Source organism: Drosophila grimshawi, unplaced genomic scaffold (genome assembly GCF_018153295.1).
Source record: "Drosophila grimshawi isolate 15287-2541.00 unplaced genomic scaffold, ASM1815329v1 contig_311, whole genome shotgun sequence".
Lineage (NCBI taxonomy): Eukaryota > Metazoa > Arthropoda > Insecta > Diptera > Drosophilidae > Drosophila > Drosophila grimshawi.
Genome location: NW_025063098.1, coordinates 16,356,125 through 16,605,891, shown reverse-complemented (window position 1 = coordinate 16,605,891; position 249,767 = coordinate 16,356,125). Strand labels below are relative to the sequence as shown.

At 36.4% G+C, this 249,767-nt stretch overlaps 19 protein-coding genes and 1 non-coding gene across 46 annotated transcripts; 11 read left to right on the top strand and 9 right to left on the bottom strand.

Moving 5' to 3' along the window:
- Window positions 1-14,476: 14,476 nt before the first annotated feature.
- On the top strand, window positions 14,477-90,928 carry LOC6567756 (TLD domain-containing protein 2). Of its 23 annotated transcripts, XM_032740004.2 has the most exons (20): window positions 28,983-29,209; window positions 40,802-41,111; window positions 41,220-41,725; window positions 53,015-53,086; window positions 60,625-60,728; window positions 62,509-62,805; window positions 63,613-64,128; window positions 64,261-64,367; window positions 64,440-64,594; window positions 65,279-65,849; window positions 66,366-66,529; window positions 66,872-67,003; window positions 67,305-67,459; window positions 67,524-67,686; window positions 67,762-67,954; window positions 68,461-68,550; window positions 88,733-88,851; window positions 88,915-89,074; window positions 89,372-89,541; window positions 89,643-90,398. In XM_032740004.2, the coding sequence occupies exons 2-20, from the start codon at window positions 40,890-40,892 to the stop codon at window positions 89,776-89,778; spliced, it is 4,032 nt and encodes a 1,343-aa protein (XP_032595895.1). In that variant the 5' UTR covers window positions 28,983-29,209; window positions 40,802-40,889; the 3' UTR covers window positions 89,779-90,398. The 23 variants fall into 23 exon arrangements, with proteins under 23 accessions (XP_032595884.1, XP_032595896.1, XP_032595897.1 ...); XM_032739987.1 differs by lacking the exon at window positions 66,872-67,003 and having other exon boundaries at window positions 28,984-29,209; window positions 65,255-65,849; window positions 89,643-90,491; XM_001994006.3 differs by lacking the exon at window positions 66,872-67,003 and having other exon boundaries at window positions 28,985-29,209; window positions 89,643-90,491.
- LOC6567757 (probable mitochondrial import inner membrane translocase subunit Tim17 1) lies at window positions 57,800-59,714 on the bottom strand. 2 transcript variants are annotated; one of them, XM_001994007.2, is made up of 3 exons: window positions 59,301-59,714; window positions 58,496-58,719; window positions 57,800-58,031 (listed from the first exon to the last, which is right to left on the bottom strand). In XM_001994007.2, the coding sequence occupies exons 1-3, from the start codon at window positions 59,620-59,622 to the stop codon at window positions 58,011-58,013; spliced, it is 567 nt and encodes a 188-aa protein (XP_001994043.2). In that variant the 5' UTR covers window positions 59,623-59,714; the 3' UTR covers window positions 57,800-58,010. The 2 variants fall into 2 exon arrangements, with proteins under 2 accessions (XP_001994043.2, XP_032595899.1); XM_032740008.2 differs by lacking the exon at window positions 58,496-58,719 and having other exon boundaries at window positions 59,301-59,674.
- Window positions 85,647-87,764, top strand: LOC116805770. The gene has a single exon (XM_032740007.2). It carries the CDS (start codon window positions 85,961-85,963, stop codon window positions 87,551-87,553), a length of 1,593 nt encoding a protein of 530 aa, XP_032595898.1. The 5' UTR covers window positions 85,647-85,960; the 3' UTR covers window positions 87,554-87,764.
- A 4,498-nt stretch (window positions 90,929-95,426) lies between the features above and the next one.
- Window positions 95,427-105,023, bottom strand: LOC6567742 (egl nine homolog 1). Of its 3 annotated transcripts, none has more exons than XM_032739782.2 (5): window positions 104,049-105,023; window positions 97,981-98,275; window positions 97,839-97,919; window positions 97,101-97,240; window positions 95,427-96,581 (listed from the first exon to the last, which is right to left on the bottom strand). In XM_032739782.2, exons 1-5 carry the CDS (start codon window positions 104,549-104,551, stop codon window positions 96,146-96,148), a joined length of 1,455 nt encoding a protein of 484 aa, XP_032595673.1. In that variant the 5' UTR covers window positions 104,552-105,023; the 3' UTR covers window positions 95,427-96,145. The 3 variants fall into 3 exon arrangements, with proteins under 3 accessions (XP_032595673.1, XP_032595675.1, XP_032595674.1); XM_032739784.2 differs by lacking the exon at window positions 104,049-105,023 and adding an exon at window positions 100,936-101,081; XM_032739783.2 differs by lacking the exon at window positions 104,049-105,023 and adding an exon at window positions 98,932-99,465.
- On the top strand, window positions 102,902-103,914 carry LOC6567743 (probable mitochondrial import inner membrane translocase subunit Tim17 3). Its single transcript, XM_001994010.2, has one exon. It carries the CDS (start codon window positions 103,108-103,110, stop codon window positions 103,804-103,806), a length of 699 nt encoding a protein of 232 aa, XP_001994046.1. The 5' UTR covers window positions 102,902-103,107; the 3' UTR covers window positions 103,807-103,914.
- A 371-nt stretch (window positions 105,024-105,394) lies between the features above and the next one.
- LOC6567744 (enolase-phosphatase E1) lies at window positions 105,395-106,373 on the top strand. Its single transcript, XM_001994011.3, has 3 exons — window positions 105,395-105,824; window positions 105,900-106,156; window positions 106,217-106,373. Exons 1-3 carry the CDS (start codon window positions 105,472-105,474, stop codon window positions 106,342-106,344), a joined length of 738 nt encoding a protein of 245 aa, XP_001994047.1. The 5' UTR covers window positions 105,395-105,471; the 3' UTR covers window positions 106,345-106,373.
- An 813-nt stretch (window positions 106,374-107,186) lies between these two features.
- Window positions 107,187-109,997, bottom strand: LOC6567745. Its single transcript, XM_001994012.2, has 3 exons — window positions 109,489-109,997; window positions 108,053-109,049; window positions 107,187-107,718 (listed from the first exon to the last, which is right to left on the bottom strand). Exons 1-3 carry the CDS (start codon window positions 109,718-109,720, stop codon window positions 107,274-107,276), a joined length of 1,674 nt encoding a protein of 557 aa, XP_001994048.1. The 5' UTR covers window positions 109,721-109,997; the 3' UTR covers window positions 107,187-107,273.
- Window positions 109,998-110,462: 465 nt separating this feature from the next.
- Window positions 110,463-127,924, top strand: LOC6567746 (putative cysteine proteinase CG12163). Of its 2 annotated transcripts, XM_001994013.3 has the most exons (6): window positions 110,463-110,732; window positions 120,022-120,444; window positions 126,105-126,235; window positions 126,296-127,039; window positions 127,104-127,285; window positions 127,338-127,924. In XM_001994013.3, exons 1-6 carry the CDS (start codon window positions 110,625-110,627, stop codon window positions 127,601-127,603), a joined length of 1,854 nt encoding a protein of 617 aa, XP_001994049.1. In that variant the 5' UTR covers window positions 110,463-110,624; the 3' UTR covers window positions 127,604-127,924. The 2 variants fall into 2 exon arrangements, with proteins under 2 accessions (XP_001994049.1, XP_032595615.1); XM_032739724.2 differs by lacking the exon at window positions 120,022-120,444 and having other exon boundaries at window positions 110,469-110,732; window positions 127,338-127,922.
- LOC116805751 lies at window positions 124,641-125,398 on the top strand. The gene has a single exon (XM_032739725.2). It carries the CDS (start codon window positions 124,986-124,988, stop codon window positions 125,229-125,231), a length of 246 nt encoding a protein of 81 aa, XP_032595616.1. The 5' UTR covers window positions 124,641-124,985; the 3' UTR covers window positions 125,232-125,398.
- Window positions 127,925-128,346: 422 nt separating the features above from the next.
- LOC6567747 (tetratricopeptide repeat protein 30 homolog) lies at window positions 128,347-131,870 on the bottom strand. Its single transcript, XM_001994014.2, has 6 exons — window positions 131,796-131,870; window positions 130,929-131,101; window positions 130,695-130,873; window positions 129,303-130,301; window positions 129,022-129,238; window positions 128,347-128,954 (listed from the first exon to the last, which is right to left on the bottom strand). The coding sequence occupies exons 2-6, from the start codon at window positions 130,986-130,988 to the stop codon at window positions 128,439-128,441; spliced, it is 1,971 nt and encodes a 656-aa protein (XP_001994050.1). The 5' UTR covers window positions 130,989-131,101; window positions 131,796-131,870; the 3' UTR covers window positions 128,347-128,438.
- A 129-nt stretch (window positions 131,871-131,999) lies between these two features.
- On the top strand, window positions 132,000-133,411 carry LOC6567748 (MORN repeat-containing protein 4 homolog). Its single transcript, XM_001994015.2, has 3 exons — window positions 132,000-132,130; window positions 132,183-132,474; window positions 133,047-133,411. The coding sequence occupies exons 1-3, from the start codon at window positions 132,103-132,105 to the stop codon at window positions 133,312-133,314; spliced, it is 588 nt and encodes a 195-aa protein (XP_001994051.1). The 5' UTR covers window positions 132,000-132,102; the 3' UTR covers window positions 133,315-133,411.
- LOC6567749 (MMS19 nucleotide excision repair protein) lies at window positions 133,384-137,625 on the bottom strand. The gene is made up of 6 exons (XM_001994016.3): window positions 137,410-137,625; window positions 136,927-137,310; window positions 136,503-136,852; window positions 134,698-136,179; window positions 134,199-134,621; window positions 133,384-133,657 (listed from the first exon to the last, which is right to left on the bottom strand). Exons 1-6 carry the CDS (start codon window positions 137,486-137,488, stop codon window positions 133,466-133,468), a joined length of 2,910 nt encoding a protein of 969 aa, XP_001994052.1. The 5' UTR covers window positions 137,489-137,625; the 3' UTR covers window positions 133,384-133,465.
- A 403-nt stretch (window positions 137,626-138,028) lies between these two features.
- On the top strand, window positions 138,029-143,631 carry LOC6567962 (katanin p60 ATPase-containing subunit A-like 1). The gene is made up of 7 exons (XM_001994017.3): window positions 138,029-138,117; window positions 139,257-139,415; window positions 140,265-140,327; window positions 140,398-141,028; window positions 141,093-141,214; window positions 142,022-142,581; window positions 142,655-143,631. Exons 1-7 carry the CDS (start codon window positions 138,106-138,108, stop codon window positions 142,851-142,853), a joined length of 1,746 nt encoding a protein of 581 aa, XP_001994053.1. The 5' UTR covers window positions 138,029-138,105; the 3' UTR covers window positions 142,854-143,631.
- A 768-nt stretch (window positions 143,632-144,399) lies between these two features.
- LOC6567963 (vacuolar protein sorting-associated protein 37B) lies at window positions 144,400-145,390 on the bottom strand. The gene has a single exon (XM_001994018.2). It carries the CDS (start codon window positions 145,246-145,248, stop codon window positions 144,598-144,600), a length of 651 nt encoding a protein of 216 aa, XP_001994054.1. The 5' UTR covers window positions 145,249-145,390; the 3' UTR covers window positions 144,400-144,597.
- A 432-nt stretch (window positions 145,391-145,822) lies between these two features.
- LOC6567964 (RAB6A-GEF complex partner protein 2) lies at window positions 145,823-147,884 on the bottom strand. The gene is made up of 6 exons (XM_001994019.2): window positions 147,543-147,884; window positions 147,230-147,444; window positions 146,844-147,115; window positions 146,600-146,737; window positions 146,236-146,478; window positions 145,823-146,160 (listed from the first exon to the last, which is right to left on the bottom strand). The coding sequence occupies exons 1-6, from the start codon at window positions 147,656-147,658 to the stop codon at window positions 145,876-145,878; spliced, it is 1,269 nt and encodes a 422-aa protein (XP_001994055.1). The 5' UTR covers window positions 147,659-147,884; the 3' UTR covers window positions 145,823-145,875.
- Window positions 147,885-148,214: 330 nt separating this feature from the next.
- On the top strand, window positions 148,215-206,268 carry LOC6567965 (afadin). The gene is given in 21 exon segments (XM_043215251.1): window positions 148,215-148,646; window positions 166,952-167,293; window positions 167,393-167,501; window positions 168,303-168,496; window positions 168,562-169,113; window positions 169,855-169,936; window positions 187,257-187,609; window positions 190,786-190,907; window positions 191,948-192,002; window positions 192,097-192,398; window positions 192,745-192,951; window positions 193,971-194,436; window positions 194,556-195,080; window positions 195,537-195,784; window positions 196,472-196,590; window positions 200,259-200,540; window positions 200,674-200,741; window positions 200,744-200,892; window positions 202,170-204,273; window positions 204,562-204,683; window positions 204,754-206,268. Coding segments are annotated over 20 exon segments (6,357 nt in total). The 5' UTR covers window positions 148,215-148,646; window positions 166,952-167,188; the 3' UTR covers window positions 204,947-206,268.
- On the top strand, window positions 178,038-178,169 carry LOC6567966. The gene has a single exon (XR_047262.2). It is a non-coding gene; the product is annotated as a U4atac minor spliceosomal RNA (small nuclear RNA).
- Window positions 206,269-208,126: 1,858 nt separating the features above from the next.
- On the bottom strand, window positions 208,127-221,283 carry LOC6567968. The gene is made up of 6 exons (XM_001994022.2): window positions 221,153-221,283; window positions 210,078-210,619; window positions 209,691-210,006; window positions 208,624-208,850; window positions 208,444-208,549; window positions 208,127-208,382 (listed from the first exon to the last, which is right to left on the bottom strand). Exons 1-6 carry the CDS (start codon window positions 221,160-221,162, stop codon window positions 208,264-208,266), a joined length of 1,320 nt encoding a protein of 439 aa, XP_001994058.2. The 5' UTR covers window positions 221,163-221,283; the 3' UTR covers window positions 208,127-208,263.
- Window positions 221,284-233,462: 12,179 nt separating this feature from the next.
- On the top strand, window positions 233,463-236,221 carry LOC6567985 (probable serine/threonine-protein kinase fhkB). Its single transcript, XM_001994024.2, has 2 exons — window positions 233,463-233,537; window positions 235,765-236,221. Exon 2 carries the CDS (start codon window positions 235,781-235,783, stop codon window positions 236,072-236,074), a length of 294 nt encoding a protein of 97 aa, XP_001994060.1. The 5' UTR covers window positions 233,463-233,537; window positions 235,765-235,780; the 3' UTR covers window positions 236,075-236,221.
- A 5,952-nt stretch (window positions 236,222-242,173) lies between these two features.
- LOC6567986 (geranylgeranyl transferase type-2 subunit alpha) lies at window positions 242,174-244,331 on the bottom strand. Its single transcript, XM_001994025.2, has 2 exons — window positions 242,715-244,331; window positions 242,174-242,648 (listed from the first exon to the last, which is right to left on the bottom strand). The coding sequence occupies exon 1, from the start codon at window positions 244,230-244,232 to the stop codon at window positions 242,724-242,726; it is 1,509 nt and encodes a 502-aa protein (XP_001994061.1). The 5' UTR covers window positions 244,233-244,331; the 3' UTR covers window positions 242,174-242,648; window positions 242,715-242,723.
- Window positions 244,332-249,767: the final 5,436 nt, after the last annotated feature.

Here is a 249,767-nt window from a genome sequence, read left to right as displayed (position 1 = left end):
TTCATTTAGATAGCATTTTATTATTATTTTGAGAGAGATTTGAGTCACGCTAAAAGTCTAAAGTCATTATCTTTTGTGAGCATCTTTGTTGCAGAACAACTGGCACTAAATCAATTTTAGGCAGTGATAGGCAAAATCTAAAAAACATATGTATATAATAAATAATTGCACGACGCTGATTATGTATTATAATACATACACACACACACACATACACACACACACACACAGATTTATGCATGTGTGCGTGTGTGTTTCTACGTCGTTTTGCGGAGGCGGCCCCAGAGAATGCATGTGCTTGGCCTTCCTATATTCTTGCCTCTGTCCTTTTGACTGTCGTCGTTGACGCAGCTCCTCTCATCGCACTTAACATTGAAAACCGAAAACAAGCCCCTAAGTGGGCCAAAAAGGCCTGTCAACAACAACAGCAACAACGGCAAATGCAACAACAACAACAGCAAGAATGACAACGATAACTGTTGTTGTCGCTCTCGGCGAGAGTGCGCAGCACGCTACGTCAATTTAATGTTGAGTACAGAGAGATAAAATGAATGAGAGAGCGTATCGTGTGTATATTGTGCACATGTCGAATGTTGATAGTGAAAGTTTTGCAATAGCAACAACAAATGCCTGTTTTGTGGTTTTGAAGTTTACAGCACACTGTTACACACAGCTGTTACAAATCATTTATACAAACTGTTATTGTAATTTGACTTATGTTGATAAAATGTTAAGTTGTAAATTCTGTTGTGTTTTTGAACAAATAGAACAAAATGCTTATGTGATAAAAAGCTTAAACATGGCCTTAATCCTATCTTAAAGTGTGTGCATACTTTTAAGCTCTAAATTTCTTGTATTTTAAATTTATTTTAATTATTTAAATGCGAAATCTCAAAATGTAATATATTAAATACACTAAAATTTGTTCTTCTTACATTTTATAAACTCTTCACATGTTCAGTTCTCAAATTCATAGTGAAACCAAATCCGATGATAAAATAATTTACAGTGTACAAACAGCAATGCTAACAAACACACTGCTAACAGCTATTGATATTGCTGTTAAAGTTAACAGTGAGTGTGGCAGTGAGAGCAGTGTTTGCCCTTGTCTCAAAGAGAATGTTACTGTGTCTGTCCATCCTTTTTGCACTCTCCCAATGCATGTTTGGCTCTCTTTTTGGCTGGGACGTAAATACCGTTAGCACAGTACTTCGTGAACCGTAGAGCGTGCAAGTTGAGGCAAACGTGCAAAACGTCGAAACGTGCAATATATAAAGACAACCAGCGAAAGAGGAACCGAATAAACATCAAGCAAAAGCAATCTGAACAAACACAAAAAAAATAAAAAATAAAAGAATAGGAAACCATATGAAGAAAAATGCCATAAAAATGGCTGACTCAAGTGCATAAAAATTCGTCAATTTCATATTATACATAGTGTATACATACACATATTATCCAATGCAATTAAACAGTTCGCATACTCATTTAACGGGACCGTTCGCTTTGTGTTATATAAATCACGGCGTAGATGTGTGCAAGTGCGTGTGCCTTTGTGTGTGTGTGCGTGCGTGTGCGTGTGCGTATGGCGCCTGACAATGTGTATGTGTGTGCGTATTAAGAGAATTACTACAAATATACAAATGCATATTTATTTTATACATATTGTTTGGCTAAGTTTGTAGTGTCAATTGAAACAGATTTCAAATATTACGCATACGCAGCGTAGCCAACATTAACAAAAACAACAACAACAACACATCCAGCAACCAGTCACAGCAACAACAACAACAACAGCACAACAATGTAAGTTTGTATATTGAAGTTGATTTAGTTTTATATACATATTTCATTTAGTATTACTACATTTAAATATATATATATATATATATATTAATCGTTAACCCCTTGAAAATGTGGCATTTTTGTGTTTTTATTAAGATTTCGATTCGATTTCGCTTCATCAGCTGCCGCATGTGTAACAATTTCCCAGTGTTACATTTTCCACAACATTTATTGATTATCGGCCAGCGGGCAACTTTGGCCAGTCTGACCCAAACCCACTTAACTACCCCTCACCTATCACTTAACCAGCCGCCTCCTAAACACCCTCCACCTTTCATCAAAGTCGTCTATTGCCCTATTTTGTTGGTCAAATTGCTTGTTAAATTTTCATAATCGCACAATTTTCGCTTTTGCTGCCTCAATTTTGCTGGGTTTTCTTTTGTTCTCTTACATTTGTATTTTCAGGTCTTACTTTTATTAAAACAAAAATTACAGCTGCTTTTTTACCAGTTTGGCTTGCAGCCCGTCGGTATTTTATAATATTCTATTAATATTCACTCACAAATATTTCCTTTCTTAAACATTTTCTTATCCTTGTAATAGTGTTAAACCTTGTTAAATAATAAATGTATGTTTAGTTATTTATAGAAATGTTGAAATATAATTGTAGCAATTTTGTGATTCTAGTCATTTCTGAAGTACAGCCTCAATTTGGAATCAAGATTCTAGATATCAACCCATCAGTTTTCCAGCACAAACTACAATTTTTGCATGTATTATAGTTGTACAGTATTACACATCAATAGTAACAATTCAAGACACAAGGAATTCGTCCTATATCCAACATATTTTCGAAATCTTTGACTGATAGTCATCTGTATTCATCTGACCATAAAATACACCTCAAATTGAAATGCTTCTTTGAGAACTTCAGCTTCACTTCCACATTCGATATCCCAATAGAAGTATTTTACTTTTGTTTAATTTAGCCACCTTGTCTTAAAATGTTTGTATAAGTTTGTTTATATGTCAAGGCTTTGATTCATTTAAGAATATTTTCTTTGATTTACATATTTTACTAGAAATATAAAATGATTTATTTATTTATTCTCTCTCTCTATCGAGGAAGTGGAGCATTACGAAACTCGCTATTGTGTAATTATACATATTATATATTTAGGTAGGAGAAAACTCCCCTCACAAACCCCATATTTGGAAAATTTATTATTTTATTATTTATATTAATATTCGTTCTTCTTATACACTGTGCCCATTGAAAATGTGTAAATGTGTGCAATAGACAGAATGAAGTATCTACGAGTCTTGATCTAGATTTTCGATAGCAATAAAAGCCACAATTTTATAGATACATCTTCCCAATCAGGTTTATTTATATATGTATACAGTAAAAATAAGTCGTGTACGATTTGTGTACCATATATTTCGAATATAGTTCTAGTTCTTAGGGCGATTTGTTTTTCTCAGTGTAGCCGAGCTGTCTTTTGGACTCGAGCATTTTTACTTGATTAATATACGTTTTATTTGTTTAATTTCAATGAGTGCGCTGGCAAGTAGACAACGTTCCATGCAATTGCTGTACCTCATCTAGTAGGGGGTACTACATTTACCCCATCCGGCCACACCCGCAATCCCCTCAGCGCCGGGAGGCCACTGATGGATTTGTATGTTGTTTCTTTGTATTTTCGATTACAACCAGCTGCTTATTATTTATTTTTTGCTTATTCTTCTACTTTTTTTTTTAGCAACATAATGTTTTCTTGTTGTCATCTCTGCCTGTGCCCCTCCACTCCCAACGCCTCCTTGGCCACATCCATATTTCCGGGCAAAACGCATGTCCTTCTGGTCTGTTTTCCTGTTACATGCTTTGTTGGCCAGCCATTGTTGTAACGTGTATTGTTTGTTTGTCTGTTGTTTTGTATGTGTGTGTGTGTGTCTTTGTAGGTATGTATTTGGCCACCCACGAATGAAGGCAAAGTTGCCGTCATTTCCAGGACATTTTCCCTGACTGCCACTGTCGCCGTTTCATTTGTTGTGCCGTTTATTGCTTTTGGCTTTAGTGCTTTTTGTTGTTGCCGTTGTTGTTGCTGTTTTTAGAGGATTTCAACTTGAAGTATTTCAGCCATTTTATGGTCAGCCATCATCAGTTAGAGAAAAAAAGGAAACGAACGAAAGATATATGTATATAGAGAAAAAAGTGAGTGAAAGAAACGTTCGCTTAAGTGCCTGTTGTGGCCGGATTGACAACGTCCTTTCATGTCTCCCTCTCTCTCTCTCTCTCTCTCTCTCTCTCTCTCTCTCTGTGTGTGTGTGTGTCGCCTTAAACTAAATGTTCGAGCATATTCAAATTGTACTCTTTATTTTGATAAGATGGCTTGTAGCCGCCTTAGGAAATAAGCTTCAAATCTATTCATCTTAAATAAGTCTGTAAATAGAAAGAAAAAGATACATCGCAAAGTTAAGAATATTTTCGTGAATAAAGTACCTCTTTAGCTTATCCATATATGTGTAGTAAAATATCAAAATTATTGAATATTGTATGTTATCCTCTTATTTTGAAGATAGATATTAAAGCTCTTGAAACCAAATTTGCTTTTTGTTTCGTGACGTTTAGTGCTACAACAGAATTTCAAAAGGTTTTCAGAAATGTAAAATTGAAAACCATTAATTTGACTATTCTGAAAATCTAAATTACATGAATTACATGTAATACTTTTTTGAATCTTTGGACTCATTCATCCATGTTTAGAAAAAGGAATTTATTACAAAATTCCATTTATATACACTACATTTATCCTTCTTCTGTTTAAGGTTCGTAAATTTTCTGTAGCCTGAAAACTTTGCATCTTTTTTTTTGATATTTTAGTCTGGTTAAAAAATAAATTTAAATGAGAAAAATTTGAATATAAAAAGGATGCAAGCATTTCAGCTGCCCAATCTAATAAAAAGTTCCTTGAATATTCCCAAAGTAAATAGACGCTTTTATTTCTCTTGCTGTTGTCGGCCTAAAGCGTGTACTTTAAACTCAATTATATATTGCAAAAGTTGGCTTTTGTTAATGTTTGCTTTGTGAAGAAACCCAATTATCAATATTCAATTTTTACAGGCATGTTTACCAAGCTAACAGCGCGTTAACATTGGCCAGCTAACAGCGCGCTGTCAACAAACAATTGGCATTAACAGGACTTAGTCAGCTCACAGGGCGTTCACATTGCCAGCTAACAGCGTGCGCAAAAACAAACAGAAGAGAGTTCTCGTTAACAGAGGCTGCTCAGCTGATTTTGGTTACGTTGCGTGCTTTGTCCTTGACAAGGTTTTGTTTTATTTTTACTTTTTATTTTTCTATTTCTCGTATAGTACATAAAAGAGAGAGCGCGGCACTGAGCAGCAAAGAGATTGAGCACTTTGAGAGAGTCAGATAGAGAGAGAGGGAGAGAGCGAGATAGTGAGGCGTAGCTTGGCCATTTTGTGCGCGGCATTCATTCAGCGAAAGGAAGAAAAAAGCAAAAGCATTTTTTCTTTTTTGCTCTGGCAGGAAACATTGTGCGTGGGTATAGTGTGTGTCTGTGTTGCGTGTGTGTGTGTATTGTGCATTCGCGTGCCAATCGCGCATACGTTTTTGGTGAGCCATCCCAATTTGCCTGATAGTAGTTTTGAGAGACAGCCCACAGAACTTTCACATTTGGCCGCCATTAATTGCGGCATTGTTCGCCAAAATGTTTCAACTTGTAGACTCGGGTTGTTGGGCGCTGAGGCTCTGGTTTCTGGTTTCTGGGCTCTGGGCTCTGGGCTCTGGGATCTGGGCTTGTGCCTGCCTCCCTTTTTTATGGCACAGTGGGAATTCGAATTGAATACCTTTTTCAGCCACAGATCGCAACTGTAATTGTCGCCATTTTGTGCTGCTGGCAATTTTCATTTCAACTGCCGCGGCACGTGTCCTCATCTCTGTGCTCCCTCTCCCTATCTTTCTCTCTCTCTGTCTGCCTCTCTTCCTTGAACGTTTCACGTTCGTTGAGGTATTTGTTTTAAGTGCTGTTTCTGCGTGTATGTTAATTAAAACGTTGATAAATTGTCGACTTGGACGTTTTGACAACAACCCACCAACTGACAGTTATTAGTATACATGTGTGTGTGTGTGTGACTCTATGTGTGTGTGTGTGTGTGTGTGGTGAGCAGGTGTGTTAGGTTAACTAATTAACTTTCCTGTATTAATAGCTGGCCATTAGCGTTTAAAACACAGCGCACAGCGGCAATAGTATACTCAAAAAAAGATTTATTTGGGGCGTGCACAGCTAAAATTGTTTAGTTTTTATGTAATTTGGTATTAAATATATAATAAACATCAATTATTATTAGCTCAATCAAATATGCTAATTGAATCTAAGTTTATATATTGAATATTGTTTGGTAACCTCCTTTTATAATTTAAACATGTTTTATAATTATTTTTAGCTTACTTTATTTCTGTTTTTATTATTGTTGAAAAGAAAAACGAATTTAATTAATTTCAATATGGTTTCAGCTAAAGATAGGGTCTGATACAATGAAATCCTATGGGTTCCGCTAGAAGTTTCGAGTTGGGCAAAAACTTATATGTTTTCAAATATCCAAGTTGGGCGAGATGCTTTAAAGTTCATTCTTACTTTAAAATATTTTGCATTCTAGTAATTTTAGTATGTTAAAAATGTTTTAACTTTCTAAAGCTTCGCGGCAACCGTTAACATATTAATATACACTTACATTTGTTTGCTTCTATTATTAAATTTCACCTAAGACAGCCTGTTGGAATTATGCGCCTAAAATTATATTACAAAAAAAGAAGAAAATATGATGTGAACATAAAGGTATAGTTAAGTTTAAACACTCTGATATGATTACATAAATTACAATGCTGGGTATCTGCTCGTCGCGCATTCTCAACTAGACCATTCTAACTTGTCTTACGTAACTAATGCAACGACCATAAAAAGTTGCTACAAAGCCTCAACGTAGTTATAACTTGCAAATGTTTTTGTTTTTCATAATTCGTACTCTCTGAAATACTCAAAGCATAAATAGCTACTGACTCAATGTGTAAGGACACACCAAAGTATTTGAGCCCTTGTCAACAACGGCTGTACGAAGAACATGGCGTATACGTAATATGCAGAAAGCTAATAAGCCAAGCAATAAATCTGCACGTAATTTGCTTTTGTTATTGCTTAATCTGTATGTACAGGGGCTTTGTCAGCTTGACGTAAATGCCGTTGAGTGCATAAATTGCAATTAGAAATGCACGGGGAATAATCGACGAAAGCCACAAAATGCAAATGCAAATTCCGAGTGCAAATAGCGAGAGCGTTTCAGGTTTGCCAACATTTTGTCAACATTGTCAGTCATTCACTTTGCCGTTCATGCAACCATTCAGCCAACTATTCTTGCAATCTGTATGACAATAGCTTTACATGTCCCCCTCGCTCTCTCTGTCTCTCTCTCGCTCTACAGGCTATCGCATAATTTGTAAATAATGCGATTTGGCCTAAATAACCCCTCAAAAGGTCCCAAATTACTCACTCTTTGTGCTGACAAGTCAATATCGATAAATCTGTCAGCAATTTTAGTTACAGTTTGTAGTTTGTAGTCTAACAATTGACCCAAATAAGTACAGTGTTCGCTCGTCAGCTCTAACGCTCTCAATAAAATTTTAAATTGCTCAACTTTTGTCTTTAAACAATATTTTTCCTTATTTTAGAATGAATAATTCGGGATTTTTAAAAATAAAATTAGAAACACAAAACATATATTGGAATTTGTCACACAAATTTAAATGATTAAAAATCGCTTTAGGAATGTAATAAAAAAATATTTATTTTTTATGGCTGAAATTCGAATTACTGAATTCAAATGAGTTTGTTCAATAGATAAAAGCAGTTCATTTACATTTATTTCAGTATTTATTGTGTTTCATATTGCAGAGAAAGTATTTAAGTACTTTTAACTTAAATTGAGATTATTAAATATAAATTAAATGAAAATATCAAATATTGTCTTATGGTGCCAATTGTAATTACAATCAACCACAATTTGATTAACGACATTCCTTTGGTTTAATCTTACTACTGTTTTTACACTAACTGCCTGATTTCCAATTGCGTTTCGTGTTCGATTCGCCAATTGAGTGTGGCATGCAACCAAAATCGAATCATCTTCCCCAGCCCTCCGCACACTTGTTCTTCAACAAACCGAGCATTGACATTTGAAAATAGTTTGTGGAAGCCATAGAAAAGTTGACTTTTGTGTGAGGGGCTCACATAAAAGCTCATTGATTGTAGTGGCTTCTGTTGCCAAGTTGAGTCTGAGATTTCAATTGTGCTCGGTTTACACGAGTTTTTTTTTAGAATATAGAACTATAAATATGTGCGTTTCCACAAGAATTTCCGCCTTAGTCAAAATCGAACTAGACATTTTTGTCTGCATAAAATATGTGCGAAATTAAATAAGTATATTTTGTTAAACTTTTGATGATATTAGTTGGGTATTTGTTGTAAAAACTTGTGTGGGAAGTGTAAAAATATTGTGAAGTATATATACATTTATTTTAATTTAAATCTTTTTAGCAGTTATCTAAAGTTTAAAAATAAAACACTTCTGTGGCTTCCTGATTGGAGGTGGTCTTGTTAATAATTAAAATTAGAGATTTAATGTTCAGCTCTGATTGTTTCTTGATTTTGTGGATTATTAATTGTATAAGATCATCTTAACTTTAAATATAACTCATAAAATAGTATCGTATCCTTAAAATATACATACAAAACCTTTTTAAGTTAAATATACCGTCTGATAAAAAGACATTTTAAAGAAAATTTTAAATCAAACTGATTGTGATCAAATATTATATTGCTATTAAAATAATTTGTATTCTTAATTAGTTATAATAAATTATGATTCAGAATATTTAAAAAAGATTGGCAAATTATAAATGTACAATAAATGTAAATGAACTGAATGATTTTTTGTATCTTTCTGAATTTTCGATTAAACAAAATGTATTGCATACACACAACACCATTGAGGTTTATTGAAGCGTATAAGCTTTTTGAACAGGAACATTGTCTTGTGTCCACATTTTATGTGCAGTGCGGAAACAAAGGTCGCTTTCAGTGCGAAATTTACTTTATTGCCAGCATAAATTCCATGCACACACAGAGTGCATAGAGTAATTTTCGCTTAATGCCTTTTCGTCGTTGCTGGATTTTTGTGATTTTTCGATTTACTGCGTTTGCTGTCAGCGCTGCAGTCTCTCCGTGACTTTAAAAAAAAATATATATATATATAAAAAGTAGAATGCAATTTCCATTTAACCCCATGAACTATGCTGGTTGGTTTTCAAGAGAGCTAACTAAATTTCACCCTTAATGGTCAAGGGTGGCCCCATTTGGCAACTAATGCATTTTCCACACTATCCAACTGTCCACAAAATGCAAATCGCAACTCAATTATGGCAAACGACTTGAATGCGTTTGTGTGCAGCTTTAATGCCTTAAATCCGCATTCGCTGGCAGAAAGTGCACGCAGTGTAAATATTTTTTCACTGTCAACTCAAGGATATCCTTGATGTTTGCACACCACAAAAGTAACTGCCAAAAAAAAAAGAGAGAAGAGACAAATGAGAAAGAGAGAGAGAGAGAGAGTGAGACTTAAATAAATGCATCCTGCAATTATGAATGAAAAGGGCGAAACTGCGAGAAGGTGTCAGGAAACATTGCAAAAGCTCAAAGCGGAAACGGAAATTATGCATGGCTATGTAACAAAGTGTGTGTGTGTTTCTGTGGGTGTGTGTTTGTGTGTGTGTAAGCATAGCATGACCAAAAATTTAAATAACCGGCAATGCTGCTGCGATTCAAAGGCTTAAAGTTCGACGTCATTTTACATAACTCAGCGTCTGTTGCTCTATCATTCTCTCGTTCTCTCTTTCTCTCTCTGCCTCTATGCCTCTCTATGCTATTGACGACCTCGCCTAAGTGCATAGCCTTCAAAAGTTTCTGTGGGCGTAGTTGCGTGTAAGGACATTGGAATCTCGCTTTCAATGCTTTCGGCAGGCGGCATTCATTACTCAACACTGTCGAGACATTAATACAAGCGCACATATTAAAAACACACACACACACACACACATACTTACATACTTACACAGTTTCAAGTTCGTCGCACATTTACTTCCACAAACGAGCGCTTTTAGCAGGCACAGTGGTTGTGGCCAGCAAAATTGTGATAAATCAAAAAGCTCATTCATCGTTGACATTTAACTATTTGTTTGACTTACACGTTAAGTTTATTAATGAATTTAGTTGACAACTATGCAGTAATGTATATAATAACTCATTCAAAAAGTGTAAATTTTTTTTTCGTTTTTAAAATTATCTTTTTTGATGGTTTACTTATTAAAAAAAATAAATGCTTGTATACAAATTTTAAGATTTGAAGCTGTTGTAAATATGTGTTTTGTTGGCTGAATATTAAGTTTTTTAAATTTTTTGTATATACACCAAAATCTTTCAGCGATAGAAGCTTGTGCTGTATTGTTAGAAAGTGTTCTAAATCTCACTTGCCTTTATACATATTATTTATAATAAAATCGGTATAAATAATACAGCTGTTAATCAAATGTATTGTGAAGCTAACCCTCTACTTTTGCACTAACATATAAAAGTTATTATTCTAACCACAGTGCATGCGTCGCGGGGCATAATGCGCATCAAGTGCGAGCATTAAATGTGCCTCTGTACCGCTGTACCCTCCCACCCCCTCACTCCTTCGTACTGCATCCTTAGAGACTCTGACTGCTGCTCATTTTATAGTTTGCCATACAAATAAATGCAGCAACGGCAGCAGCAACTTTGTATGAAATACTGTACAAGAAATGCAGCAATGCAGGGAATGGCGTCGGCAGGCGGCGAAAGCAGAGCAGACGAGCCGTAAATGTTGGAGCATTAACTACAACAACAATGACTGTTCATAATAATAATGAGCTTTGCTATGCGTAGCTGTACATATACACATACACAATATATAGATATATGAAGTCTTGTCTCTTCTTCATTCATATGTGTGTATGCGCGAGTGTGTGTAAGTTAATCCATGGCATGCGACTTAACGTCAACAGCTACTGCTTAATTACAATGCAAGGATGTCAGTAAGAGAGAGAGAGAGAGTTTGTTGAGAACGCTCTACGAGCAGATATTCGACTGTAGAGCTCTTCAATACTACGTCTACTGAATGACTTTTAACGACTGCTTCCACTCAACGACTCGTTCAATCTTGACGACTGCTCAACAACTATTTTTGCACAGTCTGGCAACTCTAAGCGATCCCTGTTAAGGCTAACGAGCTGCCTGCTAAGAAACCACGCGTAGCGCTGCCATCTTTATATATTTATATGTTGATTTGTACTCACAATTAATTCGAGCTGAATGCATTGTTATATTACAAAACTATATCTGATACATATCACTTAAAGTTATACGGAAAAATTGTTGATTTTCTCTCCGGCTTAAGCATTAAAAGAAAATGTTTAAACAGCTTTTATGTTTATTGAGCGATCGTTCTACAACTTTATTACCCTATTTAAAACGTTTTTAATGTATACAGGGTATTGGAAGACTGCAATAAATTGCGGTTTTTAATGAGTTATTGGATAGCAAGGCACTCAAGGCCTCAACTCGTTGAGCTTATCCCATCTATTAAAATACGTTCATGGGGACTTGCAAGAAACATTGGCTCAATCAACTTGGCAATACATTTATTGCATACTTTTTGGCTGCTGCTGAAAATGTCATCAAAAGTGTGATAAAAAAAGATGGTGGGCGAAAATTGCATTTGTGAATCGTTGGTTCTCCCTCATGTTGCAAAAATGCCATTTATATTTTGTCAAGTTTGTTCATCGCTCAACAAAATGGATTCTGTTCTGTTTATACAAGATCGAGTACATGTGTGTGTGTGTGTGTGTGGGTGTGTATATGTGTAAGCACACAATCCGATTCAATGTTTTTTTTTGTTTTTCCTTTCCATTTTCTCTCCTTTGGCCGCTGCAATTTTTGACATGAATAATACATTTGGGGCTTTCGTTATTCGGTTGTAGAGGATACATTATAAATGCAACTTGACATTGGACTTAGTGTGTTGAACACTTTTCAAGGTCTGTCTGTCACCAATGTTTGAGGGCGTGGCAGGGGGCGTGGTTCACGACATTTGCCATTGTAAATCCTTTTGAGTTTCGTTGAAGAGCATTTTGGCCATGATTTACAAATGAGGCGACAATTGGTCTAAAAGCTCATGCATATAAGCAATAATCCAAGCATTTTCGTGGAAATATACACGTACATATATTATACATGCACATATATTTGAAATTTATGGAATTTATTATTCACTGCCAGTTCTTGGTTGTTTATTTAAACTTCTGCACTTCAAAGATAATATTTATTTTATTTTAATTGGATGAGATTTCTAGTTAAAAGTGTTGCGCTAGTCCCAATTACATGATGGTTATGTAAAGAGCAGCAGAGTTCTAACTTTGAATTAAGTTTATTTAATTTTATCGAAACAAATGAATATCCGAAAGCGGAAAAAGACATGATTGTATAGCTTTAGTCTTCCAATTTATATATTTAATATACCCTAATCCATCAATTGTAAAACTTCCATTAAGATCGGCTGGGAAGCACAGATCTTCTTAACCAAAAACTATATTCTATATATCACAAATGACTATCAGCTAGCCTACAATATATTTAAAAGCTGATTTCTGATATAACTAATAATTTCTATCTTTTTCGCTGTCTACTTGCAGGTTCGTTGCTCACTACTACTACAACTACTAGTTACCCAAACTACTTAAGAATAATAATGAAAATAATAACTAAAAGACACACACACATAGCAAATAAATAAATAGAAAATACACAGACACACACACACACTTACACCTATTAGAGCATTAGAGGCTTAGCCTGGTGCAACAATTACAATCAACAATAACAGCAACAAAAATAAAATATAAAAACAAACACAGACAAACACACTAAAACAACAATAACAACAGCAACAACAACAACAACAACAACTACAACTAGAGAATACGAAAACAATACAATAACAAATATGAAGAATATGCATATTGATAATTAAATTACGTATACGCAAAACTAATTAAACAACAATGCTCGTCTTACAGCTATGCCCACACCTACATGCATATGCCTAAATATATCCAGCTATACCAATATATATATATATATAATCGTATACCCGGTAGTCATAGATGTATGTCAATATTTGTGCTAACGAAACAGAACACCCAAAGACATAATAATAAACTGAAATATCAATATCAATATCCAAAAATATATGTACATATATATCTATATAGATTGTTTGCCCGCTGTATAAATGTACACTTCATAATTAGCTGTTTTCTAAACGTTTTACTTAATCGTAATATCTAAAAACAATATCGATTTCTCTATATACACATCTATATATATATATATATAGAGAGAGAGAGAAATACTTGAATGTGCCTTCAACTATGATAAATATATGATATTTATAACTAATCCGACTGATATGCATTGCTATATTGATATCCAACCCGAGACACAAACACACACACGCACACGCACACACACATATGTAAATAGAAAAAGCTGTGTGTGCAAATACCGTTATGATGACGTACAGCAAAGTTGATCGTATGATTCGTATGATTTTCTTGTTCAATTCGGAAACGCTTAGGCAACCTGAGCCATTGGATATTGTACGTGTGCCACCCAGCCGCTAAGCCCAATAAACACAAAACCGAAAACCAAAAAAAAAATATATATATATAAATAAAACATGTGCGTTTTTCATTGCTATCGAAATTCTATATAGTATATATACATATCAAATTCTCTAACGCTTTTCTGCATTTTCTACAAATAAATAATATCCAGTAAAAACAAATGTTGCATGTTGCCTGTGAACGCTTAACGACTTATTTATACTCTTCTTTGCTCAAACTCCTTTACAGCTGCTAAGCTGCTCTTCTATTAATATTTAGAATACAGAATCTTTCAACGTATTTTTTTTGTACCTTTCGAACTCGGCTCCATATCTACTATATCATTTACAACATTTTTAAACACATACTCCCACAACTCACACTTACTAATATTCGAAAAAAAAAAAACAATCGAAAATATTTTCTTCTATAATAAATATAATGGTTTTTATTCTACTCAATGCAATTTCTTAATATAAACTTATTTGTTCAACTAATTTTTTTTTTGTCTATGCCTATCCTTTCCTCGAATAGCAAAACTTTTACACAACATTTTTGGCTCTATGTGCAATTAATAAATAACTCTCACCAAAAGAAAAAAAAGAAAACCAAAAAGTTATACTACAAGTTAAAGCAAGTTCAAATCGCTCGTTTTCTTCATCTATAAAAAAAGAATAAAAAAAAGAAATCTACAAATAATTGGCTGCAATTGAACTAATTATTTTATGCTTCTAATTATTTTATGAAAATTTCTGTTCCAAAAAAAAAAAAAATATATATATATATAAAACCAAAACCACCAATAATTTAAACAACAATCGAAACGAAACGCAACTCAAAACAACAACAAATTAATATAAAAAAAAATATTAAAAAACCATTTAAATAATGTCACGCGAAAATTCACCACGTCATGGCTCGATTCGTCGGCATTTAAACAACAGAGACTCGCCAGTGGGTTCGCCGGGCTCGCCACATCAACTTCATCAACATCAGCATCAGCATCAATCGAACCATCCCCATCATCAGCAGCAACAGCCATCGATAATGGAGAATGCCGGCGCACCCATCTCAACATCCGCATCGAATATCGCCACGGTGCTGGAGGATGGTGAGAATACGATATTGCCGCCATTGAGCGGATCCGGACCAAGTCGACAGCGTTCGTTGCGTGATCGTCTTAAAGATGGCATCACCGGCAGCTTCTCCTGGCAGTAAGTTTTTTGGCTTTTGTAGTTTCTGTTCTTAATCGCTTCTTCTTCCATACAATTTTTCAATATTTTAATTTATTTGAAAATTGCATTTATTGTAGAATTTTTTACATATATCTTTTCCGCCCCCCTCCCAAAGTAAATTGTATTTAAATATTTTTATAGTTTCATATTTGTATTTTTGACAAAAAAAAACCAAAACAAATAAAAATGAAAAAATGTTTACTCTTGTTAATGAACAACAAACAAAAATCACAACAAATTTTGAAGCAGCACGTAGCAAATGTAGTCGTCTTATAAACAACAAACAAAAAACACTATTTTTGAGCTACGTTTTTTCCTAGTTGCACACAGGCGATAAAACCAAAGTTTGATGATTCCCCTATTTAAATAACGCACCCATTTAAAGGCACTTTCAACAGCACTTTAAACTATAATTAATTAGGCATTGATTTAATGACAATTACAAATTTCAAGTGATCCACACGAAAGTTTGTCAAGGGTAAGTGAAAAGTAATCAAAATGTATAAAAAGTTAAACATTATAAGCAAGAAAGTCTAAGTAAAAGTTTTTGATACAAATATTTAACTATTCTTTAATATTAATATTATATTCATATTTAAATATTTCGGAATATAATAATATAATATAGTAGCGTTAATTACGTATTTCTCCTGCAACAACTTATTTTTACTTTAAGGCCTTACAAAAATATATTTGTAAGTAAGCAATAAAAGTTGATTATTCCCTGAATTAATCGACTTCACCTAATTTAATATATATATTTATATATATATAAGCAATATCAATTGCTTACTTCTTCACTATCTTCAACTTCTTGATTATATTCAGATATATGGTTATAGACATACTGATAAATATTTCTAAAAAAAAAAGTCAAATTCAACCCAAATAAATCTATCTCTTACAAAAAAAAAGTACAAATAAATTATTCACGTTAAATATGTTATTTGGGCTCAGTTGTGTCCCTTTCGATGACAACTAATGATTGACATTGGACAGTTGCGCATTAAGCGTGAGAGAAGACGAAACGGAATCGAAATCGAACACGGGAAGAGGGATTGGGGGATTAGGTATTGGGGAATAGGGAGCACAAATCGCTGACGGAGCGAAACAGAGGAATCAACTCGAAATAAATGGCAACAGACAAATGAATCACTGCCCATAAATCAATTCAATTTGACATTTTAATTTCGCACATCCTGCGTCTTTCTGGCGCTAAGCCTACCCACATATAAATCGACCCGAAAGTGACTTCAATTTCGTAATCAGGAAACAGGTATTATATATTTTTATGGCCATTTTGCGATCTACCATTAACGAATTAATAAAAGGCGCGATAATCAACATTCAGCTGACTACTTACGCAATTTTTATACAATACAAATACATCTGGCAAATTCACTTCCTTATAAAATTCATATGTGTATTTTTTGCAGATTGAAAACTGTGTCGAATATTGCAACATTCCGTTTATAAATATTAATAATAATATAAAAAATATAAAATAAGTTAGCCGAGACAGCACTATTAAGCTGTACTCAGCAGATACTCGGGTTCAAGGCAGTTATTGGAAATGCTTTAGCTTTTCTTTGTAGTTTTTTAACTGAGTAACATCAGAGTCTGTATCAGAAAACTGAAATGAATGCTTTTCACTCTGCCCTACTCAGTCATTTGGTTAATTAATTTGCATATAAAATTATGCAATAAAAGTAAGATATTTTCTACTAGACATTTCTCGATCTCTCTAAGGGCATGTGTCAAATGACTTTCATATTCATATTTGATTTGATACATGCGCATTGAGTGCAGTTTTTAGTTATCTCTGATTTTGATTGTGCAATTTTTAGAGTTGTTTGAACACCCTATAAATTTTGCTGGTAATTGTTATCGATGTATAATTGGTTTAACCTCGAGAACGAGTTAAAAATGCAACTGCCAGCAAAATTGAAGTTGCTTTTTATAAACTTGCTCATCAAAAAATAAAAATAAAATGAATAAACAGGTTTTATATATATATATATATATATATATATATCAGGACTTGGTGAATAAAAAATATTGTGGTTGCATCTGTTGTTGGTTGCTTCCTGGTAATTAATAACCTTGAAACCCTTTTGGCCTTGATCGTTGACGTTTTTCTTTCTTATGTTTTGTTATGGCTCTTCTCCTTTTTGGGCTGCTTGACTGCCTCACTTCACTTATCGATGGAATTCAACTCGTTGCCGAAGCCTTTCAACCTGTTTATCCACATTTTTTAAAAATTATATAAGTATGTGTTGAGTACACATATTTTTAAATGGGTTCCATTTTTGTAGCGCTTTTGTGTAGGTTGAATTTTGTTTCAAGTGTTTCCAAAATATTGATAATTGATCTTGAAATTTTAAAAATGTACATATAATATGTATTTTTGGCTTAAAAAATGTGCATATAGCCCAAAAAAAGAGAAGAAGAGATAAGTGGAGTAACAAAAATAATCAGTAATTTTTGTTTACATCTACAAAATTTGAAGACAACAGTGGAAAGTTGTTTATTCTGCATTGTGTAGTTTTATTTAGTAACGTAATACACAACCTGTTCGTCTTGAATCTGACATATTAATAATACATATTGAATAAGTATTTTATTGCATTTTCTAGTTGACAATATAGTATTAGATACGACGCCAAAGATTAGAAATTCTTTCAGCCACTGTGAATTTTCTTCAACTTCTACTTCAATTAAATTTTTGATACGCACAATTAAATATTTAATACTGCGAAAATAATTGAAAAAATGTTTTTATATTTATATGGAATATCTAAGCACACACACAATGAATGAGTCGAAATTGTTAATTGAAAACAAAACCATAAAAATCACGTTAAGCAAAATGAAGGTAATAGCCGAAAAACCAATATAGACAGGGCCCTCCAAAGATGGGTGGGTGCGAATGTGTTAATATATTTATAGAGTTGATAATTTTGAGATGAGGCAATAGCCATGCCAGGCACGTCTGGAATTGAGGGCGCCTCTGTGGGATGATCAAAATGATTATGATGATACTAAACAATCAAATTTGTGGTCGCTTAAGCAATCCTTTGGGCCATTTTGCATAGTATCGCGTTTGTGGCGCATTAATATCAAACACACACACACACATATATATATAAATATATATATATATATATATATAGGCACAAAGACACACAGACAGACAGGGGCTGTAAATAGCTGTTGACCTTGGAAATGATGCACACATAATCACCATCATCAGCGTTGCCCCAGTGAAACTGCCTCACTGCCTGCCTGACTATCTGTCTGACTGACTCTCGTCCTCTACAGCTCCCTGCTCAGTATCTGCTAGGTTGTGTGTATCTGTTGTGTGTGCGTTTCATGTTTGACTTTCACTTGCAGCTGTGATGAGCTCTGTTGCAGCCTGTCAACGTCAGCATGAACAAAGCCAAAAACAGCAATTTTGTAGGGTTCTAATTGAGAGTGTTGGACTAAAAGAATACCCTGTATTCAAATACGTGATAATCAATTAAATATTAAATTTTCTAAATCTAATGATTCCTTGGAAATATGGACAAATGATTTACTGTTGAACATTTAAAACTTTGTTTTTTTAAAGAATTATAAATTAAATGATTACATACTTGCAAATATTCAAAATTTAATTTAGAGTTTCTTTAAGATTGTATTCTATTTATTTTGAATTTAGTTTGTGATAAACAATAATTTAAATAAGAGTTTGGGTTTTTGTTAAATTTAAATAACTTTAAATATTACTTCATTTTCACTAATTTAAAAAATGCAAATAATATTTTTTTAAACTTGGTTTCAAACTAAATTGAAGTCCATTAAATCGACATTCATTCAACCGTGTGCACAAATTCAATATACCCTTTCTCAGCTAATTGATGTGCACAGGGTATTACTAATTGCAACAACACGTTTCTCGTTTGTTGCCGATTCTGTTCCTGGCATTGTTTTTGGCCATAATTTTAATCGATTGCCTGGCGCACAGTGGCTTTGCTTAATCACGTCAATCAGAATATAATTATAAAATTAAGGTCAGAAGCTGTAATGATATGCTTCATAGAAAAATAAATAATTGATTTAATTATAGCAACTGTAAATATTTAAAGTTGAACAGGGAAAAAGAAATTAGTTGTAATATGCCTTGCTATAACTGAATAATTGCCTAATATTCAATATTATTATTAACCTTTATTGAAATGTGAGTACTAAAAATATAAATAATATTTTATCAGGATTTCATTCAGCCAGTTTTATTTTATTATAAAAAGTTGTACATTTCCTACATTAAAATTTTGTCAATATTGCATATTACTATAAGTTGTTTGTTTTGAAAGGTTATTAAATATCTATCTCAAATATGAATCATAATAATAATAAAAAATAATATATCAGGACTTCAATTAGTTTTGCACCATTTGATTTTTGTCCGTAGAGAGTTTAATACTTTTCCACAAATCTCTAGGCATTGATACCACTGTGCAGATGTGGATTCAGTTGAGTGGAAACTGAAAGTTGGGTGTTGGGCGTGGCTGTTGTTGTCAATGGTTGTGGCCAATGTTGTTTGCCATTTGCTCGTGTTGCGGTCTGGATAAAATGCAACACAATTGTAGCATGTCCGTTACAGCTGTTGCAACAGCTCACAAATTGTGATTAGTGTGTTCTGTGAATGTGAATGCGACTGTGGTCGTTTCTGAATATGTTTTCCAGCTGCACAGCAAACAAAAAATATCTATAAACCAAATGCATATACACTTTTATATATCGCCTATATAATGAATTGAACAAGACATTGAAAAAATGCCATTTCGATGAAAGCGCTTCGAATTTATGAGTATGCAGTAATTGCAACAATTAAGTGCCTTCATTGTGTATGCAAATCAGCGACATTTGTACTCAAAGCAAATAAAAAAAATATAAACTATAAACAAACTGCAGTCTAACAAGAATTTTGCAAAATCCAATCTAGAATAGTGAATCTTCAATTGAGAAGGAAGAAAAAACAAACTTCTTTCAAGATCATGTCTGTTAGCATTTCAGATTGTTTTTTGTTCGTTGACCTCTTTTTATAACATGATTTTGTAGTATAAATAAACTTAAAAAAAAAACAGTTCGAGTATTTTTCTAGCGAATGATTTTCAGATATTTAAAATTTAAATTAAAGATTATTGAATTTTGCTTTATCTCTTTTCTTTATTTTTATTTTTTTTTATAAATGAATCACCTGCATTGGAATCTTTGTACTTGAATTTATCCGAAGATTGTAAATTTTGATATATATTTATATTATACATATATTTATATTTATTGATTTCGATTTAATGATGAGTATTTTTCCAACTATTTAAAGCTTGCAGAAGGAGTTTTCTATTGTTGAACTTGAGATTTGTTCTATGCGTTTTGTTTGCTGAAAGATAATGTCAATTGGCTCGACTGTGATTTCAGTTAACAAATCAAGTGATTTTATTGGCCGAGTGACTGTGACTACTGTTTGTTAGCCATAACGTGCTGCTCGTGGCATTTTAATAACACTCATAAGCGTTGTTAATCAGCGTAGCCAAACATATGATTGTGATTGTTTTCCTGTTTATTTTTTGCATTTTTTAATGGCTAATTTATGGATGTCCTACGTTGTGTGAATCTTTAATTTATTGCAATTACTAAAGTTATTTGATTTTCATATTTAACAATGCTTACAATGTCGTAATTTCTTAATTTAGTGCCACATCCATCTACGATTTAGACTAGTCTGTTCTCGTTGTCTGTTAGCTGTTTGGACACAATGTCATTGTCGTTGTACACAGTGACAGTTTTATAAGCACACAAACAAAATCCGACAAAAGAAAGATATATATATATATATGTATTTGTTATCTAAGCAGCAGCATTAAATATGCAAGCATATTTGTGTATCTATCGTTATGTAAATAGATGTATATTATTTAGACGATGTGGCAACAAAATGCACTTAGCCAAGTTGTCTAAATACATTTTTAAAATGACTCACAAAAATTGTTGTTTGTTGTCGTTGTTTTTGTGTATGATCTGTACAGTTTTACTGAAGAAGGTCAAAAGTATTTCTCTCTTAATATTTGTATACCCTGAAGCCATTCTAAATGGGTATATCGATTACATTAGCCTTACTTATCACCTAGTCCATTGACTTAATGGTGGTTTATCACTTGGCTTTCTTTGTTTATTTTACTAAATTAAAATTCAATTCTCGATATTTGTAATGCATAGATAATATCCCTATTTCCACTGATTTATCTACATTGTCAACGTATTGGCCCTTGAAGCTGTAATTTCAATGTCAAGACTTGACATTCATTTCAATAATACAATATAAATACTAGTACTATGTCAATATAATTACCTATCATTATTGTTTATTAGAACATATTAAACATGTGCGCACACACAAAATAGCAATAACAAATATCAGTAAATATGTATTGACTATTAGCTTGTTGTTGGTGTTGTTGTTGTCCTTGCGAGCAACAATCAGTAATGAACAATCGACTTGATTTGTTTTACAAATTGATTACTTTCGAAATGAAATGAGATTGGAAAAGTGCTCAACAAATTTAGCATTCGATATGTTAACAGGGATATGACAAACAGTTGACAACCACACCGGGGGACTGTCACCCGATGCCATCTCTATACTTATATGGTATCCAATATGTTTAACAGCTCAATTCTATTTGACACAGAGGCGTGGCCGTATTGATATAATCAAATATTGACAGCTGACCTCAGCTGCTGATTGCTGGGGTCACCTTAATTGTTGTCGCTAATTTATCCTTTCAAGTTTTTTAGTTGTCATTTTTTTCGTTTTTCGCTAGGTTAATCAGTGTTTCAACTGTAATCTTTATATCTGGAATAAATAAAGATATTTATATAATTTCAATAGATTTATATTAGTCTTTCAGTAGACTAATTTGTTTAATCAGTGTTTTTTATTTAAAATTTACATATATATATATTAATTACATTTAAACTTTCAGCTTGTAGTCGCATATTCGGCTCTTTTGTCTGGACCTTATCTAAATTAATTATATATTCAACGCATATGCTTATCACAGTTACCTGATATTTACTCTGAATATTATTTACTCATTTCTTCAAGGCGTAGCCAAATATGCCGCCGATAAGAGTCGCTGAACTGAATTTAAACAATATTTATATATATATATATACTTTGGCAAATAGAGCGATATGAAAATTTTCCAAATTCTCTGGAAAATATCATAAATAAATTTCCTTCAGCTCTGTTGTTGGTGTTGTGTCAACAAACAAGTCAACAAATACCTTCTGTGTGTTTGTGTCAAATATCATTAAATAACATGCAATGTAATTAATGAGATCATCATACCCTGTAATGCATATTTGAATTGAGAACAGCTTACTGATATTAACATACTCATTATTATGAACATATTTCATAAATATTTTTAAAATGCTTATAAAATTCATAATAAAAAATCTGAACATTAAATAAGTAATTAAAACTATGATAACAATGAATATTTAATAAAAATTCATTTGAATGTTATATTAAAAAATATAATAACAATTTCAAAGATTCTATGTGTTTCAGAATTATTTATAAAAATCTTTGTGAATAAGAAAATTTATTTTATATGTATATTCTTTTCTCAGTTTCAAAAAGTAGAAAGCAAAGTTTTTTTTTTAAATTAATTTTTCTTAAATTCACAATTCCAAAAAAAGTGTTAAAGTTCTCTCTACGCACATGAAAAAAAACACACTGGAACTCAGAAATGTTTATTTTTTCTAAATAAAGTTAAGTTAAGAAATGAAATGTTTTTAAAGAAAATAAGACATTCCGTCTTAAAAATCACTTATTTTGTGATTTTTGACAATTAAGGGAAATCATTTTTCTGAGTGTAGTCAGACAACTCAGGCAGTGCATTCTTACTAGGTTGAAGCATGCTTTGTGCATGCTATTTAGCTTAGCAGGCTGCAATTCAAAGCGGGTGGAAAATGCTGTGATATTTGCTATATTCTTTGTTGTTGGTATTGCGGCCACTTGTCACGTATGCATTTATTACACACAATGGAATGTTTTTGGTAACTGCTGCGATAAATAAATGCAGGCAAAATGGAAAAATTCCCAACAACAACTAGTCGACGCGATCTTGATTACCTCAAGGTGCAGATCAGCGTTTGGAAAATTAGAAAGTAGTAGTAGATTTGAATAATTAAAAGATGCACATCAATTTAAAATCAATTATATTTTTTGCAGACGTTACTCACTACTAAAATTAATTGATCAACTTGCAACAACATTGCAAATCAGATAGCAAAAGTGTGAAATCGTGAACAAATATCGGCATTATAATTGAGTGGCTTTCTATAACTTCGAGCATTGCTTCAGCTTTAAACATGCCCATATATCTTTTAAGTCTTGTGATACAATGATGGGCCAATATAATTAATAATAATAATTCGATTGCATGTTTGCACAAATCTACCCATAATTGATGTAGCCCAACTGTCGTCTACCCTCTTGGCGCCAAAATAAAATATGATGTTAACTTAAATAAATAACAAGTTGGGGTTTTTACCTATTTTTCTTCAATATCAAAAAGAATTATTGTATAATTGACATTGACCTCAATACTATATTTTTGTTGTCCTTCGGCCAACAAAGAAAATAGGCAAATTGTTAACTAAATGCGCAATATGTTGAAAGGTTGATAAAAAAATAAATAAATAAATAAACAACAACAAAAAAAACAGTCTTTGGTTGTTTGCCCAGTAAATAAAGAAAATTTATGATAAAGTCGCGTGTGTATAAATCACGATGAAAATTTTTAAACATTGATTTAAAAGCGTTGACTGATATTGAAATTGATGGAATTTGTGGTTAACCATAGAATATGATTGCTTTAGTGAGTCGTGACAAATGTTTTGTTGACCCCCAACTGTCAATAAAATGTCGCTTTTAGTGGCATTTACAAAAAAACCTTTTTTGTATTTAATTCAGAAAATGTATTGTTCGTATTCTCTGCAGCCATTGAAAATGGGAAAACATGTTTATATTTCAAAGCACACAAATGTAACATAATTTCAACATAGAATAATTGTTGAAAATTGTTTTTATAAATATAAATGCAAAATGATGTGCACATATATTAAATTTGCAATTGAAATCAGCTCAAGCACATAAACATTATGTCTGTGTGTGTTAGTAGAGATGGAAAATAACCTCATTGTGGATATTTGGGAGCATTGGCTGTCAATTTGTCAGCTGGCCAAATAAGGTGCACAACAAGGTCCAAAGAAGTCGAAAATCGTATGGATAAAGTCGAACAATAAAACAGCTGCATATCCAGCAAAGCCAAAATACTTTTGTTTGTCTACGAATTGGCCTTTAAATACCCTATTAATAAATAAGTAACAAGTATTTTAATTCGTAAATATTTAGCTGCATTCATTTACAAAATTTGAAAAACTTGAGTTGCCTATAATTGATAATTATATATTTCAAAATATTTGATAGGATTATCTTATAAATACCAATATGTATAAAATAATGTAAAGAACACTTTTCAAGACTTAAAACCTTTTTTTTTATTGTATTTGGTTTCAAATACCGAACAAAAACTGTTGTTTATATTCAATATAGAAAAGTATTTTATAAATTACGAGCTCCATGCCATTCTTTGCCGTATAAATGTAAATTATACCCGTAAAGGGTTTTTCTTTGTGCCGAAGGATAGCTGGCTTCACTGGCAGCGCAGTCAACGCCAGCAGCAGCGTCGCGTCGCAGTCGAGTTTGCGAAAAAAAACGAAGAAAAATGAAAAATTGTTATGCATTTTTTCCTTATTTAAACGAAAATAGTGTTTTCCTGTCAAGCCGGTTTTTTTCTTTTCATTATTGGACCAGACCAACATAAAAGCAAAACTCAAACAACTTGCAATCAACGTTGTCAACTTTGTTGTCTTTGTTGCTGTTGCTGTTGTTGTTGTCGTTGTCTTTTGCTATTTATAGTTAGCTGCAACAACAAACAAGTTGTCGAAACTTGCTGCAAAAATTCGCACACCTTCCGTTATATGACAGACAAATATGGCAACAACAACAACAACAACAACAGCAACAACACACACAAAGAGCAAATAAAGTTTTCAGCTTTGCATTTTTAGCAGTTAAACTGCAAGCTTAAGCAGAAGGACTTGGGAATTGCATCAGCTGTTTGACAGACGGAAAAAAAAATTAAATTAAATTAAAATCTTTATTTTGGTATCTTAATTAAGCGGCTTAACTATTTCGCGAGTACTTATTATAAGAGTTAAAGGTAAAATTTCTCGTTTTTCGATTTTATTTGATTTATTATGCTTTATGCTTTATTTTAATTAAGCAGCTTAAGTATTTTGTGAGTACATTTTGTGAAGGCAAGCTTAAACATTTTTATTAATTTAACTATTTGATAGGTAAGCTGCTTAATTAAAATAAACAGTTAGTATAGGAATTAAAGGCGAATTCTTTAGCTTATGATTTATGTTATTTTTTTTTGGTTGGATTTATTACATTTGTGCGCGTCTGCAGAGTGTATCATATAATGCTATCTGAATTAAATAAAATTGATAAAAAAAAAAACCAAAACTAATTTTTGGTATTTATTGTCACAGTTAATTATAATGGCAACTTTTCCAGCTATCAAATTTAGCGTTTTATTTACTTAGCGCCAACTCATTTCTTTGGCTTAATTTATAACATTTTAAAGGCTTGCTGAGTAATATTTTGATAATGTTTTTGACTACTATATTCATAATGAAATTTCGATGTGAGCAGTTCGAGGGTATATAATATTCAGTGTTGTTTCTCTTGCTTAACACAACTTATTTCCTTGACTTCATTAATAATAAATAATATGCATGTATTAAATATTTTTTTTTTTACATTTTGTAAACAACGCTCTGTCATATTTTTATTTACAGTAGCAAAAACTGCAATTGAAGAGCAAATAAAAATATAAATAAATGTAAATACGAGCGAAATACGGCGAACACTTGCGCACATTTGGCATACAAATATTGCAAATATAAATAAACATTCCAAGCAACAACAAAATTCACAAGAAGTAAAAAATCACTGGTTGATAGTGCTCGACTAGGAGATACCCAGCAGCCAGCTGTTAAATATATTGAATCAAGTAAAACATAGCTCATAGTTTGGCACATTGAAATGTATCGATAACATATCGATATGCAATAGCATAACTCCAATTATGCAAGAAGTACAGTTGATCAGTAGATATACGTGTATTAATTCTAAATTGGACGACTATAGCCTGAAAAATGTGTATTTTATTGCCATCGGATATCAATTTGTTATCGATAACATGTAATACAAAAAACATAAATAACCGATGTACATATATACACATTCATATATATATACATCTTCATATATTTATTGTTGTGTATATTGTGTTTATGACAAGGAACCATAAATTTCTTATAGGCATAGATAGATTTTTGAACGATTGCTGGCTTTATTCTGGTCAATCAAAGCAATTTAATCAATTAAAGTGCCGACTTTTTGAGTGGTTTTAAAACACTTTTAGATTCGCAGTTAATTAGCATTTAAATAAATCTAAATCAACAACAATTATAGTGTATGACGTAAAAGAAGTAAATATCCACGAGAATTATATATCAAAATAATTTACACATTCCACACGTCGAAATGCATTTCAGTTTCAATTCAAATTGTTTTGAAGGTTTCGAATTCAAAATAAACGCAGAGAATGCAAGACAAAGTGTACAATGATAATGCAGATTTGATGATTACAAAAAACAAAAAAAAAACAAAATAATAATAATAAAAAAATAGTGTGAGAAGGTTGAAAATGAGGTAAACCTCTTGCATAATTTGCCAGTCAAGTCAAGTCATGACTTTCAGCGGCTTAAATTAAAGGAAATTCTCAGTTAAAGGTTGAAGGTTGAACAATTCGATTATCATAATTATTATCTACGCAAAACCTTGTACGCTGCTGGCAAAAGTGGGGGGAAGGTGAGGGCACTCAGTTTACTTTCACCCTTGCCATAATGACCTATATTAAGTAAAGGCAGGAAGTGATTTGGTTTCGTTTGAAACGTTTAATTTGACCGGCTCACTGTGCGTATGAGTAATTTTAATAAAATTACAAAGTCAGCGATTAGCCTCCAAAAAAAATAAAATAAATATATAAATACAAATAATTGCAGCTAGTTGCATTAAATTGAATTCGGAACGCAGTCCCGATTTGAAACTAGTTTCAGTGCACATGTGCATTAGTAGCGACTAAAAAACGGCTAAGGTGTCAGCAATACCGCTGAATGTCAGCAACATGTCTTGGCAACATTTGCTTGTGGACAGCAACATTTTATTTGTTTAGCAGCATACTAAGACTTTTAGCCGATCAGCAGTATTGTTTTATTGTTTGTAAGCTCAAGCAGTAAAAAAAAACATTAAGGCACGCAACTCAACTATTAATAATTATTACATTTATTTTGAGAAGCATTAAAAAATAGCATACAAAAAAAATAGCCAAAAACAAAAAAGAAGTGTATAAGCAATCTGTGAGCTACGCTTAAACCTGCCAACAAAAACAAGTTTATGTTTATTGAAGCACATGGCGACTCGCCCAGAGAGCCAGAGCGCAGCGTGAGAGAGAGAGAGAGAGCGAGTGAGAAAGAGCGGTAGAGAAAGAGCGAGAGTAGAAGAGTGTGAGAGAGCGTGAGAGCGAGAGAGCGAGAGCAGCACAATGAACGCTGCCCTATAAACAAAAAAGACTGCGCACAGTGGAACACATATTTTAACGATCAGGACTAATAGCAGAAATATAGTTGACATATTAAACATAATAAGATTTAAATGGAAATAAAATAAAGTACAATTTAATGCACAAAATGAATATTTCGTTTGACTTTTAAAAATTGAATGGAGAATATGAGTGATTTTTCTACAGTGCTGCAGTGCAGCCATGTTTGTGAGTGGCCACTGTGCGACGGCAATAAATGGCATAATTTACACAAGAGCGTCGACAGCGACGGTAACAGCAACGCCAGCAGCGACGTAAGCGTCAGTCAAAGATCGTATTCGTATTCGTTGGCGTTCGGTTATTTTTGTTTTTGTTATTATTTTTGTTGTTTCATTTAATTTGTTTCCCTGAGGTTTGTCGCTGTTTTCTGAGACACTGCATGCACGGTTCGGTTTACGGTAGAAATTTGTCGATCAGTTTAAGTTTTTCATTTGCAACGAACGCAAGTAAATTGCTCCGAAGCGCGCGAAAGCGAAACAGAAAAGTGTCAGCAAACTCTTATTTTGTATTTTGTAAGCTCATCGCTCATCGCTCATCGCTAGCTGAAAAGTTACAAAAAAAAGCGCGCGCGCGAACTTAGAAAGAAGTAAAGAAAAAATAATAAAATACAAAATACCGTACGTGCTAAATTAAATACAAAAATAAGTAAAAATACCGGTTTGAATGTGCAGTGACATCCACGAATAAATATTGTAAATTGTTTCAAACAATACGCAATCAAATATAAATATATAATTAAATACTACAACCCCCTCGCAAACACAACACACCATGCCCATGTTTTACTAAATTATTTAATTATATGTATGCCTGTGTCGAGTGTGCGTGAGTGTGCGTGAATGTGTGTGTGTGTGTGTGTTAAGAGAGTGTGGTTTTCAATTTGTTGCAGTCACAAGAAGCAATAATAATGACAATTTTGCTATATTTGTTGTTGTTGTCAGTCTAATTTTGTCTGTGCTCATTTTGTGGTTACTGTTTCTTTTGATTGAAAATATATACGTAAATGAATTTTGTCCACGCTTTGGAAAAATCAAACTAACAAAAGAAAAACTTCAGCAAGCATTTTCTTTAAATTCGATTTGCATCAAATTTGATCAACTATGATTTTGGGTATGTGTGTGTGTTGTAAAATTAATCAACTATAATTGTAAAAATAATTACAGAGTGCATAATTTTCAAACTCTTTGCGCGGTGCCAAAGAGCAGCTGGAAACGCATTAACAAATAAAACCTACGATAATTATAATAAATTTACTAGACGCGTGCGTCTTTGTGTATTTTAAATGTTTTAACGAGAGTGCTACAAATAAAAAAAGAGAAAAAAAGTGAAATGAATACCAGTTAGAAATGTGACTAAAACAACCAAACGAATTTAATTGCAACCAAAAAAGAAGTAAGAAAAAGAAGAAAAGATTTAACAAAGGAAACGAAAATCCGAGTGCAGTTTAGAGCACAAGCTCACAAGGCAAACCACCAAGCGAAGCCAGCGAAGGGATCATCGAGAGCTATATAAATCAGGTGTGTGTGTGTGATGTAAGAAAAAAGAAATAGACAGCAGAGAAAGGCAGCTAGCATTGGCTGTCTTCCTCTCTCTCTCTCAGTCACTCGCTGTCTTTGATTTAATTTCGTTTAATGTTAGTCTTAAGCTGCTGTTTCGATTTCCTTTTAGTTGTGTCACTCAAACGGTTTATTTTTCTTAGCCCAACGAGCCAAAAAAAAAACTCTACAACTGAAATTGTTATTGTTCTCTCATTTTCCTTTTTGGTTTTTGTCTGCATTACATTCACTTTTATATGTATTCACATTAGGCGCTATGTGGCGGCTAATCCAAACGAAGCTAACCAACAAAATTATTTGCCATTATTCTCGGCTCTTTCGCCTGCAGGTCAAGGCAATTTTGGAGCATTGTTGTTGTTATTTCTTACGACTGTAAGATTTTTTTTTTGTTATTTATTACAACTTGAGGCCGAATCGCACAAAACAGCTGACCGAAAAAAAGAAACAATAAAAAAACTAAGCAAACCAAACGTGGCCAACAGCAAGAAAAAAAAAATGAAGACCTACGCCTAATTTAAGGTCATCAGCACAATAAAACAAAACAACCCCAGTTACAATAACAACAACAGCAAAAAGTTGAGCACGCAAGCTTTACTGTCTGCACTACGTTTCTGGCCCGGCGATGCCATTTTCGTAGAGAAACAAATGGCAACGGTATTTCAAAGTAATGAACTTACACACATACATATGAAAATAGGCTTGAAGCCGCTGCATACATATGATATTATTAAATACCGTTGCTTTCTAACCTTCTCCATTTTGGAGTTAGTACAGTGATCACTTAAGATAGCGTACAAATATTATAGTCTCGCATGCACAGAAAATATATGCAACAAAAAAATAAATAAAATGTTGTACATAAGTTATATAAATAAATACATATAAATAGTGTAGCGAAGAATTTCTAGAATTTCTCATTTAAGCGATAACTGTTCATGAGTGCTGTGGCCAAAAACAAAGTTCCAATTTCTAACTGTGATTCGTTTTCTTCAATTATATTTATGCTAATGTGCGAAACGAGCTGTTTAGTTTCCGAATTTTGTAGACTGTTTGGCGGCTGCTTTTGTTTCTCTCTTTGTTCTCTTTGTTTCTCTCTTTGCACTTGTAGACTACTCGATATAGCACCAAAAAGACTGCCGGCTATAAGCCCCGTTATGTTAATCTTCTTTATAAATAGCCAATGTTTTTCAAAAATGTTGACGCTTTAAAAATAGACAAACAAAAAAACAAGCAGCTTTTGCGCTTCTTACTAAAACATTCTTATGCAAACCATCGATCAGGCATTTAAAAAAAGGCTTATTTTTCGTTTAAAATATTTACATATTAATGGGGAGAAGAGTTAATATTATAATTAATATTATTTAGTGACTTTGCTATCTGGCTGTCAATTTGTTAGTCTGCTTTTTTTCTGTCAGTTGATAAGATATTTGTCAAAAATAGCTTATGCTTTTGCTTTTATTTGCCTTTTGCATTCAAACGAAGTCTTCGACATTATTATATATATATATGTATATATATTATTTTAATTTAACGCCCCAGCGCCAAAGTCTACCCGAGATAGAGCAAATATAAATTAATTGATTTTTGTACAAAAATTTGAATATGCTAAGTGCGTCATAAGGCATTTTATATTAAGTGCATACTAGATGCAAATCAAGCAACTATAAAATTTAAATGAAGTGCGTTAATAATTACGCAAGCCGAACGCGGAAATGCAAAAAAAAATTAAATGTAAGATACTTGCGTAGATACTTTTTACATCTTTTTATTATTGATTGCATGTGACTGTCGCGCTTAAATTCATTTCCATGCCATGAGGAAGCAAAACGCTCTGAAATGCAATTGCATTTTATGCAATTATCGCCCCTCTGCCAAAAAGTTGTTTATTATTTATGTTTATGCACTTATGTATGCACATTTTTATGCAAAATAGCTCTCGAAAGGAGGCTTTTAACACGGCAGGAAACAATCCAACTGACAGGTTATTGTCATTTGTATACCCTCAACCCATTCAAAATTCCTAAAAGGGTACAATGAAGTTGTGCAAAAGTATGTAACAGGCAGAAGAAATCATCTCCAAAGCATACACATTCTTTATCAGCATCAACAGTCGACTCGTTCTCGTCATGTCCTTTATTGAGCAAACCAATCTCAGAGACTATAATATTCAGAGTCTAATTTCTAATAAAATTTATATTTTTAAAAATGGAAAATATTTCTAAAAAATAGATATGCGTCCCATATTATATATTAGAAAAATGTACCCTGGAGTTGGGCAAAGGCAACGGATGGATTTTAAAATCTTGATCAACTTTAACTATTTTCACAAGACCGGTTAACAATCACACAATTTATTAACCAAAGAGTATTTTGACGTTGAACAATCTACTTCTACTTTTTATAATTTACAAAACTAGAAGCTGTGTTTTAATCAATATTTTTAACAGTTCTTTTGAAGGTATCCCCTAGGTTTTACTTAATTATTTATGAGCTTATTTCTTTAAATTATTATTATTATTTGCTGAGCTTGTCGCAGACAAAGAGGCTTATTGTGAGTTTTGTTGTGTTATTTGTTTATTTAACGTGGCGTCAAAAAATTGTCATAATTACACAAATAAATACAGTTCATACATATGCGAAAAAAATATATATATAAATAAAAATCAATCGTCACTCAACAAAGGCACTTCATATGCTTCTTAAGTTCCAAGAGTATCTTATGGCTTTTGTATCTGTACAAAGAGCACTTTTGATTTGCGACCTTTTGTTATTTTCTGCCTGTGTGTGATTTATTGACAATGTCAATAATTTAATGAGCGCACTTTTATTATAAACATCAGTGTACACATATGCGCAGATATATCCTGCTTCCAGTTCGATAATGCCCTTAATTTAGCTCATTCATTCTTGTATAAGTAAATAATTCCGGGCAAAACTATAAAATGCTGCTTTTAAATTAATTCTGAAACATATAATTCTAAATATAATACTTTTATTTCATTTTTTTTTTTTGCTTAGACAAAATTGTGTTAATTGAAATGCGCATTTTAAAATTGACAACAAATTGGTACAAATTGTGTGTGGGCCAATTTATATTTGTTCTTGTCTTTAAGCTGTGAATTTAAGCGGAAAACTTTTTGCTATTGCAAATTAAACTATAAATAGGATATTTATTGAAGCGGCATATTTTATGGTATATTTTTGTTAATTTTCAAATCACTTTATAAATCTTAAATCTCAACTTATATAACTGACGTTACGTCAAGCATTTTGTTCATTTTTTTTTCATATTTGTCAATTTTAGAATAGGAAGCAATTTCTTCAACTAAAAGTAAAATATATTGCAAAATATTTAAGAACAACAGTTGAATGTTCCCCTTCACAATTCTAACTACGTTTTCATATCTCAAAATCTCATCCTGAGCTTTATTGCTGACTGGGGCTGTCATTATGTTTTATAGGAAACATTTCCGTTTTGCATATTAAATCAATTGCTCGCCCGCAGCGGAACTCGTGGGCATAAGTAATATATGTAGGTAGTGTTATTAACCGTTCTAGGAGGGGTTTGCCAGCCATTGAATTGTTTGTGTTTTTGGTATATATATTTTTTTTGCACAATTGGTTCCGTCTTGCGGTCGGCGTTTGTTGTTTTAGTTAATGTTGTTGTTGCTGTTGTCACACTTGTAAGCAATATTGTTGATTTTTTTGCGGAACAAATAGCTTGACGATTGATTGAGTTTGATTAAGCACACACACACAGATACACACATACACAGATACAGATACATAGATATGAAAGTAGCAAAATAGCAGCGAACTGGTTTCGCAAACAAAAGGCGCTCACTTCCGCCTCAGTAAAAACGTTTATACTTTTAATTTTAATTTATTTTTTTATTTATTTATGCATGTAATTTACATACCACACTTGTTATTGACAAGCATAAGTTACGCCTTTAATTGTGCAGATACAACAACTACAAATACACAGCTATATTTTATACATTACATTATAGAAATCTCGCCTTGTCTTGGTCAGCATTCTTGTGTGCACACACACGCACACACACACACACATACACACATTCACAAAATCGGCTCGTCTCAAGTGTCACACGGCTTACGGATTATGTCATTTTATTGCCACAGCAAAACAAATAGAATGTTGTCCCGCACTCGTCTCTCGCTCTCTTGCTCTCTCTCTCAGTCTTTGCCGCTGGCAAGTTCCTTGAGCTGTTGCCCCTCTTTCTCTGTTGTGGTTACGCCTTCCGCTTTGCTGTTAACGAGCACGTCATCGTCATCGCCATTTTCTGGCTGTCATGTGCTTGAATTTTGATTCTAATGCGGATTTCTATCTCAGTGTTGTGTCTGCCACTTTTATTAATGCCACTTTATTGCACTCACTCTCTGCACTCACATAACGCATATAATAACTATAATATTCGATGTACGTGCTCGAAATATCAACTCGATTATATATATTCGATATTCGACAATAAATGAGACCAGCAGCACAGCAACGAATGGTGATAATTATAATGCCTGGTTTCAAATTATGAGTTGCATGTAATTGCAATTCTTTTCCAAGATAACAAGTAATTGAAAGTCGCATATATATGTATAGATATAGACATCAATGTCAACTATATAGTTAATTAATTTTCGTATCGGAATTAGAGTTGCAACACGTTTGTGTTACTTTTGCAAGACCAAAATCATGTTCATTTGGCCATTAATTCCATTTCAACCATAATTAAACAAATGCTTTAAATCGTGGGAAATCCCTCACGTTAGTGGGACATTCCATAATAATTCAAATATTCCAACAATTATTGAGGTCAAATAATGAATTTGACACTCTTGAAAATCGACTTGCGACACTTGCTAATCGATCCTTGAGGGTGGGATTGTTCGCTCTTTTGTGGAGCAGTTTTCCTTAAGAGCTTTCAAAAATAAAAATCATTCGAATTTTTCTACCAGCTGTTGTGGTAGCTTCTCGGAGTAGTTCTTGGTAATGAGTCTCAATCTTGCCTCATTGAACAACAGCCTGAATTCATGTCTGGTTATTACAGCTAGTTAAAAGTACTTTAAAAATAACTTAATTTAATACTTGTGCAAAAATGGAAAGTTGTTTTTATGCAATCAGTGCACCTTGAACAATAAATTATTGCCATAAAACTTGCATTATATGTTATCTCCGCTCCACCTGGGCCTGACTAAACAGATATTATGCTGCAGCCACTCCCAGTAGATGGCCCAACCCGTAACTGGCATGTGCGGATTCTAATTGAATGCCGGAACTTGTATTTAGTTAATTATTGCCTAGACAGATCCGGCTAAAGCAAAATTAAAAAACTAAATACCAATTGAATTTGAAAATTAAGCATTCAATTTAAGAGTACATTAAGTGCCTAAAAGAAAAGCAATTCATTAATTATTTATTAAAAATATATATAATTTTGTGTTTTACAAGTAGTTTTTGTAGTTTAATTTTTTTAATCCTCAAACACGAAAATTAATTGGTGAAAACCAAAAACTTTAAACAGTTTTTCAGTTGTTATTATTATTATTGCCGCTTGACTTGCTGGCGATGCTTAAAACAGCGCGCTGCCCGTTGTAGATACATTTGTATCTTTTGCGTGTGTGTGTGCCTGTGTGTGTAGCTGCACACCCACAGTTCAATGACTCGCCAAGCGATCGACTTGATTTTATTGCTAAATAGCCAAAGTGCACAAAACACTTTTAATTGACATAGTTCATTTATCGCAACTTTTTTGATTAATGATCTTATGGAATTTTTGTATGTGTGTGTGTGTGAATTTTGCTTATGATCATTTTATGATTATAAGTTGCTTATTAGCAACCGGTTTTTTTTAGCATTACTACAACTGGGCAAAGGGGTGGGGGAGAAGTGGCAGAAACTGGGCTGCAGATCAGCATATAAGCAGCTGCTTGCGTAGTTTCAAAAAAAAAAAAATAAAAATAGTTCAAATATTTGAGCAGAGATTTGCGAGGCAAACAGATATTAAGTACGCAATGACTTCCACAACAATTTAAAGTACACACATTAATCATAATTATACCTGTGAATCTGTTAATTATCACTAAGATAATAGTATTAATTGAGATACTAAGCTCTATTACGATTCCCAATCGCTTCCAGCAACAATAAAGCGTTAGTCATTTCCCTGCAGTTGAGTAATAGTGTTCATATATATTTTTATTGCATATTTGATCAATTGTGCGGAAATTTCAAAACACAATTTTAATGACAAAAGATATTCGTAAATATTTACACATATATATGTCTGCATATTTATATAGATGTGTGTTGTTTTCGTGTAGGCAATGTTTATACGACTTCTTGTCATATAGTGCCAGATAAATTTTGTATCTTTTAGTTATGCTCACTGATATTGCTGTGACGTATTTGGGTGCGCTTTTGTTTATGACATGCGTGATATAGTGTGTGTTTGTGTGTGTGTGTGTGTGTTGTTGTTTTTCGCTGTACCCTAAATAAAAATTGGACAGACTGAGTTCTTTTTTAACACCACGTTAAATATGTGGATGTACATGTTTATTCTCATTCTTTATGGCTAGACAAAAATTATTTAAAATTTGAGGTGAAAATCATAAAATGTATTTGTTTTAAGTATTGTGGTACAATTGTTTAGGGTAAGAAAATGATTGCTGCTTATGTTAATTAGATTGTTTTCTGCATAACTGGTGCAGGGTATTTTAAAGTCAAGCACACTCATCCCCAGCCTATTTGGCCATTCTTTCTTTCTATTGCGTTTCATTTCATTTGGCAGCAGAATTTTCGCCGCACGCCTCGCATTTTTGTATCTGTGAAATACATTCAAAGTTTTCGCTTGTTTTCTTTATTTTGTTTATGCAAAAGCGAAAGTGCAATTGTCATTGCAGCTGTTGTTGTAAATGGAACTACTTTGTATGTGTGTGTGAAACACACGCACATATTTTAACACTATTATTAGCCGATTTTAGTGCTGAGCAGTTAGCGATTTAGCTTATCAGCGAGTGACTATGGCAAATTAAATTTAAACTGCTAGATTATAATAATCTATATAAATATTCCAGTTGCAATTTGTAGTTATGTGGCATAAATCAAAGTGCATTTTTTTTGGTTTGCAAACTATTTGAAATTTGTTTGCCTGCTGCTCAAGTTTTCATTAAAACCGTTTAAAATTAGACATGAGGAAATTGTGATTTTAGTGTCCGATTAATATCTTAATAAATTTAATAGCTGGGTTTGGGTTAACTCCCAGTCGAGCTCTCTTCACTCGAGCATTCTAACTTGGGGAGGAATAGGCTCACCGGTCTCTTGACAGACTAAGCAGTCGCCTAGTTAAACTCGATCTGGAATCTGCCCATTTTATGACAATGAGGCGGCATTCTTATAGCATTTTAAATAAGACTGTATCGCCGTAACCAGCAAATGATTTAGTATCCCAGAGAAACATGACTTAAACTCGGAACACATATAAATCCTTAAACCGGCTAAAACTCCTGAATTCATGCAAGAATCAGGGTTGATGGAGGCGCTGTAGGATCAGTTGGGAGCACGAAAGAAACTATTTTGCAGTGCATTAAGGCTCACAGTTTTCACTTTAATCGATCAAGTGCAAATAAAAAGACGTTTCTTAAGCTGACTGCAAATAAATTAAGTGCGTATTTTCTTAAGGTATTGTCCATTATCAGTGTTTGACATGTGAAAACCTTGTGAAACATTTGCAAGTAGTCATTTCCAGTTGTCATTTCCAGCTGCAATTGCGCATTGTGCGACTTTGAACGGAGCTCAGCCTCTCAATGTGACTATGCCACACATTTATCTGTCAGACACATGGCTCAAGTAGCAGTGCCAGCAGTGCCTTGAGTCATCATCAACATCATATTATAGCGACTTGTTTGTTGCATTGCCAATTGAGTGTGAAAATCAGCTGCAGCAGCAGCAGCAGACATGCTAAAACGCATGATTGACTTATCAGTGAAGAGAACGGCGCTTATCACGTGCTGTAGTTTTCCACTTGTTTTCCACCCTCGGCTGTGGAAATTTTTTAAAGTAATGATTAATGTGGGCAAAACAAATTGTATGCTTTACAGCTGGAGTTTTGACAGTAGACGATAGACAAATGACCCGTTTTCTGGTTGAGTGACCGTGACATTGACACAGTAAGATATTGTTCATCGACATTTCGATTTCGATTTCGATTTCTATTCATTTATGCGCATTGCACAATTGTTGTTGTTTGGTTGGCTGGTGACTCTTTAATAATATAACACACATATATGAAAACAATACGAAGCGACTGCATAACGAAAATATCGCCCTAGACCGAGACCCAGACCCAGACCCAGATGGAGACCCAGTTTTTCGGACTTCAAACTCTATTGACATAGCCCGGCTTTCGAGCGTGAACTTCACTTCACATCTCGCTTCACAGTTGGCAATGTAAGCGCCATGAGTCTTGTGACCGGTTGTGGTCTCAGTTTGAGCACTGAACGCACACAAGGCTATAGTCGCATATATGGTATACTCATATTTATTATACGGGGCCTTATTCAAATTGACCATTCCTATTGTTGCTGTTGTTGTTGTTGTTGTGGCATCTTGGTTTGTTTTTTTTTTTAAATTTTTTTTATTTCTAGTTTTTTCTTCTTTTTGTGTTTTGTTTGTTTGCCAGATAAGACCCCCATGTGGAGGAGAGCACTTGAACATGGGGGCTTACGCGAGAGTTCGAGTTCGAGTTCGATAGGCCACTCGTCAAGTGTAACAAAACACTCGAATACATTTTTCGCACTCTATCATTATAAATGCGTAGTGATAATTTCGTAACTCCCTCCACTTGAGTGGGGCTTGCAATCTTAATTCTATCTAATCATCATCAGCTTTATCAGGCTTTCGGACATATTCACAGAAAATCAGATAGAATTATGTGTACTTGAATGGTCTTTTTTTAATTCACTTATTGACGGCTACTCAAAGTTGTCGACTATCAGAGATATTCTAGCTAAATCGAATTAATTTTTCTCAAAATTGCATTTAATCTGAGATTTATAGCAATACAATAATATTAATCTTATATAAAATGGAATATATATTTATCTGAATCTCAAAGTAATTATTATGGACAAAAATGTCACTTAACATTTCCCGATTATGACTTCTGAACAAAAACTAAAAAAAGACTTTAATTATTTATCCAAGCAAATTTATTCTAAATCATTAAAAATAGGGTTTCATTTCTTGCACAATTTTCTAAATAGTTAAAAAATCTCCTTTTTATTGTTTTTCTTCACATAGAAGACAAAACGATAAAGAATATTTGAATTCGTCTTTTCGTTGATTTTCTTCACATTGAATACAAACGTAATCTAAAAAAAAAAGGAATAAATAAATAAATCAATTTTAAATTACTCACTTTAAGTTGCTGCTCACACAAAGTCGTCAATTTCCGTAACTATCGTGCAATCATTCGACTTGAGTTCCAATTGGTTGTAAATCCAAGTTTTACAACATTAGCTATGTCTATAATTTTGAATAAACTGGCAATAATTATAGCCCTACGGTGAATTGACGTGAGAATTGTAAACGACACACTAAACACTAATCGAGAACTCAACCAGGCGTTAAACAACATATAACAGCAGACAGTTTACAGGCCCCAGATGTATACACATACAACGTGGATGAATGCAATTAGAGTGTGTTTTAATTGCATTCAACTTGTGCCCATATTGAATATGTTTCATTGTTCTCCCTCTAGCTATATCTATATTTATATATATACTTGTTACTAGGCACTTTCGATTTCGCAGCCAGGCAGCGTGGCTCTTGACTTGTCCAAATCAGCATTGTCAGCTTCATCATCATCATCATCATAGTTTATTCATTGAAGTATTTTTTTTTTTAATATCTGATTTTGTTGAACTATTGTAGCAGCTGTTATGTTGTTGTCGTAGGTTGTAGGCTATTGTCATGATGTTATGAAGTTTTCAGCTAATTTGCATTATTAGCAGTTGTTTATTCCACCAAGCAGCGAGTCGAATGCTTCGGGTATATCTGTTCAGCTCAATGGATTTTTTAGAGTAGACATTGATATGGTCTGCAGAGCTTAGAATTGTTCAATCAGATTTAAATATATTAAAATAGACAATGCTCCAGATTTGTATAGATTAAAAAAACAATATTTTATAATATTCTTAGAGCGAACTGTGCTTTAACTTTTGTTTAAGATTCTATAGAAGTATTTTGCATTGAGATTTATGCTAACCATTGTTATGCTAAATACCATTAAACCATTCATTTTGTTAAATTCTATTTCTAAATGCCGGGCAACGTATTTATTTGCTCATTTGATCAAATCTTACCTTGAGCAGCTGCAGAGCAATCTTTAAAACTATTCGTTGTTTATATTTAATTTTTGTTAGGAACAGTTTGAAACAAATCTATTTTGAATGTCAATTTTACTATAGGAATTTATTTTAAATCGTTTTGTAATAAAAATAATTTAAATCACAAAAAACAATAACTTATTACTAATTGAAATCTAGTTGAAAACTTTATAATTGATACCTTAAATCAATTAAATTTAAGTTGCACACTTTAAAAGTGCTGGCTTAAATAAAATTCCATTCGGTACTAAATTTTACACTTACTCGTAATTAATTCTATTAAATTTCAATTTCAATTCAATTAAAAAAAAAAACAATTCTAATTTATTTGGTTTTAATTAATACCAACAAATCATAAGAATAATAAATCAGTTAACAAAATACAAACAATTTAATTTGAATTGCGAACTAAAATATTCCGGCTTAATGGAATTTTACTTTTTGGATTAAAAATATTGCGGCTTAATAACAATAAAATTTATATATATATATATATATATATACGTATGTATTTCCAAAAGAAAAATAAAAGGAATTTGATAAACTTCGACATTTTTCACATAATTGGGGCAAATATTCTACGATTTTTTAGCTAAAGATTTGCTTTTGGCGATCAAGTGAATCGTTCTAATTGCAATTTCAATTCTTTCAACTAATTTGAAGATTGATTTTGGTGTAGGTGAATAAGCGAATCGTTGTAACTGTACTCTTTGCAACTAGTTCTCGTTCCCACCCACAAATGCCCCGGCTTCCACAGCTGTTAATCGAGTTGCTCGTGCATGATGTGCTGATGCCCTACGTTGCATGCACTTAGATACTGCATATGTATCTATAAATATATATGTATATTCCAGCGACGATATCAACGGTAGACGTTGACGTGTTTCAGGCGATCGACAATGGCCTGCTAATTACCTTGCTAATGTCGGTTCAATGGAGTTCATTGAAAGTAAAAGTTGAGCGAGAGTGGAACAGAGAGAGATAGAGAGAGAGACAAAGAGAGAGTGACACACAGCGAGAGAGAGAGAGAGAGAGAGAGCGAGTGAGAGAGTGAGAGTGAAACAATGCTCCCTTGTTTGGAGCGGCTGCAATTAGCAAATGGCTTAGACAACTTTATTAATATTAAACGTAAATAATTTACAGTGCTTTAGCGGCTAAACTGAGTTGAGGCGACCTAAGGATCGCTTTTAACCAACAACAACACGAACAACAACAACAAACAACAATAATAATGAGCAGTAATGATAGCGGCAAGTATCGGCTGCGCAGCGCCTCCATATCGTCATTGGTCAACATCGAAGAGCATGGGGATGGAGAGGAGGCACCACAGTTTCCACCACAGAAGCCTCCACGTCGCAGCTCCCTCGCCTTTGGCCTATTCTCCAAGACGGACAAGAGCCAGAAGCGGCGCAGCTCCATTACAGCCGCATTTCTGAGGCGTGATAGCAGTAAGGTAAGCAAAGATTAATAATTAAGAAAATAAAGTATTTAATCATATACATAATCCTCTATATATTGAAAGCTAATCAAACTCAAAAAATAAATCTGTTTTCGTTTGCAGAACTTAACCAAAGAATCGTATGAATCGGCTGTGCGCAGCGAGAAATCCGATGGCTCAGTGATTAATACGAACAGTCCCGAGATTGTCTATAGCTCGGAGGAGAATATACGGGCCAGCTCACCGAATGAGCCCGGCAAACTGACCTATTTCGAGGATGGCACACAAACCCGTACCGTTGTCCAGGGCATGAATCCGTATGATACGCCCAATGACCGACAGCGGCGACGTCGCAGCTCGCTGCAGACGAAGCTGGATCGGCACAGACGCAAAAAAATGGAGTATATCAATCAGAGGAGTCTCGACTCCAATCTGATACACAGCGAATCGCAGAGCGACCTGACCAATGACAGTATGGCGGTGAATGTGACCAATGCCAGCGATATGACCACCCGCTATAACGATGATGATGAGGACGATATTATCGATCCCGATCATATCGAGTTTTTTCCGCGCGAGAAGCGACACTCCTGGTGGAACATATTCGTGCCCGATAAATTCAACGCCAGGTTCGCAAAATCTCACAAAAAAATCTCACAATATCAAATCAAATCAACTCGTCTTTATTATATTATCATGTGATTGCTCTCTAACCAATTTTATGTTTAACAAACGCCTGCCAAGTGACTAAAATGCATCGTTCAATTAGTTAAATGAAAAACAAAAGCCTGTTTTCTAAATATATTATCCAAACCAGTAACTAATCTCTGCGTATATACCCTGTGATTAATTGCTCTCTTCAGGACAACATATATATACATATATTTACATTTCCGCCTTTCGCTAAAAATACAACTACCAAGCCAAGTTGGGTGTCTTAGGGATCGTCATCATCGTTAACGGCTCAGCTCAATTTCACTGCACTCAATAATTTATGCGTCTCCTCCCGTCGACAGATATATGTATAAACATATTCATATTCACATACATACATTTGCATTGAGCGTTGAGTGTATATGGGTTCCACTTGCTGCTTAATGGATTATTGTTGATTTTGTTGCGTCACTTTGCTTGCCTTGCACAAATTCTTAAGCGTGTGGAACGCCTTGACTTTTGCTTTGTAAGTCACGGTGCAAAACCGAAAGAAACAACTGTCTTAAAAGCGGTCTCTTATGATGAATTATCACCTAGCCGTTAATATGAGGTAGAGGTGTGCAAAGGTTTGCCGAATTTGAAATAACTTAAGGTTTATTCAACACCCAAACAAAGTGGATGTAGCTCAACTGGGAGTTAGTTAAGTATACGAATTTGTCATAAGATAAAATCTAAAACAAGACTCACATATATTTTTCACATATTGCCATCTAATTTGAGCTGTCAATATGCGAAATATGACAACATCATTTAATTAACGTTTGCGTCGTTAAATGATATATGCTGATCAAAAGATAGTTTGTTATATTATGCTAAAATCTCTCTTACAAAAAGTTGGACACAGTTGAATCAAACTTTTACATGTGTAAATATAGTAATCGGGCTGATAGTTGTTTATTCAGCATGAAAATATTTTTTAGCTAACAAAATAGGTATTTCTTATTCGATCTTAGTTCGATCTACAGTTGATAAATATCATGTGAGGGTATATTATCCATAGGAAGGTTATATATTTACAATGGTTTCGTTGATTGCGCTCGGAAAACGATTTTTATCGATATTCACATATGACTAGGTCGATTCGACTGCTGATGCTGATCAATAATATATATATACTCCATGGGATCGGACATGCTTTCCAATAATCCCCCTTTTGAATGTGTTCAGAAGATAAAAATAAATAATGTTATTTTGGTTTTCGACATGTTTGGAAATTCCCATATGCGTTTCATATTTGTAGTTAATTAAAAATACATTAGCCAAACTTGGTCCAGCCAATTTCAGAGTTAATCTCATTGACTGACCATGACCTTAAGTCACAGACATTTAATATCAATTTGTTCTACACCCCAAAATCTGAACTCAGATGAACCATGAAACTGGACCCACCTCTTGTAGTTCTTGTCTAAAAAAGCTTAAAATAAGCCTCATTATTCATGATTATTTTTGTTCTTGCCTGGGGGCAAAGCAATTAATGTCGCAGTCTTATAGGTAATACGTCGGTAATAAAAAGACAAACCGAAAAACAATCCAACATTTATTGTAATTTTAATTATGTATGTGCTCTGCTTTATACAAATAATTTAAATACTTTTCTGTTTTTGTCTTTTGTTTCGCTTCCTTGAAATTACATTTTTTCTTTGGTTTTTTTTTGTTTTTTTTTTTTGTTGTGGTTGCTTTTATTGCGATTGCATTTTATTTTAATGCACATTTCATTTTTTCTTGCAAGGTTTTCGTTTCTTTTTTTTTTACATGCCACACTTTTTATATATTCAGTTCAGATGATTGCGGAATTTTTTGTTTTTGTTTTTGTTGTTGCTGCCGTATTTTAATTACGGCGCCGTCGTTGATTATTTTTTCTTGCTGTTATTGTTTATTCATCGTCGGCAAACATAAGACCCATCAATACTCTCTCTCTCGAATTCGAACTCGGAAATGAGCCGGATTCTTTTTTTTTATACTAATTAAGGCATCGATTAAATCGATGAAGACCCAACACTGAGATAAACTGTCCATTAAACGAATGTGTTTGTGTTTGGATGGACGACATTTTTTTCCAATTTGTCACAATGCAAATAAGTCATTGAAAAGAGTTCACTTCTAAGGTTATTGCCTAGATATTGAATACATTCGCACACATATATCTCAATCAATTGCATATTGTGCATTTTTCTAGTCTTCTTCCCTCCCCTCTTTTTATGTAAGTCTTGGGGGAATCGCTAGAACCTGGGGCAATCAACTGCGCAACTTACAAATTCAATGTCAATTGAACTTGTAAAAAGAATTAATAAACCAATTAAACATATGTATGATATATAAATATTTAATTGTCAAATGAAGTGTAAACAACCGCTATATATTCAATATCAACAAGAACAACAACAATAACAGTAACTGACCGACCTTTTCAATAAAACAGCACGTTTTCATGGCACACGATAGCCAACAGTCAGCTCAATATATAATTTCGAATTTTACTAAAATGTTGCAGTTAATCAAGAAAAAATAAAATAAAAAAGAGTTAAATATTTTTACCTCTAAAATATACCATGTATAATAACATCAAAAATTTCTGAGAAAGTAGTTTAATTAAATTTGCACTTACAGCAAGAATAGTTGGCTGAAAAGATGAGCAGAAGTTTCAAGTTGATTATAAATATATTTATATTCCAGTATACTCATAAAGTAAAAATAATCTTTCCAAACTATATAAATTAAAATGACATGAAATGCCAAAATTTATTTAAAAGTTGTTAAATAGAGTAAAAACGGATCAATTATAGTTTGGACTGCCTCAAACAATTATAAGAGTATCCACAGACAAACCCGCACACAACTTCTCTCACTTCACTTGTGATTCTTAATTAAATGTGGCCAGACTGTGTAAAACAGCCTCCAAAATATAATCTGTATATACTTTACGTATATGAGTATATATGTATATATAGAAAATGTGACGACTTTGGCATCTCTAGAGTCTAGACTTTGAGATTCTTGCTTGTATTCATATTCGTTTTTGTATTCACATTCGATTCGCTACTGTCAACAGAGTGTTACAAGTCACTTGCCTCAATACAGTAGTAGGCTCAGGCAGATATATACACACAAACACACACACACACTCAATTAAAGCCCACTTCAGTTGGTTAATATGTTCATGCAGTAGTTGGTTAAATACCACAACTATTTTGGCAAATATTTACAAGGCGTAAATACATAAGGCAGAGTCAGCTATTTGAATACACATGCTTGATGGAATCCCACAATACAACTGCCAACTTGAAGGTAATGCCCAAACACTTGTGTAAACTGTTAAACAAAGCGGGCTTTCGTGTGGAGGAGACGGGAGTGTTGCTAGTTGCAATTGCAACGTTAATTGCAACAAAGTTTTTACCTAGCTTTTCTAATGTTGTTGATTCAGCAATTAAGCGATCTATGAATGGGGAAACAAATTAATTATCAATTCCAAAATTCGAGTTAAATTTAAAACATCTTTGACGTTAAATAATTGACAGTTTTGTTTTGGTTTTTAGTTTACCTTAAGTTAATATTAATACCTTATATTATTATTATAATTATCATTTTTAAATATCAATAATATTAGATGTACATTTAATTTTTCTATATTTATCCTTTAAATAAGATGTGCTCTTACTGCTAACAATTTTTAATTGTTAAGAAAGTTGATTCTAGATGTGAGTAGCATAAATAATAAAATGCCTTTCAGAGTTGAAGATCTGTTCCTTTTCGTCCTGTTTGTGCTTGAGAATGTATCAAATCTAAGTCTTTGATGGATACTTCGATGGTATAAAAAAGTTTGCGTATGAGAATGTCATCAAGTCAATAATCTTGAAATTTCATTAAGTCAATAAACTTTAAATTTTAAATCCCTTTTCGATGTTAAGTGACACATAATTTAAATGCTTTCACATTTCACTTAGTCACTTTAGACCACTCCTGAACTGAAATATTGACTCATTTGCTGCAATTCTGACTCATTCCTTGTGGAATACGAAGCACTTTGCCCTATCTATGCGTATTCTGTTTATTGCTGTCAGAATACACTTGAAAATGTCGTGTGAAAAACCATAGTTTAGAGCACGTGTAATTATGTCAATGTTTATTACTCTATTTAATTTTTCTTTTTTGCTAACTGTCTATCAACATTTCACAGTACTTATCAAATTTGCAATGAGGCCTTCGTTATATACGATTAGGTTTACTTTATATTTTCCGGACTATACACTTGTTATCGACAGGTTAAAATTTGCGATAGCCACTTGTCAAAAAACACTATTGCTGTTTATGAGTATTCTGAAAGTACTCATATATATATTTTTTTTATAATCATACGATTTATGGACCCTGGCGTGAGTTTCATAATAAATACTTATACCCGCGAAGCAGTTAATTGGTTACTGCTCTGTGTTTAAATGCTGTGTGTTTGAGTGTTTGTGTTTGTGTGTGTGTTGAAACTGGGAACCCAAATTTGGGACGCACGACTCGTTTTGTTTGGTTGACGTCTATCTCGTTATGGCCAGCCAGTCAGTATAAACAATTTGAGCCATATTTCAAATTTAGACTTGCCCTCAGCACGTTCGCAGCTGAATTGCGGCTACAACAATGTATTTAAATTACACATATTTCTATAGTATTTCTCCAGTTGCTTCCAAAAAATATATATGCACTTACATTTTTATATCCAGCTCGACAAGTTTCCTACATACATATATATATACATATATATATATATATTGTATTCTTATCAGATGTTTATCATCAATCTCTGTTTAAATACAGTTTGTTTGTTTAATTAATTGCCTGGTTGGCTTGCTGAAAGTTATTGAATATACACAAATAATGTATCAACTGAGCAAACAATTAAGCTTGACAATTTTTAAATTGACATCTAAGCATTTGTTATGCCATCCACTGGACACTCGGACATTATTTAAATTTATGAATAGTAAGAGTCAAATTTGAGTGCATATTATTTTGAATAATTTATAAATGAAAGTTGTAAATTTTTGGCTATGTTTGAATATATTTTTGATTTTGGAAAATGTTTGTACTAATTGTTTATTGTTTGCTGACCTCTTTTTATAATTTAAATATGACTTTCGCTGATTGGCGGTCAATGAGTTGTATATGCTTACATTAAGAACTGTTTTATTTCTTTGGTTAAGTCTTTTTATAATTAAAATATGTTTTCTGCTAGGGAGAGATGCCCAGCGTTCGTTTAACTGTGGAGTTTTATCTTAACAAGTTTCTACTTTCTTCGATACAAATCTTATTTGAATTATAGTTAAAATTTAAAGAATTCTTAACAATTTTTCTCTGTGCAAGAGCTTTTTAACTTAATCTAGTTAAATGTTTGACATCTACTTTGAGGGACTAAAAGATTTTAGAAGACTTAGCTCATAGATAAGTTCAGCTAACTACACAATAATTTCACTCTCTATGTCTCTCGCTCTCTCTCTCTCGCTCTCTCTCTCTTTTTCTCTCTCTCTCTTTTTTTTCTCTCTCTCTCTCTCTCTATGTTGACCTGATTGTGCTGCAAGCATTGGGGTTGTCCAACCCAAGCAATTGTCCGGTCAATCACTAGTTTGCTCGATGATGATTACGTGCATGTTTACACACAGAGTCCAAAAAGGCGTTTTTGCTGCGCTTCGCTGACTGCTGATTTAATATAAATTTATATATGTATATATGTACACACACACACACAATATGTATATACTTGTACAAGGTCCGGCAAATACAACTATATACTATGTGGATGTGTGTTTGTGTGTGTTTATGTATTATGGTGTATCCAGCACTTATGATAACACCACATCCCATCATCCCATTAACAATAACGAGATTTCTCTCTTTCTCTATCGCTCTCTCTGTCTGTCCAGTGGCCCCTGAACACAAAAATAATAATAAAAAAAACGGGAGCAGTTTTCTGTATTCAGTTTGTGACTGAACACGGGTAGCGACAAACTGATCGCAAAACGCAACCAGAAACCAAAAAAAAAAATTTTATATATATATTATATATATACATATATTATAACAAAAGGAATTTGTATAAGGGAGCAAAATATTCGATAAATTGTTATTTTATGCAAATGTAAAGTGCAAAGCATCGGAACTGGATTGTGTGTAAAAGCGCGTGTGTGAATCAAATAATAAATTATTGTATATTTGATATGCCAAGCAAATTGCTCGAAAATTAATTGCAAAACAAAAAAAAAAACAGAATGTGTGAGCTTTCCATATCTCAAATGATTAAATTAAAATAAATATAAAATGCAATTGCTTTGAACATTTCAGATAGCGTTGTGACAGATGCCAAATATTGGCACAATTTGTTATTAAACCATTTGTTGTACATTTACGCAATAAGAAGCTTAATTGATATTGGTTTGAAAGATTAAAACGGAGTGCATCAGGTACTGTTATTGTTTTTGGGTACTGTTTCTTTCTGTTGTCATTTGCATCCGCTGATAAGGATTGCTTATCTTAAATGTAAACACGACGCCAGCTCTCCAATTAATGAAAAATATACAATTTTCTTATAATTGTCAACATTCTTAATCTGCAAATTGCAATTCAGTTGCACTTGCCCAAAAGACAGCAAATCCATTTGATCTTTCATTCGAGAAACTTTATTATTGCGATTTATGAGAGAGGCTCGTCTGTGTATCGAGAAAATATTGTCTTAAATATCACCTGGGAACATCAAATTAGGCGCTAATCAGCCAAGTTGACAAGTTTCACACACCCAACCCCAAAATACAATTATAGTCCACCTGCTAAATGCTTATACAAAAAGACAAACTAGATTTTATGTAAATTTCAATTAGGCCCACATTTGTTGTTCATTTTTGTTGTTTCTTTTGACAACCAAACCGGGTTGTTGATGTTTTCATTTTACTGGCGCCAAATAAATATACAAGTTTATTCAAAATGTACATGGGCAAATTAAAATTTACGACCCCAGCCCCATAAATGATTACAAAACTCATTTACAAACCAAATGCAATTTATTCTTAATCAAAATAATAAAAAGCATATTATTTTGCTTGTGAACACAGTTTGTCTTTGTTTTCTTTGCTCATTACTAAGAAATTTCCATTTTAAAACATTTACAAATGCCTTAATAACTTCCCTTTACCAAAAAAAAAATGAAAATAAATAAATAACTAAAAAGATAACGGTAGCGTACTTGCTTTCTTTGCAAACACACACAGACAAAAAGAGAAAAATAATAAAAAAAAAAAATAACGAATACAGTAAAATAAAATAAAATTGCCGCAAAGCTGAAACTTTAGCCTTAACCTAAATTTATTTTGTTGTTACTGTTGTTGCTAGGAGATTACTTTCAAGTGCAAGTTGATTTATGATAAAAATTTAAAAACAGAGCGAAAGCAGCAGAATATGACTGACCTTGTGTAAAACGTGAAAAGCTTTGCTAGATTTTTGCTAATGGCTAAATTGCATGCAACATTGAGCAAATGTCGTTTGTCATAATATAGAATATTTTTCGGATATAGACATGAATATCCCATGATTTTATTGTATATATATATATATATTGATGGGAAATCATTTGCGAAATTCGCGAATAATACTGATGAGTTATAAATGATTTATAAAAACAAGTGCAAATGTTCTCATCCATTGAGAAGATACCCTGTTAAATATATCAATTCTCTTGAATATAAAAATTCACAAACCACAAACTCAATTCGTAGAAAGCTCCATTCAAGATAAAACTGCGTTTTGATTTAAAAAAAAAATCGGTGTTTCTTATCATAAATTTTTAAAGTTGTTTAACAATATGGAAATCGAAAATCACGAAACAAAGGCAGTTATCGCTAAAATGAAATAAACTTTATTTATTCATTCATATATTCCAATTTTGAAGCTTCTATATACTTTGTTTAGGATATAGAAAGTGCAAAAAATATTTATTGTTATTATTTTTTAATTGACATGCGATACTAATTAAATTAGTCACCAGAATCAAAACGTAACTTTCGTGTTCCCAAGGTGCACACATTCAATTAACCTCTTCAACCTGCCGCTTAGTAATCAGGCTAAAAAAAAAGCACACAGCCCAAACAACATTGCGGTAACACAAAAAAAAAAAAAAAAATTGAGAGAGATAACAATGCGGCATTAACAAAAATTTCTAATTATAAAAAAAGAAACAAATACACAAAACCATCCAAGAGCACAGCAAATGAAACGTGGAATTACAAAACTGGATTCAGTAAACAAACAAAAAATACGCAAAAGCGTCAAAATGCTGTTGTTTGTGTTTACTTGATGACTGCTGCTGCTGCTGCTGCTGCTGTTATCAATGCTGCACGAAGCACGTGCTCAGTTTCATTTTGAGCAGCGCAGTTGTTGCAGTTGTGTATTGATAAGAAACTGCTGCTGCTGCTGCTTCCGTGACTGTTTGAGGCTGCTGCTGGTGCTGGTGCTGTTTATTAATTTGTGTCGTGCACCTTCAACAAGCTAATTAATTTCGTAATCAATATTGGCAGCAACTAGAACAACCAACTGACACCACAATTGAGTCACTCAAAGTCAACACAGTGTTGCCAGCCGAAAAATGTTAAGGTTTCTATATATATAAATATATATATACAGCTCATCTGTCGTCATCTGCCACTGCTGGCTGCTTAGCTGGCTGACAGTGCGTATGATTGATGGCCAATTTTATTTATTATTATAATATATTTCTTTGCTTTCTTTTTGCGTGTGTTTCCACATTATCAATGGCCTTTTGTCAGGTTGGCCTAAACCCAACTCGCATCAATTTCCATTCTTTATTTATTTATTATTATTACTTTTTTTTTCTTTTGCTAATGAAATGTTCAGAGCAAAGTAAATCGATTAAAATGCAATTTCTTATTTTATTTGTATGGTTTTTTTTGTTGATTTTAGTGTATGCGTGTGAAATGTGTCTGTGAATTCAAAAAATAATTAGCAATTATTTAATTATAATTGACTGGCAAACATGCAAAACGTTATGATAACAGCTCAACAGTACTGGTGGTAAGGCATAGTTTTAACGAAAATGCAATAATATAATAAACTTTTCTTTATAAAACTGATTTTATATCAAAACACATATTTACTTAATTCTATAAATGGCATTTTACAAGTCTCGTGCTTGCAAAAATTACATTTTATAAGTGACGTACCTTAAAATGTGATATTATTTACGACATTGAGAAAATAAAATGAAAATTAAACTCATTAAAGCCATATATAATTGAGTTAAGTGAATAATATCAGCACTTTAAGGCTATAATAATTGAAGTAAATGATTTCCATACTATCCATCTAAGTTTCAATTTCTGCAAGGTGTAGTTGATGTTGGGGTCTTTGCTCGGTTATCTAAGATTGGGTGAATTCAAGTTAAATCACAGCTGACTCAGCTAAAGCCAAAGCTGTGTTAAGACTCAAACCTGTTCTCGTGAGAGGCAAATGCCCATAAGCATCCGGTATGCATAGATTAATAAAAAAGAAAAAAAGTTATTACACAGAGCAGAGTTTGCTACTGGGTCGCAGCTTTTCCATGCATGCCTCAAGGCACGTACGCAGCATATTTACCGGAACCCAACAGCCCCCTCCCCCTCCCTCTCCACCCTGCCGTTCTCAGTGCTGGCCCATTCATAATTATGCTTAACGATCTGAGCACAAAAGGTCAGTTATATTGACTCTTTCTCTCTCTTTCTCTCTCACACACACACACCATGTCGCTCTCTCTCTCTCTCTCTCCCTCTTTCACTTGTGTCTCAATGTTAAACGTAGTAAATTTAAGAAGAAAAAAACACAATATAAACTTTTGTTGGTTTTACTTATTGATTGGCCTTGTTATTGTTGTTGGCCAATTAAAAAAAAAGGGGTAAACATTTTTTTTTTTTGTGCTGGAAAAGTGCGCCCGCTAATTGATTGTAGAATGTGTTAATCAATTGTAAATTTAAATTTATGACTCCACATATCAACAAATAAAAAACTCGCTCGAGCATCGAATATTTATTGAGTTATTGTTTGGGTCGCGTGTGTGCTTTGGCTCAATATATAACTCCTCCTCCTGATATTATTTGCTTGTTCGCAGAAATATGCCATTAATTAATAACATAAGTTCTTAATCTTTTATACACGATAAAATAGTTTTGATTCCAAGAAAATGGAATTTTTTTTTGAACATCTGATTTTGTACAATGTACAACAATCTCATATTTAATTTCATAAAGCTCTCTGGCTATCAGACGTTATAAAGATAATAAGACTTTATGAGCCTTGATTGGACCGCGAACACCTGGTCAATAAAATGTGGGCGAATCTCTGGTCAAATCGTACGGTTTAAATTAGCAATGTTCTCATGGAAACACTTTCAAATCAAGCCTAGGGCAATAAAACTTTGCGAAATATTGTTTAAGTAACTTAAGGTAATTAAGTGAGAAGTAGTCTAAACTAGAATTTAATACTGTTAAATGTGAAAGTCGTTTTTTATATAGCTTAAGAGAAAGTTGTTATACTTACCACAATTATCTTAAATATATTAATGAAATCATAAGTAAAATAAGTAACCAAAAGAATATTTAATTTATTCACTTTTTACAAGTTTACAAGTTGTACGAGAATAATACTTATTACAAATGCGCTTTAAAATATTTTAGTTAGAGTGATTCTCTGCTAAGCTTCGAACTCGAACAAAAAAAACAATGCAATTATTAGAATAAATGACATTTTATAGTTGGAACATAAGTTGAGCTGAAAAAAAGGTGCTCACGACCAGTGCCAAACCATTTAATGATAGACCCCACTTTCGAACGTGACAATCTTCTGGTAATAAAAGTTTAAGTAGTGCGCGTGCCTTTATTATGGCCACGTGCTTCATTATCGTACCTCCAATATATCACATATGAGATGATCTTTCACCCAAAGCAGCGGGCTTAAAGGAGGGGAATGGAGGTGACTAGGGAGGGAGGAGGGTGGAGTTTGATGCGTGTGCATATTGAAATTGGCGTTTGTTAAACTACATAAATTTGCAGCGAGTTTTTCAGCAATTGTTCTTTATCCTCTCTGTTTTGTTGTATTCATTTTTGTATGATGTTTTGTTTTTATTTTTTTTCGTTTATTTTTTGGCACAATTTCGTTTGCTCCTTAACAAATAATTTGAAACGTGCCAGGTCACGTAGGGCTAGTCAAGATGTTTCCAGTTTGTCACGCAGCGTTGACAATTTGGCGATACCCGTGCGCAGGTAAGTGCATAAAATCAACTTACTAACCAAATCCCGTAAATTCCTATTCCCAAAAAAAAAAAAAAAAACAGACAATCCAAATTCAGCTAATCAAGTAAATTTTACATGCTTTATCTAGAGATGTGTTATATATAAAAATATTTATCGTAGAATGTCGCATGTCGAATCTTGTATCTGTCTATCTGCATGTTGTATATAACTAGCTTAAGCATGAAAAATCACATGAATTTGCATTACAATTTGCCATATAAATATTTATAAACATACCCATACAAATATATCTTATCTAATTACATCTTTTTCCAGCCGAACTGTGTCCATAACTAAGCTTACATATTTTACAGTGATATAAATCATTAATTGAATCAAATTTATAAAGCTCACATTCGCGTTATATAAATAAAAAAAAAAGAAAGAAACTCGCTTGTTTTATGATTATTTATAGATTTCGCGATAATCTTAATGTGCTCTGCTCCTCATATTACCGAAATTGATAATTTATGAGTGCCACAAAACTGTTAACAACAATAAGCACTAAATAAACGGCTGATATTAAAATGATTAAAACAAGGCGGACAGAAAAAAGAAACATAAAAACAAAAAACAAATGTTATTTCACCAACAACAAGATTCATTTTGGGATAAGGCAAACACAAAAAAAAAAAAAAAAAAAAAAAAAAAACATGCAGAACCCAGCAGATTAGCAAAGATTAGATTAAAAAGTAAATAGCTTTATATTAAGAGGAAGGTAATACCCAAGTGACACATATATGTACATATGTTTTATGATTATCTCTAAGTGCGTCATATCAATCAAAACTCGCTTGAAGTTTGCACCGTTTCTTTCTTTGCATACAAAATATATATATATTTTTTTATTATATATTTTGTTGGCACACAAAAAAAAAAATGAAAAAGAAAAAGGAAAAGGAAAACAAATGCCAAAAAGTGTTTTCAAATAGATTTCAAGCCTCAAGTAGTTTAAATGGCCTTTAGACGGTGTAGATTAATTGCCATGTCATGGCATGTTGCTTTTTATGACTTGTATTCCTAGCAAATTCTTAAAAATAACTTTAAACATATCTAATAAAATTATTCAAATTTTTTGTATTCCTTTCATAGGATGGATAATAAAATTGTACTCCTTTAAAGTGCAATTAAACAAAGTAAACAGCAACATTTTTTTTATTCTATTCTTATTTAAGGTTAGTTTATATAAAAAGCAAAACTTTCAAAATAAAACCAATGCAAATATTATATTTTCCTGATTTTTTTCCTTTATTTTTGGAGTCTCTCAAATGCAGATCACAAAATAAATAGAAATAAATTAACTTGAAACTCTTAGAGTCAATGTCGAAATTGTAGCACTAAATTCAAATACTACAGATATGCAGCATTATCAATTTCACAAGCGTTTATATGGTACGCACTTATGTGCCGTGATACTCACTACATTAATTGTCAAGTGCAACTCTCGACACACATGTGTGCCCCATGTATGAAAGCAGGTAGTTTATAAATATAGCTTAGGCAACAGCAGTAGCAACTTGAAAATGTATGTTCGTCTGAAGTGCGACTGTCAGTCGCTGTTGACATTTGTCAGCTGTCTTTAGTAAGTCAGTAAGGCAACAACAACAAAGACAACAACAACGGCAACAACAACAACTGCATACAGCAAACAAAGCTCTTCCATTTGACTTCTTAGTAGGTGGCACTTGTCATTACCAAAGCCAAATGGCTTAAGACCCATGTTGCTTGCCGTCTTTTTGACTGTCTGCCTGCCTGCCTGTCTGTCTGTCTGTCTGTCTGTCTGGCTGTCTGTCTGCCTGTTTACCGTCCAGGGCCAAAATATCAAAGGCAAACAATGCAACTGATAAGATATAGCTACCAATACATGAATGTATCTATCTGTGTAATAAAACAAGTGAGCACCAATGAGGGAGTTTTCGAGTAACCGTTTTTTATTGTTCGTTTTTCGATATTTATTTGTCTTGCCACAAATTTTGTGCTGTTAGTTAGACTTGGACTTTTAATTGCCTTGCGATAAAACATTCGTAAAATGGTGCTAGATATTTTGTTTAGTTCATAGACTTATTCCAAATGTCATTGACCAAAGATTTTTGCTTTACATGACGTATTTATGACGTATATTATTTTAATTTAAATCCAGAATTAATAAAGATTACACAGCTTTGTAAATAAATGTTGACAGCTTTAATAGGACGGATATAAACAAAGTTTCAGACTTTAAGCTGAGAGAGTTCAGCGCATATAAGATCAACAAATTCGAACAGAAATTTCTAATATCGTCTAGTAAGGCTGATCAATGAATGTCTCTGCAAACTTGAAAGCAAACTTAAAATAACATCCACAAAGGTATACAAATTGTATTGTATATTTTCCTATGATTTTGCTTATAAACACAAGCTTAAAAACAATTCTAATTGTGTTAATTGCTAGCGCCTACTTTATTTCTAATATAAACTTGTAGGAAAGTTTCAAAATGCCCTTCAACTTGGTTAGGCTTTTTTCATATTCCTTCATATTTGGCCCATCGGTAGACATATGTGCAAAATAAGTAAATAAATACGCTCAAAAACTGGAAGGGGCACAAACAAATATCAAAGCCTGCACATGTACGCATGTGCCACATTATTTATGTTTACAATACTTGCAAACGAAAACAAATATATTGAGTTGAGCAAACATTTTTGTTCATGTGATCACATTTGAGGTTGGAACTAAAACAACTGTTTAAATGAAATTCCTTGATCGCATATGAGCTTAATAAATTCAATAAACACAAGGTTTTGTTTTTGTTTTCTAGCTGTCTCGTCCAAATGTCGCAACTTACAATTCAAACACAACTGTGTTGCTGACAGTCTTACAGTCCAGTTAAGATAGCTTTGGTTATTTGTTTCACAAATGGCCCAAACGACTCGAACAGTCACATAAATTAAATGGACCTAGCAGCTTATTTGTTCATTAGATATGATATGTGACAGTTTTTAATAGCTGTGCTGTCTTAATTAAAAATATACAACAATAAAAACGAACAAAATAAATATGCAAAGCGTAACTATAAAGCCAAATTGCCGTGGAAAATTGCAATAAATAGAATAAATACAAAGAGCGACAAATATGTGTTAAATAATTATTTACTATTTATCTGCAGACAGTGCCTGAACTCCAAAAAAAAAAAGAACTCTGAAATACTAGAATTGAATAAATATTGTTTATAATATATATGTATTTTTCTGAATAGCGTTTTTATCATTGATATTCAATTAGGGTTATCGCAGCTGGTGTGGCTAATTGGCATCGCAGTCGCAAAGACACGCGCAAATAAAATTCATTTGCTTTATTTCTTAAACAATTTATGGCCTATAAATATCACAAAGAGAAAAAGAATTATATATTTCAAATGTGACAAAAAAAAAAAAATACTCTCAACAACTGCAAAAAAAAAATACACAGTTAGAAATTGCCAATTTATATCACTTGCGAATTCAGTTAAATATAAATACAATTTGTATAAAATTGATTTTTATGCGTTTTTCAATTATTTTATATTGTTATTACCAGCCAGCTTTGTTGACAAAATATGTTGACATATTTCAGATCAAATTGTTAACTTATATTATATGGAAACTCAGTTAGATAAAAATACAATTCGTAGAAAATTGTTGTTTATGCATTTTTCAATTATTTTATATGGTTTTTGGCAGCCAGCTTTTTATATCAAAATATATTGAGATATATCAGATATTATGTCCAACATAAAGATAATAAAACTATTTGTAGTAAAATAATCGGCCCAGTTATCTAAAGCTGACAAATACTTAATACATTTAATATAAAAACATTTCTATTTATATTCTGTATATTCTAAAGATTTCTGTGACAAAATAGTCAAACTACGACTTGGGCATAGATATTTTAAAGCATTTCCACAATTTTCATATGCTTCTTAATTGGTATTCAATTCCAGTGAGTAGTAGTTATTTTTAATACTTGAACTAAGAAATTGTATTGTGGGCGGAACATGTTGACATCTTTCAAGCTGTCAATCCATCAGTCAGTTACTCAATTTCATACACCCAAAATAAAATCGAGCACAGCTTGTCTTATTGCCAACAAATGACATTTGTGCGCCGCCAACGGAAATTACATTTTTTTTTTCAATCAAAACGACACAAGAAAATTTGTAAAGAGCGAAATAGCAAAAAGCAGACAAGTGGAAATATAAATAGATATATTACTTATTTAACTTTTGTCATCTAAAAATGTCGCCCATCAAACATAAATTCAACTACACAAAAGATATCATTGCAAATATGATCGATGTGACTATTCGTCAGGGGCAATCCGATTCAATCCGCCTGCAACTCGCTTGCCAATTTTAATTTATGCACCAATATATATATATGTAGGAAACAAATTGCTTGGCACGTTGTCATAAATCAAGGCGGTCGTAGTTTTAAATGTTTGCCACATGCCGAAACGCACAGTGAACCTTTTAAGGCGGACTTACAAACTTGGCGCTAGGAAGCACACGCGTCCATATCTATTATATCTATGGAATATCAACGTCGCCATCAAAAATTCCCGCGACATCAGAATGCTAAGAATAGTCTAAAAAAAATAAATAAATTAAAATAAAAAATAATAATAATAAAAGGAAGGCAGAGAAACAAAAACTTGAAATGCACGGCAAATGAATTTTAATGAAACTGAATGAATCGAGTGCCAGAGCAATTGTGTTTCAATACAATTTCGAGGCATTTTGATGCATGCCCCCGCCGCGGCTACAATCAAAAAGTATTAACTGATTGTATACATTTATTTATTTATTTTGATTTTGTAGTATTTTGTATGCGTTGTGAGTCTGCCTGATTCTATCGATGACGCAGCAGTTTACGTTCTAAGCCGGCAACGAATTGGCCTGTAAAATAGAAAGAAAATTAAAGAAAAACTATTGAAAATTCGTTGTTTTTCAAGCCCATCAAGTGTGTGTCTCGTGTGTTTATAATTCTAAAGTAATGACTTTAAAACTGTAGAAACTGTGTAGCATAAATGTACTCTAGTTATTTACTGATGGAGTTAAATTCTTAGTTCAAGCTGATTGGATACCAATTTCTTTACTATTTTCAACTTTAGTCTTTTAAACACAAAGAATTCTTTTTCTTTTTTAATAGGTTTTTGTTTATATATCTTATGTACTCCAATATATATCGAATAATCTTTAGAGATAGATGTGCAACGATTAAATAAAATTACTTTTGTTTCTGAGTGTAGTCGTGCAACAAAAAGAGGCACACACACAACCAATATATGCCACATTTTGTTGCAAAAACAAATGAAGTATTAGTGAATAGTTTTGTGCAATGTAATATCTCAAAGACTCGCCTCATTTGGCTCCACATAGAAGCTGGGGATCGGCTGCTGCTGCTGCTGTTGCTGCGATTGTTGCTGCTGACGCATTTGATGCTCATTATAATGCTTCATGCGTTCCAGCACGGATATCTGGCGATAGTTATCGGCCGTATAACGCGATATGGCAATGCCGGCGCCCTCGATCAAAGCGAGCAGCACGCCGCCAACTAAAGCGCTGCTCAGCATGCCAGCTACACCTGAAATCCCAACACATATTTGTTATAAACATTCAGATTAATACTATGCACAGCTGTTGACAACTGAAAAAAAAGCGTATCTTCAAATCTCTACTCCAGAGCACAATGAACTGTTCAAAGAACTTTTTTCTACAAATGAATCGACTTCAAATTTATACTGAATGCAATTTTTACTCGTTGAACTGATCAGATCCGAGTTAGCAGCAAAAACTATTTATGGATATGAACTTGAAATCAACTATGATTATTTAAAGTTTGAATAATCAATGCAAGCTTTATGAGTAACTGAAGCGATCTCTACTTCTGTTTGTTATATATACAAACATACTTCTACAACATTTTCAAATTCAAATTTGTGTATTTATTGTCTCAATTGACCCGATTAGATGTGATCAATTTTGCACATAAAGATCATCTTTATAGTTATGGACTTGGATTCAGCAATGATTTGTTAAAGTTCACGCCTTCAATAAATCCATAAATATTATGTATAACTCTGACTTTGTCTATACTTTCAATTCCAATGAGTTGCCAACAGTTGTGCAGCTGTTGCACAAATGTGTATATATTGATAAGCTCACCGCCACGTGCAGCTAGAATGCCGCCAGTTAGTGCACCGCTAACAATTGAATTCCATGGATCCTCCTTGCCCCGACTGTAGACCAGGCTGCAATCGATGGCGCTAAATGTGCCGCCCCAGACAGCAAAGCTGCCACCGACCAGGCCGGAACGGGCGCGCACCGCTGCCAGGCCACCAATGAGGCGTCGCTGGAAGCCGTGCGGTGCATTGCGGAATCCCTTGATCGCCTGAAAGATGCCACCACCCACAGCGCCCATGGTGAATGCCCCGCCGCAGTCCTCCACAATGCGAAAGGGGCACGGTTCGCGTGTGTATTCCTCCATTCTGATCAAAAAATCACCAGCAAAACTGTTCGTTCAGCAATAATTATTATTGTGAACGTTTCGAGTTGTACGAACTTTAAGCACAAATCGTCGCCTACTTTCTCAGACTTCCATTAGGAGTATATATTATTTAAAAATCTATTGGATTCAACTTTAGGTTATATCGGCTGTCAGCCCGATGGGCTGACACACTTAGGTCTAACCTAACTTCATGTACAAAATGAATATTTATCAAAGTTTTAAGTTCATCAAGTTTTTGCTTTCCATAGTATTTCTGCAGGAAAATAAAAACACAATTTGCAAGACTAATCAGATTATTTGTATATATTACATGTATATATATATTTTTAGTAAGAGTTTTCCATATTCGCTAAGAGCTTTAACAAATTCGATTTGTATTTCAGAGAGATTGCTTTATTTATAGATAGCTTAAATTTGAATTAATTTTCACAAACAGCAGCAGGCATTAGACATAAATCAAATTTGCTTAAACTGCATTTAGTAGTTGCAGTTGTTGCAATAGCAAAACGATACAAATTCTATAAAAATCCCCGAGTAAATTTTGAGGACAGACAAAAACAACAACAACAACAACAATAACGACAAACAAGAACAACTCGTGACTTGCTCCGACTCCACACAAATCGAAGGCATTTAGAGGTTAAGTCGGCTAAAACATGAAAACAAATCTTAAAATGCGTCGTTGACCATTTTTGGTCACTAAACGTTTGTTGATTGCCAGAGATAAACAAAAAACAACGAACAAAAACATACAATAAAAAAAAGTAAAAAATTACACACAACAAATAATAAACACATAAATAAATAAATTGTTAATAGCTAGTTATGGCCACAATTTAGGCTGGAAAATTTGTAAAAGATAAAGATCGGAGCAACTCAAGTTGCTATCGCTTTACAATCGCAATTGACTAAACAATCATTTTGTGCTTTGCCACGAATTTGTTTTTTTTTTTTGTTTTTTATTTTCTTTTTATTCAACAGGAGCAAGTCGCGCAGCGTTGATCATGGCCTTGCGGCACCTTTCGATTTGGATTCGTTGCGCTCGAAAGTTGAGCAGCGTTTTGAGAGCGTCGACAAATTGTCAAGTGAGTATTTTCAATATTTCAAATTTCAAATAAAGTGCGCGCGCGCGACATCAACGCCATCTATTGCATTCGTTCGCTAAGCTTAAGTAACGCTAAGTTGGCTGCGCAGTGCAAAATGCTCGTTTGACAACAGCGCGCACAACTGTTATCACTATTTTTGTGATTATCAAATTACATAAGTGTTTTGGCTGCATAGCAAAGCAGTAGTATCAGTAAGCATACAATTTAGTATTGTTTTGCTCAGTGCTGGTATTGTTTACTAAGCAAACTTTTTATTATGTTGGTCGTTTGTCTGTTAAATTTAAACGGCGCTAGTTGAGTTCAAATTGTATTTTTTGTTAACAGCAATTGAATCAGTTGTTCTGTTATTACGATTGAGCAGAAAAAATGCGGTGGCGGGATAACGGTTCTTGTAGCATTTTATTCCCTCTTCAAATAAAAACATATTTTATTTTGTGTGAATAGGAAAGACAATTCGGATTAATAAAAAAAAAACGCCAAACGAATGAGTGTTTGACATATCAAAAACACCAAAGACAAAAATCAATTATCATTAGCCAAATGTGACTAAAGTATTGACGGTATCTGACAATAATTACTGAGTCATCAAACTTTGCCAAAGCCCCAAATATTGATAAATACAAAATTATGAAAAATAACAAATTGTTATCAAATGTTAACACGCACTTGAAACCCGCTAAATACAATGTGAATATTTATTGACTTGTTGAAGTTTCGCCGGCATTCGCGTTGCATTCCGCCGTTTGTTTGTATTCCCCACGCGAAAAACGGTCGACTAAGCAAAAAAACAAAAAAAAATTTGTGTTGACTGCAGCGTCTCTCTCTCTCTCTCTGCTGGCTGTCAACGAAGATGTTGTCGTTGTGTTGTTGTAATTCGTGCTTAGGACGAAAGCGCTGCTAAAGAAAATAAGCAAAGGACGCGCTATAAAGTGACAAAATGACAAATTGTATTTTATTTTCTTTTCTGTTCGATTCGCAAAGCGAGCACAAAATATTAATGTGGGTCTAGAATCTTTAGTGCATAGTTCGAGATTTTATTGCTTTGATGATAAAGCTTGACAGTTGCCATTGGAACATTTTCAAAATGCTGGAAATTATTGAAATCTATGTGAAGCCTGCAACAAGAACAACAACGCCAGCAACAACAACAACAATGGCCGCCAATGAATTTGTTGTGATTTATTTGTGTCGTCAATTCGCGCAGATCGCACAGGATGCGATTAGAACGGGCGTAATCTATTCGCCCCTGCGACCCAATGAGGATCAATTTGTGATCTTTGAACAGCTGCCAAGGCCGCCGCCAGTCAAAAGTAAGTCAGGTACCAAGTGATCAACTGGACAACCCCCTGTAATAAATAGCCAGCAGTTGTAAAATGCCGTAACAAAGCTTTCGTCAACTTGAGAAGAGGAAGAGACAATCGCGAAACAGGCAGTGCATTTTAAGTAGCTGCTATGCTCTTTTGTTGCTCTGCTTTCCACCTGTTTCGTAAATATCTTCGATGATTTTTGTGTGCGTTCCTTCTAAAATGCTGGAATTTAAAAAAGTTGCAGGACAAAAACCATATTGATCCAGTTTAGGCTACTAGACTATTATATTCAAGATTTAACAGAGCAGCTAAACATTCATTTGTACAATTCTAGTTGAACCAAGAAACTTTACAACATAAAGCACACATGCATTACATAAATACACAACATAACATAAAGATAACAGTCGAAATATGTTAATTAACAGGAGTTAACGTTTTTTTATCCACAGAGCAAAAGTCTTCATTGCCCACCATACCCACCATTTCCTACACTGTGGGAAATCGCGACACACTGACCTCAGTGGCGGCCCGTTTCGATACGACACCATCGGAGCTAACGCATTTGAATCGCTTGAATAGCTCGTTCATATATCCGGGTCAGCAATTGCTGGTGCCCGATAAGAGTGCCAAAGATGATGCGTCAACCAGTTCGTCTGGGACGATTGAAGGGATCGGCGGCAGTATTTCCGGCAAGTCCAGTCCCATTGAGCGCAAGTTATCTAGCGATGAGAGCAAGCAGGAGAAAGGTAAGCGACGAACGGCTGGAAATGGTGCAATTGGTGCGATGATATTGAAGCTAACTACTTTGCAGTCTTATTTTAAGCTTTTTTTACGCAAAACAAACTAACATTATAACACACCAACACCATTTAAGTTGCGCGCTCACAGTGGTTTTTAGCGACGCTGTGCAAAGCGGCGCTAGCCAACACTTGTAATGTACACAACAGCCCTGTTCTAGAAAACATCTGATGACGTTGTGCAGCCCTCGCTTTGCACGAACGAGAATTCGTGACTGTTGTGCTGGTTGTGTTTGTTTTTTTATTTTGTGTGTGAAAACAAAGTAGTTTTTTAGTCATTTTTTTTCTTTGCTACCGTTGGGCCACGCAAGCCGCAAAATTGCAAACGCAAGTGTTGTAAAGTGCACGGACACGCGTCAGCCCCAGTTTCAGCATGCACACGGCTGTCTTTTGGCGTAACGGAGGTTAATTTTTGACACATTCTGCATTTGTTTTCAATTTATTATTGTTTTTGTTTTTTATTATTTTTTTTTTATTTGGATAAATTAAAAGTGCGAAATGACCTTGCGAAATTCGCAGCGCATTTAGCCCAAGTTGTCAGTCACATGGCGCGCATTTATATTGACAGAGATTTACATTTTAAATTAAATATCACATAAATCAATTCTGGTGGCTCAAAACACACACAAAGCACTCTATCTTATCAGATAGATAAAAATCACTGCGCGTGCTTTTTGCAAGTGGCCTACAAAAAAGGGAGATATATTTTTTGGTATATATAGTATTCACTAACGTGTCAAATCCCTTGCCTTGCAGATATTTTGGAGGGTCTGCGTCCAGGCTCACCCAAGCCGGGCCACATTGAACGCGTTGTGGGCAACAGCGGGTTGAGCAGCAACCGGCAGGCCGAGGAGCAGGCGGATAAGAGCGATGATCCGGTGATAACACAACGTTTTCTCAAGATCAATGTACGGCATATTACCGATGGCCAAGGCGTCGTTGGTGGCGTCCTTTTGGTCACACGCAATGCGGTCATGTTCGATCCGAACGTGAGCGATCCGCTGGTCATTGAGCATGGTCCCGAAAGCTATGGCGTCATTGCGCCCATGGATCTGGTTGTCAATGCCGCAATATTTCATGACATTGCGCATATGCGTGTCGCCGGAGGTGCTGGACCAAGTGTGGCTGCCGCCTCCGCATCGGCCTCGAGCGCCGGCAGCGATGCCGAGAAGCCAGAAATATACTATCCGAAGCCAGTATTAGTTGAGGAGGACTCCAAGGAGCTGTCCGAGCAGCAGGTCGATCTGGAGGTCAACAAGCAACGCTTGGATGGTAAGCTTTTAATCAGCTAAATGTTTTTTATTTATTTATAATATATGTTTTCCATTGAGAAAACAAAAATGAAATGAAACCAAACTCACTCTAGAATATGAGAATGTGCCTAATCATTTTGTATAATTGCAGTCGAAGTTGGTTCATTGGAGATCACCGATGATCAGGAATCGCTGTGTTCCAGCACTGGTCGTGAGGGCGATGCCTTCCCCAAGGCCTTTGAGCGTGAACGTGTCGAGGTGAGTTGCAAAAATCGAAATATTTCCATTAACACAGTTGCATTCATTGTGTGTGTTTTGTTCTTTTTTAAGGATACATCAACGGATGCCAAAGATAGCGCTAAGACTGACGCTCACGATGAGGACGAGGATAAGAAAATGTTGGGCCTGACAAATACACGCAGCACGCTGGAGGAGCGACGCAAGAGTCTACTGGATCATCACTGGGCCATTCCGAGCAAAGATCGGTTAGTGTTTAAGCAGCTGTGTTTGCCGGGCGAAACGTATTCGAATTATGTCATCAGATCTGTTTTGAATACATCTGCCCATATTTGTACATGTGTAATTATAGCCATAATTTTTGTCTGTCTTTCTGTCGCGAGAGCTGTCAGCCAGATCGGATCTTTACATAATATGTATATATGTATATCTGATATGTGTTCCATCTATATGCTATATGCATATCAAATATCTCCCATTTGAACAAACACGTCTATGGAAAAGTTTTTAGTTTTCAATTTCAGTCAGCCATCAAAGAAATATGTTTTTAAATCATTCTTCTGTTTGACAGCTGCGCAATATGATTATTGTTTGTAACCTAAAAAAGTATTTCATCGTCTTCGGTTTACCGAAGAGAGGAGCGGTGTTCTGATTTTTAATTCGATTGTTTTCTGTTTTAACAAAAATCTTGTGATTATTTATTGTTATTAATTTTTGTGTTCAACCATTTTCTTTGTGTTTTTACTTTCATATCTCAAACTGCAACGTCAAAACATATGCAATATATGTTATTTCACGCTTTACACACACACACACAAACACACGCACACACACTTGTAATTTGTAACTGTAAATACGCACAAACTGTACACACTCTGCACCCCTCCCCAACCAACCAAAATACTCAGCTATTGTTTGTCTAATTCCCGAAGATCATCGGAAGACGAGGCCGACAACGAGTCCAACTTGACGATCGATAGCGGCGCACGCGTCCAGGAAACACAATCGGCAGCCAGTTCGATTAGCGGCCAAACAGTCACCGCTGCTGGTGCTGCACCAACTGCAGCTGCAGCTGCAGCTTCTGTTGCAGGTGCAGGTGCAGCTGCTGGTGCTGCTGTTCCTCCAGTTGCTGGTATGCTGCCACCGTCTGGCATCGATTTGGAGCATCTGGAGCAGCTGTCGAAACAGTCGTGCTACGATTCGGGCATCGATATACGTGAACCAGTGCCGGCCATACAACCAATACCAAAGAAAACCGTTTACAGTGACGCCGACATCGTTCTCAGCTCCGACTGGGTGCCACCAAAGAACATTGTGCCCACACACTTTGGTGAATCGCCGCCGCGTGGCACCATTCTCGGCCAGAGCCTCGACACTGGCGGCGCACGCAAGAAGACCTCCAGTGTCAGCTTCAGTGTCGACGACGAGGCTGCTCAGCAGGCACAGGCCCAAGCAGCGGCAGCTGCGTCCAGCGTCGACAAGCAAGCGGACAAAAAGAATAAGGTTAGTGTAAAAGTGCCAATCATTAATAGCTTAGAAGATTTATACTTATAGGGATCTATTCGAAAAAGGCTCGACTTGCAAATATCCTGAATAAATATTCAGTCTGCTTATATTAGTTTCTTAAATATGAAATTTCTTATTCGATATTGATGGAATTTTGACAGTTTAACTATAATTAATTTGTACTATCGACAATCGATTTGTATCGATATTCGCGAAAGGGATGCAGTTATCGATAAACTGAAATAAACCTAATCTTAAATAATGCATGGCAAATGAGAACTCATTCGACATTTGAAGTCTCTAACTCGTTTAGTCTCTGAGATCAGCTTCAGTTTTCAGGATATGTTCTTAATTGTTAGACTTTATTGGATATTTAATAGATAACTTAAGATTGGAGGCAGACTATAATAGCTAAAAGTTCTGGACAATTTTACACTATGAAAGATAATATTTTTAAGTGACAACTGTTTATACTTATTACTATGGAATTTTAATTTATTCTCGCTTTTGCAGATGTTGAAGCGTCTGTCGTATCCATTGACCTGGGTGGAGGGCCTCACCGGCGAGGGCGGAGCACCGCCGGCACCTGGCGGCAGCCTGAACAAGTCATCGGACACGGATTCAGCGCCCAATACGGGTGACTCCAATCAGAGTGTATTTTCGAAAGTATTCTCAAGGTGCGCTAAACACAAATCAGCTCTATTAACTGCTTTCTATATATATATAAATATATTTATATATATATCAATATAATTGGTGACACAAATTTGTTTATTTCGTTGACAAAAAAAAAAAAATAATAATGAAAAATGCTTACCTTCGGTTAATGCGGATCGGCTGCTTTTGCAAAACACACACATTTGTTTAACTTATGCTTTTCACACTCATACACACAATAACACTGAAACTCCAACACACACACACACACGCACACACAACAAATGTACACACTCGATATACGACATGTGAAAATGGTACCCCAAAAAAAAAAAAAAAAATGTTTATATGCAATTACTTAGCTCACCCATCACTCTGGTCTCAGAGCTGGGCGGCAATCTATTTTCGAAAACACCGTCCGAAGAATCTGGTGGGTCGCCAGTGCCGCCATTAACTCCACATTCGACACATTCCGAGGGTCACATGACCTATGGGTAAGGACGGATTTGGATGATGTGTTGTGTGCTGTGATCAAGTTGTTCCAGCTGATGTTGTTGTTGTTGTTGTTGTTGTAGTAGTGTTATCATTGTTGTTGTTGTTCCTGTTGCTCATGGTCAACTTTCAGTTTACACACTTTTCTTTCATAAGCAAAATTTTTGTTAATAAATTCGCAAAAACTCTCATCAGAGTCGAAAGTTTAGTTTCAGTCGGCGTTTTGTGAATTATTCATCAGCTTTGAATTGAGCTTAATTCGGTGTTAAACTAATAATAATTTGATGCGTTTGCTACACACAGGCGCTCCTCGATTGGCACCTTTATACGGCCGCACTCCTCGGAGGGCACCTCGTCGAGCACAAAGCTGAAGGAGGCCAAACAGCAGGCGCCCAAACTGGACTATCGCTCCATGGTCTCCATGGATGACAAGCCGGAATTGTTTATCAGCGTGGACAGTGAGTGATTTACACTTCATATATATACATACTAGATATTTATGTATTCAAATTTTACTTGCAGAGCTTATACCGCGTCCCGCACGCGCCTGCTCTGATCCACCTTTGTATTTCCGCCTGCGCATGGGCAAGCCCATTGGCAAGGCAATACCGCAGGGCACCACAGTCATGTCCTATGGCAAGAACAAGCTGCGCGCCGAATATTGGTTCAGTGTGCCCAAAAATCGGTGAGTAACAAATGCCAGTCCATTCAGCGACAAAACAGTGAAAAGCTAATTCATTTATTTGTCATATCTGCGCAGCGTTGATGAGCTCTATCGTTTCATAAACACCTGGGTGAAACACCTGTACGGTGAGCTGGACGAAGAGCAAATAAAGGCGCGCGGCTTTGAGCTAATCCAAGAGGATACCGAATGGACAAAGAGTGGCACCACCAAATCCGGCGGTAGTCAGGATGGCGAGGACATTAGCGATCTCACCCGCGAGTCTTGGGAGGTGAGTTCAATTTGTAGACCTCTCTATATAATCTCTATCAGCATTTCTGTTGATGCCCTGTGCGACTTTTCATATATATACTTCCATATATATATATATATAAATATAATTTTTAATCTATTGCTCTTTTATATGCGCTGAGTTTTTCTCTCGAATTTTTTCCACTAAACCAAATATAAAATAAATAAAAAAAAAACGTTGCTCTCTCAAAATTTTGAATCCCCAAAAAAATACAAAATAAATATATATAATTTTAGGTTATGCCTCGAAATTGTTGCGCAATACGAAATTTTTAATATATATTAATATTCTCTTGTTTACTTTTTCATACTTGTGTTACCTTTACGTCTCTCTTTTTTACGTTTCAATAATTGCATTTGTTTATCGTTACAAAAAAAAAAAAAAAAACTATAAACTAAATACACAAAACTCTGCCAATCCATAAAAAAAAAAAACAATTGAAAACCAAACCGACAACTGAAAACTGAAAAATCTCTATACGACAGCTTCTAAAGGCGCCGTTCGCCAAGACCTACAAGATCATAAAAACGGCTTCGCATGCCGCATCGCATGATTTGGAAATGTTGGGCGGCGAGGTTAGGATTTAAAACCTTTTAATACGAATTCAATATTCTTCCACCTAAAACTAAACTGTGTTGTTGTTCAAAAGCACACAAAAAAAAAAAAACAGATTAAAAACACCCCACCTTTGAAATTTGTGTGAAAAAATTATGTGCATTTATTTTATGTACTTATCTTATTTTCTTTAAGCACAATCGATTTTTGATTGTTGTTCATTTTGTGTTTTTGGCTCGCTCGTTCTTTGTTTTCGTAGTTTATCCCAGTTACACTTAATGCATAATGCATAATGCATAATGTTTTAATGTTTTTTTTTTTTCTTTCTTTTTTGTAACTATTTCTTGGCACATTTTCAAGCACTTATCTCTCTGTGTGTGTGTGTGTGTGTGTGTGCGTGTTTCTGTGGCACACAAATATTTATAAACAATTTGAAAATACCACAAAATTATTTTTAATTTATAATTTTCTTGCATTTCTTTTTGACACTGTTTGTGTTCATTTTAGTTTTCAGTTTTGCATTCAGCATTGGCTCATCCCACAGCGAGCATTGAAAATTCATTGTTTTCATTTCTCGTATATGCAACATACTTTTCACATTTCATATTGGCAACATTTGTAGTTTCATCATTCGACAATTATTGCAGTGCAAAACATTATCATTGAATTCATATGAAGGTTGCAAGTTGACAGTAGAAATGCGACTAAAATAAGTTTAGTTTGGTTTGCTCATCGAATGTATATCAAAATAAAAATGAAGAACATCTTAATGAAATATGCTCAAGGCACTTAAGATCAATTACAATTACTTGTTAAGTATTTATTATTTTTTTCTGTGTACTTGCATTTATTGAATTTTCAACACCAGTCTTTTTTTTTTTTGGTCTGCACTTTATGTGCTTCTGCAACATCAAATTGTTGCAATCATTAAATTGAGGTTTCTCACAAGCTCCTCTCTCATTACACGACCAACAACCACATGTGTTGCTCAACCTACAAGACATAATTATATATAGATATATATATATATGCGTATCACTTGCATATCTTTAAGGTTATTAAGCTATAACTAATACAAATTTATTGTGCCAATTATCACTTGCATAATTAATTTTGAACGTTAGGATTGACTTTGAATTAATTATGCATGGTCCACAAAATAATTAAAACTAGCATTCAAAATTTAATTCATTCGACAATTAGCGCTTTTCTTTTTGTTTTCATAACAATTTCGCAACTATTTTGTGGAACACGTTTTTCTTAGCCAAAAACCGTGCCCCCAAATATAAATATATATGGATTGGTGTATCTATTTATATAAATATATGGATCAACACGATTCACACGTCGTATGAGTAATATGTGTTTTGTCTGGCAAGCAGCTAAAATATTGACTCTGAGTATTCACTTCATTTCACCAAAAGTCTCAATACACTGTTAATTAATGGGTGTTTCCCTGAAACCTAACCTTTATTATTATCTCTGTTATCTGTACCGACCACCATTTCCCACAATTGCAAACAAATTGTTTCCTCATCATCGAAATAATCACAACATGAATTTTTTGAGAGATAACCTATAAAATGCAAGAGGTTATCAAGCAAATAACTAATCTTAAGTCGTAGTAGTAGATTAGAATCGATTTCTAATTATTTCACCTTTATGTGATTAATTCAAATTTCATAATTCGTCTTAATACTTTTGTCCTCTTTGAGTTTACCAAGACTAAACAATATATTTTAATATTTTTATCAATTTATATTTATCATATAACTGTTAATTGGATTCAGTTACGTGAATTAATTAACCAGAGAAGTTTCGTATTGGAAAAAATTGTTGTTGTTTTTAAAAATGAAATATTCAACTGATAAGAGGCTATCAGGAGGGGAAAGGCCTAAAGAGCGTTTCCACATTTGCTGTACTACTACAGTAGTCGCCCGTCAATTGATACGCTTGGGTTTTCGAGTTAATTCCGTTTTTTGTAATGTTTAACAACAGAAATTGTCAATTCTAAATTGATTAATGGTATATTCTATTAAAAAATGTCAAAGACCAACAAAAAGTTGATTCTCAAATTGATTCCTGTAACAATTTGAATATTCAAATGACCACTGTACTATATAAAAAGAATTCGTAAACGAGTTGCTTATTATAAAACTACAGTGAAACCCGTTTAAAAAAAGGCACACGTCAAAATCTGAATTATAATGCTACAACAGGTTATCGGGTCACTTTTAAGCGGCAATCAAAAATAAAATCTTACAAATGATCGTATAATATTAAAATAAATATGTATGCTCCAAAAATAATATATGTGGCTGTATCTGCATCAAGTGTTGAGTGCATGTAAAAAACAAAGCAGACAAGTTGCTTGTGTTTTTGTTGCTCCCATCGAGAACCGGTTACGCGGTTTGGTTTTGTTGTTGTTTTTGTTATTGCTGTGCTTCTATTTCTGACAGAAGTGAGCGTGTGCCTAAACATAACTAACTAAATGCCTTCATTCATTGAACAAAAGCAAATTTGCATATAAAGAACGGCCAAAAGATGAGCCACACGAACAAAGCCAGCGATGTACATTAAAAGCCGCGCTGGGAATGTGCACACAACAGTGCCGTCCAAAACAAATGGCACCGTTATTCATTCAAATTACTGCTATCTTAGTTGTCTGGGCTTTGCTCTGTTTTATATCAACATTGAAATATCAGGAAATATTTGGACAAATATTGTCTGAAGCCAAATCTGTGGCAAACAAATTTGGAGCTGTTTTTAAAAATATTAATAATAAAAGTACAAACAAAGAACTAAAGTTGAATATAAAGCTTTGTTCAGTTTTCAATCATGGAAAGAGCTGGTGTCCTGCTCCGATTGCGATCGCTCGGGCCATCCATCGTGTCGCTTGTACGGAATGTAAATGTATTTTATTTTTAATTGTGTGTTCTCCACGTGCAGCTTTTAAAATTAAACATGTCTTAATTTTAAATGACCTTTTTAAGTATTCCTTTGTACGTTCTTAATCTTATGCGTGTATGTAATTAATTTAATTTTTGTGTTCATGATTACGCTTATTTGTGGATCGCCGCAAGTATTCTAAGTATTCCGCAATGTGTAGTTAGACACAATGGTGTAAACCCGGATAGTTCATAAATTATTCAAATAGGTTTTTGTTACCACCTTAATTACGTTTCGATACGTGATGGGATTGTATTTGTTTAGTGTTTTTAACAAATGGGAATATTCGAAATAAGAAGACGACATTCAGCTAACCCTTCCAGAAGAAACTTTCAGCAGACACATCTTTCGTATGAAAATTAAGCCATGGGTGTTATTTATGTCGGTGTGTATTATATAAAGTAAACAATTAATTATGGTCTTGAATTAATTACGTTTTATTAAAATATACTGCGCTTGTCATTTAGCCGGTTATTGTTGTTATTGTTTTGTGTTATTGTTTTTTGTTTTTGTTTGGTTTTTGTTGATAATTTCGTCATCGTCGGGGTCTATTTAATTCCTTTTGTTGTATGCTCCATCCGGTTTTTCAGTTTCAGTAGCTTTAGTTTGCAGCTAGATTCTATTGCCTCTTTTGCCCAATTAACCAATTAGGCAACAGGCCACGCCCACACGTTCAGCAAAGTGCAACCAGTTTGTTGTTTTTATTTGTTTGCCATTAATTGCCAAGTGTTTTACATATATGTCGATATATTTGTCTATATTTATACATTTGCTGATATAACATAACGCGTACTTGTTGTACGATCAATTAGTTTCAATGAATATTTGACGACGAGCGCCATCGTCTTTTGAGCAATTGAGAAAAGTGCGATTCCCAGTTGAGAATTGAGCTCCTCTTTTAAGTACCAATATATTTGCATACACAACACATTCTGCAGTCCAATCCACAAATTATTTTTTATTTTCGGTTGATGATGAGGACAATCAACAAAATGTTTTTTAATTTCGCACAGCGTTTGCCATTCTAAAACAAATTTTGTATGGCAGTGCACTATAAAATTTAAACTGTATAAATTAAAAAGAACACATGCCTCGATATAGTATACATATATATATATGGTTTTCCAGATCCAGTTTGTTCAGAAAGTCGATTATCGTCCTCAACAGGATGGATAAATAAGATCAGCTGTTCTTCTTATCAGCAAGAAAGCAAAATTATGCTTGAAGCTCAATCTAAAATCTATATTCAAATGATTTTTCGCACAGTCTCACAGCAGAAATCCATCTGCAATCGCTTAACTAAAATATGAGTCACAAATCATTTTATGCTTTGCAATTGAATTAAACTTGAACGCTATGCAAACTAAGAATTTCTGCATGCACACAATACTTGAGTGTTTGTGTAAATGTTGATAAGAAACAAAACAAGCCCACATTTGTTTATAGCCACCATAGAATAGAAATTCCATAAAATGCTATTTATATTTATGTGAAGCATTTCATTAGTCTGACTTAAGATATAAATGCTAAAATCTGAAGTTGATTTTCGGCAACTCGTTATAATATTATTCTTAGCCTGTTCTACCGATGTTATAGCAATCTTTCTTTAATTAACTTCAATCAGTTAACGTTTGCTGCAAGTAATTTATAAGGCCTAAAATAAATAAAGGCAGACTGATTCATATTTACTGATTTATATTATAAATATATAAGAATAGAAAACATGTGTTTTTATTTGAATCGATAGCAGTTGATAATGTTTTGATTTTGATCATGCTAATGTAAGACATGCAACTATTTGTCTTCTGTATGCAAATAGGCAAGAATCGTTGCACCTTGCCAGAGGCTAATTCACTTAACTCACATATATGCATATATATATATATATATGCCTGGTTCTTTGGCAGCTGACTTCTGCATTACATATTCTGACCACTCTCTTAGCGCTGCAATATTAATTGAAATGCAGAGCAACGCTTAAGCTAGGCAAGTTACACTGGCGTCCAAAATATGTTGCCACATTGCATGTGTGACCTGCTGTTGATGCTCTAATGCTGATGCTGATGTTGCTGCTGATGCTGGGCTGCTTGACACAAGTTATCAGCAGCGAGCATCGCGACTGTTGTTCAGCCACGTTTATTATTATTTTTGTATGTTATTGCTGTTGTTATTGTAGCTGCTGCTGCTGCTGGTGCTGCCGCTGCCGGCTGACAGATTGTCGGCGACGACGCGTTGACGACGACGACGACAACAGCGGCTTCGACGACCGTTGGGGCTTGTTGGCTGGCTGTTGGCTGTGGGCTGTTTCTGTTGCTGTTTCTGTTTCTGTTTTAGTTTTCGCAACCCATTCAAGCCGCACAGTCGTCACTCGTCGCTCGTCATCGCTGGCGTCTTCGTCAACGTTTCTGATCATCGCCCATTTTGTTGTTTCTTTTGTGTACATTACAAATTTCAAATTCGAATTTCAAATACTTGGCAAGCCGGACAACAAAGCGATCTGTTATTCTACTGATTAAGTGTACCTTCGAATGTGACATTTGTGTACCTTTTTATATAAATTTATCTATTCAAAATTTCGTGTACATTTTATGTACAAATATAGTTGTGTGTGTTTTGCCCAATTGTTGTGATATTTAACGCTCTCTCGATGCTGCTACTGCTGCTGCTGCCGCTGTTGCAAATCAAAGAGAGTATCCAAAATTAGCAACACCTGCGCAACTAAATAATAAATAGAACAAAAAGAACAACAACAGCAACAGCAACTAGACGAAGTCGAAAAACACAACACAAACACTGAGATAAACTCGGCCAAAATGAACGAGACCAAAATGAACGCCACCAAACTGATGGGGAAGCCAATTAAGTTCTCAAAAATAGCCAAATATATTCGAAAGAAGGTAAATGCTCAAGAATATCTGAATATTTTGAAAACATCAAAATTTAGTTGTAATTTGCGCTGCGCATAAAACACACCCATTTTTTAGCATCTCTATACTATTTTCGGCGCGCTCTTTTTCATTTTTGTGGGTGAAAGTTTAGTAAAAAAAAAAAATAAATAAAAATTAACGAAAACAGAAACAAAAACAAAAACAAAACATTTTAACATTAACTTAAATTCGAAGCGTTTTGTAAGCGACACGCGTTTCGTACAAAAACAAAGATATATTTATATATTCAATGCCTGGGCCATAAATGACTAGACGAAAAACAAAATAAAATCAACTGTTGCCCATATTGAATTGTGCAAAAAATACAAAATAAAAATACAAAAAAACAGGCAAAAATCATCGATAAGGAAGGTCTGGCCCAATCCCACCCAACAACCATCGCATGCAAATGTCCACCAACAGCAACAACAACAACAACAACAATAAAGTAATCGTTATTTAAAACAAAACAAAATCGATGAGCTATAATTATAGCCTTATAAGAGATCGAGGAATGCACGCCTCGCCATAAGTTGTCTTATTGCCCCATTAAATGCCGCCCATTGTTGCACATATGAAATTGATTTCAATTGGCTTTATGGCTCTATAATATACCGTAATACTTGTGTGCCCAGGGTCTCAAATGTTGAGATACATATAAATGCTGATCCCTAAACAAGTTTACATTTGCATGTTATGTGACTTTTGTTGGTCACACACAGCATATGCAAAGCTATATCAAATTTTCAACTAGATTTTTCTGTTGTTTTCAACAATATTTACTCGTAACTCAACCCAACAAAATAATAAAAACAAAAGTTCGGCAGTTAGTTTGTCATTATAACTTGAACCCATTAAAAATGTTGTAAAAGGCTAGAAGTTGAAGTTGTGTAAAGAAGCAACTCTGAACCCACAACAGTCGAGTCGATTTAGCCATGTTTATCTATACGTCTAAATGAATATAAGTATCCCCAGATCAAGGCTATTTAATTGCATCGACAACGTTTGGCGAATATCGATTTCAGATTGCAACAAAAGGCAGATGTAAAGAAATGATCTTCCAATTGATATACATTTTATTGATCAACTTTAAGAATCTTATTAAGTTCGGTTAAGAAACACGAATCACATTTCATCGTCTGCTAGCCCAGCTGTCTCCATTGGAGCGCATTCTAACTTGTTTTTCTCACAAAAGGTGCTTTTTGCATGCATTATTTTCACATAGATTCTTTTGCCCTGTTTTCGTTACATCTCAATTACTTTCCATTTAATGTTAAATGTTCAAATGTTATCTTTGTTATCGGATCTCTGCATCAGAGCAAGACTGATTCAAAGTATTTTATAGGACTTGCTTTCAAAGTCAAACGAAACGAAGAAATCGCAATATTTGTGAACGACTTAAGAATACACTATGAAATTGAAAAACCAAAATAAAACTGGAGCCAATAAAATCATTTAAGATTTGTAAATTCTTTGGTTTTATTTTTGGAATGTGTTGGCACCAAAAATAAAAAGTTGCCCAACTTTTTTGTTCCACATAAGTCCATAATTTAGCGCATTTTATTGTCCGAACTAGAAGTTTTGCTTAGAACTTGAGCAGCTGGTTCTACTGGTTAGTTAATATATATATTTTTTTTATCATCTTTTCACTCGGTCTCCAAAAAGCTTTTGACAGAACGTAACCCTATCGTATTTTCGTCATTTATTTGTGAAGTATTTATATAAAAATAAAAGCGGCACATTTGACATTTCTTTCACCTTTAATTAGACGGAACCCGAAACTGGTCTGCAATTAACTCACTTTAATTGAACATTTTCGCTGTCATTTAATTGGGAAGCATTTAAGTGCCTTTCTTCTACCAATTGTGCCTTGTTTGTTTGTATTTCTGGGTGTTTTTTTGACTTCTCCTTCTTTTTTGTTTTGTTTTGAACAGTGTATAAGCTCAGCCATTTGTAAAAAGTGCAATTTAATATATATTATTTATATATCACGTATGGTATATACTACATATTTATATCATGTATTTGGCTTAGATTTCAAATGTTTAACTGACATACCCCTATATATATTTATATATATCCATATGAGAAAGGTGTGGCAAATGACGGCATTTGCCATTGTTGCTGTTTGCTATTGTTGTTTTTGTTGTTGTTGCTTATGTGAAAGCAGCACCTGTTGATTATAGCATATAGGCTGATGAGCTGATGAGCAGCATTTGAAAGCTGTACTCTATTTGTAAATCAAGACTCTTGTGCAACAGATACAGTTGCTGCTCAGTTGTCTTTCTAGGCGTGTTACTTCAAGGAAAGAATATTAAGTGGAAATTTAAGTAGCCTGTAAAATATTTCTTGGTTAATATTCCTATTAACAGCTTTGACTGGATTTTGCGACAATTCTTTGAAAATCATCTTCAAGTTGAACGGCTGGGAAAACAAAAGAATTTCATTGAAGAATTTTCTACATTTTTCGCACATTTTGCTGCCGATTTTCTGATTTTTCTTCACTTAAATTTGTTAAAATTTGTTTGTGGTTCAAAAATAATTTATCAACAACAAAAATCAAAATGGGAACTAAATGAGCAACATTATTAGTTAAGTGGTAAATTATGAATCGCTTTAGTTTTGCCAACTTTACAAGTCAAAACCTGTTTGTATGATCAGATTAAGATGCGGATCTATGAAAATGATGATAGGGGATGATAATGATGATGATGATGATGGTCCATGAATGCACAAGCAAACAAACAAACAAACAACAAGACAATTGGTCAAATAACCGGAAAACATAAGTTTAACACGTGATTATTGCATCAACATTTATATTTGGTCCCGCTGACAGAATATGCCAAAAATAATTGTGATTTATTTTAGCGGCATTTGAATAGAAAAGATAATAAAGGGGTCAGTAAGGGGGTCAAACAACCTGCGATTAGCGTTGAACAAAAATACAAATACAAAAATATAATTATTGTTATTGTTCGTTGGTTATGTTTTGCAGCTATTTTTTTATTATTATTTTATTTATTTTTTGTCACGTTGTTGTGTGTGATAAGATGGCCAGTTCATTTAAACAGCCACACAACTGGCTGGCAGGCGATATCAACAAAACAGAAATCAAACCTGTTCGAAAACAGCACTTAAAACAATCAAATTAACCCACAAAAACAAAAGACAACAACAATAATAATAATAACAACAACAACTGTAAAATATCAGCCTTGGCCCGACAAAAAAAAAATGAAGTCAAAAATTTTACTTGATATTTTTGGGGCCACAGCAGATGTTATTGCGTTGAATGAATGTACAAAAAAAAACAAAATGTTATAAATTGACGTCAACTCATGCTCCAATTGTTTGGCAGCTAATTTGCAACCCCTTTAACAAACAATTTGCACTATGTACTTATTTTAAGTGTAATTACACGTAAAAATAGCAACAAAATATTGCGTATACGTTGACGCTGGCAACATGTTGCCAACGCTTTGAGCGCGGCAGCCACATCTTCAAAATAAATAACCGGCCCCTAATAGTGCTAACTATACAAGCTCGGAAATTGAATAAAAGCTTTAGCCAAAGAGCAACCATTAAGCTTAAGAGCGCGCGCGCTCTCTCTCTCTCCCTGTTTCTCCATCTCCCTTGCTCTCTGTTCAACTTCTTTTGGGCCACTGTGTGCGCCTGTTCTTTTATGTTGCAGTCATTCATTCAGTCAGTCAGTCAGCAACTTGTTTAACAAACACGCACACAGCAAATGCCGAAAGCGACTAGCGCACATTTTGAAAAAAAAAGATATTATATATCTATTATGTGTACATATATAAGCACAAATGTTGAAAAATAATTTACGGTGGCTTAAGTAAACAACATTAACATTTTGCTGTTTGCTGTTTACGTGTAACAAAATATTGGAAAAGCAATTGAAAGGCAAAGAGCGTGATAAAAGCTAAGGCAACAACACAGAACAGCACACACAAAAACAACAAGGCGTAAAATAAAAACAACGAGCGAACGAACGAAAAGAAAAAAACTGTAGTCTCGTGGGTCACAAGACTAAAGCAGCTGTGCGAGCGAGAGAGAGCGAGAGAGTGCGAGCGGGCGCCAGCCACTGAGAGCGCCAACAAGAGAAGAGAGTAGCGCGTGCAATGTGGCTGAGCGTGTCAGAGCTTTTACACACACTGCTGGCCATTAAAATTGAGCAACGTGAGCTTTAACTCGAAGCAAGTTAACTCTGTTTCCCGTTTGCCCGTTTCGTTTGTTTGTTTTTTTATTTTTGCTATATTCATTATTGTTTACAAACATGTGGTTTGTTGTCGCACTGTTTGCAATTGTCGCCGCCTGCGGCGTTGCTGGTCGCAAATGGGGTCGTTACCTCTATCTGCACTATGGCCGCCACTTGCTACCACGCTCAATGCTCACGGCGAAAAATCGCTCACCGACGCCGCCGCTCTCGCCTACCAAAGATGATCAGAGCTTGGAGGCGTTGCTCGACGAAAGCAGCGAAATGCATGAAACGGTGAGTGGGAAACAGAATCAAACGGCAAAAAAAAAACTGCGTGTTTGTTTGATCGTGTTGCGGAACACATTTTTCTCTAGAACCAATTGGCAACTATAGCGAAAGTAAAGATTGTAACGATGTCAAATTAATTTGCTTTAAAATTTACATTTACTAAATTGTTATACATATCTCTTTTCTTGACATTTACAATTACTTGAGGGTTCACTGTATCTATGCAGAATATACAATTCATTACAAGTCACTTGAGTTTTCAAAATCACATTCACCAGCTCGTTAATTGTCGTCTATAATGGCATCATATGTGTAAAGAATGCTAAATAGAATTCCACGTGTACAACTCTACACTCAAAGAGTGAATGGGTGTCAAGCTAAATGAACTTAATCTGTTGCGCCTGTTGCCAGTCAAATGCCAAGCAAGCCGATTTTAATTGCTGCCCAGCTGGGCTTGGGTCAATGTGCTTAGGTACATATTATTAATATTAACCGACAACACCTTGCTCAAATATGGCAAAGTGTTTAAAAACTTTATTGGCCTTTGACAAACATGGCTAAAGCCAAAACGTTGCCCATTAACTAACCCAACGCACCCAAAAACAACTTGAGGTAATTAAATATTGGCCTAGCCAGGAAACAGCTCGAGTAGTTGGGTGAAGAAAAAAAACAAAACAAATTTAATATTATCGCCTTATGCCGGGGAACTGCGCAACACAACAAAATTCAATTTCACGCCCTTCTTATGCACTCAAGCAACAAACACAACAAAAACAACAACAACAAAAACACACTCGATAAGTAAAAAGAGGATGGAATTTTATATTCAGTTGGTTGTTTTCGTCTTTTTGCCAGCGCAGTTCATATTCAACTCGCCTCAGCGATAAGAAAAACTTGCAGCACAAAGCGTGAACACCAAAAACGGAAACTAAATTTAAATATAGCACAATTCGTATAGCATTCTTCGTTTTTTATCCGCACAGCACTGAAAAGGTTTCAAGCATTCAAGCATTGCACACAAATAAGTTCAAAAGTTCGCAATACTGGATAAGGACAAAAATACCATTTCGGTTTTCCTTATCAATTGTTTCAAGCCAGAAATAGTTTTTCAAGAAAGACTTTATCGATTATTTATTTTGTTGATAGCCTTTGAGTAGCTCTACTTTTATTTTTAATTAGAATCTGAATCGGAATCAGACACTTAAGTCGAGACTTACCAAGATTGACACGGCTTGTGATATTATATATTTTACAGGGAAACACTTTTGCAAAAATTTCATTATACTCTTTACCCAATTTCTAAGGGGTAATGCCATTGGAAAGAACACTCCACGTGTTGACAACTTAATTTCCATATAAATTTAGAATGTTGATAATTTTCTGAAGGCTTCTTTTGACAGCTATAATCAGCTGGTATAACAATGGTATCTGACAATTTCACAGTCAGTTACGCTCGACTGCAATATTCTCACTTTTTTTTATATTTATTTATTTTATTTTCTATTGGACCATTATGTATTGGCACACAGATCTAACTCAATCTGTCAATACGTAATTCCGGACACCGTAGAAAAGTTTGAAAAATTCCGAATTCTATCGGAATTTGTATACTTTTCGTCCTAGAATCGGAATTTGTATACTTTTCGTCCTAGAATCGGAATTGGTATGTAAAAAACGTCACGATTATTAAAGTATATTTAATATTTGCTTAATATTCTGAACAACTTAATGAATAATTGTAATTTATATTCATCTCAACTATAATCTATTAAGACGGAAAGCATAATATGACTTTTAAACTTTTCCCATATGATGTACCTAAGAGATACTTCTCACCTCAGAGGAGAGAAGCTTAGCAAGTAGGGCGAGAAAGCTATAACGAATATAAACTTTAAATAACTAAGGGACTTTGACTACCTGTAAGAGTAGCTGGTGTAGCCACGTATAAATAGAGGCATACAGATATGTAAATATTTTTCTTAACCCTTCGCTAGCCTTAATGTTGTCGGTTGGCTTCGTCGCGCCGACTGTTTTTTTTTTTTTTTTGTTTTTGTCTTGGCTACGCTTTGTTGCCTCTTTCTCCGGGTGTGCCGAAGAGAGGAGAGAAGAGCTGAGGAGATTTCGCTATCAAATTACTTAAATACCCAGCTCAATACCCGTTTGTCCACTGGCTTGCCTCTTATCGACTGACTCTTATAGTTGCTGCCGGTTCTAGGGTTGAGTTCTACTTTGCTGGCTGCTTTTTACTTTTTTGTTTTTGTTTTTGGGCTCAGACATTTGGCTCTGTTGCGAGGCGACTCAATAACCAGTTGCTGCACAGCCGTTGTAGAACATGTTTGCCGCGGCACCCAAACCCAAACATAAGGTACAACAAAATGCAGTTCATTTCAGTTTGCCAAAGTGTGTGAAAAATGAAAGAATAAAAAATGTGTCGATGAATTTGCCACATATCAAAAATTGAGCTCAATTAAATTGTGCTTGAAGTTAATTACTGCGTATAACCTTGGCTATCTTATCTGGCCACAGTTGTCCACAATGACACTGCTAAAAATGTTATTTGGGTTTATTTTTGGCAATAGTAAATTTAAATTTTGTTTTCGCATTTGTGTTGTGGGCTTTTGTGTTTTGATTGAGATTCGAAATTGATATTGTATATTGATATATATATTGAGGAATATTTCCATTCTGTTGCTGATTTAAATTTGATATGACGTCGAGTGTCTTGAAATGAATTGCGTTCAATAATTCTTTCTATCCTACAGTTAGCATCTTTCGATTAGTTTTTGTGTACTGAAAACATTGAGATGCCTTGATTAGATACAACCAATGAGTGCTAATACCCCGCAAAGATTAACAAATTAAAATGTTATATTGGTTAACCAGCAACTGAAAGTGCAACCATAAAATACACTTTGCTTCATTGGAAACACATGCTGATGATTTATTGACCCCCTTTGATTAAGTCACAGTCGCATTGGAACAACTTTTCAAAGTGTCAGCAGAAAAGCCGGAAAAACTCGGTTGCTCTATGCTAAATATTACATGAACATAAATTGTTGTTGTCTTCACTTCTGGCCCTGACGTCACCATTTGCAGTAACGATCTCGAATTAAACAGCGGAAAAGAAAAACAATGCACGCCATTATTTTTTTGCAGCAATGAACAAATTTAACAATGTTAAACTTTCCAAAACCATCACGGCCTTTAAATGCCCTGGAAATGCATATATTTAATATGCTAATAGTATAACCTGGCCTAAGGTTAATTACTTGGCTAATAAGTGACGAAAAATCCCCTTTTTATTTAGAAGTTTCAACTTCATCTTTGATCTCTGTTTAGTTTGTTCTACACTCAAAGCTCTGCTGATCAAATATAGTTTCTTAGAATTCTCAACGATTCAACTGGAAAAAATAAATGAATGTAAAAATGAGAAACTTGGCTTAAAATAATATAATAATTAAAATATGTATTATGTATATATTTTGAATTATTATTTTCAATAACTAACAAAAATACACAAGTTAAACCTGAAAAAATATATTTCAAGATTATTTTCAATATTTGTCAACCAATTTCGAATGTTGATCAATGACAGTCTGTTCATTTTAGTATACCCAATGTTGGCCATTGTTTGATTAGAGGATATTAAACTACTCAAAGCGCCAGCAAGCAATTTTCTTGATTAATTTTGTGTGTCTGTTTTTGTTGTGTACTATTATTTCTCTAAGCCATTCAACTCGAAATCAGCTCAAAACAAACTCAAACTCCGACTCGACTGTGCCGCTCTCGCAACAAAGCACAAAAAATATAAATAAAAAAAAAAAACAAAAACAAAATAATAATAATTTGTTCGAGTTTTTGTGTTAATTGAGAGACGGCAACGATGCCGATGCCCGACGACAACGACCATAAAAAGGCCCGAACCAACAGTTGGCTGTTGAACGCGTTACGATATAGTCGAACACCGAGCGGTGAATTGTAAAATATTGAGAAGAGCTTAAATACGATACGATACGATATTATACGATTAAATGTAACACGTGTTGCTGTGGCGTATACTTAATATTTTGTGAAACCCCTTTTAATGATTAAATGAAAATGTGTGAACTAATCGTCAATCATACGCTCAATCGTGAGGTAAATCATATGAATGCACCACATGTGAGATTCATTATAAACATTTGACAATTTTATAGTGTATTTGTGTGTGTGTGTGTGTGTGTAAACATACTAACTGAGTCTGAGTGAGTGCGTCATTTCGGCTGCAATGCAAACAGAACAGAAACTGGTTGGTTGCCAGATTGGAGATCTCAGGCAACACTCACTCAGTCTGTCATTGACATTTGCCTTCTATCCATCCGGTGAAAGCAACAACAACACTCATGCAACAACAACAACAACAGTCATATTTACACATATAAAAAATAAATAAAAAAAGCAACAAAAAACAATATGTGGCTATATATAGTATTTGTATTATTTGCAAGTTATATTTCACATTACTTGTCACGCTTCAATTCGATGCTTTTGTTGCCATTTGATCTGTTCTGCTGATTGCCTGCCCTGCCTGCCACGGAGTTTAATTATATCTGCTTGACAGATATAATACTGACAGAATTAATGAGTTTTGTATTCCAATTTTGTGGCCCATTTTGGCACTTCAATTGCCACAATTTACATGGACACAAATTGGGTGATACTAAAAAGACTTCAAATTCAAATTCCCCAAGTTATAAATGTATGAATGTTTAACTCAGCGACTAAGACTCATATCTCTATGCTAGACATGATTTATGTATATGCAAAGTAAATCAAAAATAAACTAAAAGTTCTCTGAAAAATATACCATTTCGCAATTTAAAGAAATTTAAGTCTGTTTGGAAAATTCCAAGTCTGTTGCGGAAGCTAGATTCCGCACTATTGCAAAATAAAATGATATTCATTAATTTGCACGTTGCTAAATAAAAAATATACCCCACTTTAATGCTTACAAACAGACAGTAAAAAATGCATATACGAGAAATTCCTGTTTTCCCAAAGAGATATCGCATCTAAGACTTGGATGTGTCATTTTGAAATTTGACTAAAAACAAATTGTCCAAAAATTGTTAAACCTGAACATTTCAATTTGAGCAATTAGCATGTTTAGTTTAGTCCGCTGTTGTTCAGTGAATCATGGATTATATTTTGCCAGAGTGTTTTATTTGTTGTTATTGTTATTGTCAACACTCTGCAGAGATTTCATCATTATGGGCGAGGTCGTTGCCAGAACTAAAACCAGTCAATTGCATAAATTTATGCAATTCATGCATAATAATCACAGTACTTACTGCATACAACATACGCAGACTCCACACAAAGAGTCCAAAGTGCCACATTAAAGTCAAGGTGCACTCGACTCGAAGTCTTAAGTCCTAATGAGTACTCGACAACCTCCAGCACATATTTGAGTTTCACTTGACTTAATCGATTATTAATTTATCGATTCTCTTTGCTATCGAAGTGTCTCGAGAGACAGACAGACAGACAGACAGAGAGATAGACGCACAAAGTTGCTAATGGTTCAAGCACGTTCACAATTTGATTACTTGAGTTGAGTTCATGGAAATCGTCTGAGTGGGTTGTGAAACGGCGATGTCTTGAAGACGACGTGCTTTGAAGTTCGTAGACGAAGCTTCGAGTCTAATTTTAGTGAGAAAAACCGGTATATTTAACACCTAAACTATTTTGCTATTTACACAATACTTATTATAAAGGGTTTTTTTCTTCTTTTTTTTTTGGGGGGTTCGTCTTTGACTGATAATGATAGGTTTTCAGTGTTTTCTGCTGCTTATCACGCAAATGTTTCAATTGGCGCTCAATAACAATACGATAATAATAATTATTGTGACGACATCCAGCCACTTAGCATCAATTCTCGTATTCCCAATTGACGTCACAATCACCCATCTTTTTTCCCACAAGAACAACTGATTGTCACTGCAAGTTAGGAAACTCCTCCCTCTCATCAATTAGTCAGCGTCGTTCCCATTTACTTTCACATCTTGTGCTGAACTTTTGCTATCTATATAGGAGTGCTCAGATCGTTTTGGATGATTGGTTGACTGCCCGCGGCACTACAGGCACAGATGGCTTCGTTGATAAGTTGCTTATTTTTGTGTTGGTTTTTTTGTATTGGTTTTTTGTTGTTGTTGCTTTGACCAACAGCAAAGTTTCATTAACTTCGGATTGTCAGTTGTTTTTTGCGCAGTTCGCATTCAAGTCGTCAGTCTTATTGGTTGTGTTTCGATTTTGCTCCACAAAATGGGTTTTCGCTATGCGGTAAATAAAAGTGCAACTTTTTTGCTGCCCATGTCATAAATGAATAGAAATATATTACTTAAAAAAAATATATGTTTTTGTTTTCAAGTTCTCAAAATCGACCAACTAATTTATGTATGAAATATGGAATTTATGTATTTTATACATTCATTATTTCTATGATTTTGTGGCATTTAAAAAAAAAACACATTTCTCGAATACATTTTTTTTTGCGCATCAGTTTATCCTTAACTGATTTTCTAATTGTTTTTTGCGTCATTTATGACATGTGCACAATTATTATAATAAAAAATCAGTTTAAAATCGAGCGCTTAAATAACAAACAAAAAATTGCCTAAACCGGTTTAGCGCAAATAAATGAAATTAATGAGACATTTGTATGCTCTGTGGAAAGTGACAATTTATAAAGCATTCACTGAAAATGTTCTCCAAAAGAATGGAAAATCCAAAAACGTAGCCAGCTTCGTAAATTGTCAGCAGACATTTTCCCATCAGATTCGTTTTGTGTAGCATTTCAGTTTTATAGTTAGCTCCAAAGAGCACACTTCTCGAACAAGTTTAATTTTCACTCGAATATTTTTGAGAAATTTTTTGTGTGTCAAAAAAAAAAATAAAAATCAAATAAACTAACAGAACGAATTGTATCCAAATTCAACGTATTTGCAAACAAGTACAGAAAATTTTATACAATATACATATAAATTCAACGCTAGAATAGAAGAATAGGCAATGAGCTCCTCGAAGAGATTCGCATTTAGCCAATTGGCGCTCCAGAGTGGCAAATCAATGGGCACTTTCTGCCACCATCCTCCTGGAGGAGGAGCCATCAGTGCGGCACAGCACAGCATATCCAAGGAGCGACAAATGAGTCGGCTGAGCAAAGTGATTGGGCTGAAGAAGACGCTGGTCAATCAGATGCAAGGCATGATGCAAACGATGCGATCATCACCCGTCAAACTCAAATCCAGCACATATCGCATCTATGGGCCGACCCGACGACTCTGCTCCTCGATGAGCAGTCTGCCGAGCAGCCGTGGCTCTGCACGCAATTTCAGCAGCAGCAGCAGTTGCAGGCAACAGGCACAACTGACCTCGAGTGCCGAGCAGCGATATCATCATTTCGGGGATCTCTTTGAGCGTCGCAATGGAGACTTGGCACGCGACATTAGTCGCTCCATACAGGACGATCTCATGGTGATCGATTTGAATACGAAGCGTTTGATTAGCTGCGCCAACACCAAAATACCAACTGACAAATATGATGACTATGACAACAGGCAGCATCATCATCATCATCACAATCATCATCAGCATTCGAATCCGCGTCAGCGTCATGGCAGTCTGCCAAGCGTCACAGAGTGGAACGAGACGCGTATGCCAAAAGCGATGGATGCCATGGATACGATATCGAAGCAAATGAAACCGTTGCGTCGCAAGTTGACCAACATACGCCTGAAGGATAACGCCATATTGCCAAATGCTGGCCAACAGTTTGCCCAACCCAATCAGCAGAGCCGCAAGCTGCAGATGCAGTTGGGTGAGCTCTATGCAAATTCGATCAGGCAACGCAATCACAAAACAATCTCGAAAAATCTCAAATCAAACACTGCAATCAAACAACAAATCACAAATCACGCTGAACGTGAGTTGGACATGGCAACAGCAACAGCAGCAGCAGCTTCTGGCACCGGTCAGAGATCTGGCAAGAGCAGTCGGATGGACGAGGTGCATTATCAGAGCAAAAAATCGGCCAATTTGATGAGCGCCTCACAGCGTGTGATAAACAAGCAATTTGAGGGCTATCGTGAGGCCAACAAATCGAAGCTGATTGTCCAGGCGGTCAGTCCGACTCCGTTGAGCAAGGCCATCCAGCCACCGCCGACGACGCGGACACGGCTCATCACAATGGGACAAACCGTGCCCAAAGCTAAAGAGTTGTCCAAGTCGACGGAGCACGTCAAGAAGGAGAATAACTGGTACAAATCGAAGGCACACAACAATGTGCTGGAGATGGCCAAATCAGTGGAGATAACCAAAAAACTAGAGAAATCCAGGCAAGCGGCAAGCCTAAGCACATTTAGTCGTCGCAACTTTGAGCAAAAGCGTGGCAGAAGCGAACAGAAGGAAGAGCAATCCTCACAACAACTCCCAATTCAAATGGGCGAAATGCGCGAATTGGCCAAACCCGAGGAGAAACGAGACAATTCCAACGCAGAGCTCAAGATGCCGTCCCAATATACCAAAGAATCGGCGGTGCAGCAACTGGGAAATGTGGCCGAGAAGCGGCCAATTCACATCTATTCAAAGCAACGAATGTTTTAAAACAGAGAGAGAGAAAGAGACAAGTGCGTGTCAAAGGTCAACTGAGGGGGGCCAATGGCCAAAACTGTGTGTGTTCCCCTCCAACAACGCCTTCGTCTTCGGCTTCGTTTAGGTCGCAAATTTTGTTTAGCTAACCAAAATTCAGTGCAATTCCATTTACCAAACCTAAATTTGATCTCAGTAAATGTACCAAATATATATGTAACTATTATATTATTATTATTATTATTATTATTATTATTATTATTGGAATATCTGACCCCTTCTGAGCCTACAGCTGCTCCATCAATTACAACTCCTGCAACCCCTCCTGGGTTGAGGACTTCCATGTCTTTGGAGCTCATAAAATACATCCCAAGGATGCTGCATCTTTTCCTCAGCAGAATCAGATTTGTGATACATTTGCATTGGAATCGTGTCAAAGTTGTCAGCATTGTTTGCCAGTTATCATTCACTTGCCGAACTTTGTTTTAGTTTAATTGTTATCAACTGTTCAACTTCACCGTTTGCCAAGTGCATTGTAAAATATACATTTAACATATATTCTTATATATATATTTTTTGTACATTTTAGTTTTGTTTTCAAGTACGTTTGCAACTTATTGAAACACTTTGAAACACCACAAAACACAAACTCAAAACGTGCATTTTAATTTGTAGTTTTGAACCAAATCGCATACGAGACAAGCTCACAAAAACACCCGAATACAGAAAATACCAACAGACTACTACTAATATATAATATATATATACATATATATATATATATATATATATAACTATGAATATACCCAGCCACAATCCACATTATAAAAAAGATGTATTTATAAAAATAATAATAATCCAAACTATCCAACCACTGATGAGCCACTGATAATAAATAATTTCTTAGTTAGTTACTGCACCAGAATTATTGAAGTTTTGCTACACCCTATCCAAACCAAAAAAAATAAATAAAATAAAGTACTCTTTTTTCAAATAATTATTTCAATAATCAGTGCACAGTTTCAATTTTCACTTTTCATAATGTTGAGAACAATAGAATTGCAAAACTGAAACTGTTCGCACACATTTTGGATATGAATTATAATTTTGAATTATGTATTTGTTTATGTTCTTGAATGTGATAACACTTCAACAAAATGTGCTAATCTCAATCACAATTGGATCGTTCTTCAGGTGCTGTCTATGAGCGCAGATGAATATCGCAAGGTCAACTATGCAACTGGTTCCTTTGACCTGGACTTTCCCATACCAGATCTTAATGGCAAAACAGAGATACTCACAGAAGAGCATCGGTAAGCTGACGTTCACTTAATTAATACTTCATTTCTAATTACCAAATTATTGTTATTTTTTAGTGAAAAGCTGTGCGCTCATTTGCCGGCTCGTGCCGAGGGCTATTCCTGGTCTCTAATCTTCAGCACATCGCAACATGGTTTCGCCCTCAACTCCCTCTATCGCAAGATGGCGCGATTGGAGAGTCCAGTTTTAATTGTCATTGAGGATACGGAGCACAATGTGAGTTAAATGATTTTAAAATATTCAAAATACGGTTCTGGCAAGTTTTCAAAAAACAGCACTTGAAATCCATTACATTTGTTAAACTTATTGATTAAAAAAGAATTGAAAATTAGAATTAATTTTGTTTCTAACTAAACAAAAAAATAATTTAACTTATATATTTATATAAATATTTATTATAAGTTCAATAATTAATCGACGATTTTGCAGTGCTTTTTGTTTAGAAGATATTCCGACTAGAGAATAATATTAAATAAAAATTTAATAATTTCAATTCAATTTGATTTTTTTTAGGTATTTGGTGCTTTGACCTCTTGTGCGCTGCATGTGTCGGATCATTTTTATGGCACCGGCGAATCCCTGCTCTACAAGTTTAATCCCAGCTTCAAAGTATTCCATTGGACTGGTGAGAATATGTACTTCATAAAGGGCAACATGGAGAGCCTCTCAATTGGCGCTGGCGAGTGAGTATACTTCAACTGCAACTTCAATTTAAAATCATCACCAACTAAATAGATAGAATTATTAACAAACCTATTTTGCATTTTCTTTCTATGATTTTTAGCGGTCGCTTTGGCCTGTGGCTGGACGGTGATTTAAATCAGGGACGATCGCAGAATTGCAGCACATATGGCAATGAGCCGTTGGCGCAACAAGAAGACTTTGTTATCAAAACACTCGAATGCTGGGCATTTGTTTAAGTGAATTTGTGTTGAGAACGCAATCTAGATGAAGAGTGAAGCCTACCTATTTAATTAATTGATAATATATAAAAATATATGTATGTGTACTAAAAACAAACAACAACAAAAAAAAAATAATAAGAATAATAACTAAAACAACCTGAGAATGATATCAAAAAAGCTAACGCGTGTCTAAAAATAATAATAATTAATTAAAAACCAACTATCATAACAATGTAATCACACAGGAAAATAATAGAAGAAGAAAACCTAAACTTAACTTCAAATGCAATTGTGTAAAACAAAATGCCTGTGAGCTAGTTGAGAATTGCTATAGATGCGTTGAAACTTATTAATTATTTAGTTTTTATATTATATATTATTATTAAACAAAAGGCAACTAAATTATGTACTAGATGTTAAACAGTGAGAAAACTACAAACAAAACAAAACAAAACAACACGACAACAAAAACAACAAAAGCAAGAAAACAATTGAAAAGAACATTTAAAGCACACGCCTCTCACAAAAACAACAAAAAAACAAAAGAAAAGAAACGATTTGGACATAAGCATCATGAAAACACATCCATACACACACACACACACACCCACACACACCAACACATACACACTCACGCATTTAAGTTTAAGTTATACTATCAAAGAGAAAAATATTAAATGTTTATTAACCAAAATACAACACGAAAACAAGTTTTAACTTAAATTCAATTGATTTGATTGTTTTGTATTTTGTTTTTGTTTTTCGTCTAGAATTTAATTTACTACGCATATTATATATATATATATATATTTTGATTCGTGCCTTTGATTTTCTCGAGAAACATGAAATGAAAAGAATGTCGATATAATTTTAGTGCAATTTTAGGCGCTGAGACGCCTCCAATCCCTCCCCCATATCCCCCATATACCCATTTTGCAAGCGAAACGGAAAATATCTTTTAATGATTTTAATTTTGTGCGAGATGACAGCGAGAGAGATGAGGAGAGAAAAGTACATGAATGGAAGGCGTTTAATTTCTTTAGTTTTACATCAAATATATATTTAATTATGCTAATCATGTTGATTTTAATGCAATTATACTAAAAAGGAAACAACACAAGATTGAGAAATACACAATATATACTATATTACCAACAATTTCAAACGCAGACGCTTTTTTACTTTGCTAACTGAGTGAAAGGTACACTGAAACACAAGAGGCTGCAGAAACTGATAAATCTTGTATAAAATACTATATTTATACGATCTCAAAAGATCTGTCAGGCTGCTCAGGCTCAACAAGTTGAACAATTCTTTATGTATATCCGACACCTTTTTTTGGGAAAAGGCATCGCCTACGAAAAGGGTGCTTCCAGAAGATACATATTCATTTGATATTGGGTATATATATATATATATATACAAATATGTGTTTGTTGAACGTGTCGGAGATGTTTATGCTGCGTTACAAACACACCCACACATATACACACACACACACACACCAAATTTCTACACATCTGCAGCACCTGAAACATTTTTGGTGGCTGCTGCGGATGCAATGGTTTTGAAAACTTAAATGGCTTTATATCCCTTTTGAGATACAATTGAGTATAACTACAAATATAAAATTATATATATATATATATATTAATATATAATTATACGGTATATGAGTGTAAGTTGCAATTGAGTGTGTCATTTTTTGTAGTGTATTGGTGCAGCCCTCGCCGAACCTATTGATGTGTATAATACCTAATTGTTGTAATGTCTCCCTCCTTAGAAGCGTGCAACATTATAGCAAAATAAAAACAAATTCTAAATATTTGAGCTACACACATACACACACACACACACACGCACAGCGTTGCGGGTTTGTTGCAATAAAAACTAGTTTGAAAGAGCAAATGAAACGAAATTGCTGATTTTTTACACGGAACACAGTTCGCAAAACAAAAACAAAAAAACACAAGAAACAAACAAAATTGGATATATTTTGTTTTACTTTGACGATTTGGAAAATTGTTAATAGGAACTAGCAGCAACGCACACGCAAAAAAATAAAAAAATAACTACAAATTAAACAAAGTCCCTAATAAACAATTTAGCATGCAACAATTTAGAAAAACTTAGCTGAAACTTTTTTGCACCCCACAAAGCCCAAAAAGATAACCAAAACTAAAACACTCAAGGTACATAGATCTAAACGATACTTATACATATGGAACACTTATATATGAAATATATATATGGTATATATACATATATATGTATATATATATATATACATACATATATATATATTCAACAAATTATGAACACTCACGCCAAAGTGTTGGTTTTTTATAGATGTTATTTAAAATCGTTGACAAAACAATTTTTGTGTAGCTGTGTATAAGATATATGCATACCTATCCCTATCTGATATTATGTACTATACAAATAATATCAAAACATAATCCCTAAAAAAAACAATACAAAACAAACGCATGAGTTTTGTGAGCTTTAAACACACAAACCAAATCAATGAATATTGAATTAATCAAAAATTGAAATTAGATTTGTATTTGTGAAATCGGAAGACTCTTTTTAAGATACCCACACACACACACCCGCCCGCCCCCTCGCTCCCCTTTCAGGATGTTGGCTTGACTACAGAGCATCAAGTAAGCAAACATTTCAGTCAAACAAAAAACTTTAGCTTCAACTCCAAACAATGCGCTATAATTCATGCATAAAATCTTGAGACCAAAATGCGTTTACTACAAATATGAATAAAAAAATAAATAAATCCTACAACTAAATAAACTATATAAAAACTTGATCATTCAAAAATACATACATTTGGAGACCTAGAAAACAAGCATTCAATTTCGAAAGAGAGCCTCGCAGATTTTTTCAACTGATTTGGGCGTCAATTATGTCTTCACACACACACGCACACACACCCACATACACTGACACACTACACACATATAAAATACAAGTGAAAATTGATAAATTGTAATATGATTAATATGTAATTTGGTAGTCCTACTTGTTGTTGAATTCGTAGCCCTTTTGTTGTGCGATCAAACAATGCAAAAAAGAAAGCAAAAAACAAAAACAAAAAGAAAAGAAAACAAAGAAAATATTTTTGAATTGTAACTTCTGTCAATTAACTTGTAGACTGTAGATTGCATATACCAAGTGAAAACTGATCAGCAAACAAACGCACATTTTATTGTTGCAATTAAAGGTATATATATATGTATATGTATTTATATCCATTAGGTTTTGTTTTGCTTAAGAGAAAACACGACAAGCTAAAGCATGTATATACATATATATTATATATCAAGTATAAACAAAAAGGCCAGTTAAATAGTATGCAATTCATGTGGCTTTATCTTAACGGGTTTTTTTCTAGCTACCTGTCGGTGTCTGCATTTCAGTAGTAGTTGTGAAAATAACACACACAGAAAACCAGTGTTGCGTAGTTGCGTATAATTGTAGATGTGCACGGAAAAATCAAAAATCCAAACCAAAACCAACTGCACAAAAGTTAAGCCGTTAAATATATATATACATATATGAGAAGTGAAATTATTAAAAATTATATTAATACATTAAACGTATTTCTATTTTGTTGAGAGAGAGAGAGGGAGAGAGAGAGAGAGAGATAAAGAGCTAGAGAGAAGCAGAAATAACATTGGCAGCTGTAAATGTGTCGCATTTCCCGGCTTAATTCTCCAGCTTGCAATATGACCTAACCTCAAATTCAAATAAAATAATTGTGCATATAAATAAGCCAAAACCAAAAACCAAGCAACATAAATAGCTCAAACTTCTACTTTTAATGTACAACTAAAAATTCAGAACTTTTCCAGAGAATAGAATTTGCCAAGATATGAAAACTTTTCAAGAAACAACTTTCTACCCTCCAAAAAAAATGTATAGAAAAGGCTATAATAACAGTATAATATAAGCAGAAATATCTCAGATATCTACTTGCAACTTAACGATAGAATAGAAATGGCAAAGGTATGAAAACTTTTGAAGAAACAACTTTCCACCCTCCAAACAAAATGTAAAAAATTTCCAAAACTAAAACAGTGTAAGTGAAAAGTAAACTAACAGTATATAGAACAGGTGATACTAGAAGAGAGCGTTCCATTAACACATAGATACACACACACACACGCATATATATATATATATATATATATAAATTGGCATATGCATATGTAGTATCTAAAGTTTGAGCGACAAAGTTTTATTTTTCCACCGACAAATCGCAGGAAATGGGAATAAATAGAGAAAACAACTTGTTAATAGATATAGTGAAGAGTACATTCATGCTTATATGTAGGTATGGCAATTAGATCGGTCGTGTACATACTATATACGAGTATATGAGATATATACAATATATGCACACACACACACACACACATACCCAAACATACATGCAAATATTTTTGGAAAAAAATCGATGATATGTACATACAAAAAAAGCTGCAAGAAATGCAATAAAAAATAAAATAAAAAAACAAAAGAAATGTTTAATGTAAATGTTAAAATGAACTAATTAATTGAAATTGAGTGGATTGCTCGTTTGCTTGTTTGTTCGTTTGTTTAAAATGCATAAATACTTCAGTTGAACATCCAAATGAATAGATGATAATACATATAGTTAAAGCGAATATAAAAGTCATGTGCGATGAAAAACAAAAACCGAATCACAAACACACAAGAACGAATATGTACTTATACATATATAAATATATGCATAATATATATATATATATATATATATATATATATATATATATACATATATATTATGGTATATATACCATACTATACCACATATATACTGTATGTAAATGTAAAGTCATTACAAAGATGAGCAACTTTTCTGAAAAATAAAGTGTATATTCAAATATCAAATGACGTTGTTTTACTTGAATCAATCAAATCAATCAATCAACATTCCTAAAATATGAATTATTAAGATGTTAAATAGTCACGAAACTATGAAAAGTTACACAAAGGACACATCGAAAGGTCAAGAAATGCAAAAAATATAATTGGAAAAGCAACACACATGATTAAGTACATGGCTGGTTGGTCATAATAAGTTGTAATGACACCAGTACCTTGGCGAAGAGCAAATCCAGACGATTTTAAGACTTCATAAGAGGAACAAAAGCCGCACTTCGCCGGGTTTTTCACTATAATTTTAGGAATATGACAAGACTACGAATAATTTAAAAATGATCATTTTTACTATATTCAATATTTGTACTTGTTTCAAAGTGTAATTGATAATTATAGAAACAAATTGTTTGCAAGCAAGGCAAAAAGACAGTTTTTAGTCGATTTGACGTCTTTTAAGAATCATACTTACTGTGTTACGCTGAAATCACATTCAAAACTTCAATTTTGGGAATTTTTTTGGTCATTTGCTGAGTTTTTCATTTAATTAAAAAAATAGATACATATATGCATTCAAACACATAATTGATATAATTGTTTGTTTGTTTGTTGGTGTGCTTTACATTACTTCGCTTATACGCCATCATTTTAGATAATTACGAAAATATTGCAAATAATTGAAGTGTATAATTGATTGCCTAATTCACAATTGACTAAAAAAAATATTTATTAATGATTTGTTGTATTTATTCTAATTAACATTTTATTTGATGCATTTTTGTGATTAGTTTATTCGATATTATGTGCAATTGGCTGGCGTACAAACACAGCATATATGTTGCCTATAAACAAGAGATTTTTGATAATATGTTTATTTATTTCTTCAGATATCGTATTTTTGTTGTTTGCGCTAAAATCTCTAACTATGTGAGAGTTGAACAAGTTTTGTGGACAAATGCAAAACAACCAAATAAACAGTTTTCGTAGTGGTTTTTACAAAATTTTTGAGATAGCAAATAAATGTTTGATATTTTGGCTTCGATGGAAGCTGCGCTTTAGCTATAATACTTTGGCAAACCTACGCAAGTTAAAACAGTTTTTGCAGAAGAAATCGTAGAAGAAAAGAAACAATCTACATGACGCTGATAAGGCCGTTAGCTACGTGGGTCAGATTAATGCAAAAATAACTAAAAATACGATTTACGGGCTAACAACTAGATTAGGTATTAAATGACTAAAGGAGCTTTGATTCACATGTTTGTAAAATAGTTTAGACTCGTGCAGCAAAATCATCACGCTGAGACTATACTACACATACAGTTTTTTCATTTTCATAACTTAAGAATTAGATATAAATAGTACTTGTTATGTTTAACTAGCTTTTTACAATGTGTGTGTGTTTGGATAAGATATATATATATAGATAGACGGTATATATACATGGTTTTGTAGCCAGATCGGGCTACGTGCAAATCTCATTGCTGGCGGCACAGGAACAGCTTGCCACATTCGCATTGAGTGCCGCTGCTGCTGTGCCCGTTGTCATGCTGGCGGGCGTAAACGCTGAGGATGAGGATGAGGAGCTGGATGTTGCTGCTGATGAAGATGATGCTGCTGCTCCTGTTGTTGTTGTTGTTGTTGGTGAGGCGGGTGTGCTAGTTGTGGTAGAGTCGGGTTCGGCGAGCTGCGCCAAAGCATTCGCATTGCTATTTTCCAGTTTGGCCCGAATGAGCGCCTCCTCGCGCTCCTTGGCATCGAAATACCAAACGGTAATCGCGTAGCGTGTCCGATGCGCCGGCTGCACCTCGTGAGGATTTCGTATGTCCGACCAGAAGAATATCAGGCGATCAAACTTCGGCTCAATATCCGCAACAGTTGTGCCAGGCGTGGGTCGAATTCTATATATATTGAAAGACGACAGATTGATTAATTTACTCCAAACATGAATAAAACATTTGAATGAAATCTGATTTGAATTTTTCGCTTTTAGCTGCTCACTTTAAAAATTTTCAATCATCAAAGCTTTATAAACACTCCCAACAGACACAAATTTCAAAAACAAATTAGAAATCTGGAAATGAACCCAATTCGAAGACGATGGCTTCTATGCGCTACATTGTATATACATAGGAATATGTATATTAATGTACTCTTTTGACACGCTTTTGAATCATTTATATATATGTTTTAGTCATTTTTTTTAAAAGTATTTTCGTTTGAAAAAACACTATCCTCGACCCCAAAATCATTCTCAAGATATGCTTCAAAATAGCAACTACTATAAACAATAATTCATATTCCCTTTTAGTGGACTGATTCCGGAAGCTTCCCAAACTTATATCAAGAATAATTGTGGATGTGGTTAGAGTCGGGGTATCTCGTTTTATATGCGACAAATTTCACAAAGGAAAACTTACCTCAATATGCCGCCGCTTTCCCTGGCATCCCAATTAAGGTTCAGGTAGTATATGGCTGTAATAACGCGTCCATCCTTGTTGGGATTGTCCACGTGCATGACGTAGTGTGTGCCAGACCCCGGATAACAAGCAACCATTGCCTATAGACAAAATAATTCAATTAATTTAAATCTCGCAAATATTAACAATGAAGTTTTGAATAATTTCTTTCAAAGATTGGCCATCAATACAGTTATTTGAAAAATATAGAAACTTAGAAACTCCAAAAATATTACTAATAATATTTAACAAATTTCTTCGATTTTTACAATGGCTTGATTACAATAATGATTCCAGCTTTATAGAGGAATCATTTATTCTATTTTCAAATGGATGAAAAGTAAAAGAAAATTAGATTACTGAACCGCGACTTTTGCTACATAAAAGCGACTACTATTATTTTGTTCAATATGAAACTAGGTTTTGTTTAACAAAATCTGTTTCTTATAAGAACTTGTCTTCATATACATGAACAGACGAGCATGGCTAAGCCAACTACATTTTTGATGATGTTCAAGAATATATATACACTTTCTGCTTTCTTCTATCTGTTTTGTCTGCGGCACAGCCTCATTTTAAATTTTTTCCTAATTTTATGGATCGATGTAAGAAATGTTCTTATATCCAAGAGTCTAGCCTAGACATATTCTTGTTTGTGTTCGCTCAAATGAAAGAAGAGCGGATATTGTGGGTGCTTACTCTCGTTCGCTCTCTGATGTGGTAGTTGCCCAGAATGCCATTATCCTTCATGGTGTTCACACGATAAACCACAGAATCAATCTAAAAGTAGGTTTATGAGTTGGTTGATTGGAATTGTGGTGCTTGATGATAAGTGGCTCACCTGATTGGTCAGATACCAGACATTGGCGCAGCCGGGCTCATTACCGCCAACCCATTTGATTTTATCGCCACGAATGTTGTTATCGCCGCGCACCGCCGACGGTTGGGTATCGGTGGTGGTTCGCATATTGTGCACCAGCTGGCCATCATGAAATGCGCCCGCATTGTACATGCTACGCACCTCGTTCAGGATCTTCAGGCCCTTGTCCAGGCCGAGGAAATCGTCGACCACAGAGAGTCCATATTGATTCATGTCGCTGATGATATTGCGACACAGATCCTCATAGCGTATTTCACTGTGAGGGGAATGAGAAAAGAAATCAAGTTTAGTTGAATTTTACATATTGTCTTGCTCCCTCATAGGTCACCCTGCCTTAGGGCGGGATTTGCACTCAATTGCTAATCTATTTATTTATATCGCAAACAAATCAAAATGCAAATATTTTACTGCTCACAGTTTGTTATTTATTATGAATTTCAAAAATTTTACGACTTTTTTATGAGTTGCACAAGACTATAAAATTATTCCCAGTACGAGGCGACATGTTTCAGTCACGTAGTCCAAAAACCACACAAAACAAAGACACACACTCTCTCTCTCTCTCTTTCTCTCTTACACACACACACATACCCCAGCTGTATGAAGAGAATGAGTTGAAAAGAGAAGAGCTGTTTAAAATTCGCTAATTCTGGATAAATAGGAAGAAGCCGAAAAATGTGCAAATATTTTTATTCATCAGAATTTTCATGCTAATTATCATCTTTTACGCTTTCGCAAAAACTTGATTTGCTAATCTCTTCATAGTTTTAAATTCATAGAAATCGAACATGGCTTTAAGGTTTTCAAAAATTTTTGTTGCAAATGTCGCATATTATAATTACAAACTGGTTTCGTTTTTTTTCGCTAAAAAAAAGATTAAATTTTTTTTTTGTTAAAGCGCAATTAAATTACCGTTTATCCAAAATTTCGCGAAAATATTGTTCAGCATTGGCAGGATGCGCAGAGTGTTTAAAGAAATTAGGATAATCCGTTGTTGTTGAGGTAATCATTTTGCGTTGTTTCAGTTAAACTTTTTTTAATATAAATAATTGTTTGTTATTGTTCTATGCAGTTATTTGGTTTGTAAGAGAAAATACTTTTGTTTTTTCAGTTTGCAAATTAGAACCGACTCCATAAACAATTCACGCACAACTGATGAAAGTTATTAAATGCCTGCCAGCTTTTATGCTGTTTTCCCGTTTGAAAGAGAATTAGAGAGAAGCAGACAACTAGCACATAACCGGCTATTATATAGTATTATAGCGGTATGACGGCGAAACAGTGTTGGAAAACGAATACAACAGCAGCTGTTTGTTTTCCTTTTATTGCACTTGTAATTGCCAGCTGTTTGTTTTGGTATTGTTATTCACATTCGTGTCTTGTCGCACGAAACAAACAAATAATTGTTGAAGAGCGCAAACCGTTCGCGTTGAATGCGCGTTCACGAATGCGGTGACGGCAGCACAACAAGCACCAGCGACAACGTACTCGATCGCAGTCGTGGGAGATTATCAAATGTATATGTGACGCAGGCGTAAGTGTGTGTGTGTGTGTGTTTGATTTAGGGGCCCGGGCATCAGGCACACTACTTTGTAAGCGCCACATTTACCGTATTTACATACACATATATAATCGACAAGCGAAGCAGATTATATTGGGCTTTGCCACCCCAACAATTGGGGCGTATTTTTCGTTATTTTTTTGCTTAATGAGAACGTCGCGTTTCCGCATGCCCTTCAACTTGCTTGCAGCGGTGGTCTCGTCCACAAGCTAAAATAAACACAAACACACATACACAGAGAGCGAGTAAGCAACCGCAGAGCACTTACACAATGAACGAGCTCGCACTCACGTAGACCATCGCACAGAGAAAAAAGTAACACACTCACATAACATGGACGCGAATGCGTGAAAATCAATGCGATGCGTCTAAAAGAGATGGAGCGATGAATGAACGAATGAGAGAGAATCGTATTAAATGATATTAGAAAAAACGAGATGAAACAAAGAAGAAACAGCTGTAAATACATACATAAGTTGGTGTGTGTATGTATGTATGTATATAGATACTTATGAATATACGACCGTATTAAGTAGAAGAATACTACGTTTGAGACTCCAATAAAATTGGGTCAATGGCCCAGTTCAAAGTCGCTCCCAACGCGAAATTCGATTTTAATAAGAGACCCAGCAGCAAATGTATATATATAGACACACACATATATACAGACATACATATGCAAGTCGTTTATTTTGATCGATTGCGGGCCCTTTGACTTTCGTATGTTACGTGCGGAGTCAGCGAGCAGGGCACGTGCACCACGCGACAGAGATGTCACCTATTCAATTGCAGTCACGACTCGAAGTCACAGTCACTATCGCAGTAATAAAACGCGGTTATACCATATCGCAAGTATTTTTTTTCTTAGAAAAAATATTATTTATAACGTCGCGAGATTAAAGATAAGGCAATAAAATATCTTTGCAATTGAATAATCGTGTGAGTCACAGCAATATGATAATCACCACATTCTGCTCATCCCTAGTATATAGAGTCGATGCTGTCGAGAGCGGCGCATACGCACCGAGCGGCGACCTTGTGACGTGCGTTGCCAGACGTAGCTGAAACTTCTTATATGTGTGCATGTTGGTATGCGTGTGTGTGTGTGGCAATTTGTGGGGTTGAAAATTGTATCAGCTGTAAGTCAATCATTGGCTCAAGCAACAGTTTGCTTTTGTTTTTGCCAGACAGAGTTGTAACTGGTTTTTGCAAATGTCACTCGTTCATCGTTCACCTTTCTCACCTCAAATTAATTTGACCAACACTTGCTAATTCTTTTTTGTACGCTTTATTTACACTCGAAAACTTGTTTTACAAGCGACAAGAAATGACACACACTTTAAAACACTACTCACAGGTTGTGCATAATTCTATGGGGCGGGGAATTTAACAAAATGAAGTCATACGACATGCCGCCATTGCTAATTGTTTGATAAAGAACAACAAATTCAATCCGATCCCATCCGATCCTAAGAAGTGGCCCATAGGAAATCACGGTGCAAACTCGCTAATAATGATAAGCGGAATCAAAATAAAAACCTATAAATGACTTGGGTACGCGCGGCACGTACGCAAAATACAATTAAGACAACGAGAGAGAGAGAGAGAGAGATCGACTATGAGAGTGAGAGTGAGAGAAAGAGAGAGAGAGTTAGGCCACCCAAGTGTAAGAATAACGGGGACCACACAACGTAAAATAAAATAAACAAAAACAGGCACACCGTACATTAAATACCCTGCAGCTTACCAGTTTACATTCAAATTTCATTATAAATTTTATATTATTATTTATTATATCCATCACATCTATATTTCTATATTCTATATTTAATCAAGGTAAATTTAAAACTAAGAAAACAATGGTTGATTATTATTACTGTTACAAGCTTTGCATACAATTAAAATATTCTGCAATGCAAGGGTATCAAAACGATAAGCAGATCGATGAATCAATGAGAGTGACACTGAAGTCATCGCAACAATTGCGAGCAGAATTTCACCAACTATCTGCCTGTGAGTGTGCTTTTATATCTTTTAATACAGGTTGTAAAAATAAAATATATAAAAACAATTCGGCCAACTGCGCAACAGAATAATGACAAAGTCAGTGGCGTCGTAGACTGCACATTTGCGAGAGGTGTTAACTAATCACATACACACATACATATATTACAATATATATATATATATTATATATATAATATACTTGGACGTGTACGTGCAAATAGGCATTGGTTTTGTAACGATGTGCATTAAATGACGCTGCACGTAGCGGCGGCAAGAAAAGTAAACATTTTGGGACGTTGCGACGTATAACGTACATGAAAACTGCACACACCAAATCTAATCTCAGGGCACATATTTGTTTTTATGACAAAAAAAAAGCAATGAGAGCAAATTAGCGAAATGGGCCTGAGATCTAAGCACGTAAAGCTTATCGCTAATAAGCGCCACCTATGCATGCAAACATGTGTATCTTTGCACACATGTATTGGTGCGTAATCTTCGCCAGGGCGTTGGTTTCACTGCGTATTTACGCGTGTGTGTGTTTCATTTATTGCAGTAAATCTTAATCAGAATATAACTTTGTCCGTTCTACAATTCGCATCGAATGAAAATGAAAAAAGTTGAAGGCAAACAAAATGATTTAATTAATATAAAATATTTACTATGTCATATATGCAACTTTAGAAACAATAATAAAACTAAGAATGAGCTGTAAGATATTATTCGATATCATTAAGGCAAATAAAATTAATTGTCATTTATTGCAGCTAACTTTAACCGTTCTACAGTTCGCAGTGAATGAAGATTTAAGAACTATATTACTTCCATTAATGGAAAATACAATCCACGCACATAACCCGAGTTATCTACTTCACTAGAAACAAATCGATCAGATATCTCCCCTTTTATATCCCATTATTAATAGGATTATCCCCGATTGTCCATCGACAAAAAAAGGTTCTGAAACTGATTTTAAATCTGCCTTGGAGTGGTTCCAGCATTGACCTGCTTGGAAGAGCAAATATTGAGATGATAGGGGACAGGCGCGATATTTAATTGTTCCACTTATGATAATATTAATCCATTAATTACTTTATACACAGATTTTAAGTAGCTTTAAATGTAAAAATTAATTATATTAGTTTGGTAAATACAAAATATTGACTATGTCAGTTATGAAAGTTTATAAATAATAAATATATATTTTTTATTTTTTAGTGATTTTTTAGCAACTAACTAGTTGCGTTAAATAAAAAAAGTGTTATTTGAGAAACGTTTGCAGATTGATTGAGAATCAGGTTTGTTTCGAATAATCTGTATCACAATTAAACACACCCATATTTTCTGTAGTATAGTCAAAAACTAAGTAAAATAACCAAAAATTTCGAGCAAAATATCGAATACACACATTGAAACCATCCACATTGAATCTATCCATCCTCACACAGATACACAGACAGACAAATTTTGGCTAGTCTATCAAAATAGATTTAGATAAATAGGTAGATAAATCGACAACTATGGTTGAGTATACGCGTCAGCCGTGTCCTGTACGGATTGTGGAGGATTGCGGCTGTGCTTTCATGATGGGCTGCATCGGTGGCTCCATGTTTCAGTATGCGCAGGGATTTCGAAATGCTCCAACGGGTGTCTGGCGCAGCCTTTACGGCGGTTTGGATGCCGTCAAGATGAAGACACCGGCCATTGCCGGCAGCTTTGCTGTGTGGGGCGCCACCTTCAGCACAGTGGATTGCACCATGGTGCACTATCGTCAGCGTGAGGATTCGTGGAATTCGATTGTTAGTGGCGCCACCACTGGTGGCATTCTTGCCGCACGCAACGGACTTAGAGCGATGGCAAATGGGGCATTGGTCGGTGGTTTGGTGCTGGCCATGATTGAGGGCGCTGGCGTTGCGGTGGCAACCATTTATGCCGCAAGTGCAAATATGAGGCAACAACGGCCCCAATGGGATCGCATCAATCCCATCCACCAGATGGAGGCGGACCAACGACAACCAGGAAACGATGCTTTGGCTGAAATTGAGCGTGTGTTGGACAAATGCAATGCATACAAAAGGAGATCCACACAGCTTGCGGCGGCGCTGGGACAGCGGCCACAACAGCATCAGTTCATCAACATGGAAACCATGGAGTATGCCAAGCATCCACCTTCCTTGCTGGAGCTGGCCAAAATCGCCAACATTTTTAAGACCAACTGAGTTCAAATTCTTTTATTGTATTTCGGCTCGCACTTTTTGTGTATCGACCAAAATTTAATACATGTGATTTGGACGTTAACTATAAGTAACAGCCAGTATTTGAGTTAAGAGCTTTTCTATTTATTTCAATTGGCTAAAAAAGAAGAAGCAGCAATAACAACAGCAGCAGCAGCTGAGCTGATCGAACAACTTCCATACTGGAATATGGTTAGCAGTTGTGCAACACTGCAAGAAAAACTCACCTGCCGCTGCCCATAAAGCTGGCATCCGTTAGACCAATCTGATAGCTGGAACTCTTCTCACCATTGTGCTGGTGTTGGTGATTATGATTATGTTGCGAATTTTGGTGTTGATTAACGTCGCCAGATTGCGCTGTGTGCGGCGATGGCATTTGAGGCTGCGCCAATAAGTCGAACAACAGTTCGTCTAGATCGTTGGGCCAGGATTGAGTCTGTTCCGCTGTCGTCATCATTTGTGCCGTAGAACAATTGGCACCACTCACATCCAGCGTTGTGGCTGCCACCGCCTGTTGCAGCTGTTGCATTTTATTGTTGCTATTGTTGTTGTGGCTCTGGTTCTTTTGGCGCGCCAACAGACGACAGTCGTGGCGATGATTGGGCCAATCGATGTGCTGATGCTCCGAGGAGCAATAATAGATGCTTTTGCATTTGGCGCAGCGCAACAGTTGCTCGCATGTGCCACAGATGGCACAACGTGCTGGCATCGATGGTGGCTTCTTCTGCATATCCTTGTCGCGTCCGCTCTTCTACAACATATTGGCAACGCCAGCCCTCTGCGAACCTCTGGCAACGTAACTTATCTGAAATATTTTCAAGCGGCAAATTGGCCAATTTTTGCATTCAGGCCCATTTCACCAGCACTCGTTCAACAATTGGACTTTCTGTCTATACTATATAGACTGCATGCATTTCAATCACGTAGGCCAAGCCAACAAATAATATATATAAACAATAAAATACGTAGTTGTTGTTGCTGTTGTTGTTCGACAGCTGCGTGTGCTTTTATTGCTTTTGCTTCACTTGCACATTTATGCACTCACACACACGGCAGAGGTATACGTGATCAACGAGTGCTCTTTTGCGTATTTCAGCATAAAATTATGGTTTGCAAATGCAAATTTATAACAAAAAAACATATAATATGCAATTCACTTTCACGACGATAGCTAAAGTTCCGAACTGAACTAGTGCTATCGATTGTCGATGGCATGGGTTGGGATTCACAAGTGCTGCAAAACACACGTTGCCAGGTCCCGAAATCATGATTATTATATGTGGCACAAATGTACCAAACCGACTGTTTTACTTATTTTAACAGAAGTTATAAATTTCATTAAACACTTCTTTAGATACAAAGAAATCATGTTTTAATTTATGGCTTACAATCTAAAGGTAGAGACAATAGATATTTGTAGAAAATATTGCAATTAGTACAATTTAATTTCCCACTTTTAATCAAGGGAGGTTCTGGTATTGGGTACTGTTGCCAAATCAGAGCAGCTGTTGTAATACCGATAGCTATCGATATAATTGCGCAAGCCGGTTAAAGTCTGTGATGTTATCAGTGCTTTTGTTTTGAACACATGGCTCCCACTAAAAATCATATCAGTTTGTTTTGAAAGTGTTATTTTATACAAAATAAAGCATGGCACAAGCTGAATCAAGCACCGAAGTTGTGCTAGTTGATATCGAGGGCACCACAACTTCGATTAGTTTCGTGCACGATGTCCTCTTTCCGTATGCCAAGGAAAATGCCAAAGACTATCTGCTGGAAACATGGCAGACGGATGAAACAAAGCTAATTGTAAAGGAACTGCAACAATTGCCACATTACACGGAATATGCAGCGAATCTGGCCACACAGCCCACATTGGATGCTGAGGCAATCTCCCGTTTTGTGCGTTATCTGATTGAGCGAGATTTGAAGGTGACTCCGCTGAAAACGCTGCAAGGCCTTATCTGGGCCAAGGGCTATGCAGACGGACAGCTGCGTGGACAGTAAATGCAATGAAATAACAAAATATGAGAATAAAATAAAACTCAAACTCGAACTCTTCTTCTTCTCACTTGCAGTGTTTATGAGGATGTAGCTGGTGCCTTTGGAAAGTGGCATCAGGATGGAATTCGGATTGCCGTCTACTCCAGTGGCAGTGTTGCCGCCCAGAAGCTCATCTTCCAGCACAGCATTGCTGGCGATTTGCTACCACATCTCAGCGCACATTTTGACACACACATTGGCCACAAACAACAGTCGGAATCGTACACAAAGATTGCCGAATCGTTGCAGGTGCAACCACAACATGTCCTCTTTCTCACAGATGTGCCACAAGGTGCGCTTGCCATCTCTTTGTGTTTTGTGCCACTTAAATAATAACTTTTCCTCTTTGCAGAGGCTGCTGCGGCGCGTGCAGCCGGCATGCTGACCACTCTGCTGGAACGTCCTGGAAATGCACCGCTCAGCGAGGAAGAAAGAAAGAAATTTTCCAGCGTTGCAGACTTTACGGGAATTGTTGTATAAAATGAAATAAAATGATTTTTGAATTAAAATTGGCTTGGAAATTTTGAGTAGAAGTTAGAACACTATTTCTAAAACTGATTTTTTGCATTTTGAATTTCTTTTTAAAATCTCGATTTTAATTATTTTAAATATATTTTTAATTGATGTGTACAAATTTTGTTATATTCAAAACTAAATATTTTTGGGCTAAAATTTTGAAATGACGGTAAAATTAGATAAAGAATTTCATTTAAGAATTAGATAACATATCCATCTATTATCTTATCTAGGAATTGTATAAAACAATATGTTGATTTTGGAATAAATTCCAATAGAAGATTGAGGCTTGTCCTGGAAAACTATCTCATTTACATCAAATAACATTGATGAATTTATTAAATATAGAAAAAAGCAATTTAAAAAATTAAAAAGTAAATCCATCGTTGCAGACTTTGACGGAATTGTTGTATAAAATAAAATGCTGATTTTTGAATTAAAACAGGCTTGCAAATTCCAATAGAAATTGGAGACCAGTCATGGAAAACTATTTCATATGTGAAAAGATTAAATTGATACAATTTTTAAATGTATTAAAATGTATATGCAAAAAAAAAAATTGTATTATGTTTATTTTAATTTATGTGTACAATTTTATAAAAATTCAAATCAAAATATTGCATTCAAAATTTGTATCGACGGTCAAATTTGATTAAAGAATTCATTTAAGAATTAGATAGCATTTTCTATCTAAATGTGGCTGCTTAAACACTGGCAACTTGTTGTTACTGGATATATACATATATATATACATATATATATATATATATATATATATATATATCCTTCTCTAGTAAGTTCAATGAATATACTCAAAGAAGATTGAGCTTTCCAACTGAACTTTGCAATGACTACAACAAGTTGCAAGTGTCGCAGACTGGAGGCAGAGGCTACTAGAGAAAGGCGCGATCCACGCTGCAGAGGTCGTCGCCGCTGTCATGCGGTTCGGGCGTCTGTTCCACCGTGTGACGCCGCCGCCGGCAGCTGGAGCTGGATTGCCGCGAACTGGATGGTGGCTGCTTCAGTTGGGCACCATAAATCTTGCGCAGCTGCTGCAATTTGGCATCCGGATCGGCATTCTTCTTTGGCCTTGGCTGCTTGCACCTGCTGCTGCGCTGCTGGCTGCTCTCGCAAGCATGCCGCATGCCCTCGCTGCGGCAACTGTGACTCAGCTTGCCCACCTCCGGCCCCCAGAACGTGGGTCCTTCCAGCAGCAACGGCGCCGATTTGACACGCTGCCGCATCAGCTGCATGTGCAGATCATATTGACGCTCCTGCAGCGACTGCTCCGCCTTGCGTGTGGCCAGCCGGATTGAGAGCAGCGCTTTGTGAGATTCACTGAAATTAAAAAAAAGTATTAATGCCGAGAACATTTCAGTAATATTTCTTGTAAACAATTATAACCTGAACATGTTACTTTAAAAGAATACACTACAAAATATATAAATCTGGGTTCCGATTGGTCTTCCGTCCCCAGTTATTAATTTGCGGTTTTTGATAGTGCAAATTTCGATTCATGTCGCTTTTTCAATCTAAAATTCTGAAATCTTATCTAACAGATTATCTATCCATATATCGATGAAGATTTATCTTCGATGATAGTAATGACAGATGCTTCTATGGATACAGACTTGGTTGCAATTAACAATTTTGGACTAAGACTAGGACTAACTTGAGCGAGAGCGATTTCCATGCCGGCGTTTTGCGCACCTCCCAGTCAAATTGTGGTCTTGGATCGTGGTAGGTGCAGTTGTTCTGTAGCTGTTTGACCTTCTGGCGCGAGACCTCGGCACGCAGTGTCGCTGCAAGATTGGGTCTTGCCACTGGATGCTGTGGCGATACGCTAGCCGTTCGCTTGGCCACCGGCTCCAGTTCAAAGATGTGCAACAGCGGCTGCTCCGTCGTCTGCGGCGCCTTTGCAACTTTCACTTTGGCAGCGCGTCGTCGACGCCGGCGACTTGAGCCAGAGCCGGTGACACTGCTGCGATTGGAGGACACCGACGGTGATTCAATGTGCAGCTTTGGCAGCTCACTCTCGGGCAATGCGACGGGTAAACAGTTGCCGCCACTCAAATCATTGACACTGAAACATTTGCGCAACATTTCGTGACGCACTTTGGCGCGCACCGCCGTGTGCATACCGGTTGCAGGCATCTGGCTGGTGGGCTGGTGTTGGTGGTGGGTCTGGTGCGTCTGGGTGCCACTGCTGGTGGATTTTGGACGCTCGGCGCTGTCGCGTTTGAACTCCTGCTCAAAGCTCTTGAGCGAACGCTTAAAGTCCGCCACCTCCAAGGCAAAGTCCTGTTTGAAGCTTTTCAGTCGACTCAAATCCCGTACACATTTCTCATACTCCTCACTCAGGCAGCGGGTGCTGTGTGGCGCCTCCTCCTGCAGCACAGGTGGTGGCATTCTCTGATCAGGCAGCTTTAACGTAGATATGCTGCTAGACTGCTTTAGCTTCAGTTTCGCTTTGCCTTTGCCGTTGCCGTTTCGCTGTTTCGATTTGTTGCAGCTGCTGCTGCTGCTGTTGCAGGCACTGAGGCAACGTTCCTTCTGTGGCGCTACTGGAACTGGAACTGTTGGAGCACGCAGCTCGCGGCTGGTGCTGCGCAAGCTTTCCAGCGTTGAGTAGAATTCCGCCTTGTGCAGATGCTTCACTTCACAGTAGTCTAGTAAATAATAAAAGAACAGCTTAAATTTGATAAGAAGTTTCTAAAAATACTTTTGGATAAAATATAGACCTAAAAATATAAAGTTTTTCTAGTTTTTCTTTAGAAATAATTTCTAAATATATTTCTAAAATTTAGAACGGCTTTCCCCAAATCGACAATAATCAAATTATGGCGATTATTTCCATTTTTTTAAGAATATTTTTTTATTGGCAACAGTAACAGAAATTTATACATGCAAACCGTAGCTTTTAGGAAGCTACAACAATAAATGTTGCACACTTTCTGTGTAATTTGGTGACTAACCATTGGCGCCAAAAATAAGGCCATTTACTAAAATTAAGGTCGACATTTTTTTATGAGTTTATTATCCTTTTTCTTTCTTTGGATTTTACAAAATTTTTCTTATCGATTTTGGTCATATGCCAAACTAAATTACCCGGTATGCTGTCGTAGAATTTGGCCAACGATCTGATGCCCGTTTGGGCAGTCCATGTTGAGGTTGTCGCTGCTGCTGTTGCATCCTGCTGCTGCTGCTTGCTGTTTGCTTTGGTCTTTTTGCCCATGCACAGCTTGGGACGATTGTAGACGGGCGCTGGGCAATTATTGCACGGATCTATGGGCACTTTGATGCACGAATTCAAATAGGCCAGCCCCGTATGCGTGCTCATAGTGGCTTGCTTCCGTTTTTTTAAATTTTGTTAAGAGCACTGCGCTTTATCAATATTTTGAATTCAGTCTGTTTGGGGGGATGTTATCGTTGCCCGCGGTTACCGCGACTTGCTATCGGTTGGTTTTGCAGCATTTCCGTTTTGGTCAGCTCATTCGTGTTTGTCCTGGTTTTGGATTGTTTGCATCCTGGAGCAGGTTGGGCGGGTTGACAATCACATAATACATTACATATCATGTTCATATTTGTTGGTATGATTAATTCATTTATATCAATTTGTCATTTCAACGTTTTAAAAATATTGCACACAATGCAAATCCAATGGTGACATCGATATTTATGATATATATCTATCGTTATCGCGAAGAGACGGCCGACAAATGGTATCGATTGAATTTCTGTTAGATCACTGTTATGACTTTGTTTACAGCTGTTTAGCTAAACTTTAAATCGTTTGGTGCAATTTGCGCCACAATAGATAACATTTGTGTGGAATATTACATATATCAATACTTGTGAAAACATGTAGCTTAGTTTCTGTTGGTGCACATGTAGCTTAGTTTCTGTTGGTGCACATGACGAATAAATTAATCAAATGTTTAATTTAAAATTATTAAAGCGCGCCCTGCTGGTAACATGAGAGTTTTTGGGCAACCATTCCGCGCTCACTGTTAATAACAGCATCAGATGTTAAGTTAGCAGATGAGCGGCGGTCATGCGACAGTTTAATTTCGTCTGTAAGAGGCGACGGTCCGTCAAGTGTAAAGTCTGTGTACGTGGGTGTAAAACAAACATACAATATAATATTGAAAACTGCGTAACGTGCCAAGCAAATTAACAATCAGTGTACGTGTGAAATTTGCTGATTATTGAAATTTGCGAAAGATTTAAATAAACTTGTCATCATGAAGCTGTACGCAACAGCAGCAGCAGCAACAGTTGCGCTCTTTTTGTTATTGGCCACAATCCAAACGACGCCAGCAGCTGCCGACGAACTGCAGGAGGAGGAGGAGGTGAGTTTGTTATTGTTGTTGTTTCTTTGTGATTCACATATATATTTCGGACAACAGTTTAACGCTTTTTGAGTGCAAATATCCAACTGGGGTCAGTAATTACAATTTACAGCTATTGCGCTATATTCGCTCGCTTGCTGTTTTTAACAATGCCTCCGACACATGCACACACACACAAACAAACTTACCAAACTCACACTACACTCACACACACATGCATGCTCGCGTACGCCATATTTATTTACATTTTTTTGTCTTGTTTTCTCCGCCTGTTTTCGTTTTCCCCATTAACTTTGATTAGTCAGCAAAAGAAAATCGTATGCATAATAAACCGCCGTAATGTGGATAACATACATAACTATAAGAAAATACATTTACTATATAAAGACACACATATACTCTGACTGTATTAACGCTTTTTGCTTTTATCATACTTATTTACAAGTCTGCAGTTTGTTGTTTTGCTTTGTCCATTTTTTGCGCTAGTTTGTTGCGTCGCCATTTCTGCCGACAATCAGCTGTTGTATCAGTTTGACCGATAGAACAGATCTCTGCCCCTCCCCCCTTTTCAACTTCCAGCGTTGATCTATTTATGGCAGGCAAATTGCGTCTTTAGCTCAAGCCCTCACTGTGCACTCTTCTGCTACGAATTCTAATCAGCAGAAGAACAAGAAGAACATGAACTTGCATATACAAGTTGAGATCGAAAAGAGAGAGAGAGAGAGTGCTTGAAAGAGAGAGTGCTTGAAAGAGAGAGTGCTTGAAAGAGAGAGTTCTTGAAAGAGAGAGTGCTTGAAAGAGAGAGAGAGGATTTTTATTATTAGTATTACATGCATATTTATATATATAAAGAATGCAGTTTCCCCTCTTTAATTAATGTAATCGCAGCTCAATTTCCAATGAGTCTTTTGTGCATATATTTATTTCATAAATATAATATTGGCTTCGCCTTTGTTATCCCGTCAGCTGCACTCAGGCATCCAGTGATTAGACTTTACGCCCACTGGGCTCAATTTTCCAATCGTACACATACACACACACACACACGGGCACACTCACACACATAGGGCAACATTCTCATTGGCTTTAGTACCGGTTTTCATGACAAGCTCATTATATACTTTGCCCACAACACTCCCCCGAGTGATAATTTGCGCCTTTTGTGTGTGTGTGTTTCCATAAAAGGGTCTTTTGATGGGAATTTGCTGTTTTGGGGCCATTTAGTGGGTTCAATAATTTTGTAATACCTCTTAGGCATTTATGTTGAATGCTTTAAGGGTATGCTTTACTTTCTTACTAAGCTGGATTTAAAACATTCATGCAGCTTATCTTAAGAACCATATAAACCCAAGCCTATTTAAGGAAAACTTGTCGACTAATCTGGCAATTTAAATATAAACTGGTGCTATTCATTCGATTACGTAAGGCTAACAAATAATAATAGAAAATGCGTTTAACAACTCAAGATTTTTACTTTTTTTGTATCTTCAATTTTAATTTATAATAGTTATGTTTCGCATGTATTTAATGAACATGCTCTTCACAGCCTCTTAGTCTTTGACCATTTTTTATTTTTATCACCGTTTGCTCTACCTCTGTAATCTATATTTTTTCTAAATCTAATCTAATATGCGGCCCCGGCTAAATTCTCTGACTTAATCGCAATCGTTCTTTAGTCACGATTTCAAGTAAAGCTTCGAAATATTCATGTTTTTTATATAGTTATATATATGTATATAAGGATATATATATATACACAATTTTGAGTCATTCACACCTTGCTAAGTGGCAGTTGCTATTTGAGCTGCCTCGCTAGTTGTTATACTGTGAACTTATTATAAATACGCAAGGGTATAATGAAGTTGTGCAAAAGCCAGAAGAAATTTGCTACGAATTCATAAAGTATATATATTCTTGATCAGCTTAAGCAGCCAGAATCTTGAGATTTTTAATGTAACTTCTCACATACTACAGGAAGACAAATATTTTCTAATGTTATCGGTTAGAGAATATCGATATAAGTCGATTTATTATTGATCAATTGTATAAATTAAATTAGGCTCGTATTAGAAACAAAGATTTTCTTAACGAATCGGCAAGCCTTATATGTATTTAAAAGCTGAATACAGGGTATCTCCCAGTCGAGTTAACTCAATAAGAGCATTCTAACTTGTTTTGATTGGCATTTGCAGCAATAGGCTGCGAATCATGATCAAAATTTAACAATGACTCAATGAGAATAAAATTCGCATAATGTGCTCATCAAGTTAATAATAAAGAGAGATATATATAACGAGACAAAGTGAGAGACAGAGAGTGAGAGAGAGAGAGAGAGTGAACGAAAGGCCATATATGATATCATTTTCACACAAAGTCAGTCTGAAGAGAAAGAAAAACGCATTTGACAAACGCTGACAGGAACTCGGAAACTAGCAAGTCGGATGCAATTTATGCTTGTGAATCATGCGCATGTGATTTTTTTAAATGACAAAAACACCCGGATAGCGATAGCAGACAGTAAAAACGCCTCTGGTAAAGTTTCTCGGAGCAGACATCAAGTTTAAATTGTTTGGTTTTGCAATTGGCCAGTTTTGTTCACGAATTGACTGAAAGAAAATGAATATATATAGTTGTACATCTATAAACACTTGTATATTCACACATTCAAAATATATGTGTACATATATATACATATATATGTACGTTCTTCACACAGTTCCGCATATTATTCATTTATGTAAATATTTTTATGCATTCGTTCGTTTTGTGCTTTTGTTGGCATATGGAAATCACTGACAGTTTTTTTGTTTGTCTTTTGTTTTTGTCTCTATGTGTTTATATCGTCTCCATTTTTCCATATATTTTATAATATCCTATATGGCTCTGGAAAAAGTTTTGTCTCTTGGTGTATCAGTCACCAAAGCAAAAGCGATTTAAAGTTGGACATAAAAATCGGAATTTATTATTTTTGTAGTTTTAAATTGATGGAAAAAATATATATTAGATATGACTGGAATTTATTATTTATAATTTCATCTCTTAGTAACATGTATTCATATTTAAAGTTATTTGTGAATTTAAATTTAATGTATAGGATATATTACTAAAGTAAGCTGAACTTAAATTCGATGCAGATCCAGTTCATGTCATATGCAAATAAGAAATCATTTTTATAATTTTTTGATTTATTTATGATTTACACAAGGATTTTTTTTACGAGCGATTTAATTGAAATTGATGATTCGGCCAAGAGTAATTGCCGTTTTCAGTAGCGGGGGTGGTTAGCCTACAAAATCCCGATTTCCTCGATCCCCCCTCGGTTTCCAGATTGCCACAGACAGGCCTCGAATCATTAATCTCATTTTTGTGTTGTTGCAGAAGCAGTTAAGTAAACGGTACTCAAGCCATAATTCGCTTATTATTTGATAGAAGCAATTTATATTCTGTTTCTGATTCATTGCATTTTGAGTTTTTAATTAAAAATTCAAACCGGTTTCTGTATTAAAGTTTTTTTTTTTTTTACTTTATTATTCATTGCGAATGCACACATTTGAGAGCAACACACCCATTTCGATGTTTTTGTCAGCAAACATATAACATTTTTATATTTAAAAAGATAAAAATTTATGATTATTGGAAAAAATTGAATTCATTTTATAATATGTGTTTTTTAAATAGTCTTTGATATTCAGGGAATCAATGTTTGCCACGCACAATTTAATAAATAAATAAACATATCAATTTAAAATACAATTCGGCAAAATTCAATATTTGAAATGGTTTTATAAAGAATTAAGCATGTTAATTAAGAAATTTGGATTTTCAGAGCTGAGAATGTTAATTTTAAAACCCTAACTTTGAAGAAAATAGAATAGTGTTTGTGTATATATGAATTGATTTAATGAGACCTTTTAATTTAATTAGAAGTATTAAGTTCAAGTGAGAATCTTGCAGACCAGTGTAACCGACTGCGGAATACTCTGATATTAGCTGGCATCGATTTGCTTGCGTAGCACTCTAATTTGCACACTTCCTCGGACACAGTCATTTACTAATATATAATAATTTGTATTCCAAGTTTTAAGACACTAGACAACTCAAGGGTGTCTATATGAGTACTCACGAACATAGTACACAACCAAAATAGACCCTTCTACATTAGAAAGCAGAGTATAAAAAAAAATCTCATTGTAACAAATGTTTTTGCAGTGGTGCTGCTTAAGAAGCTTTCATGCAGATGACTCAAAGAAAGTGCTTGAGCCAAGGTAAATTTGGTCATTAAAAGCGAGCCCAAAAATGCGGCAGAAGCGTCTGAAAAACACGTGCCTCCATCTGTCTTTTCGAGCAAAGCTAACCCTGAATAAAAAAATAAAAAAAACAAAAACACAAAGAAAAAAATATAATACGTTTGCACAATAGTCTCAAGAGTTAGATCTCTCCGGGGCGTTGGAACCACTGCTTATTACCTACTCAAAGCGCACAGCAGGCCAAAGATGTTGACAGTTTTTGGGTAATACCGGTTTTAATATTGCGTTTATTTGCGTATGTGCCGTGGTAGGTGGCAGGAGGGGGCAACGTTTTTTCAAAAATATTAATATGACCAAAAAGGCTTTTGACTTCTGACTAAGTTGATGTTTTTTTTTTTTTTTTTTTTTGGTTTCGCACTAAGTTTATGTATTTAATAACGAATAAATAACCACAGAATTAAAAATAACACTTTGGAACAAATTGCCAATTTGTAGTTTGACTGTTGCGGTGCTTCCCTTTTGCATTTGCTGACTGGTTTTTTTGTTGTATATTTATTTTATTCGTTTATTCACGTAAATTCAATTAAAGTTTTTCGACATTGCATCACTTGATACCCCAGCGAATCGCTTTTATGTGTCAATCCAGCCAACTCCCCATCTCCCAATCCCCATTCAATGCAATATTAATGCAAAGAGCCGCTTGCAGAAGCCGTTGCATCAACATCAGCACCAACAACAACAGCAACAGAAACAGAAACTTTGCCATTAGCAAAAAGTTTCGATAAAACTCTGTCGAACGTTGCCATTCAAAATGTCTATAAAATGTATAATTAAGTACGATTCTATAGAATATAGCTTTGTTTTTATTCAACCAATTTGACTGCGAAAGCCAAAATGATAGTTAAGCATAACAAACACAGCTATATATGAGGTAATCAGATAATCAGATGCGGAAAAGTTTCCCTTAGGTGCTCCCATTTGCGAAAGCGCAGGTTTATTCCATTTTGAAAACGAATGCTGTCAATGCAGACAACTATTTGCAATTATTTGTAATGTACTCTGTACTGTTTTTAGAAGTTATACAAACAAGACTTTAATTATCATTTGTTATATTTCCAGCTAAAATAGTTAACTTGAGTACAATCTTCTTTGGCCAAATACTTTTTGCATTTGCCTTTGGCTCTGCACGATAAAAAATGCTGCTGTTTATGAATATTATTATAATTATTTTAATATTGTGTACTACACAAATATATTTGATTGAGCTCAATTTGATGTGCTGAACAATTTAACAATTAATGAGAATTATTGCTTTATTATTGGGAAACTTTTGCGAAAGGATTAACAACAGAGATGAAATTGAGACTGAAAATCTTCGCTGGACAGGCAGTTTTCCACTGAGCTACTCCTGTTCAATTATAACTTAATCTTCTTATCAGCTCATATATATTTGTTTCTTTATTTTTCGTTTCTGATAATTATTTTCTCTCTCTCAGTATAAATTCTGCGGCAGCATTGATGCAGCAGCAGATTGTGGCATGGCATTAATTTGTGATGCGCATTACTGCTGGGGCAGGCACAACCAGGCTCTGGGGGGCATTAACAATGCAGCACAAACTTAAGCCTTGACTGGATATGGCTGCGCTATTTTTGCCGTTACTCATTCAGTTGTCAGGACAACAACGGCATTCAAGATGGAGCGCTCATGCCAATCTTCGAAGCCATCATCGTGTGGCTTATTGCTAGTGGGGGATGGGGAATGGGGGATAGGGGATGGATGTGGTGTTAGTCAAAGTGCCATAAAGTTTAATTGAAAAACAAGCTGAAAACAAGCTGCAACAAAAATAAAAACAGTGCCAGGACCTCAACTATTCAGCAAGCCATCAGCAGCATCACCACTAAACCACCCACTACTGTCAACCACTTGCACACAACGCACACAACATAATCAGCTCAAACATAAGCCAGGCAGGCATCAACCTAGTTGATGCTGATGATGACGCTGACGCTGACTGCACTGCTTTCGCCGCTGCTTTTGACAGCTTTCGTGACGCAATCGCCGTTAAAAGTTCGTTTTTTATATATATGCATTTCTGGCACGCTAACATCGAAGCTAAAAATAGAGTATATTGGTTTGTGCATCTGTCGAGCTTGAGAGGGACTTGAAACCACAATACATATCATCCACAATTTTTAAACTTATCTCTGAATATGTAAGCCAAAGAAGGTAATAAGTCAACAGGATAATAACTTCTTTCAAAGAGTGGTTAATATCTTGGACAAAAATCGGACAATCCTATATCTGCCACAATTTAATAGCGTTGTCAATTTTAAAAGTTGCACTCTTAAAAGTTACACTGGCAGCAGAGTATTTTGCAGTCGTTAACGCTCTCCGCCCACATTCTGTTCATTTTCGGCATTTTGTCACGCAGCAGACACAAATGTCAGCGACAATGAGGATGAACAAACTGAAATGACAACCATCTGTCTTCGCAGTGCTCTCGCATCTCTTCAGACTCAACTTGGCCAACTCTTTCTTTTACTCCTTTTATACACAGAATACGTTAAAAATATGTTAAAACACAGTATCATCAAGTTGTGTTGTGGGGTATATGCATAAATTCTGTATATATATAAATACATAAATTCATCGGTTGACTTAGAAATAACTACCAACTATATTTGAAATTTTAGTTTAATGTTTACTCCCGTGGCATTTAGCAAATCTGCATGCCAAATGCAATTACAAAATATTTATTTTTTTGAAACTGGGGAATGAGAGCACATAAAAGCTGTTATCTTTTGGGAAGCCGACTTAATTAGCTTTAACTTTATATGAAATGAGCGCAGAAAGAGAACACTGCTATCAGAAAAATGATCTATTTACGAATTAATAGTGGTTTGTGTTGTGTATTTGTTATTTATATATATATCATTTATGTCAAATTTAACGATATAAACTGGTTCAGTATTTGTCGTTCATTGCCCCTGATAAAAAATAAATCGTTTACCAAGCCAAGGTTTATTTATTTTTGCACACATCTAGCAAGTTGGCAGAGGTCGAAACATCTAATTGAAAATGTATATTTTAAAAATAGACGAAGAATATTTAATTCTAGGAATGTGTCATCCTCAATTCCACTAATTGAAGAAAAATGTATTAAATTGACTGAGACTTTAAATCAAATACTTGAAAATCCTCTTTTTATTAAGATATTAAAACGATCAAAAAATAAATTAAAAATTTAAAACTTTAGCTAAAGCTAACTTATGTTAGCTCTGTGTAAAGGGTATCTACTAGTCGATCAACTGCAATCAAAATAGTTTTAGTTGTTATGCACCGAATTTGTAAATTATTCAGCATTTGGGAGCTCGTCTGTTGCCTGTTTGTCGTCTGCTTGCAGCATTTTGCGGCTCATCATTTATCGATGGGGAGACTTTTGTTGTTGCTGTTGTTGGGCGCTGATGCAAACCCCAAACCGGTTCGCTGTGATGCGGTTCGCTGTTTGCATTGGCGGTTAATTAGTTTTTGTATGGCTTGCCTTGCCACAAGCGCAGAGCGAAGCTTTGCTCCACTGATTGACTTGATTGGCCCAATGGCTGCTCCATCTTGCCCAGCTCGCTTCTCTTTCTTCACTCTTTCCTCGTCTCTGCCCCTTTACAGAGTTGCAATGTTATTGCAATTATGTCGAGTTCATTAGGCCAGTCAAGTGGAGAGTTGGCGACGCGACGGTCACTTTGTGCAACGGCAGCGGCAACAGCCGTAGCCAGTTACAGGCTTTGCCTCAACCCCCAATTTAATTTGAATTTAATCGATTTTCCTTTCCTTAACTGCATTACATAAATTGAACGCATTTAATAATTTCGTCTGGAGGCAGGTTTCCCATTAACGCAATATTAATTGTTTTAAGTGACAACAAGAGTATCATTAAACATGAATATTATGTAGCTGATTGATTTACGATTATGATTTGATAATGTTAAGAATATGAAACAGACAGAAGAAAGTAACTCTGATCAGGAAGAGTATTTTTTCTATAGAGTATAGTATAGTATAGACTTTAAATTTCAAATATAAATTTTCGTAACCCCAACTTTAATCAATTTTAATTGATTTTATCGAAAACTCACAGTTCTTCCCGCTTAATTGATTTATTTATTTGATGAGGATTAAAAACAGTTCACAGGTATTAAAAAGGTTTTAATAAATACACATTTAAAATTAATATAATGGATTGAATACAATAAAATTAAAAGCGATAAATAAAAGTAATAATTTAAACTGAAAGATAAAATTAAATAAATAAATCATATCGACAATTCCAATCTAAACCCATATTATATATTATTTAAGTGTTTCCAAATGGTTTCATGTAACTTTAAATATAACATATATATATATATAATCTTTGCTCAGACATTTTTCCTTGAATCCTTGCTGATTAGGCAATATCTAAAGCATTTATTCCGTTAGTCATGCTCGCTCTTAGACTCCAATAAATATTGAATTAAGTATTTACGCAGACCAAATAGGCAAATATCTCGGAGATAAATTAACGCCCTAATTGCTTAAGAAAATGAGTTTACTTAGCAAACGCTGACTTTGCAGCTGCGTTGTTGTTTTGTGGTTTTTGGTTTATTTATGTAAAAGCGGATATGCTTTATGGTTATTTATTCTAAGCATAAGTTTCAGAAGATTTCTAACACTTTTGTGATTTGGTGCTGGCACTGGGACATAAACATATTTATACATTCACATACACATAAGCACAACAAATATAAATCCATTTAACCCTTTTCATGGCTTTTTGCTGCTGCTATTCATGTCTCAAAATTTATATCTTCAGAGTGTCTCTTTCACTTTCTCTCTCTCTCTCTCTCTGATGTGTGTGTATTCTCCTTATACAAATATATGTGTTTTGCTTTCTGTTCTTGTCTTTCTTTGTCACACACACAAATACACAACAACAACACACAACACACAACACGCAAACAAAAAACACAACACACAACACAAAAAAAAAAAACAAACAAAAAAATAGACCACAACAACGATCAATGCTGATGAGGAGAGCACAGCTGAGGCGATCACCGAGCCACCCATCAAATTGGTCCATGTGTTGAATCCTGGCGAGCGTGAATATCTCTCGCCCAATTTAATTGGTGTCCAGAATATTGCGATGACCTTTCTGCCGCTCTCGATGAACTTTGTGAACATCATCGATGCGTTTCGTGAAATCGTGAATGGTATTCGCTACGAGATCATACTGAATGCCGTCGACACAAAATCCAAGGATGCGGACACAATTTGCCGTCTGGTCATACTGGAACAGCCGTGGATAACAACGCAGTGGGGCGACAAGCATCGCGAACTGATCAACTCCAATTGCAGTGATGTCGCCGATAATTCGCTATCCAGCGACATGGAGCCGGAGCAGCGCTCGAAGGCGCTCAATGACAAATATGTGAGTAACAGCATCTTCAATGGCGGCAAACGCAACGAACTCACCGACACTGAAATGGCCAACCTAGAGGCACAAATATTGACAACGGTGCCCAGTAGACGACCCACAACAACCAGCAGCCCCCCGCTGACCGAGGCCACTAATGAGCGCACAACACCAATTAGTGTTAATGAGGCAGCAACAGTGATGGTCACTGCTACAGCTACGGCTACTGCTCCAGCTCCTCCTGCTCCTTCTGCTCCTCCAGCTGTTCCAGCTCCTGCAGAGAGCAGCACAGCAAGCACAGCAGAGCTCAATGATAATGAGAAACGCTGGCTGGACGATTTCCTATCGGTGGGTGCGTTTAATTTTGAAAAAACCATCGAACAGCAGCGCTCCGAGCTAAAACAGCAGCAACAACAAGTGGAGCAACAGCACCAGCAGCAGCAGCAGGACGAGGGGGAGCAGCAAAAAGAGGAGGTGGGACAGAAGGAGGAGCAGGAGCAGCAGCAGCAACAGGAGGAGGAGGAGCAGCAGCAGCAGCAGCGGCGGCAGATGCAGAAGGAGGAGGAGCAACAGCAGGAGGCTTCATCATCGTAACCATCATGAGATATAAATATTATTATCATCCCCACACGCACAAGGACACCCTCACACAAACACCTACATGCTACGAGGGTAGTGCCAAAAGTACCTGAGAGTACCTATCAGAAATGTAGGCAACCCATTTTCATCATTTCTAGTCCCAAAAGAAAAGTATTTCTGTCTATTGCAATAATTGGTCAAAGCAAAAATAAAAATTCTAAAATTCACAACATACTCGACGAATGTTGGATGTACAGAATGTTCTGCCTTGTGTCATCATTCGAGAACGTAAGAGATGTTGCTATTGGAATCAGGCTATAGAATTACATGTTTCTCACTTGTCTTTCTTAATTTCTTCACTTATCAAACTTTTTATTGAGAATTATCTATTAAAAAGCAAGAATTTTTAGTTGAAACATTTATATCAAATTACTAAACGTTATTAAATTCTGCTCTTAGCTTGACGTACTTATCCCAGTGGTGCTCAACATCTTTGATATTATTTATGTCTTCATAATCACAATCATCATGTTCACAAAATAGCCATAGATTTAAGCATTAATTTAATCAATTTCAAGTTCACAACTTATGCTTAAATCAATCAGTTTGGTTACTTCTGGAACTACCCTCTCTCACACACTGACACTCACCCAGTTTATGTTTTCTATATACTCCTATATATACATACGTACACAAAAAATACTCGTAAAGTAAATGCAAATAATAAAAAGAAAATGTTATTTAATTGAATTTATTTAAGCTGCTCGTTTTTCTCACACCTAACACATACCCCCCGCACCCTCTCCCCCTTCCCCTTCCACACAAACACACCTGAGCCTGTTTTTAGGGGGGTGGCGTGACTGTGTGGCAGCGTATGCAAAGCCCCCTTATTTCTTTTCCTCCCGCAGCACTTATTTTACCTTAATAATCAAATGAATTTCCGCTTTCAAATTACGGCCGCAATCTGTTTAACCCGGCCCGTGGCGCATCTGCTGCCCTACCTTCCCCAGCTCCTAACATTTACCAACACCTGTCTATATATACATACATATATATATATATATATATACTAGCTCAAGTGTCACATGGATGTGTGTGTGTGTGCGGTAAAAGTGCTCTCATTATCCTTGATGCTCTACTTTAAACACCACCAAACTGACGCATCGGAGCCGCACAGTCAGTCGCTATTACAATTAGAATTAAAAACAGAAAGAACAAAAAAAAATGAAATTAAACTAGAAAATACCCATATATTACACAGGTACTCCAAAACTTAATATATAGAAATACAGTTAAAAATCACATAAGCATTAATTAAAAACTTGGCAAATGAAAGTAATTTATCGGAAGTAAAAAAAGAGTAGGAATAAAAAATATAGAAAAATTGAAAATTGAAAATAAATATTAGTTTTTGTATTTAAATAGTTTAAAGCTGTTACATTTTTAGAATATTATTATTATATATGTGGTAGATGGTATTAGAATTGTGTCTTGAAGCATTGAAGGAAGCATCTCCCACCCATAGGAACAATCGATATATACATTTCTTCCAAACAAAAACAACAAATATAACATCTTAATTTTAGAGATATTATCTCGTAATCCAATCTGAAATAAAGCTATAACAGTTTAAAGGCTAAAATAAATAAAAGTAAAGGTAAACATTTAAATTTGACCAACATGAAAATAATTACACTTTTATGTTCTACACAAAATGTGTCTGCTGCGTTTCCTACAACAGATTTAAGCAGGATTTTTGTACAGAATTAATTATCATACATAATTAAAGGATTCATAGCTGTCTCCTTAACAAATGCACAACTTTGCTATACCCTTTTTAGTGAATGCATACAGGGTATAAGGAAACACTTGACCCCACAAAAAACCAGCTAGTCACTATGTATATATGTATGAATGGGTTGCTTATATATATGTATTTATGTATGTGCATATGCATATGCATATATATACTCGGATGTATATATGTATTCTGAAAACTCTGATTCTGAAAAGCTCATAAATCGCCGTTCAACTAAAAAAAATAGTAACCAAAACGAGTGTCGACAAATTTGCAATTTGTTAAGCCGATTTGATGCGTAGAGTAAGTAATCTGTGGTATTTGTAAATGCAATCGAGTGTCAGCCACTGTCAACTGTCAACCCGATTTCGGAATGAATTTTACGCTCCATTTGGGCCATGAAAAACCAGTTTAACCCTCGACATAATTTATGTTTTAAGTCTTGTTGAAACACACAACTGGCCAAAGTGTGGAGGGAGAGGGAGTAGGAGGTAGGCTCGGTAGGGTGTTAAAAGTGTGGGTGAGCTGAGGGTGCACACAAGCAGCCTAATGAATTCATGTAGCGGCAGGTCAAACGGAAACACAAGCGACTCCCCTTCCTGCCGTAGAACCCCCTGCAGCTATACATCTCACGAAGTTAAACCAATTTTTAATTATACACACGTCGTTGCCATTACATTTCATTTTGTATTGTTCTCCTTGCATCTGTCTCTCTCTCTCTCTCTCTCTCTCAAACCATCATCGATAAGCTGTGCTCACCTGCAGTGCCCTGCTCCGCCAGCTGCTCCACCACCTCCAGAGAGACGCTCAGCCATTTTGTGCCCGCTCTCAGCATCAACAACAGCCGCAGCAGCAGCACCAGCTAAATAATCTGGCATTGCCAACAGGCAACAAAAATTTTGCAGCCAAAAATGTTTGGTTTAATTGGTTTTGGTTTTGGTATTGGAATGGTTTCATCATGTGCCACATCTGTTATTGTTGTTACTCGCATCTGTGGGTGCGAGTGTGAGTGTGAGTGTGTTTCTCTGTTTCTATCTATTTGCTGGCCAAGTGGATTTTGTTAGCCAACACATTGGCCCCAGAGTTGGGCGCGTGTCGCACTTTGTTGCCTTGCGTGACTCACGCAAGCACGACTTATTACTGCAGGTATTTAAGTCAATAAATTGATTGCAAATATTGCTTATATTGAAATAAAAACTGATTATTGAATCTGTTTGTGTTATGAATATAATATTTTAAAAATTGTTGTATTGTTTAGTAAAATGTTAACAAGCTTAAAATCATTGCAAATGCTTGCCAAGAAATAATAAAACTATTTCGTTCTTAGTAAATCAAAATTTTAATTGAGGTTCTTTAACTAGAAATAAATGTTAAAAGAAAATCGTTTAGTTCAAGATTTAGTATAATCTCCATAATACATTCAAATTAAATGTCTCGCCAAAAATATCAACTGTACTTTTACAAAATCAATTGGAATTCGATCAATCTTCAATTAATATTTTTCAAAAATTGTTGGAAACCAATAATTTCATAAAAAAATGTAAAATATTGAATAGAAAATCAGTGAATATGAACTCAGAACTCAAAATATAGTAAAATCTCTATAATCTAAAAGGTATAGTATATTATGAACTCAAACTAATGTATTTCAGAAAATTATAGTTGCTATAAATAGTTTTTGTTAATTACAAGTTTTACCACTACGCAAAAGATTTGTGAGTCACATTTTCAGGCATGCTTCGTTTCCAGCTGATAGAATTAAAACACGCGTTCATCTCTACCCTATTTCAATTTGTGTGTTCAAGCATATTTCATCTTCGATGCGATTGTGCTCTAACTAGTTGAGCAGAGAATGATTAGTGTCCGAATCGGATGTGTTCCCCTTTTGATATCACAATTTAGGGCACACTCAGCAGGCGCAGCTTGAACTGTTTAAAGCATTGTTTTCACACAATCAAAATTGACTTGCCGTTAAATACGAGCACAACACAATTCAGAATACTGAAAATACTTCTTTTTTTTCCGTTTGCTACAAGTTTTTAAGCAATTTCAATTCGTGGTTGCAGACGCCAACTTCTCAAATTCGCCAGTAATTAAGATACATTTGTGGTGGCCATAAAACCAGGCGTGTTTTTGACTGTGATCAGATAGATATATATATATATATATATATAGACAAATGAAGCCATCGTCGCTGTTGTTGCGGCTTCGCAGCATTTGGATAATGACCAGTTGGATACGGAATGAGACATTGGCCGCTGCTGCGATGGTTGTGCATCGTCGCGAACAGAACATGGAGCGCCGCCAATATGAACAGATGCTGCAGTTTGCTGAAAGACAAATGGCTGCCAAATCACCCACCAAAAAAATGCACATCGTTCGCATATTGGACGACTACATTGTCCCAGTCGAATGTAGCTTGTAGCTAAAAAAAAAACTGATAGCTGCAACACCAAAAAAGTGCTCACTAAATTTTGCGTTGTCAATACCTCTAAAACTTTTACGGGATATATTTATTAAGCAACCGTTTGTTTTTTCAATAATATTCAAAGTTTATAACAAGTTGTGGCTGTCTTATTGAAGGAGGTTGTTTTTGAGGTATGATTTTACTAATTATAATTGGGTATTCCAAACTGTTAATTTAAAGCTGTATTTATGTTTGTGACCACCACTGTCGTAGACTATATTTGCTATATATTCAGAAGGCTATTTTAGCTTCGCCAAAAATAACATTTTTTTGTTGCTCTAATTTTGTATCTTTGTATGTCGTTTCATGTAAAGTGCTTATAACCTGAACTTTTTGCTTCAAATGCATGTAACAGGTTGAAGAAGGCTCTCCAAACCCAGAATGTCGAGTCGATTTAGTCATGTCTGTCTGTCATTACTTAAATTACTTAAAAACAAAAATAAGTATTGAGCGAAGAGTTTTTTAGACTAGTTTAATAGATCATAAACAGATCAGTAGAATATGACATACATATAAAATATATGAAATCAGATTTCTAATCGAGCTTTATAAAAAGATCAGTTGTTGGCTCACTCCAAACAGTCAAAACATTTATACAAATTAACCAAAATGCCATAGGCAAGCCTTATGTGTATGTAAAATATGAGTTCAGGGTATCTGCTAGTCGAGCAGTCTAACTAGTTTTCCTTATCTGCGGTCTGCTTATACACACATATTTTCTTTTAGTTCTATAACATGTAAAGAAATGTGAGTGATGTTTATACCCTGTAAATAGGAAATGTTAAATGAATTATTGTTGTTATTGTTGTTTTTTTTTGTTTGCAATTGCAGTCAAGCCGCATTAAGCGCAGCCTCAATGATGTGGTACCGGGCGGCAGAAAGCCCTTCGATGAGAAGGAGGCGGAGGAGCAGCTGCAGCGCACACTGGACAAGCTGACAGCAGGCGAAGGACCGCACTACAAGTAAGTCTTAAGGCTTATCATTATAACTTATTAATGAACACATTTCTTTTATTTTTCAAGGATTATCAAGGTGTATTCGGCGTCGCGTCAGGTTGTGTCGGGCACATTGACGCGCATCGATGCGGATCTGACGGATGGCAATGATGCGCTGCATCGCTGCATTGTGGAGATCTGGGCACAGCCGTGGCTGGAAAAGGGACACGATATCACATTCAAGTGCCGCAATCAGCCGACAGTCCATGCACGCCATAGCCGATCCGTTGAGTGGGCCGAGAAGAAGACGCACAAGAAGCGCAACCATCACACGCTCAACAAGATCGAGCATCTGTTCCACAAGTTCCAGTTGAAATACAAGCGTCAATATGCCAACACGGCCGAGCATCAGATGCGTTTGCGCATCTTCCGACAGAATCTGCGCACCATCGAAGAACTGAACGCCAATGAGCGTGGCAGTGCCAAATATGGCATCACCCAGTTCGCCGACATGACCAGCACCGAGTACAAGTTGCACGCCGGACTCTGGCAGCGCAGCGAGGACAAACCGACGGGCGGTGCGGCTGCTGTGGTGCCCCCCTATGCGGGTGAGATGCCCAAGGAGTTTGACTGGCGGCAAAAGAAGGCTGTGACGCATGTCAAGAATCAAGGACAATGCGGCTCCTGCTGGGCATTCAGTGTTACAGGCAACATTGAGGGCTTGTATGCCATCAAGACGGGCGAATTGGAAGAGTTCTCCGAACAGGAGCTGCTCGACTGCGATTCCACGGACAGTGCCTGCAATGGTGGCCTCATGGACAATGCCTACAAGTAAGTGTTCGATTTGAGCTTGGATTATATATATTTATATGACCGAAACTACTCCCTTTTGCAGAGCCATCAAGGACATTGGTGGTCTCGAGTACGAATCAGAGTATCCGTATGCGGCCAAGAAGATGCAATGTCATTTCAACAGAACAATGTCGCACGTTCAACTCTCGGGCTTTGTGGATCTGCCCAAGGGCAATGAGACAGCCATGCAGGAGTGGCTGCTCAGCAATGGACCCATTTCCATCGGTGCGTAATCGTCCACAGCCATTCAACTATAACTAATGTGTTATCTTTTTAGGCTTAAATGCGAATGCGATGCAGTTCTATCGTGGCGGTGTTTCACATCCCTGGGCACCGCTCTGCTCCAAAAAGAATCTCGATCACGGCGTACTGATTGTCGGCTACGGTGTCTCCGACTATCCCAATTTCCACAAGACGCTGCCGTATTGGATTGTGAAGAACTCGTGGGGTCCACGCTGGGGCGAACAGGGTTACTATCGCATCTACCGTGGTGATAATACATGTGGTGTCAGTGAGATGGCCACCTCAGCTGTGCTGGCCTAGATATGCCAAACCACAATCTATACATCTATTTATATATATATATATATATATATACTTATATATATGTGTATATATGCATCAATGTTAATGCTTAAGCTAAGGCACAAAATACGTTTTGGCTGCAGCTTTCTTTTCGTTCTAATGACACGACGATCCACATAAAATATCGTCAAGTTTTGTGGAACTTTTGTTCCGTGTGCAGTCCAAACAATACAATAACATCAATATAATCATGTCAAAACACTTGTAATCCATTAGGCAGCATTATACACAACAAAAAAAAAGAAATCAAATTTAACAGTGCAACGTAAATATATTGAAATAAATTTAAATATACAAATTGTAAAGAAAACCATTTGACTTTTTGTGTGAAAGAAGAGTTGTCTCTGCGTTTTACGGAAATATTATAATTTATTTATTATTATTATGAACTGTATATTAGTTTATCATTGCCTTCTCTTGAGGAGCGCTATTATGTTGATAAGTTTTAGCTTTAATGTTTATGGATGTTTTGCTTACCAGTTGTTTCTATAAAATCTTATTTTGTGATAAGTTTTTTCCCCATTTCAGAAGCATAATGACGATAATGATGAGCCTGGTAGAGATATCTTGGGAAGCACAATATTTTAATCTAAAAGAACTCAATATTAACAAAAGTGGTCAAATATTTTCAGTCAATTGTCAGAAGCCTTCAAAAACCTTTTTTCTTTCACAATTCATAAATGAATAAGAAGTCAAAATAATTTTTAAAAATATATCTAAGATCTTTTATTCATGAAATGCTTGAATGCAATCAGATTTTTAAACGAGCTTTATAGAGATAATGCCAGGACACTTAATAGTTCTCGTACTCGCTTAGCTTGATCAAGAGTAGCCTCAGTTTCCTGGCCTCCAGTCCAATGGTCAGCGGCTCGTTGGGCGTCTGCTCCGTGGCCGCATAGATGTTCGCCGGAGTGAATAAGCCATATGCCTCACAGGATTTAAGAAAGTTGAGCACCTCCTGCACGGCTGGAAAGGGCAGAATGATGTTCTGCTTGGCCATCCCAGTCAGCAGGCCGAGCATGCAGCGTTTCACATGCAGCCAGGTGTCCGCATAAAGGCGAGCACCCGATCCACCCTCCAGGGCGTGGGCGATGCGCGAGAGTCCGAACTCATAGTTGGACTTGGCGCAGTAGAGAGTGCCCACGACCAGATTGACAATGCACAGATGATGGTACTGCTTGCCCTGATTGCCCTTCAGCTCCTCGGCGTTCTCCACTTTGCGCATCAGCTCCTCGGCCTCCTCGTTCTGGAATGTCATGATGTAGGAGACGCACAGATTCGCCAGCACCGCCGCCGAAACGGACATGATCTGCAAAAGTGGATAACGAATAATTGGAATAGAAGACTTTCATCTGGTTTGGTTTGGGCCAGCCTACATCATCCGAGTGCTGGCGCACAATGGGCTCGTAGAAGGCAGCCGCCTCTTTGTACTTGTCCTGCATGAAGAGCACGTGTCCCGCATTCAGACGCCACACGGAACAGATGGCATTCTCCGAGCAGAACTCGGCACTGGAGCGAAACTCACGCTCGGCACCCAGGAAATCGTCCTCACGCCACGAGATCCAGGCACGTGCCATAACCACTGGCAAATAGCTGTGATGAAATGGGGAGAGTTTGGCATTGAGCAACAGAATTTTTGCGATTGCGTACGACTCACAGTTCCAATGCCTGTTCGTAATCCTTGAGTGCATCCCTGAGCGCCTGCTGCTCGCTGGTTGCCCTCACCTCCTGCACCCGGGCAGCCAGACTGCGCAGCTTGCCCGACAAACTGGAGGCAAGTGTGCCCAGTTTCTTTTCGGCCAACTCGCCGCTGGTCTGAGCCGTAATCAGTGCGTCCAATAGCTCATACAGATATTGCGATAGATACTTGTAGGTGAGATCCGTGTGCTCGGCCAGAATATCGGCGGCCGTCTCGTAGAGCTCATGCTTGCAGCAGGTCAGCAGAATGTTGGCAAACGTCTCCTTGGGACAGGCCGGTGCGCCCAGCTCCAGCAGGAAGGCCAACTTGCGTAGACCCGCCACCGGTCCTTGGGCATCGGTGAGTGCCATGTTGTGCAGCGTAACCGGATCCAGTTCGCTTTCGGCACGTGGCGGCAGATCGAAGAGTGCATCGCGTGCCGCCTCCACATTGCCATCCTGATACTCTACGGCGGCTTTCAGATTGAGTGCCTGTGTTATGCCCGATATAGCCATGGTGATGGGATTCCCAACACTTCGCGCACTGCCCTCGGTGTCCACCTGGGCACCGATGCCCAATTCCGGATGATTGCGCATGCCACGCTCCACAATCTCCGCAGTGTAGTCCAGTGCCTGAGCTCGCTGCTTGCGCTGAAAGTGCGCCAGGGCCACATTGTAGGCCACCAGGGGATTGAAGCCACCCACCTGGAGGGCGGTCTGGAAACGCTGCACAGCCGCTTCGTGCTGATCCGCTTGATAGAGCAGACAGCCCTCATCATTTAGAGTCTCCGCAGTGCTGCCAGCCCGCTGATTGAGTAGACTCTGTGCCCCAGCATAATCCTCACTGGAATACAGTATGGCACTCTGCAACTGCAGGCATTGTTCCCGCAACTCAGACTCCTTGTCACCGATCTGTTTCAGCACCCGCAACGCATCCGCAAAGATACCAGCCTGGTACAATGATTGGGCATAGTAAAATCTGATGAAGATCACAAATGGAATGAATTTTAATCATATATCCATTAAAATGCTTAATCTCTAGTCAATTCCGTCTATAATAATCAAAGAAATAGTTTACTATTTATTTGCTCATGAAGTTAATAAAAGTAATTACCACAAATTATTTAAGATTAAAAGTGATTAATTAAATTAAAATAGATATGAAAAAGAGCAAAAAAAGCATATAATCATTTTGTATTTTAATTGAGTATATAAAACTTATATAACTCAACTTATTCTCCCAATATCAAGAAATATCAATCGACAAACTCGATTTTTTTCTTATATTTCAACAGTCTTATTCCATATGCAAATCGAGTCTGCTGTTCAGCTGGGTGCATGGTATCTGCTAGTCGGTCAAGACCAATCTTACCTGTACTTGGGCTCCTTGGGCACAAGCTGGCAGAGCTGTTCGTAGCAACTGGCGGCCTCCTCGTACTTCTGGGCATGATAGTAGCAGTGACCCAGCGTGGAGAGTCCTGCTCGGGTATTCGCCGCCTCGCCGCAGTTCGCAATGCACTCGATGACATCCTCGTAGCGCTTATCCTTGATCTGACAAACAGTTGAAGTAACTAATTATTTGGTCAGCTACTATGACTAACCTTACCAGATTGTATATGGTTCGTGTGACATGCCCTTCACGTAGGATTATGCCCTGATGCAGCATTTTGTTGAGAACACTCGATTTGGATTGAAAATTTCTAATCGGGATTTGTTGTGGCGTCTGTTGGACGTTGTCATGGTTACTGCTACTTCCTGCTGTTGACCAATTCGTTCAGCCTTGACAACAGTTGCGCCATTGTAAATTAAAAATTGGGGATACAAAAATTATAATTTGAAAATGTGTCAAATTTGTGTAATATCAAAAATGTACTTCATTTTACATTTATATTTTTTATGGTCGAAGTTCTTAAAAAGATGATTCTTCATCTCAAAAATAAAAATATAAAATATCGATTCGAATTTCTGTTTTTAATTTCGAGCAGTTTGTAAATGATTAACCCGCTGTAAAAAGCATTATAAATATTTAAGAAATATAGCTTAATAATATAATAAACGGTTTCTTATTAAATATTCATAAATTTTAATATGTAGCTAATGAATGCATCAAACATGAATAATAATAATAATTCAAGCAAATCTTATCGAAATATGAAATATTTTGCATTTTATATTGTAATTTACATGTTTTAAATAAATGCTTTCTAAAATTAGTTTAAAAATAAGTTTTCACTGACAATTATAATATTTATTATATCTTTTATTATGCATTTAAATATGCGTTTAATTATAAAAAGAGGTCACCAAACAAAAAACAATTTAATTTGAATTTCGAATTTAATTTTTATTTGTATATTGTGGACTGTTAAATAAATAAAATAATAAATTGTAATTTTGCTGAAAACATTTGAATTTAATAGCTGAATGCAGTTAAGTATTTTATAAAAGTTCTCAGTCAGATTTTGTAGAATACCTTTATATTTCTTTCGTTTAAGAATATATCCATTTAAGATGCCTTATAAGATAATATAAATTATTTTCCACTATTTGCACTGGTTATTTCAGCTCTGTTTCAGTTTTGCATTTAATTGGAATGTTTGATGCCACTATGCACTGGCTCAATATGCTAATTAGATTTAAACCGGGGCCACTGCGTTGAAGCCACAGAAAGTGCCACGATTTGTGTTGCGGCAATTCGCATGCACTGCTCAGTAGCTGCTTGAAACGCCACATGTGCAGTTCCCAAAATAAAAATAAATAAATAAAATCACTTTGCAGCAATGGCCATGGATGACTACGACGATGACAGTAAGTAAAATTCGGATATGCATTTATCATACTACGATCTTTGGCATTCCAGTGAGCAGCGTGGGCGTAACCACGGCACGCATTGAGAACCACCAGCAGCAGCAACAGCACCAGCAGCACCACCATCAATACCCACAGGGTCAGAGCCAGCACAGTGCGGGTGCCGTCAAGGTGGGCGGTTGGCGCTACGAGGACGCCAGTCGCTACATTGGCGAGTGGAATCAGCGTGGACAGAAGCACGGCATCGGGCATCTGCAGTTGGCCGACGGCACTCGCTATGACGGACAATTTCTGGAGGGTCTCAGCCAGGGACTGGGCTGCCTCTGGTTTCCCGATGGCGCCAAGTGAGTAATAGTTTATTTCAAATTAATTCCTTAATAATCAGGAAATCACGAAATGAATCAAAATAAGAACAATATTCAAGAATACATGCCTTAGAAGAGAAAAGTAGAAAATTAACCTGGCAGAATATATTCCTTAAAAGAGAATTAAAACGAAATCCTAAATCAAGAATATATTCTTAGATTGAGATCGATTTTCTTGAATCAAGATTGTTATCTTCCTTCTTGGCATTTATTACTGAAATTGACATTCTTAATTTGAGATCAAAATGCTTCAATTAAAAGCATTTTTTGTAGATTAACAAGTTAAAATAGGTATTCACTTTTATGCGGGCAAAAGTGAATAATATTTAGATAAAATGAGTTAAGCATTCTTATTAAAATTAGTTTTGTTTCGAAATGAAAATGGATTAAATTGGTTGTATTTTTGCCACGAAATTCAGTAGAACTTTTGTCTTAAAATAAGTAAAAAGTATATGCAAAATAAAAATTCGATGACTTTTTACAGTTAAGTCGCTGCATTAAACAATTCTTTGAACTAATTTGCAATAACAATTAATATTTGGAAACGACAGATACGAGGGAGAATTCCATCAGGGCTGGTTTCATGGCAACGGCATCTTTTGGCGCTCGGACGGCATGAAGTACGAGGGTGAGTTTCGTGGCGGCAAGATCTGGGGTCTGGGTCTGCTCACGTTTCAGGACATGACGCACGGCTTTCCACGCAACGAGGGCTACTTCCAGGACTGTCGCTTCATGCGCAAACGTCGCTGTCCGGACATTGTGCAGCGTGCCCAGAAATGTGCGTTAATGGCGCGATCCCAGTGCGATCATCCCTATTAAAGCAAGCTGGCCACAAAATAAACAAACGATCAACAACAACAACCAATAAAAGAAAAAAAGACGCCCATCTAACATTTGTGCGTATATTGCTTTCATTGTCAATTGATTCATAGTTAATAACAATTTGCAGTCCGGCATCTTTGCCGTCTTGCTAATCCCCGGTGGGCGCACCCACAAGATACCAAGCGTTGCGTGCCATCACAGCGGCATTGCGCACCAGCCGCTTGGGATCGTCGAGTGCAGCAGCGAGCACCAGGGTCACATCCACCTTGTGGGGCAGCAGCAGATAAGTCGGATACTTGGTAATGTCATAGAGCAGCTGCAGCGCCGCAATGCGCACTTGCTGTGGAATATTCATTTGTTAATTATTTAATAATAATACATAATAATGTTCAGTTAAGGTGTGTATAGGAAAGGAAAGGAAAAGAATGGCTCTGCAGCAATCGATGGCCCACTGGTCAACTCTATAATGACTTCTGCAAAGCTGAAATAATCTTTAGAACAGATCTTCAGCTCCTGCCAGGCAAATATTAAATTTCCTGTGAATCCCCTTACTACGCGACCAACCCCACAATTAGTTCCTGCAGCCATTTTTGATTTAGTTATTGAACAGCATCTTTGACAGTCGAAACCCGTCTTACCTAACTTAATATACGGTTTTAGCTAATCACTCTTCTATTTATAAGTTCCCTAAAATGCTTTTTTTTATGTTTACTCATTTCATTCATTAAGCATAAACTTTAAAAATAGTCGTTAATGCAACTTATGCTGGAGGAATTTCTAGAGGAGCTCTAAGACAAGTTTCAAACAATACAAAAAGAAAGAATGAAAGTTACACAAAACCTTAGCTGAACATTAAAAAAAGAAAAAAAAATTTCACTGACCATATTAAGTGGCGGCTTTTGCTTGGACAATTCAAGGCAGCTGGGTATAATGTGTCCCAGATGCGCCTGGAAATACTCATCCTGATGGTGCACAAAGTTCGCGCAAATGCCCAGCGCTATGCACAGCGAGTGTGCATCGTTGTGGGTGTCCAGTGTCGTGAAGAGTAGCGGTCCCAGTTGTTCTATATTCAATTTGAGTACTGAATGTGGCGTTGCCTTCAGCACATAGATGAAGGCCTTGACGTGATGCTCGCAATACTTGGACAGCTTTGATCCCAATTTACCCATGATGGTTTGGAAGAATTTCTGCTGGTACAGAAACTTGACCACTGGCAAATCCAGTTCGGGAAACTCGGTAGCAATGACGTCAAAGGCAACAGCGGCGGCGCTGCTCAATGTGGGATGCTCCAGCAGTTCGGAGAGCTATAAGCATTTAACAACAAATATTAGCAATAGTAAACATATTTCAAAATAAATATATACATTGAGAGTCACTCACATCGCCAACCATATCGGCGGCCTCCTCGAAGCCGGCAACGACGAGTCCCTTGGCAATCCAGGCGAGCGCATGAACAGCATGCTCATCGCCCTCCTTAATGGCGGCCTTCAATCGTTGAGTGATGCGCTTGACGTGGTCGCGATTCGTTGAATTGTTGTCCATTTTGTTGACCAGGCTGCAGAGCAAGCGATGCGCAATGCCACGCAACTGTTCATTGTCCGCGTTGAGCGACAATTTGGTTAGATCGTCGAGCAGTCGCTCGAAGTGATCGTCGAGAGTGATGTCCTTGTGCAGATAGCCGAGCAGACCCTTGGCCACATACAGATTTGTGGCCAATTGCAGCTGCAACGTCGGCAAATATTCACTGACAATGGCGCTCTGCTCGGATAGCGGCAGATGTTGCATGATCCGACTGAGCGCCGCGGCAATCAACTCCAACGATGGCAGCGACAATTCTGGCTGTGTCTGCTGTGCCAGCTCGATCAGTTTGTGCAACAGATTCGATTGCTGTTGCAACTCCACAACAAAACGTTGATCCTCCTGATCGAGCAGCGAACTGAGCGCCTCGAGAGCCAAGAGGCGCGTTGGCTCCACCACATTGGCCGCAAACGCTTGTTGCATGACCAGCTCGAGAATGCGTTGCGTGAATGCGATTTGTGGCATCAGTGGCAACAGATTCGTATAAATCTTGCGCTTTATAAACTCGGAGAATATATCAAAGTTACGCATGCATATGTCAATGAAATTCGACTGCAACTCAACCGGCTGCAGTGCACCCAAACTGACAGTCAGCGATTTAAAGTCCAGATCGATGTGCGGATGACTGATTAACTGCACCAGGCACTTGTAGATGAGGGCGCGCTGCGATTCGCTCAGTGCCGGCGCACATTTGCATAGCACCTGCAGTGCGGCACGCTGCAGCTCCAGATCCTCCGGCTGCTTGTCCTCGAAATCCTCACGCTCGCACAAACGCAGCGCCGCAATCACATCATCCTGCAGTGGCAGCAATATGCTCTTGTCCAACTTATCCAGCGCATCACGCAGACCAGCCAATTTGTAGACCTGCGACATGATATGATAAAACTTAATGCGTTCCTCGTTGCCGCCGCCGCCGCTGCTGCTGCTGGTCGTGTTCAGCTCGATGGTCTGCAACTTGATCAGGAAGGTGTTCAATATCTTGTCGCCGGCATATTGTGCATCGCCAGAGACACACATCAGCGCAATTGCCGTCGCTGGTGGGAAGAGACGATGATGCATATCACTCAAATGGGGCAGAACGACGCCCAGCACAATGCTCTGATGATTGTGACTGATGCTCGGCTCCTTGGCGGCACATTTCAGCAGTTCGGCGAGTGCTTTCAGCGCATTGCGCACCACATCCGCATTTTCCGAGCCCGGAAATGTTTCAGCCTTCAGTGCCTGCCAGATTTGTGGAAAATACGGCTCCAACGCAGCCGGCTTAAATTTGAGAGCCGCTTGATGCTGTTTGAAATAATATGCGGAAATTGTTTAGTGTCTTAAATCAATACAAATAAATGCAGTACTTTTCACAGTGTTATCAGGCAAAGAGCATATCTAAGAATTAGTTACTAACTAAATAAAAATAAATTCGGTGCTTGCTTTCAATCGTAATCAATCAAAGAGAATATTTAAGGTTTAACAACTGGCAAGCTAAATAGACTTTCGAATAAATGTTTAATCCGTATAAATAAATAGAAATAAGATAATTTGTAGTAGCGACAAATGTACATTGAAATAGAAACTGAGAAAAAATACCCCAGAATGTGTCATCAGCAAAATCTTACCAGCAACTCAATGGAATCCAGCTTAGCAACTAGAAGTTCGCTCTGCAGTTTCTCGACGGCCAAGGAGACCGTCACCTCGGCAAACTGTTCGCTGGCAACGAGACAATTGGTTAGCTTTTCAGCTAAGGCATCGCGTGTTATGGCCGCCGGATCCTGTTTGCTCGGATTGAAGTCGATGGGAAAATAGCAGGCGAGCACTTCGACCAGCTCCTCGGCTAAATGCAACAGCGGATATTGGGATATAAACTCCGGCATAAAATTAAAAATTATATCCAAATTGCGAGGATCACGTTCGCCATCAATGGAATTGATCAGACCATATAAAAAGTCTCCGGCCATTTTCGTCAGCTCTACAAATGATGAGATGCGTTTAAGTTAACGTTAAGGTTTAGATTAAATCTACAGCTTGAGCTGGAGAACTCACCCGGCTGGAAATGTGATGTGAGGAACTTGAACATATCGAACAGTTGGGTGCGATCGCTGCGCGTCTGCGATTGGCACGTCGTACACTCAAAGAAGGCATGCAGCAGCTGCGTCACACTCTCGCCGGGCACGTTCTTCATGCGCACAAGTGCGCTCATCCCGGCAATGATCGCCGGCATCACATTGTGATGATCACGCAGCCGATCCGTGTAAAAGGTGCACAAAAATTCCAATTCCTTGGCATTGAGTACATCGTTGGGCAGGTCACTTAGCACGGCCGAAAAGAGAGTTGTGCCCGCGACGCGTTGTTCGGTTTCCGGTGAGGTCAGAGCAAAGCCCAATTGCTCGGCCAATGCATCAATTCTGTAGATGCCAGCGGTAAGTTCTGATTGATGTATAGCCACCAGATAAAAATGAGCAACAACGAAAAGAAAAACATTAGCAAACAGCTGATTTGGTATTTTTGAGAAGTTGCCTCGCTTACCGTTTGCGATTTGTGTGGCCGCTGCTGTGGGATCCCCTTTTAGGGCCTTCTCGAGTGTTGCAAGTGTGGGCGTTGTCATTTCGACGCCGCCACTAACGTAAGCGCTAAATTTAACAAAACAAATGCCGTTCCTAAGTGAGCTTAAGCCAGAACTAAAATGAGATCCCGATAATGTGCTTGCTTCTTTTGTTATCTATTCTGGGCCCAGACACGTTCAAGCTGTCGTTCAAGCATGCTTGCTGCTTGAGTAGAAATTAAATAAATTCAGTATTTTAAATGTCATATTGACTCAATCAGATAAGTGGATTTTAGTTCAAGCAGCTTTACTTATTAAAGTTTATAAACTTACTAATAAATAATAATACTTTATAAATATAGAAATATTAATATATATCTGAATAGTTATCGATATATAGATTAAAATACTTATTTTGTTTGGTATTTTTTAAGTTAGCCAGTGCAATATCTAATTAAATATCGATAAGTAGTGTGACATCGATAATTAAATATCGGTGTACCTTGTGATATCGATAAATAATGCCATCGCTGGCATTGCGTTAGTATTAAGCAACAACAATTGCCGCAGAAGACGCAGCAGCCGTTTATTTTAGCTAGTGCATTGCATTTAATTTTAAACAAATATTATTTTTCATACAGTTTAAGCTTGCAACGCCGTGTAACAAAGCCAGTGTACTAATGTCCATAACCGTAAGTAAACTGGCACACAGACCGCATTGAAGAACAACGTAATCGTTCACTGCTGACGCCCCCACGTAGCGCATTCAACATATATATTCATTAAAAAATGCAAGTGCAAAATGCAAACAGAATAACAAAAACATTCAATTTACGTAAATCTTCGGAAACTTTGTATTTTATGTGCAATTTAACTGACGGCAGCAAGCGGCCCTCTCAGTGTGTGTTTGTTTGTGTCTGTGTGCGTGTCTCTATGTGTGTGTGTGTGGTTGTGATTTGTTTGACGAAACTTAAACGCCGCGGAAATTTGAGCTCTGTTTTTTCTTTGCTCGTTCTTGCCTGTGTGTGTGTGCGCGCGTGTGTGTGTGTGTGTTGTGTTGGTGTGTTTGCGAGCGAGCGTGTGTTAGTTTTTTTAATTTTTTTTTGCATACAAAGTTGAACGTCGTTGACTTGAAAGAATTATTCAAAAGCGACGACTCAACAAGGTCAAGCGCCTTATTTGCCAGCTGCAAGGTTTTTTTTTAAACATTTATTTCATTACATTTTTAACCCAAACGGATTGCGACTCTGACTCGAGTCAACTCGGAAATGGGAGCACGTTTGCTTCTTTTAAATTTGGTGACAACAACAGCAGCAGCAGCAGCCGAACAATTGTGCTTATAATTAGCGCACTTGCTGTCTTCTTATATTTATATATATGTATGTGTGTGTGTGTGCTAGTACTTTTTGTAGTTGTCTTCGGTCGTTGCCATTGCTATCTTCTTTTATTATTTTCGGTTATTTTGAGCGGCCGCTACTTACTTTCCATTTTTACCTGCACAAGTGTGTGTGTGTGCGATTGTCTCCAACTATTTGAGCTAGTGTGTGTACGTGCTTGTGTTGTATGTGTGTGTGTGAGTGAATGACAAAGCCACTGCGTTGCTTCCGTTCTATTGTCTGAGAGCAAATACACAAAGATAGCGCGCTAGAGAGCGAAAGACAGAGAGAGAGAGAGAGAGAGTGAGAGCGAGAAGCTTACGCACTTGAGCAGCAGCAGCAACAACAACAACAAATGCTCATGACTTTAATTGGCACTAATCTTGTGTTTCGTTTTTGGTTACAACGACAACAACCTGTTCCTCGATTCCGATTCCAATTCCGATTTCGAGCAGTTACTGCGAGGTGGCAAGCAAAAGACAACCACTTGCGTAGGAATGACCGTAATGGCCAAAACTACAATTGAAGAAATATGCGAGAATGCCAAATTAGCACGAGACATGGCCCTCACTGGCAACTACGACTCTGCCTGCATCTACTACGAGGGATTGCAGGTAACAAAACAAACAAAAACCGATTAAAAAAAAAAAAATACCCCAATTACGAGGCGGGTAATAAAACCAAACCGGAAAGAACAGTTATCTTTCTTTTTGGCTTGTCGCAGATTAAGAACATTTAGCACATCCAGCAGCGACATAAAGCTCATAACTGACTCATACAACTTTGTCTGTAGCGCAATAAAATATGTTTACTATCTGATAAAGTAGCTCAGTGCTGATAAGTTATTGTTTACATGTCAAAATAATAATAACACTCATAATAACTTAACTTTAACTTGCAAGACAACTTTTGACCGATAGGTTTTTATTTTTTAGCATGAATTTTATAAGATCTTATAAAGACTACAAGGAATTGATTAGTTAAAAAATAGATTTTTTATCTATGGGAGCTAGAGATATGATATAGTAAATCGATATTCATAAACTTTTGCACATACATATAGAAGTTAAAATAAAACTTTCATTCAGTAATTCTGGATAAAATATCTTATACAACAAAATCTTAATGAAAGAACTTGATTTTAGCTCAATTATTTCTATAGAAGCTACAAGAAATAGTCTCTTTTTGAGTCTGCTTTAGATATAATGAAACGCATAAAATTTCTTAAAATTACATAATTAAGGCTGATATTAATAAAATAAATGTGTCTTGCATATATAAAATATATATAAATTAAAGCTTTAAATCTAAGAAATTTGAACAGAAATATTTTGAAAAATACTCTTTTTTGCAACTATTCAATTCATGCGCTCCAATTTAGAAAGTTCTTTACTTAGTACGAATTTTGATCAAATTAAATCAATATTTTTGCAATTTAATAACGAATTGAATGCTAATTTTAGGGCATGCTGGCGCGCCTGCTCAAAGGCACTGTGGATCCGCTGCGCAAGGGCAAATGGAACATGGTAAGTCAAACAGAAACCGAAAATGCAACTCGAAAACTAAGCGCTGACTTTTTCGCATGTGGCATCGCAGATCAATCAGCAGATCAGTCAGGAGCACGCTAAAATCAAGGCCATACAACGCACACTGATGGACATTTCGTTGGATTTGCAGAATACGAAATTTGCCCACAAGCTGCGTGCACAGCTCAGCGAGGAGAGCAATGTGAGTAAAGATCCCGCTGCTTGGTTTAAACCGGATCCGGATATATGGACGCCGCCACCAAAAGATCCGGATGTGTGGGGACCACCGAAACCGCCGCCAGTTCAAACAGTCGGTCGTCGTGCAGCAGCAACAACAACAAATAGCCGGCGAACAACGACTGGCAACAGACCCAGCACAATCCCACAGAGCACTGCCCGCAATGGAACGGCGCGCAGTGGCCGCCAGTCGTCCTCGGCAACAGCGGCATCCACCTCCAGCAGCGCACGTAGCGGCGGCGCCAATGGTCGAGTCACCGGCGGCCGCAAATTGTCCACCTCAAATGCTGCTAGCAACAATAACCATAACAACAACAACAACGATGGCAAGGATGATGATCCAGCGTCAGCGATCACCAATGGCTACAACATCGATGGCGATGCGGGCGACCAACAATCAGCCGAAGAGGAACGCAAATTTCAGCCCAACAATCACATCGAAGCGGAGCTTGTCGACATATTGGGTAAGTGCCCCCCCAAATGCTGGTCATAACCAAGATATAAATATATTGTTTAATTCCCCCATAGAACGTGATATTTTGCAAAAGGATCCCAAGGTGCGCTGGAGCGACATTGCCGATCTGCAGGATGCCAAGCGGCTGCTCGAGGAGGCCGTTGTCCTGCCCATGCTGATGCCCGACTATTTCAAGGTTCGTCACTCGCTGAATCATCAGCCAAATGAATTATCAATTAACTCGTATATTAATTGCGATCAACTGCTCGAATTCGCAGAAAAAGATATAAAGATTTTTAAGCAGAAAAATTGCACAAATTTGTATGTCAGATGAGGAAAAAGGGTGTATTGACGTTATGTGACAGGTGTGTAACAGGTAGAAGCAAACATCTATATATATATATATATATAGATGCTTGATCTTCTTGAGAAGAGTTGATCTAATCATGTCCGTCTATATGAACAACCCGAATTCAGACAATTTGAGAGACTAGACTTCACAATTGGCATATTAGTCAATTAGTTAATTGCTGCTGTAAACAGATCATGTTTATTTTATTTGATCGATAATTGCCCACGTTTTGTAAATATCGATATAAATCGATTTCCAATAGCAGTAAAGTCTGCTGAAAATTGCATTAATCTTGGATAAGCAAAGTAAATTTAATTAACCAACTCCTGTTTTCATTTTGAACAGATTAATATTGGTAATATTCTAATATTTAATAGCTAAGATTAGGGTAGCTGCTAGTCGAGTATTCTAACTTGTTGTCATATTAATAAATTGATATGTTAATTGAAATGTTTTAAAGTTAAACCAGATGCGAACAAGTCAGTTGTCGAAACCATTAAGTCAACAACACACACAAAAAGTAATTTGAATTGTTTTTGTGGGCGTTTCAAAATTGCCAACCGGTTCAAGCACGCACAGCTGCGACTTTTGAATAACTGACCTAGATGCCACCATGTGTGCACATTGATTAATTTGTTGTGGCCTTTGCAGGGTATACGACGTCCGTGGAAGGGCGTTTTAATGGTTGGTCCACCCGGCACGGGCAAAACAATGCTGGCCAAGGCGGTGGCCACCGAATGTGGCACAACATTCTTCAACGTCAGCTCCGCCACACTGACATCCAAATATCGGGGGGAATCTGAGAAAATGGTGCGCCTGCTGTTCGAGATGGCGCGCTTCTATGCGCCCAGCACCATTTTCATTGATGAGATTGATTCGCTGTGCTCGCGTCGCGGATCGGAGTCGGAGCACGAGGCATCGCGTCGCGTCAAATCGGAGCTGCTGGTGCAAATGGATGGCGTCGGCGGTGGCGAGGAGCAGGCCAAGGTTGTCATGGTGCTGGCAGCTACCAATTTCCCCTGGGACATCGATGAGGCACTGCGTCGCCGGCTGGAGAAGCGTATCTACATACCGCTGCCGACAGACGAGGGTCGCGAGGCATTGCTTAAGATCAATTTGCGTGAGGTGAAGGTCGACGACACTGTCGATCTCAACTATGTGGCCAATCAGCTGGACGGCTACTCCGGAGCCGACATAACCAATGTGTGCAGGTGAGTTGTAAACCATTCTCGCATGAGTTTTCCGATTCGCTTTGATGACCGTATTCAATATTCCAATCATCAGGGAGGCCAGCATGATGTCGATGCGACGGAAGATAGCAGGCTTGACGCCGGAGCAAATTCGTCAGCTGGCCACCGAGGAGGTGGATCTGCCCGTGTCCAACAAGGACTTCAACGAAGCCATCAGTCGCTGCAATAAGAGTGTGTCCAGAGCCGATCTGGACAAGTATGAAAAATGGATGAGGGAATTCGGTTCGTCATGATGGCCCTTAACCGCCCTCCTCTCCTCAACCATCTTAGGCATACATCTATATCTAAACATCTATTTTTTGATAACAACCACAACAACAGCAACAACAAACTGTTGTCAACAAGCTTTTAAAGTGTAAACCGGCCGTAAAGAAAAACAAAAAGTTGAACATATTTTATATATAACATATTATATTTATATATATATATATGTGTATATTTGATATATGCATATATAAACACGAAGCGTTGGAATTCAAAAGACTAACAGTTCTTAAAAGAGGAAATATAAATAACACAAGAATTAAATCGAAGCCTAGGCAAATGTGAAATTGTGAAAGCTAAGCAAAAAAAAAAGAAAAGAAAAGAAAACCTCATTTGCCCCTAGGTTCATCTAAAAAGCAATCACAACATTTATATACATATAGCATATGCACGATCCTTCCAATCCCAATTAATTAGTGAAACACAACAATTTCCAAAACTCATTCTAATCTAAGCCTCAATTAAACATGCCTCCCAAGCCATTGGCTACATTTTTAACATAATTATTAAATGTTTTTATTTCATTTTGCCCGAAATGATATAATTTTTTTAAAACACACGCGTACTCAACAGTTTTCACTTTCTTATTAATGTAATTAATTTTCGCTTAATTTATATATATATATATCTATACATAAAATATCATAGTTTATAGTTTTAATACAGAATGAAGTGAAGGCAGCGAATGTACTTAAAATGCAATACTGAACATTTTAAACAATAAACACCAGATTTTAACTCGTGCAACGCTTTTCTAATATATATATATATATATCGATTTATAATGTGGAAACATTCCTTTTCTTTTTATAATTTCAATATGTATTTGGTTGGCACAAAATACATATTCAAAAGTAAGTTTAAATTTAGCTAAAAGAATTGATATATACAATATTTTCTAGCTCAATTTCCAATAGATTAATAGCCGCTGATATTTGTTAGTTGATTGATGAGAAAGCATATACAAAATGCTACTTATCAATTCGTAATACAGTTCAACATAGAGAGTTTTGACTGTATTAGAGCAGAGTTTAAATATCTTGCTTTTTAATAACATTCAATTGATGGATACGTCATTCTTACATCAAAGCAAGCGATGTAATCCATTCCTATTAATTATTGTAATTAATTGATTATTAATTATTGTAATTAATTAATTATTAATTATTATAATTAATTTATTATTAATTATTGTAATTAATTAATTATTGTAATTAATTAATTATTAATTATTGTAATTAATTAATTATTAATTATTGTAATTAGTTAATTATTTAATTAATCGTTAAACGATTGAAACTAAGTGTTTATTGCGCATTAAATTGGTATTTTGGCTTTGCTCTCGTCACATTTGAATTTAAAAATAGAGTCGCCAATCGCAGTGCTAGAAAACGCACACAAATGAACTATTCAAATTGTGCAGCACTTTTTGTGCAATAAATAAATAAATTTAATTGATATCAGCTTGGATTCTAAATGTATGCCATGCTCCGCTTGGTAAACAACAAACTGCAATTCTAAACCCGAGAAGCGTTGCTTTATTGCCAGATTCTTTGTTGATTAAAACGTTGTTGCCAATCAAATGCGCATCATAATTGAATATAAACAAAGCATTTGATGAGTCATGCTTAAAGAGTCTTCTATTTTTTTTTGTTGCAATGGCAGCATGTTCAAATTTAATATTAAAATACTTAAGACTATGATGCAGAGGGCTTAATAGGGTCGCGATGGTGGCGGCATTGGCATCAGCGGACCCATCATCGGATATGGAACGCCTCCGCCACTCGATGCGCCTGGATAGAAGTTGGGTATATTGCCATAGGCCACGCCACCTCCTGCAGTGCCTGGACGCTGTGGAGCATTTTGTTTGCGTATCAGTTCCTGCATCTTCTCCGCCTTCAGTTTGCGCAGATGCATTGTGCGGCGGCTGGCCAGGAACTCGTCGAGAAATGCTTCCACGTTCAGTTCGTTGTCATTGAAGCGTTTCACACACTCCTCCGTCTGCTCCTCGCTCTCCGAGGCAGCCGTTTGGAGCAGCGCCAATGCCGTCTCCTGGCTAATGCCGCCGGATTTCTCCTTGATCTGGGCGAGCAGATCCTGGACGGCGGCACAACTGGTGCGTCCCTCCTCGGTCAGCTCGGCTAGCTTGGCGCGCAATTCGATCACCTGCGGCTCCTTCTCAATGTTCTTCTCGGCCCGGCTGCGATTCTCCTCGAAGAAGCGAACTTTTTGGGTCTTCAGCGATTCGAGCACCTCGTCGACTTTGTTGTCCAGTTTGTCGTCGTCGTTGAGCAGCTCCTTCAGCTGATCCGAGTTCATCGGAAAGAGCGATGATTGCAATTGATTTAGATACTCCTGATACATTCTGAGATCACAGTTTGTATGCCTTTTTGTTGCCTTTTTGCTTTGGTGTTTTTATTATAAAGTTATTTTTCGTCTGTTTATTCGATGGCTGTGCAGCACTGATTTTTAACAGCAGCAGCGTTAAAATTGATTGACACTCTGCAAACGTTATTAAGAGCTGGTGTGGCAACGCTGGCTGTGCAGTGTTGTCATGTAATGCAAAATGAATGTCAGCAAAGCGCCAATTTCAGAAAGTGGTTCATTTACAATAAATTTATTTTTACTTTTTAGTAGCTCATAGAACTGCAAAGGATTTCATCGGAAAGAGCGAATATTGTAATTGATTTAAATACTCCTGATACATTCTGAGATTAACGCATGAAAGCCTCTTATTTCGTTTTGCATTGTTTTTATTTTTAAATTGTTTTTCGTCAGTTTATTCGATGCTGTGCAACACTGATTTTTAACAGTAGCAGCCTTAACTTGACTGGCAAGGCTGCCACACCGCAAACCTTATTAACAGTTGGCATACATACCAGAGTGGCAATGCCGGCTGTGTAGTGTTGCAATGTAGCAAAATAAATCTAAGCAAACCGCCAATTTCAAAACAATTTATTGCAACAATATTTGTAAGGAAAATTAAGAAACCTATTTAATCAGCAGATTATATGTCTGAGTTGGGGCGTATATCTGCAACGGATTCGCCGCATAAATGGTCACCGGCAGATTCCACACCATAGTCTCTACGGGCAGTTCGGCGGGCGCTTTGAGCTCCCCCGCGGAGGGATTCGGAATGCCAAAGTCCATCAAGGTGCTGGTGACAAACTCGAAATGCAGTCGCCACTTGACGTCGACCAGATCGGTGCGAAATGTGGGCGTCACATGCAACGGAATGGGCACAACCACCTGCGTCTGCAGCGTTGCATAGCAGACCTAAAAACGGAATAAGTTGAAATTGATAATATTTAATAATCTAATAATATTTGTACCGCTGCAGTTGATACCCACCTGATGGGATGTGGCAATGGTGCTCAGCTTGCCGGTGGCCACAGGCTCCTCCTTGTTGCGGGCACTGCCCGATGTCTCCGACTTGTGCAGATTATCAGGCATAATGCCGGATGCAATGCTGGCCATATCGAAGGAGCTCAGCGAGGCTGTTGCTGCCTCATCTCCCGTCGCCGACTGCTCTGGCTGTGGACGCACAGGCAACTCCTGTTGCTGCAGCTTCACCGAGAACTGAACACAGCGCACCTTAAAAAATAATTTTTGTATTTTTAATATTTTAATATATATATAAAAAAAAAATTAATTTTAAAGAGTTTCAAAGTGCTTTTGTACTTTTTGTTTCGACAACAATAAGATCGGAACGCACCTGGCAATTCCCGAAATCCAGACTGCCCACGATATCCTCGCCCAGTTTATAAGCCTGCTTGAACAAACAGAAGCGTCCAACAAATCCACGCTTATTCGATATACGATAAAACTTTGGAGCACGTCGAGCAGTCACATTCTAAAAAAGAGGCAATGATTTAGAATATATTTCATATATATATATATATATATATGTATATATATATATATATAATAAAAGAGTTGTTTCTCTCTCTGCGAGGCACCTTCAAATGATGCCAGGATATTTCCAATTCGCTGATTTCGCGCTTCTCCAAAAAGGGATTCGTTGGTGCCAATTCCTCATTTGTTTCGACAGTCACCGGCAGTTCATCCGGCCGGGCTATCAACGGGATGGGGAGCACCCGGATTGGCAACGTTAGCGTTTGCACCTTGGATTTGACGCGTTGCGTGGCAATGGTGATTTTGTAAAAGTAGCGGATGTCATGGCCACGATATGTAGGCGGACCATCGCGTGGAACCAGCTCGTTGAAGAAATCTGCAAAAGAGAAAATTTCACAATTTATGTTACAAACAGTAGCTTTAATCAATATAGCCCATGTGTGCGACTTTACGGGGTATAAATTACACTTTGTAGAGATTTTTAACATACAGATTTTTGTATCGCCCGGTTGCAGTCGCAAATCGCAAAAGAGTATTTTCGGCTTGGTGGCAACAATGACTTCGCCCGGCGTTTGCGTCACTGCGTCCAAAGCGGTGCGTCCAATCAGCTCAGCGAGCTCGGCGCTTTTGTCAGCTATTGGATTGCTGTAGCTGGTCTTTCTATAGCAATGCAACTGCACCGAAGCCCAAGCCAAGTTCTCCAAACTGAGTGGAGAGTTCATGGAATACAAATAAGGAGTGTAAAGTTATTTTCAGTAGTGTAAATATAACTATTGGAAGTGTATTTTTGATTATTTGCTTACCTGGCAGCATTGTCCGCAAACACTTTGTTCGTAAATTCAATTAAACATTCAACGCACTCGCCGGTGGCATAAATTGCCGAATCTGCACGCACCAATTTTGCTTTGATTTCAATCATTATTTATTTTACATTTACTTTGTTTACTTTCTTTCAATGAGATTTCATTTTCTTGTTAAAAGTTGTTAATGCCCGAATTTAATATACACAAGCACATTTACTCAATGTAAATACTATAATGATTATATTAATATTACTATTTATCCACGTATGTTAATAAAGTTGTTTTATTTTTATTAAATTAGTAAATAACATTTGTGTTGTTTGTCGAAAACCGATTGTGATTGATTGTCGCCTTAAATATCGATAGATATCGCAAGCTTACAGAAAATGTTAATTAACAGCATTGCTATTTGATGTCTTAAATAATTTTAACCTAATGCAAAAGACCACATTTTATTGTACTTCTCCATTGCATTTTTTGATTAGCAACATAAAAGATTTATAAAATTTGATACGGTTTTTGAGCGGGCCGCGTTAATATTTGCTGTTATTAACAGCATGCAACAGTTGCGCAGGCATTCGATAGTTATCGATAAGTGTTCGTCGTCGTTTCGCTTTGTGTTTTGATTCGTCTCGCTTGTATTGTATTTCGTCGCGTCGTCCGCCTTGAGTTCCAATTCAGACGTTGTCGCATTCAAATGTGTAACGCGCGTGATTCGCGCTTGGTTCGTTTGACAAATTCGTTGGAAGAAGAAAAGAAAAGAAAAAAATTGCAACATCAACAACGCAACAAGTGTAAAGTGTTTTTTTCTGTGCACACGCAAAATATACAAATAATTAAAAGTGCGCTGAAGTTTTTGGAAGTGCTTTTCGCAAGCATTTCCTTCATTCCAGCGATCTGTGCGCGATCTGTGCGACAAAATGTGCAGCAACAAAAAAGTTACAAATGATTCGATTGCTGCGTTAATTTAATTAAGCGTGGCAATAAAATTTTGCCACAATATTTGTGAAATTGTGTATAAAAAGTGTTCATCTATGCGGAGTTGGATTAAAAACGTGTTTTCTTTGGGATATATAAGTGAGCGCGGCTAAACGTGCCAAAAAGGTAAGTCGCAAATTGTGATTAATTATTGGAAGTTAAATGCAAAAAAATAACGGAGCAGTTAAATGCATTTTTCCAGTGTTGCCCTATCAAACAGCAACAAATGACAATTGGCATGTCCGGCTTAGCAACAACAAAAGCAACAACAGCAGCGCATTCCAACAGCGTCGTCATTTTGCCTACATTTGTTTCCCCCATTTCTTATTTATATTTGTAGAATGTTGGACGCCACCCGCTAAACTCTACACACATATTTTTTTTCGCTCACATTGCATGGCTTGCATATTTGTTGTTGCTGTTGGTGTTGCTGTTGCATAGGTAAAAGAAGCAACATTAATTCGGATGTGGTTTTGCGCTTCAAAAATCTACACACGCAAGCAACAACAGCAAAACAATAAGAAAAGGGTGCGTCGACATTTGTTGTTGGTGTTGTTGTTGTTGTCGTTTTGCTGCTTTACATTTTGCTGTTCACCTTCGTTATCACAGCGTACATTTTGCTCTGGCTTTTCGTGAAGATGTTGCCTGGTTGCTGCTGGCTCCTCCAGCGCAGCTCTCAAAAAGTCTCCACTCTACTCCACTCACGCACACAAGCCCAAGACAGTTATACCTGTTTTTTTTTTCTTTCTGTTGTTGTTGAGCGCAGCCGCTGCCGCCGCCGCTGACTGAGAAACTCACTCACGCCATTGGAGCCGAGCGCCGGCGCGACGACGACGTCGACTGGAAGATTGGAATTTTTATGTGTGCAGCTCTACAAAGCGAACAGCGACGCGTTGTTGTTCTTGTTGCTGCTGCTGTTGCTATTTTCTTTGACAACAGGTTTAAAAATAAGTACACACATACACCCATAGACAGAGAGAGGCTTGCTTAGTTAGCTTTTACATACTTTTGGCTAGCCAATTGTAGTCTACTACGTTTTGCATTGGTGGGTGTCATGCTGACTACCTTTTTTTTGTTGCTTTTAGCTCTTCTACTACTACTTTCGGTCATTGTACTGTTGTTGTTTTGTCTTCTTGCCTTGCCTTCTTTCTCTGTTGTGGTGTTATTTTTTTGTATGTTGTTGTCTTGCCCACCGCCAGAACAAAAAACCACTACAACTGTTAACTATGTAAATATATATATGTTTTTGCGGTTACTTACAATATACGTGCATGTGTGTATGTATGTGTGATTTTTTATTTCTGGCCAATTGCAATTGCCTTTTTGGCGCCTTAAGTTTTGTTTGCTTCGCTTTACGTTTTTTGCCAAACTGAACTTTGTACTTTGGCTTGGCTCACTGCATGACTCACAAAGCTTTTGAGCTTTGCTTTGAATTCTTTTTGCTTTTTGCCTTCGTTGCATTACTGGAATTTTGGACTGGAATTAAGCAATGAGCCGATATTTACTGGATTTTTTATAGTAATGGGGAAAAATCACCTGTAATTAAAAGTTGATTGCTCGTTTTTTTTCTACCTGTAATCTAAGAAGTGAACTAAATATTTGCGTTATCGAAAAATACGACACAAGAGTTGCTCAAAAAAAAGACCAACAGATAAGCCAAATAGCTATTGGCCCATAAATATGGGCAACGACAATAACAACAACAAAAAAGACAATGCAATTGCATTATATTTGGAGCAGACGATAATGAAAAAAAGGTAAATAAACCCCGAAAAGATTCCACGAAAGGTGCACAAAATAAATATTGAAAAGTCAAATTAAATAAACCCAAAAGCAAAACAAAAACCAAAAAAAAAAACAAGTGCCGTTTAAATGTGGGTCGAACGACGAGATTCTTCCAAATGCGCCCATGCAACGTGCATGGCAGAAAGAGAGAGAGAGAGAGAGAGAAAGAAACTGGCACACTACACACACACACGTGCGTATGTATGTGTATGTGTGTGTGTAGTTACAGGTGCCAGCTAATCTAATTACGACATAGCAGAGACTCGTATCAAATATTTGCCCATTGATAAACAATACAAAAAAATGTATATAAAGAATTTTTCATGTGTTTGTAATGAGGCCAAACTACTTTCCAATATGCCGCAACAATTAGTGGGGTGTGGGGAAAATGATCGATAGTTCTATTGGAATATAGACCTATTATTGTTCTATGCGCTTTAAAGCGGTTCACATTTCGAGTCGCGTTTTGTGCCTCTGTTTTTGGTCCAGGCTCCTCAAGCTCTTTGTTTTTGTTTTGCGCTTGTAATCGGAGCAAGTCGCGGGAATGTTTATTTTTGGCACATTATTTATGCATTTGCGGAGTGAGTTTTTTTTTTTGCCTTTGTTTACTTTTGCTTTCGTAATTGGAATTGAAATTGGAATTGGAATCGTTGTCGGCGGTTTATTGTTTTGCACAAATTATAGTTTATTATGCTTTAGCTGGAAATGTGAGCTTTTTTTTTTTGTTGGCGCAGCTGCCCACGGCTGTTGTTGTTGTGTTTTTCCCTTTTTGCCGTTCTATAAACAAATCGAATTTGGTTTCGCGTCTATTTCATGCGAATTATATTAACAGCAAACAACTCCAAAGATAAAGGCGAGCAGCTCCTGTGTTTCGAGACCGAAACGCATTTGTTAAGGGGGGTCAAAAGGGAGAGGTATATATTATAGAATACTATCGAGAATGTGTGTGAATATGTATATATATAGTATAACCATAATGGGATCAAGATCAGGCAGTGTAAATATTTTAATTTTTTTCATTTTGCGAGTGTGGCCACAAATAAATAAATCGAATATTTACAGTTTTTATGTTTTTTTATGTAATACAAATAATTTGTTTAATTTCTAGAATTTATAAATTTTTAAGAGACAATATCTTTTTGTAATTGCAATTATATTTCTTTTGTAAAATGTTGTAAAATTTCACATTTTATTTTTTATAGAAATCAGAAAATCAGAATCCGATTTATTTGCAAAACTTGAAAAAGATAAATGCATATGATGAGGTAATTTATAAAAATATACTTAAATAAAAAGTGATAATAAATAAAAAGCAGCATTCTGCTTTTTTTTCATTGATTGACAGGAACTGTTCCAATCACAATTTAAGCTCAAGTCCGATTTTTGAGCATTTAGCTGCGATGCATAACAATTAAAAAGCAAAAAAAAGGAAAAGGAAAAGGAGCGCCAAAAAATGGCTTAAACATTTTGCGTTGATTTAGTGCGGTCAGTGCCACGCCCCTGCCTGCTGCCGCTGACCGCCTCTAACTGCTGCGAGCACACAAAACTTGTTTGGCAAACTTGTTTTGCTCAACACACACATTTATATATTTTAATTTTTTGTTTTATTTTGTGTACCGACTGACCGTGATTTTGAGCTGAATATATTTTGCCCATGAGTTTAGCTTCAGTCAGCTATTGTCCGAGTCCTGATCTCAATCTAAATACGATTATGAGTGTGTGTTTATGTGTGTGTGTGTGTCGCATTTGTTGTATGTGGATGTGTGTGTCTGTGTGTGTGGTTGCAAGCATTTTTCAAAGATCTACTTTCAGCTTGCGTCGCGTGAGAAATTTGTTCACCAAACCAAAAGCAAAGCAAAGCAAATCCAAGCTAAAGGAAGACGCCCCTCCCTCCCCTTTCCGCAATTGCACAAGCGACGCCCTCATCTTCGATTGACTGACCATGCAATTTCCCCCTTCCCCCTCCTTATGTCTCTTCTGTTGTCACTGCCCGCACATTCCACAAACAGACTAGGCTCTCACATTTCCCACACGACAACAACAACAATTTACTGTATAGCAGTGGGGTGGGTTGGTGGGTAAACTCCACTCTCCACTTGAACAACCGCAAAACGTCCATTGAAAAATTGCACAATTTTTACGCACAGAAAGAACACTCGTACGTCTTCTTCTGCCTCTTCTTCTCCTTCTACGTATGTATGTGAAGATAAAACATAGAAAAAATACAAGTTATTTTTGCCCCTGTTTTGATTATTTGCATTGCATGCATTTTAGCGGCAAACCACAGCACTTTGTGGCAAACTCTGCCTTAAGATACAAGCAATTAGTGATAATAATCCATGCAACAAAGGTTGGTCCGTTTTACATTTAAATGCCCTCAGAAATTGTATATCTCTTATAAATATATCTTTTTTTTTATTGTAATTTGAAATTAAATATTGGTTTTAATTGAATTTAATATATTTTTTACTTTTTGTATTTTTTTTGAGATTCCTTTTGTGTGCATTTTCATTTGAATTTCATTGGAAGTGAAGTGCATTAAATGTCAGATCACAGCTCACCAAATTGGAAATGCCTTACAAAAATAGGCTGGAATTGGAATTGAATGGGGAGGGGGATGCTGGCAGCACTCAAAATGCATAATGCTCAACATAATCGAATGAATTGAGGAAAACATTCGCGCTGACTTTTCGATTTTTATTCACTCGATGAGCGAGTGGCTCTTGATTGATGGATGGATGGATGTATGGATTGATTGATTGATGGGCAGAAGTGTGACAAAAGGTATGACAATGGAGCTGCTGCTTGAGCATCTTAGATGACTGTACTTTTTGTTGCTGTTCGTTTACTACAATGTTGCCCTGAAATTGTCAATTGGTATAATTTCAAAAAACGTGAAAAGAACGGTTTTTTTATTTCCAACCAACAACCACGTTCTGCGCCAGTGCACCAGCGAACCTCCTCTGCTCACCTCAATTTCTCTCCCTCTCTCTCTCTTTCTCTCATTCTAGCGTGTATTCTCTTTACGATCCTTTTGCTGGGCTAGCTACAGTTACAGCTACCTGCCTGACGATGATCTTGATTTTGCCGCTCTGCTCTGCTCTGTCTTTTTCGTCTGTCCTCTTTGGTTTTTTTTGTTTTGTTTTGTTTTGTTACCTGGTTCGCTGCCCTCCTCGACTTTTTTTTTGGAATGGATGGGAATGCGTGTTGTTGGTGTTGTCTACGTTTCCACCCTTAATCCAAACAGCAAACCGAAATTCCAGCAAGTCCGCTCTCTTGCAGTTGACGACAGCGTTACCAAGCCAACATTTGAACTCGGCTCTCATCTGAGTATGTCGCGTACATGTTGCATAAGATTTGCCTAATTGTATTTTAATGAATATTTTATTATTGCATAATATATACATTTTAAATTGTAGACATCATTTAGAAATAACTTCGCAACTAATGTGTTTTTAATTTTCAAACTCCAAAACTGCAAATATTAAAAAATAAGAAATATGAAATATATAAAATCAAATAAGAAATACAATTAAACAATATATGAAACAATTTTTAAAATTTGTAAAAATAATTAATAATACAAGAAATAATAAACAATGTACAAAAAATTAAAAAACAAATATTTTAAAGTAAAATAAATACAAATTAAATTAGTATCACGCAGCAAAAGCATTTTAGAATTCTACTTTTAGTGCACATCAAATTGCATATAAATTATATACGTATATCTTTCTTAGTTGCGCATTTTAAAGAATAGTAAGCAATTGAAAATACCCCATGTATGCATAATGCTGTCACTTCTACTTTTATTTCCTTTTGCCGAATTCATTTGGTGTCTATGCCATAAGTACACGAGTCTCTGACTGTCTGTCTGTCTGTTTGTCTGGCTGTCTGTCTCGGCCACTCAAATGAATGCATAATGTGGACTTAATGTGCGTCTGTCTGTCTGACAGTCTGTCTGCCTGCCTGCAAATGTATCTTTATTATGATGTTGGTTTTTTGTTTTTTTTTTCTTTTTTGTTAAGCTGATGCTCTTCGGATTCTCAAGTGCCGCCTGCTCCTCATTGAAACTAATTATTACGCTCTGTTCGTCCGTCCGTCAGTCTGTCTGTCTGGCAGCCTGTCTGTTTGTCTGGCAGCTGATTACCTTTGGCTATTTGCCTTTTGGTTTGTGCTCTATGCCGTTTTGTTTGCACAAGATGTTTGCACCTCTAAATTACACCCTCCCCTCTCTCTTCGCTGTTGCTGCTGTAATTACATTTTTTTTCGACTTTAAATCCCGTTTTTACCAGCTGCAAATTTAATGCTTGGCAGAATTTTGACTGCTGTTGCTGATTTTGGCTGTTTTTGCTCTTATCTGCAGCAACTATTTTACAGCTAAAATTACAAAAGATGTTATCCATGTTGGGTTCGTTATTCGGATGTGGGTCAACAACAACAAACAGCTGTTTTTATTTTTATGACTTATTTACTTGATATCCAAAATTACAACATTTTACGGAAATTTGTACAATTTGAATGTGCTCTGATTTGAGAAAGGTGTTCGGCTCTAGAGGTGATTGTAAAAATTTAATTTCGGATTTGCAATTATCAATATTCAACATTTTCTTATTTATGATTTATTCAGACTGAAATACAGTGAACTGAAAATGAAAACACTAAAGTGTGTGAATACAGATAATCAAAAAACAGAGTGATAGTTCAACTATTTTATAATTTCTGAAAGTACCACTGTGAATGTGAATATGACGCATTGATTGAGTACAAATTGTTTTTTCTAATGAGTTTCCCTCTCTTTTATTTAAAAAATTATGCCAGCAACTTCATTAACGAACATTTCACAACATTATTATTAATATTTGTGTTTTAATAGTCATTTTATTAATTTGAATTTATTTATTTAATGTGCACTAAAAACAGTCCACCACTAAAATGTTGGAAAAGTCTTTATCAATCTTAGATTGTGCTCAATAACTTTGGAATATTATGCCAAAGTAAAACATATGGATTTTTCAAAATGCTTACAAACACATAACAATAATTCGAAACTCAAGAGGCTCTTTTGTTTTTGTCTACACCCAAGGCCAATTTGTCGCTTGATTATTTGGCCAAAATCGCAGTTAGACTCTGAATGATGTTCATTGTCTTGTTTAGTTTATTATACAGCCGAGGCGATGAATGAGAGTTGATGTGTGTAAATATATACGTATATACGTATATACATATATATATATTTGATTTGTACCAAATCATAACCGGTTAAGAGGCCACATGTGCGGTGGAATGCGACATCTCTGAATGACTTTTAGTAGATGTACATAATTAATTAATATGCAACAGCGTCAGCTGCGCACTTGCCGCGCAACTCAACTGTCAACTGTGCAACTTGTTTACATTGCTCAATTAATAAACCACGACTCACCTCTACATATATATGTATATATATATATATTTCAATTTCTAAATGTGTGGCATTTAATTGCAGGTGTTGTTTTTTACATTTTTTTTTATAGTTTCACAATACTTAAGATTTAATTTATTTGTTTGTGTGTGTATGTGTTATTTACTTCAAGGCTTTATGCGTTATGTCAGAATGTGTTTTGTTTGGTTTACACTCACTGCTCATCGTTCCCCTTTCCCAAAAACTTTCGCTTTCAGTTAATACGAGGCAAAGTTGGTAGAATGATCCCAGCATTGCTTTAAAGTCCAGTGTTGTAAAAGCTTTCCATTTTATGTTTGCGCAAATGTCAATTTTTTATTGATCACTGAATAAACTGATTGCCTTTGATAGCTGTTTTTATGTAATAATAATAAAAATATATGGTGTACATAAAATTTTGATATCTTAACGAGCAAATTTCCTGCTTTTGCGACATTTAAAAGTTTTTAAAGTTTTGGCATTTTAATGTGAAATTAATGGAATTAATGGAGTTATTGAACTTGTGCAACAATCTTCGATATCATATAGTATATATATTCTTGATCAGCATCATAAACCGAGTCGATATAGACATGTCCGTCTGTCCGTCTATATGAACTAACCGATTCTTGAGCCTATAAGATCTAGGTGTCTTCAAATTTTGAATATACATTTTCGTATACCCCAAGCAAATGAAGTCTATTTCATTTTAACGATAATAGCCTCGGTTTTGCGAATATCGATAAAAATCGATTTGCCGATTGCAAAAAAAACACATTTTTAAAGTTGACATAATATTGCTGTGTTACACATATATACATGCACACATATAAACACGTTCTCACCCACACACAAACATACACTAAGTGTAATCGCATTTGAGTCTAGGGTAACTTTCAGAGAGCTCTCTCGACTCGAGCATTTTTACTTGTTGATGTGTATACTTTTAGCTTTTCATATAACAAAATAAAAAATCATTGAATTTAATTTTGCCTTGAAGCTGAAGCATTAGTTATGTTACTACTGTATATCGATTACCTTATTCGATATTTGCTGCATAATGCAGCTAATTTAATAATAATACCGATAATTTGTAAGTAACTTTTTCTCAACAGTCATTGAAAAGGCTAATTTAATTGTTAAATGTGAGCTATTTTTTTCTTTCTTTTTGTATGTTTTTCTCTATGATTTTCGTTTGCGTTTCACTTGTGAATTTTCTCTTGGTTCAATGTTTATTTGTGTTTATTGCATTTTCTCAAGCATTTGACATTTTCACGCTAATTGAAATTTTATTGCCGATTGTCAATTGTCGCATTGTCTCGCCCGTCGACCGACCGACTGACTGACTGTCTGTCTGTCTATATGTTTGTTTGTTTGTATGTTTTGTCTGTTTGCCTCTCTTTTGATCGTTGACTTGTTGCGGTTTAAATTTCTTTGGTCTTGGGCTCTTTTTATGGGCGTTGTTTGGCGCAGTGAAAGTTGCGCATTTCCAAGAAGTGCGCACAAGTTGTGGAGGGGAATCGTACTTTCATACTGGTCGTATCTTGTCGGATATATAGCTTGCCATTAGATATATAAGTGCCTGGCCATTTGACTGCTGCTTGCTGCTGGCTGCTGACTGCTGCTGGCGGGGGGGTAATCAACATCAACATCAACTTCAAAGCGGGTTCCGGTTAACAGACATTATGATTTTCCCACATTAAATATGCACCCAATGTGAACTTCTTGTACTGAAGCAGGCAATACAGCCTATATATCTTGGCCTGTATATATATATAGATATATATTTTTTTGTCTTCTACATTCATATTATTTTAAATTGTTAAAGTGTCGTGTATTGCATATTAAACAAAGCGCAGGCCGCGGCTCCATTAAACACTCAAATTGCTTCCTGGCCTAATTAGACTGCAACAACAGCAAACAGCAACAAGATGTGTATGTAAATTCGCAACAACAACAGGAGCAACAGCAGCAATTGTGGCAAGTTGGAAAATCTCGGGTGCGTCACTTTAACTGTTTTTCCTGTTGCTGTCGCTTTTGTAATTGTGCTGAACGCTTTTAACCATAATATGTTGATCTTTTTTATGTCAACACAAAACTAGCAAATAAACCAGTAAGAGTGTTACAGTTTTTGACTGAGAAATACCCTGTCTTTGTATGAAATTTCTTTTCAATTAGCGCATTAGAACAGATCCTCAGCATGAAAATTAAAATATATAATTCTAAACATCATTTTATTATTTACTTACAAATTTAATAGGGGAATTTCTCAATCGTTGTTCATGTCATTTTAGCATATTTTTTTGCTTTGTCGGTAGTCGCCTCAAACTTAACGGAAGCCATTTCAAACACATAAAACATAAAAGCAAAGCTTCAACAACTGAGACAGAAGTCATTGTTAAAGCTCTCTATTGGTAATAGTGTTTTGTTTTCTGGCTTCCAAACAAGATCTGGCGTTCAACATCCTTATTATTGTATAATAAATATATTCCTACATACAGGAGGGTATTTGCCCTAATGCATACCTCATCGCTCATGTATATAGGGTACAAATATTGTATAAAAAGTTCGCAACTTTGTAATTAAAATGTGAACACAAAATTTTCTCTTTGTTTACGATTGGGTTTTTGTATTGTTTTCAAGCGTTCATTATTTTGAATGATTATGGTTGTAGTTACCATATACGCTTTGCAAGCATTCGCACTAAAGGAGAAAAGGGGGCACACAGAGAGGGACAGGGAGAGGGAACGAGAGGGAGCGAGTGAGTTTTGGTCTCGATTCAGTTGAGGTTATGACATCACATTTCTGCGAATTCAAAAATTGCTTTGAGATAATTTTTAGATACAGTTATCGTCAGAAAACTAGAACGCTTTCGCAAATAAAAACCCTAACAACTCCAAATGCTTTTCACAAAAGTTAAATGTGTTTTTTTTTTAGTTTATAGATTTTGTTCAACAATTTTATAGTCTGCAAACGCGAAACATAAACATAAATAAATAAAAAATAAAATAATGCAAGATTTTCTATTGACTCTATTGGCTACCTCAACAATTTGAAGCTGTTTACCAAAGAAATGCCGAGAAAGAACTCGCTCATGCTTTGTTTTACTCATATTATTTTTAATATCAGAAATCTAAAAACTTTGATGCCCTAATGCCAAATGACAGATAAGATTGCATATTAAAAATGAATCAGCAGCAAATATAGCATTTATATGACGATTTAAAAATAGATAAAATAAAGTTGTTTTTTATTTTTACTTTTATCTTGCATTTGTTGATGTGCCTACATGTAAATAAAAGGCCCAGCCAATCAAGACAAAATGATGATAATGGCATAGAGATAAGGCCATAAGCATAATCAGTCAACAACCTGTTAACTGTTTCGCATCACTGATGAGCAACAAGTTAACATCAAATGAAACCACTTAGAAAACACAACAAACAACATTTGACTAAAATGGCTAAAACGGTCAGCGAGTCATTAATAAACATGGCTAAAAAAAAAAAAAAAAAAGATTTAATAATTGAGAGCTACAGTAAAACAAACAAGTGAAAGTTGATTAATAGTTTCCGCTTATGGATTGCGTATCTATTTTGTTTTATTTATATTTTTATAATCATTTTGCTTTTCGATCTCCTCCACTTGTTATCTGTTTTTGCCCATATAATTATTTAAATTACATTTCGTATTCGTAGCACGCAAAATGCAAATGTAATAAGACAAGTAAGAATGCGAGAGGGAGATAGACTTTGGCTAGGAAATACCCTAAACTAAAGTTTTTGAACCGATCTTTATGAAATTCTCACAGATGAGTATTATTATGGAGAAATGTGAGAGAGAGAGAGAGAGAAAGAGGGAGGGAACTTGAGAGAGGAGATACCTTGATCACAACTTCCCAGATGATCAAGATTATGTCGAACCCTATAAGGAAGATATTTCTTTAGAATAGCGGATTTTAATGCTTTTGGAAAGATATATATGCAATCCCAACAAGAAATATAATTATTTCAAATTGTGACTTTTATTGCTATCGAAAATCGATTTGTATCGATATTCTTGAATCGAGGAAAGTTATCGATAACATGGAATGAAGTTAATCTGCTTATCTCTCTCTGAGATCGCCGATTTCATACTGACCGACTTTTGATGCTGAGTTACTTGCTTACATCATTATACCTTTTGTACCCATTTTTAATAAGTCTAGGGTATAAAAAGAAAAAACCGCCCATGCGTCGTTTGAGCAATGCAAATATCTCTATGTGTCTCTCTCTCTTTCGCGCTCTCTCTCTCTCACTCACACGCGTTGCGCATTTTTGCATGATCATATAATTATTTTTTGTTTGGTTTTTGGTATTTAGTATTTTCACATTGTTTGATTTGCTCATATGAATAAACAAACTTATCGTATATGAATATTTACCATTTTCTATGCATATTCTCACAAAAAAGCGTTTCAGCTTATGGGAAATGAACTAATTAGGTATGCAAAGGAGGCAACGTTTCTGGGGAGCGGCCATCTCAATGAGAACGATAATAAAATGTTGAATGTTGTCGTTGATGTTGCTGTTGCTATTGCTGTTGGTGTGGTTGTTGCTGTGGAATGCATAATTATTATGCATGTGTATTTGGCTTGTGGTTCAGGGCTGTGGCTGTGGCTACAAAAGGTGTTCAATTTGATGTAATTGGGTTAAATTGCATTTACTGAACATAGACATAGAAAGGCTAATTGTCTAATTAACAGAGCGGATACTTACATTATTATTGCAATTTATATACGGTGTACTACAATGCAATAATATATTAAGAACAAAGAACGATTATTTTTCACATTCCACATTGGAATTTCATTTTATCTTGAATTAAAATCGATAGATGTTTTTTTTAAAAATGAAAGTTGTCTGAAATGATTTCGCATAAAATATTGTAAGATAAATTAAGTTTACGTGAAAATTAATGTATTTCATTCATTCATACATTTTTTAAATCCGAAATATTCAATGAACTTATTTAATTATTGTTTTTATCATATTTTTAGCCTTTACTTGAAAGTTTTTCAGGCACAGTTCAATGCATTAAGGGCAAATATCAGAAGAAGAATGTCTTCATTATTACATTATATATGTACGCTTTGGTAATCTTCAAATGCTATTGGCTAATAATTTTTATTTTATTTAATTGATTCTTTACTTCACCTAATTTCCTTACGCTTTCGCAAGGAATGTTGTCTAAAATGTTCATAAATCCAAAAAAGTTTGTCTATCTAAATGTAAAATTCTCCATAAATCAGAATCTATTACTAATCAAAATTAGAAAAAAAAAATCATTGCCAACTAAAAATCGAAGGCTGTGAAAGTATCTACGATAAGTTTTTTACAGCACGAAATTGTCGTGATCGAGGCATATAAATAATTCTAAATAAGGCCACCTATAACATGTGTAGAACGTGTAGGTGTGTGTGTGTGTATGTGTGTGTTATTTTTAAAAGGTGTGATCACAACAGCAGATCGTGACTAATGATAATTACAATTCCATTGAACTTTTCGTAACTGTGTTTTAAGCAGTTGCTGCCTGCCTGGAATAATTTCTCTCATTATATCAAAGTCAAACAGAGGCCAAAAAAAACGAGTTGATCTTTTAAGAATTAGTCACGATCATTATGGTGGCTTGTTTTGTGTCCCGCTTCCTGTTTGTGGGCATCCTCTATTTAAATTCAAATCTAAGCCGCATTTCGTCTGCTCGGGTTGATTCATGAGTTCGACTCGACTCGCCTTCGTTTCTCTTCGCATTTCCTCGAGTACTTCGAGGCTCATTAAAATTTTGCGCTCAACCCAAATTCCAGTTACCAATTAAGCATGCACACAAACAATACAATAACAATAGCAACAAACTTGACTCATATTTGACTGCTAACTGAAAAAGAGACTCACCTATGTGTTTTTAATGCTATGGCAAATAAAAAAAACACGGTTGGCCATGTAACAATACAAAAAACATGAAGTCAGAAGACTGTATTCGTGAGAGCTAGACTAGGAGATACCCTGAATGCAGCTGTTAAATAGTAGGCTGACTGATATTCTTCAATATGAAAATTCGTTTTGGTTAACAAAATCTGTGTTTCTGATTCGATCTTAATGCAATTTGGCAGTTATCGATAACATGAGATCGGTTTGTTCCTACAAATGGGCAGATAGCCCATTTCCTTCTGTCTGTTACATACTTTTTCGCATCTTCATTATACCCGTTTCTACCCATTTTAAGTACTCGTACGTTCAGGGTATAAAAATATGAGCAACAAAAAGAGTCAACAACCACTTTGGTATGTCATTTGACGCCGGTTCGCATACGCCGGTTTTTTTTTAATATTTTTTTTTTTTCTTTTTCAGTTTTCACATACGATGAAATGAAATTTATTTTGGCCAACAAAAGTTGCGCTAAGACAACAATAAAGCGTCAACAACAGTTACTGATGACTTAGCAGCAAATAACTAACTTCATAACTGACTTTCATAACTACTCTAAACAAGTGTGCGCTGATGTGCCTAAGTAGTTAAGTATTCCGAGCACTTTTAATAGAAAAATGTCGCCAGAAATATTTAAGCAACGTCGGCGCCGTTTAAATTGGATTATAAATAATACAAGTGCTGAGTTTAAAATGCCGAAGGTTGCAGATTATTAGCTATGTTACTCGGCTTGAGTCACAGTACACATGAAAAATCGATTTTTTATATATTTTATATTTTACAACAAATAGTTAAATGTAAAAAAAATTAAAAGTTTTGTTGTTTATTGAAATAAAAGGGAAACCCAACACAACTTAAAGTTTATGTTTCAAAGTTCAAAAGCAGACAAATATATAAAATATATTAATTATAAAAGTTTCTACATGTTTTCACATGTCCTTACGATTGTAAGATATAGATATATCTTAATGATAAGATACGCAGATCAAGATAACATTATTTTCTTTTTTAAATTTAAAATAATTCTTTATTAAATATCTCTCTTCTACGCGATTCTAATGATTTGAACTGAGGTCTTCAGTTGTTCAGGACTTCACAGTGTGGTGTTTGGTTGAAAACAATTATTTCTTGTGATGTAATAAACATAATCTTTTCTCTGCACTCTCTTCGTATTCTATGTTAATCTCCCATTCTCTATTGCTGTCTATATCTCTGTCTCTCTTTACATATCTCTCTCCTATTAATTTTCTTTATCCTTTTCCCTCTGCCTATTCAGAAAGTGTATTCTCCTAGTCGAATTTAGCACCTTTACAAATTTTATTTATTTTGTTTTGCTAACTGTTTGAGTTGAGTGTAAAAGTGTCACAGGCTGGCTTTAAAGGCCCGGCAAAGAAGAAGCCACAGAAAAACACTTCAAAGCAAAGCAAAGCTGCAAAAGGCAAACATGACAAACGAATGACAGAGAGACAGATAGAGAGGGAGAGAGACGCCACAGATATAAAAGTACCGAACTGCGCAAAGGTTTGTGTCATGGCTAACAATTATATTTGTTGTTGTTGCTATTTCCCATTCATTGAAACAGAAAACGGATTCTGCTGATTGAAGCAAATTTACGCTTGTCATTGACGAATGATGATGGCAGATGCGCTTTGTTGATGTTGTTTTTAATGTTGCTGTTGTTGCCTTAGTGTTGTCAACGTACTTGACTTACTGTCTTTCTTATTGGGTTTCAATTAAGCGCCGCTCAACGTGGCAACTAACTTAATTAAGTGCGGCAATTATTCGCATGTAAGAAGAGAGCTTTGCCTGAAATTAGAATTGCGCATAAATTAGACTGGTCATTTTTCAATGTAAACTGACTGGAAGACTCGTAATTTGGAGACTATCTTTTTTAGATTTTGAAATGACAACATTTCAAACTGTAAAATAGGAACATTTTGTTCTATCTATAAATATTAACTTTGAATTGTTTCTGCTCTGCTTAAAAATGAAGTTTTTATGTGGCTGGCTTGGGATTTATTTTTATATTTATTTTCTGATCCAAACCTGAAATTACCTATTTCAAAGTTCAACAAAACAACAATAATAAGTGATTTAGCTTCGGCTTCGATTTGAAGTCTCGAATGTCAGGTGAAAACGGGATAACAGCGATTCTTAGTAAATTCAGGATTTTTCTTGTATGATTACAATTTCTACTTGCTGCAACTATTTGTTTTAGCTTCTTTGGTTGAGAAAGCAAATCTGGCAAACTGCAAATCCCACAAGTGCTTTTCGTTTCTTATTTATTTTTTATTTTTATGGCTCCTGTAAGAAAAAAAAACGACAAGAGCCAATAATGCTGATTGTGACTAGGCCAACAGCACTTAAACGTGTCCCCGACCCAGTTGGGAGACTTTGGTGCGCCCAATTCAAACAGAGATCATGGTCGGTACATTCACCTCTTCTCCCAGCCTTTGTCTCTTGTCTTGGCTTTGTCTTGCGGTGCTTTTAGTTTATACATTTATCTCTGTCTCTCTCGGACTGTCTGTCTGTCTGTCCGTCTATTTGTCTTTCTGCTTTTTCTGTCTATTTGTCAAGCAACAGTGTTTTTTTTTTGTTTGTGTTGTTTCTTTCCGCTGTTGTTGGTTTTGCGGTTTTCCGGCTGGTTTTCTTACAGTTTTATCAGCAGTCGCAATCTTTGGGCTCAGTGCGCACAAACCAACAACAACAATAACAACAACAGCGACAAGTTAATTGTTGACTTTGCTCGCCGTTGCGACGACAGTGTAAATGTCACTTTTATGTCTTTTTAATAATGTTGTAAAATAATGCCCAAATAATTCAAAAAAAAAATAAAAGAAAAATAAACATTTCCAGTTTTACTTGGGACAAAGTCTGGTCTTTTTTCTTTTGTCTTGTGGCTTGTCAAGTTACTGAAAATATTTTGTCTGCATTCTTCCTTTCTGTGTCATTTAACTGTTAACTACAAAGTGCTTGCTAATGACTGTTAAAGTAGCTTTTGGCTTAATAAACTTTTTTCTTGATACTAATAACGCAAATTATTTGATTTTTAGCGAGTTTTTTTTTATTTAACTCTTTTCAAAAAATATTTCGAAATAAATAATAAGTATTCAGCTCATTTGTAAAATTCCCCTAAACAACCCACAAAAACTGCTCGGCAACCAACTTTTTTGTTAGCCAATAAAGGTGTATTGAAATGCAATTCAAAACCAAGCCACAAACATTAAACAGGAAAAAAACCCATTTTGTAATTCCTTCGTCCTGCAGTGGCAGTTTGTTTCCTGGGTAACTCCAAAATTTACCACAGTTGGTACAAGTGTACCAAAACTGGAATTTCATTTATTTGATGGTACAATATATGATTTTTTTAGTAGATTTATTTTTGCTTCTATATGAAAATAAATACGTTTGAATAATTTAGTTTTGCATTTTATTCTTAGAATACATTGGAAGAAAAAGTCTACTTTCAACTTTAATTTTTAATGCGATCTTGATTTATCGCATTTGCCTAAAATAAAATTAATTTGAATGGAACGAAGAGTGAATGGGATGGTAATAAATATAAAGATTTATTAGCAGACAAAATAATATGTTTTTTGAATTTGAATGAAAATTGAATTTCTAGCTGTTAACCGCTAGACAACGATTAAATAAAGTACGAACTCAGTGAACTTTTATTTTTTTTTTTGTAACGAAATTCCACTCTTTTTCTGTTACAATTAAAGTTGGTTTGTTGACAAAATACGATCCCTCCTTCATCCTCACACTCACCCTCATCCTCATCCTCATCCTCTCCCAATTGCAATTGTACAAATTGCTTAGCTTAAGCAAAGTTCCCTTTTATGGGGTTTTTCAGTATGTGGCGGGTGCATTGCTTCCACTTCAGCCACACTCTTTTGCCCCCTTGCGTGTCGAGTGCGCAGCCAACGACGAATTCTGCGAAGCGTAACCGTTGACGGTTATTAAACTATGTACGAAAAACACCAAAGAAGAAGAAACAATAGAGAGAAAAAGAAAAGAAAGAGCAAAAGCAACAGATATCAAGACATAACAGGGGCAATTGGTAAAGTTGGATCGGAGGAGCGGAGGGTGCAGGCGCAGGCAGGTGGGTGGGGTGTGGTAAGGGGATTGAGGCATAGTTCCGCTTTTTTTTTTGACATCGGACTTTGATGAACTTTGAACGTTTCAGACACGCCCTAAGAACAACTTGAGGTACATTTGTACATTTTAAATTGCTGTGCAACATTATTTATTTTCTGCCCCGATGAAGTTGTTCGTTGTTTCGTCTGGGGTCACCGGTCAGCTGGTTAAGGGGCGTGGGAGGGAGATCTGTAATGAAACTCTTTAATTGACAGCACACAGAATGTAAAGAGGCATGTGCCATGTGTGGCTGCATTCCATAAAAAAAGGGGTCTTTTGTTTAACCGATGGTCAGTTATTATTGTCATGCACATATATATGAGATGTAAGCTGAGTTGCTATGATATCTGTGGGGTATTTGTCTTTTAAATAACTTGAATACATCTATGAAGGTAAGGGAAAGAGGCAGTAGTACGGTATATGGGCATTTCAAGGGTTACGCACATCGTAATAATGCCATTTTCAATTAATAATTGTTGTAATAATCGTTGTAATATTATCTTTCTTTTTTGTATCATGTTATCCATAATTGGGTACATGACGTGACGTTTTCCACTAAACATTTACTTGGTATTTGATTTATTACATTTTTTACTCTGCACCATTTAAAAAAAGGCAAGCATTTATTCAATTATCTGTTGATTTGCCTTCAAGGTTTTTGTTTGTTTGTCTTAAATTGTTGGGAAAAGAGAGTTTTGAATATGTATAACATTAAAAGTAAATTAAAGAGCTTAAAATATCAACAAAACTTATATTTTAACCTTTATTATTACTATTATTTTTAAATAATTAAATAAATATTTAAATTGCATTTCTTATGCTAATATTGCCGATTAGCTGTCAACACGTTGTATTAAAAATAACATTGCTTTTTGCTTATGTTAAGTTAGCTGATGTCAGATCAATTTATATATGTATATACCCCAATTTACCTCTACTACCGATATGTTTATGGGCTTGCCATATTTTTGCACCTTTTGATGTGGCAGCTGTCGGAAATGCAACATTTGGTGTGCAATTGTGTGAACAATTTCAATTTTTTACGATTGCTTCATGGAAGTTGTAAACCTAGAATCTAATTTTAACCCAATTCTCCCTTTTGCTCATGTTTGTGTTTACAGTTAGCCGAAGCTGCCAGAAGACAACAACAGTAACAAAAACAACAACAACAGCAAAGAAACGGAATCAGAAGAAGAAGAAGGAGCTGAGAAACGACGTCACACTGGAGTCACAAATACGATAAACATTCCAAAAATTCCATTACCTCTCTCTCTCTCTCTCCGTCTATCTCTTTCACACTCTCTCCCCCAATCTGCTACCACCCCACCCACCCTGCTCTGCCCCGCCGATTTGACAGCATGTCACATGATAAAAAAATGTTGGATCGCGAGGCAGTACGTTCAGTTATACAGCAATGGAATGCCAATCGATTGGATCTCTTTGCGCTCTCCGAACCAGATGAGGTATGCATTTGCACCCTTAAAGTATATATATATATATATATATATATGTATGTCTGCGTGGAATCTGTCTAATATAAATATATATTTTGTACATTGTAGAACCTGCTCTTCCATGGCGTTATGCGCTTCTATTTTCAAGATGCCGGCCAGAAGGTGGCCACCAAATGCATTCGAGTTGCCAGCGATGCCACAGTCACAGATGTCATAGGTTAGTCAACACATTCCGGATATAGAATATATACTATATACCCTGTAATAATTAAGTATAATTAAAAAGAAAATGGCACATAGTGCATAACATCTAACTATGAAGAGAATATGGCATAGATTAAGAAGAATATGGGATAATTGTCTACCCTCGGAAACAGTTTACAACAGAATATGGTATAATTATATACCCTACAATTCTGAAGGCAAATTTACAAACGGATATTGGATATTTGTATGCATTTTAACAATGAACAGTCTACTTAGAAATCTAAGAAAGAGAATTGGTATAATAATCTATAAATGGATATGGGATAAAGTGGGCTTTAAAAGGGGTGTGGCATAATTCTATACCTTAATAATAATAAACGTAAAGTAGATTAAAAAACATGAATTAGTTGTGGGAATAGAATAGTAAAAGAGAGCTTAGTCGATATAGCTATTGAATAGTGACTATTGTGATTAAAACATTGAGTTACTTTCCAAATTCAATTCAACATTTTTGATTGTTACGCCGTTTAACTTAAGATCAACATAAATCAATAGGGAACAAGAAAATTGAAAAACTAGTTTGCTCAAATTTCTTATGATCGTTTCTCTAAATTCATATCAATATAATTCAAATTTTAAGCTGGGAATATTTGAAACGGCCATTCAGATATGTTTACAGACAATTTATTGAGGGTATCAAATATGATATGATTTATTTATTAGCTCTTATCTTATCTGGGTTCGTGATACTTGATAAGGGCACTGGTCACTTTTTATTTATGTTTAATTTTATTTTGCGCCGTTTTTGCAGACACACTCATTGAGAAGTTTCGTCCCGATATGCGAATGCTTTCGGTGCCAAATTACGCCCTCTACGAGGTGCATGCGAATGGGGAGGAGCGTCGCCTGAATGCGGATGAGAAGCCGCTGCTGGTGCAGCTCAACTGGCACATCGATGATCGCGAGGGTCGATTCCTGCTCAAGAACATCGATCAGAAGACGACGGTAAGATTTGCATTATTTCAACTTGATTTCAAATCAACTAATTCTCATCGTAATTTATCTTGCAGCCCATTGAGCAGTCGGATTTGAACTTCAAGCGCAAGCTGTCCAAGCGCGAGAAGAAGGAGCAAAAGAAAAAGGAGAAGATGGCCAAGCTCAGCTCCGATCTGCCCAATCTAGCCAATGGCAGTCAACTGGGCCTGGGCAATGGTGTCGGTGGCAGCGGCGCATCCGCTTCAGCGGCCCATATGAATGGCAGTGCCGGTGGCAACGGCGGCATCGGTGGCAATAATGGTGTCAATTCAAGTGATGCCGTTGCTGGCAAATTGTACACAGAACTGCCGGAGACGTCATTCACACGCTCGATCTCAAATCCGGAGGCGGTGATGCGACGACGCCGACAGCAGAAGCTCGAAAAGAAGCTGCAACAGTTTCGTTCCCGTGACGGTGGCCCCGACACCGGTGGCACCCTCAAGATCTACGGGGAAAGCCTCTGTCAGGATGTGCCCTACAAAACGCTGCTCCTCTCCATACGAGACTGCGCCCAGGCTGTCGTCAGGGAAATGCTCACCAAATATGGCCTCGAGAAGGCGGATCCTCTTCACTATTGCCTCGTCCAGGTTCGGAAAAGATTTCTATTCACAAATTAAAGTTGAATGCGAAAGTAGAAAAAACTCTCTGCGCTTTAAAATTTATTTATGACATTTGTAATATTGCTTATATTATTATTTTTTATTTATATTTGTAAGATTTCTTTTCTCCATTTTCATATTTGTGTTGTGGATAAATTATCTGCATTTGAAAGTAGAAAGTGAAAACCATCTCAGCGTTTAACAATTCAATTGCAATTTTCTTCAGTCAAACCTCAGCATAATTGTTGATTAATTGCTTGTTTTCCAAATTGTAAAATCATTGATTTTGTTCTCATTTGAGTTCATATTGTAAAATATTGATGTTATTATCATTTGAGATCATATCCAATCTAGAGATTTCTTTTACACCATAAGCAAATCCAGTTTATTTTGTCTTAGAGATAACTTTGCCCGTTTTGGAAATTTGGATACAGTAATGAAAGATACACTTGTAAAGATATAATCTTCCAATTGATATATATTAGTATGCGCAGAAATATAGGGTTCTTAATAATGTCATTAAAATCTGAAAAGAAACATAGATTTCCTTATTTTAATGCTGAACAAACTATATTAATATCAGCAAGCATACTATGTATTAAAAGCTGGGTTCAGGCTATTTCTTAGCGAGCTAGTTGAACTTTTCAACTGGTTTTTCATTCTAATATATTCAATATAGTTTGCTTGATTTTGTAGTAATTTCTTGAATGATTTTGTACTCTTCTACAGGTAAACAGCGATGGAACCGAGTACATCCTTGACGACGACGAGTGCCCATTGTCGATACTCATGAATCATCCGACGTCACGAGGTGAGTTTCTCTAGTTTGAAAATCCTTTCCCTGATTGTGGGCCATTTAAATTCACTTAGTTGGCTTTCAAGTGGGTTGGCCGAAGGGTGCGGGGAGGGGGGTTCAAAGTGTGAGCCACGCAACTCATTCATAAATAAATATGTATCGGAAAACTTGGAGCATGCGATTAGCTTTGTTTTATCAATAATTATGCTGCCTATCAACAAAAACAAGAAGCGAATTTGACTGTTGCTATTTTGTTGCTGTTGTTATTTTGTCATATTTTAAGAGTTTTGGTATTTTACACACAACTTGGGAACTTGATTCGATTGTTTGCTGGCATTTCAAAGTGTTGTAACAAAGTTTCTCAGAGTATGTGAAAAGACCAAAAGGGAACGTAACCAATTTTTAATTGTGTAAAGTTATTTGTTGGAAAACTACTTGAAGAAAATGAAGGACGACATGTGTGAAAAACTGCGTAAGTTTTTATTTATTGAATTGAATACACTAACATTATAATGAAGTCAGCAAAAGTTGGGAAACTGTCAAAAGAGCTTTGAATTATTATTGAATTTTCAAAGTATCTGAGTTTAAAAACGGTTACATATCTTTGCAAACACTTTTAAAACATAAATCGAATAATAAATAGGCTTTTCTTTAGCTATTTAAAAAAATTGTTTGTTTTTGTATTGCTTATCCAACAGTTTTCTTGCAATACTTTAAATTTTTAAATATTGAATATTTGTGAAGTTAATTATTAGTATGCATGCTCATAAATTGGAAAACCAACAAAAAAAAAATAATAATTTCAGAACCAAAATTTTCAATTTGTATTTGTATGAAATTATCTTAGCGAGTACACAAACCAAACAGTGAAAGGATAATAAAGCAAGCGTGACAAAAGCTCGTTGCAATAAGCTTTTACATCAAAAAGCTGGCCAGCAACATTTGCAAATTACGAAACCGTTACCGTTACAGTATTCAAAGAGTTAAAAGAAAATAAATATAATTTTCCAGTGAGTGAGTAAGTGAATTATTGATTTAGATTGATTTTAATTGATTGAGTGATTGATTGATTGATTCAACACTCACTCACTCCTCTTTTAAATCATCATCTTCACACATCAATCAAAAAATTTCGAGCAAATACATGTCAAAAAATGCGGCGCATGCCAAAAAGTAGGCAACAAAAACCACATTTCAACACTAATCGGGTAAAAGAATAAATGTAAAGGACTAATTTGAAGAGGTGGAGTGAGATAGTGGGTGGGGGGGGGGGGAGTGTTGAGAATCAGAGAAAGTAAGTAAGGCAACACGGGACACACACACAAACACACAAACATACTTTTACGAAAATGATAAACTTTCTGCACAAAATAAAAAGGCCGCTGGGAATTCAATGTCACACACACACACATAACAACGGCCGTAAAGTAAAACGACAAACATAAGTGACATTTAAATAAGGGCGACAAAAAAATATGAAAATAAAGAAATGCTGCGAACGGAAATGTTCTTGTTGGCATCAAACGAACACTGGCGCACACAGCCATACACCATACACACACATACACACATACACACACAAACACACACAGACAGCCGACCACATAAGCAGCAAAGTTTTGAGGCTGGCAGCGCAGCCGCTTAACAGCCACATGTTGCCGCCTGCTCTGTCGCCTGCTCTGCTGCTAATGCTGCTGTTCTCCCATGCATTCACACACACACACATACACATACACACACTCATTCACGCAATCACTCACACTCACACTCATACAGACGCAGACAATAATTTCTCATTGCCTTTTGGCGTTTTGCGTGTGCAATTCAAAAAGGTGTAAAATGTAAATGCCGACCACATTTGTGTAAATATTTCATGAAAGCAGCGCAGCCTCTTTCTCTCTCCCTCTCACTCTCACTCTATTTCTCTTTGCATTAATTTTGTGGCTGGCACACTAATTAATTCCACTTAAGCATCCACCAGTCAGTTTTTAGTAGTGTCTCAATTTTGGGGCACTTTTATTTCTCGAGTAGCTGTTTCTGTTGCCAGCAGTTGACCATATCTGCTATTTACCTGACCGGGCCGGCTATCTGCTAACATGACAAACTTTACGTACGTCTAAAGCAAACAGCAACAACAACAACACCTGCAACTGATTGCAAGTGCTTTTTGTATTCCCCCGCTCTTTTATGCTATCTGCCTGTCTGTCTGTTTAGCTTCAAGTGGTTTTGGCACTTTAACAGCATTTCGATGTCGTTGTTTGTTGTTGTTATTGTTTTTAATAGTGCGCTCTCTTACTATCTATCTAACTCTCTTGCCATTGGATATTGCGCGCTCTTAATATGCGTTCAATATATTTGATTGAGAGAGAGAGAGAGAGAGAGAGAGCAGGTGAAGTGAATGCAGCAGCGCCTATGCTCTTTCAGCTCTCTTTTGCGTTTCCTTCGAGTTGGCTTTGCCATCTTTACACTTGTTGTTCTTGCTTTTATTCTTTTCTTTTCTCTTTTTGGTACAATGGCATTAGTTGGCATATTTGTGAAGTGCTTTTCAACCCAGGAAGTATTTGCTTAAGGGTTGATTAATGTGAGGCATTACAAATTATATTGCATGCTTTTAGGCTTCGAGCTTCTGGAGCCTTTATTTATTTATTTTATTAAGGGTTCCACTGTGCAAATATCTTATTAAGCGCTACTTCTTTTCTTTACCGTGTATGTCACTCCCACCCATTGACTCTCTCTGCTAACGTTTGTGAGTGGCTTTAAGGATAATAGTAATTTTTTGGTTAAATTTTCAATTGAGAACAGCGCCACCTGTGCGACAACAGCAACAACAACAATAATAATAACGACAGCAGCGTTGCGGTCACTTGAATTTTTTTTTTCTGAAACGACGCTCAAGCTGTGTTTGTTGTTGTCGTTGCCGTTGTCAATGTCCTCGTCAATGTCGACGCACCCGATTCGGAGACTCGAGTGCCGAAGCAGACTTCTCACTCTCTCTTTCTCTCTCTCTCTCTCTCTCTGAGTCGCACCTTGACAGTTCACAGCTCCCCGTACACAGTTATCTGCACAACATGCACATTCGGCACCGTCACAGTCACACTTCGCCATCGAAGAGTTCGTCGGCGTCGTCGTCGCCGTCGCCGTTGGCGTCAGCAGCGCATTGTGTCTGTGCGCTTTGGATTTTTAGTATTTTCGGTTTGGGTTTCGTTTTGTTAGTCATGAAGTAAATGCTGCTCGGGCCACAGCAGCGCAGCGCACAGCACACGGCCCGGGGCAAAAAACAACGAAAACGAAAACGGACAAGCGGCAAGCGAAATTGAAGTCGAAGAATTGGCACCGGAATTTGGAAATTCACCAAGTTGAAAGCTGAAAGCGCCTCAGCCTCAGCGGCTGCAACAGTTTTTTGTGTTAACGGTAGCCTGTGCGTGTGTGTGTGTGTATGTGTCGGTGTCGGTGTCGTCCTTGCTGCTCTCCTTGAGGCATACATAAAATTGTCAAAATTAGAAACAGTTCAATTCAATTTGTGTGTGCTGCTGTCGCCCGTTATTATTGTTGCTGTTGCTGTTGCTCTTGTTGTTGTTGCTGTTGTCGTAAACTTTTTTTTTCTGTAGCCATGATGTAGAATGAAGACGCAAAAACAAACGTTTAGTCGCAGCCGGTTCCTGTCCGGCATTTGTCGACGCTAATGTTGCCCAATTGCCGTATAAAACAACAACAACAACAGCAACAACAACAAAAACACCACCTGGCATTTCTTTTCCAAGACCAACAATCAAGCCAACAAAATGATGGATTGGGGCATAAGACGTAAGTACAAGCAGAGGAGCAGTGGAGCAGAGGGGAGGAAGGGGACAACAGATAATATCTATTTGCCATTGGTATTTGTTTAGCTGTCATTCCTTCGTTTAGCTTTCATTTCAATTCGTTTAGTTGCCTCTGCCTCTGCCTCTGTTTCTGCCTCTGTCTGCATTTTGTTTCCTAATGAATTGCCCAGCACTGAAAAGTATGCTACAAAGTTGTTTATAACTTTTTCTTTTTAATTTTACTGCATTTCTGAAATTGGTGTTTTTGTTTCTATTTTTTCTTTTTTAGTTTTAGTTTACCATTTTGGCCAGTGCTGCTGCATAGCTAATTCTTTGCTTTACGAATTCGAAAATTGTTTTAAAAGTTTTCGAGTGCAATTTTATTGCTTGCCATTTGTTTTTTGTTAATGAATTGATTTAATTACACGCAAGTTTTCCTTTACTCATAAAATTTGTATTTTTGTTTCACACTAATTAATTAGATTAAAAAAGCGTTAAATACGGAAAGAATCACATTAGCAACATCAGCTGAGTATTTAAAGATTTTTTTGGTGTAAATAGAAACCACACTCAAACTACAGACTTAAGTAGCTCGTCAAGTGTCAGAAATGATTGCACAACCTCTTAATTTGCACAATCACGTTTTTACATATAAACTCGACAGGACTTTAGTCCGTTGCAGGGCACTCTAAGAGCTGAAAATGCCTCTTTTATGCCACAAGAACTATTAATGCAAAAATTGTTTTTTTTTTTTTTTGGAAATCAAGGAATTGCTTTTAAATCTCCGTTACGAGAAAAATGGATGCAAACAAAAAATGATTGCGAATTTTGTTTAAAGTTATAAGCCTATTTTCTTTTATATGTTGTCTGAAAAATATTTTTAAATCTCAGAAAATAACAATTGATTAAAACAGAAGTCAATTAAAATACAACTCGGAGCAGTTGAACAAAAAACTGCTGCTTTCATCAACACAATTACATATTAAAAGGTTAATTAAAATATATTGCTTTACAGTCGCTTTTGGCATTTTAAGTGAGGTATATAAAAACTTAATTTATTTGCAGCTTAAATCATATGTTCTTAGTTTATTGCTATTAGCATGAACAGGGTAAATTAACTGCATTTGTCTTTGTTATTTCTCATTACGAAATTTTAATTGTTTTTATTGCCTAAAGTAATATAATTTCATATTAAGTGGCAATTTGTGAGACACTTTTGCATTATTAGAGTCTCAAATGTATAATAATATAATTTGAATTTAATTGTATGCCGATATAAATCAAATATTCTAATTACCATCTCGCCCGCAACCTTTATGACCTTCTCAATATCCATTTATATTCAAGATGAGATCCATTCGATTACCGGGTTGATTACGCCCAAATGACATTTGTACTTAAGTACATACACATATCCTGACGAGGACACAATCAAATATGTATTAGTTAGTCCATCCCAACCATGACAACACTAAATGTCCTGCTGACATTTCGTTTTCACGATGGGAAAAATAGCAGACAAAATGAGAACAAAATAAGTACAACTAATAGAAATCCGGCATTAAAGAAGCCTAGCAATGGAAATGGTCTAATAAGGCTTTTGAGTATGACAGACTGAATATGGGCCAAACTGGCATAGTGAACTTGGCCAGAAGTATGTAACAGCAACAGTATGTAACCATTTTCGACCCCTTAATATATATATATATATATATTGTTGATCAGCATTAACAGAGGAGTCGAATAATAGTCGAAAAAGAACAATAAAACAGTTACTAAGAACTTAATACAGGCGATAACCACTTTTTGCAAAATGAAAACCAAATTTCAAAATGTAAAAAGCCATCATTTTAAAGAAATATTTACCTGAGCGTGTTTTTATATACCTTAACATAATATTAATTATTTCATTTTATCGATAACTCCACTCGTTTCGCGAATATCAAGAAGAATCGATTTCCGATAGCAAGAAAATGTCACTACTTTAAATATGCATCCTTCTAATCGGTTTTGTATATACCTTGGATACAGTAAGGCTCATCTGCAAACATTTTATCAAGATGGGATAAGAATCAACCTAAAATCAGCCAGTCAACTTTGCATTGGGTTCAGGGTATCTGTCAGTCGTGCTCCCTCTCGACTAGAGCTTTCTTAGTTGATTTTCTTTCTTGTCGCAAACGTGGCTGTTCATAAATATGCTATCCGCCCAGCCACGCCCCCCATTTGAAGTCTTGTTTTGCCAGTAATACTGTGCAAAATGCATGCGCATAATTTTTATATATTTTTGCCTTCAGGTGAAAATGCGGGGCGACATCTCCATTGAGTTTGAGCTACTGCTTCCTTGCTGGCAGTGCAGTTCATTTTGAAGGTCATTCTGCCTCTTCTTTCTTTTTGACTTGAGGTCCTGCTCCTGCTACTGCTCCAGCTCCCATTCCTCCCCTTGTTCGCAATGCGCTCAGGAATTTGATAGCGATGCGGAGCCATAAGACGGCAAATTGGGTTAACAACTTGTTCGTTTTCATTCTATCTATGTTCTTGTTGTTGTTGCTGTTTTTTGTCGTTGTCGTTGTTGTTGTTCTCCTTGTTGTTGCTTTCCCTGTTCGTGTTGTCCTCGTTGAACTTTTCTAGTTTAAAAGAAAAAGCCGCACAAATGCCATTAGAAAATTGGTAAAAAGCTTTCGGCTTTTTTATATTAATTGTCTTGACGAACGCAGTGCAAACTTTAAGATTGAATTTTATTGATTATTAAACTGGGAAAATTGTAACTTGAAATAGAAACTTTTTTGATAATTATAATAAGCATGAAAAGCAAATGACAAAAGCTAAATAATTACAAATTTAAATTAGTATTTGTAATTTTGCTTTGAATAATGCTTGGAATTTCTTATACATAATATAAATTTAATATTTTTGTCCCATTTATATATTATTTACTGTTTGTTAGTGTAATTGCAAAAGTTGTTTAGACAAACAAACGAGTAAATAACCAACTTTTAATATGCTGAGTTAGTTTACCTTTAATTTGTACACAGCTTTATTTTCTAAGATTTACCTTCCCTAACTCAAAAGTCAACATTTATTTTGGTTATCAGTAAACCACTTTAAATAATTGATATTTATGGAATACTCAATATGTCTGCATTTAGTTTGCATAGTTGAAACTATTATCAACAGTTTTACATCACGTAAATCCATTTTGAATAATCATCAATTGATGTTGCCCAATTGCTCTTCAAATTCCATTGCCAGTTGCTCGGCAAACTGTAAAAAGTCAGAGGCAGATGAATCCTGCGCCAGCTGATGCTGATGAGTCTCCCAACCCATCCATTTTAATGCGAATGAATCTCTCCAAACCGAACTCACACACATGTGGAACTGGTTTTCTACTCATGCATCATTTTTCAATGGAATCATGGCCAACGGCTTGAAAAATGTACTTTTTTGGCTCTTTGCCAAAACGTAGACATTTGAGACATTTGATAAATCTGCTTGAATTCATTTTCTTGACCCCAAAAAGTGATATATTTGTTTGTAGTTTTGTGATTTTACTGTTTGACTAGCTTGATGTGTTTTACATGGCTTTCGGAAATTGGCTATTTATTTATGAGTTTGAGTAGTTCAAAGAGAAATTATGAGTATTTTTTGGCTGTGTGGCTCATTAGATCGACTTACTATACCCTGAAGGCATTAAAAATGGGAAATGAAGTAGTACAAAAGTGTGTAACAGGGCAGAAGGAATTATCTTTGACACCATAAAAAATATATATTCCTGAGAGTTCGCGAATATACAATATTTGAATATAGTTTCTTGCCGTTTAATGCATATCGATGTAAATCGATTTCCGATAGCTATAAAAGTCAGAATTTTAAAGATATAGCCTTCCAATTGATATATGAAATAGCCTTACTTAAGTAAAAATCAACTATAAAAGTTAGAATAAGAAACTGAGATGTTTTTAACCAAAACGTATTTTCTTGTCGATCTCTTTCGACTAGAGCATTCAATTAGGGGTTGTTTCTTTTTGGTCCAGCCAACCGCATCCAAAGTTGTGAAAAAACTGGTTTCTGCAAAAAAGACTGCTACTTTTGTGTCTGATTTTTAAAGGGTTGTAGAAACCGGTTTTTGGTCCAATCCTTTGGAATGCAATTCCAATCCTTTGGAATGCAATTCCTCGATTATTGCAAGGATCACACGATCAGCTTACCCCAGGTAGTAGGCAACAGTTTCTTGCACCAATTTGTGAGCTTTTTGCGCTTGGAATTCGCAAACGGTTCAAGCGACGGCTGCTTGAGTTGCCGCAACTTGCCAGCAATCGACCTTCCTTGTCTTGGGGAGCAGAAATGTCCAATGAACGTATAGTGAGGACATTGCTGCTGACACCAATGATATTAACATCAGCCCCCGTTTGCTGATCATCTCGTGATTAGCTTTCGGAATTTTTGGAAAAAGGCCCCCTTACTTTATAGGGGGTCGTCTATTGTATACATTGAAAACTAACTTAAATATTAAAAATCTTCGGTTTTATAGGAGATTTATATTAGGAATTTAAATATAATTTCGAAACGGTTTATTTTTCTATGCAAAGAAATTAAGCATAGATTTATACAATAATATTTAAAAATTCTATTATTCACAATAATTTGTTATAAACATTATATTAAATAGGTTTCTTATATGGTTGATTTGTTTATGGTATTGAAAGATGACACAAAAATGGACAAAAACTCAATAAACTAAATATATTAAAATTAAATGCTGAAGTCTAAACTAAAGCCAAATAATTTGCAGTCTTGTGTGTTCTAGGTCTCCAAACGTATTTAAAAAAAAAATGCTTTCAAATAATACATTTTTTATGTTAAACTCTTTGAACTACTAGTTTTTATTTTGAGCCAGCAATTTGTTGAAACGCTTTGATTTGACTGCTGTTTGACTGCGTGTAATAAAACAAAATGGTTTTGAAGTTAAGTGCGCAGTTTATTGCACATTTTTAATATACACTCTCGTACAAGCCCAGATTGTGGAAGGGGCAGACGTAAACTCACTCGTCCATTTTTGTTTTTGTTTTTGTTTTTTTTTTTTAACGGAAAACAACTCAAGTGCAAGTTGGCCAACAGTAAAGACGTTTACTGAGCGAAGCTCGTTAGCTGAAAAGTAGCTTCAAGAATACATACATCTCAAGATTTTATGTGCACACAAACACACACTCGAACACTCACACACACTTACACTCACACATACACGAATAGACACCCGCATACTAACTCAGAAACAGACATCTCTATTGTTGCCGAATTTACTTTGTATTTCCTTGGCGCTGCTGGGGTTTACAGCTCTACAGGGCTGGGGTATATCGATTGTGCGAGTCGAGCGTCAAATTATGATGATGATGATATGCTCAGCTTGATTTATGCGCTCTTATCAAGAGAGGTGTACGCGTCTGTAAATGTTTGTGCATGAATATATCTCAACACGATGGCCAGACAAGAATTGATAGTTGATAGTTTCTCTAGGTAGCTCAATCAACTTATGATTAATAATTTATATGGACTAACTCTATATTAACTCTAGTATATTTCTTTATGATAAATTGTTAAAGTATATTTGATTAAAATCATTCAATTAATCATTAATTGCATGAGCTTTTTAATATTTCAATATAATGAAAGACGATTGTGAATTGAATTGTGCAATAGTTTAAAATAAAGATAGGACCAGATAATATTTAAAAGTTTATAAAAACAATATTGAATAATGTAAATATTTACATATGATATATTTAAAGCACATTTGGAATTACTTTTCGATACTTTGAAATATCGAATCTTTAGAAATACTCGTTGATTGACTGAATAAGGTATCGATACGTTGAAAATAAATATATAAAAAGAATATCGAAAATTGTATTATTTTCATTTTCAATAACATGCCTAAACATTGTTGTTGTGGATCTATAAAAATTAGATCAATGTTAAATGAACGGAAATATACAGAAAAGTAAAATAAACTTCCATGATCACTCGATAAGACCAAAGAGTGTGTGATAAAACGATAACCTGCATTGATCTATCGATAAATGTTTTTCAACAGCGCGTGTATCGATAACTTTCTTTATTATCATTCCCAGCAGTGCTGAACTTAAAGCTTTGTAGCTTTAAGCTGCATATTCAAATTACACGAAACTGAACCAAAGCACAGTTTATCCTATCATTTATAATCTAACCTTGACCGCTCCCTAGACATAGGGCATTTATTTAGCTGTCCTGGCTGCATGCCACCGAGGTGTGTGTTCGTCTATGTGTGTGTGTGTGTGTGTGTGTGTCTGTGTCTGTCGGTGTTTTGTGTATTTGTGTGTTTTGCGTCCTGTTACACGCATACAGTAACTTTGTGGCAAACGCACTTAAGCACACACACAGCATACAACAAACACACAAACACGCAAGCAACACACACATTGAATGCAGTGTAAACTTAATGTTATATTACACACACACACACCAACACACACACCTACACACACACAGTGTGCTGTTTATTTTTTTGTTCGTTATTTCATTCATTCATTGACTGTGTGAGTCTGTCGCTCAGTTTGGCCGTCTGTCCGTCTGTCTGTTTGCTAGTCAGTACGCGACTCACAGTCAGTCAGCGCGTTGCTCATACGCTCCGTGTGCTTGCTGTGCTCAGTGTTGGAAATGCGCGCTGCTGGCTGCTCAGTGCTCAGTTCTCAGTTATCCTTGCGCTGTGTCAACGCATTGTTGTGGCCACCTCGGCCAGCAGCTAAAGCAGCAGCAGCAGCAGCTTAGCTCGACGGTTAGTCATTCGATAAAAAAGAAATCAAATAAAAAATAATACATATACAAATAATTTATTAAAGTCAAAATCTTTTCGCCTGCCAACTCTCGCAAAAAGTGTTCAAAAAGTGTGTGTGTGTTTGTGTCTGTGTGTGTGTGTGTGTGTGTCTGTGTGTAAAATCAGCTTTCAATTTGATTGCAATTTAATTAAATTGAATTTCTTGTTTTTGTGCGGCATCAACTTGATTTTGAGTTTAATTTAAATTTCATTGTGCCCGATGTGCTTTTTGTATTCTTATTTTTATTTTACATTCCTCTGCGTGTAAATTGAATTTTCACTAGCTTTTTTGCCATACCTTTTATTTGGCACTGCTGTCATGGCTCATAGCGCATAACATGCTGGCTAAAATAAAAAAAGGGCAACAGGAGAGTTAGCCCGGGCCATTAATTCTCAAAGGCCATATATGGTATATATACATATAATAAAATGGCATTTTATATATTGCGCGATACATGCATGTAGAAGGGACAAAATAATAATAAAAAAAAACAATAAAAAAATTATACTTCCAACAACTGAGTTTTTTTTTAATCCGTCTATGGCCCGGCCAAAACAAACAGACAAAAATCAATAAATTTCGTAAGTTATGACAACAGAAAAGTATTCGGCATGAAGCCGAATTGTTTCTTTTTTCTTTTTTTTTTTTGCCTGATTCGATCTACAGAACAATGCAAAGGGTTTTGCCTTTATGCTGATTGAAGCTCGTAAAATTTGCTTTTATGATTCGTATCTTTTAATGTCATCATTTTAAAACATAAAGAAGAGGAAGGAAAATTGAATAATCTTCTAACTATACTCTGTGCAACAATCTTTCATTAATTTTCCGTTGCGTTGCCCTTGAGCATTTCTCCTTTTGACTGTTGCTTTCTGCTTTGTGCTTTTCTTCTCCTTTAAGTGTGGCAATTATATTTTTATTGTTTCTGTTTCGGCTGCCAAATTGTCTAGCAAAATTGTTGATAACCGCCTGGGGCAGCACTTGACTGAATAGCCCCAAACACAAAAGCGACGCTCCCATTTTGGGGACCAGACAAGATTTTTGCCATTGTTGTAGTTGCTTTGCCGGAATGAGGGGATACAGGTCCTGGTATCATCGTCGCTTTTGATAGCTTCGTAATTCGATTTGCTGCAAGGATTTCTTTAGGTATCACATTATGTATGCTTTGTACATATGTATATTAAATGATTCTTGCCAGATTCTTAAAGTGATTCATGGATTGTGCTGCTCGGCCAGACAGTTGCTATTGATTTTGGCAAACTGAATACAAAAAAATCCGGTAAATTAAGCAAATCACTCAATGGTCGTCATTAATAGACATGTGTTATTACTGACAGTTTAAGGAGATGTCTTAGAAAATAACAGATAAAGTGAGATATAAACAAGCTAAAAGAACTAAAACAAGCAAAATTTCGCATTATCCCCGAACAAATCAGTTCAACTCTCAATAATATCACATTAGAAATGTGTCTAATTTATAAACAATTTGAATTTGTAATCATTATCATTTGCAAAACTCCACAGAATTTAAAGTATTGTATAATAATGCACACCAAACCATTATTAATTCGAATATCGATAATTTTACTGAAGCTTTTATTTATGTCCATACAAGTTTATATGGCAAAGCTTATTTAATGACCTATAAATCAAATGCTGACAGATTTCATGCATAAAATGAAATCGATACTATCAGAAAAATGTTCCATTATCTAATAGTGGTTTGTGTTGTATAACATATAATATAATATATATATACATATATATATATATATATAAAATATGAAGCTTTAAATACAATATTCTCAAAAAAAAAGAAGACAACTCGCCTGAATTAAATGTTCTTAATTTTCATCCAAGCTGCAATCTAAATTCTGCTTAGATGTTGACTTCAGGACCAATTTAAATGGCTTTGTGAGCCCCAGCTTTAACAGTGGATTAAACAGCAAACTTGGCTCATTAAAATTTAATTTTTTTAATTTTCACAACAGGAGGCACAACTTGAGGGTGTTTGTGTTTTTCATGACTGCGACTACTTAAGTAGCCAGCTGACCTTGTCTTTTGGGGTGTGTCTTGTGTGTTGGTCCTGTTAAATGAAATAGCTCCACAGCCATATTCAACTTGCTTGCTTGTTGCCCAAAATCAAAAACTTTGCCCTGCTTCACGGCTAATTTGTCTAATTTGACTAAGGGTCTCCGATTCTGAATATCAATCTCACTCAATTAGGTTAAACAAATAGCAGACTGACCAAGTTGAGTCATCAAAAGGCAACTTTATTTAAATTACTTTTGATTACATTTCTTTGCCAGACACTTTTCAGCTGTAACTGATGGCAGTATCTACATATTCAAATTACTGTGGTAAAGTAATGGTAACTCTTAAAGTTGCTTTTCATTACTTTATAATTGTTGTATTCAAATGCAACTTTTTAATTAAGAAATATAAAAACATACAAACATCAAAAAATCAAATAAGTTTATTAGAGTAAAGATAAAAATAAAAACGATAATCTTCATCATCTTCATCATATAATATCGATATGAATCGAATTCCGACACTCAATTGTAAAGATATAGCATTCAATTTGATACATAACATACCCGTAAAACAGATTTTATTATACAAAACCTATTTTCATATTGAACAAACTAATATCAGCAAACTGACTATGTATTTAAAAACTGGGTTCAGATTACTTCCAAATCGAGCTTACTTCTTACTTCTTTAACTCTACAATCCATTCAAATAATTTTGTCTTCTGGAAAAAAATACAAAAGAACACTGAAGAAAAAATGGAAAAACAATCTGGGTTAATATAAATTAATGTAGTCACTTTCATATCACACGCGAGCAGAAAGGATTGTGTGGCCACATGCCGCATGCCTGTGGCATACCTATCCAGCGATAGCAGTGGAGGGGGTGGTAGTGTTGGTGGAGAAGGGCATGTCAGTTAACTCAATCAGCTCGTTATACAATTTGCTCGCAACGTCTCCTTTGCTGGATTTTTTGCATTGTTTTCAGCTTTGGCATTGCACAACATTTTTGCTGATTTCGTTCTGTTGCCAATTTATGCACACTTATGCACGTAACCCACACAATGCAGCACACACACACGCACACACACACATAGCTCCAATTTACACACATGACACCGACACGTTGTTGACCAAATCAATTTCATGGCTCGCAGACATTTTTGCTTTCTATTGTGCTCTGTGCCTGTGTAAAATCTCCACTGTCAACACTGAGTCCGTGTATGAGTGTGAAATGTGTTGTCATGGCTGCTACCTTTGGCATACTTTTGGCCCGGTCTAAACAATCAAAATGATTTTCGTTTTTAAATTTGTTTTTCTTCTGCTTCACTTTCTTAACATCTCCCAAACTCATTTCTCTTTATGCTGCAGCTGACCTTATTTTTCAAATGTCAACAAATACAGTTACTCAATTAAGAATTTGGTCTTCTTTTTGATAGCTGAAGTGCTTAATTTGAGATCTCATAAATTGAAATTATTAAAATATGATATTTTAATCATCATTATAATTAAATGTATTTTAATTCCAATGTAAATATTAATGCAACCTATTTGAATTTATTGAATTAATTATTTTTATAATATATAAATCTCCTGTGTAAATGAGTTAAAATATTAATCAATAAATTCCAAATGATTTTATGTGAGTGACATACACAAAAGCGCCATATAGAGCAGAGGGACGAACAGGGGGGCAACTGTTATTGACAACATCAACATCAGCTATGCATTTACTCTCCTTATGGGACCACATCCTGTTTGCGCTCGTGTGTGTGTGTGCGTGTGTATGAGAGAGTGTAAGGTGCCCGACACCTGCTCATGCATGCAAAATGAGTCAGATGAGCCTTTGCCATTTAACGCCAACTGCTGTGGCCAGTCTGTTTGTCTGTCTGCCTGTCTATCTGTCTGCCTTTCGGTCTCTCGATTTGTTGATTGATTTACAATTTGCAAGTGAAACTGGGCATCGCTTGGCCATAAATAACAGTCACGGATATTTCATTAAGTGAATAAGCATTCGAAAGCAATCAGACGTAGTTTCGTGTAACATAAATTAATGAAAGAGAGCTATAAAGCTTTTTCCAAAGATTCTGCAGCTAAGAATGCTCCAACTTTAAAATTTACTGAAATGAAATGTGTTAAGCCCAAGCAACTATTAACAATTTTTAATTGAAAGAAGAAACTATCAACAACTTTTAATTGAAATATAATTCAATGCCATTTAAAACTTAAAACAAGATATCAGTTTACATTGGTTTGTTCTGTTTTAAATTTTCAAAGAAAATAGTTCTGCGGTATTAAATCTTCCGATCTTGCTGGTTATTTCTCGGTGTTTCTTCAGCCGCTGAATTTTGATAGTAAGCTCAAACGATTAAATACGATTAAGATCGATAAGCCATTATTAAAAGTCCTTCTTTATATCCTGTTCTGTAATGCTGACAATTTTTTTTTTTGCATATGTTATAAAAAAAATATATATTGCTGACAATTTTTTTTTTGTATATGTTATATATAAAAAGTTGTCAGCATTACCAAACAAGATGTGAAAAAGGACTATTTCATATTTCACCTCTTCTGCAAAGATAAAATTACGTATTTAGATAGAATTATTTATATTATTAGCTTCTTTATACATTTATTTAAAATCGTTATGAATTTAAACAAGCTTGGTTTATGCTTTACTTTCGATCTTTTAAATTCTTTTCTTCTGTTTGTGTAAACTTTTTTCTACATCTAACAAAAGTTGCGCCAGTGCTTTAAAGTGTTAAATCAAACAACAAACTAATATGATATTTTTAATCTGCTGAAAAATATTGACACAAACAACTAAACAAATGTATATATTTATATGTGAATATATATGACAAATGTGGTTCTTTTGGTTGTACAAAAAAGGTATTTGACACAATGTTTATTGTTGTTAATATTCTTGTTGTTGTTGTTTAGTGTGTTCGCTATTTTTTTTATTACTATTTTTGTTTATTACTCCATTTTTTTTTGGTTTTGAAAGCACTTCGAGTTTTTCCCTAGCGAAAAATCCAATTTCCACATTGCACATACGCCCTGTGCTCACGTTCCGACTTTCAGTTGAGTTGAGTTCACTTTAATTTTTAATAAGTTTCATTTTTTTTATTTTTGTTTTGTTGTTCGACGTGGGGCATGTCGAATGCAGCCAGAAGATTACCCAACGCCGCCCTTTTGCAAAACACTCCCCGCCCCCGTTTGCTATTCGGGCTGCCAGTCTACCATTTGCATCTCAAGTTCCCTTCTATTCTCGCTCGTTTTACGATGCATTTTGCATTCTGGCTCGCCCAAAACTATATAGCTACTGTATGTGCATTTGTTGTCAGTGGATGGGGGCAACCAGCGCACTCTGGCATCATATTTTGCATGGTTCGTTTAACATTCTGTACAATGCCACAACAAGCGAGAAGCAAAACAAAGCAAATCAAAGCAAACTATGCAGCTGCCGAGTTTGCCAACACTGCTACATAAATATTGGAATTTCATATCATACACAGCTAGAAACTGACAACAGTTGGGATGTCTGTCACCCTGTCAGAGCCTTGCTCCTTTCCACGTTTACCAGAGTGACAGACTTATAGTTCTGTTTTATTGTAAATTTGCTCCAAAATTTGATGAAGCCTGAATTTGATTTTGTTCGAATTTCTATTTGGGCAGGCGATTGCGATACGAAGTGATTGCCACAAAATTAGTTTGATTTCATGCGAGATGAGCTGTGCAACGCTGCAACTGAACAGTGCTGGCTGGCATTAGTGTGCCTGGTTCGCACAATACGGTTGAATGAACTCGAGATTGCTTCCAACAATAATCGTATAGTGTTTTCACAGTGTTATTTCTTAAGCAAACATAAAGTGAACTGGTTGTTAAACATTTAGCGATCTTAAAAGTTAAAACCTTAATAAAATTATGTATAATGTATGAATACCATAAGAAATATGAGACTGGACAGTTTTCTTGCCTCTTGTTTTAAATCTGAAATACAAAAACGATACTTAAAATATGAACAAATTAAAGTAATTTAACAATTTTATTAACCAAGTGTTGAACTTTATTTTTCGTTTGAAAATATAGCGTTTATTTTTAATACAAGATTAATTTATTTAATTACAAAATTATTGTATTTGGTTGATTAATTTCGTTGCTTGTTTTGTTTTATTTTATTGGTTAATTTTGGCGTCCAGCAAATAAAAAATAAATATCTTAAAATATTCATTAATTTCAGAAAATGTTTACATTTTAATCTATACAAATGATTTTTGTAAACTTGAAATATAAATAGATGTGATATATTTGCTTTCTTTAAGTAGGTTCACACGATATTCTCAACTACTAAGAAGCACCTTACCCAATTTACGTTGCCATCAGTGTCTGTCTACTCCGTTGCTATTGTACATTAAGCATATTTGCATTTTATGGGGGCAACATTTGTGCTTTGTGGCGTGTCAGAGGCTGCTGCTGCTGGGGCAACATACGGGTTGTGCTCATTTTCTCATTTTTTGGCGAGATTCGTAGCAAAAAGGCTGCAGCATATAGTTGATAGGCTGACGCGTTGTACTGGCAAGAATAAATAGAAATAAAGCTATATATATATTTTAATGGCATTTTTAACACGGTTTTCTCTCAATTTATGTTGCAGGTTCCATCATGTTTCATGTGCGACGCCGTCCGGCTGATTCGCAGCCGCGCCGACGCAAGAAAAAACCGTTGGGCGCCGCAAATGGTGCGAATCACATGTCCGGCGATCGCGAGGGACCCGTCCTGGTCGAGGTGACGCACAGCGGCGATGGCGGACGTCGCATCAAGCTCGGCAGCGATCCGGTCGAGGTTGGCTCGGCAAACACGAATTGCCTGCAATTGTTTGGACCGAGCATACAGCCGAGGCACTGCCTCATCTCGTTGCACGAAGGTGTCTGCACAGTGACGCCGCTGCACACAGATGCCCTGACCTTTGTCAACGGACATCACATTAGCCAGCCGACCATTCTACATGTGAGTCGAACTTTTTATATCTATGAATTCTATATATAAGTATATATACATTTGTAATCGGCCTCACTCACCGACTCGGGACTGTATTCCCTTAGTCCCTTTATTGTAGTCAGCACATTTGTATGTCATAATCTGGCGAATTGAATTGATATAGAAGAAGTGAAGAGTTTCTTTATCTATCTTTATCTTTAGCTAGTTACACTTGTATTACTAATTTTCCTTTTGGGAACCACTCTCTATTATTTTTCAAAAATAAAAGAAGAGAAATCCTTAATGAATGCAGATTTCTTAGCAAAACTTTCTAATTTTATTTATTTGTGCTGACCATGAAGGTCACCACTAATTACAAGTCTAACAAATTGTCATTTGTATTCATTAGCTGTACGAATTCGCTTTGGCCCAGAAATTGCACGCAATTTATTTGTGTCAAAAGTTTTCCTCTCAGCGTTGTCAACCTTGACCCAGTCAAAGTTTATTTTTGTTTTGGTTGCCTGCATCCTGTGTGTGAGTGTGTGTGTGTGTTTGTGTGTGTTTGTGTGTGTTCCTGTTTGCTTTTGACTGTTTGTCTGTTGGAATTTGTCACGCAATTCCATTTCACATTTGCAGCAGGCTTCTCTCGCATTTGATTGCTCCATATTACATACGACATACAAGTGTAATGACAAGAAGATAACGCTACTAAAGGAAGCTCCGAAGAGATTGCTAGCCAAATATCAGCAAAGTGTAAGCCGAAAGTGCGTCAATTTGTTATTGTAAAAGCCTTCCGCTGCTAAGTGGCAGCTGGTGACATGTTGAGACGACACTCATTTAGGAGATGTCCTCTTAAGTGGAGTAAACGGAAAATGCGTTAATAAGTACCACTTACGCACACTGGGTCCAAATTGCCTCTTTTTTTTTGATTAACTATTTCATTTCAGTTAATTAATTTGTAATTAATAATTATAATCTATATTATTGCAATCCTGAAATTGTAATACAATTGTTCTAAAAGTTTGTCTAATTATTATACATTTGATGTCTGCCAAGTGTGTCAAGTTACAAATATGTAACTATATTTTTGACCCAGTGTGTACTGAAATGGGATATGTACTTCAAAATAATGTTATTGACACGATTAAGAACAGCGGATGTGAAATGACTGAGCATACAGACTTGAATCTAATCTGGAAATCGTAATTTGAAAACCACTTTATCCGAGAATAAAATTTAATATTATTAACTTTAGTAAGATTCGATAGAAAGTGGAAGATATAAATATAAAATTAAAGTATTATTAATATCCATTAAATCCATATATAATAAACTTTAAGACTTCAACCAAAGGATACAAAAGAAAATGTAAAAAACAAAAATATTGCAGCCATTTAAAACTTTGAAAATTAATATTCCGATTTCTAGAGTTTCTTCGAATGAAAAGATTAAAATAGATAAATATACCCTGACATATTAATGATCAACTGAACAAATTGCATCAAGATCGGATAGGAAAGACAAATGTGGTTAACAAAAAACACATTTGATGTCAAGGCATCTAATTCATTGCAATATTATTATTCTAATTTTGTGACAGCTCTCATTTAAACTGTAATTTATCTTTTGAAATGACAAATTACAATGACATGACTTTTGGCCATTCAGTTGACGATCTTTCACTGAGCCAGAGTAGATAATCAAATGTTCCAAATTATTTTGACTGCCTACACATTCTGTACTCAGTCAAGTTCATTATCATCAGCAGTTTGAGTTGTTTAGCGGTCTATCTCCTCCTTCTCCTGTCTGCCCCCGACGAGAAGCTGCAGAGCTTGAGTTTTATGTGCTCATTGCGGCACTCCGCAAACTTCGGGGCGCAGTTGATTTATCTTTTGTTTTGACAACTTTTCAACGCACACAGCGCACAACATAAACAAACCGAAACAACAACAACACCAGTAACAACAACAACAACAACAACAACACCAGCAAGAACAACAACACCAGCAAGAACAACAACAGTGAATAAAGTTGACTCTGCGTTCTCACGCATTTGGCAAAATGCACAACCAACAACGACAACCAACGACAACAACAACGAACTGAGTACTGAGGCACTGTAAAAACTTTTCTGACTTTCCGCTTGATGAATTCGAAACCAAATAAACAAAAGCAAACTTTAGCCACCGACCTCCAACAAATCCCCTTCTGCTCTCCACTCGAGATAAGCCTCAAAATGCTGGGCAATAACATCAAACTGTCTCCAGAGACTTTCAGCCAGAGGGGGAGAGAGGGGAGCGCGCGGAGACGGCAGAGCATCGCAGATATACATTTTGTGTAATTTAGTGAACAAAATTTATTTAGACGTTTGTAGTTTTTGTTTGTTGTGCTCTAGCTATCTTTTATTATAAATTTCTGTTCTTGCATTCAGTTGGCAAATTGGGTCTGGTTGCGGTTCAATGAACCCAAACAAAAAATATTCACAAAAAACACAATAACGAAAATTTCGCTAATCGAAAACCAACCGTTTTGCGTGTGTGTAGAATTTGAAAATAAGTCAAACAGAATCAGTTTGGAAATGTTGACTACAATTTCCATGAATGAAAGAACAAAGTGTGTAAATGCTGTTGATCGACTGCGGGATGCTCTATACTATATAACTATACAGTGTATACGAAATGAATACTTACAATAGAAAAATATGAAGTACAATAATATATAAACTTTTCTATTCCTTTCTACATATTTATTTGTGAATTGTGTTTCAGTTTTAAATCGAACTCTTTATCATTTTATAAATAGGCCTACAGATTTTAACGGATTTCATAGAATATTCGGCAATTTTGATTGCCGTGTTGTATATGCCGCATTGCGTAGAACTCTTCTTCTGTAGAATTTGGAAAGGGGGCGTCTCTATCGACGATGACACTGTGACCAATTTCGAAACGCCCCACATTTTTTCCAATCGAAATTTTCCAATCGTCTCAGTGCCCCAGAATCGTTCATTGAGCACGCATGCTGCGATCGACTCGTCGTCGTCGTCGTCGTCCCCTTGTGAAATATGTAAATTGGGCACAATTAAAATATAAATAGTTCAATTGTATAATGTAATTGAAATGCCTTAATGCACGCATTAATTAAATCCTTTAATGGAATCATATTCATTTATTATTAATGTAATTGCATTTTTCGTCTCTTTTCTGCAGAACGGCTCTGTTGTCATGTTCGGACGAGTGGCCTCCTATCGCTTCCTGGACTCACCCACAGATGGACGCTATAATTTGGCTCTGTCGCAATCCCAGCTGGACTCGGCCTGCCTCTACGAAAGGTGAGTGTGGAGTGCTAATTTAATTATTTTCGCATTGTTGCGCAGATATTTTATTGTGCTATAAATGCTGCGCTTTGTCTGCGAATTTCATTTGTTTTTTTTTTTATATTCTTTTGTATTTGTGTCGTATTGTGTTGGATTTGAATACGTTTATTTAATGCTAAAACAATTTAAGGTTCGAGCTAAAATATTGCTGTGTTTATCATTGGGCGTTGGCGGCCATAAGTTTGATATCTCAATTTCGAATATTGGATCAAAATTCGAGTAAATAAAATTGAAGATTGATTGCTAGAAAAAGTATTCTATTAAAGAGAAAAAGCCAAACAAAAAGTACAGATTAATGTATAGTTGTTTAAAGATAATAGCTTAAAGTGCAATTTGTACCTCAATAAAACCAACATTTACTATTTGTAATATAACTTCACTGATCAATGGTCTCTTAAATGGTATTAAAATAATTTTGAAAAATAGGGAAACGTTTCTTAACCTGAGAGCAAACCTATATCGTTTCTCGTATCTATCCAAAGAATTAAAGATGTCCATATTGGACTCACAATTAGAAGACAATAAATGCCCAGCATATAATAAATAAAAAACACTCAGCAATATTTTAAATAAATACATAAATGTTGTTATTCCCCAATAAATAGCAAGATTTTGCAAGGCATTTTAAATTTTCAGCTAAATGCTGGATTTAATACTATTGTTTTGTGCGCAAAATCATATTTATGCTAACATATATAGTTTTTTTTTTTTATTTTACTTTATATATATATTTTTTTTTATTTTTATATTTTTATGTTCACGCCTTTGTTTGTGGCTTTATTTGTTCGTTCGTTCGTAACGTGCTGTTTGTTTTTTATTGTTTGTGTACAACATTAATTCGTTCATGCACTCGCCAAACAACAAATATGCAAAACAAATTTCACCACACAACACACTACCACAACAACAAAAACAAAAACAAAAAACAACATTTTACACACACAATAAAATAACCAACGAATAAACAACAACAACAACAATGAACGGAACTTTAGTCGGTCGCCAACATCGCCTGGTTCCTGGAACGATGAGGATGGCGCACTCAGTTCGGTGAGTTCAGTTTAAATCATATAGTATAGAGTATATAGCGAGGCAGAGACAGCACTGGAGACAAGCAACTATCTATTGTTCTGTTCCCATGCAGACGCAGAAGAGCGAATATGAGCAGCATCAGCAGCTGAATCAATCCTCGGGCGGTTTCCACAACAACACCACAGAGACGCAAGCGCTTAACTCGATGCGAGATGCGGTGGACAGCAAACATTGCGGTGGCAGCCAGGAGCAACAACAGCAGCAACAACAGCAACAGCAGCAGCAACAACAACAGCAACAACAACAGCAACAGGCAACAAGCAACTATGATGGTCAGAGTCTTGAAGGTAATCTGGAGAATGAAATCAAATCCATATCGAGCATGAAATCCAATGGCTCTAACAGTCAGGACAGGTAAGAAAGCACTTACTCACTCTGTTGACAATGGACTCTTGAGGGTTTCAACAACTAAATCTCTTAATGCAGCAAAATAATACCAAGAAAACACACAAAAATTCTCCCACACACTCAGACACCAACACACACACACCTACACACTCCTACACACATGCACACATTTTCTATATGTATCATTTGATTTATATGCTCTTTTCGTTTGTGTGCGCTTTAAATGTTAAGTTTGCGTTAAGTTTTGCAACATTTTGCTTTGCTCTTGTTGGCCATTAAAAATACCGCATCAACTAATCAACATAATTTAATTAACTTAACCTTAAACCCACACACGGACTTGACGCTTCAGATCGCCAAAGTTGCCCGGCTCGAGTGGCCTTTTGTCTGGTGCCGGTGGGTCTGGTGATGGCCAGGGCCAGGAGCCAATACTGCCCGCCGTTCTGGAGTTTCCCGAGACGCATCAGGAGCACTTTCTGCGTCACATCATCAGCGAATTGGATGTGAATGTGCCCCACTTTAAACTGGCGCCAGTCTATTCCCTCTATCTATGTGCCAGGTGAGTAACCAAAACCTGACTAACTTGCCCAAAACTGAACTGCTTGGCTGCTTTCGATGTTGCACGACTGCCTGACTCTTTGGCTTTTAAGTGTGCTACATTTATTTACTAAGCAAGTATAAACTCAGGATAACTTTAAGATTAACACTATGCCAGATGCAATACATTTTAGTTTCAGTTTGTTTAGTTGAAATATTTCACTAGGATAACGTTGAGCTTGAATTGTCTACTTTTACTGCCTGGCCACCTGTTCAAATTTAACACTCTTTAAAATGATTTATTGCCTTTTGCTTAGCTGAAATTTAATTTGAATCAGTTTGAGCTTGATGTGTATAGCTTTTAAAGACTGGCTGCTTATTTCAAGACTTTATTTGCTATAAATTTATCAACTTTACTTTAACTGAAAATATTTGACAACTTTAAATGACGATGAAGTATTTAAAGAATATCAAAAATAGATTTACAAAATATATTATATAAATAAAATCCAATAGTTTTATTTCGAGTTATTATTCTACTTTAAAAATCCGTCTGCATTATTTAAGCTTATTTGCTTTAACTTGCAGTCAAAAGTATTCATTTTGCTGCTTAGTGCTTCCATTTGCAGGAGAATATATTTATTCAGCTGCGCTAAAAATCAGTGCTCCCGCATGACTTACGGTTAAGTAGACTCAACTCAGCTCTTAGCAGCTGATAAATGTTTGTTGGGTTGACTTGAGCAGCACGCAGACTGAAGAGCTGAGCTTTTACAGCTTCATCTGTACAAATTCCCAGTTGTGTTCTGGCCAATATCAACTATTCATTACCAATTACGATGATTTATCTTGGCTGCTGACCCAATTTGTTAGCTATTAATATTAATGCCTCGACAGCGGCAAATTACAAAGCAGTCGTCGTCTGGAAGCCTTTTGACTGTTGCAAGGCCAACGAAGATGTAGAGCATACATAATTAAAATACAAATCAATAAATGTATTAAGTTGAACAGCTGATTAAAGTTGAATTGATAATTTCATTGCAGATATCGGGCGTCCACCCATTACCGTCCAGAACTGCAGCCGACGGAGCGCGCCCACAAGCTGACCATATTCCTGCATCATGTGGCGAATCTGGTCTATGGCGTCGTCCAGGAGCAGTACACAGATCCCCGCATTCTCGCATTTTGGATGGCAAACAGTTCGGAATTTTTGCATTTCCTCAAATCGGATCGACACATCAGCGCATTCAGTGTCCAGGCGCAGGAGGTGCTCGCCGAGGCGGTGCAGACAGCATTTCGTAATCTGGTCAATTGCTTTCGTCTCGAATTGTCGCAGACGCTGAATCAATTCCTATCGGAGACCATTGATCATGATTCGGCGGCGGGTCTGGTGCTCACAGTTCTCGGCTCGGCCATGGCTCTGCTGCGGCGCTGTCGTGTGAATGCCGCCTTGACCATTCAGCTGTTCTCGCAGCTGTTCCACTACATCAATGTCATATGTTTCAATACGGTGAGCGGCGATTGACAGGTTGAATTTATACCCAATTTCTAAACCCATGCAGAGCTCATTCTTATTTTATTTAAATTGAATTTCTGGTATATTCCTAAATATTCCTTTCACTTTTGCAGATTGTGGCCAACTCGCACATGTGCACCGGGGAGTGGGGCAAGGTGATGACGGAGCGCTTGCAGCTGCTGGAACTGTGGGCTGAACGTCAGGGTCTAGAGCTGGCCGCCGATTGTCATCTGGCCAAGATTAATCAGTGTGCGCAGTTTCTGCAGGCGCCCAAATCATCGGTGGAGGAGATTCAACAATTGGCCTGCTCCTGTTTTCGGCTCAACTCGCTGCAAATGGGCGCATTGCTGCAGCAGGAGAAGATTCCGCGCAATCTCGTCGATACAGCCATACGCATGGCCGAATCTGTGGCCGATGAACTAACGCGGGCCGATGGACGCGAGGTGCGTCTGGAGGAATCACCCGAACTGCATTTGGCGCTGCTGCTTCCCGACGATGGCTTCAGCTGTGATGTGGTGCGCGGCATACCCACCGGATTGGTCGACTTTCTTAATCCCCTGCAGCAGCAGGGCATGTGCCGACTAGCCGCCCAGCCCACATCGATTGGACTCTGGACAGTTTACATGCATCAATTCAATGTGAGTGCTGGAATTGAGTCGTTATATAGACGTTTTAAATGCTAAAAACATAGTCAACAAATTTGGGATTGATTTAAATGTGTTCTGAATTAATATTGCTTTCATTTTTAAATTGTCTCCTTTTCAAAGCTTTCTCGTTTTTCTTATTGTTGCCCATAGTTTTTACATTTGATTACATTACATTTAATGATTAAATCATGATAATAATTGTCGTTTTATATGATTGTGAAAACAACACGCTGTTTTAAGCATTTAAGTATTTAAGAATTTAAATATGCATTTTCACTAATTGTCATATGTCATTAACAAAGCAAATTTGAGCATTATTTAATTATTATTCTCCGATATATTTCATATCCCGTCGGAATTCATATTCAGGGCTGTACAAAATGCATTTAAAGTGATTATTTTTGTTTTGTTAATAACTTTATTTTATTAAATCTATTCAACTGACAGGCACGCAGCTCTAGCTCCATGTCCAACAAGTTGCCCCAGCCGGAGATGCAGCTGATAAAGCTGCACAAGAACAGCAACGGCATGGGTCTGTCCATAGTGGCCGCCAAAGGCGCTGGCCAGGAGCGACTGGGCATTTACATAAAGAGTGTTGTGCCCGGCGGCGCTGCCGATGCGGACGGACGTCTGCAAGCGGGTGATCAGCTGCTGCGCGTCGACGGACAGAGCCTGATTGGCATAACACAGGAGCGGTAAGATAAATGATATATTGTAATATTATTATTATTATTATTGTTATTATTATCATCATTATTATTATTATTGTATTATTATATATACACAATGAAAATGAATAACAAATGGCAGACGACGAGCTGAGTGTATAGATATGTTTGCCTGTCTGTCCGTCCGTCTCTCTATGAAATTGTCGATTTGATACACTGCACGAAAGACTATATATTTCAATTTTGAATGAGGATTCATTATTAGTATTTATTATGGCTGCGACCCATTGAGTCTATTGTGCCTCTCCCTTGTAAATGAGTTATAGTTGTTATATACGCAGTACTAGAATAAAATGTTGGTATCAAAAGCATAGCTCAGAGATTATTACAACTAAGTAAACCGTAAAGCTAAATTTCAACCATTTTTCTGTACAAAAATGACTATTGTAGCTTAAAATATTTAATTTGTTATCTTAAAACAAACATGATTTTATATTTTGGTCTGCCTGCAGATAAGATACTTAAATCACTAATATATATATATTTTTTTTTAACTGATTCCTTAAGATTTAACTATTGCAAAGGGTAAAGCGTATCTTTTGTATACTCAATTTAATTAGTTTATTTTATTCTTATATTATCTTATTATTATTTCTTATACAGGGTATCTTTTGTACACTCAATTTAATTAGTTTATGTTATTGTTTTTCACAGTGCCGCTGATTACTTGGTGCGCACGGGTCCCGTTGTCAGTTTGGAGGTGGCGAAGCAGGGTGCCATTTATCATGGTCTGGCAACGTTGCTGCAACAGCCCAGTCCCGTTATACAGCGTGGTGAGTAGTAGTTGCAACTACAGTTACGCCCAGCTAATACTACACACAACATGCACACACACACACACACAGACACACTCACACATTTAACACACACACACACTTACTACTTGGTGCCGGGTAGCTGCTAACAACAAATACAAATCATACATAATAAATGCATAACAATTCACACACCCACAACAACAAAAAACACAGACCACATCAACTTTTTACTTGTGTAAGCTAAAACCAAAGTATGACTAAAAAAAAATACCTCCCTGTCCAAAAAAAAAAAAAAAAAAATTCACAAACGCTGCCGCAAATGCATAATTTGTTTTTTGGGTAATCAATCAATCATACAATCAATCAATCAATCAATCGATTAATCGATCAATCAAAATAATAAAGACTCAGCCAGCAGCAACAATTATTTGCAACTGCAACCACCGCAACAACAACAAGAGCATTCGCAACAACGCCGCCATTCCTCGTACCAGCAGCAGGCGCGTTATTACAACAACTCCATCTCAGATGATAGTCTGAATCGCAGTCGTCGCGAGTCCTTTGCCTGCATGCGTGCCGCATCGCCGCCAGTCCGGCGATTGAGTGCATCCTGTTTGCAGGAGGAACTGTGCGCCTTGGGGCATCAGTTGCACATTGATCCTAGGTATAGGGATACCCGACCAATTGCACGCTCCGCCAGCAGTTTGTATCTGTGCAATGAGCCCACATCGAGCTACTATCAGCCACCGGTGGCCGCACCACATTTTAGTCCATTGCGTCCGTTGCGACGCACACCGCCACCCTCCATCTACATTGAGGAGTATCTGGATGAGCCGGCGGCGGCGCCAGTGCCGGAGACGTCCGAGTTACGGCAATCGCAGGATTCTTTTACCAATTTTGTCAGCTACAGCGATGCACATCAGCCGCTCAACGAGGACTCAATTGCCTCCATGGCCGATTCGGGCGATATACCCTTTATAGACGATGAAGAGGAGCAACAACAACAACACCAGCAGCAGCAGCAACGTCCCTGCCTCGCCGGCAGCAGCAGCAGTTATGCAACGGCAACTGCAACGGCAACCACAACGACAACGACAACTCCTTCGACAATTAAACGCAATCCGGCTGCTGGTTATCGCAAGACCGTTAGCTTTGATCTGGAGCCACCGACGCCGTGCGTTGCCCCAAGCATCGATCGCAAATATCACACCCATGATGCCATTAGCCATTTTGCCAATAGCAATTCATCGACAGAATCACTGGCAATGTGGGACCAACAACAGCAACAACAGTCGGCTGCTGAACGCATGCCGCTAATACAAAAGATACGCCGCGAATTGAATACGAAGCGAGCCACGAATTGCTCGGCAGTGGATTACGGTTCCGGTGGCTCCGGCTCCAATAGCCAGCGTTCCTCCAGTGAGTCCATTGAGCGCATGCCGCTACTGCGCCAAACCCAACAACAGCAGCAACAGCAATCGCCATGTCGACGCCAACTCAACGCGGAGCGTTCGCATAAAAGGTCAGGATTGTTTGGTGCTGCTCAACCACAACCTCCACTAGTCAGCATACAAGTTCCTAATGACAGTTCCTGTGCACCCCATGTACATAATAATAAAAGCAATCAATATTGTGCCAGCACCACAAACACAACAACTCTTCTTAAGCCAAGCACCAATGATATTCCCAACAGCAGCCTCAACATCAGCAATAATATTATTCAGCGTCGCTCCTCCAGCCATACGAATCTCAGTCCCAGTCCCAGCTTCCGGTTGGATCTCGGTCAGGGCAAGGTGCGTGAAATTGCCGCATATTTTGATGCTCAACCAAATTTGGTGCCGAGCAAAATGATATCGAAATCGACCTCAGCGCTGGCAGCTGAAAAAACTCAACTCACCCAAAATGAACAGGGCGACATTTTAAAGCAGTTGAAGGAGTGGAGTTTATTTGGCAGCGCTGGCAAGGATTACAATGTCCAGTTGCCACAATCGAGCGAGGAGCAGCAGCAGCAGCAGCAGCAGCAAACTCAACTCAGCTGCGAGTGTCCTTGTTGTGCGCATTGTCGCGGAAACAACACACAGCCAGCAACAGCAGCAGTAGCAGCAACAGCAACTAGCAGCAACAACAACAATATTGCTTCCTCTTTCAAGTGCTATGACAGCTGCCAGGCAGCAACAGCAGCTGCTGTTCAGGAGCCAATTGCCCCAACCCTGGCCCGTCATCAGCAATGTCGTCGCAGCGTCATGTGCAATAATCGTCGAGCGCATAGCGTGCGACAGCTGAAACGCAACAAACAGCAGAGACAAAGGCAACGCCAACAACAGCAGCAGCAGCAACAGCAAAGCCATCACCAAATCCACACCCACCACCATCATCATCATCAGCATCATCAACGTCGACCAGCCTCACCACCTTCAACAGCCAAATTGCTGCTGTCCTTGGCCACCAGCAGTAGCAACAGCAGCAACAGCAACAACAGCAACCACGATTGCAACTGCAGCTGCAGCGATGACAATGAGGATGAGGATGATTCATGTTCGTGCACCTGTTCCTGCTCCTCCTCCGATTGTATCTGCTGCTCCGCTAATGTCCATGATAATTATGTTGCTGCTGCTGGTGCTGCTGCTGTTAGGCCAGCAACAACGGAAACAACTGCAGCTGCAGCTGCAACAGCAACAACTACATTGTCGTCGTCGTCGTCGTCGATGCTGATGTGTCCAACGCACAGATGACAACCCAATTACATTGCACCGAGGTTCTGCTACTTCTTGTTGTTGTATTTTATTACATGCCAACTCTTGCAATGCGTTTAGTTTGTTTTCTAGGCCCACTTTTACTTTTGTGTCAATTTAGTGTTGCTTTAAAAAAGTCGTTTTTTTTTTGTTTCACAATTTTGAATTCCTTCATAGTCGTTTCTTGATTGCAACATTTAGCAATTCCAGCTTTTTATTAGTATTTTTTTTATATTTATTTTTAAGTGAACACCAAAAACAGTTAATATGGTTTAAATGCAGATTTTTACTCAGTGTTGATTTGATATTTAATTATTTAGTGGTCGCACATAAAATATTGTCTACATTTATACAGAAAATTAATTAGAATTGTGTGCTTTCAGCATCGCATTAGTTTTACTGGATTTAGAGTTAATTTAATTGCTTTTTCGGTTTTAAGCAATTTTATTTCAGAGAACGGAATATTAAATTGGTTTCCTTTGTTGTACGCATGTTGTTGTTGCTATTCATTTATTATTGTTGCTGAATTGACAATTTATTCGAAACTGTTTGTGCTTTATCCACTGTCTACACAAATTGCTTTTGTTCTCACATTTGATGCGCATTTAAATATTCTGACTCACATTTATCGTATTTATGTTTGTTTTTATATTTGTATTGACATAGACTTTTGTAGAATTGCTGTTGTAGTATTTGTGTTTGCCAACTTTAATTACATTTTGAATGCATAATTAATGAATTAATTAAAAATTGATTAAATTCAATACACACACCCACAAAGACAACACAAATAATTACTTGGAACTTGCAAAATGACGATTACTAAAACCAATACAATCTATTTATTCTCCCCCCAAAACCCATGCACCGACACAACAACAACAACAATCCCCTCCTCTTATCCTGCTGCACTTTTGTTTGGATAATAATGGGTAAACAAATAATAAACAGGTAATCGCCGCATGTCCGAGCGAGATTTGAGTCGCATGGGCGGCGCCGAATCGTCCAAGTCGCTGGGCGTACTCGGTGGGCCGCTCATTGCCAATAGCCACACGAGTCACAGTCTCAACCAGCACCTAAATCTGAGCAATAGCAACATCAACAATAGCCACAGCAACAACAGCAATAACATCAACAGCATCAGTAGTAACATCATGAATCCCTTAGCTGCACACCTGCCCAATAGCAAATCGGTGCCGGCCCTGCATCATCACACGGGATCTGGCAATATATGTAAGTGTCTGCCATTCCACTCACTAACCCCCCATATATCGCTCTCTCTTTCTCTAAATGACACTAGCAATTATAAGCTCAACTCCATAACAGTGTCCAGTTTTGTAATTGATTTCTCTTCCCACACACACAGCGCTGGCCAATTCCAAGTCACGCAGCACGCACAGTTTGCATAACAATGCAGGAGGTGGCATCGTCGGAGTCAACCAAATGGCAGTCGCAACAATCCAAATCCAAATCCAAATGCAAATCTAAATGGAAATGGAAATGGCAACGGCAACGAGCAGGGCTTCTACCAGAATTTAAGCGTGTATCGTGCACAGAATCAAAGTCAGCCAATTTTGAATGAGAGGTAAGTTTTATTTAATTTTATTCTTTTTTTTTGGGTACCTACCACATATTTATAGTTAATATAACTTTCAATTTAACTGCAGGCGAATACAATATTTTATTATTATAAAAAAAATACTATTTTACCTTAATTAAATTAGAAACTCATTTAATTTATTGCCATAGTCATAGTCATAAATCAAAAAGAAGACATGCTGACTGTGGTCAGGTTTGAGGTAAAGTTTAATGTTTAAATTTAGTCCTTTTTGCATTCGAACGACTTTAAAGAACTATGCAAAAAACTGTTAACGGATTCTGCGTCTAGGGTTGTCTAAGATAAAGTTCCATTTTGACAAAAAAAAAAAAAAAAGGATATTTAAAATGTAGAAATAAACTCTGGGATAGTCACTTATAATTAAATCGTTGTCAGCAGTTCTATGGAATATTCGTTACGATTGCTTTTAATTATTGTATGTGACAGCTGATAAATCTTTTCCAATTTGACTTATAATATTCAGTCAGTGAGCTCATTTCGACTCCTTCTTTAAATTCAATGTTTATAATTTGAATTATTTCATTTACAATTGCTAGCATATCTGATAGTCGCAGTTAGCAGTTGTCAGTTGCGGTTAGCAATATGACCTTTAGTCATAGTCCTTTCATGGTTAGAAACCGCAGTGAAACGACGGCCATCAGAATGGCCAGTGGGGAATGAAAAACGCATTCAGCCATAAACCAGAGTACCTTTCGAAAAACCCATGTGGAATCAATAATTTAAAATCTTGGATGATGTTGCTATTGTTTGTGTGTGTGTGTGTGTGTGGGGTTGTTGCTGTTGTTAGCTTAAAATTCTTTGGCTTTTTCTAGGACGACATTACGCTTAAAGAAATTACTTTACGGCTTTATACCCATACAAAGGGAATATCAGCTTGTTGAACTGAGCCAAGTACGTGAGTAATTAGCGTGTTGCTGTCCTTGTTCCTCATTTCAGACACACACATTTCTCTCTCGTTAATTATCGTTATTATTATTGTTTTGTTGCGTGTGTTGTTGCTGCACCTGCAACAGCAACAGCAACACAAGTCACTGATTATTTTCGCTAGCTGGCACAGACACACCCCATATTTGTCATTAAATTTAAACACGCGAGCAACACGGCACACACAGCAACAACAGCAACATATACACACACACACACATATCACATACACATGTGACACAGCAACAGCAGCAACAGTTGCTGGTAGCGATAATTTGTGCAAAACTATGAATCATGTGTTTAAAATTAATTTCTTATAGAGCGACCATTTCCGGACTTGGCACCATGAACGCCTACAATGGCAATTCCCCGCATGCTGCCACACTGCAACAGCAGCAACAACAACAGCAGCAGCAGCAACAGGCTTCGCCCTACCAGCAACACTTGCAGGCGAGCGCTAATTTGCCCACTCGCCCTGTTTCTGCCTACTACCACAGCCAGCAATCTGCACAACAGCAACTGCAGCAGCAGCAACAACAACAGCAGCAGCAGCAACAACAGCAACATGCACTGCAACAGCAACAATTTGCGCACAGCAGCAGCAATTTAAATGGCCAGCAGCTCACGTTAAACAATCGCGCCAAAAGTCAGCAAAATTTTCAGCATACGCTACGCATGCAGCAAATGATGGCGCCATCGATGCCCAACATAAGCAACATGTACCAGCAGCAACAACAGCAGCAGCAACAGCACGCAACACAGCAGCAACAGGCACCAATGAGCGCCAGTCAAAGCATGCAGAATGTGAATGAATTTGTGCCGGGCTATCAGAATGGTGGCCTCGACTATCAGCAACATGCGCGTCGTAGTCAGCTGCACGAGGCAGCAGCACTCTACGAGCTGCAACAGCAGCAACAACAACAACAACAGGCTTCGCCAAATTTTATAACTTTGCCACCGAAGCCAATGGGCAGTCTACAATCACCCAGCAAGCCAGCGGCGCCGCCTAAACCACAACAACAACAGCAGCAACAGCAGCAGCAGCAACAGCAATTACAACAGCGACTGCAGCAACAAGCTGGCTATTTGCCCGCACAACACCCCGGCGAGGATAAGCCACCGTTGCCACCCACCGCCACCCATCCGCTGTTCAAGGCCACCCAGCAGCTGGCGCCTGGCATGAACTATGTGGCGAGCACCTTGGATCCACCCAAAGGCAGCTATTTGCCCAGCAATCAAGCGGCGACTACACGACCGTTGCACAGCGGCAGCAATCCCTGGGAGCGGGAGGAGCGCGAAAAGGATCTGGAGATGCGACGCGAACACATACGACACTGGCGTGAACAGCAGATTGTTGAGCTATCGTCGGCGACAGTGAATCGCACGCCGCAGCAGGAGGAGCAGCTGAAGACGCTCGTCCTGGAGCGAGACTTTGAGCGACGCGCTCAGGAGTTGCAGCAGCAGGAGGATGAACAGGAACAGTCCTACGACAAGGACAATGTGCAGGAGCTATTCCGGCTGTCGACGGTCAGCAGTGCCATACAAACGCCCATCACCAACTATCGCCAGACGGAGATTAAACTCGCTGAAATCACTGAGAGCAATGCCATCGAGCCACCAACCCAAACAGCAACAACAGCAGCAGCAGCAACAGCAGCTGCTGCAGCAACTACAACAGCAACAGCTGCTCCAAATGCAGTCAACACACAAACACAACAGCCCAAAAGCATACTCAAGCATAATCGTTACTCGGAGGGTGGAGCGGGCGGCAGTGGTGGTGCTGGTGGTGGAGCACCCTCGTCGCCATCGAAATCCCAAAAGTCAGCGAGCTTTGCGGACGAACGGCATCTGCAGACGGAGCATCCCATTTCGAGTCTGGCCAAAGAGCTCACGCAGCTGACCATGCTCGACAAGGACAACAACAATGAGACGACGCTAGATGGTGGTGGAGTGGTGGTGCCACCACCACCGCCACCAGAGCGCAACAGCTCGTATCTAATTATGTCGCAGCAGAAGCAACGCACGAGTGTTGGCAATAACTCGTCGGTGGGCCTGTTGAAAACCGCCACCAGCAATCAGGCAGCTGCCGTTGAGATTAAAAAGACCGCAAGCAACAACAACAACAACAACGGCAGCCTAAACAATAACACAATGCAACCGTCGCCGCTGAGCGCCATGGAATTAAATGCAGCTTATGTCTCGGCAACGGGCTCAGGGATGAGCTTGGGCACTCCACCGCCGCTGCTGCAGCGGGACAACAAACGTGTGAGCTTCCATGATGAGGATAACAATTTTGTTGGCATTAGCAGTCAGCATCAGCAGCTCTTGCAACAGCAGCAACAGCAGCAACTACAACAGCAATATCTGCTTGACAACTATGCGTTGGAGCATCAGGATTTGGATACCATACGCGAGGATGCAAGCGTAAGTTGCAAATCACATTATATTTATGGGTACATCTGCAGCATGAAGATTATTTACTAAGCATTTGCTTCAGATTTGCGTTAAGCAACATTAATTCGACTGAAAAAAGTGCCAGAGTTTTTTTTGTTTCTAATTTAAATTGTAATTTTCTTATATCATTTAATTATATCTGATTTTGGACATGATTTCAAATATTATTTTATATTAATTTGACAACACAGATAAGTTTTATTTAAGCATATTGTAATTTATAATAGTAGTAAAATAAATATACCGAACTACTTGCAGTATATGCAGCACAATCTGGATGCCTCCATGTTACCCTCGATGCCTTCAACACCGGATGCGGCGCTCTGGAACACCACCGTGCAATCAACGCCAGGCGTCATTGGCGCCCAAGAAGTTTATAGGTAAGTCAGACATGTTTTGCTTATTTTTGTCATACAGGAGCTAATTATTCTACGTGCTCTTCCTTCACAGAGATCCGAGACAACGTCGCCTGGCGGAGAAGCAGCAACAGCAGCAGCAACAACGCGCTGGAGATGCGGTGCCAGAGAAGCTGTCCTTTAAGGAGAAGATGAAGATGTTTGCACTGGAATCGGGCGAGGATAATACGCCCAAGGATAAGCTGAAAATATCGCGGGCGCAACGGGACATCGATGCTGTGCACTGAGAAAATAGCCGATTGCAACGTTATGTACATTATATAAGTAAACAAAAAGAAAAACACGGAAAAAGAATACATTAAACATCTAATCACCTAGAACACCGTCACACACCTAATCAAGGAGTACTCAGTCGAATTGGGGGCCAAGTTGTTAAATTACATAGAACTACACACAATATATATCTATAAATATACATGTATATTTATATTTACCATACCATAGCATACATATGACAAAACCTAACGAATTTGCTAAGCAAGGCAATAAACAATCCATAGTTATCGCGTTCCGATACATAAATATATATATATATACATACATAGATCGCATAGTTGTGTAGTACGAGTAGCTGAAGCGTTGATTACCCCACAAATAAAACGTTAACTGAAATCAATTAGTGAAAAGCAAAATTAGCATATTGTACCAATATATATATATATATGTTTACAGATATATATATACAAAATACAACAACCGTAGACAGGGCAACGAAAGTAGGGAGAGCCACACTTGTAAAGCGTTTTAAACATAATTCTTTACCTTATGGGAACATAAGATATATACATACATATGTACACAAATAGATATGTGTATATTTAACAAACTGTTGCATCAGATTAATATATTAAGTATTTACCTTATCGATAAAGGAATGTGCGTTAGTTTAGAGATATTTACCTGGGAATTGTGCGGAACAAAAAGAAATGTTTATTATTATCATAGGAAATTCTAAGCCACGACGTCAAATAAACAAATGGTCCAATTATTCAATTATTAAAAAAGCGAATAGAAAACAAAAGTGTATATTTACAAAAAAAGAGAAAAGAAAAACAAAAAAAAGAAAAATAAAAATAAAATAAGAAAACAAAAACGAAAGATTCACATATATATTTTTAATTACAAACTTTTTCGTACACACCTTTTAAAGCAAGAAACAAAGAAGCAACAACTTAAAGCATAGAAGAAATGTACCAATTTAAATCAAATAGGATTTCACTAAACAAGAACCTAATGGCTTTAAACAAAATATATACACCTATGTAGGTACTTGTACTATATGATGCGTATGAGTTCTTTGTTATAGCATACAATTTATTCGAAACAATACAATTAAAACAACAACAAAAAAACACGAAAAGCAACAAATTATTTTTGTGCATTCCAAGTATTTCAAATATATATCAAAATTGCAAATTATCAAATTTTGAATATTATGTAAAAATAAATTGCAAAAATTGAAAAATTTTGCTTTTTAGTTCAACTTTAAGCGCGATTAATCTTAAGGAATTTAATATAAATATATATCAAACACAAAACGAGTAACATATTGTGCATATTTATGCAAATTAAAGGTTATTAAATTAATTATATAAATTTACAAATCTTATGAATTCATTTGAAAGTTTCTTTTGGGCTACGAAAATAAGAAATTCATTTCTTGCAAAAAACTCTCGCTTAAAGCTTTCCCGCCCATCAGCTGATTGCTGGGAACAGTGCAGCAGTTGGCGCCCAAAACCCATTTGAATTTTGGAGCATGCGCAAGATAACTGTTCCCAGTGAGGTCAACAGGTGCTGGAATTGACCTACCTGAATGCATTTTTTATGACGCAGGCAACGACAGGGCACATTTCAAGCATTTAAGACTAAAAAGAATGCCAACGAAAGTTCAAGCAATGTGATAAATTTGTAACGTTGTGCAAAGTTTAGCACAGATTGAATATCTGACGCACTTTCCAAATAAGTTCAAGTTCTACAACTTGCTAAATATTTAAAGTCGTATCATGTTAGATTCAATTATACGTCATAGCTGTTGCTCAAATTGGTTCTGGCAGCAAATCTCGTCGGACAGAACACCTAATTGGCTAATCACAGATTATGAACAATCTCATACAAATTAGCCGATAAGACTAGGCAAAATTGTTGGCCAAGTTTTTAGACTTGAAAGTAATTTAAAAGTTTGTCGGCAAGCTTAAACACTTTTGACATATTTGTAGAAAATTGCCAGTAGAAAATTGCCAGTGCCCAGAACAGAACAGGTACGAAAAATAATATATAAAGCTAATATATAAAGACCTGTGCGGGAATTTCAAAGACAGACACCACGATTTTCCGATAGTTTGCCAAAGTTTCCTTTAGGTATTTACTTAAAATCAAAATTTAAGCAAATGTTGCAACGCAGCATTTAAGCAAAATATTATTTGTTACGTTTGAATCTCGGTTCATGTATTTCTTTCAACTGTGCTACGCAGCACAAAAGCAACAGGCAACATAGGAGACAGACCGCAGAATTACCAAGAAATATGAGCTGCTTGCAAAAGTTTTGAGCGCAACTCTGGCAAATAAATCAAAAAGTGATTAGGCCGGGCAACTTCCTTACTGCTCCTTTTCGCTATCTGTTTTCCACTGTCCAGCTGTAAATTGCCTGTTGAGTGGCGCTGGCTACGAGAAAATAAGAAAAACGCAAGGTGTATGCGCAAGAGATGAAAAGCTGGGCCAACAACTTTTGTGGCAAAAGTAAACTCGAAAGTTGGCCATAAAACTTTGGCCACGGTTTCTTTGGCTTTGGTCAGGCGTGTTGATAAATGAGCCAGCGTTGAACGAGCGCGCGAATCTATGGGATGGGGGCAATCAAGAAATCGTGGAAAATTATAGTTGCCATGCGGTAATATAAAAAATAAAATGGCCAACTGCAAAGACCAACAAGCGAAACAAAGGCAAGACAATAGGCGTCTGCAGTTACCGCACAATCTTCCTCGCATCCGTTTTAAATTATCAACTGTTTTTTATTAATTCTTTTTTTATTTGCATCTTCAAGTACGTCCTTGTTTGTGAGCATATTTAAGTAGCCGATGTGCTTGCTAGAAATGGCAACCTTTTGGACATATTTTAGGAGTATGAACTGCAGCTAATAAAACTAAAAAGTTTCACTCACATTTTATGAATTCGAACTCAATCCGATTTGAATTTATTTCATTTCATTTTTTGATAATTGAATTATTTTATATATATTTATCTTCGTTTCTGTTATTGTTTTGCATACAAAAACCAAAAACCACATCAACAATTTCTTACTTAATACGCCTTTGGCTTTATTTACGCAAATATCTTAGTCTTTAACACAATCGAATTCTTAGAGTTAAAAGTGCTTAGCAATCTAATTCCAAAAGCAATAACAAAAATGACATGAGATACTTATTATATATAGAAATGGTATAAAATACGGTGCTATAATTATGTGAAAAACCATTTGAAATTTGAAATGTGTGGAAATTTACCTACAAAGTAATCTTATATTATAAAAAGTAATGGAAGTAACGACAAATCATGTCTTGTGTAAAGCGACCAGCAGAAAGATGAGCCACTGATGGAGACTGTTATAGCCATGATCGTGTCTATATAAGCCAGCAGCCGTAGACATGATTGCAGATGCCGAATACTCCCCTAGAAATTAGCACAGATTTATTAAACTATTATATTTTAAACTTTAAAGATGCCTACGTACCACTGAGCACATGTAATTGAATGGAAACCGCATCGCTATTTTCCGGCTCGCAGGTGTAGTTCCCCGAATGGGTTTTACGCACCACAGGAATGACTAAACTGCCAATCTGTAAGGAAGTTATTGCATTTTTAGATTAAAATTGATTTGATTTTAGGTATTTTTATTTATTTTTGGTCATACCGTATTCCGATTGTGCTCTGTGCTGCCGAATATATTACGATCAATTTGTGTATACCAGCCATTCTCAATGCCGCCAGCCTCGTTTTCTGAGGCCACTTGCTGTTCGCCCCGATACCAGACAATGTATTTCGGTGCCTCCAACGTGCCACGCACAATGCAATGCAATTCCACTCGGCTGCCAGCCTTTACAAAGCGTTGCTTGTCGCCTATTAATTCCGTTTTTGGTGCTGATCAACGAAATTTGGTAAAATGAAGACAAATTTAATAACAACAACTGTTCACTTAAAAATTCCACTCGACTGATTGATAGTAAATATTAAAATCTACCAATACCTGTTTCGGTTAGTGGAAAAAACACAACAAATCATTTCTGAAATTGAATTAATTTAAATGTTTTTGTGGGCCATTCTTTCATATATGTACATATGCAGGTCCCGTTGGCTTGACTACAAAGGTACATCGTCACTTATGCAACTTTGTGGAATAATTGCCTGCCAGTTTAAAATTGAAAGATAAATATATCCACTTTTATAAACAAAGGGCCATGATTTTGGCATGCCGTTGTGCAACATTGCCGAACATTTTCCTTTAATAAAATACAAAAACAAAAACAAAAACAGAAACAAAAAGAATTGCCGTGGATCTCTCGAGCTTTTGAAAGCAATACAATTCAGAGAAAGCCTATATGTAGTTTTTATACGTAAAAGTATTGAGTATTTTTTATACGTTATATTTAAAATTTGTAAAAGCTTCTTTTCCATTTGGTGGGGAACCAATTTCGGTTGTGTATACTCAGGGGTTCGTTTTATTTTGGAAACAAATGGGAAATTGCTATGGAAATTGTGTGAAGCGTTTCTGCCAAACTGGCATGCATAGAAATAGACAGACTAATTCAAGATTGTCAATTTTAGGATAAACAAGCTCAAGTAATGCATATATTGTTGGTGTAATAGGTGCTTCACACCTGACACATTTTGTACTTGAATCAGATATATATTCTTGCTCTTAGATGATGTGTCTCCAATGATGGCTTACACAAAAAATTGCCCCTTGCAACTCTAACTTACTTATCACAAACAGCTGCACTTTGGCGCTCATCTTTGGCTCGGTTGCCAGCTGGCACTCATACCAGCCGACATCCTGTAGGCTGACATATTTGATGAGCAGAGTCCAGCTGAGGCTGTTGCTGCTGCTGGTGCTGGTGCTGCTGCCATTGCCACTGCTTGCGTTGTTGCTCTCCAATAGTGGGCTGCTAATGTTTGACGATGATTGGAGCAGGGCAGCAAAACGTGCATCATTGATGAAGGTGGTGTGATCGACGGCTATGATATGTTCATCCCGTAATCTGATCCAGGAGAGCGGTTTATTCGAGTGCTGATGCAACTGCATGAAATGGAAATGGCAAGGCCACACTCACTTTCTCTCCCAATCATGGTAATTAACCACCCACTTACCCGACAGGGCAGATACGCATGTTGGCCCGCCTGCACCGTTACATTTCTCGATGGCAAACTGAGCTGTCGTCTGGGCAGCTGTTCCCGTTCCAAAGCCAGCTGCTTCTCGCGTTGCAGCTGCTGAGCCTTCAGCTCACTGTCGTACGCATGGAGTCGCATATGCGGTTGCTGTTGCTGACTAAGATTCGATTGCATCGGGCTGGTATCATTGCCGATGCCAGTGGGCGTTCTGTTGTGCATCATTGTTGCCATCGTCATCGTCATCGTCATCGTCGACGTTGTTTGTGTCCGTTGTGGCAAATCAGCAGCTATGAAATCCGGATAAGGTGGCAAATACGTGGGTATCGAGAAGCCTTTTGTCAAAGTTGCCGTATCGGGTCGCTCACTCCAGGTGTCCAAAGTTTGCGTTTCGGTTGTGCTCTCCTCAATAGCCAATTGATTGCTATCGAGCATTGCTGTTACAGATGCTGTTGTTCCGTTTCTGACTGCAATTAGGTGCGACGTCGAATTGTCGCCCAAATTTGCAACACTTGCTGCCAGTGCTGCAAAATAGGTCAAAAAAGAAGACATCAGTTTAAAATATGTATATGCGCAGCTTGTTTTTAATATTTGAATTAAGTCCTATTCTGATTCTCAAACAAATGCCTACTTAATGGAATTTCATTTGCATCAATCCATTTCCCTTTCATGTCATTTGTTCTCAGAAATTGTACAACTAACAATAGGCAAAACTAATTTGCATTTTCATTCATCACAAGAGTAATTAATTTTTTGAGGCTTATCGATAATTATTATTCTTTAACCAAATGAATTAATTTGAAATCATAGTTAAAACATCAAATTTTTAAATATTCCTTGAATGGCATCTGTTAGTCGGCCACACATAATAGTTTTTATTCAAAGCTTTGCCAACTTCAACTTTGTTCTATAAACACTTTTCAATAGTTTAGTAAGTGTAGAAATTTTAATTATTTTCGCACTCTTGAACATAAATGCAGGCCTGAATAATATATAATGCACTTTGGTGAATACAATTGCAGAATTAATTGATAAATCGTAATACATTCTGACAGCATTTCTGTGGTCTCCTGCACAATTGTTACATTAGTCATTCGCATTATTATTATTCTACCAATAGTCAGATCAATCCAATGTCGATTTACTTAACTGGGCATATTTGTTCAAATGGATTGATGGCCTTGTACTTATTGGTCGATTAAACCCTTTGATGGTATCATTTTAATGAACGTTTCAACACAGAATGCAATTTGAAAAGCTCAAATATCAAAGCAGTTGCCGAAATCAGAAATTGTGCAATTATAATTTCTGAAATTAGAGCTTCCAAGAAATTGCAATTGTCTGGCTTTATTTTCAATGCAATTGAAATCAATTGAAATCCATTGGAGGGTTAAGTATTATTATAGAGTATATTGTTTTTTTTTTTTTTTAACTATTTTCAACAACAAACACGATTAATTTCTAACAAGCTGCAAATTTGATCAAATTTCAAATATTCACAGCGCACACAAGCATTATTTTTATTTATTTATGTAATCAAATAATAAAATAATAAAATATTCAATAGCTTTGAAGCCCTTTATTGTTTATTAAATATGTATAGTTAAATCACAAGCAAATTAATTTTCGATTTGAATTATTCTCTAGATATTAAAAGCAAAATTAAATACTTTGACTATTTATAAGACTAGTTATAAGAATAGTTAATCTTAATTGAATAGTTAAATAAAATGAAATGATATAAAAATACACTAATCAAAGCGTCTTTGCTATTTGTGTTGGTTTTAAATAAATATGGTTTCATGTACTTATTTTCAGCTTTGCACACAAAATTAGAGAACTTTTTTCTTAAGCATTTACAAAGTTGCTTTTGACCTTTTCATTTGAATTGCTAAAGTTAACTGTGCAAATAGAATGCTGAATAAGTTGCAACTTTAAGGCAAGCACAAGGACACAAGAATATGGGGGTAGATGGATTGTGGCTGCGTTTGCTTTCGCGTTCGGAGGATCTTACGGATGAGGTTTGTCGACGCAGTCGCCACATGCTGCCCCTTGTGGCACGACTGTGTCTGACTGCCACCTTCTTCGAGGATGCGCTGCGAATGTGGTTGCAATTCTTTGAACAACTGGCGTATCTGCAGGTGCACTTCAACTGCTCCGAGATGCTATCCGTTTTAATTGTGCTCGTTAATCTGCTGGGTCAGGTTGTGGGCTCTGTATTGATATTGGTCCGATTGTGGGTGAATGTTGCTGTCATACTGTTAGCCAGCTTGGTGCTGCTTCAAGTTCATATGCATATGGTGCCATTGCAGCTGCAGTTGCTCTTGCGCAACTTTGCACTGCTCGGTGGCCTTCTGCTGCTGCACGTGGAGACACAAGAGCGGGCGGCGGCGGCAAGAATCTGTACCACAACTGCAGGAGTTCCACTCTTAATTAATCGTCGTCCCCAGCATTTAATGCGTTTGACAGGACGAGTTCTCCTTGCCTGCATGTATCTGACGCTGCTCCGACAGGAGATTGAAGTCCCTGCATTGACTCTGAATAGCTTGGGTGTTGTGCTCATGCTGATGATTGTTTTGGGTTATCGCACTAGAGTGGCTGCCTTATTGCTAGCAATTATTTTGACTGTGTTGAATCTGTATACAAATGCCTGGTGGTTTGTGGAGGACTCTAACAGTGATTTGGTCAAGTATAATTATTTTCATTCGCTTTCTGTGGTAGGTGGACTGCTGCTGGTTGTAGTCCTGGGACCAGGTCAAGTCTCCCTCGAACAGTATAAAAAGCAATGGTAGTTCTGCAATTCATTTTATTTTATTTAAGTCTACCTGTGTTTAATTAAATTCAAACAAATATAATATACCTTTCCAAATTCCAAGTGCTTACAACTAAATATCGCTGATAATTAAAAAAGTAATCGACCGATTGTTTTTAATTGGATTTTATAAGACACTATAACAACAATTAAAGGGGTTTATCAAGTTTTTGTGCGGTACCCTTTCAATTAAATATTTGCACTTCATGATCATAATTATTTATTATTATTTTTAAGTTTTCGCTGAAATTTAATTCTATTCACTTTTTTCCCAATTAACTGGTGAATTATTTTTTTAGTGGTTAATAAATCGTAAATACAAAATGATATAATATTAATGTGGAACACGTAAAATCACGTAATAGATTATGTATCAAAAAGGCTTAATCAAATATACACATTTTTTATTTTCAGCTTTAAAGTCTCATTCTTTCAGATGAATTTAAGTTGAGTTGCATTTACATTCATTTATTTATTTCTGTTATTGGATGTTCGACAGCTTTCAAAGCTTGAGGAAATGATTTTATATTTCCTTTGTCTTTGTGCATTTGCAACTTGACCTCAATTGACTCTTGATTTATTTAGTTAATCTGAACCGAAGACATCTTTCCTATAAGTGCCTAGCAAAATTCTTGAATAATTTATGGCAATGATTTGCTTCGCTTAAATTTCGCAACAGCATTTTGTAATATTTCCACTTGTCTGTAATTTTGCCTGCCTTTTATTACATTAATAAATCGATCCTGCTTAGATGGGCCAATCATTAGAACGTCTACAAATGCACCCCCTCTAATTTGTGGGCTGCGTTTTTATCATCATCAAATCAATTTTCCTGCTCAGGGCAGCTACGCAATGACGTATAAAATCGCACAGATGGCCCAACCAAAAAAAAAAACTTGAGACTTCCGCTCCTTGCATATTGGTACTGCCCGAACACTTCCCAAAGGCCGGGAGGCGATCACGCCCATTTTGGCAGCTCCCAAGACTTGGTCATTACTAGAACTTCTGGCACGCACTGAGTTTAATACCAATTCCGCATTTATTGCGCCTCGCTTTGTATTTCAGCAGCGTTCGCTTGCTTTTCGCTGCAAGCATCAAATTTACGCGTAGCATAACAAATTAAACCTAAGTATTTATTATGTAAATAATGTAATACCAAATGAAAGCACACACACACAAACACACACACAAACACACACAAACAATACAATAGAAGCAACATCAACACAAGCACAAAAGTTGACAATTTTTATGGCAACGCTTCAGTCGAGTCGAAGTAGTTTTTCGCTCTTGAAAGCAGCTGATGCTGCAGGCAGTTGGACGACTAAGTAGCCAGTAATATTGTTTTCAATTTTATTTAAAATGTAACTTTAAAACTTTCAACGCACAAGTTGTAATGCTTAAAGTTGCCTAGGTTGACTGTCAATTTCAAAAATTTGCAACTTCTATTGTGGTAGAATTTGTGGTTGCTTTTGTTTTTGTGTTTTTTTTTTTTTTTTTTTGCATTTCATTGTTTTGTGGTAGTTTGAACTTTATTTTGACATTTTTGTCCGTACATATCGTCGCAATTATAAACTATTTGCTTGCAGTAGTTTGCAAAAATACTACGTTATGAATAACAACATGAAGCAAAATGCTATTTGCTGTGGTTATTAGTTAAACAGTTCCATAAAACCGCATAGGCATAATGGCTGTTCTCTTTTAATTTGCGTGCATTTACAAATATTCCTCGGCAATAAATATTATACTGGCTTTAAATTAAATAACAATGTTTTCGGCATTAAATTAAATAACAATATTAAATGCAATTGAAATAATAATTCATTAAATTTAAGCAATAACAGGAATTAGAATTCTGTTCAATTGAATCGCGATAATTTTGATACTTTATCTTCTGATAATCTTAAGCAAAGAGCAATCACTTTCTTAAAACTTATTTTGGCTCTCAAATTAAACCGGAAAATAACTAAATAACTTTTTGTTGTTCCTAAATCTTAACAATTACTTAGCGTAACACATTAAAAACTTGTTACAAATGAATATTAGAAGAGATTAAATTAAAGACTTCTCCGTACTAACACTTATTTAAAGTGCTCCTAAACATTGTTTGGTTAATGTTGCGTTAGCGACATACATCAATTTAAAATTCCCTCACAACCATTGAGCAAATGATTAGTTGAGCATTTTACGGTTCGTGTTTACAGCACTTTTTAAGGGTACAACAATAATTTAGCTTGTTTCTGGGACCAGATTTGTAATTGCCAATGGGCAAGGGGGCGGGTGGCTGGCGACGAGACCCTGTTGTCCCAAAAAGTCTGTTTTGTTATCAGTTTGGCGCGTCGCTTTTCCCATTCAGTGGAGTGAAAAGTTGAAAAGGCCAAGCGATTTTCGTTGTGAAAATACAAATAAAATAAATGTTCCGCTTTAATTTGGACTGATCTATGGGATTGTTAAATTTGTTGGAACGCAATGAGTTATTGTTAAATTTGATAAACAAATACACAAATGGGTTTTGCAATTGTGTTTTGATTGAATATCGCAATTTATTGTTCGATAATATTCAAATAAAATAAATAATCAGGAAAATGTATCTATCTGAAAATACATAAATAATGCAATGTATATGTTTATATTTATTATACAATTCTTTTATATTAATAAGTAAGCCCCTGTTTAAGCTGATTGCTGCCTTCTGTGGCCCAAAGGGGTTCGTTGGTTAGCTGTTCACTAATTGTGTTCGCCACCCATTTGTGGCTTAATAACGCGGCCGGCTTGCCCAATTTCTACCAGGCTTATATTGCGTACTTACTTGCGATTTCATTGCGTTTGCGTAGTTTCATTTAATATTAATCACACATGACGCTAAAACAAATTTCAATTTAGCTAATGTGAAGACGTGAAATGCACACGATTCGTGAATTAGACATATTTTCTGAAAGTGTTGTTCTTTTCTTATTTTATTATTTTTTTGTTGTTTCTTATCTGTTTCCCCTTCTGCTGTTTGTTAAGCTCTTATTTTTTAAGCATAACCTGTGAATCGTTGCTGCATTCTTAATCTAATTTGTTTATTTATTTAGTTTATTTCCTTTTACGGTCTGCCAAGTTTTTGCTGAAAGCCAACGGTGCAGTTAAGATAAATCCCATAAAATATCAGTTTTTTTTATATCTCTGCATTTCATAAAAGAAAGTCACATTTTCCGCAGACCTTTTTGTGGTCGTTTGACTTGATGGAATTTTAATTTCTAATTTCTTTCACCCTTTTGACCTGATCCAGCGATAGTTTCCATACCACAAAAAAGGAGGTTGAGTGTTGCTGACGGACATAATCGACTGCTTCGTTCGCTCAATACTATTTGAGTGACTTCAAAACGGTTAAGACCATTTCTTTAAAGCCGTAAGAGACGAAATATATTTTACGGGTACAAAGTATGTTTGGCGATAACACTTTTAACACGACTCTTAACGGGTCGCTCATCATTAATCAAGCTTCCAGTTGGTGACTCCAGCTTCAATATTCTCAACTTTGTATCCCTCCTAAGCCAAAAAAAAAAAAAATGGCTGAACACTGTCGGAAGCAGTATCCGTTACAAGTTTCAAGTTGCTCCCTCAATGGCGTCGAACAAATTTCGTTCTTACGGACAGATGCGCAAAATACTATGCGAAAAAAGTGTTTGGTAAAGTAAAGTGCCCCGAACGAGAAGTTGATGAATTTACAAAGTGTTATGAGTTTCCTTCGCAGCACTTCACTGCAAGGAAAAGAACTAACGATATGAGCAAAACTTCATGTTAAGTTTTCTGGTTACAGAGTATCGAACCAGGGGGAGTCTCACAGCCGCAAACTGCCGCCAACGCGCGGCATAATTAGGCCATTTTCCATTCTCTATGTTAATTACCCGGAGGTCATAAAATATTAAATAGGCCTCAACAGAGAGACTTTGTGAGCTGTAATCAATGCTTTAGTCGCATTTGCCATACGCATATATTAGCACATTAATTAGAAGGCATAACTCGTCATTTATTGGGTCATATAACACAGAAAGCAAATATTGGTTACTGCCTCACGCACTTGCCAACTGGTCATGTGGTCAACTGGTCCATTTGCCAACTTGCCAACTTGCAAACTTGGCCAGCTTGTGGGCGACAAACACAAGCAAATAGTGTTCTATATATTCGAGTAGCTCAAATGCCACTCACACCCGATGTAAGCTTAAAGCGAAAAAGTCAATACGTTCAGCAGCCAGTTTCCGGACTGAGTAAAAGGCGTGCAAAACCCATCTCCGGCGGCGGTTTGGTTTGTGAACCAAAACACCGTACACACAATCCAATATAACGTGTAACAAAAAAAATAAAAACATGCGCAAAAAGTATGAAATCATAAATTTTCCAGCCTATTGCCATTCACTCCCTCCACACACCCCCCACACACACACACACAATCTCCGAGCTACATGAAGAGTGTCCCTCGTCGTTTTTGTATTGTTGTGGCTGCTCTGCAAGAAAGAGAGCAAATGCGACTGGGTCGCCACTTTTGCTGCACATCGCAGATATGAGTCCAATAATGTAACAATTTTCATGCATTCCTTGTAAAACATGACCTTTTTAAAAATGGCATCTTTGCAAGCATATTTTGCTCTTAAGTCAAGCAAAGTCTACAAAAATGTTTCTATGTGCACAGCAACAAATTGGCTAGCAAAAGTAAATTTCTTTTTCTCTTTCTCTTTCTGACTTAATCAAGCGAATTTGTGATTAAATAATTTGAAGAATTTAGTATTTGATAAGACGTATGCCAATTAAACTGTTGATGAGGTATTTCTAAAGCTGATTTAACAAGTTCAGATTTTTAAATTTTGATTTTAACTCACATTTCTTTTATGCATAAATTGGACTTGAAATACGTGTAGAAAAGATTGCACAGTGTATAATATTCCAGTTCATTCTTCTCTATTATTTTGAACAAAGGAAAATCTTAACATCATATTTCACTTCTTATCTTATTTTGTTATTTGACAAACAGGGTATTTATTTTCCGGCACTACCAGAGTAATTTCCCCTTCTAGCAGCAGATATGTGTATGCAAATACACAAGTGTTCATATGTAGATGTTGTTTTAACAAATGACGCGGCGTTGCTCGCATCGAAAATGACTTTGATTTTTCTGTGGTAATTTTTTTTGCTCTTGCACACAGCAATTACATGGCCTAAGTGCTGAATGCATCACGTATACGCCCATTGAGCTCTTGGCAAATTGGAATTGCGCTCTTGGCTCACTTTGATTGCATTAAAGAGTCGTAGAAGAGCGTTGCCCACTTTTCAGTGCTTTGTTTAGGAAATAACAATTGGATGCCTGTCCGTTGTTTCTGTTTTTGTAGTTGGCTTAATTCTAATTTGAACGCACGAGCAAACATATACCTTGCATACTGTAAATACACGTATGTGAGCCCGTTGAAAGCGCTGCTGGCTTGATTGTTGTTTTTGCTGATGATGACACAGTTTGTAGCGATTATATTTGGATTTCCAAGTACGTGGCAAAGCAGTCAAAGTATTTTCAATTTAGCGCAGAGATGACAATCCCTGTACAAACATGCATGTCAACAGCACATCAATTTAGTCGATTTGATTTCTCTTTTATTCTCACATTAAATTTTAGATGTAACTCTCTTGTAAATAAAGTCTTATAATAAGTACAATTTAAGAGAGAGTCTAAATGCGAGTCTAAATCTTCTCCATCAAAAGTAATTCTTGCCCGAATCCACGAATCAATCCTTGTCACAAGATCGGCAGATTCCGTTGTTGATTATAGCTAGTTTAGTTAGGTGACTACAGTGTCCAGTGAGTATTTGGAGTATACAGCAGTAAGCAGCAGTAAGTAATATAAGCTCTTCTCCAGAAAATGGAACCAATGTCTGAAAGTTAATAATTCAGACAGTAAAAGCATGTACATTTACTTTTAAACACATACCACCCCGGGAAATGCACATGAAATATGTCTTGCCTCGGAGGAAATGAAAATTTACAAGCTCTGCACGAATTCGGCTAATGGCTGTATTAGCAACGTCAACTCTTTGGCTTCACTTAGCAGAGTCAGTTATTTAATTAAAGCTTGAAACGGACACGCCCAGCGTCAGCGACGCTCCATAAATAAATTAAATGTGACATTTGACCGCCATTTGTCTTGGACGGCATTTTCATGGCAAATACTTGTATCTTGTATGCAGAGACCTATAAAATATAGTTGCGACTTTGTTTCTAGCTCTGTTTTATATGGCGCTCATTGTCATGATGTAATTAACAATTTTCCCGAGGGTGGGGTTAGCATCCCGGCTCTGACTTCGTCGCTGACTCTAACTTTGACCTTGGCGGTTGTGTTGATTGATGGCTTAAGTGTTATTTGAGTGTCTATTTATGTGGTTTTTTCTTTTGCATCCCTTGCGTTTTTGCTTTTATTGTGGCCACATTTGGGTTGTTTTTCTCAGCAAGATTTCAAGATGGTCTCTATTAAATTATATAGTATATACATGAATATGAAAGTATGTGGAGAAGTGGGCCTGATGGACACATGTGTTATTAATGAGATCGCCTTGGCCTTGGGAAATTGCTCAACTGAGATTGATGAGTCTGCGTGCAGCTGAATGAATAAGGATTAATAGATTGAAATGATTATGACTATTAATTTTTGTTGGCATTGAAGTCTTCCAAAAATCACAAGGACTTATAAATAATCCCGCATTTCGATGTGTCCGTTATTTAACAAATTAAAGAGTCTTCACTTCATTATAAGTGTAAAATGTATACGGTTTTGCTTTCATTCATTTCCATACCTTTCTACATGCCAAAAAGAAAATACACATAAATCACAAAAGAAAATATTACCTTACGTACTATCTCATATTTTTCTGTATTTTATCGTATGCATCAATCTGACGTACCAAATAATTGAAAAATAACCAGCTAGATGAGAATACTATTCACTCCTATCTGCAACTATTTTAATTTATTTGAATTTCAACACGTAACACATTGCAATGCAGTACTTCAAATCACATCACGCAACCGACCTGTTGAACATGTACATATTTAATTAATTCTTCTATAGAGTTGTATTCGAGAGAAAGGCTGTTGCCTAGGATTTGTTTTAATTAGGAAATGTCAACTATTTTCATGATACACACTCGAGAATCAAGAGTCTGGCATAGAAGTCGGTCACCATTGCGTATGCGTAATGAATTTTTGTTCCTTGCTTAGAATACATAACCATGTGACAGGTGTTTAGGAAATATCATCTTGTATATTTCTTTGTGTTTATCTGTGAGTGTTTGGATAAATGAAAATTTGGTTTGGTCGGTAGAATGAACACGACATGCCTATAAAAGTCGTGCAAACGAGTTGCCAACAGCATCAGCAGCAAATATAGTAAAAACAGCAAATACAACGACAATGCAGCCAGGCAAATCTCATCATGCAAATTAAATTTGGCAAACGCTCCCGACACTTGCACAAAAATGTGCGAAATTGAATTAAATATGCATGTAAAAACAGACTAACAGCAAAAAGAAAGCACGTAGACAAAAACTTTGGACCGTGTGTGGGAAATATACACATTTAGAAGCTTATCTATATATGTAGGCACATATATGTATACTTATGTGTGTGTGTATGTGTATATGTATGTCTATGTGTATGAGTATGTGCCTATGTTTGTAGAGTAGTCATATATGTAGATTGTTATTCCTGAAATTACTTTCGTCATCATTTGATACAGCTACAGCTCCATAAATGCACGATATTTTCGAGTTTTTTTTATAGATAAGTCTGCTTAAAGGCAGCGGAACTAAATGTTTCCCCCTCATAAAGGGGATAGTAAATATCGGGATCCTTTATCAAAGAACTGCAAGCTGTTTTTCATGCATATTTAATGAATATAGTGTAACAATCAAAGAATTTGTTTATGATATGGTTGATGGTTGATGTGGCTTATTTTTATGCATAAGCCTGAGTTGTTTGCAATTTAAAAAAAAACGAATGAAATAAAGTTTTTTGCTTAGATGTATAATCAATCTTTTTGAGTTGGAATTGATTGGGTTGCTGGGAAAGGCTCATTTATTTGCGGTAAAAGATAGAATTAAGTTTCTAAAACTGAAAGGGGTATTTAGAAGCATCATAAATCTTGTTGGGTTACAGCTGATTGTGTTTCGTGGAACAGCACAATTTTCTGGCACCATATAAAGTAAAAGATGTTTGTACTTACTTTCGTGCATGCCACGAAAGCTGACAGCTGCCAGAAATGCCAGCAGTACGCTGCCAGCTCCCTTGACTCCAAATCCAGAAGCAGCAAATCCGATTCTCTTCCTCACAACAATTCTTGCTACAACCTTGCTCCTTGTTGCTGCTCCTCCTCTTCCTCCGTCTCCGTCACCTCCTCCTCCTGCTCCTCCTCCGGCACCTCCTCCTGCTGCTGCTGTCGCTTTTTCAGCTGCCCGTCGACAGCGCATTTTATTGCGTGCGAGGATTGGTGGCTGCTTTGTGTCACACCTTTTAGATATGTGTATTTTGCTGCTGTTGTTTTTATTCTATTTTATTTTGCCGTTATTGTTGCTGTTTCTATTTGCTTTTACTGATTGCTTCCTTCTGCTTTTAATCCGAGTTTTTGCATAGAACACATTTAATTATGCTTTAAAGCCCTTTTTTGCACAACTTTCTCTTGCATTCCTGAATTTGCATTTGCGGCCGGATACGTGACTGTAACTCTGCTTCTGGCTCTGGTTTCTGGCCAGCCACAGGGCCCAAAATGTAACCTCAACTTATTTGGCCAAAGCAATCCGCAAAAGAGAAAAAACGAAAAAACCCAGTTAGGCAGCTACTAAGTACAAATGGCTACCAGGCTAAAAGTGGGGCCGTTAGTGGTTGCCAGCAACATCAATGTAATGTGATGAGTGGAAAACTGCCAAGGGTGCCAGGTTAGCTGCCTGGCTGTGCATCGCTTGCCTCTTGGGCATTAGTTTTTAGAACTAGCTACTCTGATTGTAAGTCAATAAGTTAACGAATTGCATTCGGTAGACGGTAACCACGTCGTTTGCTTCAGATTGTAAAGGTATACCGCCGATGGCTAAATGCAAATAGCAAATGCACTCAAGAGCTATCTCATAAGCCACATAAGGTAATCTAAAAAAAGTGCTTTCCAATTTCCAAATTTCGTGAGTTCCAAAGAGATTTTAATCTATCCAAGTAAGTGAGTGGAGAGAGGAATTAGACAGAAAGCGTAATAGTAATAATCCTATCCATAATTACTAAATCTGTTTGAAATCAAGATAGACCCCTAAATGTAACTCCCAACTTAATTGTTAAATACATATCTGATCAAAAGACCCAATTTAGCAGTTATTAAAAAGTTGAAAATAAGTTTGGTATGTGCATTTTAGTATACATTTCTATGTGTAGGCTAACTTTTTTAAAAGGAACCCAGTACAAGAGTAGCTGCCACTGAATCCAATTTAAACTTAAGAAATAATCATTCTGCAGCAAGTGAAAGAAAGCAGCAAGAGCACAGTGCGAAAATAACAAGCCAATTTATTTTGTGCTATCGCAAAGCAACGCAGCAAAGGGGAAATGTGGGGCAACAAAAAACGAGACACATTCAAAAAATGATGACAGCTAACAAGTTTGCACTAACATAATTTTGACGTCAATTGTATATCGTGAAGCAAATAAATGTAGGATTATAAATGTTCTTTTTATGATTTATTTAGAAAATCTAATTTGAAGCTTTGCGTTAACGAAGTGTTTGAAATTGGACAAAATAATGCAATAAAATAGAATGTGATTTGCAGCAATGTTTGGAATTTTTCAAATTAGATACATTATAAATATTGCTACAAATGCTATTATTTTCTCAAATCTACTTACTCTTTCACTCTTCATCTCTCTCCCTCTCTCTTTTTAATTTTAATACCCGCAGTTTTATTATATCCTTCATTACTTTTTCATTTCAAATTTGTAATTCAATTATTTCCTTTTTGATCTTTAATTAAATTTGAATTTTAAAATGCATTTTAGATTTTTCAATTTTGTGGATTTCCATTAGTTCCCATTAAAGAAATTAAAATTAAAAAAAAAATGTGGCAATAACTTTTTTTCCACTTATTTCTCTGCCACCTGATACCGAACTCATTATTGATTTGACCGTTTTATTGTCAGCTTAGTGGAAGCTGGTCAACTTTTTTTATTTACCTATTTTCGCAAAATTACTGAAGCAGCACAAGTACGCCTTAATTAATTTTAAATCTACCTTTTTTCAACCGACCCAGAAGTGTGAAATAGATGAGCGTGTAGAGTTTCTGACCGAGTAGGTGGGGGCAGGCAGGCAGTCTGAAATACCAGAGCTCAGCCAAAGTCTATTCAGATTATATTTCAATATATTGTGTAAGATAATAGAATGTTATCTATGCCACCCTATAGAAATTGTGACGCCCACATGTACACACACACACACACATACGCATATTGAGGAGAATAAGGCATGTGTTTGTTATTGTCGGCAGTTGTCTGCCTTCAGGCATAACATAATAATAATTTCCCGCATTCTTCACAGCATTCAGTTCACAAAGCTCACATCTTCACAGAGCGACGCAATCAGCGATTGACGCGACATTTGACGTCTTTTGACTTTAGATCTATTTGCTGTTGTTGTTGTTGATGTTCTCGCTGGAGTTGTATTCTTGCTATTTGAAATGTAATTTCTGTTGATTTATAAAGGACACATTGCAATTCACAGTAACATTTTGATTTCGATTTTGATTTTGAATTCGATTTGGATTTGGATTTAGATTTAACTCGCACAAAAGACACTTGCGCGACTGTTGGCCCCGCTTATGAGTGCGTGGACCTATGCACATATATAAAAACACATTCGCAATCGAATGCGCATTAGTGGTAACATTCTTTTATTGCTGTGCCACACCCAACGCCCACAGCCTGATATTTGATGTAAACAATTGCAACAACTACAGCCGTTAGCACACACACACACACACTCACACAGTTTTTTAAACTTCGCGGGTGGCCTTTGAATTTATATGCGACGCTCGCAAAGGCTTTATTGGTGGCTATGGATGGTTCATCCGCCCACACGTCCGCCGTCGAGCCATGCAAATTTCCAACTAAATGGTTGCCTACAGCACGAAGGAGTCCGCGTGCAGCGTGTTAATGCCACTGCCAGTACCAGTGCCAGTGCCAGTGCCAGTGCGAGTGGGTTGCAAATTGAAAGTTTCATCTGATTTCTGACGTTTCTCGTCGTTGGCATCGTCGTTTTTGCTCCTACATAATCTGATGTTTCATTTCTCACTTTTCATGTTTCGCACAATTTCTCCGCCAAGGCGCAGCTTCCCTTACGATTTTCCTGTCCATTTCACTTTGTTTGCCACCCCTTATTGCAGGAGAATGTTCCGTTTTAATTCGTTTCATTGCGTTTCGTTTCGCTTAGACGCTTGTCTGCCTGGGGTAGTGAAACACCTTTGGAACGATGAATGTGGCGCATGACTGTTCTCACTAGTCTGTTAAACTGGCCATGTTAACCGTTTCAGTAAAGCAGACCGTTAAAACCGTTATTTCTTATTCTGTTAATATCCAGCCAATGGAATTTTAAATTACCACTTGCAAATTTAAACATAACATGTAATATTTTATGTAAAGTGTTTTTAACAAATCTATATTAAAAACTAGAGTCATGATGATAATAATTTTGATGATGATTTTCAATTTCAGGTTTATTATACGCATATTTCTAGTATTAATATAATGATTATTAAATATTAATAATTTAATGGTTATTTGCTTTGAAAATAATTCGTTTGCATATATTGATTTGGCCCATTAAGTTTCATTTTATATTATATTGTGAAACATTAAAATATATATTCGAAAGTTGCTACGTATTATTACCAATTATACTTTGGCCTCTGCTGAATGAATTTCTCATCTTCAAGGGATCACTTAACATTATGCCAGTTGAGCCACTTATAGCTGGGAAGTCTGTACTTCGTATGGGTTCCCCACAGTCGCTTCGCTTACAGTCCGCCTATAGACTTTGCATATTAAATGCGCATATATTCCCGCAATTCCGCGAATTCAATTGTGTTGTCAGCGCAAACAAAACCAGCTTGAACTCCATACTTTTGCATGGCATTTATTGCATAATGGTTATAGGATACCGACCACAAACACACACACACACACACACTGGAAAATGTGTTTGCTGCAGATGGTAGGCAAGGGGTGGAGTAAGAAACAAGTAACACACAAATAATTGGGTACGCATCGCACAAAGGATCTGCTCGCTATAAAATACTGCCGAAGGCAGCCACCGTGTTTACTGGCTGCAAGGAAAACACTGCAACTGTATTTTTATTGACAGATGCGTGCTGGAAAACGAAAACATGAACTGAAATTTAATACTTGTCTCAAAGCACCGAATATATCACGCTCTTTGGATACGAGTTTAAGACAGGTTTTTGCACATTAAATAAATCTTATTTTATGTTAAAACTCTTAAATTTTAAACCACTTTTAAAAACTCATAAGAATAAAATATAATTAAAACGCAATATTCAATTTTTTGATGGGAATGGATAATTTGTAATTTCAATTATTTTATTAAAAGTGATTGCATTTCAATAAATTAGTGTTTTAATCGAATTCAAATGCCTCGCTTTTAATTAATTTATTACAAAATATATATTGAACTGGGGGTGAAAAAAAATATTATTAAAATTTATTTGGAAATCAAAATTAAAATATATATTATCAATATCAATTTTAAATTACTTATTTCAGCTTAAAAGTAATAACCGTAAAGCATTTAATTAAAGTCATGTGGTATGTGGTATTACATTTTAATCGATTTCAAATTAAATTTCACGTATGAAATACACATTTAAAACTTGCACTTTTTACTATGTGGATGTCTCGAGTAGAAGATTTTACTGTGTCGTACATTGAACCCGGATTAAGAATCCTGTATCACTTGAAACTACCAATGCACTGAAACAAACACATATTTATGTGTATAAAAGCCTCTTCAATGTGAATAGTGCAGTTGCCTCGGCTTCTTCCTACTTACAATGACTCAATGGCTGCTTAAAACCCAAGTACAAGCCGTTAAAAAATAAACCCCTTTAAAAAAGCACCGCCAAATTGAAAAGAGCAACTGCAGAGCTCTTTCCACCTTTCCACATTCTTGCCCATCCCTTTAGAGTCGTGGTCTCATTTTCAGTCTCCGTCTCAGTTGCAGCTGCAGTTGCTGTTGGAATCTTTTCAGTTCTCATTCTACGTCATTAAGAACAGTTTAAATAGCCTGCCCGTTGCATTCGGCGCACTCGCAGCGTTCTGTATCATTGCATTTAATGGTGAACTTTATGCTTTGGTTGCCGGTTACACTGACTCGGCAGGTGAAACCCCTCAAAGGGGCAATTACATTTTTATTCTTATATGCAACTGGCATCATTTTTGTTGCAGTCATAATTCTGTATGCAAATTTAATTAAAAAAGCTTATCCCCTTTTCTCATTCCAACATACACATGAGTCTGGGAAGCGAAATCCCTCAACAAATTAAAATAAATTTTATTTAGCACTATGATTGTTTGGCCTAAAGGTGTGTCTAAGCCCACATTACTTAGGACAAACACATGGGCCAATATTTGGGCCAAATACCCAGGGTTCATAAATAAACCAACAGATACCAAATGATTGCCAAAATATTTTCAAAATTGTCTACATTTCCAGGGTAAAGGAATCATGACAAAAGTTTACGTATTGTACAAAATATATTTGTTTGTTTGTTTTACACTAAAAACTTTGAATAGATGCATAAATCTACAAAGAAAAATTGTTTCAATACTTATTAGGTTCAATTATTATCGTTTAGTACAAAATGTTCACAGATCAATAATTTTTAAATACATTACAAAGATTACAGACTATTAAATCCATCAGTTATTCTTTCTTGTAAATTTAGCTACGTTTTTATTATATCTATCGATAATGTAGATGAATATAAATTAAAGAACATCGATTTTCCATGCATCAAATGCATTTCAAGTAATAATTAATTTTAGGGCTTAAGTATTATTTCTGGAATACCACTACTGAATTCAAAAATTCTCAAAAATACCTCAATTTAAGAGTTCAATAAAATTCATAGGGTACGAAGTGCTTTAGAATTTTTTGCATTGCATTTATTTGCTGACTGCAAACAGTCGACACAGAAGTATCAGCAATGTTTTTCCAAGTTGGGCAGTTGATAAAAAGTTTGTGTTTGGAGATGCGCTCTTCTCCTAAATTTATTCTCGTATGGACAATACTTTTTATTAAGTTCAGTTCGAAATCACAAAAACCTTGAAGTCTTCGTGTTGAGCAAATACCAATAAGAAGTCGCTAAGATGAGTTAAAAGAGCTTCCGACTGAAACAACTGGGATATACAAAAGAATCAATTGAATGAGCATATTGTATTTGAGGCAACACACACACACACAAACTGATTAAAGGTGTGTGCGAACCATTTGAAATTTAAAACAGCGTTGAGGCCCTTGTCAATCAAATGCTGAACTTGCGGAAATTGTGGAAAGCTCTTCTTGCTGCCGATCTAAGCTGCTGATTGGGCTGCTTTGTGTGCCAATGAATGCCATTCAAAAAGAGACACCCTTACAGCCCACTCACTACCAACTACCCACGACCGGTTACCAACACTATTAGCAGCAAAATCAACCAACACTGCCGTAAATATGCTTTGGGTGCCTCGCTTGCCACCACGTTTTCTGAGTGTTACGGCCATTTGTGACAGGGCACGCTCTAAGTGAGTTGTGGCCAAGTGCTGAGCGTTAAGTTGCTAAATTATACATACACACACACGCACACGCAGAGCGAGTATAATATGTATATATATTTATAATATGTATAACACTTTCGATGGCTAAAGACACTTGTCTTGGGGCTTAGCTTGATTTAGGATGAATTTTAAAGGCAGCTGCTAAGCACACATACATTATACATGCTTATATATATATATATATATATATCTATATATATATATATCTGTTGCAAGTGTTAGCTGGCTCCTGTTTGAGATTGCCACTTGAAGTTTGCTATGTAAATGCAAAGCAATTGTAGTTTATTTGACTCCGAACAATATAAATAATAATAGTAGGATATCCATTGCCAACTTACAGATGGTCTATTTATAATATTAATTAGTTCCTAAATGCGTGTGACTCAAATAAATAATTTTCATGAATTTCCTGTCAGCTTAAAGGTTTGAACAACTTCAAAAAGATTAACTAACCACTAAGTAAGCATTTAACATTAGTTCATTATTTTGTTGTTAAGAAAGTTTAGTTTGCCTAAGTGCCACCTTATCATTAATAAACTAATAACAAGCAATTATATAACAAAATTTGTGGTTTTCTTTCATAATTTGAATGAATACAGGCAAAGATCATACATTACATAAGTTGCCAATTAATTTTAAATAAATATACTCATAGCCTTAGTACACCTACACCTGTACTCATTATATAAACTAATCCTGCTAAACAGCATATAACTATTTTCAGAGAACTTGAACTGAATTCCACAGAGTTTTGTGTGCTCATCTTCAAAGTGAAATAGTTTTTGATGCTGCTCAATTAGCGCAACCCGCACTTGTGACCTAAAATATTAACAATTTGCACACGAATTTCATTCATAATGAGCACATAAGGCCACCATAAAGTAGCTAAAAATAATTAATTAGGCCTTGGGAAACGTGCACAAGCGACAATTTGTAATGTGTGTGTTATGCAGATAGAAACGGGCCAAAAAGGGTTAAATGACTCAAAGTGATTTAATGAGCACCATGTGGAAATTATAAAAGGGAGAAAGATATATTTAATATCTATGTACGGAGTATATGAATAATGCATTTAAATAAATAAATATCGAGTCAATTGCAATTAATTATATGAAAATTGCGCTAATTTTGATTTTGGCATATTTATGCTGCACCATTTTTTGTCACTATACACACACATGAAAAGGGAATTTGCATAAATGAATTGTAAACAACATGAGAATAAGAGGAGCGAAATGTTGCTCATTTCAAGTTTAGTAAAGGGCGTAGCAGTGGAAAAAAAACAGAACATTTACTCATATGTTAAATATGTTTGCGTATGCTGTGTTGCAAGGGTGCATGGTGTGTATGTTTAAAAATGTGTACATTTGTTGTACGTATTCAAGTATTTCGTGTTGACCTCTTAAGCAAAGTTCAAATTTATAGTTGTCTGTTTTTCCGGTGACCGGTGATATATTATTGACCCAAGTGCAAAGCCAACAACAGCAATTGTTTGCAAATAAACAGCGAAAACTAACAGAATGCAATTGTAAATCATTAAAATGAATTGTGTTTTTGGCATCATGCGTGTTACCCTATTACTCTCTTAATCTCTTACTAAAGCACATTTGCGATTCAATTTGAAAACGAAAAACTAATTTTTTCATTCATTTTTATTCGCCTTGCTGTTCAATTTAAAAAAGTTAAAGTTCTTATTTATGCTATTTATTTCCAAATTCAACACTTGTTTCGTACTTTTATTAAAGCTTTTTCATTTTCGGAAGTTGTTTAATTGAATGCATTTATTTTTTCGTAAGTCGTATATAATTTGACCGATTTTTATCACTACTTATGAAATTATTAAAAACACAATCATATTTTCAAATTTAAAGCAAAATTCAAACACAATAATCAGATTTACATAATTAATAATTATTTCCATTTTAAATTCCATTATTTTTGATATATTTGCAGATATACTGCAATTCACTGATAGTTCAATTTTAACAGCAAATAAGAAGTGGGAAAGTCAAATATATTCACAGCCAAAAAAATGCGAAATTTCGGACCCATGCATATTTAAAAAAATATATTGCCTTTTCCCAATTTTCGCGGTAAGTCCTTAATGTTAAAAATTCCAATTTTTATAAATCCACTTAAATAATCGATTGTTGGCGACGGCAAAAGAGTTAAATGAACAAACAAATGAAAAAACATCTTTAAAAACTTTTAAAACAATTAAAGTCCGAAAGCAGGAAAAAGCAATAAACAGAACCACTCAGTCCGCCTCCAGTGGCCGATGGACCTTAATTGTGAACACCAGACCAGGATCAAACGTTGTTGTCATGTTTGCCTTAAGTGCCGCTGTTGAAAAAAATACAGTCGGCCTCTCTTTGCCCAATCATCGTTATCTGTGTACTTTTGGGTTTTTGCATTGAACTGCGGCTGACACCATAACGGTCATAAGAATACGTGAACCAATTCCACACCCACTTCACCAGACCAACCCACCCGCACTCCGCACCCAGAACACACAAACATACACACACACAATTAGCAGTTAACATAATTACATTGGATGCCGCCAGGTTAATGATGCCCACTTGCCCCGATAAGAACGGCTCCACAACGCCCCCTCCCCTTCGCTGTGCAGCGCACTTTTGCCACATTTATTTATGGCCTTATGAATGGCATGCACATTACTGTTGTAAGCTGGAGAAGCCTTTGCTATCAGTGCTCCCAAATGAGACACAATTTCCATCTCTGCTCTTTGCTTTCAGACTTCCAATTCCATTTATTTTTGTTTTTTTTTTTTGGTTTTTGTTTTACGCTTTTCTTTATTTGCCTCAAAAAGGCCGAAATGCTGAGGGCATTAATATTAAAAGAAAATTAAACAATTAAAAAATCTTCAGTTACTTGTTGAGGCTGATGTCGAGCAAGTGGAAATCTCTCGAATTAATCTGGTTAAAGTAATTAATAAACGTAAATATTGATGTCCGCCAAGGGACACTGTCAAATTAAATATTTTGTATACAGTTTAATACAAACCTTCCCAGATTCGCCTTTACTCCTTTAAATGGTATATGGTTTAAACAATTCATATATACGAGAATTGTATATCGTATATATATATGGAAATTCTGATAAAAAGCATTTCACAAATTCTTGAAAGGATCAGCACAACTTTATTTGTGAAATGTGACAGAAGGCAAAAAAGTATTTAAATATTTAAGTGAATTTTTGTTTTCAGCTACTGCCTCAGTTGACTATGAGTATTCATAAAATTCCGGCTATTGTGCAGTTTCGAGGGCCAATCACTCAACTTTTACCTGCCACAGAGACTTTTTATCTGTTTGGGACAATGGTGAGTGCCGTGTTATGTTCCCTCTTGGAATGGCCGACTGCACAGCGTGTCCTTGTCTATATAGAAGTGCAAGTTCTAACTGCATTTGTGTATGATGATGCATACATGTATGCATTTAGTTGTAGTTGTTTGTGCTGGCAGATGGTGTTACTGTTTATGCTTTTGAACATTACGAGTATTTTGTGGATATGTGGCGGCTGGTTGACCCATAAAGGACAGATTACGTGATTTGTGGGTTGCCGGAAGCGACAGCTTTGACGTCACTACCAGCACCAGCAATTGCGATGCACAGTAAGCACCGTTCAACATTTCAAAGGATATCAAAATTTAAATCACGTCACTTAGAAAGAGAGGGTGCACAAAAGACACGGCTCGTCGTTAGTTGTAAGCGGTGTTGTTTCCGTTTCGTGTGGGGACATGTCCGCATCCGTACATAATAGGGCGACATGTAAATAGTTGACCCAGGCTCCTGTGTCCTGTGCCCTCAGACCGTGCAACACAGCCTCTTGTCTGCGTGTTTGTTAAGCTGCTTTTGAGGTTGGCGCTCAAGTACTCAGCGTGGCACTAATGTGCGTGTGTTAGTTGTGTGTGAGTTAGTTGTGAGCGTGTGTGTGTGTGACTTGTGATGTTGGTGAGGCGCGGCAAAATGCTTGTTAGGCTTTTGAGCAGCCGGCTGTGGTTGGCATATCACGTTGGAAAGCAGCCCCAACTCCATCAGCAAGTAAAACTACAAACGAATGCGAGAGTTGCGATTTCTAACCACAATCACCCCACGGGACCCTAGCACCCCAGCCATCCAGGACGCCAGGAGCACAGCACTCCCACTACATTAAAACGCAATTAATGTTGCGGGCGTTAATTGTGCCCCACTTTGTGGGTTTTATTCCACTTTCTTTTTTTTTTTTTGGAGAGGCAGGAAGAGCGCGTTACTCACCAAAAATTAATTACTTTTGGCCAGCCAAAGTTGCCAAAATCCTTTTAAAAGAGACTCGCCTAAATTTGTGCCAAAAAGATAAACAATCAAGTGCGTTCCTCTTAGCATTTCCGCAATCTGTGCAATTTCAGTCGGTAATTTATTTGACTGCCTACTGATGAAACAAATGGACATTTCCAGGGCCTCACACCAAAATGTCGTAGTTAGTCAATATTATAAATAAACTATAAAAGGGAAACTGGCATTTAATTTCGCCTTTTAGATCAAATCCAGATGCTGTTAATTACACTCATTTTAATTTTAAAGAAGTGTCTTTAGTCTTAATATACTTGAAGCGATGAAGTATATCGTACTTAAAAGATCACTTAACCTTAATGATTTATTTAAACTTTAGCACATACATTTTGTGAACTTATAATTGAGAGGGTTTTCTCTTTTAATCTCTGGCGCTTAAGTGATTAAACGAGAAATCCCCAATTAATTACATTTTTCAGCAATTTCCCCAGCGCAGATAAGCTGTCAATACGCTGAATTAAAAACATTTCAGATAAAAATTCCTTGTTAATTTTTTCCACCTTGGGCATGAACAATATGTATAAAAGTATTTATCTGCAACTATTCATTAGTACGTTCGATGAAAATGCTTGGGCCATAATTGACCGCTTTATGATGTTATCTCATTATGCTTTAACTTTCGATAAGTTTGCGGATTTGTGAAAAAAGCAATTTCATAGAAACACAAACACGAGATGAAGAGTGCTAATGAATCATGCCAATGAATAATGCCTCAAAAGATACTCGGAAAGATTTAAAAGTGAACTGCAGTAGCGGCAGCAACAGCTTCTGGAAATGTGTGCATTGTTCTGCTAATGGGGTCACACAAACACACACAAGCACACACAAGCACACACACAAACACATTGCATCTTCCTGCTGTGACCTTATCGTATCTGAAGTATTGCCCAGACCCCCACATTGCACACGCTCGTTGCGCAGTTAAATCCGTTCGCCAGCCAACTTTATCTTTCAGCACAGATTTTCAATAGCAGCTGCAGTAAACTTTTGTTTATTTCACTTGCCACTGCTATGCGCTTTTCAGCTGTCTTTGTATGCTACCCGCTTAATTTTTTTTTAAATTATTTTATTTAGTCCTCTAGCAGCTGTCGCTTGTTTTCTTTTTTCTTTGGCTTAAGCGGCAGCCGTGACGCTGAAATAATTAGTTGCTGGTGCCGACAAAGCACATCAGGCTGCGCAAATAGACAGAGAGAGACAGAGTGAAAGAAGGACAGCTAAAGCAGGCTTATAGTTTAATGTCATAGATTTTCAATTAGGTAGCACTTGAATCAGAGTCAGATTCAGAGCCACAGCCAGAATCAGAGCCCAAAAGCTGGCATTATTTTTAAAATTTTCTATCCCAAAATAGCGAAAGCCAGTGAGAATCGAGTAGATATTTATTGACTGCATTCCAGCCTGAAGGTGAGCTACACATAACCAAATGCGCTATTCACACATGCACTCATTCACACTGCATTATCCTTGATGTACATCGTCATCATCCCTATTAATTTGTTTCGTGCTGATTACGTTCATTGAGTACATTTTGATTACATTTTTGTTTGCTGACCACGTGTAGTGATTGCAATTATTATTGTCTCTGTTATGCTTTTAATGACCGCTTAAAATGGCTCTGAAAATGCGTTTTTGTTTTAACTAAAGAGACATATTACAAGTTGGCTCTTGATAAAAGCAACCACACTAATCAATTTGCACATTTAAAATACGCTCTTGTAAATCGGATAAATTGCAACTGAACTGATTCGTGCAAGCAAAATATAAATTAATAAAAATGAAAACTTTTAAAGTTATTTTAAAAGTCGAAGCAGTGGAAGTAAGGAATTAAAGCTCAATTGGTTTAGTGTTTTTTGGAAATGTAATAGAAATAACAGCTTGTAAAGTAATAGATAAGTTATATACTTTAATTTGCTCAAATAAATGTCAAATGCAATTAAAATCATTGCCCAAGGCATAAGCCGTAAATAGTATACACATAATTAAATGCATGAGAAAATCCGGTTACGTCTCACATAAACACAAGGCAACAAGCACAAGTGGGCCCAGTCTGCCAGAAGAGCGACAACTGGCAACAGCAGCAGCAACTGGCGAATATGTTGAGCAGTTGAATACCAAACAGGCAAACGAGTACAGCGGCAGAGGGACCAGAACGCAAAGAGTTTGTAATGCGTTTGCATGCGGGTCTACGACAGAACATTACGTATACGCATGGTGTTCAGCCAACGGCTACAATATGTTCCTGTGTTGCGCTTGCAAGCCTAAGCCTGAACCACAATTTTCGCTTTTGTGTTTGTTGCGCGCACAATGTTGAGGAACTGTGTATTAGTTTGATAGTTTGTTACATTGCCCGTTGGTAAAATTCTGTGTTTCAATTTAGGGATTGCTCTTTAAGGCAAAGCGTTGAAAATGCATTTCAAATATTGGCACAGTTGAGTTTGTTTCAGTTTTATTGCAATAACATTGGCCTCAATATGTGCGAATATTTGAGGCAAATATTATGGCTATAACAAAAAAAGGTTAATTGATGCAAGATATTGAGATATGCAAAACAAACTAAGACTTTTATCTGTATACGTAACTCAAAATTCCCTTAAGGCCATTAAGACAGATAACTAATCCTTAAATTTTATTTATTTTAGATAGTAATATTAGCGGTTAGGAGACTTAAAATATTTGTGGGTCTTCTGAAAACTTAACTGAAGCATTAATTACAATATTAATTGAAATTAAAATAATAACACTAATTAAAATTTGGAATGACTTAGTTGCCTTGCTTTTAATGAACAACAAAAACTTTTCAATGTCTTTGCAATTTGTCCATAGAAATGATTAAATTTAAAGTTAACAATGAAAATTATGAATTTAACCTCTAAGGACAGTGCCCTTTAATTTTCCAATATACACTGCCTTCATAGCATTTGCAACAGTACGTCCAAGATTATTACGTTGCATTGTGTTCTACAAAGGAGTCATTATGTGCAGGAACAAAGCAAATAATTACGTAAAGACAGTGAAAGCATTGTGGAACATACATACCAATCTATATATATATATACATATATTTGTAAGTGTGTGTGTGTGTGTGTGTGTGTGCGTGATTGCACTTTGGTCTATGCTGCCAGTTGGGCAGCAAAAGAAACATTAATGAAAAATCAATCGATAGTTGCAAATCAAACATGACCAGGAAAGGCATAAGCTGTGGCAGCAGGGCCAACAGCAGGGTAAGCGTGGCAGTCAAGCAGACATTTTTATGCTTGGCTGAAGCTGGAAGCGTAAGAGCAATTTTGTCTATGCCACCTTCAAGAGTGTATGGGCTATGCAGGGTCCAGAGACTTTCATGCTACGCAAATTTAACGAACGCATCAGTGAATATTGCTTAGCAAACCAAGCAAGACATTAAGCAGCGGCTAAAAACTTGGCCAAATCCTGGCAAATTTTCAATTTTTCAGTCAATCAGCTAGAAAAAATAAACGAAATCAATATGCTGCCACGCCACTCAGTGCATATACGTAATTGGCAGACAAAAACTTTTACACAGCGATTAGGCCACAAAAAGTTTTCAACGTTAACTTTGCCTGACATCCGCCGCAATCACATCCATAATGCTTAGTTTCTAATGTGTCTTTGACAGCCAGCTGCCCACCGAAATGAAAGCTCACTCAACAGCCATGGATGTCGATGGTGATAACGATGATGATGATAATGATGTTGATGATGATGATAACGATGATGATGATGATGATGATGTGTTCATCCAGCTGCGCCACCTGCAGGCTAATCATCTCTTTCTGCGTGCACAGCTGACACAACTGGCACAGCTGCACAGGGCTGTCCTGGCGAGGCGACTGTGCCAGCAGAGGTGCCTGCTGGAGGGGCGTGCCGCACTGGAGACGCAGCTGCGACGGCTGCAGTTTAAACACAACCGCCACTGGGGCCTGTGAAATTTAAAGCCAACCGACTTTTACCACTTGCAAGAATTAAGTTTCGCCGTAAAAGTGTTTAAAAAATGGCGAATTCTCAAATTAAATAGTTTACAGACAGATTAATATTTATTTAGAAAATAAAAGCTAAATGTGTAACTTTGACATAAGGACATTGAAATGAAAATTTAATTTCAAATTACACTGTTACAGCTTTGATTTTTGAGTAGCATTTTAGTAGCACTTACATATATCTTGGGCAACATAAGTGATTTCAATTTGGCAACCATCATTGACAAGCTGTTAAACCATGTCGTTGAAAACATTTTCATTGAGTTGATGGCCAAACCTTAATTTTCTACTACATTTTGTTTATGCTGTGGTTAGGCTCCATATTACGAAAACATTTTATAAATAATAAAACTTACTCAACTTAATAGCCCATTAACAAAACACTGCAACACGAGGTCACTACAGTTGACATCCCTGCCATCTAACTTAACACAATGTAAGCCAATAAATCAGACCACAGTCTAGCCACAAGTTGTACCACTTTTGACCATTGAGATTAACCCATTCTATCCGGTTGTGTCTCTGTGTGTGTGGGTGTGTCTATGTGTGTGTGTGTGTGTGTGTGTCTGTGTGTGTGTGTGAGTGTGGCTCTGACTAAATGTAGCGGAACAGAAGACAGACCATAGACCAAAGACATCACAATTAAATCCACCACACACCGCACACAATTCTAGTTTAACAACTTATTCTGCTTGAATGACACTCAGACAGAGAGACAACAGACAGACAGACTGACAGACAGATAGACAGACAGACAGACAGGCAGACAGAGAGATATATAGAGACGCACAAATTCATGTTGCCTGTAAATGACACCTATAGCCTGTTATCATTAAATCCTTGGCTCGCACATGGATGCGAATGACAACCGTTAAGTGGACCATAAGCGCCACAACACAAATGCAAATGCAAAATGGAATTATTGTCGTTCACACACAACCACACACACACACACCCGCACACACACAAACCCTCAGCCAGAGTTAACGATTCGTTTGAGGGGGTGGAGTTTTGTTAAAGTGTTTGCATATGCAAAAGCACACGACGACGATAGAGGAACTGACCAAATAGCCACGCCCAGCCATAAAGCCAGTCAGTGTTTGGGGCGTCGTTTCGTCGGACTGCATTTCAGCGATATAAATATTTATATAAGTTAATCGGTTTATGGTGCACGAGTAATTGAATTCAGACTGCGCAGCGTTGACACCCATGAGACCCATCATATCAACGAATACAGTTTCTACTCAGCATTCAGGTGTCCCGTGCCCGGTCAATGTGACTCCGACTACTATTGACTTACCTTATACACACATATACACAAATACGACATACATACATACTTTTTGTACAGGCAGTGTTAAATTTGTAGGTTAATTTTTTTGCATGCGGCGCAAATTTGTTTTTAGAGTTGTAGCGGAAGTGGCAGCGCCAATTGTTGGCTGCCCCAGCGCTTCCGCTTAGTTGCACATTAATTGCATTTAAATTTGACATTACAGACACACTAACAACAAACACCATGATACACCCACCCGCCCACTTTCCACTGCAGCACTTTTAACGCTCGTTTGCACAATTTTGTTGTTTCACTTTCCACTTCTTGCATAATTTAAGTTATTTCCTTTTGCTTGGCTTGTCCAAGTTTGTACAGGGGATAGCCAAAGGGGTTGTGGGGTGGTCGGCGAGGGGGGTTGGTGTTTGTGTTTGTGTTTGTGTGCTTTGTGAGTATGGAGGACCCCCTTTTTATGTTGTTGTTTTCAATTAACTGTGCGTCTAACTAAACGGCAAGTATATTAATGTTTATAGTGTATAAAAATGCACTTTATACGGAGCACAGCGTGGCATGCAACAATGACGTTGCCATTCTGACATGCTGCTTGGTTATATACATTTATTTACATACATTTAATCAAGCCCATTATTTATTAAATCAGACACTGTTTTGCATATAACGAGTATAATGAACGAGTTCAAATCACAACTCTCTGAAATTCAAATCAAATCAATCCTAAATTGCTTTATATTTTAGACAATCTGAACCAATTTTATTTTCATGGTCCGAAAATTTGGCAAACAATTATTAATATTGAATTACGCTTCATAGAGTTGCTCCAATGAAATCAATTCAAAATAATTTAATTGTTGCATATTAATCTTTGTAAATTTGCAAAGAAATAATTTCATTTTAAAGAATTTGCAGAATAAATCGATATTTTCCACAGTTTTGAAATCAAAGTGAGCAATTTTATTTAGATTGCTGATAGCCTTCATTAAATGATGCGTCAATAAAATATTTATGTTTAAAATTTCCTCTTTAATCAAGAATTTTACATTAAATTTGCTGGTTGTTAAACTTGTGTGTTATTTCTATGTAGATGCATATTTGTCATACATGGCATTTAGCTCTCATAATTCACAAGTTGATTTAGGTAGTCAGCTCGTATGTTTAAATATGTTGGCAAATGAAACTCTTTTGAGTGTGTCCGTGTGGCGATGTCTGTACTATCCATGTATGTACTAAACATGCTGGCATACACAATGAGAATGCCTTAAAGCAAGACAGTTTTTAGACAGTTTAATGTTTGTGGAAAATCAGACAAAAATGTACTTCATGCATGTCTCTACTCGTATTGTGATGCCCAAGTCAACCACAGACTTAACAGAATGACATACATAGAATGTATAAATAAACTAACTGAAATGCAAGTCAACAAGCAAAAGATGAAATTTAGATAAACAGAAAAGCGCCCGTAACTGTTTCAAATGTTTTACAGTCACTAAAATAAATGTTCACAATGTCAAAAAAGGATTTTTATGTTTTTCGTCCTATTGTTGGGTCTGCTACTTGTGGAGAACTTGTATAAATTATAAGTTATTATCGTTATATTAAAAAAAAAAACTTTAGAGGCCTTAAAATGGGGTATAGCAAATCAAAATGATTTACTTTATCCCTTATTGGATTTATTGAAATGAAAACTTAATACTTAAATTTTAATTGTACATTATTTCATTTGTAATCTAAATATTTAGTTTATTAATATAATTTTGACTACAACCTTCTTTAGATATTTTATTTTTGATTAATAATCCATTAATAAAAAAAGTAAAAGTAAATCACTGATTTTTTGTCAGACCCAGTTGAAGGTAAAATATTTTATGGGGTATCTCGTATGTTGAGTCACTGGCAAATACCTTTTGGCTGTGGTTTCATTGCTCTTTGTTGTGAATGAAAATTATGGTAGACAAACGTGGAAATAGCCTGAGGAAATGAAAATGGCAAGAAGTTGTGACAACAACAATGCGAATAAAAAAGCAATTTCCTAACTCTTTTTTTTAAGTTGTGAAAAAAAAACGAATTTGAAAAATAATTTGCTTTGTAATACATACTCCCAAGATCTTAACAAATCGTTATCATAAATACATGTTTTACATGCTTACGCATTTTAAGCGTTATTAAACTTTGCAAAACAAAATCTTATAAAATATATTACAACTTTTATTCCGATGACTACTTGCAAGGAAAAGTTTTTGGAAAACTATTTATCTGTGATATTCAACATGGACTCGATTCGATTAAAACATCTTCGGATGCCACTTTTTAATTGCAAAACACATACTTTTATGCTGCTTGTTGCTTCCACTTCACTGGCAACTTTGTGAGTGCTCCAGTGCGGATTCTAAAGTGCGTTGAGGGGCAGAAACTGGGGGAATGCTACATTTGGCAGAACTTCACTTTTAACAAGTGAAAAACTTTCAATGGGCAATTAAAAGGGCATACAAAACAAGGGGACAACAACAGTAGAGTTCAAGTCTTTGCCAGGAACTGGAAATCTGTTGCAAGACGCCGAAGAATGTGGCAAGATGTACCAGGGGCTAACGGGATGTTGTCTTGGAACTGCAGTGTCGCCAAAGCTCACAGGAAATGTTAGCAAAGTGCATTGCGCAGATTTACCAAAGTTTTTAGCCAGAAGGCAATTAAAGTTTTACCACCAGCAACAGCAACTATGTATGTGTGTGTTAAAACTGTTTGAGGTCATAGGAGTAATTGACACTGCAGTTAAAATAGTTGAGCGTCGGAAATATTAAAGATATGGCATCAGCCGCAAATATTTAAAATAATTAAATAAAGTCACAGCTCGAATCTTCCCCCAAATAGTTAACACCCTATTGAAATTCTGTTCGTCTAATTTCCCCTAATCAACTGTAGTTGCCTTGCTTGAAGGTCAATAAATCATAATTATTCTACTCGGCACAAACTACGAATGCAATTTGTGTGAACAAGATTGTGTCTGTTGGTAATCTTCCTGTGGATGGCGATTCTACTGCAAAGGGTATTATCATTTTGTCACGTAGTCTGCCATGCATTCAACTAGATATATCAATAACCTTTGCATAAAGTATAAATAGATTCTTAGATTGAGTATATTTATTATATTTTAGCTTCAATTTGGTTGCCAATTTTCTTATAATTTGTATTCCTGTTTTTAAACACACATTCAGTCATTCTAGAATGACAAACTTATAAGTCAAAATTCGTAATTTTGCTTATGAAATATTTTGTTTTCATTAAAACAAAAGACTTCTACCATAATCATCGGCTTGATACATAAAGTATTAATTAACATTATAAAATATTTAGTTCATATTTAAATGATGTCAGGGAATTGAGTATTCCGCAACCCATTGTTAACTGTTCTTTGGAGTCCAATTAATTAAGTTTTCTCTGCTGCTGTGTGCAAGGATAAGATGTAATTGCAGTGTCTTCGGCTTTGGCTTTCCTTCCACGCCCACTTCACGACGAATAATTGCCATCAAATATTTTAATGAGCGTCAGCGTGTCAATGTCTCGTTTTCCGGTAAAGCGGCAAACATCTGGCAGCGTCTCAAAATATTTACAAGATATGACAGCGGAATAATTAACATTAAGCCAAGCAAAAGGAAGCACATGAGCACACCAACTATGTATGTACATGCAAATGCAATAGAAAGTGGATTGGGTTTGGGTTACGTCGGAAATTTAAATGTCAACACGTTACTGTTGATATGGAAATGATGAAGCGTGCTTACGACCCACATACACGAAGCATGATGGGAATTAAGGTGCACAGAGCTAGCAGTTGCTTCTTGATTTTATTACTTGCCTCGAAATTCCAATGCAAACACACGTTACGCATACACCTTAACCAGGTGACAGCTGCACCACCTGCATCGCATCTCGGTGGATGCATTAACACCTCCTTAATGCCAACGCATCTTCGCTTTCACACGCTTCACTCTTCTCTCCCTCTCTCTGTGACACTATCTCTTGCACTCTTGCGTGTGCTGCTCTCCATTGTTGCACGTAATGACATGCGGCTGCCAATGTTGCGGACGCAAGCACAGCCGCATGCTTTACCAGCCAAAAGCAGCGCGCTGCCGTCACTTGAACTATTATAATTTATGCAACCAGAGCCACCAAAGAACCACAAATTTCGCAGCACTTCAGTTCGCAAAACAGGAACGACAACAACAACAACTATTTAACTTGGTATTCGTCAGTATTCTTGGTATTGACACCATCTGGACTTGGCAGCATTTTGACGGCTTTTGCGACAAACTCGACAGCATCAGCTTCAAACTTGACTCGCAGCCTAGATAAGTTAGCCATTATAAATAGATAATTTGGACTCTGTGTTGAAAATTGTGATGTAATATGAAGGGCATTTTTTATTTTTCTCTTGATTCAAGATTGGAGCTATCTGAATATATAATTTATATTTGCAAGTGATAGTATATATATATATATATGTGTAGTTATTGATATTATTTGAATATTCGTAGTGATGCCAGAGCATTGTATTGAATTAAATGCAAATAAGTTCTTAGAATTTCATATATAATTTCAAGCTCATTACTTGGAAAAGTAAAAGCAAATTAAACGAAGCTAAACAAAATAATTTAATTGGCAATTAACGATAAAATCAATTATTGTCAAATTTCTTAGAATTTAAATTGGAATTTCATGTCTACGCTCATTACTTGGCAAAGTGAAAGGTAAATTTAATGGGGTTAAAAACAAAATTATTTGATTGGCAATTAATGTTAAAACAATTGCTAAATTTTGTTTGATTACATATTTATTCAGCAGTGATTATATTAAATATATATACAAAGAACCGTAACACTAAAGTTATCGTCGATAAAATAAGGAAATGCTTGAAATATAAATAATAGTTTATGCGCTGCATTTATTACCAGTCACCAATCACCAGTAATGATAAGCTCTTAAATGTATATTTTGATTAATATTGTTGGAAAATGATATCCAAAACGGATTTATCATTGCAAGTAATTTAGATCTCTGCACCAAAAATTTTTGAGCTTTATAAAGGCCACATCTCTGAAAAACAAGAAATTCAAGTTGTGAATTTGATTATATTCTGCGAGCGATCACTGCAATTGGTGTTAATAAATAGACACTTAGAATGATGGCGTGCTAAATGAGATGACCAATAACCAAAGAAACTGCGGCTGACATCAGAGAGAGCTGCAAGTGTATAAAGTTAATGCGCTAGCATAAACCTCAATTCAAACTCTGAACAGATAAGCATACCCCTTAAATTCAGTCACACTCGATGATAGCATCAGCAACAATTAGATACTGAACATATGGAGTCCTTTTCATCTTGCCGGGCATTTCAAATACTAGGGGAAAGTGTTTAGTTTCCGGCCACTTGGCCAATGCAATTTCCATGTTCCAGCGCTGTGCCAAGTCCTGATAGTAGCCCTGACGCAGTGCATCGACCTGCTCCAATTTGATCAAATGCGCCAGACTCTGCTCATGATACTTGTCCACATCGATGGCTCGCATGAGCAGCGCACTCGTCAGCAGCGTCCACTTGCTGTCCGGCTCATAGTCCAACAAATCCATGCAAGATTTCAATTGTGTTTGCAGCTCCGCCAGCAGCTCCTTGCTGCAACTAGTGGAAATGGAATGCGGTGGCACAAAGCAGTAAAGGCTTTCATCTTTGGGGTGTACGGAGAGGGGCAGTCGTTGTCCATCTGATTCTAAAATATAGTTGCTATTGGCATGCAAGTCGATGCTGCCGCATTCCCATTGCGTTTTATTCGCGTCCATGGGCAACCAGTTGTCCAATTCCAGCGAATTTTGCGCGCTGATCAGATGAATTTTTAGCTGTACCATCTCTGGACAGGATGTCTTCAGTGCCAGCTCCGCTTTGTGGGGCCAGCAACGAAAGGCAACAATTTCAGCGGATTCCTCCCGCTGCACGCCGCCGCCAAGGAGCCAGCGCTGATAGAACCAGGCGCTACTATCGTTGGGATCGGTAAACGCAGCCGTTAACACCATTTCGAGCTCCTGTTTCAGCTTCTGTTCACTCATGGGCCGCTCCTTCAGCTCGTTGGGATAGAGTTTGGGCAGCAGCAGGCTGCGATGATGCCAGCTGGAATAGTTGGAGAAATTCACTTTGATTTTCTCGGTGCAAAAGTCGAGCTCCTGCTCTGCAGGCACCGCCGCCTTAGCGCTCACATAGCGTCTATAGTCCCAGGTGTGAAAATTACGCTCATCGAATTTCAAATACTTGTTGCACAATTGCAGCTCACGTTGCCAGTTGGCCTCCGGATTCTGCTCCAGTGTCCAGCAGCGATGGTGCCAGCTATTATACGACTTGGGATTGACCATCAAGCACTGCTCGGTGAGATCCAGTTCGGTGGCATAAACCGTCTGCAACTGTTCCGAATAAGTTGCCGACTTCTTATCGCCATCTCCTTCTTCTTTAGCTTGCTCTTGCTCTTTCTCTTCCTCTTCTTTTTCGGTCTGCTCGCTTGCTTTTGGGGCTGGAGCTTTTTCTTGCGCTTGCATTGCCTGTTGCAACTGTGCCGTCTTGGCCAGCACACACTCGCGTCGTATGTTCCACAGGGTGCTCACGTCTGGATTACGCAGCAGTATTTGCACCGTTAGATTGAGTAATTCGTCATCGAGTTCGCCGCTGCTGCGCTTTATCTGGATGCGGGTCATTGCGGCGCGATAAGCGCGCATTTTTAGCACCTGCTCCTTCTTTTTGCGCTCGCGCTCCTCCTCTGTGGTTCGCACCTTGACACGACCGTGCATTTTTACCTAGGTTTTACAATATTAATATTTGCTAATAGTCCAAACAATATTAATATGCGAATTCACTAAGCTGTCGCAAGAAGAAGACAAGAAACAGCTGACTTAACATAACATGTTGCTGAACAGCTTTAACAGCGCGGCGAGTTACTTAACAGACCACCACAATTGACTGGATGTTGAATAAATGTTAAGCTGTTATGATGCGACACAAAAGCTGCTTGCTATAGAAAACATTTATAAATATTGCGGATTGCGACAAATAGATGGCGCCTGTAAGTTAAGTGGTTTTAAATACAATTAGTCTTTCTATTCTAAATAATATACGAATAAATGAGAAAATATCATAGTTATTATTGAAAATAAATACATAATCTTAATTGTAAGAGCTACATATAATATCATTTATTTAAATTTTGCTTAGCCATTTCAAATTGCTACAAAAGCTGTTTAAATTTAAATTTTTTAACGATGAATGCGCTCTGACTAAAATTTGTCGATTTTAAGCCCTTAGCACTTGCACTTACTTTTTCTTCAACATCACTGATCCAATCAATAAATTTCTACAATTTTATCACGTAAACTTCGGCGAACAAGTAATAAAATTTAATTAGAAGAGCATTTCCCGCGAGGAGATGCTAGAAAAGCAATCGAACTTAAATACAAATACGAGAAATTTTTATTGTTTTATGGCTGTGCACCAATAAAATAAAAGTCGCATTGACAGCCATAAATGAAGGCGGCAGGACACAGAAATCGAGCCAAGCCAAGCTAAGCGAAGCCAGTTCACCCTCCACCCCTCGTCTAGGGAGCAATTTGAGTCAAGGCAGAATCAGAAGCAGGTGCGAATGAAGGACACGAATCCTGGCAGCGGCAGCAGCAGCAGCAGCGTCCTCGTCGTTATTTTTTAAGATGGGAGCGGGAAAATCAATCGTGCAGCAAAATCATAAAGAGGATATTTTTGTGTGTGTATGTGTGTCAGTATTATACATATTTTTGTGGGATTTTCATTATACCCTTGGCATAGGGTATTTAAATTTGTTCGCGTAATGTACACCGCTTAAAATAAGTCTCCTTTATATAAATTCTTGATAAGCACCAGAAGACATTTTAAAATTCCAATGGCCACGAAACATTTTTGTTTTATTTTTAAGAAAACTCTTAACGAAATTCGAAATAAATCCCTTGAACCCATTGCCTTAGTTAGAACTGATTTGAATCAAACTTTTAATATAACTGTGTACATTTTAAATTTCATAAGCTAGCAAACAAATATTTTGCATTTCTATTTGTTGCTTGTTTTTCTACACTATTCTTCGTAATGTTATATTCACTTATATTTGGGGAACTTATACCTGGGGAACTATAATCTATATTATTATTATACAGACTTATCTTCAACGCGCGAAAGCCTCAATCTAACATTCTTATCAGGGTGCTCATAGAAAAAAAGGCAGTTCATTTAAATATATGTATACACATAAAAAAAGAGAAATATATATAAAAATTCTTTTATTTAAGTAAAAATTGCAGCTATTTCTTTATGTTCGTAGTATTTTAGTTCAGATTGTGTAATTGAATATTTCGAACAGCTGATAAGAGTATTAATGTTTCCGTAAAGCCAAGGATTTCTTTTCTGGCTTATTTTCTCAGCGAATTTGATGCGGCGCGTTGAAATGTAGGCGTGGCAGCAGCACCCGCTCCCAAATCTAATTCAATGGCCCCGAGGCGCGTTTATCAAAGCCAGTTCCCGAGGGTTGTTCACTGAGCAGCCAAAAGCAGCAACAACAGCAGCAACAACAACAACGACAACAGCCGTCGTTACCGTTAGTTGGCATATCCTTGCTGTTGTTGTTGTTGTTGTCGTCGTCTAATGTGATACGCATCAATTTATGAAATTTGAAATATTATGACTGATTTTGCTGTTCGTCCTTCGCCCCGCTGCCTGCCCGCCTGCCAGCCGCGTTAATCTTGGTAACAGGTCGCGACAGGCGAGAAGAGCAATGGGTGGCGGGTGGGAGTGCCGTGGCACACGAGCCGAGCATTTTTAAGGATAACAACAACAAAGCAGAGCCACAGCTTAGGTGCAAAATGTACACGAAACCATAACTCATGCTATATATCACATAACGTGGCCCGTTATGTGGGCTAAGCTGATGACACCGACAGGCAGACAGACAGACAGACAGTGAGACAGATTGAGATAGAGAAGGAGAAGAGAACATCTCGCATTGGTAATTGGAGTAACAAAAACCATGAAAATGAAATGAAGCGAGATTTTTATTTTTATGACACACACAAAAGAGCTGACGATTTAAAGTGAAGGTCGGACCCAGGGGTGGAATAAAAGGGCAGCGGATTGCGGACAGCGGATTGCGGACAGCGGACAGAGGACAACAGGAGACGACCAAAGATGCGACAGAGCTGATTGGGTTCACTTTTGGTTAGGTGCCAGGGTCCATCTACAATGACAGACGACAAACGACAGACGACTGCAAACTGCAGACAGGCTTCAGTTGATTCAAAGGCGGTTTAACAAAAGACGAAATGGCTTTTGGGATATGGGAAAGTTATATTACATGGAGAGATACGTGTTTATGTATGTATTTATGTATGCATATTTGATGAGCACTGCTAGCGTTAATTTTAAGTATTTTCTTAGAAATCGGATTAAGAGATTACAGGCTCGTGCTCAACGAAAATTTCATTTTAAAAAACGGAATAACTTTGTAAATGTCTTTTATATCCAGAGAAAAAGTGTTTAGAAATGGTAATATTGCTTGTCGCATGGCTCATCTAATCTGAATTTCTTGTTTTAATTATAATTTGGAATTAATTGAAAATGCATTCTCAAATAGATACGCATAAATATGCGAATGATGTTGATTAGCATTCGTTTTTTAAAATTGGGTTAAAAACAAGCAAGAATATCTAGTTTAAACATATCGAAATCCACCTGACTTTTTAAAAGAAACCTATTTTGATTAAGAGCGTACTAAATCTAATAATTATAAATCTAATATAAATATTTCGGGATATTTTTCTTCAAATTTAATGCATAGAAATCGTAAAATTAATAATCAATATTTTAAAATGGTTTTGTATAACAAAATGTAAGACGTTTTACACGTCTACCATTTGATGAACGGGGTTAATTACAGACTCGAATATACATATATGAAAGTCATGTCAAAAAGTCGACAATTTCGTTGCGTAACATGAAGATGTATGGGGTTGACAGTTGATAGCTATGTGTGACAAAGCCGTGCATGCTACCCGTGGGTTGGTCAGTGGTGCGCAGGTAGCCCAATAGGAAACCTACAAAAATAATTATAAGCAACGAGAAAGGAACATTTCCAATACACTCAGAAAATCGCTCTGGATTTTAGAAAATCGACATACTAACCTTATTTTTCAGAAAGTATGTTTCTAAAATGGAAACTTGTGTCCAGAATCCTTCTTTTCTTATTTTCAATTGACAATTTGCCGCATTGAAGAATGGATCTAACAGGCTTTGCATTTATAACGTTTATAAAAATGTTCTATTATTAAGAAATATATATCTGAACTTTTGAGATATTTTCTATTATTAAGAGATATACTTCTGAGCCTTACAAATATGTTTACATTGCTAAGAAATATATTTCTGAAAAATATAATAGAAGCCCTTCTAATTTGAATAATTTTGTGTTCGTTTGTTCAGGAATTATTTCTAAAAAAAACGAAAAATATTTACTAGTTATCAGGGAGATTTTCTACATTTGAGATTCCATTTTTTCTGAATGTACACTTGACTGCTCCGCAAGTGGCGGAGATTTTCCGGCGTGACACCAAACGCCCACACGGCAGAAGCAGTAGAAAAAGTCGTCAGCGGTTTTAATGTCACTGCTGCCGTCATTGCTAGTCAGCTCGCCTGCTCTTTGTGGCCTGATATTGCTGCGTGGACAGACAGGACAGACGGGACAGACAGGAGAGTAGGACATGCTGACTGCATGCGAAGAGTGCTCAAGCAATTGACGCAAATAATAAGCGGACTTGGTAAGATGACGCAGCTAAGACTGCACATTGGCGACTGTTGCGTGGGCGTGTCCCCTTGCTTACCGTGTTGCCAATGACACATATGCTGCCTGCCCCATTCTGCCTCACCCTCTGCATTAGTCGTAGCCTCGGCCTTTGCTTCGGCCACGGCCACAGCTTGAGCATTGAAATTGAAAAAGTTATGCAAATCTGGTTCTGCTGCTGCTGCTGCTGCTGTTGCTGTTGCTGTTGCTGCTGCTGACGACAGGAGAGCAAGCGAACGGGAAATGAGCGCACCATAACTGAATTAGTTTGCGCAATTTTCAGTGGGCGTCTCAGTGCTGAATACTTTAGTTCAATTGAGCCAATTCAGTTTTTCATTTTTGATGAACGCTCAAACACCATTTTAGTTCCACTTAATAAGGCCAATTATCAATTGCTAAAACAAGACTAGCAAATAACAGACTACCAAGAACAGTTGTGTTTTACTTTATATTTGTATAGCTAACTTAAAGATAGATCAATTTTGATTAGGCATCCTTGACAAAATCACCGAATGCGACTCGAACAAACTATAATAGATGAACTGAGCAGTGAAAGCCCAAATGAGCAGAGTTTAGTAGGTCGTTCTTATGAACCTATTCCGAACGATGTGGACCAACTCCGATGTGCAGTTAACAAGGATGCTGGACAGCGGGAGTATTGGATGTAAAAGTTTCTTGCGTGTAACTGTCGATTTGTGCTCGCAATTATTATAATTGCTATAATAACAAGAACAGCAGCAGCAGCAGCAGCAGCAGCAGCAGAAGCAGAAGCAACGACGATAGCAATGGCAATAACAACAACGAGTTGCTGATGACATGCAACGTGACAGGGGTGCGATTTGCCAACTGTGTCCTTCATAATGTCCTTTATCCTTCCATACGTCCAGGCAATAACGCTGCGTGCGTAAGCGCCTCAAAATCGCATCTTTATTTGTGCCGAGCATTAAAGGCTTTTGGGCGATGGCACGTAGCGAACCTAAATAAATACGAGCCGAACAGAACAGAGCAGAGCAGAGCAGACGAACGCTTGTTTTGTTTAAAAACTGGCCAACGCTTTAAACCATCACATCTTGCTCTCTCTCTCTCTCTCTCTCTCTCTCTCTCTCTCTGCCTTTCACTCAAACACCTCCTCTCTCTCTCTCTCGCTGGCTGATCCTAATTACAATTGCAAACGCTAGGCTGGCTTTGACAACAGCACTTACCCCTCGTCAACCCGAGGGCAACATTCACCCTACTACTTTCACAAACATACATACCTATTAAATATTTCCATCTTTACGTGCTTAATGCCAATTAAGCGTTTAACAAACGTCACCAGTCGCACTGCACACTCTTCTCTGCTCTAATCTATTCTAATCTACCCCAACTCTTGCATCTCCTCCACAACCCAACCACAGCGAGTTTAATTTACATATTGTTTTTAAAATAGTTCGCATTTTATTGATTTTATTTTAAATTCGTTTTTAGTTAAACCACT

Coding starts and splice junctions, on each gene's coding strand:
- LOC6567756 (XM_032740004.2), top strand. CDS start 40,890: ATGAGCAGTAATGATAGCGGCAAGTATCGGCTGCGCAGCGCCTCCATA. Junction 41,112..41,219: donor TGAGGCGTGATAGCAGTAAG/GTAAGCAAAGAT, acceptor TTTCGTTTGCAG/AACTTAACCAAAGAATCGTA. Junction 64,595..65,278: donor GCCATTCCGAGCAAAGATCG/GTTAGTGTTTAA, acceptor TAATTCCCGAAG/ATCATCGGAAGACGAGGCCG.
- LOC116805751 (XM_032739725.2), top strand. CDS start 124,986: ATGAAGCCATCGTCGCTGTTGTTGCGGCTTCGCAGCATTTGGATAATG.
- LOC6567743 (XM_001994010.2), top strand. CDS start 103,108: ATGGTTGAGTATACGCGTCAGCCGTGTCCTGTACGGATTGTGGAGGAT.
- LOC6567964 (XM_001994019.2), bottom strand. CDS start 147,658: ATGATTGAAATCAAAGCAAAATTGGTGCGTGCAGATTCGGCAATTTAT. Junction 146,738..146,843: donor TATCCTGGCATCATTTGAAG/GTGCCTCGCAGA, acceptor CCTCTTTTTTAG/AATGTGACTGCTCGACGTGC. Junction 146,161..146,235: donor CCATTGCCACATCCCATCAG/GTGGGTATCAAC, acceptor TTCCGTTTTTAG/GTCTGCTATGCAACGCTGCA.
- LOC6567986 (XM_001994025.2), bottom strand. CDS start 244,232: ATGCACGGTCGTGTCAAGGTGCGAACCACAGAGGAGGAGCGCGAGCGC.
- LOC6567744 (XM_001994011.3), top strand. CDS start 105,472: ATGGCACAAGCTGAATCAAGCACCGAAGTTGTGCTAGTTGATATCGAG. Junction 105,825..105,899: donor GACGGACAGCTGCGTGGACA/GTAAATGCAATG, acceptor TCTCACTTGCAG/TGTTTATGAGGATGTAGCTG. Junction 106,157..106,216: donor TCTCACAGATGTGCCACAAG/GTGCGCTTGCCA, acceptor TCCTCTTTGCAG/AGGCTGCTGCGGCGCGTGCA.
- LOC6567985 (XM_001994024.2), top strand. CDS start 235,781: ATGAAAGCTCACTCAACAGCCATGGATGTCGATGGTGATAACGATGAT.
- LOC6567963 (XM_001994018.2), bottom strand. CDS start 145,248: ATGTATCAGGAGTATCTAAATCAATTGCAATCATCGCTCTTTCCGATG.
- LOC6567745 (XM_001994012.2), bottom strand. CDS start 109,720: ATGAGCACGCATACGGGGCTGGCCTATTTGAATTCGTGCATCAAAGTG. Junction 109,050..109,488: donor ATTCTACGACAGCATACCGG/GTAATTTAGTTT, acceptor ATTATTTACTAG/ACTACTGTGAAGTGAAGCAT. Junction 107,719..108,052: donor TGGAAATCGCTCTCGCTCAA/GTTAGTCCTAGT, acceptor TTTTAATTTCAG/TGAATCTCACAAAGCGCTGC.
- LOC6567746 (XM_001994013.3), top strand. CDS start 110,625: ATGAAGCTGTACGCAACAGCAGCAGCAGCAACAGTTGCGCTCTTTTTG. Junction 110,733..120,021: donor AACTGCAGGAGGAGGAGGAG/GTGAGTTTGTTA, acceptor ACAAAAAAATAG/ACCACAACAACGATCAATGC. Junction 127,286..127,337: donor CAATGGACCCATTTCCATCG/GTGCGTAATCGT, acceptor TTATCTTTTTAG/GCTTAAATGCGAATGCGATG.
- LOC116805770 (XM_032740007.2), top strand. CDS start 85,961: ATGAGCTCCTCGAAGAGATTCGCATTTAGCCAATTGGCGCTCCAGAGT.
- LOC6567742 (XM_032739782.2), bottom strand. CDS start 104,551: ATGCAGAAGAAGCCACCATCGATGCCAGCACGTTGTGCCATCTGTGGC. Junction 98,276..104,048: donor AGCTTTATGGGCAGCGGCAG/GTGAGTTTTTCT, acceptor TTCCCCTCACAG/TGAAATACGCTATGAGGATC. Junction 97,241..97,838: donor ACATCAGAGAGCGAACGAGA/GTAAGCACCCAC, acceptor TTTTGTCTATAG/GCAATGGTTGCTTGTTATCC.
- LOC6567749 (XM_001994016.3), bottom strand. CDS start 137,488: ATGACAACGCCCACACTTGCAACACTCGAGAAGGCCCTAAAAGGGGAT. Junction 134,622..134,697: donor CCGCCGATATGGTTGGCGAT/GTGAGTGACTCT, acceptor AAATGCTTATAG/CTCTCCGAACTGCTGGAGCA. Junction 133,658..134,198: donor AAAAGCCGCCACTTAATATG/GTCAGTGAAATT, acceptor AATATTCCACAG/CAAGTGCGCATTGCGGCGCT.
- LOC6567968 (XM_001994022.2), bottom strand. Junction 210,007..210,077: donor ATGCGTATCTGCCCTGTCGG/GTAAGTGGGTGG, acceptor CATTTCATGCAG/TTGCATCAGCACTCGAATAA. Junction 208,851..209,690: donor AGTGCAGCTGTTTGTGATAA/GTAAGTTAGAGT, acceptor TTCGTTGATCAG/CACCAAAAACGGAATTAATA.
- LOC6567747 (XM_001994014.2), bottom strand. CDS start 130,988: ATGCTGCATCAGGGCATAATCCTACGTGAAGGGCATGTCACACGAACC. Junction 130,302..130,694: donor CCCAAGGAGCCCAAGTACAG/GTAAGATTGGTC, acceptor GATCTTCATCAG/ATTTTACTATGCCCAATCAT. Junction 129,239..129,302: donor TACGAACAGGCATTGGAACT/GTGAGTCGTACG, acceptor ATTTCATCACAG/CTATTTGCCAGTGGTTATGG.
- LOC6567748 (XM_001994015.2), top strand. CDS start 132,103: ATGGCCATGGATGACTACGACGATGACA. Junction 132,131..132,182: donor GGATGACTACGACGATGACA/GTAAGTAAAATT, acceptor TTGGCATTCCAG/TGAGCAGCGTGGGCGTAACC. Junction 132,475..133,046: donor TGGTTTCCCGATGGCGCCAA/GTGAGTAATAGT, acceptor TGGAAACGACAG/ATACGAGGGAGAATTCCATC.
- LOC6567757 (XM_001994007.2), bottom strand. CDS start 59,622: ATGGAGGAATACACACGCGAACCGTGCCCCTTTCGCATTGTGGAGGAC. Junction 58,720..59,300: donor CATTCTAGCTGCACGTGGCG/GTGAGCTTATCA, acceptor TTGGGATTTCAG/GTGTAGCTGGCATGCTGAGC. Junction 58,032..58,495: donor TCTATGTGGAGCCAAATGAG/GCGAGTCTTTGA, acceptor TCTATTTTACAG/GCCAATTCGTTGCCGGCTTA.
- LOC6567962 (XM_001994017.3), top strand. Junction 141,029..141,092: donor GGAGCTTGTCGACATATTGG/GTAAGTGCCCCC, acceptor ATTCCCCCATAG/AACGTGATATTTTGCAAAAG. Junction 142,582..142,654: donor GACATAACCAATGTGTGCAG/GTGAGTTGTAAA, acceptor TCCAATCATCAG/GGAGGCCAGCATGATGTCGA.